General features: G+C 43.2%; 3 protein-coding genes across 7 annotated transcripts; all 3 read right to left on the reverse strand.

Annotated features, from left to right (window-relative positions):
• Positions 1–7839: 7839 nt before the first annotated feature.
• Positions 7840–16447, reverse strand: LOC144690675 (SUMO-conjugating enzyme UBC9-B-like). 4 transcript variants are annotated; one of them, XM_078558410.1, is made up of 7 exons: positions 16098–16447; positions 14388–14464; positions 13623–13706; positions 13465–13537; positions 12233–12342; positions 9503–9582; positions 7840–8575 (listed from the first exon to the last, which is right to left on the reverse strand). In XM_078558410.1, exons 2-7 carry the CDS (start codon positions 14451–14453, stop codon positions 8512–8514), a joined length of 477 nt encoding a protein of 158 aa, XP_078414536.1. In that variant the 5' UTR covers positions 14454–14464; positions 16098–16447; the 3' UTR covers positions 7840–8511. The 4 variants fall into 4 exon arrangements, with proteins under 4 accessions (XP_078414536.1, XP_078414534.1, XP_078414535.1 ...); XM_078558408.1 differs by lacking the exon at positions 16098–16447 and adding an exon at positions 15670–15877; XM_078558409.1 differs by lacking the exon at positions 16098–16447 and adding an exon at positions 15494–15638.
• A 6993-nt stretch (positions 16448–23440) lies between these two features.
• LOC144690681 (BTB/POZ domain-containing protein KCTD5-like) lies at positions 23441–100947 on the reverse strand. 2 transcript variants are annotated; one of them, XM_078558424.1, is made up of 7 exons: positions 100673–100947; positions 57149–57257; positions 54567–54658; positions 50998–51093; positions 48086–48202; positions 31609–31734; positions 23441–26862 (listed from the first exon to the last, which is right to left on the reverse strand). In XM_078558424.1, the coding sequence occupies exons 1-7, from the start codon at positions 100892–100894 to the stop codon at positions 26833–26835; spliced, it is 792 nt and encodes a 263-aa protein (XP_078414550.1). In that variant the 5' UTR covers positions 100895–100947; the 3' UTR covers positions 23441–26832. The 2 variants fall into 2 exon arrangements, with proteins under 2 accessions (XP_078414550.1, XP_078414551.1); XM_078558425.1 differs by lacking the exon at positions 48086–48202 and having other exon boundaries at positions 100673–100944.
• A 9797-nt stretch (positions 100948–110744) lies between these two features.
• LOC144690685 (3-phosphoinositide-dependent protein kinase 1-like) lies at positions 110745–214493 on the reverse strand. The gene is made up of 14 exons (XM_078558427.1): positions 214340–214493; positions 139366–139662; positions 132144–132186; positions 131063–131200; positions 130734–130878; positions 127666–127763; positions 127177–127252; positions 125812–125880; positions 123065–123161; positions 120411–120584; positions 119439–119656; positions 117527–117584; positions 115559–115711; positions 110745–111277 (listed from the first exon to the last, which is right to left on the reverse strand). The coding sequence occupies exons 1-14, from the start codon at positions 214361–214363 to the stop codon at positions 111164–111166; spliced, it is 1704 nt and encodes a 567-aa protein (XP_078414553.1). The 5' UTR covers positions 214364–214493; the 3' UTR covers positions 110745–111163.
• Positions 214494–243927: the final 29434 nt, after the last annotated feature.

The following is a 243927-nucleotide window of genomic DNA, read 5'->3' on the forward strand; positions in this document are numbered from 1 at the left end:
TCAACATACCATGTCCTCTCAGGACCAGTTGGTCAAATATAATTCACATAGGAATTTTCCAGAAAGTGGCCACTTTACATTATTAGCCATCTTTTGCTCAGAATCTTATATATTTTTTAAAAAAGGTCTTCCTTAAAAAGTTCAAATTGCCTGTAGGTAATTGGTACCATTAGTCCGCTGTCGTAACACCAGTGACACCAGACATGTCCTTTTACATTTCATGCTTTTTTATAAACCACACGTCAGTCACAAAACAGCCTCATGAAATGCTCATTTCAGGAACTTTCTTCTGGCCCTAGCCTGATTTCCTCTCTTGTTGCACATCTCTACATTTCTGAAAGAAAAAAGACAATAAGAATATTAAATTTTAGGCACAAGAACAGATGCTCTGCTTGTTGCCTTCAATCATCTGGCTCTCTGCAAACGGTTTATGGTAATATCATGTCACCAGATTCCACCAGTTGCCATCTGATTCCACCATTATATCGCTATGCATTTCCCACTTTTGCCTTCACTGGAGCTGGTTTCACCACCATGACCATTGTCCATACTGAGGCACCCTGATTCCCTGAATTTGGTCTCACAGTGTAAGCGGCTCCTGGATTTGGTCTCACAGTGTAAACGGTTCCTGGATTTGGTCTCACAGTGTAAGCGGTTCCTGGATTTGGTCTCACAGTGTAAGCGGTTCCTGGATTTGGTCTCACAGTGTACGCGGCTCCTGGATTTGGTCTCACAGTGTAAACGGTTCCTGGATTTGGTCTCACAGTGTAAGCGGCTCCTGGATTTGCTCTCACAGTGTAAGTGGTCCCTGGATTTGATCTCACAGTGTAAGGGGTGAAGGGTCATGAGAACTCGAAACGTCAACTGTGCTCTTCTCCACCGATGCTGCCAGACCTGCTGAGTTTTTCCAGGTATTTTTGTTTTTGTTTTTGATTTCCAGCATCCGCAGTTCTTTGCTTTTATCTAAGCGTTTCCTGGATTTGGTCTCACAACGTAAGCGGTTCCTGGATTTGGTCTCTTGGTTTGGGTAATCTGTGCTATTAGTCATTCAGTGTAAGTGTTCTCAGGATCAAATCTCTCATAAGATCATAAGAAAAAGAGGAATAGGCCATTTGGCTCTTTGAGTTGGCTCTGCCACTCGATAAGATCATAGCTGACCTTCTACCTCAACTCCACCTTCCCACACTATCCCCATAGTCCTCGATTCAATGAATTATTCAAAAATGTATCCAACCGTCTTGAATATACTCAACAACTGAACACCCAGAACTCTCTGGGATAGAGAATTCCAAAGATTCACAAGCCTTTGAATGAAGAAATTTCTGCTCATTTCAATCCTAAATGGCTGAACCCTTATGCTGAGACTGTGGCCTTTAGTTCTAGGTTCCCCATTCAGGAGAAATATCCTTCCAGAATCTATCCTTTTAAGTCCCTTAAGAATTTTATATTTCAATTAGATCACCTCTCATTCTTCTAAACTCTAAGGAATATCGGTCTAATCTACCTGATAGGACAATCCCCTTATCTCAGGAACCTGGCTAGTGAATCTTCGTTGCATCCCTCCAGGACAAGCATATCCTTCCTTAGGTAAGGAGACCAAAACTCCACACAGTACTCCAGGTGTGATCTCACCAAGGCCCTGAACAATTGCAGCAAGACTTCTTTACTCGTACGCTCCAATAATTTGTAATAAAGGCTAGCATACCATTTGCTTTCCTAATTGCTTGCTGTATTTGTATGTTAACTTATTGTGACTTGTGTACAAGGACACCCAGGTCCATCTGGTACCAACATTTCCCAGTCTCACAACACTTAAAAAATATTCTGCTTTTCTATTCATCCTAGCAACATGGATAACACGTTTCTACACATAATATTCCATCTCACATGATCTTGCCCACTCACTTAACCTGTATATATCCCTTTGCAGCCTCTTTGGGTTCTCCTCACAGTTTATACTTCCATCTAACTTTGTATTGTTAGCAAACTAGGATGCATTACATTCAGTCCCCTTATCTAAGTCAATGATATAGATTGTAAATAGCTGATCCTTGTAAACCCCTACCCGTTATAAACCTGTCAACACACAAATGATCCCTTTATTCCTGTTTTCTGTCCATTGACCAATCATAATTTCATACTAATATATTACTGCCTAATCCAATGGGCCCTAATTTTGCATAATAACCTCTTGTATATCACCTTAATTCTTTAAAATCTGAATATGCTACATCCCATGGTTCCCATTTATCTGCATCCCCATTCCCCCGACTAGTTACAATCTCAAAAGATTCAAATATGTGACAAACATAATTTCCCTTTCATAAATCTGTGTTAAATATGTTCAATCATATCATGATTTTCCAAGTACCATGTTACCATGTCCCCAATACTAGGTTCTAATACTTTCCCTACTACCGATGTCGATTCCCTGCTTTGTCCTTCCTTCCTTTCTTGAATAGCAGGGGTATGTTTGCTAAATGCTCAATTCCAATCTATGAGGACCATTCTAGAATCTAAAGAATTCTGGGAGATCAAAATGAATGCATTCATATCTTTGTAGCTACCTATAATCATAGAATGAGTACAGTATAGGAGGCCATTTGGCCCATCAAGCTCATGCTGGATCTCTGCAAGTGCAATTTAGTTACTTCCACTTCCATGTCCTATCCCTGTAGCCCTGCACTTTTTTCCTTTAGGTGTTTATCCAATTACATTTTGAAAGCCACAGTTGAATTTGCTTCCACCACCCTTTCGGGCAATGCATTCCAGATAACCACTTGCTGTATAAAAACATTTTTCCTATGTTGCTTTTGATTATTTTGCCAATCACTTTAAATCAGTGTCCTCTGGTTCTTCACCCTTCTACCAATAGGAAAATTTTTCTCCATCTAATCTGTGTAGAGCCCTCATGATCTTGAGCACCTCCATCAAATCTCCTTTCAACCTTCTCTTCTCTCAGCTCAATCCCAGCTTCTCCAATCTACCCACATAACTGACGTCCCTCATCCTTGTAACCAATCTTCCAAATCCTTTTTTGCATCTTCTCTAAAGCCTTCATATCCTTCCTAAAGTGTGGTGTCCAGAATTGGAGACAATACTCTAGCTGAGGGTGAACAAGTGTTTTATAAAGGTTAATCATAATTTCCTTTCTTTTGTACGCTATGCCTCTATTATAAAGCCCAGGATTCTGTATGCCTTATTAGCCACTTCTGCAATCTGCCCAGACACCTTCAATGATTTGGATACATATACCCCTGGGTCTCTGTGTTTCTGACAACCGCAACCCCCCCACCACTATATAATTGTATTCTTTAGTTAGTATTGCCTCTTCTGAAACCCTAGCATGCAGGACATCAGGTCCAGGGAATCTGTCGACTTTTAGTCCCATTAATTTCTTCAGTACAATTTCTTTACTACTACTAATTTAATTTTCTTATTCTTGTTAGACCCTTGGTTACTTGCTATTTCAGGAATGTTTCTGTGTCTTCTACTGTGAAGACAAATACAAAATATTTGTTCGATATCTCTGTCATATCTTAATTCCCCAGTATAATTTCTCCTGTCTCTGTCTCTAAGAGGCCCCTATATTCATTTTCACTAATCTCTTACTTTATACATACCCATAGAAGCTTTTACAATCTTCTTACCTTCCTTGCCAGTTTACTCTTTATCCTATTTTCTGTTCATCAGTTTCTCCGCTGAGTCATAAAATCCTCCAAAATCCCAGGCTTACTACTCTTTCTAGCAGCATTATAAACCTCTAATTAATATTGCACTTCAAAGCACTGAAGAAGAACTAACAGCAGTGCCTTCACATGATCCTCCAAATCTGGTGGCAAGGAAGGTGGTCCAACAGAAGCACCCTCTCCCAAGCCAACGTGCCCAGCATTAAGGTGCTAATCGCTCAAAACCAACTTCGCTGGACGGGACATGTTGTTTCTATCCTTGACAACAGACTCTCAAAGCAACTGCTCTACTTGAAACTCGGTCGTGGCAGAAGAAGCTCAGAAGGGCAATGGTAAGACTTTAGGGATATCCTCAAACCATTCCTGGAGGTCAAACACCCCCACTGATTCATAGGAGTCCTTAGCTTGTGGCCAACCAAAATGGAGAAGGTTCATTCGGGAAGATACCATACACAGCAAGAGGCATTGCCAGAAGCACGCAGAGGCAAGGTCGAGGTGTCGGAGGTAGTGCACAAACATTCCAACAACTCATGTGGCGGAGTCTGCAGATTGCCCATGGGATTTATCAACTATCTCAGAGCCCATCAAACCGGAGTGGGGAGCAAGTCAACCTTGATCCTGAGGGGCTGCTAAAGAAGTCTATACTAAACTGCGGTGGTTCAGTTGGTAGCACTCTTGTCTCTGAGTCATAAGGTTTCAGGCTCAAGTCCCACTCTAGGACTTGAGCGCTAAAATCAAGGTTAACACTCCAGTGCAGTACTTAGTATGTTGCCTTTTGGATGAAATAGTAAACTGAGAGCCCCATCTACCTCTTGTGGCACATAGAAAAGACCTCATGGCACTATTTTAAAGGTGTCCTGGCCAATATTTATCCTCAGAATAGAGTATCTGGTTGTGCGAGCTTGCTGTGCACAGAATTGACAGTTGCATTTTCTACATTACACTTCAGAAATGCTTCATTGGCTGTAAAGTGCTTTAGGGCATCCAGTGGTCGTGAAAAGCACTACATAAACGCAAGTCATTTCCTTTTAGCCACAGTTGGCCCACTTATCCCATAGGTTATTTATGCCTTAAGGGAGTGTATAATTGTTGCAAATTATGAATTAATTCTTGAAATGTTTTCCATTACCTAGTCACCGTATCTTTTAAATCTTGTTTCTCAATCTAGCTTAACTCCTCTCATACCTATATAGCTTACTTTGTTTAGATTTAAGCACCTAGTTTCAGACTCAAATCACTCGCAATATAAAACTCAATCATATTATGATCATACTTCCCCAGAATCTGATATTCTACAATGTTATTAACCCTTCCTCATTGCTCAATACTAGATCGACAACAGTCCGTTGCCTAGTTATTTCCCCGACATACCGATCTTGAATACATTCACTGAACTCGTCCTCCATACTATTATTGCAAATTTGGTTTGATCAGTTTATTTGGAGATTAAAGGTCCCCCCATTACATGCACCTCTAATTTCCCGGTTTATACTCTGCCTGACATTACAATTACTGTTAGCGATTTGCAAACTACTCCAAGTATTTATTGCCTCTTGTTATTTCTTAGCTCCATGCAACTGGCCCTACAATCTTAACTTTCCAAGCCAAGATCCTTTCTCTCTATCATTATCCCATCATTTATCAGGGCTTACCCAAACCTCACCTTTTCTCTTCTAAAAGTCAAGTATTCTATATTTAGCTCCCAACCTTGATCATTTTTCAACCACGTATCTATACTGGCTATTAGATCAAACCAATTTATTTTTATCTGTGCTATTAATTCAATTATCTATTTTGTCATGAATGCTTGATACATTATAATACTTTTAGCTTTAATTTGTGTATTTTTTCCTAATGTCACTTTAGTCTCTTACACCCTATTATCTGTTAAGTTGTCTGTCCCTTCCTGATCCACCCTGCCGACCTTTAGCTAAATCACCACTCTGCTCTGCAGCCTTGGTAGTCTTTTGCTGGTACTGAATTTATCCTTTTCTGAATCCTTCTAATCATAGTTTCAGTTTAACATCCCACCTATTGCCCTAGTTAAAATGATGGAAAGGGTCATCAACAGTGCTATCAAGCAGCACTTGCTTAGCAATAACCTGCTCACTGACGCCCAATTTGGGTTCCGCCAGGGTCACACAGTTCCTGACCTCATTACAGACTTGGTTCAAACATGGACAAAAGAGCTGAACTCCCGAGGTGAAGCAAGAGTGACTGCCCTTGACATCAAGGCCGTAGTTGACAGAACATGGCATCAAGGAGCCCTAGCAAAACTGGGGTCAATAGGAATCGGGGAAAAACTCTCCGCTGGTTGGAGTCATACCTAGCACAAAGGAAGATGATTGTGGTTGTTGGGAGGTCAGTCATCTCAGCTCCAGGACATCACTGCAGGAGTTCCTCAGGGTAGTGTCCTAGGCCCAACATCTTCAGCTGCTTCATCAATGACCTTCCTTCCATCATAAGGTCAGAAGTGGCGATGTTCGCTGATGATTGCACAATGTTCAGCAACATTCGCAACTCCTCAGATACTGAAACAGTCCATGTCCAAATGCAGCAAGACCTGGACAATATCCAGGATTGGGCTGACAAGTGGCAAGTAACATTCACGCCACACAAGTGCCGGGCGAGCATCTCCAACATGAGAGAATCTAACCGTCACCTCTTGATGTTGAATGGCATTACCATCATTGAATCCCCCACTATCAACACCCAGGGGGGATTACCGTTGACCAGAAACTGAACTGGACTAGCCATATAAATACTGTGGCTACAAGGGCAGGTCAGAGGCTAGGAATAGTGCGATGAGTAACTCACCTCCTGACTCTCCAAAGCCTGTCCACCGTCTACAAGGCAGAAGTCAGGAGTGTGATGGAATACTCCCAACTTGCCTGGATGAGTGCAGCTCCCACAACACTCAAGAAGCTTGACATCATCCAGGACAAAGCAGCCTGCTTGATTGGCACCACATCCACAAACATTCACTCCCTCCACCACTGACACACAGTAGCAGCTATGTGTACCATCTTCAAGATGCACTGCAGGAATTCAACAAGGCTCCTTAGACAGCACCTTCCAAACCCATGATCACTACCATCTAGAAGGACAAGAGCAGCAGATAGATGGAACACGACCACCTGGAAGTTCCCCTCCAAGTCACTCATCATCCTGACTTGGAAATATATCGCTGTTCCTTCACTGTCGCTGAGTCAAAATCCTGGATCTCCCTTCCTGACAGCACTGTGGGTGGACCTACACCACATGGACTGCAGCAGTTCAAGAAGGCAGCTCAGCACCACCTTCTCAAGGGCAGCTAGGGGTGGGCAATAAATGCTGGCCTAGTCAGCGATGCCCATATCCCATGAATGGATAAAAAAAAAAATTCCAGGGTCCTGGGCCCAGGCCAGTTTAAGTGGAACCCATCCCAAAGGAACAGCTCCCTCTTTCCCCAGTACTGATGCCAGTGCCCCCCGATTTGAAACTCCCACACCACTCTCAGCCACTGAGTTAGCTATTTAAATTGTTTATCCCTACACCAATTTTCACATGACTCAGATAGTAATCTAAAGATTCATGTGTGTGAGGTTGTGTTTTAATTGACACAAGCTCCTCAAACTCTTCTCGCCAAACTTCATTCCTAGTTTTACACGTTGTCGGTTTCAACATGGACCACACCAACTGAACCCTCTACTCCTTCTCCAAGTTCTTTCCAACCTCAAGGAGATGTCTTTAACCTTGGCACTAGGAGGCAATACAACCTTCAGGACTTCAGTTCACAGCTGCAGAGAACAGTACTTAGCCCCAGTGCCTATACTATTCCCTCCCACTATCACATTCCTTTTTACAGTCCCCACTTGAATTACCTCCTATACTACGGGCCATGGTCAGTTTGCTCAGCCACTCTACAGACCTTTCCCGCATCCACATAGGCAGCAAGAACCTCATGCCCGATGCATAAGAGTAAAGATCGAGGCATTGCATCTGCCTGACTTGGTATAATTAGTCCCTGGATTTGATATCAGAGGAAGCAAAGACTCCAGGAGCAAAGGTGGTCAGGCTTGGACTGGTGAGTACCACCAGGCTACGTGGGGCAGACAAAACAGGCAAACCTGTACTGCCCAGGGGAGATGCAGCAACAGAGGCACAAGAATATTTTGTACGAATCCTTTATTATCTTTCTAAAGACACACATGAACACAAGACTGTGTAAACAGAGGAAATGTTGCACAGACTGTGCCGAGTGGGAGTCCAGCCCGCCTCCTGGTGGAGCACAAAATAACCCCAGGATGCTCAAATGTGCCTTCTACACCTGCATAAACAGCACAACAAACAATATTCCTCTCATTAAACACTGACAATAATAAATGGAGATGGTATTATCTGGACTTGTGAATTAGGAAAGTATAAAAGTTTTAGCTTTTTACAGCACTCGGAATATCAGCTTCTTTATTAAAATAAAAGCAAGTTTATTTCATCTTCATATTTTATCATAAACCATCAAAAATACAAATCGTCAGTCAGGACCCTGAAAGAGGTTTGGATTAAGCCAAGTCAGCAAGTACCTGGCTTGTTAATTGACCAATGCTCATTTTCCACATAGGGGGCAACAATATGAAGCAAAAACAAAAATCTGGGACTGGAGGAAAGGGAAAACAAAGTGTCAGTCATCAGATAGTTCCTGGTGGAAAGAATGCACCGGGACTTTATAAAACAAAGGCCCAATTTAAAACCTGGTCACTTTAGTAAAAAAACCACAAGGTCTTGCCAAGCAATTTCCCTGTCATTTTCTATCATCCATTCCACAACCCACTCTGGCTCATGTCTATGTTGGTGTAAATCGCCGGGCCTGTGCACGAATCCTCTTGTCATACTCCACACGGTTTTGGCTGCAAAAGGAATATGAACAGCATTATCCAAGCAGAACGTTCATGACTGGCAATTAACCATGCAAAGCTATACAGTCTACTGAATGGGACAAAATAAGGCAATATTAAGTGAGGCTTAACCAGAGGCAATTGTTAACAAAGGCAGATATGGGGCTGATTTTTGTTAATAAACCTTAAACTAGCCCAGCACAACTTACCCCTCACTGGCGAGTCAGTGCTGCTGACCTGCTTTCCCACAACTCTCAGGCCCTTCTCTAACAAGTGTTTCAAATGTTTTTCTGAAATAAACTTTACTGGGCCCTCAATGAGCAAACCAGATCATAACACAATTTAGCACATAATTATTTGACAATAAAATGGATCAAGTCCCAGCGTATTAACAGTTGGATACATGCCGATTATCCCCAGTCGAATAGTATCGAAATCTGCTATAACTACAAAAAGAACAGTGAGGTACTGAACTTCAACTTAAACATCAGACCCTAACTGTCCCACCCGTAGCCTTCCCCAGGGCTTCATACTCAGACATATAATAGCACCCTCCCCCACCAACCTGATCACTCACTCTCACTTTGAACCCAACAGCACATTCAGAGGAGAAATCCAGTTTGAACAATACTGCATTTATGCAACAGCCCCTCTACATTCACACTGGAGTAAATGGGAAAGAGTGGACTGAATATTCACTGCAGCTCGCTCAGTCGAGCGAACAAACTATTCCACTGCAGCAGCTGAGCTTTTTTAAAAATGTGGGTTTCCAAGCTGCATTCAGTGGCTGATTTTTCAACAGAATCGACAAACAAAATATGAAACTCTATTGGTGTAGCTGAGCTGGCAGAATTTCTGACAAATGCCATCGCTCAGATTTTAAGTCTGTCCCCTAAAAGAAAGGCAGCAGTTCAAAATGCGCAAGGAGCTGATGCTTACCAGTAGATTGTGTAGGCTTCTGCTTGAGCAGGATCCTGAACATTTGGTTCATTTAAAAGTTCTTGAATACCTAATAGTATCTAGAGGAATAAAAGCAAATAAAGAAGCAAAATGGGAACACTGCATGTAACCTTCGCCATCCAGACACTTTGTGCTACCCCAAAATGACAACTCTCCTGGAGAGGGTGGAAAAAGAACAAAGAGAAAAGAAAGAAGGTTTTTTTTTTACCTGAAGGTTGGAGTTCTGGAGGCTAACGGAACTGCTAACTGTTGTTAGTTAACGTATTAATAATCCCATCACCTGAGCTGCTTACTTCCAATATCAAAGCTTTGAAGCCTTGGGGTTTGAAGTACTTCAGGGGCCCTCAGGTACTCTTTCCCCATAAAACAATGATCACATCTCTGATCGGAAAGGTGCTTCTCATATGAGCAATTACCTGAGATGAGTCAGCTACATTTGCAAAGCTGCTGCAGTTGGTACACAAACAGTAACAAGCTGATTGACAAGTTCATTGTTTTTGCAATTATTTAAAAGAGGAACGTTGGCCAGGACACTGGGAGAGCTACTTGCTCTTTTGAGAAGCGCCTCTTAACGTAGAGTAAAGCCACACAGGTCAAGAAAGTGCCAGGTCAGTGTTAGCTGATCAGAGCAGGGCAGAAATCCAAGTGCAGAAGTGTGGGTAGGGAAAGGGGCAACATGAAAAGCCCAAAGCCCCTGATCACCACCTAGTGGCACCTGCTGGCAAATGCACACTTGGTGAGGGCAGCATTATCATATATACTCATCCAAAAGTCTACCCCATGACTTTTGACCTCAAAGAAAAATTGAATTTTTCAGATACCTAGTCTAAAGGTCAACCCCAGCTTTTCCAGGAATCAAACCATGTTGTGATTATTAATTACTTACCGGTAATTACTACAGCTCATTAATTTAAAGGCACGCACTGGAAACTTTAGATTTCCCCTCCACCAATTCTAGCAGCAAACTCCCAGCCAATCAACAAGACTAATGTGTACCACACGATGTATCTTGAAAGAATAACAAGTACCCAGCTCAATTTAAACTGGAGGAAAAAAAGTGGCAGAATGGGTTAGTGAGCATGGGTAAAATGGTCATTTTATCACCTGTGGTGACATTTGACTGTTGCTCAGGGAAGTGAAGATGATATTTCAGAATTCAGTGCTGGATGGTGCACAAAATTCATGAAAAGGCATGATTTAGTACTGTCAGAAAACAAAACTTTCACAGTGTCTGCCACCTGAACTTGACGATAAAATCATCAAATTCCACCGTTTTGTCATCTGACCTTAAGAATGCATATTGATTGGCCTGCACTGGAAATATGGATGAAACACTGATGAACTTCGACATGTCAGCAAATAGGCTGTTACACAAGATTGGTAAAAAGGCTGTCCTTATAAAAACGACTGTTCACAAAAAGACATGGTTCACTGTGGTTTCAACTTGTATGGCAGATGGTACTAAATTAAATCTGAAGATGATATTCAAGTGCAAAGCTCTCCCCAAAGAGTAATTTCAGAAAGGCGTTGTTGGCCACGTTCATAAGAAAGGCAAGATGGATGGAGCGGATGCAAGGAATGGATCAGAGAAGTGTAGAATTTGAGACCAGGTGGATATGTGTATAAATAAATCTCTCAGGGACAGTTTCCAAAAGATGTGGAACAACTGGATGTTGGAAGGCAAAAAAAAACTTACTAAAGGTGGAAACATGCGAGCACCCTCACTAGCAACACTGTGCCAATGGGTCATAGACTCATGGAATGAGCTTGATCTCACACTGTCAAAAAATAATTTCCAGAATGTAGAATACCCAATGTGCTCGACAGTAACCAGGGGCGATTACTTGTGATCGGATGATGGCAAAGTTACCAGCACGACTAACGATGATGATGATGATGAAGAAGATGAGGAAGGTTCATATGACAATGCTCTCCAGCCAGGATATTGGGACAAATTGTTTGGTGATTCAGATAGTGACCAGGGTGATTTTGAAGGATTTCAAAGTGAAGTGTTGTAGTGAATTTGTTATGGCATATATTAATATTGTGTTGCATGAAATGTATAGAAAATTTATAATGTTATAAAATAAATAAATTTATCAGGGAATTAATACAAATTCCTTAGCATTGTTGGTTTTTACTTCATTCCAATGCAATAGTCTTTTTTGGGTCCAAATCAAACACACACGTCAATCCTTCAAAAACATTACATGTGTAAAAGTTGACCCCCTGACTTTTGGCCTAAAAAATTGGTCTCAAAAATTTTACACAAGTATATATGGTAGGTCCTGGTGCAATCCTCTTCAAAAAGCAGGTATCCCACTGACACGGAGAACATCCACTTGGGAGGATATCAATGGGGCCCCAATGAGAGTTGGTCTCAGGGAAGGAAGGGGGAGCATGCAGAGGAAAATACACAGCTGAATTCTGATATCAGTCACTTCATAGACAGAGGGGTCTGCACTGGGATTAACTGACTGGGGACTGAGAAATAATCTGCTCTGTTACTGTAGGGTATTGTTAACAAGCAAGTCCCATCTCCTTTCTCCAAGATTAGGTAGATTAATCCCTCCAATACCCTGGCTATCCCTCAATCCCACCAGTAGGAAAGGATCAAATTTCTAAATCACCCAGTGACAATTAGTGGAAGTGCTGTCTGCAGAGTTTCAGTTAAACGCCATGCTGTATCCTACTTCATATCACGCTGACCTGTTTGATGGTGATTGCTGGCCTCCAGTCCTTCTCCTCTTCTAGAATTGACAGACACACAGTTCCCGATGGATACACATTTGGGTGGAATATTGGTGGCTCAAATTTGCCTTAAACAAAGACCAAAAGTTTGAAAGGCACTGGAGCAATGGAGGTAATTAAACAAATTAAAAACTGATCTGTCGTCCCACATATAAGCACAGGAAGTGTCAATCACGCTTGCTTAGATGACATGCAATGCAGCTGTCATCCCTAAGCTCAGAGAACCCACCAAGATGCAGTGTACTTAATTCATGAACAAGAGATCTGCAAACATCAGCACTGAACCACATTGTACAACATTCTACACTATTTCATTCAGAGTTGTAAATTACAAATTGAAACCATCCAAAACTGGCTTGGTGTGACGCTTCATTTAAATTGGTTGGAGTCATACCCAGCACAAAGAAAGATGGTTGTGGTTGTTGGAGGCCAATCATCTCAGCTGCAAGACGCTGCTGCAGGAGTTCCTCAGTGCCGTGTCCTAGCACAGCCATCTTCAGCTGCTTCATCAATGACCTTCCTTTCAGCATAAGGTCAGAAATGGAGGTATGGAGGTGTTCGCTGATGCTCACACAATGTTCAACACCATCCGCAACTCCTCAGATGAGAGTGTCTGTGCCTGCTGGACAGCTAGCAGCAATGTACACCATCTACAAGATGCACTGCAGCAATGCGCCAAGCCTCCTTCCAAACCCACCTAGAAGGGCAAGGGCAGATGATGCATGGGAACACTACCAACTGCAAGTTCCCATCCAAGTCACACAAAATCCTGACTTGGAACTAGATCACTGTGCCTTCACTGTTGCTGGGTCAAAATCCTGGAATACTCTTCCTACTAGCACTGGGGATGTATCTACACCACACTGACTCCACTGGCTCAAGAATAAAACTCAGCACCACTTTAAGGACAATAGGGATGAGCAATAAATGCTGGCCTTGCCAGTGACACACACATCCCATGAACAAATAAAAAAAACCAAATTGCTATATTCTCACCACTACATCAAAGCAAAATACAGTGAATTAACAATTCAGATGAAAGTTCTCCAAACAACACTGACAGTAGCATACCCTGACTGTTCTGCAGAGTGCCCTGGAAACAGTGGTCCTGCACTACACAAGGCGATCAGAAGATAACATTTCATATTTTTGCTTTTACATTAGGATGCTTGTTTATTGCAGATACTTACACTTTGGTGGTGAAGATGGGTAGTCGTCCTTAAAAAGCACTCGGAGTTTAAACAAGCCTCCTTCCCAAGTTGTCTGTTGATGTGAAAGGCAACGTGGTTTTACATCAAAGTTTATTGGATTAATTCTGTTCAATGTGGCTTCAGCCAGTTTTACTCACCCCTTTTTTGCCTGGAATAGCACATTCCCAATTCATCAGGTTCATCGTGCCATCTGGATTCTTCACAGGCACAGCCACAAAACCCTGCAGAACAGTCACAAGAGCTTACAACATTCAAAGCACAGCAATGGTATGATAACAGCCCCTCAAATGCAATTCAGTCCTGTATACTAGAGACACTGGCACCTCAACTACCATCCAGCCCCACATAAGGGCACCAACTTATCAAATACCATCCACACCCTCAGATCAAAGACACCGACCTCTCAAAATACCTGCACACTAAAGACATGACACCTCAAATCATTTCACCAGTCTCTCTTTTAACTACAAGAAGCAGTTTGACTGTGAACTGCTCTGGGGCATTCTTAGGATGATTATTTTTGTTCTTGGGATGCAAGTGTCGCTGGAAAGAGCAGCGTTTTGTTGTCCATTCCCAATTCCTTGAGGTGGTGGTGGTAGAGAGCCACCTTCTTGAATCACCACAGTTTATGTAGCATAGGTTATTCCAGATTTTTTACTTAATTAAATTTAAATGCCCCCAGTTACAATAGTGGGATTTGAACTTATGTTTCTGGAGGATTAGTCTGGGCCTCTGGATTACAAGTCCAGTATTACCATTACGCTATTGCCCTCTGTATGAACCCAAGTTCCTTCTTCTTTCTCACCCAAAATATTTGTGGTTGCAAAAATAAACCTACATCAAGTGTTATAGGGGCAGACATTGTGTGCTGTCAGAATGTACCCCCCTGTAAACATACGTACAAATGGATGGTCTTTCCTCCATGCTTTTCTTTCCTGTGAGAGGCGATTCAGGGCGATCCCCGACATCTTGAGAGTCCCTAGGAATGGGAAGAAGAGCAGGCACTAAGCAGTGGACTCACTGAGTATTTATATGAGAGATGAAATCAAGCATTGAACCGTTTATAAAGTATGTTTAAAGCTATGTAAAAGATCAGCAAGAAACTGAGAGTCAGGCAACTGGTCATAAGGTTTGGAGGGAAAGGACCATTGCACCAACACAAATATTGTAGTACCTCACCCTTTCACATTTCCCAGCCCCACACCCCCTCACATTGCAATCCCTCTCTGCACTACTGTGCTACATGTGAGGTTTTCAGAGCTCTGTACAAGGCTTGGTTGTGATGGCTCCCCCAGTTGAACAACCTGCAATTGCTCACAGTTGGCACCCACAGTACTGCACTCAAGCATAAGGGAGCCAACACAGCAGACCAGTGACATGAGTTATAGAAACAGCCCCAAGTGGTAACTAATTTCCAACAGAAAAACTTACTTTAGTGCCGCACAACAAAATTCCTGACAAAACCCTATAATGCTGTGTCTAAAAAGGCACAGGTCCTGTCTGGTTAGACCAGAGTCTCTGAGCTTCTGGGTTCCAAAGAAGAGTCGTATTGGACTTGAAATATTAACTCTGTTTCTCTCTCCACAGATGCTGCCAGACCTACTGAGTTTTTCCAGTACTTTCTGTTTTTATCACTGAGCTCTGTAATAGCTCCAACCACAATTGAGCACCTACCTTCCAGGTAAATATTGAATTGCGGCTAAAAGCCACAAGAGGATCTGTGGCATTGCCTCTTTGCCAGTATTTACTTGGGGCCTGTGCTCCTGGACTGGAATCAGTAAGAGGATACGGTAGCATGATGGTTACGTTACTGGACTAGTAATCCAGAGGCCTGTACTAAGGATTTGGATACATAAAATCAAATCCTGTCACAGCAACTGAAAATTTAAATTCAGTTAATTAAGTAAATCTGAAATAAAAAGCTGGTATCAGCAATGATCATCAAACTACTGGATTGTTGCAAAACCCCTATAAATGCCCTTTAGGGAAGGAAATCTGCCATCTTCACCTGGTCTGGCCGACATGCGACTCCAGACCCACAACAATGTGGTTGACTCTTAACTGCCCTCTGAAATGGCCACACTGTTGTCTCCAAGAAGACAGTTCACCATCAACTTCTCAAAGACAATGAGGGATGGACGGTAAACACTGGCCTTTGCCAGTGACGAATGAATAAAAGGTCACCTGGAAGCCAAAAGTCTGGTCCCATATGATCACAGCCCGGCTGAGTGCAGAGCCTGAAGAATGAGAATTGCCTCGGGGTCACCACCCCTGATCAATAAAGAGCTCAGCCAGACTGTGACGCCCCCACTACCGAACATCCTTCAGTCAGTCGAAGCTCAATAATGAAACCCAATCCGGATTGGGGGGGGGAAGCTGTCAGGGGCTTTGGGCCCACTCACCACTGGGTGGAAGCCGCAGGCTCGGCGAACAAACCGTCGGAGATGAGAAAGAATCACCGCGTGACACAACTCAGATTGCGGGCGAGGCGGGGCCCCGGGCTGGAGTTTACCCGCACCTCGCGGGCCCCGGGCTGGAGTTTACCCGCACCTCGCGGGCCCCGGGCTGGAGTTTACCCGCACCTCGCTGGCCCCGGGCTGGAGTTTACCTACCCTCGCGGGCCCCGGGCCCTCGGCTCCGCCTTTTCCGCGGTTCCGGTTTTTGCGGCTCGAGCCGCTCTTCAAACGGACCGGAAGGACCCCGGTGGGCAGGTGGCCGGTGCCGCGCCTGATCGGAACGGCAGGGATTTCAGTCGCTGCTCGGAGTCACCAGAAGCTGAGTAATCCACTCTCGGCCTAACCTGGATGGATCTGCAGCCGCACGGGAAAGATAAACCCTGTCCCCTCGCGAAACAATAACCGCGCTAGTCGCCTAAACTAAAACAGCATTTCCCGTTCAGAACTTCTAATTCGCTCCGACCCCGCCCCTCCCGGGGCACCTCACTCCGCCCCCGCCGGGCCTCAGACCCCGCCCCCCCCAGGCCTCCGACTCCGCCCCCCCCGGGCCTCCGACTCCGCCCCATAACTTTTGACCCCCCCCCAGGGTTTCTGACTCCGCCCCCTAAACCCTGACCCCCAGGCTCTCCGATTCCGACCAACAAGGTCTCTGAAACAAAAACAGAATTACCTGGAAAAACTCAGCAGGTCTGGCAGCAGCGGCAGAGAAGAGTTGACGTTTTGAGCCCTCATGACCCTTCAACAGAACTGAGTATAGTTAGGAGAGGGGTGAAATATAAGCTGGTTTAAGAGGGGGGGGGTGTGGTTGTAGGGACAAGCAAGCAGTGATAGGTCTCTGACTCCATCCTATAACCCCTGCCTGAAGTGAGGGTGGATTGGCGTCTTACTGGCTGATCATTCGTTTCACTTGCTCCTCTGCGGTCTTCCTTGCACACTGGCACCCAGGCTTTTTAGTTTCAGCTGTTGCCTACCGTGTCTCAGAAACCGCTTTGGCCCGGAGATCGATTCAGCCCCTTCCACACCTTCTTTGGCCAGTGGACTGTGGGCATTATCTTTCCCTCACCTGCTTTAAATCTTTGTGTCAGCAAGGAGAGAGCTCACAGCTCAGCAAGAGGTGGGGTTCAAGATAAAATAAACAACGCTGAAAGTGGGAGGTGCAGTCCGACATGGTAGCAATTGGGAAGCTGGATTTTTTTGTGTGGGTGAAACAGTTTGAGACATTTCTGCGACAAGGGCCTGTATGTTAGACTCTGCAACATAGAGAGGCCATTCAGTTCGAAGGGTCTGTGCCCGTATTTACACTCCACGTGAGTTAACTCCCACTCAACATTTCTCACCCTGCTCCAACGCGTAGTCTCCCTTAAACACATCTAAGCCTGCTTCAACCAATCCACGTATCTGCGAGTTCCACATTCTCATCGAGTACTACTGAAAAAAAAACTCGAAGCTTTATGTCTTGCGCTCATCTGGACAATTTGCAAGAAAATACCAATGTCAGGGGAAACAACATATTTAGACTATGAGTAAGATTTAAGTTTATCAGTTGGGCTTGTAGTGTGGCGCATTTGCATGTACTGGAAGCTACATGTATTAATACACAGGGCCCTGTTCTTTGCAGACAGAAAGAACACATACACACATTGCACCTTTTTCACTAAACAAAATAAGTGACAGCCATTCACTGGTTCATTCTCCAGGGCAATGTCTTGACCAATCAGAATCAAGCTGACTGGTTTCAATTTCAAACAATGCTTAGCAGTTAACTGTGAATCAACTGGTGCATTCTCCATGAAAACACCTCTACCAGAGTATACTTGCCAACCAATCAGCATTCTCTTCTAATACAGTATAAATATGTTGTTTCCCCTGACACTGGTATTTTCTTGTGAATTGCCCTGATGAGTACAAGACAAAAAGCTTTGACAAAAAAATCTTTTTTCAGCAATACTCAAGGTCTGTACTACCAAACAACTATTCTCATTACTCTCTGTATAAAGAAAGTCCTCCCAAATTTGTTATTTGATCTATTAATGGCTATCTTTATTCCCCCTTGTTCTTAACTCTCAAATGGAAAGTGTTTCTCTACATCTATATTGTATTATCAGAATTATCAATTTTGAAAACCTCTATCAGGCCTCTTTCTTCCCCAGAGTTAACAGCCCCAGCATGAGCATATGACATAAGGGAAGATGTAAACTTCAGCTGATCCCAATTCTGCTGTGTATCCTCCCCCACGCTGTGTCCTGTTCACCCATCATCCCAATGCTCCCTGATCTACACTGCTGGTGCCTACCACGCATCAACATTTAAATAATTTTTTGTGTTTAAATTCCTATATGGTCTCACCGCATCCCCCCGCCCCCCACCCCAGCTACTGATTCTATCTTCCTCCAGTGTTCCAACACCAAAATTCTCTGCTCTTCTGATTCTGAACATCTGTTATTGAAATATATAGGAACGATACTGCCGTTTCTTCACTGTCGCTAGGTCAAAATCCTGGAACTCGCTCCCTAACAGAACCGTAGGCATACCGACACCACAGGGATTGCAGTAGTTCGAGAAGGCAGCTCACCACCACCTTTCTCAAGAGCAATTATTGCCGGCTTAGCCAGTGATGCCCACATCCCATAAATGAATTTAAAAAAAGATTCTGAGGGGTCTTGGACAAGATAGATGATGAAAGGATGTTTCCTTCCGTGGAGGAATCTAGAACTAGGTGGCACAGTTTCATAATAAGGGGTCTCCTATTTAAGACAGAGATGATGTGGAATTTCTTCTCTCAAAAAGTCTTTGGCATTCTCTTCCACAGAGAGCAGTGGAGGCTGGATCATTGAATATGTCCAAGGTTGAGTTAGACAGATTTTTGATTGAGAAGGGAGCTAAGGGTTATGGGCAACAGGTAGGAAAGTGGAGTTAAGGCCACAATTAGATTAGCCAAGGTCTTATTGAATGGTGGAGGCCTGATGGGTGAATTGCCAACTCCTGCTCTTATTTCTTATGAGTTGTGTGTCCCCTCCCCTTGACCCATCATTGGCAACTATGCCTTCAACTGCCTGAACTTCAATCTCTGGAATTCCTCTCTAAATCCCCATCCTCTCTCTTCCTCAAAACCAACCTCTTTGACCTAGCTTTTGGTTATCCCTCCTAATATCTTCTTTAGGTTGTTGTTCATTCTTGTCTCTCCATAAAATATTTTGAGATTTTTTAATGCAATCTCAAATCCCTGCAGTGCATGCTCACCTTTCCGCTGAATAGCTGTCACATTTCCTACATTACAATAGTACTGTGATAAATTAAAAAAAAAGTTTTTCTTTGTGTTCTTGTAAATTAGCACCTGTGGAGAGTGGGATTTGGTTAGCTGGAGATTGTAAAATTCAAGGCAAAGAATGTTCCAATTGTTGCTACATTCAATTATGCCTAGGTATATGTTAATAGGTCATACATATCAGTTCAAGGGTCAGTGAACAGAAGGTATTGAAGAGTCAATAAGGAGCAGTCAGAGAAGGTGGTTTGTTTCATATCGCTGAAGTGCTGTTGTTTGTTCTGAGGAGCTGGCAGCCATTTGCTAGCTCCGTGCAGGTGGGACTCAGAAGCCTGTGAGTTGAGGTGGTGGTGGAAGATTGCTCTCTGTGCTGCTGGGCAGTTGTGACTCAGGGCAGGCCTGGGGCACTTATCAGCTCATTGGAGCTGAAAGGTAGCTGCTAGAGGTTTGGCAGTGGGGTTCTTCTCAGAGCAGCTGGAATTATGCTGGTGATTAGATGCTGGAGAGAAACTTTGTGAATCCAGTGGAAGACAGTCTCAGGGGGGTCTCAACTTTTTACAATTTACATAAATGACTTGGATGGAGAGACAGATAGTATGGTTGCTAAATTTGCTGGTGACACAAAGATAGGTAGGAGAGTAAGTTGTGAATAGCAGAGCAGGCTTGAGGCGCTGGCCTGCTCCTGCTCCGTGTTCATATGTTCACATTGAGCAAGTGGGAGGCCAGCACTTGTTGAGGCTGTCTGAGTTGGAGAGGCTTTTGAGAGAAATCAGAGGCCAGATCTTCGCAAGAGAGGGAGGCAGACAGGGTTTCAAATAATTTTTGTGACTCACTGACATCTGGGTGGGTTGCTAAGAAATTTGTGGGATCGCTCTTGACTGTGTCTGCCATTTAATCTAAGTTTGTGCTTTGTTCGACCACAGTTTGCTTGTTAATTCATGTTTACCTCGTTAATTCTGGATGTTATAGAGTATAAGATAGTATTTACCGTTTGTAGTAACATTTCTTTTGCTTGTTTAAAACTGCAGAATCTTGCAGATTTATTCCCTTAGTAAGTAACTGGGATTTCAAATTTTATTTACTTTAAACAAAGTTACTGGTCCCAAACAGATCGTAACAATTTGGGGGTCTGGTCTGGGATCGTAACAGTACCTACACTTCAAAAGTATTTCACTGGCTGTAAAGCCCTTTGGGACATTCTTGAGATATTGCAAAGTGCTATAAAAATGCAAGACCTTCTTGTTTGCTCATAACCATAGCTCAACAGCCATTCAAAGGAAGGGACCATCACCAAAGTTTGTCCAAATTGATGGGACGTATAGGTGAGAATCTGATTCAAATTGTGACTTGTAGGGTTACGTCGTGAACTCTGGGCTGAGGGATACTGATGATTCTTTACACCTGTGGACCAGGTGAGGACAGTCTGTTAAAGATGAAGTTTTAATACTTAAATCAGGATTATGGTGATCCTCAGGTTTGAACAATGACAAGATTCACTATCTCATTACACATTACAAAGTGTAAGGTACCAGAGGGCTGGGGGCAGCAATAGATCCTACATTGCCTGGCAGGAACAGAAAACACTTAAGGGTTTTGGGAATGCATTCATAGTACCCAGGCACTTTATCCTGAAGATGTGAGCCAAGGGTGTGGCTGTTCTTCCACATCTGTTCACCCACAAGATTGAGGAATTCTGTCCCTAAGCAGAGGTAGATTTCCTGGTCTGAATGAGGAAGTGTTAAGCACTTGAGAAATTCCAAGTCAAAAAAGGTGATAAATGGCCACACAGAAAACTCAAGACCCCTAGCCTGGAAGGACTGAACCTGCAAAGTGAAGTGACCTTGGGCATATGCATGGAGAAGGACTGGGGTAGGGTCAATATACATCTATAAATAGGGCTTGAGAATGATCCTGGGAACTGCAGACCACTGAACCTATTACTTGAAAGAAAAAGTAAAGAACCACTTATAGAAATATAGGATTATGAGAGAGCATGCATGGACTTAGGATAAACAAATTAAGATAGGAGGGGAAATAACAGATCAGATGGATGACTCTAGGTAGACATATTATGTTGGATTTTAGCAAAACTTTTGACAAAGTGTCAGATAGGAGATGGTCCATGGTGTGAAAGGATGAGGTGTTTGAGATTCTGGCTGAATCAGAGGAAGGTTGTACAAGGAGCCACCATAACACATGGGCTGAACAACAGATTCTGATCTGTTAGTGTGCAATGATTTTGAAACTGGGGCTGGGGACCCAATAAGAGGGAAAGGAGGAAATAAAAACTCAGGGATTTGGAAAAAGATTAGCAAGTTAGGCTGACAAATGCTGATTCAGGTGGAAAGTTCAAGAAAAATAGCTCATCTCAATTAAACGACACCTGCAGTCAGAGCAGGAGGCTGCAGTTTTACACCTTCCAGAATCTGGATAATTTCTGACTCCTGCTGGTGGCAGCACTTTTGAATTCAGTCCAACCTACTGTGTCTGAATACTGCACAAGTCTGTACTGAACTAAGATGGGCACTTCTACAATCCTCATTTCCTTCTTCAGTCTTCCCCACGCAGTCACATCAGGCCAAGAGTATGAAGAACTGAAACCTGGACACCAAACGTTTGAGCAAGAAGTTGAAGTGCAAGTTAAAGACAACAGAATTTTCAGAGAAAGTCAGTATTTGTCCATTTAATGAACTGGATTGCAAATCAATTATAGGAAGAGCTATGGGACAGATATTCATCCTCAGTATTCCACAGCTATTAACTTTCAATTATTGGTAAGACTTTGATGGTTTCAGAGAAGACATTTCATTAATTTCTACATCACCCACCAGTGCAAGAGTTAGTTATTGGACTCATTTCACATTCCAGTTAATCCCTTATAATCTGCTCCACATGAACTCATTCTGGTCCTTTGAAAGAGGAAAACAGTCCCCACTCACTGCTATCCCGAATTCAATTGCTCATCCCAATTTCTAATTAAAACCTCTCCTTTCTGGTGGGGATGTTTTCTCCTTGAGCAGGGGGCCATGGAAGAAAGCTGCCTTCCAATTGCTGATCTTTGCATTGAGTGTCAACAGGCAGTCAACCATGGAAACAGGCATTGCATAAGCCCAGTCACATCCTCACCCATTCCACACACACACTCAATTTCCAGCAGGTCTCAGAGGGATCAGCAGGACTCAATGAACCAGGCTGACTTTTCCTCTCTCTAGTGCTGTGGTGTTCAGTCTGAGAACAGCTGGGTTGGAACAGGCTAGGAATTGAAGCAGAAATTTTCCCAGTCAATTGCAGAGTTCCATAACCAGCTGTTAATTTTCTCTCAAATCGTTGGGTTATACAAGGTTGTTACAAACCAGAAAATTTGAGATACGACTGAAGTCAGGTTCTGGCCACTATGTGGAGATTTTGGTCTTATCCTAGACAGGTAAGCTGCTTTTGAAGGAGTCTGATCTTCCCAAATTGCTGATAGGGATGAGGGTCTGAGGGATACAAAAGCTTGGACTGAAGAGGATAACAGTTTCAATGTGCATTTTTTCCCAGGATGTCTAGAATTATTGAAAAATTCTGAACCCAGGCAGAAATCTGGGACTGTCTCTGGGACCCAAATCACACCCTCCAACCTCCCTTCCTTTCCTGCAGGCACGGTTTCTTGCTCTCTCTGGGTTGATGCCCTCCAGTGGATAGTCTTCAGCTAAGAGACTAGAAAAAGAGCGTTGGGAGCCCCATCAAACGTAGAGAGCATTGCAGCCACAGTCCTTCCTTGACTTACACATACACACTTAACGAGAGACACAGGCTGATTCTTCTCCACCTGCTTCAAAGCTGGGGCCAACCACAGGATTGCACCCACCAACCAGTCAATTCAGCAGGCTGGCGATCAAACTCAGATGTTCTTTTCACTTTTTGGTTTTTACAGGCATTGCAGACTTGATGTTCTTGGTAACTCTCCCATCACCAGAACATTATGGGTTTGGGCTCTCATTTCAGGTAGCAAGGGAATTGCCATGCTTCAGGTGGCGCATAAACTAAGACCCTGTCCTGTCACATTCCATGGTACTGTCAGTGTTCTCAGTTTCCTGGCTTGCTATCTTGTTGCTGGATATGGGAAGCAGGAATAGAAAGGCAGCTGCACTTGTTCAAATGTCACTGTACTTCCAGTGATTTTTTTGAAAAGGTTTGGGGCATTTCAGCACAATCAAACAATGTAAACATGAGTATTAGATACCATCAGACTCAGAGTGAGGGATCAGCTTTTATTGTGTTCAACCAAACCCAACAGTTTACAAAATAACTTTCAGCTTCTGCAGATTTCTAACAACAAAAGTTGAAGAATAAGTTTTGGAAGAATGAACAGGATTACACAGTTCAGCTGATGCCACTCCCCAAAGCCCTCCATCTTCTCTCAGGGATCAAAACCAGCATCTTTTGATAACAGTTTATGTGGATTAAATTTCCAAAATCAACCAACTATATTTTTGCAATTGTCATAAGGAACACACTCCCCTTGAACATAGGCACAGCCCTTAATAGATTCTCTCATTGCCTCCATTCCTGGACTATTTACAGAGATCAGAAATTGTGCTGTACACAGCCTTGGCTTGAAATGGAACCACCAAGGCAGCATTTTTCTCTTCTCCTAATGAGCTGTTGGTTTTAACTGTGTGCTGGTGCACAGTTTGCAAAGGTGTCAGTCAGTATCTAATACCTCATCCCAGTGGCTAGCCTTTGTCGACAAGTTAAGTGTTGGCAGGCTGTTTGACGAAGAGGTACCGTTGACCCGGTGATCAGAAGCAGGGACTCTGGCTAATATTTCCCCTTCCTAGTCCAGATGCTGGGACAAATTATAGCCCCTACTGCCTTCCTGGATCAGACTCTCAAAGTCAACAAACTTCAGGTGAAAAACCTGGGACCAGCTGGTCTGTATGGGTCAGCTGTAGACAGAGCCACAAAGAGAGTCTATAAGCTGCAGATTCAAAATGATTTTCCTTCACCTCTCCCACCAAAAACAATGAATTTAACCATTTATACACTAACTACAGTTACAGAAAGACATTAAAGTTACAACGCAGAAACAGGCCATTCAGTCCAAATACATCGGTGTTTACCCTCCACATGAGCAAAGGGTTTTAATCTCATTTACCCACCATATTTCCTATATCCCTCCTCCCCTTTTCCTATATCTATCTATCCCAGTTATTTTGAAATATTGACAGTTTCTGCCTCAGCCAATAATCGTGGAAGTGAATTCCACAGCCTCAACTCTGAAGTTTTTCTTGCTTTCTGTTCTAAATTTCTTAGATGTAATCCTGTATCTATGATTCCTTATTACTGACTGAAATCAGTTTTCATCAATCCTGTCCCATCCCACATTAATTTTCAATACGTTTACAACCCACCGCACCCCCCACCAACCAATGTTCACTATTCTAACAAAAAGCTGTGTAAATTTAAGGGGAAACTCTGCATGCAATTGAATAAAAACAAGGGGAGACCAGCAGAGAGGAGCTGCATAAACATAACGGGGAGACCAGCAGAGAGGAACTGTGTAAACACAAAGGGGAGACCGCAAGGAGAGACTGCTTAATCGCAAGGGGAAAAGTGCACGGGACTGCATAAACACAGGAGAAATGGTGCGTGGGACTGCATAAACACAAGGGGAGACAATGCACACAAAGCCGCAAACACCAGGGAAAACTGTGCTGGATTGCGCAAACATATGGAAAAAAGTATGTGGGACTTCACGAACATGAGTAGAAATGATGTGTAGGACTGCGTAAACACAAGGGGAGACAGTGCAGAGGACTGCCTAAACACAAAGGAAAACAGTGCGTGGGATTGCATAAACACAAGGGGAAATAGTACAAGGGACTGTGTAAACTCAATGGAAACAGCACGTGGGACTATGTAAACATCAGTGGAAATGGTGTGTGGGACTGTGTAAACGCAACGGAAATGGTATATGAAAGTGTAGTGCTGTTGGCTCAGCCCAGTATGTGCAAAGCAGGGGAGCTTGGCTATTATTTTGCTTCTCCCCTCTTGCTGGTGTAGGCTTCTCGTGGGCGTATTGCTCCATAGATACCAGTCACTCTCACCCAGGTGGTGAATTTTCTTTTGTAAGTTCACAGATGGATTGTTAAGGAGGCTATTTCACTATGGAAAGGGGCTACAGCTGAACTAGATCCAGTGCTCATTCTGTGTGTGCAGAAACAGGAATTCTAACAGATTCCCCATCCTTTGTTCTGGAATATGGAGGTTAATTGTAAGGTTCACAGTGTCACCCTAAATGAGTGCACATTTGGGATCAAGGCTCTGCCAGACGGCGTGGGCATTAACTGCCCACACAGATAGTTTCCTTGTCTGATTAAAAAAGAAAATGAAAGAGAAAATTAGACCTTCATTGAGAGAGCGGGAGAGGAGTATAAGCCCTTAACCTCTGCCACAGATTTGGGAAAAGGAGTTCCCTATTGAGCACAAACAGCTTGATTTAATAGTTTTTCTGCTTAATTGTTTTTTTGAGGTGATTTTTGTTTAAACGGCCAAAGAACATGGACAATGTTCTTGAAGAAAGTTAAATTAAAATATACTAAAAATGAGACAGGCCTCAGTAGTTTATGACAATGAGAACTGAGCACAAACACTGTTGAAATATTATTCTAAAAGCAGCTGAAATTTCAACAAGTCCAAGTGTTGGCTTCGGCTCGGCTTTTTTATATGAAGGTTTAAAACATACTAGAAAGATTTAACAGCTCAACCTATAGGTCTTTAATAATACACAGGAACCCAAAAAATATATATATAAGGAAATCCAAAAGCATACAAACCACTTCTTCGGTGTTTAAAACAGCAATTATTAAAATAAAAAGCAATACACCATGCTACGAGTTTAAAAATATCCGATCAGGATTTGACAGTCTCTTTTAGTCATTTATTTCACCAATGATCTTTAATATAAACCGCTTTCAATAGACAGCAATGACTAATTTCCTTAATAAAACACCAAATTTCAGCTGGAACTGCTTGGACCCAACTTGAACATCCACAGAACCACCAGCAAAATGAAGCAGCTGATTTGCAAGTACAGTGAGTGACAAAGACCCAGCCATTAAATGTGCTTCCTCCTGCTGCCTATCTAACCATTTCTAAAGAAATTAGTTCAATCAGAGAATGACTGAATGGAAGTGTCTCTTGAATATGGCACAGCCTTTACTCCATAATCAATAAACTGTTACCTTAGTTATACACTCAGTTCAGGAAAAAGGCTCTTTTGCAAATAGTATTCATTGGTCTAATCCATGGAGTAGGAAGTGGCACCAGAGTAGACTTCTGGCCAGACGTATCCCATTACTGAGGTGTTACTGCTGCTCCTAGCTAGTACAGACATGCTTTGATATACAGCTGTCTTTATAATGCATTAACGTTTCTAAACTCTTGAAATGTTTACCGTCAGTAAGAAAACTCAGTCACAGTACAGTGGAGGCAGAGAAAGAGGGAGATCCAAGTTTAAAGGTTTTGCAAGAAATGTTCATATCAAAGGCCAGGTTTTGAACAACACCATGGCTGCTCCATCTTGCATTTTCCCAGAAAATAAAATAACTTAAAATTGCTTCATAGGACAGTACAGTACTGACTTCACATCCGTGATCCTCGCTCTTGCAGAATCTGTAAGAGAAAGTAAAAATATAAGTTACAGTAACTCCAGTATCAAGATTCATTTATCACCTTGGTAACATAGCCCATAACATACCACAGTCAGTTTGATTGTTTAGGTATCTAGTCTGCTTGTTCGGCCAGTAGATTAACAAAGTAACTGAACAGACTGAGCAAACAGCACTTTTGAACAACTTCCTGCCTTGGGAGACACATGAGGGCAGGTAAGTCACAGTACTCCTGTTCTCTAGCACTTTTCCTTGGGGAGAAGAAAACAATCAGCCAGGATTTCTGCTCCTGAGCGTGATCGAGATCCCTGATAGGTGTGTAGGCATGATTTGACAGGACGATTGGGTTAAAATCTGAAGCCTGCTGTGCTCAAATACTCAGCTGACACTCACTGTTTAGATTCACAAATGATCAAGGGGAATTGCTTCTGAGGAACTGTGACTCAAGAGTCAGCAGCACCACCAGAGGAGGGAGAAACAAATGTGGAAAGATCAGAGCAAGTATTTACAGGCACTAGGAACAAAGGACACGGTTCACTCCATATCCTGGATTTCTCACTTCTCTCCATCATTAAAAATATTTAAATGTTCTAATCTGTAGCAGTGCAAAACTAAGTGTTCAAGTGCCAGGTGTCCATGTCAATTGTTACATGGGGATGCAGATGATACGCTGGCTCAGGGGAAATCTAGTCAACCTGGATACTACTCTCAATAACACATCTAAGTTATCAGAGTTCTGCCAGGTTACTCATTCAACTGATGTGCAATTCTCAGCTTTACAAACCAGAACAATGCAATGGGGGTGAGGGTATTTGCACTCTGACTCATTTTATGATTTTATTTAATGAAAAAAAAGTGGCTGCTAAATTATGTTGCTGTTGGCACTGAAGTGAAGCTTTTATTTATTGTTCGTAAACCTTGGGTAGTGTACGAAACACAGAAATGTGGTGCGAAGAGACCAAAGGTCTGAAAGAGACAGGCAAATTCATCCCACCCCTCCTGAAGATGTTAACTCTTCGCTCTGGTGCAGATTTTCAAGTATCCCAGTCAAGAAGTTAATATTCCAACTTATATGTAAAAAGAAAAGTATCAGGCTATTCAACTGTGAGAGCATCACAGCTGAGCCCAGTCCTGCATTGACAGATTGTTCACATACAGCTGTGCATTCATTTCCAGTAGGTTATTAATACAAGCTGATCAAAACTAGGAACCATGCGACATTGTGGCAAATTGCAGCACTACTGCAGTCCAGTCTGGTCTAGTCAGCACCAGGGCTGAAGCCCAAGCCTGGGTTTCATGACACAATGGACTCCACCTTCTACACATATAACGGATAAAAATGATGTATTCATTCTGGGGAATGGAAGTCCCATATTATGCCCTGTGCCAACAGTGGCATCGAGCTCAGCTTCACCACACCCTGCAATGTGCTCATCCCTCAGTCAGATGAGACTCCCCCACAGCTTCACATTTGTATACAGAATAAATGTATGAGTGGAGTCAGGCAAGCTTTCAACAGTTAAGAAACTAACAACCCAAAATCTGTCTTTTTTTTTACAGAAACATCCGAGTCAATCTGTGGGACTGCATTTTGTATCTATGGGCTAATCATGAAGTGCAAGCATCAGTAAAAGGTTAAAGGGTAAAGATGTTTAAAGTACCAATTATGGACCAGCAGGGCAAGGAAAGAATATACACCTCTCTTGGAATGTTCATCTTCATAGCTGTAATGTTATTTAAACTAAAGTCTGAGTTAATGTGAAACAAGGTATCCAGATTGAGGGCAGCGCTAGCTGGAATGGGAGATTTTTCCCCAGACAGGTTGCCAAAGGTTCCCCTTCTTGCGGTCAGAAGACAATGCATGGGCGACCTACCTAAGGACTCAGTTAACAGCTGCCGCAGGATGGAGGACTGACTTCCTGGATGAGACTACAGCCTGCATGTATTAGTTCAGAGCCTGGGCTGAATGGCGAGAGGTCTTGGTGATACAAATTGAGGATGGATTGGAGGCAGTATTCTCAATTAGCTCATACCAGAAATAAAATGGCAACAGCTCTCCCCTCCCTCCCCCACATTCCACCCTGAAACACAGAACCAGAGGCAGTACCACAAATTCAAACCACCGTGTAATCAAAATGTTGAACAGATTTGAGTCACATTCTTGAAGGAGCTGGTGCTCAGGGTCTGTGGTACCTGGGCAGGAGAATGTTATTGATTGCCAACATTTTAGTACATGGTGCACCCAGTATAGGGGGCACGTAGACATAACTGGCAGCAGGGCAAGGGGACAAGAAAGTGGATTTTTGGTGTACATATCTTACAGGTGCCCTCTATATTGAAATCCGTCTCCCCATGGCTGACTGTACCAAGCATCTCTGCCAGCAGCACAGCAGAGCGTGCAACACGAGGGTAACACATTGCATAATACCATACTACCAGGCATATGAGCATCCAGGCTGGTCCAGTGCAGGATCACAGGTGGCAGCTCTACAAGGGTGAGGGCAAACTGGGGGAAAATGAGAGGGATTGTGGGTTTCTACAGGTAGCCAGTGCTCACCAGTACATTTTATTTCAAATTAATCTGAGTCATTCATATCGCAATCCGTTTCTTCATCTTCACTCTGGATTCAACATGCAGCATGCAAAAATATAAACAGGAAGGAAAAAGAATGTTGTAGGCAATTTAAACTTTCAACTATAAGTATCGTATCAGCAATAACAAAATTATTTTCAACAGAAATAGGTGGAGAAAGGTCATTTGCAAAAAGCTATACAGTCTGCTCCATGTTCATGAATTTGAAATCCAATAACGCATTTTTAGTCGTCTTCCTCCCCTGAAGATGTGGATCTATGGTGCTAGCGTGGTAGAACACCCAGGGGGTGTGGGGGCAGCCTTTCAATCTCTTATCCAACTGAGCAGGGAGCTTTCCATGCAAGCACAGGAGATGCAACACCTGCCCTTTTACCTCCTATGTTCTCACTGTTCAAAGCCCCAAACACTCCTTCCAGGTGAAACGGCAATTTACTTGTGCTTTTTTCAATTTAGCATACTGTATTGGTTGCTCACAATGTGATCTCCTCTACATAGTGAAGACCAAACATAGACTGGATGCCCGATTTGCAAAACCCCTCCATTCAGTCTGCAAGCTTGATTCTGAGCTTCCAGTCACCTGTCATTTTATTTTAATTCTCTGCCTTGCTCCCACTCTCAGCTTCCTATTCTTGGCTTGCTACATTTGTCTTATCGAAGCTCAACACAAGTTTGTGAACAGCACCTCATCTTTTGACTTGGCGCTTTACAGCTTTCTGAACTCAACGTTGTGTTCAACAATTTTTGATCATAACCTCTGTCCCCATTTTGTTTTGTATTTCTTTGCTGGTTTGTTTTTTTCCCTTTTTAAAAAAAAAATCCTTTACTTTGTGCTTGGATGGCAGCTATCCTGCCATTCACAACTCCTATAGACATCTTTTGTTTCTTTACTTGTCCCATTACCACTGCCTTCGGTCTTGCACTACAAAACCTTTTGTCATTTAACTTCTCCTACCCTTCTTCACCTTATCACAAACCTTCTCCCTTTTGTTCTTCTTCCCACCCTCCCCACTTTTTACTTGTCAAAACCTATTATATTTCTAGCTTTTCCGAGTTCTGAAAGGTCACAGACCTGAAACGTTAATAGCTTTTCTCTCCCCAGATGTTGCCAGACTTGCTATTCCCAGTATTTTTGGTTTCTATTTCAGATTTCCAGCATCTGCAGTATTTTGCTCTTGTATTACTGCTCGCTTAGTATTTGGCTGTGATTTTGAAGAAAGAGTAGGAAGCAAAGTGAGCTGGTGAATGAGATTAGATAGCCAGTATTTGAATCAATGTGTGCAAACATCCAGTGTAATGTTCAGATAAGCCACATTTTTGTTCCGTTGCTCACAAGGAGACCTAGAGTTAGGACCTGCATCTTTTGAATGGCTGTTATGGTATAGTCCAGTAAGTGTTTTGTTATTTTTATGACCTGTTGAGTCCAATGGCAAATGCCAGCTTTAAATTCTATTGTATTTAATGAGCACAGCTTAAGGTCAGGCAACCAGGGCAGGGGTATTCCTTTCATCAGTAGCTGCTTTTGGCAAAAGAAACAGCAGCACATTTAAAATCCCAGGTATATAAAATGCCCTCACATTCACTGTTGAATACAATACTGGAATATGCAGAGCCACACACTGTTACTGTGTGATAAATACCAGTAGAATATTCAGCAATGTAGTAACCAAAGTATGGTCTTTGTCAGATATATCCCACCTGAGACAAACGAGCTTTGAGTATTACAATTGACACTGGAACTGGCAAAATAATGTGCAGCGATGCTCAGTCAGCTGTATGTGGTGAGCTTGAAACATATTTAATGACTTAGTTTCTTCATAATGAAGGTTGGTGCACATCACTCCCCATACCCAATGTTTGAATGGCACTATCCCAGATGCAGCCTGAGCTGTAATGCCCTCTCCATATGCTATAACCCAATCTTACAGAAACACCAGTCAACCCTGGGACCCAAGTGTGAGTAAGAATGTGGTATGCAATGAGGGACTGCTGACTATTTGACACTTCCCCAAACTCATTTCAATTAGGACTCTATCCTCAGAGCAAAAAAGACTTTTATCACAACACCCTGGGCTGGATTCAAGCCAGAGGTGAAAACCACAGAAACAGGTACCTCAATCCCATGAGCCAGATTTAATTTCTTGGTACCATTTCACTCACCTTGGCTTTTTCGCTGGGTTCAGTATTTGTGCCATATGGAGCATTATGCAACTCCCTGGAGACAACACAGAGAAATTCAGCCTGGTCTTCATTTCCATAGTTATAGGAAGAGCCAATACTGACCAGCTGGGGAGGGGGAAATGAGACAATTTATTACATCAGTGTACACAGAGACATGTCAACATATCAATAAATGATTCCCAAGGTACTCATGCAATCAGGAAAATTGGGTAACAAACATTGGTGGAATGTCACCTGCCCCACCACCCCCAAGCATCAATAATTGTCTTCAACTTTCATTACTTTAGGTAATACATCGACAATCAGATGTGTTTACAAGAGTGGCACGCAGCACAAACAACATAAAGGCAGAGGAAAGAGGTGTAGTGGTTTACGGTTATGCTTCTCAAGCTGCCAGTGCTGAAAGTTTCAACAGGCACAAGGATTACAGTCACCAAATCACTGTTAAAATTCACACAATGACAGGTATCAGTGAAACACTGATACTGGCTGAAACAAACCAGGGTGGGTGGAATCAATTTTGTTGGAATAAAATCTTGAAGCTCTGGACAGTTCATTTATATTTCGAAGCTGACCTTTGTCCATGGTATACCCTTAAAACTGGTCAGCCTGACACTACATAGAAGCAACAATCCAAGTAGATCTTGGTTAAAAAAGCTTGCACCCTTTAAAGGTGTTGATAATCCTGAGAAAATTCCCATCTCCTTTGCTTATGTCTTCATTTCTCTTTTCCCTTCAGTCTCTCTCACTTCCCTTCTTACTCCCTCTATCCTACCCTGCAGTGTCTTGATCCCTCCCTCGCCTTTCATTTGGTCTTTTTATTATCCCCTTTAGTCCAGTCTCCCTGTCAACCCCTCAAATCGCAGTGCCTAGGGGAGGGTGGAGGTTGTACATTGAGAGGCACTGAAATTCAGACCCTCCTTTGTTGAATGGCTTCAAGTCATTGATGGTTGTCACGGGACAACAAAGGCAGGAAAGTGAGCGCTAAATAATTATATATACCTGCACATAAAACAAGCTTTGACCTGAAACATATTAAATGCATTCACTACTTTTTAAATGCCAAGATATGTGGCATGGTCAGGGGATGGATATGATTATACACAAGGGAGGCAGTGGTTTGTGGGTTTGGTTACTACCACATCAAAGCGCTTTAACTGTGTCAGAGGACAAAAAGAAACAAGCCAGGCTCCGATGTGACTGTCTTTGTGATTAAATCAGAACCGCAGCTTCAGTGATCCAGTGAACATCCTCTGCAGCTGTAAAGATGCAGGGAGCCTGGAACCAAACACAGCAACGACTGATGGTTAGTGTAGCTGCCAGGAGATAGAGAGGTGAGCGAAGGCCCTACACTGCACACCAACATCCTGTTTAGACAATGTCAAGTTTCAGTGCTAGTTTTACCAAACAATAAAATCTCATTTCAAGTTTCATTTACACATCTGATCTATGATTACACAGTATCTGCATCCAAGAGTGCTTGAGATTTGGGGAAATACAAAGTAGATAATTTAGCTGGAAATCATTTTTCATTAAATTCAGACAGGACTCAGCTAATGAATATTTTAATCCAACCTTCCCTTCTGCTCTACAAAAATTACATTATGGTTACATGGCTCCTCTGAAACTTTGCCCAACGTTCCACTACCTCACCAGGAATGTAGAGCCAAGTCCAGTACTACATTCACCTAATTTCTATACACATGCATTTTCCAGTAGAACTGGTAACCAGTGATCAAGACTGGGTACTCCAGCCAACCTCCCCTCCTATACTGGCCAGTAATCAGTTGTGAACACCCTGGTCCATCTCTTCTCCAAAACACAGCAGCTGACCAGTGAGCAAGAGGAACAGCATCTCATCTTTAGACTAGGCATTTTATAGTCTTCCAGGCTCAACTTCGAGTTCAACAATTTCAGATCATTACCTCTGCCCCCCCCCCACCATTTTCTCCTTTTTGTGCTTCTTTAGTACTTTATTTTTGTAAGGCAGCTATTGGTGATGATTCTGCTTTTCTTCAATATTACTGAAAAGACAGACATGTTGCTGAAACTTTGTCTTGCACTCATCAGGACAAACAAAAGAATGTGAAGTTTCAAATGATCACAACAATTTATACCACAGTAGAAAGGGATTTTGACTGATTGGCAAGTCGATTCTGATTGGCCAAGGCGTTGACATGCAAAAAGCAACAGGGCACCATAGGGTCCCCAAGCTCCCAAGTAATTCAAAAAGGGTCAAGGCTTCATCGTATTCTTTTTGTTTGCTCAGGAGCATAATTCGCTGAATTATTTAAAGCAAGAGCTGGGCCTGTGTCTGGCTGGGGCAGAGAACACATTATACCAAAGGCGGTACTTGCATAGCATTCAGAGCCTGTGTGATCTAGACTAGCTTAGCAGGGTCAGAGGAATTTTCCAGATTTCCTCGCCCCCGAATTGCCTGGGTTTCTGTACAGTTTTTGCCTCTCTCAGAAAATCACATAGCTCTTGGTGGGTCAGACTTGTCTGCATTGTGATGCATGAGGCATCACAACTGTCTCAGGCTCACTGGACAGACCAGTCAGTCTTTTCCTGCACATTATTTTACTTTCTTTCTCCGCTCAAGATTATTAATGCAGCAAACTTGTCTCTCAGTCACATCCCACAAAGCCGATCATACTGACCCACCCAGAAAAACGCTGACACTATCTGCCTATGCCAGAGTCTCTCAACAGAAAGTCTGTCCTTCAAAAAACAAGCAACTAAATTAATCCAACAGTAAAAGCTTTAAACCAGTTGTTTAATTATTATATACCTTGTAAAACAAAAGGGAAAACAAAGTACCAGTACATGAAATGTTTTTGTAACATGGTCCCTAGGGAGGATACTTCTGGGACCAGGCTGAAAGGCCACTGTAAACAGGTTCACCCCATGAATAATAAGCAGCTCCCACTTGATTTTACACCAACACTTGGCTCTGGTCCCACCTAGACAGCTTCAAAAATATAAAACAAGCAAGCATACAGCAAGAAGACACTCAAAATGACAATACTCACAATATGGAACTCATTCCAGAGTCCCTTTTTCTATTAAAGAATGTGTTTTTATTTAAACCTTACTGTTATGGAGATTATTGGCACTGTTGATTAGGTGGTCAGCAAGAAACGCAACCTTGTCAACGTTACTTGCTTCTCAAGAACTAAGGGCATTTAGGCTCAGTGTAAAATATTGAGAACACTAACCTGAAACAGTCTGATAATAGAAGCTCATGGTTTCCACCCTTGTACAGAGTGACCAGGCTAGAGTAGGAAAGGATAGTCATGGCCTGGTCAGGGCACATTTTAATATCTAGAATCAATGGATTTTGAATGCAGCAGGCTCATCCTAGTTTACAGTCCTCCAGCACCCATGGCAAGGGCCATTTCTCATGTGAACCCAAGTCAGTGTTGGCTGGCTATTCCTTCACGTGAGGCATCATAGCTAAGTCCAACACTGCCCTGCTCCATGTATACACACACACATGGTCAGTGGACTACAATCAGGAGGATCATCCTTAGCTAGTTGTGTGTCACCTGCTAAGGATACTGAGGACAACGGCAGCACCTGTCACCCCGACTGAGATCAGTTAACAGCACAGTTGGGGGCTGAACCTGGTCTGTATGTACACACCACCTTTACCAAGGGAGCCACCAAGGCATAAAATTCCAACAGCACAGGGGTAGAAATGAGCTTATCATCGGTTTGTTATGGGTTAGTATTTCAAAGACATAGGTAGGATAAGAAAGAGGGAAATAGGAGCAGCTAGGGGCTAAATTAAAAAGTAAAACCACAAAGGTAACCTCCGGATTACTATTGGAGCTACAAACAATTTGGCATAGAATAAAGGAGGACAGAGAGTTGAATACATGGCTCAAAGATTGGCGAAATGGGTTTTGACTCATATGGTACCATGGGAAATAGGGAGCTGTTCCGTTGGGAGTGACTTCACTTGAACCATGCCGGGTCTAGCATTCTGGTGCATCGCATAATTAGGGCTGTAGATAAGGCTTTAAACTAAATAGTCAAGGGGTGGGGTGGTTTTCAAATGAGGGGAAATTTAGAAAGTTAAAGAGAAAAGACAAGGAAATAGTGCAGGGTACTGATATGGGTAATGATATCCAGAGTGTAACACGAAGGAACAGAGCGTGCACGCATGAGTGCGCCAACAAAAAGGGTGAAATATGGAAAAATAGTAAAAAGACAAAATTAAAGGCTCTTTATTCGAATGCACATGGCATTTGTAACAAGATGGATGAATTGATAGCTCAAATAGAAATAAATATATATGATCTGATAGCCATTACAGAGCCGTGGTTACAAAGTGACTAAGGCTGGGAGCTGAACATTTAGGGGTACTTAGCAATTTGGAAAATTGGCAGAGTAACTCTGTTAATAAAGGTTGAGATCAGTACAGTATTGAGAAATGATCTTGGCTTAGAACATCAAGTTGCGGGAATTTGGGTGGAGGTGAGAAATAGAAAGGAAAGAAATTACAGGTGGTAGTAGTCTATAGGTCCCTAACAGTAATCAAGAAATAATGTACTGCAATAATTGCAAGTGATTTTAAACTTCATATAGATTGGGCAAACCAAATAGGCAAAGGTAACCTCAAGGGCAGGTTCACAGAATGCAATCAGAGTAGTTTCTTAGTGCATGAATCACAAAAGGCTGGTTTGCAGGTACAGCAAGTAATTAGGAAAGCTAATAGAATGTTATCATTTATTGCGAGGGGAATTAAATACAAAATTAGAGAGATTATACTTCCAGTTATACAGAGCACTAGTGAGGCCACATCTGTGTAGTTTTGGTCACCTTATTTAAGGAAGGATGTAAATGCATTGGAAGTAGTTCAGAGGAGGTTTACTAAACTAATATCTGGAATGGGTGGGTTGCCTTATGAGGAAAGGTTGGATAGGCTAGGCTTGTATCCGCTGGAGTTTAGAAGAGTAAGAGGCGACTTGGTTGAAACTTATAAGATCCTGAGGGTTCTTGACAGGGCGGATGTGGGAAAGATGTTTCTTCTTGTGGAAGAATCTAGAACTAGGGGTCACTGTTCAAAAATAAGGGGTTGCCCGTTTAAAATAGAAATGAGGCGAAATTTCTTCTCTCAGAGGTTGAGTATCTTTGGAACATTCTTCCTGAAAAGGCGGCGGAAGCAGAGTCCTTGAATATTTTTAAGCCAGAAGTGGATAGATTCTTGGTGAGCAAGGGGGTGAAAGGTTATCGGGGGTAGGCAGGATGCAGATTTGAGGTTACCATCAAATCAGCTACGATCTTATTGAATGGCCTACTCCTGCTCCTTGTTCCTATGTTCATAACCAAACAGGTTATATCTATTATTACTGAGACAGGATTAATGATCACATTGTAAAGGATCATCTCGGATCATAAAATTAAGAATTCAGACTGAGGATGAGAAACTGGGTCTGAAATTAGCATTTTAAATGTAAATAAAGGCAATTACAAAGGTAGGAAGACAAGAGTTGGCTAAAATAGACTGGGAAAATAGATTAAAAGGTAAAGCAGTATAGAGGCAATATCAGACATTTAAGGAGATACTTCAGAACTATCAAAAGATATTGAGAAAGACTCCATGAGAAGGATGGACCATCTGTGCATAACTCTTTACAATTTACCATATATCAATGGTTTGGATGAAGGGACAATGTGTTATAGCAAATTTGCTGATGGTACATAGAAAGGTTGGAAAGCAAATTCTGAAGAGGACACAAAGTGTCTGCAAAGGGATACAGATAAAGTGAGTGAGCGAAAATTTGGTGGAGGGAGTACTATGTAGGAAAATGAGAGGTTATCCACTTTGGTAGGGAGAACAGCAAAGCAGATTATTATTCAAATGGAGGGAAACTACAGAATGCTGCAACACAGGGATCTGGGTACCCTGGTACATGAATCACAAAAAGTTAGCATGCAGGAATAGCAAGTAATTAGAAAGACAAATGGAATGCTGGCCTTTATTGCAAGGGAGATTGGGTATAAAAGTAGCAAAGTCTTGCTACAACTGTACATGGCATTGGTGAGACCACACCTAGAGTACTGTATACAGTTTTGGTCTCCTTTTTTAAGGAGGGATATACTTGCATTGGAGGCAGTTCAGAGAAGGTTCACTAGGCTGATTCCTGGGGGTCTTGAGGAAAGGTTGAGCCTATACACATTGCAGTTATGAATGAGTGGTGATCTTGGTGAAATATGTAAGATTCTGAAGGAGCTTGACAGAGTAGGTGAATCTCAAACTAGGGGGAATAGTATCAGAATAAGGTGTCCTCTATTTAAAACGGAGGTGAAGAGGTATTTCTTTTCTCAGAGGTTTGTAATTCTTTGGAATTCCCTACCCCAGGGAGCTGTGGAAGTTGAGTCATGAATATATTCAATGCTGCGATAGACAGATTTTTGATCTGTAAGGGAGTCAAGGATTATGAGGAACAGGTAGGACAGTGGAATTCAGGCCAAACTTATTGAATGGCAGAGCTGGCTTGGAAGGCCAGATGGCCTACTACTGCCCCTAGTTCTAATGTTCTAATCTTGGAGATGGATGGGACACAGCTGGGGCAAGTGGGGTACACACCATCCAGACTGCAATGCAGTCCACAAGACTCAGCTAGCTGTGCTGCCCAAACAGTTTCAGCACAGGTCTTTGGATTATAAAGAAAAAAATGATATGTGTATCTTATTTTCAGCCAGCACATGCCTAGGCATGCCTGGCCTGCCCACTGAGTATATCCAGCTGTTGCAACTCTCTGCCAAAGATCAGTAACTGAAGAGTGAAAACAACAAAAACAAAGCACCTTTCGTTCTTGAATGGCAAACCTGTCCATATCACTTAGGTCACATCACACTGCTCCACTCAAATCCTACCCATGCTTATCCGCCTGCCTGGAAATATTTTAAGCAGCTTTGCATTAAAAAGTTCATCTGGAATCCTATAACCTTAAACTTGGGTCACAAAGAGAGGCTGTGGGAAGTATCAGTTTGCATGCTCGGTTACTGGAAGAGTTTACAGAAAAAGGTATGTTTAAAGCACTGTAGATGTTAGTACTGTCTTGTGATTACCAGTTTTCCTCCCATTGCACATCATTTGCCATATTTTACACTGGACCAAATGACAACCCATCCCTTTCCTAATGATTGAGAATAAAAACAGATAAACTGTAAACAGCTAAGGCCCTGCAAGATGCGTGCTGATGGCTAAGCAGGTTCCAACATAACAAAAATGCAGAGATAAATGCCTAGTTACTTTCCCCTGAAGTGATTTCAAGACAAGCCCATGAACTAACCTTCTTACTAAGGCCAACATTAACCAAAAATCAACTATGCTGCAACTCATTAAGGTCTAAGGTGAAGTCTAACTCTAAAAACAGTCTGGGGTTCTTGACACAGAGACACAACAGGGACTCAATCACATTACTGAGATAGAAGACAGAAGAGTACACATACTGGAAGTACACAGCAGGTTGTAAGTATTTGAAGAGAGAAGGTCACATAGAAACAGAAACAGGCCATTCAGCTCAACTAGTCCATACTGGCCTTTATGCTCCGCTAGAGCCTTCTCCTACCTTTACTCATCTTTCAGCACAAACTTCTATTCTTTCTCCCTCATAGTCTTATCCAGCCTTCCCTTTGAGTAGTTTGGTGTTTCAAATAGGAAACTGAGCCGATGAAAGCTCTCCACCCAGAATGTAAAACTGTCTTCTCTTCAGATGTGGATTCAGCATTTGGTTTCTTGAATTCCTTAACTGCTGACACTTTCCTGGAGTGGATCCAATTCAAATCAAAATATGCTTGGCTACAGAAATTGTACTCTTTCTTATGCAGGCTGAATATACAATCTTCAGTTTGCCTCTTGGACTATTTAAACTCGGGTTAACGTTGGGCAAACAGCTGGGAAAGTATGCGAGTGTGCTAATACACTGTGGCATGGATTAGTCATAAAGTTATACAGCACATTAACAGGCCCATCGTGTCCTTGCCGGCCATCAAGCACCTATCTACTCTAATCCCATTTTCCAGCACTTGGCCCTTAGCCCTGTATGCTATGGCGTTTCAAGTGCTCATCTAAATAATTCTTAAATGTTGTGAGGGTTCCTGCCTTTACCACTCCCTCAGGCAGTGTGTTCCAGATTCCAACCACCCTTTGGGTGAAAAAGGTTTTCCTCAAATCACCTGGTTATTGACACCTCCGCTAAGGGGAAAAGTTTCTTCCTATCTATGCCCCTCATAATTTTGTATACCTCTATCAGGTCTCCTCTCAACCTTCTCTGCTCTAAGGAAAACAACCCTAGCCTATCCAGTCTCTCTTCATAGCTGAAACGCTCCAGCCCAGGCAACATCCTGGTGAATCTCCTCTGCAGCCTCTCCAGTGCAATCACATCCTTCCGATAGTGTGGCAACCAGAACTGCACACAGTACTCCAGATGTGGCCTAACCAGCGTTTTATACAGCTCCAACATGACCTCCATGCTCTTATATTCTATGCCTCGGCTAATAAAGGCAAGTATCCCATATGCCTTCTTAACCAACTTATCTACCTGTGCTGCTGCCTTCAGGGATCTGTGGACATGTACACCAAGGCCCCTCTGTACTTCCTAGGGTCCTATCATTCACTGTGTATTCCCTTGCCGTGTTAGTCCTCCCAAAATGCATCACCTCACGCTTCTCAGGAGTAAATTCCATTTGCCACTGCTCTGCCCATCTTACCAGCCCATCTATATTATCCTGTAATCTAAGGCTTTCCTCCTCATTATTTACGACATGACCAATTTTCATGTCATCTTGGAACTTACTGATCATCCTATATTCACATCTAAATCATTAATGTACACTACAAACAGCAAGGGTCCCAGCACTGATCTCTGTGGTACACCACTCATCACAGGCTTCCAAGTGCAAAAACAACCTTCGACCATCACCCTCTGCCTCCTGCCACTAAGCCAATTTTGGACAGAATTTGCCAAATTGCCCTGGATCCCATGGGCTCTTACCTTCTTGACCATTCTCCCACGTGGGACCTTGTCAAAAGCCTTACTGAAGTCCATGTAGACTACATCAACGGCACTACCCTCATCTACACAACTTGTCGCCTCCTCGAAAAATTCAGTCAAATTTGTTAGACATGATCTCCCCCTGACAAAGCCATGCTGACTATCCCTGATTAATCCCTGCCTCTCCAAGTGGAGATTAATCCTGTCCCTCAGAATTTTTTCCAATAGTTTCCCTGTCACTCATGTTCAACTCACTAGCCTGTAATTACCTGGTTTATCCCTACTACCCTTCTTGAATAATGGTACCACATTCGCTGTCCTCCAGTCCTCTGGCACCTCTCCTGTGGCCAGAGAGGATTTGAAAATTAGTGTCAGAGCCCTTGCAATCTCCTCCCTTGCCTCACATAGCAGCCTGGGGTACATTTCATCTGGGCCTGGGGATTTATCCACTTTTGAGCCCGCTAAAGCCGCTAATACCTCCTCTTTCAATGTTAATTTGTTCAAGTATATCACAGTCCCCTCTCCCTGATTTCCAAACCTACATCGTCCTTCGTGAACACAGATGAAAAGTAATCATTTAAAACCTCACCCATATCCTCCAGCTTCACACACAGATTGCCACTTTGATCCTTAATGGGCCCTACTCTTTCGCTGGTTATCCTCTTGCCCTTATATTAATAAAATGCCTTGGGATTTTCCTTTATCTTGCCCGCCAGTGTTTATTCATGCCCCCCTCTTCACTCTCCTAATTAGTTTTTTTAAGTAGCCCCCTACACTTTCTATATTCCTCTAGGGCTTCCGCTGTTTTCAGCCCTCTGTATCTGCCATAAGCTTCTTTTCTCCTTATCCAATCCTCTATATCCCTTGACATCCAGGGTTCCCTGGACTTGTTGGTCCTCCCCTTCACCTTTAAGGGAACATGTTGGCTCTGAACTCTCACTATTTCCTTTTTGATTGACTCCCACTGGTCTGATGTAGACGTTCCTACAAGTAGCTGCTCCCAGTCCACTTTGGCCAGATCCTGTCTTATCATATTGAAATCGGCCTTCCCCCAATTCAGGAACTTTATTTCCAGTCCATCTTTGTCTTTTTCCATAACTACCTTAAATCTTACAGTTTTGGTCACTATCCCCGAAATGCTCCCTCACTGACACTTCTACCACTTGCCCGGCTTCATTCCCTAAGATTAGGTCCAATATTGCCCCTTCTCTTGTAGGACTTTCTACATGCTGGCTCAAAAAGCTCTCCTGGATGCACTTTAAGAATTCCGCCCCCTCTAAGCCTTTCATACTAAGATTATCCCAGTTAATATTGGGGAAGTTGAAATCCCCTACTATTATTACCCTATTATTTTTACACTTCTCTGAGATTTGCCTACATATCTGCTCCTCTATCTCCCGCTGACTGTTGAGGCCAATCAAAGTGATTGCCCCCATTTTGTTTTTAAGTTCTACCCTTATGGCCTCAATTGAGGAACCTTCTAAGATACCATCCCTCCTTACTGCAATAATTGACTCCTTGATCAATAGCGCAATGCCACCTCCTCTTTTACATTCCGCCCCCATGCTGGAAGATTCTATACCCTGGAATATTCAGCTGTCAGTCCTGCCCTTCCCTCAACCATGTTTCTGTGATAGCAACAATATCATATTTCCATGTGCTAATCAACACCCTCAATTCATCTGCCTTACTTATAAGGCTCCTTGTGTTAAAATAGATGCAATCCAGCCTTGTATTAATCCCTTGTGCTTTAACAGGTCTACATTTGCTCTGCCTTCCACATTGACTTAGTTTCTCTTTTATATTTGGCTGTGCATCACCCCCTACTATAGCTCCACTCTGTATCCCATCCCCCTGCCAAAATATTTTAAACTGCCCCCAGCTAGGAAACCACCCCGCAAGGATGTTGGTCCCGTTCTGGTTCAGGTGCAACCTGCCCGACTTGTACAGGCCCCATCTTCGCCAGAAACAGACCCAGTGATCCAGGAAACTAAAGCCCTCTCTCCTGCACCAGCTCTTCAGCCATGCATTCATCATCTCTATCCTCCTATTCCTATACTCACTAGCACGTGACACAGGGAGTAATCCAGAGATTACAACCTTTGAGGTCCTGCTTTTTAATCTGCTACCTAGCTCCCTAAATTCTTGCTGCAGGACCTCATCCCTCTTTCTACCTATGTCGGTGTTACCAATGTGAACCACAACCTCTGACTGTTCACCCTTCTCTTTCAAAATTCCTGCAGCCGTTCTGTGACATCCTTGACCCTGACACCAGGGAGGCAACACACCATCCACACCATGGAGTCACATCTACGGCTGCAGAAGCGCCTGTCTGCACCCCTCACTTTTGAGTCTCCTACCACTATTGCTCTTGCACTCTTACTCCTCCCATCTTGTGCAACTGAGCCACCCACAGTGCCGTGAACTTGGCTCTGGCTGCACTCTCCAGAGGAATCTTCACCCTGTGTTCCAACACAGAAAAATGTTTTTTTGAGTGAGATGCACTCTGGGGCTTTCCTGACTACCTGCCTGCCTCCCTCCTCCTGACTGGTGGCCACCCATTCCCTCTCTGACTGAATTAGTGGACTTAAGTTTGTTGCTATTCAAAATGTTTAAGACAACCTGCATTTATATAGATTTTCAACATAGGAAAACAACCCAAGGAATTTTTATACCCGATATCTGATCTCAGAAGCACTGTCGAAGGTGGCACTACAAACATGGAGATGCTTCTTCAGGGCACCAAGGACAAGTCAGACTAAAGACCAAGACAGGCAAATTTCAAAACTACAGCGTTTACATAGAGTTATATAGGATTTACGGAACAGAAATAGGTAATTTAACTCAACTAGTCCATGCTGACGTGTATGCTCCACTTGACCTTTCTCACATCTTTCATCGAAACCTATCAGTGTAACCCTCTAGTGGTCTAACCAATGGTTAACATGGATTTAGCATAACTTCCCTACTTTTCAATTCCATACCTCTGGAAATAAAACCAGGTGCTTGGTCTGCTTTTCTTTTAAAATGGCCTTAATAACCTGTAGTGCAACTATCAGTGATTGGCATATTTGTACTCCGAGATCTGTTTGTTCCTCTACCCCACCTAGACTTACACCTTCCAAGTAATAAGTGACCTCCCCATGCTTTCTACCAAAATGTACTACCTCACTTTAATGGTGTTGAGCTTCATTTACCAATCATTTACACATGTACAAGTTTATTAATATGCTCCTGCAATTGGTTGTAGTCTTCCTTAGTATTGACTATCCTCCCCAGTTTGGTGTCAGGGATAATCTTGAGAACAGATTGCTGGAATAAACATGAACAAGCCTGGAGAAGAATCAACTACAACTTGGGAAGACTGCATGAAAAGTGTGTTATCAAAACCAACACAATAAACTTAAGAAAAAGCAACTACTGATGGGTGAGGGTTGGACAAGAAAGGCTGGGATAAAGCTGAAGTCTTGATGATTAGCCATGGCTGAGAATATGGTGGGACTTGTGATTCACAGAAACAGACATGACCAACATAAGACAAAGCATCTAACTGATCATTTTAAAGAAAAAAATTATATGATTGTCCATTGCATGTCCAACAGTTTCCCTCCACTGCTGTGTTCTTATTGAAGAATTTGAACTGTTTAGCAATATGAAAGCCAGACCGACTGGACAACATCAAGTTTAATAATAACTTAAACTGCCCACATTTGGTTCTGTAATTTTCATGAAGATAATAACATGGCTGTCAGCTGACTGTCAACCCCTTCAACAACTACAAACGCCACACTCCACCACAGCACAAATGCTGCAAATAACAATTTCTCTACATCTCTATAAATGTGGATACTGTAAATCTGAAATAAAAAAAAATTCTGGAAATATCCAGGTATGGTAGCACCTGCGGAAAGAGGGAAAGAGTCATCATTTCAGGTCGATAAGCTTTTACCAGTTCTGAGGCACTACAGAAATGATAGTGTTTTTTGTTTAACCACTGTCTCTCTCCAGGTACAAGTGTTCCTAGACGTTCAGAACCATGATCAATTGGTTTAGATTCAGGTCAGAATGAAGTATGAAAGGAAGCTTTTCAACAACTGCATCATCACCAATTCTACTACTTTTAATGCAAATATAGTTTCACAGGTGCTAGTCATCTTGCATCCTGGTCCAATCCCCGCTCAGTACCAGTAATCCCAGGTCCCTGACCCAATCCCCGCTCTGTACTAGTAATCCCAGATCCCTGACCCAATCCCCACTCTGTATCAGTAATCCCAGGTTCCTGTCCCAATTTCCACTCCATACTAGAAATCCCAGGTCCCTGACATAATCCCCGCTCTGTACCAGTAATCCCAGGTCCCTGACCTAATTTCTACTCTGTACTAGTAATCCCAGGTCCCTGACCCAATCCCCACTCTGTACTAGTAATCCCAGGTTCCTGTCCCAATCATTCTGTACCAGCCACGTCTGGATTCTGACTCAATCACCACTTTAATTGAACTTAAATAGCAAGTTTTTTTTAATATTCTCAGATGGGATGTGGGTTTCGCTGGCAAGGCCAGCATTTGTTGCTCATCCCTAATTGCCCTTGAACTGAGCAGCAGTTAAGAGTCAACCACATTGCTATGGATCTGGAGTCACACATTTACTAAGGACTGCATATTTCCTTCCCTAAAGGACATTAATGCATCAGATGGATTTTTACAACAATTGATGATAGTTTCATGGTCACCATAACATGCTATAGCATTCAATTCCATATTTTTATGAATTGAATTTAAATTTCACCACTGCCAAAGTGAGATTTGAACCCTGGAGCTTTCGCCTGGGTCTCTGGATTTCTAGTTCAGTGACATTACTACTACACCACCATCTCCCCTGAAGACTACTGGAGCATGGTTTGTCATTATAATTGAGCCTGGTCCACATTGAAACCTGATTTCCAAATAGAAATGTTGGGAATTTTAAGGAGCGATTAGAATAACAGAGCTCTTGTTAAATTATTTTTGCCCTGGTAGGTTGTCCAGCCAAAGCTGGGTATCCAGTAAACTTTTAATTATGAGTCACCACTTGCAACTCTATTAAATCACTTAAAGGCACATCATGATCTCCTTGGATTTGGAAACCTCATCGCACCCCTGGTTTCTCATTAGTCTAGACTTTGAGACACTGCTAAGTTATACTTTACAAGCCATCTGTTATAGACCCTACAGCACTGAATTATAAAACTCCAATCTTCTTGGGGTAAAAACTTATCTAACTCTAAATTTAGGACTTTATTTCTCCTGTGCAGTGGCCTCAGTTGTCCAGACATATTTGCTGAGTCTTTGTGTATTTTGATGATTGCTGGCCTTTCAAGCATCCAACATTTTAAAAGCTTGATTCTGCTTGATTTTAAGTTCAATGCAGTGATATATTTAGCGAGTAAATGTTCTTCAATGGTGTGAATAAATTGGGAAACATTATTTCTGGCTTGGTGTATGCATATCAAATACATAAACAGTTTCTGACATTGGCACTGCAGCAACTTATCTTTCCTTCCCTTTCTACTTTCTTTTGATCTTGCAAACTTCATCCTATTAACCCCTACATAAGCGCAGACATGTTATCTTCCAAGAACTGATATAATTTTCAGAGGAAGATGACTAGCAATGAGAGAATCTTTCAAAAAGAGAACTATCTTTCCCCTTGACCCTTATGAATTAAATGAGCAAAGTATCAACTTATTATTTAGTCCCGCACTCGGCGAATCTGAGCCACATTTCACACAGCAACACTTGATAACAGGTATATGGACAACAGGAGGCGCCAACTTAAACAGAAGTAACACTATCTTGACCATCTCTCCCTCTGTACTGTGGCATTAGTTGCATCCAGAATGCTCCTTTTGTGCCCTGTACTTGGTTGTGTGTGTGATGACCCAGCTGTGAAGAAAATGTTGAGTTTTAAGCCTTAGCCCCAGCTAACTGCTATCCTATAAAAGTTCTTGAATTCAGGTTTTAAGGAAATGAAGAGAAACCTGAGATGATCATATGCAGGACAATAGAATAGCAAGAGTGCCTAAAGTCAATGGAAGTCAAGTTAGTTACAGATCTTTATGTCTAATTTTCTATCTCTTCTCTTGGAGATACTGACAACGTCCCGATACCTAGATCAAGTAGGCTCACACAAGGTGAATGGACAAGGGACCAGCAAGATTGTTTAACCCCGGAGCATAGCTGGTGTGACTGATTCAGTCCTCACTCAACCACACTTCCAAAAGGGTGTACTTGTACTGATCAGGAGCAAGATCTTGTCCTGATTTTCCCCTCTACAGGGTGCTGAGGCTAAATATTGCCCAGCTGAGATAAAATAAAAGAGCAGAGACGAGGAATTGAACCCAGTAATTCTAGTCTCTATTGTCCCTGGGGGGTCAAGGTCTAGTACAATCCTATAGAGAAGGTTGCAGTTTAGATCTATCAGCTGACAGCAGGTCCTAAAAAACAGCAACGCTCCGGACATTTTTCTGCTGTTGGGTCCAAAATTCCACTTTGAAATTAGACCTAAATTAGTAGCAGTTACAATTTTTGGAAGTTCTCAGCAGTCCTGCTGTTTGTATTGAATATGCAGAGGATACCTTGGAACAAGCCTGTGCACACAGAGGTTCTCTACCCCATCAGATCCACTCTGCACTCCAAGTATCAGTGCTTCATTAAACCAAAAGAGCAAAATATTGGAGAAGCTGGAACTCAAACATAAATATAAAATGCTGGAAACGGTCAGCTGGTTGGAAAACATCAGTGAAGAGAGAAAAAGGCCATCCACTGGAAACATTAACCTGACACCACTCTCGTCAGAGATGCAGCCCAATCTGAGAGTTTTGGTGTTTTCTGCTTATGTGCCAGAGCTTCAGTGTCGCTGCTTGAGGGCAACTCAACAAGCTTTCCAAAATAGTTTTAAAACAGTCATTTTTTTAAACCTCATAGATGTAACCCAATGGGAAAGCAATCATTGTGTAAGAGACAGCTGAGAGTTGACTTCACAGTAAAATGTTGAACCAAGCCTGCTGCAGTTTTCAAAATACTGTGTAAAACCAGGATTATTTGAATAAAAATATTGGTCACATGAAACATTTTTGAATCTGATTTCATAGCTTGCATTTTAGGTCTACATTTAAAAAAAAATCTGTTAAAAAATACATTAGAGAAGCAAAAACATGTTTTAAGCAGTGCAAACAGCTGGTGTACAAAATTGTGAAAAATGTGTTGTGTGTACACTAAATTACATTATATACATTCACACATACACATATATAGTTACACAATATCAGCACACCACAGAATTGAGGCACAGATGAAAATGATCTTTCAAAGAATAGGAAGATGTAACATAAAGCAAGCAATGGTAACAAGCAGGGAAATTGGCCGTGCGTTGTTAGAGTGAGAGTGGAGGGTATTACTGGGACAGACCTCGCTGCTGCTGTTGTGGAAACTGGTCTCCTCCCCCTTCACTTCCCGCGACACAATCAGCAGAAACTCTGACTGATGATCCCGCCCATAGCCATACGGGGAACCTATACTGACCAGCTGTAACAACCAGAGCAGAAAGTTTGTAACACTAGGTATGCTAAAGGAGTCCTTTCATTTCAAGTTTCCAAAAAGTGTAAGTTGAACACATTTAAAAATCATTGTTATAACATTTCAAATATACTTTCACTAACGATAGTTTTCAACACTGATAGAGTGGCAGTTATTCAAAATATGCATCAGACATATTGATCAGCAAACAATTCCTGCTTACCGTTAAGGTCCTAGAATCTTGTGTGCCACAGAATGGTGAAAGGTGCCCTGTGATTACCCACTCAGTGACACCAGTCAGTATATGGGATGGAGGTGGCTAATTGAGACCAGGCTTTTTTTTTGTCTGAGGGATTGAGAAGAACCGCCCATAGGTCTGCTCCTACACAAAGTACTAGTGCATGGTTATACAGAAGTATTCAAGAGATCTGCCAATGATGCCATCTATATTTACTTAGAGAGATTGCAAGCTCAGGTTGGAGAAGAGGAGAAGAATGACCTGGGTCCAAATATTCCAGTTTCAATTCCTGGTTTGCATGAAATTAGCACATCAGTCAGGGCTGTAGCTGTGGCGTTACAATTAGCCTTGGCATCTTTGGATTAGGGGGGAGGGAGAAAAAAAAAATCAGCAAGACTCCCATTAGTTACCCACTGACACTGTTAGAAAGGGTACGGGGATGGGGGTCTGACTATAATGCCCTAGAGAGCTGAATAGCCTGTGAACACCATTGTCTCGGCTCATATGTGAAGAATAGTCACCTAGAGCAGGTACCCAAGTGAACCCAGCAGCTGTGAAAACCAGCCTAATAGGTATTCCCTTCAGAAAAGGGGGGAAATCCACAAAAAAGTAATCGAGTCCCTAACTCAATTTTGTTCAAAAGATTAGATTTAATTTGGCAGAAGGAAAAAAATAATGGCACAGTTCAAGCATGGCCACTTTCTGGAATATGCAGTATGACAATTTTGTAATTTACACAACTCTCACAAAAGGGATTAAGATGTAAAGCTATTTTAATTAAAAATCCTTACAAAATCCAATGCTAAAATTACTGTTTTCTAACCAAGCCATTTAAGATCTCTTCTCTGGCACTAAAATATTGATTTCAATCTTTAATAGCCATTTAGCCCAATCAATATTTTTTTGAAGGAGAAACAGCAGTTTTCAAGCCAATTCTACAGTTTCCAAAACACCACATGTTGGGTATACAACCCAGTCAAAAAGGTTGAATTGTGCAAGGGATGCTGGGAAGCAGGAAACAGCAGTTGCCAGGGGAAAATTACTGGACTTGGGACATCAAGAGGGTCAAACAGTTGACTTTGGTGCATGTAAGCAGGTCGGAGAAATGTGATGTAAACAGAGCCAAACACTTAACTGACAGGGAATGTACAGTCCTCTCAGTAAAAAGTGGCAGATCTCTTACTCGTCAGTCCAATGACTTCCTACAAAACAGTCCCTTCAAAGTAATGTGTGACCATTGCATATCAAACGCTGACGTGTTTAAGAATGGAACCAGGCACCGTGCAAATGCAGGCCTTACATTTTTGTAAATACAAAAGAAATGCTAAATGTACTGCCTCCAGGACCTCTGACAGATGCAGACTGTAGAGCTATATTAAGTATATTAATCGATCTCCTGTGGTGTCACACATGCAAGTCAAAACCAAAGTGTAGTCTTCAGGTGGGTTAGAGGGCAGGAGAACACTGAGCCAGGGCTCATCCAGTGCTCCTGCTGTTGAGCAAGATCCAGCAACTGCTTCTGAAAGGCTTCATTTGTATTTATCAAGTGAGCTCAAACTCAAGCCAAGCTAGGATGCTAACCAAGATAATAAATAGAATAGCCTGCGGAGATGCATTGTCCCTGTTTATTTATAGTTAAACATTCTGACCCTATTTTTATCATAAATACCCTAAATCCATATTTATAATGGAAATTATCCTTGTAAACTGGTCATGTAATCACACCTTCCTGCCAGTGGTAGCATTGCAGTTCAATTATATAGGCCTAGAAATTTATAATGGAAAATTTTGACAAAGTGTACTAACTTATGGTTACATGCACTAATCTATAAATGTGTATGTATAAATCTAATATATAACCTTACCCCCAGAAAAGATATGTTGAAGTAATGCAGCAACATAAATGTGATCCTTAATAATGAATGGCAGTGTTCCAGGGGTCAGTGTGGACATTTGTCATCAGTACAATCTAATGCATCTAAAATAGCAGACCTAATGATTTTAGTCAAGGAATAATGAAAAAATGGAGTTACAATATCACCAATGCCACAATTATAAATACAGTGCCTAGTTATGCTTCTAATTACTGCAATGGGATTGTTGCATGTGGAAACTTTTTTTTTGGAAAAGAATGTTCCCTTGGAGTGGAAACCCATTCATAACCCCAGGTCCACAGAGAAAAAGTTTAGAAGGAGTTATACAGCCTGTAGCAACAGTGCATTCTTTGAGAATTTGGACTTTGTTTACATCACTAAATGTTCATACACTTTTTGGTCAGCCACATTCATAGATTTTTTTTTTTTACACACAGCTCAAGCTCCAAAAATATCTGTTAATTGAGCAGCCATAAAGATTGAACCAGGAATTTGGTCAGGAATATCATGTGTCTATGAATCTGTATTTGGTTTAGCCAACTATCGAGGTTGCCTTCAAATGGATAAGATGTTCATTTCTAATGGCATGGTGTGGTGCACCAAAGTGAAAGAGGAGTTCTTACATTATTCATTATATACATCTAATCTAATGCTGGACAGATCTTCATGTCTGACTGTTTTAACATTTTTACCTGTTCAAACTTCCAGCCATCAGACATTGTAGACACCATCTGGGTGAGCTCCTCTTCCTGGCACTGCAATACTCTATAGACATGTTTCATTGGAATCTAAGGGTTAAAAGGCAAGAGGAATCAAATCAATTCCTAGTTCAAAGACCCATCAAAGAAAATAATGGATCACAGTTGTTGAACATTGAGAATTTTTCCAATGATGGAAATTGTACTGGCAAAATCATAGTAAATCTTGGGATAGAACCTTAAAGTGCAGCTGAAGTGAAGAAAAGATTCTTTAATACAAATTACACTTCAAGGTTTGTAAATTATTAATTGGGATAATAATTTGAATATGTATATATTTTCACTGAAAGCATGCATCCCATGCATGTGTATAAATGAAAGTAAAATTACCCCATCAGTTGTACCGTGTATTTCAATGCAAGCTGGTCCTATTCTATGCTCTCAAATAATTCATCATATTTTACCTAACAGAAAATATCAAACCTTAAAGGACATCAGATTTTCTCGTAGGCCCATCTCCTAAAAGAAACTCCTTGCTTTGGTACCTTCCCAGATGGTCAATATTCATGGGACACTAAACAATAAGTTTTAGTGCGTTAGTCACAGTTCAACCTGACCCTGCCCCCACTTACTCACATCGATACATTTCTACCAGGAGTTATGGATAGATAAAAGGAGCAGGAAATCCTGGCTGATTTTCCTCTGCCTCCAATAAAGGGATATAAGCCAATTCTAGTAATCCTTACATAGCTGCAACTGAGATCAGCAAACTCAGCACTGATTGAGATTGAACTCAGGGATTTGATCTCACTGTATAAACTAAACCATGCAGGCAGCTGCACAACACCTCTTTTAAAGGGTGTTTTTTTTAAGCAGGCAACGCAGAGTTGAAGCTACAGCTATTACTGACATGCGGGCCTGGCTTGGCAGCTCCTCTCAGTTGCTTTTCCTTTTGATAACAAAAGCAGCATACTGTTATCAATACTCATACCATCTGTGCACATGGAACTGCACTAGTTTCTTTCAGATCTCCGACAACAGCTTGTATTTTTGAAAACGTTTACTGCAGCACTTTTCAAATATACTTAACTGTTGCTGCAATCTTTGCATTTGCTTGGCAGTAGCTATCTCTGGTAAGTGCTACAAATATTCTGGCAACCGACAAGGATTTGCACCTCATTTAACTTCTATCTACAAAACATGTACTTTTATCTGTGGATGTAATCTGGAATACAATTTTTTTTGAAAAAAGCATTGGGTGTCAGATGTCTATGTAATTCTCTATCACCACACTTTCAGTTTCCTGCTCCCCTTCACCTTCCCATGCTCCTAGTGCTCCCACATATGTTATGATTCTACTGAATTGGGCACCTTCTGGCACCTTGTCTAACTGGCCATTCTTCAGCCTCAAGGTGAAGTAATGAGTGCCAGCAGGCAACTTGATCCCAGGGCAAGCACACCACAACAGAGTCTGAGCCTACCCTGTATCCACTGCCAGCATCAATACAAGTGCACTTTTCCGGCACTGGATAGTAATCAAGAACAAAAATCCAAGGCTGACTTTTCTCTTCTAAATCAATGGGTTCAGAGATTTATTGTCATTCCAACTCTGATCAGCTAACTCACAATGGACCACGGATAACTGTAGGTCTTTCTATGTGGTCAATTTATACTTCACTTTTATACACAAACATGGGCAGCTACTTGCTGATTTCTGTACAAGAGATCCATACAAGCCATTGATTTTTTAAAATTCATTTGTTGGAAGTCAGCATTGTTGGCAAGGCTAGGATTTATTGCCCATCCCTAATTGCCCTTGAAAATGGTGGTGAGCTACCTTCTTGAACTGCTGCAGTCCATCTGGTGTAGGTACATTCACAGTAGTGTTAGGGTGGGAGTTCCAGGATTTTGACCAGCAACACCAAAGGAGCAGCGACATAGTTCCAAGTTAGGATGGTGTGTGACTTAGAGTCACCTTCCCTTGTTCTTCTAGGTGGTAGAGGACACAGGTTTGGAAGGTACTGTTGAAGGAGCCTCAATGAGTTGTTGCAGTGCACCTTGTAGATGATACAATATTACACCATTGTGCGCTGGTGGTGGAGGGACTGAATATTTAAGGTAGTGGAATGGGTGCCATTCAAGCAGACTGCTTTGTTCTGGTTGGTGTTGAGCATCTTGACTATTGTTAGAGATGCACTCATCCGAGTATTCCACCACGTTCCTGATTTGTGCCTTTTAGATCGTGGGCAGGCTTTGAGGAAGTCAGATGAAGAATTGCTTGCTGCAGAATTTGCAGCTTCTGACCTGCTCTTGTAGCCACAGCATTTATATGGTTAGTCCAGTTAAGTTTATGGTCAATTGTGCCCCCCCAGGATGTTGATGGTGGTGGATTTTGCAATGGTATTGCAGTTGAACATCAAGGGGAGCTGGCTGGATTATTTGTTGGAGATGTTCATTGCCTGGGACGTCTGTGGCGAGAATGTTACTCGCCACTTATCAGTCCAGTGATCTTGGTATAAACAGATAAGGGCGTGTAATGATGCTGAGAACATGTAATAATGATGAGGGACAAGGAGCTGTGAAGGAGTCACAGGTCAATGGGCCAGTCTCCATGGACACAAATCACTAAAAACTAATGCACAGTTACAATCAAAAATGCTATTAGAATGATTGCCTTTATATCAAAGGGGAGAATGTGATGTTTCAGTTGTATAGACCTTTATCAGGCTCTCATTTGGAGCACTGTTGTCACTTTTAGACACTGCACCTGAGGAAGTATACACTGGCCTTGGCGGGGATACTGCACAGGTTCACCAGAATGATAGCAGGGCATGAAGGGTTAAATCATAAGGGTGTGTTGCTTAAAACAGGCTTGTACTCCCTTGAGTTTAGAAGCTGGAGGAGTTATTTAATAGAGATGTTTAAAATAATTGAAGGATTCTATAGGAAACAGAGAAATTATTTCTTCTGGCGGAGATTGTAGAAGTTTGGGGCATAACCTTATGATTAGAGCTAGGCCATTTAGATGTGAAATCAGGAACACTTTTATACACAAAGGGTAGTGGAAATTGGCAGTTTGGTGTGACAAATTAACTTCTCAAGACTGAGATGGATAGATATTTGGTAGCTAAGAATATCAAGGGATATGGAGGCCAATTAGCTCAGTTAGCTAGATGGCTAGCATGTGGTTCAGAATAACACCAGCATGGGTTTGATTCCTGTTCCGGCCTGAGGTAGACTTGGGGCCTATTCCTTCACACTGCCCAAGACTGGGCAACAATGGCATAAAGCGGGACAGGCTCAAAGGATTGAATGGCCTACTCTTTTCTCATGGTCCTCATGCAAGTGCTGCTTTCCAAAGCAGCTGCAAGAGGTTGCATGATCAATAATAAGAGGGAAAGCCATAGAGTGAGCTCCGAAGATCCGTTCAGAAAGTGAGCGAGTTTCCTTATTACTGGAAATAGTGCAGTTCTCTCTCCAACACTCAAAGTTCCCCGCTCCCAGCTTCCATCCATTAATCCAAGGTCATTTCACATATTTGCGCTGGGTCTCTTTCCACTCACCTGTGATGTTTTGGTGTCTCTCTCTCTTATCCTGTCTTTCACTAACTTTATTAGTGATGTGATGTTGTAAAACTCGGCTTCCTCCAGCACACCTGAAAGGGACAAAATTTCCATCAACTATTTTCAATCTATAATACTGCAGAGAGGTTAAAGAGAGTTCTTTTCAAGTACAACTCAATTTGCAACTTTTTATTTGTTCCTGGAATGAGCACTGCTGGCAAGCCCAGCATTTGTTGACCATCCCTAACTGCCTTTGAGAAGGTAGTGGTGAGCCACCTTCTTGACATAGGCGCAACCACAGTTCTGTTAGAAAGGGAGTTCCAGGTCATAATGGTGTGGCTGGAAGGAAACTTGCCGCTGATGGTATTCCCATATGTCTGCTGCCCTTGTCCTTCTAGGTGGTAGCGATCACAGATTTGGAAGGGGCTGTCAACTGTGTCTTGGCAAGTTTCTGCAGTACATCTTGTAGTTGGTGCACACTGCTGCCACTGTGCGCCAATGGTGGAGGGAGTGGATATCTAAGATGGCGGATGGGGTGCCAATCAAGTGGGCTTTGTCCTGGATGATGCCCAGCTTGAGTGTTGTTGGAATTGCACTCATCCAGCAAGTGGACAGTATTCCAGTACACTCCTGACTTGTGCCTTGCAGATGGTGATAAGGCTTTGGGGACTCAGGGGGCAAGTTCCTTGCTGCAGAATTTGAACCCTGCTCTTGTAGTCACTGTATTTATATGGCTGTTTCAGTCAAGTTTCTGTTCACTGGTGCCCCCCAGGATGTTGATGATAGGAGATTCAGCAATGGCAACGTCATTGAATGTCAAGGGCAGATGGTCAGATTCTCTCTTGGAGATAGTCATTGCCAGGCACTTGTCTGGCAGGAATGTTACTTGCTGCTTATCAGCTCAAGCCTGAATGTTGTCCAAGTTTTGCTGCATGCGGGCATGGACTGCTTGTCTGAGGAGTCCCAAATGGTACTGAACAATATGTAATCATCAGTGAACATTCCCTCTTCTGACCTTATGATGGAAGAAAGGCCATTGATGAAGCAGCTGAAGATGGTTGGGTCTAGGACGCTAATGCACAAGTTCCTCAGGGTACTGTTTTGGAGTTGAAATGATTGGTCTCCAACAACCACAACCATCTTCCTTTATGCTAAGTAGGCTTCCAACCAGTGGGGAGTTTTCTCCATGATTCCCACTGACTTCAATTTTGCTAGGGCTCACTAATACCACACTAGCTCAAATGTTGCCTTGATGTCAATGTCTGTCACTCTCTTTTGTCCATATTTGGACCAAGGCTGTCATAAGGTCTTGAGCCAAGTGGTCCTACAAAACCCAAACTGAGAATCGGTGAGCAGTTATTGATGCTTGATAACATCGTCAATGGCACCTTCCATCATTTCATGGCTGAAAGTAGACCAATGGGGCAACAACTGGCCAGATTAGATTTGTCCTGATTTGTGTGGACAGGACACACCTGGCAATTTTTCACATTGTCAGGGCGATGCCAGTGTTGAAGCTGCACTGGAATAGCTTGACTAGCAGTGCAGCTAGCTCTACAGCACAAGTCGTGAGCGTTACAGCCAACTGTTGTTAGAGCCCATAGCTTTTGCTGTATCCAGAGTCTTCAGCCATTTCTTGATATCATGTGGAGTGAATCCGATTGCTGAAGACTGTCATCTGTGGTAGTGGGGACCTCAGGAGAAAGCCGAGGTGAATCATTAACTTGGCACTTCTGGTTGAAGATGGTTGTAAATGCTTCAAAAGCCTTGTCTTTTGCACTGGCATGCTGGTCTCTGTCATCATTCAGGATGAGATGTTTGTGGAGCATCTTCCTCTTGTTTAGCTGTTTAATTAGCATGCTCTTTCCGCTTTAGCATGCGTGCAGTCCTGTGTTGCAGCTTCACCAGGTCGGTATCTAATTTTTAAGTATGCCTCTTGGGTGTAAAGTCATAATTTTAATTATTGCCTTTTACTGGGGGGGCACTTCTAGTACTTTTCATCTTATTCAACAAAACATCTCTCAGGATGAAAGCCATGGTGGGGGCATACAGCCATGAATTTTCAAGGGCCTCAACAAAGTATAGAAGCTAAAACAGGAAATGCTGGAAAAGCTCAGCAGGTCTAACAGCATCTGTGGAGAGAAAGACAAAGTTGAGTCCATGCGGACTCAAAATGTTAACTCTGTCTCTCTCCACAGGTGCTGTTAGAACTGCTGAGTTTTTCCAGCATTTTCTGTTTTTGTTTCAGGTTTTCAGCATCCGCAGTATTTTGCTTTTATCAAAGTATAGAAGCTACTCTGTAGCTTAGACAAGTCCTCCAATTTAAACTAGTGGAAAATAAATCCAGAACAGATATGGAAAGAACCTCTTCAGCTAAAGTGTCACAGTTACCTAGAATGTGACAGGAAGAGCAGCAGAAAAACAGAACTCAGTAGCACTCAAAACAAGTTGGACAAGAGATAGCAAGAATTTGAATAGAAGAGGCTTTGGTAAGCTACATGACATTTCCCCCATTCTTTTGCTTATAATCAAAGAATGTAATAAAAATAAACAAAAATTGAAGAGTAACAAACAGGTCTTGCCTTCCTCTGCTAAATCTTTATTAATAACCAGCTTCCCATGTCGCAGGTAATTAAGCACAGGCCCAAAATAAGTAGGATCCCGGTCTATTAGATAGGCACCAGTCTCATCCTGAAATGTCAAACACAATAGTCTGGTTAGAAAAGATCACATGTGCAAGTATTTACTAAAGTATTTCTGTTAATCAAATTATTGGCCCAGATCTTCTGAGGAGCAGCAATCATCATCGGATTGCCACTGTGTCCGGAAATTTCCCCAACCCAACACTGCTCTGCATTTCTTCCAGAGTCTTCCGAACCTAGCTGTCCCAGAACTATGGAGTGCAGCAACCCTCGAAGAACTCCACTGGATCATAGTAGAGTTGGGTGAAGACAGGGCACACCGTTGGGAGTTCCACACGGTCCCAACACATCTTAGTCGTATGTCCAGTCTTCAATGAACTGGAGACTGGAAGATTTGGCCCATTGTTTTAATGTTTTCATCATCTTCCCTTCTGGCCTTTCTTTTTAAAATGTAGTAGTTTACTAATATGGTCTCTGTAACCCACCATGAATGGCATTAGGGTGTTATTAGATTCAAATTTATGGGGCAGGATTTTATGGGATTCAGGGCCACGCTATCTGGCTCAAATGGGGGCCAGAAGCCCATATTATGCAGGAGAACAGCCACTCATCTGTGACTTCTCCGAATTGGCCAATTAATGGTTATCCAAATAACGACAATGGATGTGTTCTTGAAGCAAAGGGCTAAGAGGCGGCCCTCCAGCTCAGAAGCAGCAGCAGGATACCTGTCAAGGTAAGCGAGAGAGGGGGCACCCCTTGCAGGCCATCTTTGTGGAGTCCCTCCATATGGTAGCCTGTGGCTATAACTGAAACCCGGCAAGCATGGTGGGCCTCCAAGTCTTCCTGGAGCCTTGGACCCTGGTCTAAGGCTGCTGTACTATTTCCTGGTGCCTCCAGGTATCTGGAGGCTAACTGGAATTTTCCAGTTGGCCACTAAAAATAGGCCTTAATAGGTCTTTAATTGACTCAATTGGCTACCTGCCAATTGCGGTTGGGTAGCCCTGCTATCCACCCCAACGCCCCCCCCCCCCGCCCCCGGGAAAATGGCCCAGGGACAGGATGGAACCGGGAATTGGCACGCGCTGGCCGACGGTGTGAAATCCCATGCCCAGCCCCATTAGGGCCTAAAATTCACCCTGTGGAGCCTGAAATTTGCAGGTCTGTTTGCACTTAATTCCCCCATCCCAATAATCTAACCACCACTTACAGCAACTTTCATTTCTAATTATCTGCTGAGCTGTTAGTAGCACTTGTGCCTTTGAGTCAAAGGATGCTGGCTCAAGCTCCACTCTAGACTGACATTTCAGTGCAGTATTAAGGGAACGTGGCACTGCCAGAGGTGCTGTGTTTTGGATGAGGTACTAAATTGTGGCTCCATCTGCCCTCAGGTGCACCCTAAAAAAATCCCATGATACAATCTGAAGAAAAATAGGGTGCTCCCCTGGTGCCTTGGCCAATGTTTATCCAATGCCACCAAACAAGTTATCTGGTCATTTATTTCATCGTTGTTTGTAGGACACTTTTGTGCAAATGGGCCATTATAACAACAGTGACTACATTCAGAAGTTATTAATGAGCCACAAAGTGCTGTGGGACATCAGGCGAATATGAAAGCTCCTATAGAAAGGCAAGTAATCTATTATAGCATTCAGAAAATTCTAGGACGCTTTACAAGGCTTCTCTAAACAGGGCACAGGAAAAATGGGCAAATGAGGCAAGAGGAAAGAGATGGGGTGTTCATAAGGGTGGCGCTTAAGACTGAATATATTTATGACTGACTGTAACATTCCTGATGCTGGGAAGTGAGATGAAGATCTGTATATGCCAGCATCAAACAATGAACCCAATACTAAAACACCAGCAGCAGCATTTACACTGATCCTCTCTGGTCCTTTACCCTAGAGCTGCTTCCCCAAAGTTCCACTGGTGTTGAATTGTTCACACTGCTGGACTGCCTGACAGTAAGCTCAAAGCACATAAAAAACAAAATCCCTAAAACCTATATGCTTATTTTGCTTGGATGGAAAATTACATAGTTTTACATTAAATATTCAGATTAGGGATAAACAAAGAAGCCTGCAACCATAGGAAATGGCTGCATCAAGAGAATTGTTCAGGAAAAGCCAATGGCAAACAAGTACAAAACAGAGAACATTCTGCTGATACCAGAAATAAGGGATTGAACAAATGACGACATGCTAATGGGAATCAATCTCCAGGCCATCCTGCACTTCCACAAGTCTAGGTACGAAAAACAGAACTTAAAAAGACTTGCATTTATATAGCGCTTTTCATGAGCACCAGCCATCTCAAAGTGCTTTACACCCAATTAAGTACTGTTGAAGTTCTGTCACTGTTGTAATGTAGGAACTTAATTTAAAAGAAAAATTCAGAAGTAATCATATATGCTGTACTGCAACTGAAAAAATCTAACTCATTCCAATCTAGCTTTTATTTCTGGAATACAACTGAGGAGATGGAGGCCATGAGTGGGATAATGACACCTACAATTCAAAACAAAACTGCTCCTCCAGACACTGAACACATAGAATAAAACATATATCGGTCAACATTGTGGGATGTAGTAGGAATGAGCCCGTTCTGCCATTTAATGATGGCTGATCTTCTACCAAGTTGACTTTCTTGCCCAATCCCCATATAACTTGATTTCCTTAGATTCCAAGAATCTATCGATCTCTGCCTTGAACATACTGAATTGGACGACTGAGCCCTTGGAGGAAAAAATTCCCAACATTCAGAAACCTCTGAGGGAAGAAATTTCTTATCTCAGTCCTAAATGGCTGACTTATTTTAAGATTATGCCCTTAGTTCTAGGCTGTCCAGCTAGGTGAAACAGCCTTGTTTTAATGACATCACCTCTCATTCTTCTAAATGAGTATAGATCCATTCTAATCAAACTCTCCTTATTGTCAACCCCAATCCCAGGAATCAATCCAGGTGAGCCTTCATTGCACCCACCCCTTCCTTATCCTTCCTTAAGTACTGAGACCAAAACTGCACAAAGTGCTCCAGGTGTACTTTCAAAGCTCTGTTTAATTGCATTAATACTTTCTTATGCTTGTACTCCAATCCGCTTGCAATAAAAGCCAACATACCATGTGTTTTCCTACTTACTTACTGTTCATGATGTTAACTTTAGGTGTTTTGTGTACAAGGACACCCAAATCCCTCTGATGGCAGACATTTAATAGTTTCTCACCTTTTAAAAGGTATTTTTCTTTTTCCTACCAAAGATAATAATGTCACACTACTTCATATTATACTCCATCTACCACCTTCTTGCCCATTCAATTAACCTGTCTACATCTTTTTACAGATTCTGTCCCCTTCTCACAGCTTAGTTTCTCACCCAGCTTTGTACTGTCAGCAAACTCAAGATATAGTACACTCCGGCCTCTTATCCAAATCATTAATCTAGGCTGTAATTAGCTGAGGCTTAAGCACAGATCCTTGCGGCACTCCACTAGTATCTTGCACGAGGAAATACAAATACCAAAGAGCAAGTTGCTTTTATATTTAATAGCCCCAGAATAAACTTGCGAGAGTCACCAAAGGCCACCATCAGGAAGACCAGGGTTTTTAATTTTAAAATGGTCTTGCAGTTTTAGTGAAACCAGCAAGTTCACTTTAGAGATCCTTTGTGCAGGCAAGCAGTGTGCACTGGGAGACAGTGGTACTCTCAAAACATGCAAACAACAAAATAGGAGTATCGGAAAGCTGCACTGGCCATTCAAACACATTTAACAGATATTTAAAAAGATGCTGCAATAAATTAAATCCTGTTTGTGATTCATGCCAAATCAGTGCAACACAAATGCATCATTTTAAAGTATGAAGTCCAACTAATAGCTGTACAATTACAATGCTTTTGTGAAACTATATTGGGACAGAATGGCCAAAATTTCTCATTTAAAAGTTGCAACCTGATCAATGGATAGAGTTGAATATAAACAGCCTGTTTCTCTATCCCTTTCCCAAGGGTCAGCAAGTTTGAGCAGTAGTAAATGAACCATAACAGCTCCCGATCCTTCGTATTTATAAATCCCAGGCCAAAAAAGTTTACAGCCCAGGAGGTGGCCACTTAAGTTTCAGATTATGGTGCCTGTGCAATTTTTCTGAAAGTTATCCACTTAGTCTTGCACTCCCTGCCCTTTCCCCACAACCTTTTAATTTTCCTTTTTCAAATTTGCATTGCTGTCCTTTTAAAACCTATTATGGAATTCATGATTCCTGAAGGTACTCTATTCCCTAACAACTCTCTGCATAAAAGAATTTCTCATAACCTCTGGTCACTTGAGTGAAGTATCAGAAGCGACCAGCAACCACAGAACCAAACTCCAAGTAAGGAATAGATAATTTCAGGAGACAAGGGCAGAAATTTAGCAACAGGAATTATGTTTAAATGGGACAATTGTGCATCTGAGTTTCAGCAACATTCTTCTTTTCCTCTTGAGGCAGTGTTTTATGTGTGGACAGCAACGTAAGAATCGCTGCCCCTGGGATAATTATTTGAGAATGTTACTTGCTTTTTAATATTGAAGCGCAACTGCTCTGAAAAAATCCAAAGTTCAAACGCTCGAATCTGGGGAAGAGATCTATACATACAATTTGCTCCATTTACCACAATATTGAAACATGCAGTGGTAAAGTGACTATGATGTTTGAAATACCATTAAGCTGGCAAACCTCACATTGAATGCAGTGGAAGAACCACATTGATCAAAATGGCTGAAACTCCAAATACCCTTTTCATCTTTATCTTCCTTCCCTCCGTCCTGCTATCATGTCAAAGAAATAAGGTCACTTCTTTCATGAGCAGGGAAAGCTGCCTGAGGGGATTTCAAGATATTTATAAAGCAGATAAAACAGAAGACCAGCCGAGCAATCTGCTGTCACCAGCTCTAATGCCAATTAGAAGAGCATGGGGCTGAATCAAAAGTAGAAAATGTATTCACAGAAGGTCTGTAGCATCTGTAGAGAGGGAAAGGGTCAATGTTTCAAACTTCAGATGAACAAGTATTTTAATACCAGGATTAAGGGGGAGAAAAAGGGAAGGAAAGAAACAAAAGTAACCATATACCATGAAATGACTTTGGCACTTGACCATGGAAACAACTGGGTTCAGCCTAACCCTTCCAAAACCAAATTCGTAATTATCTTGAGTGTTCCAGGGAACACTTCCTTGAGCACGGTATCCAGTTCTGGTCACCATGATATAAGGGAGACAAGCATTGGAAATGGTCCAGAACAAAAGCCACAAGGCTGGCCCCATGCCTAAGGACTCTGAGAAACCATTCAAACGTATCACTGCATTGCCAGCATCATTTAACACAACTTCAGACTGTTGGGCGGCCTGCAAACATGGGAGACATTCAACTGCTTTAGGTAGTGCAGAGAGGGTTTACAGGGTTGAATATACTTATACATGAATCACAGAATGTTAACATGCAGATGCAACAAGCAATTAGGAAGGCAAATGGTATGTTATACTCCAATCTCTGCAATAAAGTTTGAGTGTAAGGATATCTTGCTTCAAATAGGCAAGGCTCTGGTGAGGCCACATCTGAAGTATGTGTACACAATTTTGTCTCCTTACCCAAGGAAAGATATACCTGTCTTAGAGGCAGTGTAACAAAGGTTCATTAGATAGATTCCTGCTGCGTGTTGACATGGTTAAACAATAATACCATCTATCATGAGCTTTTTTTTGGCAATTTTTCCACTCTTGACAATGTTGCTTTTACCCAACTGTGGCTCCACAAGTACTGGTAGAAATGCAGTGTCTCACTGGAAACATTCAAACACAGGAGCCACATCAATGCATGCTGGCAAACTATTTGATCATAGTGGAGAGAGGAGGGCATTATTACACTCACTCACATTCAACACCTGCCCCTTCAGGAAGGAATCACTAAGTGATGATTTGTTTCCACCTAGTTCCTAGCCCAAGGGAGTTGAGGTCAATTACAATGATAATGTTTCTGCCTTGGCTTACAGCTTGCACCTTGTGACCCGTTAGGCTATATGCCACTTACTAGGAGTCAACATGTAAGTAGAGTTTCTGAAGCAAACAATTCCAGGAATTGAGGCTAAAAGCTATAAACTCCACGAGTGGTAAAAACACCCAAGTCATTCTCACCTTCCTCCCCTCCCAAAAAAACACAAACTCCCAAGATATTACAGAAATTCAATAACAGAAACACTCAAGTCTGTCAACGCCTGGAGAACAGGTAAGTTAAATTTTAGGTGCCAACTCATTTGAACTCTACTTCCCTGGCTCAGCTATTAGTTATTACTGTTAAGCAGGTGAAGTTTAAGCAGATTACTGCCTATTCTAGATACAAGTGAGTAGGAACTCAGTCCCCATGTGAGAAAGTACTGTACATGCACTGTGCCTTTTTGTCTTGCACATTTCAGGTGCATTAGAGACAGGTTGAATCCAGCTGGGGTAAGATGATTGTTAGTTCTCGCCTAGGGACCAGAACCTTTCCAAATTATTTTTAACCCCAGGGCCTCTCCAGTCTCTGGAGCAGAGGTGCTTTTTGTTCGTTCTGCTCCAGGTTGTTGCAATTTGTTTGAGGGGGAAGACTCAGAAGATTTTCACTCTTCTCTCATCAACAGTGATCAGAAGCTGTGTTAAGATTTTCTTATACCAGGGAATGGTAACAACTGAATAAACACCAACATGGCAGTCTTGCTTTTCAAACCAATTATCATTATTTTGCTGATATAAAATACTTAAGTCAGAATGCTGAGCAGTGAGCACTATGTTGTAAAATAAAAACAGAATTGGTCCATTGGAGTATTGCTGCGACTGTACATAAGAAAATGCAACAGGTGTAGATATTAAACCATCATAAATTCCACATCCTGTAGTTGTGGTCAGCCACACTGAAATCAAGCTCAGCTAATTTACATCATGCTTTCCATACAGATGTATCAATTGCTCAATGAAAAAATTTAAGGCCAAAAATAAACTTTATTATTTGAATGTTAACACATTTTATAGAACAGGAAATGGATTGGATGAAATGTCCAAGACACTAAATTGCTTTGTTATTGGAGCTCCACATTTTCAGGTTTTATTTTTTGAAAAAGAAAATTGCTGCAGTTTTTTTCAGGGTTTAGTTTGGATCTATTGAAAACAGGTTAAAATTGGGGATAGGAAAGAGAAAATGAGTCAGGGTTGGAAATGGAGGGTTTTCTTTTGCAAATAGTCCATTATCAGTTCCATCTCTTCACAGTGGAGGGATACAAACCCTTTAAAGGATGCTTCAAAGAACTAACCTTTTTCTGTTCACCATATACAGTAATGGAAGCAGGCGATGAGCTTAGCGCAGAGCAAGACACATCGCCTCTGTGGGAAAGCAAATTTAGAGGAAAACAGTGTTGCTGCAGCTTTTTGTCATGCCCTTGTAAAGTACTGTAGCATATTGGGTTGCATCCTTATGGAAAAAACATGGCTCAGACTCAGTTGTGTAGATTAATTATGCAACAAGAAAATGCTGACTACAACATCAATTATTAAGCACAAGTCTCAGCTGCTTCAGTTAATCAATGCACCCAGATACGACCAGTTTTAAAAAAATACCATTCCCGAGCAACTGTCCAACAGGCTCATTTTCCCAGATGGTTGCACTTCCACACTGTCGAGTAATGTGCACTTAAGCTTAATGAGAAAGTTGAGTGGTGGGGATTTTGGGGCAGGGGTGTAAGAGACACTGTGAAATATCTGAACAGTAGCGTTTACTCTGTTTGATAATTTAATACATTGCACAGGCGTTGGTTTCATGCCAGTACCTACACAACACAACAAATTGCAACAGACTTCCATCTGCAGCTGTAATGGAACCAACATGAATAATGCAGGGCAACATTAAAAAACTGTACACTGATGGAATTACCCACACTGCAAAATATGTGGTCTTTATGGATAATGCATTGTATGTCAGTGAGTGAGCAGAGATAATGAAGGAAAGCATTTTTGCTGATTCTTTACTCCACTTAAAATGTCTATCAATCTCTACTCATTTAAAATAGCACATTAGCTAATCATTAAAACATCTGCTCCTGATTGCACCAAATATGATTTTCATAAGAACTTTTTTTTTTGCAAAAATACAAGCTCCAATATGTACTTTAGCTGCTTTTATATCAGCATGCTGTTGGTGGCTTTAATTTAAAGGAGACTAACAGACCTACAATAGTACATGGGACCTGCCTGTTAGTATTTCCTGAGAATAAGAACATAAGAAATAGGAGTAGGCCATTCGGCCCCTCAAGCCTGCCCTGCCATTCAATAAGATCATAAGGCTGATCTGCTCAATTCCTCTTCCTCATATCCCTCAACTCCCTGATATTTCAAGAATCTCTCTACCTCCTCTTTAAATACTTTCAGTTATCTAGCCTCCACAACTCTCTGGGGTAGAGAATTCCAGACATTCACTACCCTAAGAGGAGAAATTCCTTTGCATCTCAGTTTTAAATCAGTGCCCCCTTATTCTGTAACTATGTCCCCTAGTTCGAGATTCCCTCACTAGTGGAAACATCTTCTCAACATCTCCCCTGTCAAAGCTCCCTCAGAATCTTGTACATTTCAATAAGATCACCCCTCATTCTTCTAAACTCTAATGAATAAAGGCCTATCTGTTTAGCCATTCTTGATAAGTCAGCCCCTTCATCCCAGGAATCAGCCTGGAGAATCTCTTTTGAATGCCTCCAATGCCAGTATATCCTTTCTTAAATAAAGGAACCAAAACTGTACACAGTACTCCAGGTGTGGCCTCACCAACACCCTGTACAGCTGTAACAAGACTTCCCTGTTTTTAAACTCCAACGCCCTAGCATTACAGGCCAAAATTCCATTTGCCTTCTTAATATCAGCTAGTGGTATGGATAATGACCTCCAGACATAGACATAAACATTGGATCGTAAAGTAGTGCTTGCAGAGTGTTGGATTACTCCATGAGTGCCTAACCGTACACATTACATAGGTGCTGCCTTATTTTCTTTGATCTTTTGCTTTGCTCATTATATTGTCTATGAGTTTATTTTTATATAAAGACTTGATAATTTTGCATTGACAATATCTTATACCAAAAGTTATTTGTTCATTGATAGCTGGTGTTAACCAACATGAAAAGGCACTGACATAAAGTCCACCCATGCAGTAAAAATGCCCCAAAGTGCTTCACAAGGGAGACTGGGAGATTTGGGGAATGGCTTAGGAAGATAGGTTTTGAGCAGGTGGTCCAAATGTCAAAAAATGGAATGATTTGAGAAGAGAATTCAAGAGTACATGGAATCAGAAGCTGGTTTGGCCAGTAATAGTGTGGGTATGCTGTAGGTTCTTAGTAGAGCAGAGGGGAGACGCTGGGATGTAGGGCCAGAGGAAATTGTAGATGTATAGTGGAGAGGAGCATTGGAGGGATCTATAAAGTAGGCTGAGAATTTCAAAGCCATTGTATTCGAGGACAGGGAACATGTGGAGGTTGCGAGATGAAGGACAATACACGGGCAGGACTCAGTAATGGATCGGGGGGTGAGCAGTAGAGTTTTGGATGTTTCAGAAAGAAGCTCCAAAAGTTCATGAGGGAAACATCGGAGAAATCAAGCCTGGAGGTGACAAAAGTGTGGAACAGTGTTTTGACAGTGTGATGTGAACATTACTATAAGGGTTCTGAGCTCAACTCTGTCAAGCACACTGGATTGTGAGCTCAAGAGATCTTATTTAGTGAGGAATCAACACTGATTAAAAATGACAAAATATGCTTTCTGAATGAGGTGTTAAACTGAGGCCTCATCTGCATCCCCAGGTGGATGTAAAAGTTCCCATGGTACTATTTGAAGAGCATGCAAGTTCTCCCAGTGAACTGACAAACATACAACTGTCAACCACAAAACGTATTTATTTCATTACCGTTTATGGAAGCTTACTTTGTGAAAAATGGCAGTTGCATTTACCTGTTAAAACAGTGACTACACCTCAAAACTAACGTTATTGGCTGTGATAGTGATAGAAAAACTCAGCAAATCGGGCAGCATTCGTTCCACAGAAGTCATATTGGAGTCAAAACGCAACTGTCTTTCTCTCTCCACAAACGCTGCCAGACCCGCTGAGGTTTCCCAGCACTTCTGTTTTTATTTCAGATTTCCAGCACCTGCATATTTTGCTTTTATTTATTGGCTGTGAATCGCTTTGGGATGTCCTTATGCTGTGATGGTGCTACATAATTTCTTATCTGTATACATAAAAAACACATGCAAATAAAAAGAATCAGACATTGCTATGCACAAATACCGAAAGACTATAACAAAAACAAAGGAAACCAGTTTTTGCAAATAGGCCATTCCGTAACCTGCATTAGGTCCTAACTGCAGCATCTTCAGATATCTAACCATTAACAAATGGGTGTTTCAAACTGATTACATACTGAAGCAGTTGTACTGCATTTACAGATGTATCCAGTGATATAGGGAGAGTGCAGTTGAGAGTACTGGCACCACCACAGACATGCCAAATAAAGAGGTCATAATAATCTCACATGAGCTGTGATGGTCAGGGCATGTTGTCAGAATGCCCAATTTAAGACGGCCCATACAGGTGCCCATTCACACATGGGCCAAAGGAAATGTTTCAAAGTCAAAGTTTCTATTAAAAATCAACACGTGGGAAGCAGGTGCCCAGTCGTGATCAAAATGGCGATTCATCATCAAAAATGGTGTCAAGACCAATCAAAAGAGAGAAAAAGGAGAGAGGCAGAGAGGGCAGCTGTTTGGACCAATCTGCCACCACCTCTACCAGCCAACAACCAATGTCCTCACTGTGGGAGAGCCTGCAAGGCTAAGGTGGAGTTGATAAGCCATCTGTGAACCCATAGCTAACACTGACATCCCACTTCCACCCAGTCATCCACAAGGAAGAATCATCCTTGACATGAGGGATGGCCGATAAGACAGGCACATTGTTGTCACATTCCTCAGATGATTGGTTGTGATTTTAGATAGCATCAGTGTCATGACCTTAACAGTACTGCTTAACTAAATAGTGATTTGTAGGTCTTCAAGTACACAATGTGCAAAACTTGCTGCCTAATGAAAACCTAATCAGTTTAGGCAGGTGACTGGGCTGGTACATACTCTAGGCTCTACACAATGGGGCACCTGGCTGCTCCCAGGCAGGTTAACAGCATTATTTATTCAATGCAAATTCACTCAAAACACCCAGACCATTTCCTTTCTATGGAGCAGGGCTAGAAAATAGTTTACTTTATCAGCCCAGGTTACTCTATTTTCTGATACCTGCTGCAATGGTAATGAAATCTTGATTTGAAAGATTACCAGCTACAGAATCTTTGCTAATATTTTTTTAGTAAGCAAGACACAAAATTCTGTTCAATAAAAGGTATAGTCATATTAGACAAAATTCAAGTGAGCTGTCTGGTAGCTTAGTAAAATCCTGCGTTCACATAGCACCTTTGTCAGAAAGCATCACAATTTACTTCAAAGTGAGGATATGCACTACAATCCTAGCCCTGCCGTAGAAGAATGACAATGTTGATGAACATGTAAGAAGGGAAGAGAATGGGAAAAAAATGGGCAATGCAGGTAAGTCCAACCCAAGCTGTTGGGGTGAAAACCTCCTCTGTGAAATGAGTTTGGGCCCAACACACAAAACTGGCATTAAGTATTAATCTCATACAGACATTACAGGGTGGCTAGTGTGGGATATGGAAAATGTCACCCTGGTGGAGTAATGACATGCTTTTGAGAGTTTGATGCAAAATAGCAAGAACTTTACTCTGCATTTAACTGTGCTGGACTGCTTAATATCAACTGCTGGCTTCCAAAATGGAAAGAGTTTTGCATTCTTTTCTGGTAGCTCAGCATAAAATTCCTCCAAGTGTTAATAACCTAAAGGATGGCTTAATACACAATCTATTTCAGATTTACCTGCAAAACTGAAAAAAGCTACATCAGCCCGAGCATAGGTATATTAGTTGAACAATTTTACCTGCCCACAATGTCCAGGCAGTTGTGGGTTTATTTCTAATTAGAGTGTTGCCATATGATAATACTCCAAAAACTTTGACAGAAAGCAGCAGCAGAGACACCTGCATTCAATCCCCAAACACAGTGACACCTGCAAGTCACAAACTGGCTGGCAATTTGGCATTCTGTAGAGGAAAGATCAGAGGGTAGAGAAAGATTCTTTTTTTAAACAATACATGGAATATTCAAAGTTCAGACCTATTCTCCCACCTTCCTCCTCTCCCCCAATTGAATTCTCACTTTTTCTAACTCTACACGCAAAAGTGCCCAAACTTCAAGCCCAAAAGCTTTGCAGCACAGGAGGTAGCCAGCTCCTGCCTTATATTACAAAGCAGCTGTTATTTCCCACTAAACTAGCAAAATATTTCTGTATTACTTGCCTCTTGTGATAGAATGCAGAGATTTACAGCATAACTGGTACTGCATTGGACAGCTGAGACGACAAGACAGGACAGATACTGCTTGAAATTATAGTCTACCACATTTTACTACATAACATCCTAGCATCTCCATCAGTTACTTATGCATTATTTTACAGGAATAGGAACATAGAACTTAGCAGCAGGAGTAGGCCTGGCCCTTTGAGCTTACTCCACCATTCTATAAGGTCATGGCTGATTTGACTGTGGTCTCAACTCAACTTTCCTGTAGGGATAGCCCTCGACTCCCTTGTCTGTCAACAATCCAGGATCTCATACGTTTCAAGAAGATCACCATTCATTCTTCTAAACTCCAATGGTAAATTAAATGGATAAAGGCCTAACCTGTTCAACCTTTCCCAAAGTATGTAAAATTTCCTACTTGAGGAGTCATTATGGCTACTTGCTCATAAATTTCCAATAGTTCTGATGTTATGGTTGACTAGTCCAAAATGCCAGATGCATTTGGATGAATTGCAGACCAACAAACTCTGATCTGGGTGGGTTTAATGCATTTGAATTCGTTAATTTTTTTCAACAGTTTATAATTCACTTCAAACAGCCATTTTGAAATAAAAACAGAAAATGCTGAGAATACTCAGGTCATGCAGCATCCGCAGAGAGAAAAACAAGAGTTATCAGGTTTGTGACTTTTCATCAGAACTGATCACCGTTTATAGTATGTTAATTATATTGTTTATATTGTTAAAGTACACAGGTGAAGGGCATTGTTTAACTAAGTACTTTGATCACATATAAATAGGGGATAGCTGGGACACAGGGTTGGAGGGAGAAGCATGAGACTGAACAAAGTCAATAAACTCTGAAGAAAAACTGTGTCTTGGTTTTGACTTCACCAACTGGCTTGAATTCTATTAACAATCACAACAATTATTTTGAATGTAGTTTGTCACTGAAGAAATGCACCATACTATTTACTGAAATAGTCTTGGACAAAATTAACTGTGGGCTATCATGCAAATTAAAAAACTGGGGATTAGCACATATAAATATTGCTAAACTAAACCAAGCTGGATAATGGGTAAAGTCTAATAATTGTCCTATCTTGGTTGAGTTGGTCATGACCAAGCTTAATACCATTCAATTCCATTAAATATATGATTTATAGTACAATAGCCTAACTGTGGCTCAAGTGAAGGTTCTAAACTGATCAAAGCCTTGCTCTTGCTGTTTACAATGCCATGTAAGCCTTTTAATAGACTACTTACGAAATAATGAGTATCTGGAAAATCTTACAAGGAAGCAATGAGCATCAATTCTATGCAAATTACAGAAGGGCAAGTTTTATCTTTTGCTTTTAGTTAAGAGATATCAGGGGAGGAGGGAAAGGTGAGCCTAGAGATGGCAAGACTAGGTCTGGTTAATAAATAAATTCTAGATGACACAATGTGTAACGTCAGTATTTAGCACTGCGCATAGCGCTATTCATTGAATGAGTCACCTGGAGATAAATATCAATGTTTGCATCAAATTGACTAGGTGACTAAGATACTAAGTTTTTGATCCTGACATCAGAGTTTAACTTCAGACTATTTTTCGCAAAAAGGCTTGTGAAATAAAATTAAAAGTTTACAAACAAGTGAATAGGATTAAAACAATGACAGGTAAAGTAGTAACACAAACCAGGCAGAAGCAAATGAGACTGAACTGCCTATGGGACACAAACCTTTCCTCCACAGGATCGCACATGTGTAAGCAGCATCAGAATCAGCTACTTCAGTGGTGGGAGCATGGAAAGATAAATGTATAAGGTTAAACTGAATAAATCTAGATCAGATCACCTGATCTATTCGGTTTATATCATGGATTGGACCCGACAGGTCGGTCCTGGTTAGATAAAAAGAGTAAAACGGAAATTTGTAACTGGTTTAAAGTGTTCATATATATCCCTGCCTTAAAAGCCCCCTCAGATGTCCATTATTTCATACTAATTCTGTTCTCACCCATCACTCACACTCAGTGGGGGTTACTAGATAATGATCTTACAGAAACCCTGACCAATTTCCCCTCTCCAATGTAGATCACAAGGATCAAATACAGAATTCCCATGAAGTGTATCAGTTAAGATTGGCTAACTCAAACCAGTGATAAAGCTTGGGACCTTTAGATTTGTGGGGTTTAGAACCACAAGGTTCACTTTTTCTTACACCCATACTTCTTTTTGCAGGAGTACCTGTATGGTCAATGATAGGGGTGAGGGGAGATGGATCAGGGAAATGGCTGAATCTCTATGAAACAGAATTAATGCACATTGCTGAAACGTCACAGGGTTAATCATCCTTACTGATGTAAGCTCTCAGGCTGGTTTTATAACTCCTTCCTAAAGACGTTTCCTCCCGATTGCAGCTGCACTGAGTTTAAACAAAAATATTTGAAATAAAACACTTAGCATTTTAAATAGGAAATGTTTTCCTTAATCATCTGAAGATGAGGAGCTGCACTAATCAGCAAGCACTGTACTCATCTTAAAATTAGCCCAACGGCTGCCAATGTTTACAGTGGATGCAGCATCTTTCACCACATTGTGTTCCCTTCATACTTCACTAAGACGAGTTCACTCAAGTTCTGCATTTTTAACCATTCCAAAAAAATTGTGCACCATTTTTCTATCTATATTATGCTATTTAATAAGACTAGTGTTATGCTTCTTGGCTAGGACACTATGTTGAAGTCAAGAATCAGTGCATTACATGCAATTCTCATTCACTCTTTCAGGACCTATTTCCCAATTGGTGCAAAAGGCTCCACTTTAAGGTCAAGATGATACCACCACCAAACTCTGTTTAGGTCAAGGGCAAATTCTAGCTGTTCCTCCTAGAAACAACTATCGATTTTAATAACAGGCCTTCACCCAGCCACTTCAGGCAGGAATTACTGTTGGTAAGACAAAAACATGTGCACTAACTATACAGGTGCAGCTTCTTTAAAGTAGTTACATTTTGGCTGATTGCACATGCATAATATGAACAGGGTGGACCACTAACAACTGGGATATCAAAAAATCTGAACTAATTAAAAATTTAGGTGTATATAGAGTACAAAATTTAGGTACTATTGCTGAACATCTACTTAATACATAACCAATAAAATTTTCAAGGATAGATTTTGGAAAAATGACAAATTAGCATCAAATGAGGCTACATCTTAAATTGCCATATACCCCAGTTCTGCACAATATCTTCACTTCTGTAGTAACTTTGGCGGGACTTCAATAAAGCAACATGGTGGGCATAGGACATTATTGCATAACTCCCAACAGCAGATAGATAAATCCAGTCCATCTAAACCCAGGCTGCATCTGGAAGAACTTCAGCAATATAATAGGTACTGTATAGCTGGCACCGACAGTGCGGAATGCAATTTAAAGTGATGATGTGTTTGCAACGCATTGAAGCTCATTAGCTCCAGAGTTTGATCTCCAGTGTAGAGAGGTGAATTATTAGGATGGAACAAAGAAAGCTGGGGTTTGTACACTTAAATTGTTACAGGCATATCAAATAGAAAACCGCATTGGAACAGTCGATCCAGCCAATAGTGTAACAATAAAATTTTGAATAGGACAAGGAGGCACAGGTTCAAACTAATGAAAGCAAATTTAGGGCTGTTATCAAATTCCTCAATGAGACTGAGATATGGAATGGACTTCCAGGTTCTCTGATTCTGAATGCAGTGGAAACAAAAAGCTATTTACAATCTATATCAATGACTTAGATAAGGGGGCCAAGTGAATGTACCCAAATTTGCTATGACACAATGTTAGGTGGGAAAGTAAGCTGTGAGGAGGATGTAAAGGGATATAGATAAGATAAGTGAGTGTGCAAGAATGTGGCAGATGGGGTATAACGTGAGTAAATGTGAAATTATCCACTTTAGTCGGAAGAATAAAAAAAAAACAGGATATTTCTTAAAAGGTGAGACTAGTAACTATTGGTGTTCAGAGGCATTTGGAAGTCCTACACGAATCACAAAGTTAGCATAGAAGCACAGAAAGCAATTAGAAAAGCAAACAAGGTTTTATCCTTTATTGTAAAAGGGTTACAATATAACAGAAACTAAGTCTTGCTGCAATTATAAAAGACTTTGGTAAGACCACAACCAGAGTACTGTGCGTAGTTTTGGTCTCTTTACCTAAATAAGATACTCCCCTTCGAGGTAATGCGACAAAGGTTCACTAGATTGATTCCTTGTATGACAGGATTCTTCTATCAGAGATTGAGTAGAATGCGCCTAAATTCTCTGGAGTTTAGAAGAATGAGAAGTGATTTGAATTATATGAATAAAATTCTGAAGAGGGATTCACAAGATAGATGCTGTGCGGCTGCTTCCCTTGGCTGGAAAGTCCAGAGCTAGGGGGTCATAGCCTCAGGATGAGGGGGCAAATAATTTAGTACTGAGATGTGGAGAAATTTCTTTACTCAGAAGATTGAGAATTCTTGAAATTCTCTGAGTGCTGTCTGTGGCTGCTCAGTCATTGAGTACTTTCAAGAATAAAATTGACAGGCACGAAGGGAAATGAGGGCTATGGGATTAAGGCAGGAAAATGGAGATAAAGTCAAAGATCAGGCATCATCAGTATTGCCTACTCCTGCTTCCATTTCCTATGTCCTGAATAAACCAGGAGATGTTGGGGGAGTAGCACTACTGTTGAACCAAAACTCCTCTTCTAGGCATCCACACACAAGACTCACTAGTTTGCCAGGATCAACGCCACATCTGTGTAGGCTCAGTCATTTGAGTATGTTTAGGACAGGGATCGACAGATTTCTAGATATTACAGACATCAAGGGATATGGGGAAAGTGCAGGAAAATGGCGTTGAGGTAAAAGATCAGCCATGATCTTATTGAATGGCGGGGTAGGCTCGAGGGGGCGAATAGCCTAGTCCTGCTCCTATTTCCTAGGTTCCAATGATTTTTCTCTTCCCCATGGCACTGAACAGGACATTACTACATCACCCCTCCAATATTGAGGTCAGCGAATGAATCGGGAACCTTCTAGGTTCGTGTTGCTCAGCAGCAGCATATTGACCTGTGGAGCCCTCAGGAAACCTGGTGAACATTTCTGTTGAATTCTAGAGGATGACATTGGTCCAATAAAACAAAAAGGAGCAACGCCTACACAGACTAACATTCATACGTTAAGCAGGGATTGTACCTCAGATACCAACAGGCAGTTTTCTTATAAAAACAGTACATCAGTGCTACCACAAAATCTAGCACAGGTTTGCAGTCAGTTCATAATATGTCACAAGTACATCACTGCCCAAAACAACCTTTAAGATTAATACAGTCCCCAGAGGCACAATTTCACATTCCAAAGACCCCATTCATTTGATTAAATGAATGGACTAAGTTTAGTCCCTGACATGTTTTATATAAGTATAGAAAAAACTTGATTCTTGAAATTCTATGATTTTTTTTGTACGCTATGCAGGTAGTGCATGTGTTCTTGCAAGAGGTTTTCCTTTCCCCAATCTACTTCTGAGATTTGATTAAATATTAGTCTCCAAAGCAGGGCTCTTGAAAACACCATGACCTGGACATGGAACAGCTTAACACACTCTACTGACACGGACATCTGCAATGAATTGTTTTTATACTAGCTTTGTTAAATAAGCAAACAAGCTCTTACTTAAAGGTGATTCTGGAGAACTTTACAGCGAGGGAGGATGCTGCTGAGCATAAGCCTGGGCAGGAGGCAGTATCGGGAAAGGGGATTAAAAAATAATGATTGAAGAGCGCATTTTTTCCAAAAGATGTTTTTGAAAGGAAGGGAAAAGCTACCAAGGCAAACCAAGGAACAGGAACATTATGAACAATGCCGTCAGCCACCCTCTTGCTTTAAAACAGGGGCCACTATTTAATGAGGAATAGGTTGAAATATTTGATTGAATAGAGATGTTCAAAATTCTGGGGTTTTTTGACAAGGTTGAGAAATAAATAATAGCCTCAAATCCCCTTCAAATAGTTCCATTAAACCTTTTATATCTAGTGAAGGCAGCAGATGGGATCTCAGTTTAACTTCTCATCTGAAAGACTGCACCTCCGATGTTGCAGCACTCTCTCAGTGCTGCACTTAAGTGACAGCTGTGATTACACACTTTAGTCTCTGGAGTGAGGGTTGAGCCTATGGTTTGGGCGGAGAGAGAGCTATTCACTTAACTGTTCGCAGCAAAGCATTCCATGCTCTAACAACTCAAAAAATATCAATTTCCCCACATTGATCTTTTAACGAGAATCTTGATTCCCTTTTACTGTCACCTGTCTCAACCAGGACCACCAATAAAAACCAATGGTTTGGTTAATTATCTCATAACTGTTTGTGGGGCTTTGCTGCATTAAAATTGGTAGCTGGGTTTTGTAAATTAAAACAGTGACTACACTTCAATAAGGACTGTGTTGGCTGTGAACATCTTCTCAACGGAACATCTAGTTTGACATAAGTCTTGACAATTTTGCTGACATTCCTCCCCACCCCAAATTTGTGACAAAGTTTGAATGATTCAGATTTCATGTGGACTTCAGATTTGGAATGGTCTTCCTGCTCAGTAAACATGGTGCTTCAGGCGACCCATCCACACAGGCAGCATGGCAATCAGGTTTACTCATTAAGGCAAAACAATTATGTCATTGTTCAATCACAGCAGCAACAGTAAAATCCCTGAGCCATGCTTCCTCTGCGATTTGTGCAGTACCTGCAGTAAATATAGAACAGCTCTTTACAAAGCTAGTTGTTCTCCTCTCCAACCACTAATTTGACTCAAGTCTTCAGGAATCTCAGGAACTCCAACAATCTGTGGCATTTATTTTCCACTACATGATTATTCACACTACATGAGGCTCAGTGAAGCCATGGCAATTAAGGTTAATCTGAGCCATTAAATGAAAACAAGAGAAAATAATTTGAGACAGGATAAACTAATACATTTTAAGTGCAAAAATCATAGCCTAGTTAAAAAGTTGGATACTGTTTGGCACGGTAAGTTATCTCCAGGATACAATGACATGAAGAGGACGTTAAGCAACATCAGGAGTATACAGATGGGTTGGTAAACAAGGCAGATGACCAGCAATGCAGAGAAATATGAGGTGATACATTTTGAAGGAATAAAGAGGTAGCAAAATACTAGACAGTAAATCATTAAAAATAAATGCCAGAGCATCACCCCTTGTGGAGCTGGGAAAGTACTGTGCAATGTTAAACCAGCACCGCCACAGAAAATGAGTTAAAATTAAAGATTTCACAGGACATCTTTTACGAAAATGCATATTAATGACAGTAAGAAAACGGTATAGTAGTATTGCTGTTATGTTACTGGGCTAGTAATCCAGGGGTCTGGATTAGTGATCAGAAACATGAGTTCACATCCTGCCACGGCAGCTGGGGAATTTAAATTTAATCAGTTAATGAAATAAATCTTCACTAACGGCGACTACGAAGCTACTGGATAGCTGTAAAACCCATCTGGTTCACTTCGGTGATGGGAATCTGCTGTCCTTACCTGGTCTGGTTTATGTGCAACTCCAGACCCTCAGCAGTGTGGTTCGTTCTCAACTGTCCTCTGAAGTGGCCTAAGCAAGCCACTCAGCTGTATCAAAACTGTTATGATAAACTATCATAAGAAAACCAGACCAACCATCCAGCACCAGCCTAGACACTGAACATGACGAAAGTACGCCCAGCCAAGTGGCCCTGCAAAGTCCCCCCTCACTAATATCTGAGGACTTGTGCCAAAATTGGAAGAGCTGTCTGACAATTAGGCAAACAGCCTGACAGAATCATAGCTTTCAGCCAACATCCCAAACTCCTCCATCACGATCCCAGAGTACAACCTGTTGATAGTTGGGGATAATGATGGTAATGCCATAGAACGTCAAGGGGCGATGGTTAGATTCTCTCTTGTTGAAGATGGTCATTGCCTGGTACTTGTGTGGTGCGAATGTTACTTGCCACTTGTCAACCCAAGCCCATGTCCAGGTCTTGTTGCATTTGGACATGGGCTGCTTCAGTATCTGAAGTCACGAATGGTGCTGAACATTGTGCAATCATCAATGAACATCCCCACTGCTGACCTTATGGTGGAAGGAATGTCATTGAAGCAGCTGAAGATGGTTGGGCCGAGGACAGTATCCTGAGGAACTCCTGTAGTGATGTCCTGGAGCTGAGGTGACTGACCTCCAACAACCACAACTATCTTCTTTTGTGCTAGGTATGACTCCAACCAGTGGAGAGTTTTCCCCGATTCCCACTGACTTCAGTTTTTCTAGGGCGCCTTGATGCCCCACAGTCAAATGCGGCCTTGATGTCAAGGGCAGTCACTCTCATCTCACCTGGCTTGGAAATAGAATACAAAATCAAGGAGGCTATGGTGAACCTTTATAAAACATGGATTCAGCCTCAACTAGAGGTTGATAGAATCATATCTCTTTAAACTGGATTTTACTTTTTAAAATATAGAAGGATTGCATTATTTTTAAAGGGTCATAAGTTCACTTTGGAACTGACAAGCAGGCCTCTTCCAAGCAATCACCTGAGCTACACGGTATTTGAGAAGGAGTTTTTTGTTCCTTTTGAACTGCAAAGCACTTTAATTAATGAAAAGCTGGAAGACAAAAAGGCAATCAGATAGCAGAGGCAAACCTTAAGTTTGAACCTGTGGTTTTGCTTTGTCTTTTTGGGGAAAGGTAGAGAACAGAAGGCTACCCTGACGAGCTCTCTCTCCCTCTCTGCTTTGTGAAACGGTGTGTGGTTCTCGACCTGTAGCCAGATAATCCTCATCTGAGTGTAGTTTGTCTACATGATTTTGGATGTGTTAGCTGAGGCAGGAAGAATTGGTCCAACTACACTCTCCTCCACTCTGAAGCATCGTTGGTGAACTTCCTGACATTTACCGGACCCAAGGGAACTTCAGACAGGCAGCATCGAACCTCCGTGAACTTCAATTCTTTTCTAAGTAAGTTTTTTTCCATCTGCCCGACTCTGCACAGACTACCTGTGTGTCTTTTCTTGTCTGTGTGCGCACGCGCTGGGGAAGTTTAAAAGGTTGGTTGTTACACTTCCAGATTACAATCACGTGTCAACCAGTCCTTGAAACTTGTTTGAAAGGAGTTTTGTTTTATAATAAACTAATCATCGAGTTTTTTTGAAAGAAGCCTGGTCAGAGTCTCTTTTCTTCTGGGTACTAGAAGTCTAAGTAAACATTTGGCCATTTTGGTGAGAAACTTAAACATTTGAATTAATGGTACAGCCTGCAGAGTAACAAGGCTTGATAATTTGCGCACTCATCCCATCCCGGTCTTAACAAGGTATTGTGTTCAATTGTGGGCATCACACTTTAGAAAAAATGTGAAGGCATTAGAGAGCGTGTAGAAAAGGTTTACAAGAATGCTTACAGCGATGAAGGGCCGATGAGGGTGGATTGGAGAAACCTGGGCTTAACTCCTTAGAGGAGGTTGAGAAGTGACCTGGACAGAATAGATATGGAGAAATTGATGCCATTGGCGGAAAAGTCATGGAGACACAGAGGTCTACAACACAGAAAAAGGCCCTTCGGCCCATTGAGTCTGCGCCGGTCGAACAAGTACCTAACTATTCTAATCCCATTTCCAGCACTAGGCCCATAGCCTTGTATGCCGTGGCATCACAAATGCACATCCAATACTTCTTAAGTGTTATGAGGGTTTCTGCCTCTACCACCCTTTCAGGCAGTGAGTTCCAGATTCCCACCACCTTCTGGGTGAAAAAATTCTTCCTCACATCCATTCTAAGCCTCCTTCCAAGGTTATTGATCTCTCCACCAAGGGGAAAGGTTTCTTCCTGTCTATCCTATCTAAGCCCCCCCATAATTTTATACATCTCAATCATGGCCCCCCTCAATCTCCTCCGCTCCAGAGAAAATAACCCCAGTCTATCCAATCTCTCCTCATAACTAAAACTCTCCAGCCCAGGCAACATCCTGGTAAATCTCCTCTGCACTCTCTCTGGTGCAATCACATCCATCTTATAATGCGGATTCCAGAACTGCATGCAATACTCTAGCTGTGGCCTAACCAGCGTTTTATACAGTTCCAGCATAACCTCCCTGCTCTTATATTCTATGCCTCGGCTGATAAAGGCAAGTATCCCATATGCCTTAACTACCTTATCTACCTGTCCTGCTACCTTAAGGGACCGGTGGACATGCACACCAAGGTCCATCTGAACCTCGGTACTTCCCAGGGTCCTACCATTCATCGTGTATTCCTGTGCCTTTTTGGAAGACCCAAGTGCATCATCTCACACTTATCCGGATTAAATTCCATTTGCCACTGATCAGCCCGTCTATATCCTCCTGTAATCTAAGGCTATCCTCCTCACTATTTACTACCCCACCAATCTTCATGTCATCCGCGAACTTACTGATCAACCCTCCTACATTCAAGTCTAAATCGTTTATATATACCACAAACAGCAAAGGACCCAACACCAATCACTGTGGAACCCCACTGGACACAGGCATCAAGTCACAAAAACACCCCTCAACCATCACCCTCTGCTTCCTGCCACTCAGCCAATTCTGGATCCAAATTGCCTTGGATCCCATGGGCTCTTACCTTCGTTATCAGTCTCCCATGCGGGACCTTATCAAAAGCCTTGCTGAAGTCCAAGTAGACTACGTCAAATGCATCGCCCTCATCTACATGCCTGGTCACCTCTTTGAAAAATTCAATCAAATTGGTCAGACATGACCTCTCCTTAAAACCATGCTGACTGTCCTTGATTGATCCCTGCCTCTCCAAGTGTAGATTAATTCTGTCCCTCAGAATAGCTTCAAATAGTTTCCCCACCACTGAGGTTAGACTGACTGGCCTGTAGTTCCCTGGTTTATCCCTTCCTCCCTTCTTGAATAACGGTACCACATTGGTTGTCCTGCAGCCCTCTGGCACCTCTCCTGTGGCCTGAGAGGTATTGAAAATTATTGCCAGTGCCCCTGCTAACTCTTCCCTTGCCTCACTCAACAGCCTGGGATACATTTCATTCAGGCCTGGAGATTTACCTACTTTTAAACCTACCAGACCTCCTCCCTTTCTACGCTAATTTCTTTAATTATATATCAGTCCTTCGGCCTGATTTCCATACCCACGTTGTCCCCTCTCACTTGTGAACACCGACACAAAGAATTCATTTAGAACCCTACCTACGTCTTCCAGCTTCACACACAAATTACCACGATGGTCCTTAATGGGCCCTACTCTTTCCCTCGTTATCCTTTTACTCTTAATGTACTTGTAAAATTTTCCTTTATTTTACCTGCCAATGTTTTTTCATGCCCCTTTTTTGCTCTCCTAATTTCCTTTTTAAGTTCCCCCCTATACATTCTATACTCCTCTAGGGCTTCCGCTGTTTTGAGCCCTCAGTATCTGCCATAAGCCTCCCTTTTTTTCTTAATCCAATCCTATATATCCCTCAACATCCAGAGTTCCCTGGATTTGTTGGTCCCATCCTTTGTCTTTACTGGAATATGTTGGCCCTGTACTTTCCCTATTTCCTTCTTGAACGAGTCCCACTGTTCTGATGCAGGTTTACCTAAAAGTAGCTGCTCCCAGTCCACTCCGGCCAAATCATATCTGATTTTATTAAAATCTGCCTTCCCCCAATTTAGAATTCTGATTTGTGGCCCACCCTTGTCCTTTTCCATAACAACTTTGAATCTAACAGAGTTATGATCACTATCTGCAAAATGCTACCCTACTGATGCCTCTACCACTTACCCGGCTTGATTCCCTAAAATTAAGTCCACGACCGCCCCCTCTCTTGTAGGACCTTCTACGTACTGGCTTAAAAAGCTCTCCTGGATGCATTTTAAGAATTCCGCTCCCTCTAAACCTATCACACAACGACTAACCCAGTTAATGTTGGGAAAGTTAAAATCCCCACTATTACTACCCTATTATTTTTACACTTCTCTGAACTTTGCCTACATATTTGCTCGTCTATTTCTCTCTGACTGTTTGGGGGCCTGTAGTACACTCCCAACAATGTGATTGATCCTTTTTTGTTTTTAAGTTCTACCCATATGGCTTCATTTGAGGAGCCTTCTAAGATGTCATCCCTCCTTACTGCTGTAATTGATTCCTTGATCAATATTGCGATACCCTCTCCTCTTTTACCTCCTTCCCTGTCTCGCCGGAAGACTCTATATCCTGGAATATTGAGCTGCCAATCCTGCCCCTCTCTCAACCATGTCTCTGTGACAGCAATGACATCATACTTCCATGTGTTAATTTGTGCCCTCAACTCATCTGCCTTATTCGTCAGACTCCTTGCATTAAAATAAATACCATCCAACCTTGCCAAACTCCCTTGTGCCTTAACTGGCCTATAATTTCTAAGCCTTCCAGACTCACTTGTTCTCTCTTCTAATTTTGGCTATGCATCTCCCCCTGCTGACCCTCCTCTCAGGGTCCCAACCCCTGCCAAGTTAGTTTAAACCCTCCCCAACAGCACTAGCAAACCTCCCCACAAGGATGTTGGTCCCATTCTGGTTCAGGTGCAACCCATCTGCCTTGTTCAGGTCCCACCGCCCCCAGAAACGGTCCCAATGTCCCAGAAATCTAAAGCCCTCCCTCCTGTACCATCTCTCCATCCACGCATTCATCTGGACTAACCTCCTATTTCTACACTCACTAGCGCATAGCACCGGAAGTATTCCAGGGATTACAACCTTTGAGGTCCTGTTTTTTTAACCTATTTCCTAGCTCCCTAAATTCTGCTTGCAGGACCTCATCCCTCTTTCTACCTTTGTCATTGGTACCAATATGTACCACGATCTCTGTCTGTTTGCCCTCCTCCTTCAGAATGCCCTGGAGCCATTCAGTGACATCCTTGACCCTGGCACCACGGAGGCAACATACCATCCTGGAGTCACGTCCACGGCCACAGAAATGCCTGTCTGTTCCCTTTACTATCAAGTCTCCTACCACTGTTGCTCTTCCCCTCCTTTTCTTTCCCCCCCGTGCAGCTGAGCCACTCACAGTGCTATGAGCGTGGCTGCACTCCCCAGAGGAACCATCACTCTCATCGTTTTCCAACACAGAAAAATGGTTCTCGAGCGAGATGCACCTGGGGGTTTCGTGACTACCTGCCTGCCACCTTTCTTCTGACTGATGGTCACCCATTCCCGCTCTGCCTGCACTTTCGTAAGCTGTGGGGTGACCATGTCTAAAAACTTGTTATCTGCAAAACTTTCAGCCTCTCGGATGCGCCTCAGTGCCTCCAGCAGCAACTCAAGCTCCGAAGCCTGGAGCTCAAGTAGCTGCAGCTGGTGGTAATTCCTGCATACGTGGTCTCATCTGTGCTGTAACCATTCTATGACAGACCCACTGGAGGTGGCAGCATAGTTTTATTCAAGAGGGCACGGCTCTGGGAAACCTCAACATTGACCTGATGCCACAAGAGTAGTCAAACACAGACAAGGAAACCTCCTGTTGATGACCATCTGCTGCCTTCCTCAGCCAGTGAATCGTACTGCTCCATATTGAACACCATTTGGAGAGACACCCAGGGTAGCAAGGGTACAGAATCTACTCCGGGTGGGGGAATTCAATGCTCATCAACAAGGGAGGATAGGTGGCACCATTACTGACCAAGCTGTCTGAGCCTCGAATGACATTTCTGCTGGACAGGGCCTGCGAAAGGCGGTGATGGAACCATCAAGAGGGAAAATCCCACTTGATCTTGTCCTCACCAATCTGTCCATGCCAGTATTGGTAGGAGTTACCCCACGGTACAGTTCTTGTGGAGACAAAGTCCCACCTTCACTAGAAGCATACCTCCATTATGCTGTGTGATATTACCATGTTAAATGGAATAGATTCAGAACAGATCTAGCAACTCAAAACTTGACATCCATGAAGCACTGCTGGTCATCATCAGCAGCAGAACTGCATTCTACCACAATCAGTAAACACAAGACCTGGCATATCCCTCACTCGAACCATTACCATCAAGCCAGAGGATCAACCCTGGACCATTAAGTATGGAACAGTATGACAGGAGCATCACCAGACAGACCTTAAAAAATAAGAGATTCCAACCTGGTGACTCTACACACAGGACTATAAGTGTGTTAAACAAAAGTAGCATGCTACAGAGCTAAGTGATCCCACAATCAGCAGATCCAACCAAAGCTCTGCAGTGCTACATCCAGTCGTGAACAGGGACAGACAATTAAATAGCTAACGGTGGGGTGGGGGCAGGCAAATGAGTAGGTTCCATGGACATCCCCATCCTCAAATGATGTCAGGATCCAGAAAAAGGCAAGGAATGTATTTTCAAACATCTCCAGCCAGAACTGCTAATTGGATGATCCGTCTCAGCTTCCTCATGAGGTCCCTATCATCAATCTTCAGCCAGTATGATTCACTCCACATGATATCAAGAAACGCTGAGTGCACTGAATACAGCATAGGCCATAGGTTAATACCCTGGCTGTAGTGCTGAAGACTGCGCTCCAGAAGAAGTCTCGCCTCTAACCAAGTTATTCTAGCACATCTACAACACTGGCACCTACCCCACAAAGCCGAAAATTGCCCAGGTATGTCCTTTCTACAAAAAGCAGGACAAAATCAATCTGGCCAATTGCTGCACATCAGCCTACTCTGAGTCAGCAATGAAGTGATGGAAGGTGTCATTGATAGTGTAATTAAGCAGCACTTACTCAGCAATAACCTGCACACTGATGCACTGCTCGGGTTCTGCCAGGACCATGCAGGCTCTGCCAGGACTACATGGCTCCTGACCTCATTCCTGCCTTGGTCCAAAAGTGGACAAAAGAGCTGAGTTCCAGATGTGATGCAAGCGTGAGTGCTCTTGACATCAAGGCAGCATTTGGCATAGGGTGACACATGGAGCCCAGTAAAACTGAAGTCAATGGGAATCAGGGAGAAAACTCTCCACTGGCTGGAATCATACCTAGCATGAAGAAGATGGCTATTGGAGGCAAGTCATCTTATCCCCACCTGCAGGAGTTCCTCAGGACAGTGTACTGGGGTCAACCATCTTCAGTTGCTTCATCAACAACCTTCCCTCCATCATAAGGTTAGAAGTGGGGAGGTTCGCTGCTGATTGCAGTTTTCAGTTCTATTCAACTTCTCAGGTAATGAAATGGTCTGTGTCTGCATGCAGCAAACCTAAATACCATGTAAGCTTGGGCTTTTGTCACACAAATGCCATAAAATGACCATCCTTACAAGAGAAATTCTCTCCACCTCCCCATGACATTCAATTCTATTATCATTGAATTCCCCACCATTAACATCCTAGGACTTAGCATTGACCAGAAACTTAGCTGGACCAGTCACATAAATACTGTAGCCATAAGAGCAAGTCATAGGCTGGGTATTCTGCAGAGCAACCCACCTCCTGACTTTCCACCATCTACAAGCACAAGTCAGGAGTGTGATAGAATACACTCCCATTTGCCTGGATGAGTGCAGATCCAACAATACACAAGTTCAACACCACCAGGAACAATACAAATACAGCCCACGGGATCAGCACGTATCCACCACCTTAAACACTCACTCCCTCCACTAGAGCACCATGGCTCCAGCATGCACCATCTACAAGGTCCACCCCTCCATCATTTTCACATGGTCCATCACTGACACTTCCCTTCCTTGAACTCAGTCTCAATTTATGGTGATAGACTGTCCACCAATATTCATTACAAGCCTACCAACTCCCACAGCTACCTCGACTACAGCTCCTCACACCCCGCTTCCTGTAAGGACTCTATCCCATTCTCTCAGTTCCTTCACCTCCGTCGCATCTGTTCTGATGATGCCACTTTCCAAAACAGTTCCTCTGACATGTATTCCTTCTTCCTTAACCAAGGTTTTCCACCCACGGTGGTTGACAGGGCCCTCAACCGTGGCCGGCCCATCTCCCGCGCATCCGCCCTCATACCTTCCTCTCCCTCCCAGAACCATGATAGGGTCCCCCTTGTCCTCACATCACCTCACCAGCCTCCGCGTTCAAAGGATCATCCTTCGTCATTTCTGCCAACTACAGCATGATGCCACCACCAAACACATCTTCCCTTCATCTCCCAGCGGCTTTCTGCAGGGATCGTTCCCTCCGGGACACCCTGGTCCACTCCTCCATCACCCCCTACATCTCAACCCCCTCCCACAGCACCTTCCCATGCAACCGCAGAAGGTGCGACACCTGCCCTTTACTTCCCCCCTCCTCACCGTCCAAGGGCCCAAACACTCCTTCCAAGTGAAGCAGCGCTTCACTTGCACTTCCCTCAATTTAGTCGACTGCATTCGCTGCTCCCAATGCGGTCTCCTCTACATTGGAGAGACCAAACGCAGACTGGGTGACTTCGGTCTGTCCGCAAGCATGACCCAGACCTCCCTGTCGCTTGCCATTTCAACACACCATCCTGCTCTCATGCCCACATGTCCGTCCTTGGCCTGCTGCAATTTTCCAGTGAAGCTCAACGCAAACTGGAGGAACAGCACCTCATCTTCTGACTAGGCACTCTACAGCTTTCCGGACTTAATATTGAGTTCAACAATTTCAGATCATGAACTCTCTTCTCCATCCCCACCCCCTTTTTTCCAATAATTTATATAATTTTTTTTACAAATATATTTTTCTTTTCCCTATTTTAAAATTTATTTTGATCTATTGTTTCATCTCCACCTTTTAGCCCATTTTGATCCCTTCCCCCCACCCAACCCCCGCTAGGGCCATCTCCCACTTGCCCGTCCTGCTTTCTACCCTTAATGTCCCCATTAGCACATCCTTTAGATAATATCAACAAAAAACTACTGCGGATGCTGGAAATCCAAAACAAAAACAGAATTACCTGGAAAAACTCAGCAGGTCTGGCAGCATCGGTGGAGAAGAAAAGAGTCGACGTTTCGAATCCACATGACCCTTCAACAGAATTGAGTGTAGATAGGAGAGGGGTGAAATATAAGCTGGTTTAAGGTGGGGGGGCGGGGGGAGAGAAGTTGAGGGTGGGGTGGTTGTAGGGACAAGCAAGCAGTGATAGGAGCAGATAATCAAAAGATGTCACAGACAAAAGGATCAAAGAGGTGTTGAAGGTGGTGATATTATCTAAGAAAAGTGCTAATTAAGAATGGATGGCAGGACACTCAAGATACAGCTCTAGTGGGGGTGGGGTGGAAAGACTGACAAGGTATTAGTTGTAGATTTAAAAATAATGGAAATAGGTGGGAAAAGAAAAATCTATATAAATTATTGAAAAAAACAAAAGGGAGGGGGAAGAAACGGGGTGGGGATGGGGAGAGGGAGTTTAAGATTTAAAGTTGAATTCAATATTCCACCATGCTCTCTTGCCCACATGTCTGTCCTTGGCTTGCTGCATTGTTCCAGTGAAGCCCAACGCAAACTGGAGGAACAGCACCTCATCTTCCGACTAGGCACTTTACAGCCTTCCGGGTTGAATATTGAATTCAACAACTTTAGATCTTAAACTCCCCCTCCCCCCATCCCCACCCCGTTTCTTCCCCCTCCCTTTTGTTTTTTTCAATAATTTATATAGATTTTTCTTTTCCCACTTATTTCCATTATTTTTAAATCTACAACTAATACCTTGTCAGTCTTTCCACCCCACCCCCACTAGAGCTGTACCTTGAGTGTCCTGCCATCCATTCTTAATTAGCACTTTTCTTAGATAATATCACCACCTTCAACACCTCTTTGATCCTTTTGTCTGTGACATCTTTTGATTATCTGCTCCTATCACTGCTTGCTTGTCCCTACAACCACCCCACCCTCAACTTCTCTCCCCCCGCCCCCCCACCTTAAACCAGCTTATATTTCACCCCTCTCCTAACTACACTCAGTTCTGTTGAAGGGTCATGTGGACTCGAAACGTCGACTCCTTTCTTTAGATAATATCACCACCGTCAACACCCCTTTGTCCTTTTGTCTATGACATCTTTGGCAGTCTCTTCTTGGCCTCCACCTATCACTGGCCCCCTATCGAGCTCTACCTGTTCCACCCACCCCCCTCTACCAGCTTATATTTCATCTCATTTCTATATGTCTTAGTTCTGATGAAGGGTCATACGGACTCGAAACATCAACTGTATCCCTCTCCGCAGATGCTGTCAGACCTGCTGAGTTTTTCCAGATATTTTTGTTTTTGTACAAGATGCACTTTGCCAACTTAGCAAGGCTTCAACAGCATCGCCCAAACCCACAACCTCTACTACCTAGAAGAACAAAGACAGCAGGCACATGGGAACACCACCACTTGCAAGTTCCCCTTCAAGCCATACCGAATCCTGACTTGGAAATATATCACTGTTCCTTCAATGCAAGGTCAAAGTCCTGCAACTCCCTACCTAACAGTACTGTAGGGACACTTTCACCACACAGACTGCAATGAATCAATTCAGTGGCTCACTGTCATCTTCTCAAAACCAATTAGGCGTGTGCAATAATTGCTGGCATTGCCAGACACACCAACATTCCATGGATGAATAGAAAAATGAATAGTTGTGTCCAAACTAATTTGCGGCTTCGACTGCTAAATTAGTTGTAAATTTCTCTTCCCACTCAGATTATAGTTATCTACAAAGATCTGGCTGCTATGATACAAAACACTGACCAAGAACTCTTTCAGAATAAGTGGGCCAGAGTGCTGGTGCATTGTGTACAGATGCTGTAACCTGCCAGTGATAGATCTGCCTCTTTTAATGGATGAAGGCCTGTTTGGATACATCTATTTGGATAAATGCAGGAAGATTGAACTGAACCACAAACCCTCAAATTGAGGGCTTTAAGTTTTGCGTCTAGCCACATCTCAGATGAAACACTTTATTTTCAGGATTTGAGGTGTAATTTAATTAAACCTAAATAAGATTTCTACCTTGCTGATCACAACAATTAGCTTTATTAAAGCCAGTATTTACATATGTCAGTCTGTTCCAGTGCTTCAAGTGACATTCTTCAAAGGAATCTAGACAGAAGGCAGCTATTTGATTGCAGAAGGTATCAGAAGTAAACCTAATTTTGGTCTCACCCAGAATGCACATACTTGCATGCGACAGAAATCACTGATTAAAGTGGGAACACTAAAACACCAACAGTTGACACTGTTGGGTGAGGAAAGGCAAGAGCTCACAGTGGAGAAAGCCAAACTGACAGAGGGAGGCCATAGGGACAGGGAGCTAAAAACTCCAAAAATATCTGTGACAAGCAAAGCAGCAAAATCAAAATCAGCTGAGCTAAAGATTACAAAAGAGGAATTATGCTATGAACGCCAAAAATTTTTAAAAGGAGAGTCACGTGATAGCAGATCTTGGTTGCCCTTATCCACCAACATTGTGAACAATTTTATATATAAAATTCAAAACCTCTCTGCAGCTCGACTGCAGTTGTTGTCCAAAGTGTTTCAGCAAGGTTCCACAACTAAAAATTCCCATCAAACCTATACCCAAGCAAGTAGCAACTTTCAACACTAAGATGAAAACAAAATACTGCAGATGCTGGAAATCTGAAATAAAAACAAAATGTTGGAAAAACTCAGCAGGTCTGGCAGCATCTGTGGAGACAGAAACAGAGTTAAGGTTTCGAGCCTGCATGGCTCTTCTTCAGAGCTAAACAGAAGTCGAAATGTGATGGATTTTATATTGTTTAAGAGGGGGTGGTCAGGGATAGGTGGGAGCTCAGGAGAAACTGACAAAGGTGTCATGGATACAAGACAAAGGGAGTGTTAATGGTAGTGTTCAGACTTAAAGAAGGTGCTGATAGTGGCAAAATGGTAAGATAGCAGAATGTGTTGATAGCAGAACAAAGGTCAATGCTCTGTGAAAGCAAAACATAAGAACAAGTGACAGGTGGCCCGGGGTGGGGGGAAGACGATAAGAAAGGATAAAAAATAAATTAAAATGGAATTTAAAAAAATAGGGAAAAAATAAATAAAAGTTTAAAAATTGTATTTAAAAATGGGTAAAGGAGGATGAAAGTGAGTTCAACAGCTTCAGACCACGAACAATGTTGAGTCCGGAAGGCTGTAAAGTGCCTAATCGGAGGGTGAGGTGCTGTTCCTCCAGTCTGTGTTGGGCTTCACTGGAACATTGCAGCATGTCAAGGATGGGCATGTGGGCACGAGGGTATGATGGTCTGTTGAAATGGCAAGCAACAGGAAAGTCTGGGTCATGCTTGCAAACTGAGTGAAGGTCTTTCACAAAGCAGTCACCCAGTCTGCATTTAGTCTTCCCAGTGTAAAGGAGACCGCATTGGGAGCAGCGAACACAGCAGGCGAAATTGAAGGAGGTGCTAGCGAAGGAGGGAGAAAGTAATGGGGCAGGTTGAGGGGGGTGTGGTGAGGGGAAGATGTGTTTGGTAGTGGCATCATGCTGGAGTTGGCAGAAATGGCGCAGGATGATCCTTTGAATGCGGAGGCTGGTGAGGTGAAAAATGAGGACAAAATGGGCCCTATCATGGCTCAGGGAGGGAGAGGGATGAGGGCAGAAGTGCAGGAGATGGGTTGGACACAATTGAGGGCCCTGTCAACCACAGTGGGGGCGGGGGACCCTCGGTTAAAGAAAAGGAAGACATGTCAGAAGTGCCATTTTGGAAGGTAGCATAATCAGAACAGATGCGACAGAAGTGGAAAAGCTGGGAGAATAGGATGGAGTCCTAGGGTGGTATGAGAAGCTGTAATTGAGGTAGGGATTTGTGGGTTTGTAATGAATATTGGTAGACAATATCACCAGAAATTGAGACAGAGAGGTCAAGGAAGGGAAGGGAAGTGTCAGAGATGGATCACGTGAAGGTGAGAGAGGGGTGGAAATTGGAAGCAAAAATCGATAAATTTTTCCGGGTCCAGACGAGGGCATGAAGTGGTACTGATTGTGTCATCGATTGCACCGAAAAAAGGAGAGTTGTGGGAAGGGGCCTGAGTAGGACTGGAACTAGGAAATGTTCCACATACCTCACTAAAAGACAGGCATAACTGGGGCCCATGCAGGTGCCCATAGCCACAACCTTTTAATCGAAGTGAAACAACGTAAAGGAGAAACTGTACAATGAGAGAACAAGTTCAGCCAGATGGAGGAGCGGTGGTGGATGGGGATTGTTTGGGCCTCTTTTCAGAGTTATACCTGTCTTATTGTGGGGAACATGGAACATTCCTTGTTCCAGTCCTACTCAGCTCTCCCATAACTCTTTTTTTTTCGGTACTGCATCGATGACTGTATCAGTGCTGCTTCATGCTCTCATCTGGAGCATGAAGCGGTACTGTCATAAAGGTAAGACAGCAGAATGCATTGCCACAACTCTTTTTCAGTACATCGATGTCTGTATTGGTACTGCATCATGCCTTCGTCTGGACCTGGAAAAATTTATCAATTTTTGCTTCCAATTTACACCCCTTTCTCACCTTCTCAAGGTCCATCTCCGACACCTTCCTTACCTGACTTCTGTCTTCATTTCTGGTGATAGATTGTCGACCAATATTCATTACAAGCCCACTGACTCCATGATAGGGCCCATCTTGTCCCCACATTTCACCCCACAAGCCTCTGCACTTAAAAGGATCATCCTGCGCCATTTCCACCAACTCCAGCATGATGCCACCACCAAACACATCATCCCCTCACCTCCCCGTCAGCATTCTGTAGGGACCGTGTCCGTCCTTGACACCTTGGTCCACTCCTCCAACGCCCCTAACCTCATCCCTTTCCCATGTAATCACAGAAGATGCAACACCTGCCCCTCTACCTCCTCCCTCCTCACAGTCCAAGGCCCCAAACGCTCCTATCGGGTGAAGCAGCGCCTCACTTGCACCCTTGCAATTTGGTCTACTGTATTCGCTGCACCCAATGCGGTGTCCTCTACACTGGGGAGACTAAACGCAGACTGGTGATCACTTTACGGACACCTTCGCTTAGTCCGCAAGCATGACCTAGGCCTTCCTGTTGCTTGCCATTTCAACAGACCATCCTGCTCTCATGCCCAAATGTCCGTCCTTGGCCAGCTGCAAAGTTCCAGTGAAGCCCAACGCAAACTGGGGGACCATCACCTCATCTTCCGATTAGGCACTTTTACAGCTTTCCGAACTTAACATTCAGTTCTACAATCTCAGACCATTGACTCTCACCTCCATCTTTACCCCTTTTTAACACAATTTTTATTTATTCATTTTTTTCCATTTATTTATCCTTTTCCCCAACACCCCTACCCCCACAGGGCTGTCACTTGTTTCTGTCGTGATTTCACAAAGTACAGACCCTTGCTCTGCTATTAACACATTCTATCTTACCTTTATGCTACTATCAGCCCCTCCTTTAGTCTTTAACACTACCATTACCACTCTCTTTGTCTTCTGTACATTACAACTTTGTCAATCTCTCCTGAACTCCCACCTACCTCTGACCTTCTATTTTGCTCCATCCCCTCTTAAACAGTACAAAATCCATTACATTTCTACTTCTCTTTAGCTCAGAAGAGTCATACAGACTCAAAATGTTAGCTCTGTTTCTCCCTCCACAGATGCTGCCAGACCTGAGTTTTTCCAGCATTTTCTTTTTTTTCAGTAGCTTCAAACAGCCTTGGTCAACCTTCGTTGCCCTGAGCCATCAGGAATATTGCACTCGCAAAAATCAAAATTGTTAGAAAGAGGCTAAAGATGTGTTTTGGTGCTCAGTAACCCGGGATGTCCCAGAGAGTTTAGTTAAGTGAGCAGAATACATGTTTAGATTCAGAGTCAAGCTAAGTACCGCTTCACAATCTTCAAGCATCAGCAGGCCTCCTTGTACCAAAAACTGCACTTCAACCAGTGTTATTTAATTTTTAATACCCTTTGATCTTGAATTACTTCCACCACTATTTCAACCTTGTTAATATATATTCAGCCTTTCGCTCCTGAATCCATCTGCAAGCGTCCTTTCATTCTCACCTTCCATCCACCAGCCTTCGTATTTGCCAAATAACTTCCAAAATTTATAACAAAAACCAAACAATCCCATGACACTTAGTTTACCCCGCGAGACTACCCATGCAAGCAGAGATAATGCAACGCCTTTCCATTAATTTTCTCCCATTCCACTGCCCGGTGCTGTAAACGCTGCTTACATGTAAGATATAGAAATATTTCCCTTGCAATCTGGAGGGAAATAGTCTGCTGATGCTTGAAGATTGTGAAGGGGTTCTTCACAGGACGATCTTACCTATGTTGGCGCGCCTGTTCTGTAAACTCCTCCAATCTATCCATGTGAAGCCATGTTGCTGCCCCATTCCCATTCTGGCTACTCCATTTTCAGCCATGCAGAGGTTAACAGAAGCTCAACAAGCTCCCTCTGGTCTGAGCACTGACTTTAGCAATTTAGGCCCTTAACCACAGACTCTATTTCCTTTACAGTGGAACCACAGAACCATAGAAAAGTTATGGCACAGAAAGAGTCTATTCTGCCCATTGTTCTTCGCCAGCCAAAAAAATAGACTGAAGATATGATAGGTCCGTCTGAGACTAGCTAAGACTTGTGGAGGAAACGCCATCAGAGAACACAGCTGGCTGGGGGTCAGTTCCATTGATATAAGTCTGCTTTCACTCCCCTGGCACACAGTGGACCTTATCCTATTTAGCAGCATTTGACGTTTTAATTGCAGAATCGATCTACAAGCTTTCATGTCTTTGAGCTTCTGTCTCTTCCTGCCTGCCAGTGCTGTAGCTATTTACACAATCTTTGTTTTCCTAATGGCTTTAATGATTCTTTCCATTGCCTGAAGCAAGGTACCAGGGCATTCTACCGACGTTGCTTATTTCTTCACTTCTCTCCTGTGCTCTTAAGTTTTGATTTTATTAAAATGCTTCTACATCTTTCATTTCTTCAGTTCTAATTAAGGGCTGCAGCCTAAACATAATTTGCCTGTTCTCTTCAGATGCTGACTGACCAGCTGCGTTTTCTCTAAAAAGAAATCTATGACCTAACTACACTGCTGGGTGCCTTTTCACAGCTGTTAAGTACGAATATTTCACACACTCACGGCTGTGTATTACTTGCAAAAACCCATTAATGTGTAGCTGCAACCACCATTACAGAGCTCAGTGACAATATTTCAAAAGGTTGGCAAATGCTTATCTGACTGAGTTCTAACCCAATGCACTACAATGAAAATATAGTAATGGAAACTTTTGTAGCTGCCATTGGAAATACCCTTGCTCAGCAGTCTCACAACACTGTAATGCAGTCCCAGTCATCTGATATTCACTACACAACTGTCTGCACTTGGAAAGGTCCTGTTAACGTAAAGAACTCTAAAAAGGTGCTTAATTAAACCTGGTGGGTTAACCCCGGCCACGCAGGCAGCATTTTGTGATAACTGGTGGTAATGTTCCACATATACTGTGTATAAATAAACATAACATATATATGTTGGTATGTCACTTACAAGGTGGTATTGTACATTTTAAAATCACAATAGCTTCGTGGTTACCACAGTTTTATTGTTTCCCTCACAAGAAAAGCATCACATGTCTTTAGGACTCTGATGGACACTTTTGTTCCTGTGTTCAGCTCTCTATGTTGTTTCCGACAATGGGAATGGCAAAGATTCATGCCACTGTCTCACAATATGCTATATAAACAAGTTCACTTAGTATTGATACTAAAACTATCCCTGCTCCTGGCGCACCCGTGTTAACACATTCTTCTTGGGAGATTTTTCCCAACTGGTTGTTGACAGGTAAGAAACAAAACAAAAACAGAAATACCTGGAAAAACTCAGCAGGTCTGGCAGCATCGGCGGAGAAGAACAAAGTTGACGTTTTGAGTCCTCATGACCCTTCAACAGAACTAGTAGAAATACGAAACGGGTGAAATATAAGCTGGTTTAAGGGTGGTGGGGGGGGGGGGGGGTTGTTGGGACAAGCAAGCAGTGATAGGAGCAGATAACCAAAAGATGTCACAGACAAAAGAACAAAGAGGTGTTGAAGGTGGTGATATTATCTAAAAGAATGTGCTAATTAAGATTGGAGAGCAGGACGAGCAAGGTAGCTCTAGTGGAGGTGGGGTGAAATAAACCATGTGTGGAATACATTTAAAAATAATGGAAGTAGGTGGGAAAAGAAAAATCTATATAAATTATTGGAAAAAACAAAAGGGAGGGGGAAGAAACGGAAAGGGGGTGGGGACGGAGGAGGGAGTTCAAGATCTAAAGTTATTGAACTCAATATTCAGTCCGGAAGGCTGTAAAGTGCCTAGTCGGAAGATGAGGTGCTGTTCCTCCAGTTTGCGTTGAGCTTCACTGGAACAATGCAGCAAGCCAAGGACAGACATGTGGGCAAGAGAGCAGGGTGGAGTGTTAAAATGGCAAGTGACAGGGAGGTCTGGGTCATGCTTGTGGACAGACCGAAGGTGTTCTGCAAAGCGGTCGCCCAATCTGCGTTTGGTCTCTCCAATGTAGAGGAAACCGCATTGGGAGCAACGAATGCAGTAGACTAAGTTGGGGGAAATGCAAGTGAAATGCTGCTTCACTTGAAAGGAGTGTTTAGGCCCTTGGACGGTGAGGAGAGAGGAAGTGAAGGGGCAGGTGTTGCATATTTTGCGTTTGCATGGGGAGGTGCCATAGGTGGGGGTTGAGGAGTAGGGGGTGATGGAGGAGTGGACCAGGGTGTCACGGACGGAACGATCTCTACGGAATGCCGCCAGGGGCTGCTTTACCTGTACTCTGTTTCAACAGCCTTTAAAGGGGATACCTTTCAAACTGTCAGCTTAGACTGATGCTGTGTGCTGATATACCAAACATGCCGAGAAGAAAAAACCTCCAACCCCTGTCAGCTTACAAAATGACTGTACTTTACTTGATAGAGAGCAAGGCACTGTTGTCGTACAAATGGATCTTAGTAGCTTCTATCACCCCATCCTATCATTTGCACCGCTGTGTTCAGCCTCTTCAGAGGCTGTCCCTTCTCTGTCTCCAAGTTTCCATGCGCTTTCAGGGGGCATTCTCAGAGGTCATTCTTCACATATCATAAAAGCAGTACTTTATATTTTAGAAAAACTAGAGGTAATTTGAAAACTGCCTTCTCAAAACTCAGGCCAATCTCAACAAATTAGATCAGAGCTTGGTTCAGATTACCTCAGGGCTCCAAAAACACAGTCACCCTGTCTCCATTCTTCTGCTTACTGGACCCCTCAATTTGGCTGCATCCTTTCTATCTCTCCCCTATTATTCGAGATCAGGCTCTCCTTGTGCTTAGTGGTATAGAATTTCATAGATAGGAGCTATTGAAATAAAAGAACAAGTTATTTTTGAAGTTCAAAGCAATTAGCAATATTTCAATGTAAAACCTCCTACAAATCAAGATGGAGCATTAGTTAGAAGCTTCCAAATCGAAGTGCTTAAAATTAGTACCAGCTCTATAACAACCTTTCAAGTGCTTTGCCACAAGCTTTATAGGCATTGTTTCCCTCTCCTCTCCACCAAAACGCTGGCAGCAACGAATTATATTCTGGGAGAGGCAAACAGCTTGACGACAGAACTAGAAACCTTTGACAGAGCACCAACTAGGTGCAGTTCAGTTACAACACACATTCCAGTGTTCAAGTCAGAGTACAATTCAACAGTTGGAGTAGCTTTTCATAGTAGATGGAGGGCCACATATCGGTTTACTCTATGTGGTAAGAGACCCAAAAACTGGGTAACAGTTAAATAATGATTGCAGACATCTGTATTTTTTCCCACATGGATTTCCAATAGTGCCTTAGTGAGGAGTTTAATGCAGTAACAGATGTCTAGGGCTGCATGCTCCCAAGTTAATTTCAGGCCAGCAGGTGCACAGTTGCTTGCTTATCATACTCACTATTGGATAAAGCTTCCTTACCCCAAATAGAGAGAAAATGTTGGAAATACCCAACAGGTCACACCATGTGGATAGTGAACTAGAATTAATGCTTCAAGCTGAAGACCTTTTGTCGGAACTGGCAAAAGTCAGAAACGTAACAGTTTTGAGGTCTGCAATAGGGTGGAAGGCAGGAGTGATTTAAATGCTCAAAGGAATGATGGTGCAAGGAAAAAGTAGGTGGTAATGGGAAGTAAAGAAACAAAAGATGGATCTAGAGGTGTTGTAAATGGCAAGAGCAGAATTATGATCAGAGCCTGTAGTCTGAAAAAATACAAATAATGTTTATGATCTGAAATTATTGAACTCAACGTTGAGTCCAGAAAGTGACCTGAAACATTAACTCTGTTTCTCTCTCCACAGGTGATGTCTGCCCTGAGTACTTCTAGCATCCACAGTACTTTTTCTCACCCTACCTGCTCCAAATGTTCTTCACAACAGAATCCACACTGTTCTGTTTTAATTGACTTAAATACATTGCAACATAGGTCTTTCTCCTAACTACATCAGAGAGAATCCCAGCCTCCCAGAAAGCCTAAGGAAACTTTGCTTATTGAATAAGTGCCTGAAACCGTGATAGAAACCGACTACATTTTCAAAGCAGAGGCAAAGGCGATTGAGGAAGGAATCAGCAGACTCCACGGCTCACAGAGAGGCAGGATTTCCTGCTTGTCGCATGTATTAAAAGAATCAGATACCCGCTTATGGTTCTACTACACGACACATACGGGGTTCTCCCCCATGGGCTCTCAGGACCAAGGATTATTTTGCATCTTGTAAAAAAAGCTAAGTGGAACTGTAAGGCAAGAGTGATTTCAGACAGTGAAACATTTCCACTCGTTCTCAGAGACAAAAATGTGACAGCAATTTTAATTTATATACAAACTGGATTCTTCTTCTCATCCATAAGGTTGCGCAAGAAATATTTAAGGCTTGTGATCCCACAAGGACCAACTGCAATTTCAGAGAAGAATTCTTAGAGATTGTTCACTATTGATACAGTTGGTCTCCTACATTCCTAAAACACCAGCTCATCTGAAATGAAATCCTGGTTAAGAGAGACTAATTTTATCTCCCCTCTCTCCATTTATTGTCACCTTCCTATCCATTGTAATTATACCTATCCCTCAACTTCCAGTAACTGACATACACTGAGCATTGCTACACCACCCACTGAATAATGGCCAGTTTATACACGCTTTCCATTGAATGGTCTCCTGCGTTGATGCAGCCTGGCTACTAACCAGAGCCTTTGATCTTGATATTGTGGCCTCAAGCATTTCAACAAATAAAACAATTCCCGAAGCTTCACACTAAGCTTAGAAACAACAACATGATTCAAAGAGTTCTAACAAAATCTAAAGATGTCAAAGAAAGGGAATACTTATTGCAAATAGTTTATTTTTAGGAATGAAACAACTGTCTGTTTCAAAAGATACAACAGACATTTTGTAAAGGGTATTTTACTCCTCGAGAGATTACCATATTTTTGTATTAAGTATATGCAGAGTGGCTGGACAGCAACTCCTAATAGAACAAACTTCGTCTCAGGTGATCCTGCAAAGTTTCACCATTTCTGGTCACTACACCTCAATGCTCTGGAGCTCCTGCCCAAAACCATTCCACCATGTCGCTCCACCTTTCTGATAGAGTTTTTGGCCCAACCTTCTCCCTTCAGGTTTCCAATTTCTTTGTCATAATCGAGCAAAGTGCTACCAGATACGCTTCTAGATATGGTAGCATTTAAAACACAAGTTCCAGGGCAATAGATAATACCTGTGATGAGATCTCAGTCAGACCTCTTATGGAGTTATTACTATGTTATCTCTGTGCCGTGTGCCAGCACACTGTTTGATGAAAGCACCCTTTTCCTGCAGGAATCTCACTACCCAGAAAAGGCAGCTCAGGGGAGTGTCAACATATATGCAATGCATCAACCATGCTGAAAGGCTTGGAAACAGCCGACCAAAGGATAGCTACAAACACCAGTTGTTAAAGCTATAGTGCTTAATGGGCGAGAAGAGTGATATCATTTTATAAGAAAATCAGACCCCAAAACAAAATATGGCTTGGCTGGTTATTGACAGTACAGTACCACTGAGTTCCTTGACTTGTACCTGGAAAGTGAGCAACAATTAACTATTGCCATGGGACATCAGAACCAAGTGCAATCCTTTTGCTCAGCCCGTACCTTTCCCGACAGATACTTTCATAGAAAGACCTGCAAAATACTCTCTGCTGTGGCAAAGAAAACTGCAGCATCTCACCTGAAATCAGTAAGCAAGCACAGGACTGGGGTTAGGTCTGGGATCTTCCCAGCTGTGTAGTTTTCTATTCTCTTGGGAACTCTCTGTGCAACAAACTGAAACCGCTGACACAAATATCTCTTACAGATATCAAAATAGGCCTTTCAGTCTGCTACCTTAGACAGCACAGGGAACTTAATGGATTGTGGCGTTTCTCCAGCACCCTGCTTGCTCAAATCAGAAAACAAAAAAATCGCAAAACAAATTACTTTAAGTGGGCACTATGTCTCCATACTGCAGCACTAGGCAAAATAATTCACCATGCTTGTTGAAATAAGCGATATATATCCATCACAAGCTAATAAACAGCAGAAAATACACACCCTATCAGCATCTGATGGATAATGTTTAGGATAAACTTTAGTTAAATTGTGGTGCATTTCTACTCTCACCTCTTAACTTTTGCATGTTCTTGATGCCTGTCACCGCTGAAAACTCTTTACAATTGCTGCACAATTGTGATTCTCAAAACGATGTTCTCGGTGGTTGACTCAATATCAACCATACAGACAACTGTTACTGCTCCTCCTCAGACAATCATACTGGATTAAGCATTCCTGTATTCTTGAGGTGGGAAATTGTAGCGCCTTTAATGATAAGGCTAAGGGTCTTGAATGAATCGCTTGCTCATACACTGCAATGGATTAACTTGACGTGCACTAAGCAGCACAAAATAAATTGAAATACACTGGTAAAGGTGGTCCACATAGACACAAACAAAATTGCTCATTTTGCTGGTGATTTTTGGTGTCAGCCTTTCTCAGACTTTTCAAACACCTCTCTCTGGATCAGAGAACATGCATGTTGAGGAATGTTAATTTTTCCACATTCAACCTGAAAGTGAGATAGTGTCTCGGTCTATTCCCCCCCCCACCCCAAACCGGAGCGTCGTCCTCACACACCACCCCCTCCCCCACTCTCCTCACCCTCAACCCCCCACTCTCCTCACCCCCCGCACCCCCCCACGCTCCTCCCCCCCGCACCCCCCCACGCTCCTCACCCCCCGACGCTCCTCCCCCCTGCGCTCCTCACCCCCCGCACCCCCCACGCTCCTCACCCCCCCCACACCCCCACGCTCCTCACACCCCCCCAAACCCCCACGCTCCTCAACCCCCCCACCCCCCACACTCTCCTCAACCCCCCCACCCCCCACACTCTCCTCAACCCCCCCACACCCCCACTCTCCTCAACCCCCCCCACCCCCCACTCCCCTCAACCCCCCCTCTCCACTCTCAACACTCCCCCCCCACTCTCCTCAACACTCACCCCCCTCCCACTCTCCTCAACACTCACCCCCCTCCCACTCTCCTCAACACTCACCCCCTCCCACTCTCCTCAACACTCACCCCCCTCCCACTCTCCTCAACACTCACCCCCCTCCCACTCTCCTCAACACTCACCCCCTCCCACTCTCCTCAACACTCACCCCCTCCCACTCTCCTCAACACTCACCCCCCTCCCACTCTCCTCAACACTCACCCCCCTCCCACTCTCCTCAACACTCACCCCCCTCCCACTCTCCTCAACACACACCCCCCCCACTCTCCTCAACACTCACCCCCCCCACTCTCCTCAACACTCACCCCCCCCACTCTCCTCAACACTCACCCCCCCCACTCTCCTCATCACTCACCCCCCCCACCACCCCTCTCCTCACTCACCCCTCTCCTCACTCACCCCCCCCACCACCCCGCAACCCACCCTGCTTCCTCCCTAACCCGGTCCCCCCCCCCCCCTCTCCCCTCCCCCCTCCCTAACCCGGTCCCGGTACCTTGTCGGAATCCAGGTCGGGGTCGGCTTGGCACAGGCGGTACAAGAATGACTTAGGGTCACGGCACAGGGTCTGGCGGGTGCTGAGGAACCGAGTGCCGCCCACATTCAGTCGGACCCACTTAGCGGCGCCAGTCGCACGCTCCAGGCCAGAGCATTTCCGGCACAGGGAACTGTTAAAGTTTTCCGAGAGCTCCGACAGCGATCCGCTCACCGCCGCCATCCTCACCAACCGCCACCCGCCCTACCTCCCTCACTCAACCCAAACCACGCCCCCCAACCTCCCGGCAAACACCGCGCCGCCCGTCAGCCACACCTCCCGGCAAACACCGCGCCGCCCGTCAGCCACACCTCCCGGCAAACACCGCGCCGCCCGTCAGCCACACCTCCCGGCAAACACCGCGCCGCCCGTCAGCCGCACCTCCCGGCAAACACCGCGCCGCCCGTCAGACGCACCTCCCGGCAAACACCGCGCCGCCCTAAACTAAAATGCTACCTGAACCCCGCCCTTCATTGAAAATGCTGAGCATTCTGGTATTATTCGAGAAAAATCAAATGACTTATTTGTGACACTAGTATGATTTAATTTATGGATTGAATTGTTTTAGTAGTTAATTAATACATCTATTAAAAAAGTTTATTTGATAGCTTCGACTTTTTGCAAAGTCTTGGGCTGGGACTTGTAATTTTTGGCTTGAGCTTTAACTCTGTTTAAACTGGATTGAGATTGCACAGTCAAAATGTTGCATTACCATTTGGTCAGTTTCAACTATTGGAACATTTTTCTTTGGCTGCTAAGTTTTTGCTCCCACGCTTTTTAAAAAAAATTGATGAGGCGGGGTTGAAGCTTCATTCAGGAAAAACTCAACTCTTGGAAAGACAGAGCCATAGTTGTCCAGTCACAACCCTATGTAAATATTAGAAACGGGACGACGAGTCTGTTTCCATGTGTTATATTGTTCCCATTAAATTTTGAAGGTTCCACAACTTGTTGCAAATGTAAGAAACGCGTCGTAGAAACTTGAGCAACTTCCCGGCAGAAAGCGCCATCTAATGGCAGCAGGGTGTAATTTTGAGGAAGGATCGAACTGAAATGCTACCGGGAGCTGTACAAGCAGCAAACTTCCCAGTTGGAAACATTACAGGCAAGTAGCCTCGCTCTGTATTTGCAGAATATTGTGGTTTTATATTGCGCGCAAATCCGTGCATGGCCGTTGCATTTGTGGAATGAAAGTCACGCAAGAGAAAATATTTTTTGGAGTCTAGACTTTTAACGAAAAGAACCGAGACAGCTCAACTGCGCAGTCAGTATCCTGTAAAGACCCAGCAATGTTTTATACTCAGTCTCAAAACACCTGTTACCCGACTCTGCACCCCCATCTAGCCAAACGCATCCCACTCTCTTCGCACCCCATCCTCCAATGCCCACCAGGTTAATCCCACTCTCTTTCCACCCTCCCACTCTAACTCTTCAATATTCCACCCAATCTCTCTCTTCCCTTCTCTCCCTGCACCCTTTAATGCCCCATCCTGTCTAATCCCACTCTCCTGCTTACCTCACCATACTTCTGCCCTATGCTGCAGATGTTTCCCTTCCACATTCAAGGATCAGGATGGGTCTTACTTGCTCGTGTAGCTATCCTCTGCTTCCTTGTCTTTACCCAGTTAATCCACATCTACATTTTAAGTATGCTGCCGATTTTGTAAACAAACCTTTTCATGCAGCACTGTTAAAAGGTCTTTGGAAAGTCTACATACACCATGTTTTTGGGACATCGCTTCGTGTTCATGCCAATGTGTTTTCTGGGCAATGAGTCCCAATTCCTTGATTAAAGAGCACGCAGCTGTTTGAAGATCTAATTATACTGAAAATATTTTGAAACCGTGATTCCTGAAAACGTACCTCATATTCGTAATTGATGCAATCAATACCAAAATATTGGAAAAGGTAGTATGATAGTTTGAAAACGAACAGAAGGGAAAAGAGTAGAGTAACAGTAAGAACTTATACTTTAGGCATTGAAGTAAAGAGAAAACTAAAAGATGTAAGTAATTAAATTGAGAGAAATAGGAAACACAAGTAAAATATTAGAGAAAGACAGGTTAGAGTGTGGCGCCCAAATAAGTATCTTCACATAAATGCACGGAGTATACGGAACAAATTCAATTTGGAGGGTATGACATGGCTGCAAGGCGATCAGCACTGAGAACTGAATATACTATGTTACAAAGTCTACAGGAAATATATGGAAATAGTGGAGGGGAGGAGTAACAATGATGACGGATGAAAGTAGTGGAGGCTTCATGGTAGACTTAATAGAAGGGGATCTAAAAATGTGTTGGGAGTTATGTGAGACTCCTGGTAGTATTTGTGAAGTGGTACCTTATATAAATGCAGAGATAAGACAAGCATGAAGCAAAGAGAGTAGTTTTAATGGGAGAATTTTAACTTTCATATAGATTGGGATAAGGAGACCAGCACAACAGAAATGTAGTGAATTGCCTTTATGGGTCCAGGATAGTTTTCAGAAACAATATTTTTGAGAACCAACAAAGGGTCAGGCCATATTATATTTAGTAATGAGTAATGGGCCAGATTTAGTTAACAGTTTAACTGAAAAAAGACATTTTTGGTCAAAGCTTTTCATCTTGCACTCATCAGGACAATTCTTGAGAATACCAAATGTAAAGGGATCAACAATTTATACTGTATGAGAAGAGAGAAACCAGGTAGCTTGACTGTGATTGGTCAAGGCATTGCCGAGGAATGAATCAATGAATGGTTGTCACTTATTTTGTTTAGATGAAACAGTCCATGTCCAAATGCAGCAAGACCTGGACAAAAGCCAGGCTTGGGCTGACAAGTGGCAAGTAACATTCGCACCACACAAGTCTCAGGCAATGACATCTCCAACAAGAGAAAAACCAACCATCGCCCCTTGATGTTCAGTGACATTAACATCACTGAATCCCCCACTATCAACATCCGGGGCGGGGGCGGAGGGGGGGGGTGGTTACCATTGACCAGAGACTGAACTGGACTAGTCATATAAATACTGTGATACTGTGGCTACAAGGGCAGGTCAGAGGCTAGGAATCCTGCAATGAGTAACTCACCTGCTGACTCCCCAAAGCCTGTCCACCACCTACAAGGCACAAGTCAGGAGTGTGATGGAATACTCCACACTTGCCTGGATGAGTGCAGCTCCCACAACACTCAAGAAGCTAGACACTGTCCAGGATGAAGCAGCCCACTTGATTGGCACCACATCCACAAACATTCACTCCCCTCATCACCAACGCAGTGGCAGCAGTGTACCATCTACAAGATGCACTGCAGGAATTCACCAAGGCTGCTTAGACAGCACCTTCAAAACCCACGACCACTACCATCTAGAAGTACAAGGGCAGCAGATAAATGGGATCACCGCCACCTGGAGGTTTCCCTCCAAGTCACTAACCATCTGACTTGGAAATATATTGCCATTCCTTCACCGTTGCTGGGTCAAATTCCTGGAACTCTCTCCCTCCCTGCACTGTGGGTGTACTTACACCACATGGACTGCAGCGGTTCAAGAACGCAGCTCACCACTACCTTCTCAAAGGCAATTAGGGATGGGCAATAAATGCTGGCCCAGCCAGTGAAGCCCACATCCCATGAATGAATAAAAAAAAACAGGTGCAATGTGTGTACATGTTGTGTCTGCAAAGAACAGGGCCCTGTGTATTAATATGTGTAGCTTCCAGTACACACAAATGCACTATACTGCGAGCCTGACAATCTAATCTAACCAATCTAAGATTGGTTGTCAATGTAATTCTTATGTAGTGCAATACAGAACCAGTTTATGTTCCTAAAGGGGAAGTCATATTTGCCAAAAAAGGGAGTCATGGATAATTAGAAGTAAGACACACCATAAAAAAGGAAAAGCAAACAAAAATTCAAGAGATTGTATCTTTCCCATTCATCCGGATCTGTGCAAATGCAGCAAAGGGTGACAAAACAGATAGTAAGAGTTACAAAAAGTATGAAAAGAAACTTGCAAGGGATATCAAAATCAACACAAAACTTTTACAATTACACTAGGAAAAAAGCAATGTGGATCTCTTGAAAACTGAATGTTGTTGTCAGTGAAAATAACAGGCATGCTGAATAAGTGTTTTGCATCAATATTTACAGAAGGGGAAGTGGTCAGCATGTTGGACACCCCAAGGAAGCTATTAATGAAGCTGATCTCAGCTGCAATGATAGCGACACGATGATTGGGCTCCCATTCCTGATAACTATCTCATGACCGTGCACCCCCCCCCCCCCCCCCCCCAAGTCTCACCACTGAAATGCATTGAGCAGCCTTAAGTTGTTATATTTGTGAGATAGATTCAAATTAAACTTGGTACAGAAATTTCAGTTTTATCCATTCTAGTTGAAGTACCCTTTTAATGAGATACATGTTAATTACTTCTAGAGATTTGGCACTGAAAAGTAATTACAAGTGCAGTTTCACATTCCTTATTGTTTTATTGATTCTAACTAGTGGCAGACATTGTTAGATGCCCTGCCACAGCAAAGTTTGGCCCATTATTTCCAGTCGAACCTCATGACAGCTGCTGCATCACTTCCAGAATGGGAGAGTGACAACCGTGTGCCACCATCCCTGTAATAACTGCTGTGTCACCTCCAGTACCATAAGACAATTGTCGCACTACTTTTAGTGTGATATAGGAGTGTGACATCTTTGCAATTGTCCCCCCCCATAGGGTTACATTTGATTAACCTAGTGTAGTTTATTGCCTAGAATTTGTATCATGCTCTCTGAAGTGTTGTTTCACACGGAGGTATGATTTCCTGGGCATCAGCAACATTCTTGCACTTCACCCAAGTGGCCATTCTGCCCCCATGAATCTTGGCAGGTGGCTTGGCAAAAGTGGATTGCACAGAACTTGAGCCGGCTCTTGCCTGACATAAACACATGTTTAAGCAGGAGTTGAGAGACATCTATCAGAAACAGGAAACCAAGGTCATTTTTTGCCTTCTCTTATGCAGACTTATTATTTCTGTTGAAATTAGCTAACAGCACGCATCAGTGCTGTGTATGACCAGTACACACACCAGATAAGCCAGCAGTTGAGCTTTATTCTATGTTAAGATCCTATTCAGCTCCGAACAGGTTTTTGTATTAAGTGACAAACTGATGCAAAAGCACAAAAACTCAGGACCATTTGTCTACGTTTTGTAACACCGCCACCAGATAGAGAATTATACAGCACTTCATGAAACAGCAAGGTGGTTCACACACATCCAGTTGCTCTGATGTGCAGTGAGACTTGTGCAGGATCCCAGAATCAGCAATGAGATATATGTGAAACATTTTTGGTGATGCTGTTTGAGGGACAAATCAGCAAGAGAACTAATTCTCTGCTCTTCAAAGAGTGTTATGTTATCTTTTAGATGCCTGCGAGGCAGTACTTCATCTGTACTGGATTGCAGTAGCAGCCTAAAGCAGAAGCTCAAACTACTCAAACCACAACTTTCTATCCCAGAGGCAAAAGTGTAACAACTGTGATACACAAATTACTGTTCAAATAACGAGACAAGAGAAAGATTTGATGTTTTGTACCTACAACCCCTACATGCTTTAATTACAGAACTATTGAGCATTACGTGAAAAGTTCAAATCATTCCGCTCCATCTAAAGCACAAATATTCAGAAAGTATTATACGTTCATTAAATTATGAGGAATATGGTTCAAATCATTGACCAAATAGAAAATTTATATAATAAAAGCCTGGAAACAAAGTCAAAATATTATAGTTTACAATAGTTATTCATATTCAAAGGCTGAACATCACATACATACACAACATGGCCCCTGAACATGAATTAACTCCAGATGCAACTCATATATTAGAATTTAAATAACAGACTGAACTACAGGCTAGCTTTAACCAGTAAGTAATCTGACAAGAATAAAACAAAAACAAAATAAAGTGTGTGTGGTTTAATATATTGCATTACTTGCTTCAGGCTGGTTTTACTTTGCTCACTGCCGTCGTGCATCAGTGCCGCTGGTCTCTAAACCAGTCAGGGTCTTGACACCATGTGACCACTCGATATGATTATCAACCTGGACAAAATGTGCAAGTGGCAAGGATTTTTTGGGAGTGAGAGAATTCCTTCCCCTTAATTGCTCACAAAATACAGGTTCTGAGATCAACAGTGTGGGATATCAGAGTACATGAGCTTAATGCTTTTTATCTGAAAGTCCTCTCTTCACAATTTAGATGCTAACCCGTTTGAGATAGATAGGGTTATTGCCTTTCACAAAATAATGAAGTGAGGTTTCAATGGCACCAAACACATGTCTCCTGTTCTCTAATTTTGGGACCATACAGAATTACAGCTGCAGAAATTAGCAATGCCACAACTATATGTGTCAAGGTTGAGAGTTTGTTGGGGTGGGAAGGAATGGGAGTGGTGAATTTTATTAAACAATCCGCACTTGCTAGCTGATAGAGCACTAGATGTAGGCATGTCTAAGTGCATCAGATTTGTACAAACACGGTGAAGCATTACACATGAAATCACATTTTTAAAAAAAGCACATCGTACACAAAAAACACACATGCTCACTGAGCAGATTTGGAAAGGACTCCAAGATTAAAGCAGCAAGCCATGGATGCTGTCACCAGTTCTACAATCATAAGCAAACATGAACTGGTGTTTTGAACAGAAAATCCATAAAGTACAACTCAATATGATGCCAAATGGTATAATCAATTTCTCAACTTACACTCCCATAAAAGTAGCCATAAGGGGAGGAAACACTTGCATTCTGATTGACATTGGTTGATCACAAACTGTATTCACCAGGAAACAACATAAAGAACTAAACCTATGGCATTTTAATGCTGCTGTTTTTGGGAGAGTGATGAGATACTGGACTCCTGTTGCCCCTCTCCTTGTTTACTTTCTTACCCAGTGTCATTACAGGGCTGATAAATACATAGACAAATCAAGACCCACATGAAAGATACCTGGGTCTGCACCATTGCAAAAAGGAGTCCTTTTTATGAGTGCAGTCAGTGAGGCATCCAATGCATGTGCTATCAGCTGGTCTTTGACAAGATGAAGCACCTACCCATCTTCACCAAACTGCAAAATCTGCATTACTATCCTACTTGCTTTTTATGAGAAGAGTCATACAAACTCAAAACATTAACTCTGTCTTTCTCTCCACAGATGCTGTCAGACCTGCAATTTTTGTTTTTGCTTTTTATGAGTTCTACCCTTTTGAATTCTTGTCACCCTCTACACGTACAATAACGTTCAAGGAATGAGAAGACTCATAACTTTTACACACTCACAGTAAGCACTGTTGTCATCCATTAAAAGCAAGTTGTCAATCATTGATCATTCAAAACAAATGCTGTGAAAGCATTTAGTGAGCGCACAAATACAGTATCTCTGGTGGACCAGTGGCTGCTCCTGCTCTCTCAGGGGGTTCGGAGGGCAGGTAACTCCTCCTAAAGCTTTTGTGGTTGAAAAGGGATCTACCCAAGAACATCATCTACAAAAAAAACTTGGTTACTTCCTGATCAGTTAATTAGTTTAAGATCTAATGAAGTGGGGCTCTTCAACCTGGACAAAATTAGCTGGGAGAAGATATTGATGGCTTAGAGAAAGTAAAACTGGTACAATAGTAGCCGCCCTGTGACAGCATGAGCTGTCATTTCCTGAGGCTCCACCTAGTCAGGTTTCAGAGGTTAGAGGCAGCGGTTTCACCTACTTTACTGGGATGAAAAGAGGAAAGTGACAAGATGACAGATTATGGTAACAGGTGGTTTCCATTCCAGCAGTTGTGACTCATAGCTGGACCCCAACCCTTCATTGTAACAAGGGTTATGCTGCTGCTAGATTATCACTGGAAGACTGACTGAAGGCCGCTCTTTCAAGTTACATTAGCCAGCCAACTCCTGGATGGGTCAAGAACCACAAGTCAAATGCTGCAGTGCTCAACCTGCTGAATGAAAGTGGCCAATGGGCACAGCCATGGGTACAGGAGGTCTGAGCTCACAGCTTACTCTGCAAGCCAGCAATTTCCCATCAGACATCCACACAGATCAAGGGCTGCTCAGACTATAACAAATCAAGGAGGGAAAATGAAAATAAAACACACACACAAAGAATATGTGAAGAGTTTCACTGCATGTATTCCCAAGAAAAAAAATCACATTTTATGTAAGTCACTTTACAGTTGAGTTAGTGACAGGCTCTGTGGTGTAGTGGACAGCACATCACTGTTATATTAAATATACATCACCATCCAGTTTGGCGAAACCCTCTAGTCTTTAAGCATTGCACTGCCCCGTAGATGAACATGAACCCGCCGTTACAGATTAGCAATGTTAGTTTCTCCCCTTCCCGAGGATATGGATTGTGACTGAGTTTGGTTCGATGGGCGGTGACTACTCTCTCAGCCCTCGCTTAGATGGCTATCTCTACAGGTGACCTGATGCTGAGCAATTCACTGTTGGGTGGGGCAGAGCAGGGCTACACCCAAGTCCAAACCCATCCTCCCCAAATATCCAAACACTTTGCCCACAGGGGTACATTGGATAATAAACAGGAGTAAGAAGCCAGCTGAGTTGTCCCTTGCTAACCTGAGGATGCAAAGGCCATCTTGCCCTTACTGCTAATGATTGAGCCAGAAACCCCTGGGTCTGTGGGGCTTGGCTACATACAGGTGAAGATTTGGGAGAGCCCTGGCCAGCTTTGATTTTTGTTGCTTTAAATAGATTTCTCCTCCCCTCCCCTGAATTTTGTTTGCATACATACAGCATCACAGAAATGTCTCACTGCGGTTACACAAGTACCAGGCGTAATTCTAACCCACCCCCTGCAAACACACACACATACACACACACACACATATATATTTATATATATTTATAGATATATATATATATATATATACAGAAAATTTACAGAAGTTACACAACAGCAGACTGGGTACTTTCAAATCCAGTCACGTGTACGAGTGTGCAGCATTGAGCACAGCCAAGTACCTCAATCCCTGCTGCCTTCACACCCTGTCCCATTGGCCAGAGACCAATGGCTAAAGGCAGATCCTGGGCACGTGTTGTACTACGCTGTCATTGGAGTCACAGCAGAAAACAAAATGCTGCAACTTGCAAAGTGAACATTTGTTGCACAAACCTTTTCCAGATGCTCACAAGCCTGACTCCATGACTGAAATCTAGCACGGAGCAAGTATAAATTTTAGCGAGTATTGCACCATCACTGAAACGGTTTTGGATACTTCAATTATTTAAGGGAAGGGAGAAGCAGCAAAAGAACTTGTTGGTTTAAGCGTGTATTAATTCAGTGCTTTGCACAGTGATGAACCCAACTCGTTCAGATTAACATTTTCAGCCAAGCAAAATGCACTGACTGCCCAAGACCAAAAATTCATTTCAATCCTTTTGGTTATGGGCAACAACTTAACAGCAGCCTGCTTTGAAGCTGAATCAGAACGGGCAAACAATTATATAAAACAAGACATGTACAGAATTCTATCGCAGCACATGGGCTGGTTCGATAAGAACAGGTCAATTAATTACAAAACTTCATCTTCTGTTTTGAGTGTGTAGCTTGATCAACCATAACCAACTTGGAGAGACAGGGCCGGCCTTATAGTTAGATCAATAACAGCTTCACTCTGGGAAAGTAAGTCACTGCATAAATAAGGGATTGATTTCCTTCTGCATTTAAGTGTGTTTATATGCACATCGACTCCTCAGTACCACTATATACCCTTGGCATTCGTACAAATGAGAAAGTAATGCTGCAGGAGTCAGAGGCCAGAAGAAAGCAAGGACAGAAGTGAAAATTTACACAGCTCTTGAATAATTTAAAAAAAGTAAAACAAAAAATAAAAAGGTAATATCACAAAGATCAGGCCCTGTGTAAATGGAGGGCTGCCTGAACTGGAATGGGGGTTGCGGGGTACACGCACGGATTGGGTTTTGCAATCTGCCTGTGAAGCAGTTTATAAACACGTGATTTTTTTTTCTAAAAGCATCAATTATTCAGCAACCTGGAACGACAGCAGACGTTACACATAAAGAGGCAAGGGCTTCCTATCTGCAATATGATAGGCCTGCAGCACAAAGAGCAGGCAAAGCAACCCGCAATCCCACTTACATGGAAAGGAAGGAAGGAAAAATAGGTTGGAGCAAGCCTGCCCCCACCACAACCCACACACACACACACAAATAGAACGATTTATCTGGATGCCATAGGCTGTTTCTTTTTAACCTGGGGAGGAAAGGGACAAAGGGGAAGGGGAGAAAGAGCAAGAAGGGGAAGGGGAGGGGGAGAAATAGCAAGAGAAATGGGTGGGGAGGCTTTATTTGCTGTGCTACAGTTCTTGGCTGTGAAGCACCAGCAGCTTGACAGAAAGCTTCTCCATATATGTGAACTGCAATTTGCTAGATGCCAGCATTCTGTTGGTTCTGGTATCGCCGTCGCCACACTTCCTGGATCTTTTTGCACCATTTGTGTGCATTCCCACTGGGATCCATTAAGTAATATGTCCGGTTAGGCTGCAGGACAAAACATCAATATAAGTGACACTGTGTAATTGCCTCATATCAGCTCACTGACACTATATAGGCACACTTTGCTTGCACACATTTCCAAAGGAGAGAGATAATTCAGAATATCCTCATCAATGTTTCTTGTTCAAAAGTAGCCCTATTTGCCGTGTGTGAGGTACTAAGAGCAGGAATCAAATGCTTTATATAAAAGCACTTCCAAAGCACCAACATCACAACAGAGCAAAGAATGGAGGCTGATCTATGTCCATTCCTGCACAATTCCACACGGGACCCTGTTGTATTCCTCCCTGTTGTATTCCTGAGTTAACTGGAGGGTCCAAGCTGCAAACAAAACCAGTTTTAAAACTGCTTTTATGTCTCCACTGCTGCCGCTTTCTGACTGCTGAGTTTTACGCAATCGACACGATTACTGGAAGCATTCCAGGGGCCCTAGCCAAACTAGCAAGTTGACTTTGGTCTTCTACTGACTGCATACACCAGTAGCGCTGGGATGGCATTGCACCAGCACAGAGCAATGTAACAGCAGCTGAAGACTTTAAGACTCATGTGCGCATAAGACGTAGAAGCAGAAGTAGGCCATTCAGCCCACTGAGTCTGCTCCACCATTCAATGAGGTCATGGCTGACCTGATAATCCTCAACTCCACTTTCCTGCCTTTCCCCCCCATAACCCTTGATTCCCTTGCTCATTAAAAATCTGTCTTTCTCAGCCTTGAATATAATTAACGACCCAGCCGCTATAGCCCTCTGTGGTAAAGAATTCCACAGATTGACTACTCTGAGAAAAGAAATTCCCCCTCAGCGTTAAATGGGCGCCCCCTTACTCTGAGATCATGCCCTCTGGTCCCAGATTCTTCCACAACGGGAAACAACCTCTCAGCATCTACCCTATCAAGCCCCCGAAGAATCTTACATGTTTCTATGAGGTCGCCTCTCATTCTTCTAAACTCCAATGAGTACAGGCCCAACCTACTCAACCACTCCTCATAAGAAAATCCCTCCACACCTGGGATCAACCTAGTGAACCTTCTCTGGACTGCCTCCAATGCCAGTATATCTTTCCCTAGATAAGGGGACCAAAACTGTTCACAGTATTCTAGGTGTGGTCTAACTAGTGCCTTGTATAGTTTTAGCAAGACTTCCCTATTTTTATACTCCATTTCTTTTGAAATAAAGGCCAACATTCTATTTGCCTTCCCCATTTTCTGTTGAACTTGTATGTTAGCTTTTTGGGATTCAAGCACGAGGACTCCCAACTCCCTCTGTGCTGCAGCTTTCTGCAGTCTTTCTCCATTTAATGTTCAGCTCCTCTATTCTTCCTGTCAAAGTGCATAACCTCACATTTTCCCATATTATATTCCATCTGCCAAGTTTTTGCCCATTCACTTAACCTGTCTATATCCTTCTGTAGACTCCTTGTGTCATCCTCACCACTTCCCACCTATTTTTGTGTCATCTGCAAACTTGGTGATCGTACATTCACTTCCTTCATCTAAGTCTTTAATATGTATTGTAAATAATTGAGGCCCCAGCACTGATCCCTGTGGCACTCCACTATTTACAGATTGCCATCCTAAAAATGCCCTCCTTATCCCAACTCTGTCTTCTATTAGTTAGCCAATCCTCTATCCATGCCAATGTATTACCCCCAACACCATGGGCTCTTATTAAGTAGCCTCATGTGCGGTACCTTATCAAACACCTTTCGGAAATCCAAATATATTACGTCAACTGGTTCCTCTTTATCCTGCTTTTTACCTCAAAGAATTCTAATAAATTTGTTAGGCATGAAGTCATGCTGACTCTGCTTGATTAGATTATGTATTTCTAAATGCTCTGCTATTACAACCTTTATAATAGACTCCAACATTTCCCCAATGACGGATGTTAAGCTAAACGGCCTATAGTTACCTGTTTTTTGTTTCCCTCCCTTTTTGAATAAGGGTGTTACATTGGCCGTTCTCCAATCTTCTGGGACTTTTCCAGAATCCAAGGACTCTTGGAAGATTACTACCAGTGCATCCACTATCTCTGTAGTTACTTCCTTTAACATCCTAGGATGCAACCCATCAAGTCCAGGGGACTTATCGGCCTTTAGCCCCATTAGTTTCCCTAGTACTTTTTCTCTAGTGATAATTATTGTGTTTATTTCCTCCCCACCTTTGCCCCTTGATTATTTAGTATTTTTGGAATGCTATTAGTATCTTCTACCGTGAAGACTGACGCAAAGTATTTATTCAACTCCTCTTTCCTGGTTCCCCATTATTATTTCCCCAGCCTTATTATCTAAGGGGCCTATGTTCACTTTGGCCTCTCTCTTCCTTTTTATATATTTAAAGAAGTTCTTGCTGTCCGTTTTTATATTACTTGCTAATTTACCCTCGAAGTTTATTTTCTTCCTCTATTTTTTTTGGTCACCTTCTGTTGGTTTGTAAAATTTTCCCAATCCTCTAGCTTACCACTAATCTTTGCCACATTGTATGGTTTTTCTTTCAATTTGATACACTTAACTTCCTTGGTTAACCACGTTTGCTTTATCCCTTCCTAGAACCCTTCTTCGTCACTGGGATATATCTTTGTTGTGAGTCATGAACTATTTTCTTAAACGTCTGCCATTGTTCATCAACCATCTTTTCTGCTAAACTCCTTTCCCAGTCCACTCCAGCCAACTCTGTCCTCATCCCTTTGTAATTACCCTTATTTAAGTTTAGCACAGTTGTTTCCGACCCAAGTTTCTCACTCTCAAACTGAATGCTAAATTCTACCATATTATGGTCACTGTTTCTAGGGGATCCTTTACTCAGATCATTTATTAAACCTGCCTCATTACACATTACCAGATCCAAAATAGCTTGATCCCTGGTTGGATTCGCAACATATTGTTCCAAGAAACTGTCCTGAATACACTATGAATTCTTGCTCGTGTCTACCTCTGCCAATTTGATTTTCCCAATCTACATGAAGATTAAAGTCACCCATGATTAATGTACTGCCTTTTTTACATGCCCTCATTATCTCCTGATTTATTCTCTGTCCTACAGTATAGCTACTGTCAGGGGGCCTATAGGCTACTGCTACTAGTGTCTTCTTCCCCTTGTTATTTCTTACCTCCACCCATATGGATTCTACATCTTCTGATCCAAGATCCTTTCTTGCTATCGTACTTATTCCATCTCGTAGTAACAAAACTACCCCACCACCCTTTCCTTTCTGCCTGTCCTTTCGAAAAGTCACATACCCCTGAATATTTAGTTCCCAACTTTGATCTTCGTGTAACCACGCCTCCGTAATGGTTATAAGATCATATCCACTAACCTCTATTTGTGCCGTTAATTCATTTATTTTGTTCCGAATACAACGTGCTTTAAGTAAAGAGCCATTCATTTTGCCTTTTTACCATTTTTTCCCCTTTTGACCCTATTTGATGCTTTTTTTAATGTTTGTACACTCTGTCCCTTCCTGTCACACTCTGGGTATCATTACCTAATTAGCTGCCCTGCAAGGCTGCCATATCCTTCTGCTTTTTAAGCCTACATATCCCCTTTCCAGAACCCTGCCCACCACCCTCCCCCCCAAGTCTATATACACACATCATCTTAGATAGTAAAATGCACCTTACATCAAAACCACACATTAGACCATTGGATATTCATTGAGCCCAGGAGCTGCATGCTGCAACTTATGATGTCTCCCCGGGCCGTTTTTGGTACCATATTATGAAGATGAATTGGCTGCCTAAGCCAAGGACTCCCAAAATTGTGGGTCACAACCCCACAAACAACTGGGGTCATGAGCTCCCCCCCCCACCTCTAAGGCAGCAGTGCTGATTGTCAAGTGGCAATTCTGGCAGGACAGCCCTGAGATTGGTTCCATGACCCCATAATACGTGCGCACATGCTCTTTTTTTCTTCTTGCCACGATTTGGAGGGTGTGGCCTCAAGGAATGAGTGAGATCTGAGCACTGATTCCAGAGGCCGCAAAACGATTGTGGGGAACAAAACGATCGCTTCCTACGCTCACAATTCTACCCACCCTCCGCACTCGCAATTAATCCCCCCAACCCCTCATCTCATGCAGCCCGGTCAAAATTTGTCAATATAACAATTGGCCCTCACTATTTTTCTGGGCAAAACCACTGCATTAAACTGACATTGAGCAAAGATGCCACAATCTAATATTGGAGAATTGGCAGTTTATCTACAATTACAATATTTTATTGTTGGATCCAGACTCATTCACAAAACAAACTACCTATTAACAGACTTACAGTATGAACAAAAAAGGTTTTGAAGTTCTTGGCTTCTGGACGCAGCTCCTGTGACCAGGGAATCTCCCCTTTCAGAACCTTGTTGACGGGATCCACGTAATAGAGATGGGGGCCCTCGGTGAGGAGCAACTGTCGGCGTCGTGCAAACAGACCCTGCACAACCAAAAATCATCAATAAAAGCAACAGGCTCAATTTATAACACAAAGCTAGCCCGGAACTGGGGAACGGCACAGCTACATCAGGATCATTGTAACAAATAATAGACACAAAGCCCCGATACATCCCCGGTTCACAAATCATTTGGGCAGTCCCACCCCACTAGGGTCAACTGCTGATGCTCCACCACTCTCTCCATAAATGCTGCACCTATCTGGGGAGGGAGGGGGGCACATGCTATCTCCACCTAGCCTATCAAAGCACCATGCCTACCAGACAGGGGTGCCTGGGCTCTCTGCACCCAGCCTACCAGAGGAGAGCGCGATCTCTGAACCCAGCCTATCAGACAGGGGCGCGCGTACTCTCTGCACCCAGCCTATCAGACAGGGGCGCACATGTTCTCTGCACCTCACCAATCGAGGGTGGGGCGCACTCTGCACCTAGCCTATCAGGGAGGAGCGCATGCTCTGTGCATCTATCCTATCAGAGAGGAACGCGCATTCTCGGCACCTAGCCTATGTGGGGTGGGGGGCAGAGGGGCCGCATGCTCTCTCTGCCTAGCCTATCAGACAGGGGCACCTGCATTCTTTGCACCTAGCGTATCAGAGAGGAGGGTGCACTCTCTGCACCTAGCCTACCGGGGGGGGGGGGGGGGGGAGATGCTCTCCATGCCTAACCTATCGGGGGCTGGCATGCTCTCTGCTCCCAGGCTATAGGGGGAAGGCATGCATGCTTTCTGCACCTTGCTTATCAGACAGGGGTGCGCGCTCCCTGGACCTAGCCTATCAGAGAGAAACGCTCCTACACTATCAGATCTCCTTAATATCTTATAAACTTCAATTAAACCACCTCTTAATCTTCTAAGCTGCAGAGAATACAATCCCATTTTGTGTGACCTTTCCTCGTAATTTAATGCTTGGAGTTTAGCTATCATTGTTGGACTGGAAGCATACTGATGCCCAAAATTCTCCTAAACATACTCTAGGAACTCTACCCTTTACACTATTACTATCCCAGTCTATATTAGGATGGTCCTCCATTATAACTACTCTATAATTCTTGCACTGCTCTGTAATTTCCTTGCAAATTTGTTCCACTACTGCTTTCGTACTAGTTGGTGGCCTACGAAATACATCAAGCAATATAATGGTACCTCTATTATTTCTTAGCTCTAGCCAAGTGGATTCTGTCCTTGACCCTTCTGGGGCACTGCAACGTTCATCTGAACCAATACATTACCAGATAAGACTGCAGCAGTTCAAGGAGGTAACTTACCAGCACCTTCTCAAAGGCAAATAGGGATGAGCAACAAATGCTTGCCTTCCTACGACATTCAAATCCCATGAAAGAATATTCAAAAAAATACTGCTACCCCCCTGCTTTTCTTTTCTTCTTGATCATTCCTGAACACCTTGAATCTAGAGATATTTAGCACCCAGTCCTGCCCTTCTTTGAGTCAGGTAGCCATTATCGCAACATCACATTTCCATGTGCCTACCTGCACCTTCAGCTCATCAACCTATTTACCAGACTTCACACATTCACAGTAACCCTTTTTTAGACTTTATTACACTCCCCCTTAATCTAACACCTAGATAGGGAACAGCTGCCCTGGGGACCAGGAAACCAGGGACTGGAGCCACTCAGTAGCTGACCAGATCACAGCTTTGTGTCCCAAACACTAAGCGTGAAACAATAAGTGCCAGAGTCTCTTACACTTTTCCAGAACCACTTCATCCAATTCAGGGTCGTGGGGAGTCGGAGCTTATCCCGACAGAGTCTCTTACACATCGATGGAAAATCAAACATACCTTCCTCTTATCAACTGGACCCATCTTCAGGATTAAATTGTTTTCTACAAACTGGTGCCTGAAAGACAAACGGCCAGTATTAATTACGCTGTGCAAACTAATGGGAGATATGCAGAACAGATAAGCAACCAGCAATGTCCTACCAGTGATATTACAAACTTGTGTCGGGGAGGTGAGAGAGAAAATGGAGCAGGGACACCCAGCACACACCAGCCAATGCCCAACAACCCCTGTAAATATTTTAAAAATCTCAGGGAGCCCCCTTTAAATACAGACACTTCCTTGGGCCTGCAATCCAAGACAAGTGCCAAATACCCAGTTGAACACAGTAATATCATTTCAGAATGTGTTTTTTCGAATACAGTGACAGTAATAACATTGGAATAAGCAAAGAAACAGCTGAATTCACCAATGTGAATGTTTGTACATCAGAAATATCCCATAAGTAGCCATAATATCAACGAGTGGTGAATCAGACATTTTGTGGTAGAAGGAGTTTTTTGTAATATTCTTTCATGGGTGGGGCATCACTGGTAAGGTGTACATTTGTTGCCCATCCCTAAGTGCTCTTAGAAGGTGGTGGTAAGCCGTTTTCTTGAACTGCTGCAGTTTATGTGGTGTAGGTATACCCACAGTGCTGTTAGGGAGTTCCAGGTTTTTGGCCCAGCAACAGTGAAGGAACGGCAATATAGTTCCAAGTCAGGATGGTGTGTGGCTTGGAGCAGAACTTGGAGGTGGTGGCGTTCCCATGTATCTGCAGCCCATGTCCTTCTAGATGGTATATGCTGCGGGTTTGGAAAGTGCTGTTGAAGGCGACTTGGCAAGTTGCTACATCTTGTAAATGGTACACAATGCTGCCATGGTGTGCCAATGGAGGAGGGAGTGAATGTTTAAGGTGATGGATGGGGTGCCATTTGAACAGGCTGCTTTGTCTTGGATGGTATCCAGCTTGAGTGTTGTTGGAGCTGCACTCATCCAAACAAGTAGAGAGTATTCTATTGCACTCCTGACTTGTGCCTTGTAGATGATAGACAGGCTTTGGGGAGTCAGGAAGTGAGTTGTTCGCCACAGAATTCCCAGACTCTGACCTGCTCTTGTAGGCACAGTATGGTTGGTCCAGTTGTGTTTCTGGTCAATGGTAACTCTCAGAGCAGAATAGTGGGAGATTTAGTGATGGTAATGCTGTTGAGTCTCAAGGGGAGATTGGAGATGGTCATTGCCTAGCACTTGTCTGGCACAATGTCACTTGCCACTTATCAGCCCAAGCCTGAATGTTGTCCAGGTCATGCTGCATATGGACACAGACTGCTTCAGTTCTGATGAGTCACGAATGGTACTGACCACCACTCAGTGAACATCCCCACAACTGTTCTTATGATGGAAGGAAGCTAACTGATGAAGCAGCTGACGATGGTTGGGCCTAGGACACTACTGCAGTAATTCCTCAGGGTAATGTCCTGGGGCTGAAATGATTGGCCTCCAGCAGCTAGTTGTGGAGCACAAGTATTGAGCCGGGATGTTGTCAGGGCCCATAGCTTTTGCTGTATCCATGGCCTTCAACCATTTCTTGATATCACGTGAATGACTCAAATTGACTGAAGACTGGCATCTGCGATAATGGCGATCCCAGGAGGCCACCAAAGTGGATCATTCACTAGCCATTTCTTGCTGAAAATGGTTGCAAGTACTTCAGCCTTGTCTTTTGCACTAACATGCTGGGCTCTTCCATCACTGAAGATGGGATACTTGTGGAGTCGTCTTCTCTGGGTGCTGACAAGGACAGCAGGAGAACTCCATGTTTCTCCAGCAGTGTATGAGCTGGAGCTACAGGGAACAGCTGTTGTGAGTGTTGTGTATTTGGGAGATGGCCAAGCATGAAGGGAGATGGTGAACACACATTGATGCAGCTTACCAGGGATTTCTGTTGGCTTGTTTCTCAAGCAGCAGCCGTTTATCCTCGTCTGTAAACTGAAGATCCAGTTCAAACGAATTGTCGTTGAGGTCATGGATGTACTGGTCAATGTTACTGCCTGACCTCTGGGGTGGGCTGGGCTCCAGCGTAGACAGTGACTGTGAAGAGCTGGAGGGACCCACCTGCATGCAACCAAACTGACTGAGGAGGTCATCATACTGCAGTCAGTCACCAAGGTAGAAAGAGAAAAGAAAGGTGTCAGCTTAATAACTTGCATTTCTGGAATGCTCTCACATCAAACAACTGTTTAACAGAGAGGAAAAAGGCAGATTAGTAAAATGGGAGGGAATATTTGGGAGGGAGAATGTGAAAAATAGAATGATCAAAGAGAAGGGAAACAAACAGATAAATATTTGAAGAGAGAAAGTGAAAAGGCAGAAGAATGGAATTAGAACAGAGAGCTCTAGTAGGGGAGCCAGTTCTGGCACAGATTTGAGGCGCTAAATGAGGGCCTGCTGTGTTGTGAATTCTGCCAGACTGCAATTTCCTCCTCCATATAACCATGTAACATCACAAAAGACTTGTAGGAGGCGTTGGAAGGTAGGGAAGTAGAAAGGCAAACTGTTTTGGGAAAGTATTAGAAAGGGCGGAGATATAATAATTGAAAGATCGGCCTCATTTATTGGAGAGGGGCTATGCTTGGAGTTATGGCTGGAAGAGACTTCAGTCCAATTCTAATATCCATACCCATGCACACACACTAGGAGACCAGGTCTATCACAGTCTAGTGTGATGTTACCCACATCACCGACGTGGATTCCAGCAGTGGCTGAAAATTTGGTCCATGTGAACAGCAGGATTAATTTAAAATCAAACATCAGAAGCAGAGCAAAAACAAGAAGGTGATTATTAAATTATAAAATGATATAAAAAATGGTAAAGGCAATTTGGAGCAAAGGTGCAAGTACTCACATTGCCATAGCAATCCTCGTCATCCTCAGACATTGCCGGGAGATATGCGGTGAGTTTTGGAGGGATCTGAAGGTGCAGATTCTCCCAGGCAACAGGTTCAAAGAACGGATGGGCTTTGAGGAGTCCGTAACCTCCCAGCTCTTCACAGCCAAGGCGTTTGGTGTGTTCAAACACCTAGAATGTAGGGGTAGGGAAAACATTCTTGATATCAGAGGCAAGAATACCCAAATAGTTACAAACTCTGGTGCCCATTCCATTATCCTCTTCACTCACTAATTTAGTTGGTGCTGTAATAAAGTTCTTTTAATTCTCTCAATAGTGTGAATTCACTAACCACGTCCTACAAACAGCAATCAGATGATTTACCAGTTAATATGTTTAGGTGGCAGAGACGTGTTGGCAAAAACACTAGAAGTACTCCCTGTTTCTTTGAATAGGGTCACAGAATCTTTTACATCCACCTGACCAGGTAGTTGTGGCCTTAACATGTCATCTGAAAGACAGCATCCACAAAAGTCCCCAAGTATTGCACTGAAATGTTGGCCTGGATTAGAATGTTCACTGGACTAGGGTTTGAACCCATGACTTTGTCTGCCTCAGGCAAATGCATTACCAGCTGGGAAAAGCCATGAAGCAATAGCCTAATCCAAAAGCCTACCCAAGTAACAAGTCTACAATCACAGCAAGTGAGCTTCAGACCAGCAGAGCCTGCACTTGTACAGTGGGCACATTGCTGAACATTTCATTTTTCCACATTATTCTAGAGTTCAAGCAAAATAAACATATCATAGATAAATAATTAGGTTTATGGTCATCCACAAGTTTTATGAAAGGGAAATTGTGTTTGACTAATTTATTGGAGTTCTTTGAGAAAGCAACAAGTAATGTGCTGAAGGGGAACCTGTTGATGTAGTATACTTGGATTTCAAAAGGCATTTGATAAGGTGCCACATTAAAGGTTACTACATGAAATAAGGGCTCATGGTGTAAGGGGTAACATATTAACGTAGAGGATTGGTTAGCTAACAGGAAGCAGAAAGTAGGGATAAATGGATAACTTTTGGGCTGTCAAATTGTAACTAGCGGAGTGCCACAAGGTTCAGTGCTAGAGCCTCAACTATTCACAATCCATATTAATGACTTGGATGAAGGTTCAGAAGGTATAACTGCTAAATTTGCTGATGATTCAAAGATAGATATGAGAGTAAGTTGTGAAGAGGACATGAGGAGACTGCAAAGGGATATTGGTAGGCTAAGTGAGTAGGCAAAAAAATTTGGCAGATGGAGTACAATGTGGGAAAACGTGAACTTGTCCACTTTGGCAGGAAGAATAGAAAAGCAGCATATTATTTAAATAGAGAGAGATTGCAGAACTCGGTGGTACAGAGGGGTCTGGTGTCCTGGTACATGAGTCTATGCAGATACAGTGATTAGGAAGGCAAATGGAGAGTTGTTGTTTATTGCAAGAGGAAATGAATATAATAGTAGGGAAGTTCTGCTACAGTTGTACAGGGTGTTGGTGAGACCACATCTGAAGTACCGTGCACAGTTTTGGTCTCCTTATTTAAGAAAGGATATAATTCCATTAGAAGCAATTCGGAGAAGGTTCACTTGACTGATTCCTGGGATGAGGAATTATCTTATGAGGAAAGGTTGGACAGACTGGGCCTGTATCCATTGGAGTTTAGAAGAATGAGAGGTGATCTTACTGAAACATAAGATCCTGAGGGGGCTTGACAGGGTGGATGCTGTGAGGATGTTTCCCCTAACGGGAAGGACTGGAACTAGGGGACACAGTTTAAAAATAATGGGTCTCCCATTTAAGACTGAGATGAGGAGAAATATTTTCTCTCAGAGGCTCATTATTCTGTGGAATTTTGTTTCCCAGAGAGCAGTGGAGAATGAATATTTTTAGAGCTGTGTTGGATAAAATCTTGATTGACAAGGGAGTCAAAGGATACAGGAGATAGACAGGAAAGTAGAGTTGAGGCCACATTCAGATCAGCCATGATTTTATCAAATGGCGGAACAGGCTCGAATGGCCTACTACTGCTCCTAAAATGTTTGTTTGCACCTGCAGAATAAAGCTAGTTGATGCTGACAAGCTTTTACAATACAATCAGCAGCAGAAGTGAATCAGGAGCAAGGGAACTGCATACACAGATTTAAAATTTCAGAGCTGGACCCCCCCCAAAGTCAAAAAGCAGTGAGGGTGGACTTCTCTCCCATGACCACTATAAAAACAGAAAGCATCCCAGTTTGATAATGATTATTTTACAAACAGTGTCAAATTAAAAGTATTATTTGGGAATTCCAATCTCCCTATGAATCAAACCGTTGGATCTGTACATTCAATGCATGAGTTTTCTTTTTATACAGATTCTCAAAACATCAACCAGTTACTAAGCATTGCACAGTAAATGATAGTTATTAACAACAGTCCCTCTCACAGGGAGATAAATCCCATGTGGTCTTCAGGTTAAAGGCATCGTTTGTATTATGGAATACTGATGTAACATCATATCTTGCAACCTTATTTTTATTAAAGCTGATTTGAGATTAGTTATTCAATGAGAAACTGAGAATACAGTTGTTTGGAGGTCAGGATTTTGTCTGCAGCACAGGCTGGAGAACATAGACATTAAATCACTTACCAATAGTTGCTGCACCAAATCTTTCGCTTTTGGGAAAAACTTTTCTGGGAATTCATATTCTAATTTAATAATTTTTTGGAATATGAGATATTCATTGCTGTAGAGGGGAAAAATCATGCAAAGATTAACAAACAGTATTAAGTAGACTTCAAGACAATTCAAAAGTTCACTGGGCTTATCAAATCTTGGATAAGACCTTCTTGAGTGACATGTTCACTGCAGGATCAGGGGTGGGGGGAGGAGGAGTGGTGGTGTCCAGGTCTTGGCAGCATTCTCCATGACCTAATGAAGTAGCAAGTGAGCGTACTGACCCGTGCACAAAGACTTGCAGGTTAGGCAGTTAAATTTGCAGTCCAGTCAAGTTCATTGACTTCTGCTGGTTCTGCGATAGGGGAATACAAATGGCTTCAGTGCCTGGATGAGGTGTACACAAACAGCCAGGGGTCTCACTAAGCTGTGACTCTTGTTGAAAACTGCGCAGGTGAGGCCAGGATCAGATTCATTTGCAACATTCCACATGACTAAGCACCTGCTAACACCTCCACATGTAGGCTGGCTACTTGGGGAGGTGCTGAAGGTGCCTTCCTCATTCCTGCAAGGAGAGGGACCAGTGTTTTTAATAAAATGCAAAGGCTGGCACCCTTGATGACTCAGCTGGTTAAGTGCAACAAATCTCTCAGACCACGGTGGTCCTGGATTGAACCATAGTCTGTGTAGAGTGAGCTGATCAGCTAAATTAGAGAAAGGACACAGCTTGATTTGTGGACCAGGACTGCTGCTCCTGAGCAACATCTAACAACCCCTGCTGGCAAAGGCACATACTGGGCATGGTTGGCATGCTTTAATGGCCAAATAGCCTGTTCAAACATAATGAATAATTGCTTTCTACTGTACCATGGTACTTAAACAAAGAACCAATGCCTTCATGAGATTGGGGAGGGGGTGGTTGTGGGTGGGTGGGGAGGAGAAATCTTTAAAAAAAAAATCAAACCAGGTGATGAAATTGTCCCATTAATCATTTAAGTCCTTCATTGTTTCATAGATGGTGATGGGCTTTCCACTGGGTTAATGCAGCAAGTCACATTTCCACTATCTGAACTGATGGGCATGTGACTAAAGACACTTCTTCACCAATAAGTGATAAAGGTCAAGGACTTTCCTGCCACTGCATAAATCAAATTGTTTAGTAAGCATCGCAGATTGAAAAGTTACAATACTTGCTACTTAGAAACATTTATTTAAAGAAAGCAAAGTCTAAGTTCCATTGCCAATGAACAGAATTTGGTCCCTTGCTATCAATTCATGTCTGTCTTAATCAATGAAGAATGTAGTGACAAGGCAGCTCACAGGTATCCCAACATGCTTCAGCACAGTACCATGCAAATTCTAGTCTATGCGCACTGGCTTGCAATCCCAAGATGCTTTGTGCTGTGCCATCAATGGACAGTTCCAGGAGACATCAAGTGCAGTAGGGGAAGAGGGCAAAAGAAAATTAGGGGCCAGTTATTGATGGCACCCCATGCAAAGCAGACCAGTTGTAAACCAAACCCTATTAATCAGGAATGGCACATCATACAATGAAGATAAGGAATGAGCAGGAACTAGTAGCAAAAAAAAAAGGCATGAGAAAGTCCTTCAAAAAGTATATTACAGCACCTGGAAGTCTCTCTCTATAGTTTTATTCAGAGTGCCTTCAGCTAAATTAATGGGAATTATTTGAAAATAAATCAAACTTAGTAGTGGTATTGACAAGTTTAAACTGTTCTTTAGGGTAGTGTCCTAGGCTCAACTATGTTCAGCTGCTTCATCGATGACCTTCCTTCCATCATAAGGTCAGAAGTGGGGATGTTTGCTGATGGCTGCAGAATGTTCAGCACCATTCACAACTCCTCAGATACTGAAGCAGCCCATGTCCAAATGCAGCAAGACCTGGACAATATCCAGGCTTGGGCTGACAAGTGGGAAGTAACATTCATGCCACATAAGTGCCAAGCAATGACCATTTCAACAAGAGAGAAACTAACCATCGCGCCTTGACATTCAATGGCATTACAATCACTGAGTCCTCCACTATCAACTTCCTGGGGGGGGGTTACCATTGACCAGAAACTGAACTGGACTAGACATATAAATACTGTGGCTACAAGAGCAGGTCAGATGCTAGGAATCCTGCAGCGTGTAACTCACCACCTGGATCCCCAAAGCCTGACACCATCCAGGACAAAGCAGCCCGTATGATTGGCACCCCATTCACAAACATTCACCCCCTCCACTACCGACGCACAGTGGCAGCAGTGTGTACCATCTACAAGATGCACTGCAGGAACTCACCAGAGCTCCTTAGACAGTACCTTCCAAACCCATGACCACTACCAGCTAGAAGGACAAGGGCAGCAGATAGATGGGAACACCACCGGCTGGAAGTTCCCCTCCAAACCACTCACCATCCTGACTTGGAAATGTATCGCCATCCCTTCACTGTCACTGGGTCAAAGTCCTGGAACTCCTTCCCTAACACCCTGTGGGTGTACCTACATCACATGGACTGCAGGGTTCAAGAGGCAACTCACCACCACCACCTTCTCAAGGGCAATTAGGGATAGGCAATAAATGCTGGCCTAGCCAGCAACGCCCACGTCCCATGAACGAATTAAAAAAAAGACAATGGACCAAACTGCCAGAAATGAAATCTTGTAGGGCCTCATCCCGTATCACAACGTACCATTCTCATCGGCTCAAGTACTTACCCAGCCCTAAATGGTGGCAGTCCAGCTACCAGCTGGTATATAATGCAGCCAAGAGCCCAGAGGTCAGAACTGTATGGGGTTAGAAAAATAAACGTCAGTCATTGTATTTGCACACACGTACTTCAACAAAGGTGAAACAGTTGGAGAATCCTGCTCTGTGAATAAACTGAAAGTGATGTCAGACCAAGCTTGAGCTAGATTAGCAGGATCATGCCTGCCATTCCATTCAGTTCCCATTTCAGCATCGCAAGTGCAATCCACTGCTATCTCAGAAAACAAGTAGAGTGGGGAGAAAGCCCAGTCTCCCAGGAAGTGTGCCCGAGTGATAATGATACATATTTACAGGAACCCATTGGGTGGGATAGGAGTAAACCAAATGATTTTTTTTTAAAACCACAGTCCAACAATAGAAAAAAAATGTTTAACCTCTCCTGTTGTTGATTTGGGCTCAGTTGTGATATTCTCTAAAGCTGAGACACATGGTCGTTGGTCACACAAGAATACAGTAAGTCCTCACTTAATGTCGACTCACGTAACATTTTTTCACTTTAACGTTGTTCATAAAGTAGTGTCAGTATATCCGTTTAATGTTGCCAGTTTCACTTTAACATTATTTGCCAGAGACTTCCTCTTCTGTGGCCTGTCTGCTCACATGACTTTCCCCACAGTTTTTCCACCCTCATTCTCAGTCTCTCTTCCTCCTGCTTGCCTACTCCCAGCCTCTGTTCTCACCCAAGTCCTCGAGGTCTGTTCTTCAGCAGTTCCCGACTCCTGCTTCTGGGTCTGCTCCTGGCTTCCAAGTCCTGGGCTCCACCTAGTGGCAGAAGTTGGTCAGTGCTGGCAGCTGCTAACTGCACCAACCAACTTTTGCCATTAGATGGAGCCTGGTCAATCTAAATGTACTAAGGTGGAGTACAGTATTGTAATTTTTAAAATAATTTAATTTGTATATTGCATTTCTTTTATATTTAGTGATGCATTTTATTTTGCAAGTTATTTCAGCTAGGAATGCACAGTGCTGTACATGTATGGTACATTATTTCAACTCGTACATTTATTTTTTCCCCAGCGAGAAAGGAACATTATCTGGCTTTAACATTGATTCCTCTGGGAACCCATGGTTCACTTGAAGTTGTTTCATTTCAAGCTGCGATTTTCAGGAACACAACTACAACTGTAAGTGAGGACTTACTGTAATATGCCATTTGGGTGCAATACCAGATGGTGATCAGCAGCTGTAGAGAAACTGTACCCTATGAAGGCGTCAGCACCATTCTGGGTGGGGATGGGGGAAATTATTGCAAAATACCAAGCTTAAAGAGAAGTACCAGTGTCAACAGATGTGCATTGAGAGTTTCCACTTGCCTTTTACAAGCTGATTTCTCAGTCAGAAGCTCTGGTGAAACATACTGTGCTGTTCCAACAAAAGAATTTGCTCGTGCTGCAATACCAAAGCAAGACAAAGCTGTGAAACATTTTTACAGAACAACGGTACACTCATTCACCACACTCTGTATTCTTACCCAAGTGTTTTAAATTCAAGTTGACAGTAAGTGAAATTACACAGGCTTAAACAAAAGAGCACAAATATTACAAAGGCACTTTCCATAGTCAAAATACCATTCAAAGTTTGTATTTATACAGCATCTTGTGAACTCTCTCAGAAGCAGATTAACTTCATAAGTGCTGTGACTTACAGACATAAACACTGCACCCAGACTGTGCTGTGACTCAGTTTGGAGTGCCTGTCGCTAACACCGTATGTTTATTCCCCAGGACTTGTTTGGTTATTCATTTTTGCATATCAATTTTCCACTCAAAAGGTTGACGGACAGGAAAGGGTTAGTTCTGCACCTTGTGTACTATCTGAAGATAATACTTTTGCTGTTCCGAAGTCGGTAATCCGTATGTGCATGTCCTCGCTCAGCAAAATATTCTCTGGTTTAAGGTCCCTGAAATCATTTTTAAAAAAGGGTTAAATCACAAAGAACCTTCCAATTGGACATTTAATGTTTACGACTGGGCAAAGGTACAAAAAACTAACCTCATCCTGACCAAACCTACTCATTTTCTCAAAATATGTTTCTCATCCTGCTCTCCCCAATCAGAAGTCCCCTGAAGTGACCTATACTGCTCCCCTCAGAAGACTTTCTATTGGTCCACTATTATCTTTGGGTGAATTAGTCTTGCCTGACTTCCCTTTCTACCCCTAAATTTTAATTGTTACATTCAGGTTTTCACCAGAAAACAAGGAGCAAGTCAAAGGGCTGATTCGGAGCACCATCACCAACCTCTCCAGCCCAACCCAGAGACAGACCAAGGGTCCCCTCTCCCCCAGAGAGGAAGCAAGCCCTCGCTACCCCCAGAGGCAGTCCTGCTCTCCTCAAAACTACTTTGGCCTTGCTACATCTCTCTCCCTTCAAATAAAAACAAATTCCTATTCCTCAACTGTGTTGAGCACTCACCAGCCATTCCAGTTCCTCTCCTGACATCTGCCTCTCTTTGGCCTAAGAATACATATATTCTTCCATGTAAGGGCACTATACAATTGAGTCATAATACATCAGAATATAGCAGTGAATGTTTCATATATTGCTGCCCCCACAGTGTCATGCCCATGACTGCAGTTTGTTTCCACTCAGGAGCCGGAATGTCATGGCCTATTTGCAGTCTGTGACACGAATGAGTAGATATCTCACTGACAGAAAAGCAGTAGCACAGTATTGCCTTTTATAGGGCTCAATACATTTTGAGAATTGGTCACAACAACTGGAGATGGGATGGTAGGATTTTTCAGTATTAGAGACCCAGTTTTCAACATGCAGACGTGGAGATGAGGCAAGGGCTTTAGCAACACAAGAGCATTCTTTGAACAATTATCTGGTGTGGCCCACACTTGACCTTTAAATGGCGAGCTGCAATGTAGCGGGCAACTGCTGACTCTAAGTGGAAGGCTGTTTCTTTAGTGTTCAATGTGGGACCAGCACTGGTTACAATGTCTTTCCACCAGGTTCAGCAAGTGGTGGAAGTGCGATTGTATTGAAGAGCAAGAAATATAAACAGAAAATGCTATAAATACTCAGATCAGGCAGCATCTGTGGATAGAGAGAATTAAAGTTTCAGGTCAATGACTTTTAATCAGACCTAAAAATGCTACAGATGTAACAGGTTTTAAGCAAACGCAGATGTAGGGAAAAGAGTGGGGCGGGGCAGGGCGGGGGGTGAGACCAAAGGCAACATCTGTGATAGAGTTGAAGGGAGGAGAGATTAATGACAAAAAGGATGATGACGATGATGCAAGGCAAAAACAGGTTGTAATGGGACAAGAAATAAAAGATGGCTCTATAGACGGTGTAAATAACAACAGCAACATCATTACCAGCACCTTCTGTCCATCTTGTGGAGTAAGCGGAGGAATGCAGCAGTTTGTTATCATGACCAAGCTTCCAGTCAATTGTCACTTTCCTTCTCCGCCCACTACCAGAGAGATTTCCATCATAGCCTCCTACACTGTTCCAACGACGCTCAGAGTTCAAGGAACAGAACTTCATCTGTCGATTAGGTACTTTTACAGCCTTCCAGACTCAACATTGAGTTCAACAATTTCCAATCTTAACCACAGACCCTATCTTTTCAGAGGCCAGGTGCTGGTAAGGATTCTGCTGCTGCTATTTACAGTTCCTCTAGACCCATTTTTGTTTCTTTTTTTTTGTCCCATTACCGTTCCATTTTGCTTTGCAAACCTTCCTTCATTAATCTCTCCTGCCTTTCACCGTATAAGACCTTCCCTTTTGTTCTCCCCACCCTCACCCTGCCCGTGTACTTTCTTAAAATCGGTTACATCACTAACTTTGTCCAGTCTGACATAGGTCATTTCTCTCTCCACAGATGCTGTCTGACCTGATTATTTTCAGGATTTTGTTTTTGTTTCAAGTTTCCAGCATCCACAATATTTTGCCTGTTGCATTGAAGAGGAGTTTCATTTACAGCACATTCCCTCCCCACTCTGACCTCAATGCCCATATAGTTCATATCTTTTCAATTCCACTACCACATTCTTGTGAAATCCAAGGCAAAGTCCTCACTATTATCTCCACCTTCCCATCATCCATCAGATTTATTTTTTCATGTCTAATCCACTTTATCCATTTACTGCTTTTTCTTCACTTTGCGTTGATAAAATCCTTTACTACCTACCTTGTTACCTGCCACTCCATGGCTTTTCTAATCTTCCTCCCTTCCCCTCCAGATTTCTCATATTCAACTCAATTTTCTATTGTATTATGAATCTTAGATTTGTCAGATGACTCAGAGCCTCAGTTAAATTCTGCTATTCACCCAAGGAGCTCCAGGTTTTTCTGAAGACCTTTACTCTGTGTGAACATCCAGTCTGTACCCTAATAACCTCTGACTATATTGTCTTTTAACCAATTTTCATCACAATTTATCCTTACCTAATTCAAATTCTTTTCCAGTCAAGTACCTTAACCTCTGACTGTTGTGTGCATTCAGTTCAAGTTTTTGATCCTAAGTTCAGATCATGAAAGCAAGGCTTGCAACTGAACTGACGCATTAATATGAGTTATATGGTTGAACCCAGTTTTCATCACCTGAAATCACCGGTAAGGAGGCACAAATTGGGTGTTAGATGCTTTCCCATGTTTTAGGGGTTGGCAGCATATATCATTTCCCTCAACACAGGTGCATTCTCCAGCAGGAGTTGCTGGAAAGTGATTAAGTGCTTACATTTCTCTTCTTGGTCCAAGGTTACCTGTACCGGTTCTATTGCTGCTTACGCAGCACAGACTGGCGAGTTAAACAGACCTTTGTGGTCTGCATGGCTCAACTGAAAGCCAGTGACCCACTGGGAAAGCAACTTATTTTTGCATTGATAACTAATACAAAATAGTGAAACTCCTTACCTGTGTATGATCCCAATCTCATGTAAGTATTCTAGCGCTGAAACAATTTCAGCAGAATAAAATCGTGTGCAATTCTCATCAAACGAGCCCTGCTTACGAATGTACTTAAGAAGCTCTCCATTTTTAGCATAACTAAGGCCAAAATCTGCATTGAAGTTAAGGACCTAATTGTGCTTTACTATAATATTAACAGACTACCAAGATGAAAAAAACTGAATTTGTAATTTTTAAATAATAATTTAAACTCATGCAAGACAAGCAACAAGTTCATGGCTTCCCAGCATTTTCTTTCAAGCAATGACTGGGACATTCCAAAAAAAAAAGGATACAGAGCTTCTCATCATCCTGAAAAGTGAAGTAGAGTTTTACAAAAAAGGGGTGATCCAGGCGTGACATGATATCCCTCTCTCGGGTAACGTATGGTACCTTGTTCTCCTTAATGATATGACGCTTCTCCAGGATTTTAACTGCAAGGCAACAAGGAAAGTGCTTCACTGAGGCTGCGTGCGTGTTAATTAGAAACAGATTACTCTAGTTGACTACTGATACTGCTGGTTCTTACCAGTACACAGCTCCAAAGGCAACAACAACCCTGTGCCACCAATTTTGCCTTTATATATTCCCAGAAAATGAGTGCTAGTTGGCTATAGAACATGGGGAGCTCAAAGCTGAAATGAATCCGATCTCCACCCAACATTCCAAAGCACAATTCCCCGCTGAGGTCACAAGACAGGGATAAGAGAACCTAGATGAATTTCAACTCCATAGACTACGAAAGCCCCAGGCCAACAATAACTGGCTGGCTGCTGGCCAAGCTAACATCTGCTAACTCCAGGTGGTCTGTTTGGCTTAGTGGGGATGACTTTCCGTTCAATTTGGCAGAACAGCAAGAAACTACAAACATTCACACATTTTCCTTGCAGGGCAATCCTTAAGCTGTTGTACCATCCAACTAAACAAAATGAAATAAATAAGTTTGAGGTTAATGCTCCCACTATCTGTCTCACTACTATGTTGACTCAGGGCCATTCACCAACTTGCTGGCAGGCTCCTGGAAACACTGCTCTTAACCTGTTGTCAAGGGTTGGGAACATGGCATCCTTTCCCACTTCACATTTAATTTGCTCCTGAATTCAGGGCAATGCAGCACAGGGGAAGGAAAGAGTCAGGCCTTTACTATGGCCAAAGTCCAGAACATAATGTAGCCAAACCCAAGTTGCATCATCCTGTGCCCCAATGCATATATGATCCCACGACATTGCCATGGGGGTTTAGGAAACCTGTACAGGACTTTGGGATCTTACAGCCAATGTAAGCCAGAAAGCAGTTTTCTCAAGATGACCGCAGCCGCGTGTATGAGTCCATGATGGGGTCGACAGCCTGAAACCACCACACAAACTTTTTACTTACCAGCATATTCTTTACCAGTTGCTTGCTCGCGGGCCAATACAACCTGCATAGAAACAAATAAAGCAGTCAACCACATACTACAAAATCCTTTCCGAAAACGCAACCTCAAGTGCTCATTTACATGCTTCATCGTCAAAGGCAAGGCTCCGTCTCTCAACATTAAAGGCTTCACTTTGCTCCTCTTTTTAAACTCTCCTAGTGCAAGGCACCACTACTGCACATCTGACACTGCAGCACTCCCGTAGTATTTTACCGCAGTATCAGCCTGGATTATGATGTGCTCAAAGCCACCAGAGTAGAGCTTGAACCCTCAACTTTCCAACTCAGGCGAGATGCTAACACTGAACCATGGCTGACATCTTGGTAAACATGTACTAGAAAATAACCACAAAATGAATGGACTACTGCAAAATTCCATCTGGTTCACTAATATCCTTCATGGAGGGGAACCTGGCACCCCTAAAGTCATCCGACCTATATGTGGCCCCAGTCCCAAAATATAACTACTCTTCATGCCCTCAACTAAGGTTAAGCAATAAGATGTGGCTTGCCAGTGTTGCTCACATCTTAAGAACAAAAATAAAATTGGAACATTCTGTAAATAGGGACATGAAAGAGCACTGGATTTAGCAGATGCAGCAGTGATTAGGGAACCTGATTAGGCAGGCTGCAACATCTCAGGCCAAAACCTGCAACTTCTGCTTATCTTGTGCTGTGTAAGTGACACAGGTTTGTCAAAACATGTCCTGGAGATGGACAGATAAAAATACCAGAAATAATCAGCATGTCAGGCAGCATCTATGAAGAGAAACAGTTAACATTTCAAGTCAATGATCCTTCATCAATACCCTGCCTGACATGCTGAGTATTTCCAGCATTTCCTGCTTTTATTTCAGCTTTCCAGCCTCGGCAATATTTTGGTTTGTGTTTGTGCCCTGATACATGTGATATGATTGGCAGGCCTGACATGGTCAAAAGTATTTTTCAGTGGTCAGCTTTGAGTTACGGTGAGTGGCATTCCTTCTTGAGATGTTAGACTGAGGACTCAGATGCCCTCTGGGATATTTTTTATTCTTTCATTGGATGTGGGTGTTGCTGGCTAGGCCAGCATTTATTGTCCATCTCTAATTGCCCTTGAGAAGGTGGTGGTGAGCTGCCTTCTTGAACCACTGCAGTCCATGTGATGTAGGTACATCCACAGTGCTGTTAGGAAAGGAGTTCCAGGGTTTTGACACAGTTACAGCAATGGAACAGCGATATATTTCCAAATTAGGATGATGTGTGGCTTGGTAAGGAGCTTGCAGATGATGGTGTTCCCATGCACCTGCTGCCTTTGTCCTTCTAGGTGGTAGACGTTGTGGGTTTGGAAGGTGCCGTTGAAGGAGCCTTGGTGAATTCCTGCAGTGCATCTTGTAGATGGTACACACTGCTACTACTGTGTGTTGGTGGTGGAGAGGGTGGATGTTGAAGGCGGTGGATGGGATGCCAATCAAGCGGGCTTCTTTGTTCTGGATCATGTCGAGCTCGAGTGTTGCTGGATGTGCATTCATTCAAGCAAGTGGGGAGTATTTCATCACACTCCTGACTTTTGCCTTGTAGATGGTGAACTGGCTTTGGGGATTAGGAGGTGAGTTACTCTCTGCAGAATTCCTAGCCTCTGACCTGCTCTTGTAGCCACAGTATTTACATGGCTACTTCGTTCAGTTTCTGGTCAATAGTAACCCCCAGGATGTTGATAGTAGGAGATTCAGCGATAGTAGTGTCACTGAATGTCAGGGAGCTGGCTGGATTCTCTCATGTTGGAGATGCTCATTATCTGGCACTTGTGTGGCATGAATGTTACTTAGATAGCAAAGATCCCACTATTTTGAAGAAGAGTAGGGGAGTTCCCTCCAGTCTCCTGGCAAATATGCAACGCTCAAGTGACATCACAAAAACAGATTATCCGGTTATTTCATTGTTGTTTATGAGATCTTGCTGTGCTCAAATTGGCTGCTGGGTTTCTTGTATTACAACAGACTACACTTCAAAAAGTGATTCATTGGCTGGGAAACTCTGAGACTTCCGGTGGTTGTGAAAGGTGATATATGCAAATGTTTATTTTTTGATTTTTTTCATCAACCTGTGTCAAGTAGAAAAATCACAATGGGACTGGTAGGTTACTTTCCTCAGCTTCCTTCAGGTTTTACCTCCATTAACAAGGAATACCACGAGGTTCATTTCTCACATGAAAGCTTTTCATCAAGAACATATTAACATTTAACATATTGCAGAAAATTGTTAAAACCTTGCAACCATTACGCTTTGGAAGCGAGTCTGAGTTAACCGAAATATTAGACTGGAGGGCAAAACTTGTCTTTTGTAAATTGTTTTGAGCCTGAGGCTAAGGTCTATTTTTGATATTCACCGTTAGATCTGATGGTGTGACGGGATCCCATATTATTTACGGTACACACACCAATGATAGAAAGTGTTTGTGGCCTGCAGTCCAGAAAGCTTTGCATATGCAAAGGGCCATTTAGGTTCGTTAGGAATGAGGGCTTGCTGTGTACAAGGACTCTTGCATTGGTCAAGGTAAAATATATCTGAAGCAAACTCAAATCACTATCATTGAGTATACATTTCCTCTCTCCATGGGCACAGCCCACTGTCTGACTGCACAAACCCCAGGTATGCGGATTACTGCTGGAGTTTACTGGCAAGAACTGCACAGTTTACCAGAATGTGGGGGAGCTGGCATTGGTTCGAAGGTTATCAGAGACACCTGCAAAGAATTCTACCCATCTACCAGCCATATCAATGGTTAGTCAACCAACAGCACCTCAGTGTTGTGGTGAGGGCTCTCTCAGGTACTGGAACAGAGGTAATGGGGATTGACTGCTATCTTTTCCCAGCAGACACCTCAACTTTGAACAGTCATGGACCACCCCAAAAGCAGCAAACACACAAAACTTCCAAGGAAAAAAAGCTCTGAAATTTCTGTCCAAAATTCCCAGATGATAATATGTAACACATAAATCTGATCAGTTGCATTCCATAGAAACAACCTGCAATTAGAACAGCAAAAAGATATTTAATTTATGCACATGGTTTTAAAAATCTTAAAAACTTCCTCAGCCAGAGGACCTGCCCACTTTTTAGCAAGACAATAAATCAAAATCGCATTAACTAATTTTAACGTGCATAAAAACAACTGCGTGGGGGAAAACTTGCTTGAGGTTTACAAAGGTTCTCATCCAGTCCTGCTATCACAGCAAAGACTCTGAGAGACCATTCTCAGCAAACAAAGCACACAGGGGTATGGGAACCTGAGGGCACATTCAGAGTAGAGAAAGGGGAGATGGAGAATTAGTGAGTGACTCTGAAAGACAGAAGCAGCACAGGTTAAAAAGTGCACAGCACAGTGTTAAAAGGCTTGAAGGGCCAAATAACCTACTCTTGCTCCTATTTTCTATATGTAAATACAAGGAGTATAGTAAATAAAGCTGTTGAGCTGGGGGCATAGATAGACAGATGGCAGCATCATGTCATCGCTATAATGGAACCTTGGCCTAAGGGGGGGGGGGGGGAGAGACAAAAATGGCAGCTCAACATCTCTGGATATAGAGTTTTCAGACAGATTAGGGAGGGGGTTAAAAAAAGGTTGGGGTGTAGCATTATTGGTTAAAGAATCAATTACAGCTGTGAGGAGGGATGACATATTAAATGAAGCATCAAATGAGGCCATATGGGTTGAGCTCAGAAATAAAAAGGGGCAACCACACTGTACTATAGACCCCCCAAATAGTGGGAGGGAGTTAGAAAAGCAAATTTGTAGACAGATTTCTGAGCACAAAAACAATAGGGCAGTAATCGTTGGGGACTTCATCTACCCTAATATCAACTGGGATACGAATAGTGAGGGGCACAGAGGGCGCAAAATTCTTGAACTGCATTCAAGAGAACTTTTTCAGCCAGCGCATAATAAGCCCAACGAGATGGGGCACAATTCTAAATTTAGTCTTAGGAAATGAAGCAGGACAAGTGGATGAAGTAACAGCAGGGGAGCATTTTGGAGATAGTGGCCATAATATAGTTAGATTTAGCATCATTATGGAAAAGGACAAAGACAGAACAGAGGTAAAGTTCTAAATGGGGAAGACAAATTTTACAAAGCTGAGAGGTGAGCAGGCGAGAGTGGACTGGATACAGCTATTAGAAGGAAAAACTGTGTCAAATCAGTGGGAAGCATTCAAAGGTGAGATTCTACAGGCACAGTGCAGACATGACCCCACAAAAAAAAGGGTGGTACTGCCAAATCTAGAGCCCCCTGGTTATCCAGAAGCATACAGGCTAAGATAAAGCAGAAAAAGAAAGCTTATGGCAGTCACAAAAGACTTAATACTGTCGAAAGCCTAGAGGGGTATAAAAAGTACAGGGGTGAAGTAAAAATGGAAATCAGGAAAGCAGAGAGAGAATATGAAAAAATATTGGCAGGTAAAATCAAAGAAAACCCTAAGATGTTTTACCAGTACATTAAGAGCAAGAGAATAACTAAGGAAAAGGTAGGGCCTATTAGGGATGTACTTGGTAACTTGTGGGTTGATGCAGAATATGTGGGCAGGGTTCTCAATGAGTACTTTGTCTCTGTCTTCACTAAGGAGAGCGATGATGCAGACATTCCAGTTAAAGAGGAGAAGTGTGAAATATTAGATACAATAAGCTTAATGAGAGAGGAAGTACTGGAGGGATTGACATCCTTGAAGGTGGATAAATCACAAGGTCCAGATGGATTGTAGCCCAGACTGTTGAAGGAAGCCAGGGAGGAAATAGCAGATGCTCTGAGGATCATTTTCCAATCCTCACTAGATACAGGTGAGGTCCCAGAGGATTGGAGATCTGTGAACACTGTACCATGATTTAAAAGGGGTGCGAGGATTAAGCCAGAAAAATCATAGGCCAGTCAGTCTGACTTTGGTGGTGGACAAATTATTGGAAACAATTCTGAGAGACAGGATAAACTTTCAAAAAGAAAGGTATCGATTGATCAGGAATAGTCAGCATGGTTTTGTTATGGGAAGATTGTGTCTTACTAACTTAAATTTTTTGAGGAAGTAACAAGGATTGATGAAGGTAGTGCAGTGGATGTCAGCAAGGCATTTAACAAGTTCCCACATGGCAGACTGGTCAGGAAATTGAGATCTCATGGGATACAGGGGAAAGTGGCAGGTTGGATCCAAAATTGGCTCAGTGACAGGAAACAAAGGGTAATAATTGATGGATGTTTTTGCGAATGGAAAACAGTTTCCAGTGGTGTTCCACAGGGCTCAGTGTTGGGGCCCTTGCTGTTTGTTGTATATATTGATTTAGACTTAAATGTGGGAGGCATGATTGGGAAATTTTAATATGACATAAAAATTGGCCATATAGTTGATAGTGAAGAGGATAGCTGTCGACAGAATGATATCAATGCTTTGGTTGAGTGGGTGGAGAAGTGGCAAATGGAATTCAATCCAGAAAGTGTAGAGTAATGCATTTCGGGAGGGCAACAAAGTAAGGGAATACTCAATAAACAGGTGGATATTGAGAGGGGTTGAGGAAGTGAGACACCTTGGAGTGCACGTCCCAGGTCCCTGAAGGTGGCAGGACAGGTGGTAAAGAAAGCATATGGAATGCTTTCCTTTATTGGGTGAGGTATTGAATACAAGAGCATGGATGTAATGGTGGAACTGTATAAAACGCTGGTTAGGCCACAGCTGGAATTTTGTGTACAGTTCTGGTCACCACATTACAGGAAGGACATAATTGCTCTGGAGAGAGTGCAGAGAAGATTTACAAGAATGTTGCCAGGGCTTGAAAATTGCAGCTATGAAGAGAGATTGGATAGGCTAGGGGTTGTTTTCCTTAGAACAGAGTAGGCTAAGGAGTGACCCAATTGAGGTGTACAAAATTATGAGGGATCTTGATAGGATAGACAGGAAAGCCCTGTTTCCCCTAGCTGAGGGGTCAATTACCAGGGGGGATAGATTTAAGGTGATAGGTAGAAGGATTAGAGGGAACATGAGGAAAAACGTTCACCCAGAGAGTGATGGGCGTCTGGAATTCACTACCTAAATTGGTGGTTGAGGCTGAAATGCTCAACTCATTTAAAAGGTACCTGGGTCTGCACCTGAAGTGCTGTAACCTGCAAGGCTACAGACCAGGTGCTGAAAGTGGGATTAAAATGAGCGGCTAGTTTCTTTTTTCTCTTTTTGGATGGTGCAGACACGATGGGCTGAATGGCCTCTTTCTGTGCCATAACTTTTCCATGATTCACAGTGCTGCCAGAGATTCTGATGCATTCAAACAGAGATCCTGGCTACTCCCTATGCTCAACATTCCAAAATACCGATTCATGGGTTACAAGGTTCTGTGGACTCCTGTAAATCAGTCCCTCCTTAAAATTAATTCCAAGTAATTAACACAAGACTTGGGAATAATGAGGGCTATATAAAACAAGTACCAGAAACTTGTCTGTGTAAAGCTCATGCCTACAGTACATTCCCCAATGTACTTCAGAGCTAATGGATTATTTTTGAAATGTTATCATTTATGAAGGCAAACACAGTAAGGTTCCAGCAACAGCAATAGGATGACTGATTAATCTGTTTTGGTGCTGTTAGTTGAGGGAGCAGCATTGATCAGGTGCTGACTAAACCTCCTACTCTTTAAATAATCATGTGGGATCTTCAACATCCATCCAAACAAGGAGACAGTTTATCATGCAATGCAAAAATAAATGGCATCCGTGTCAGTGAAGCTCGCCCTCAATAATGCATCGATGTCAGTCTAGACTTGGTTCTCAAGTCCTGGACCGGGTCTTTAATCGGGGACCTCTTGACTTAGAGCTTGGTGTTGTGTGCTTTAAAGTGAACTAAGATAAACAGTTAAACAACACATTCCTTTACAATCCGCCTGCCATTCATTGGCCCGTACATCTGAATTACTAGTAACAGACCATATAGGTTTATTTCCATCTGTTTGAAGGTCTTTCTCCCATATATAAGAGAGAGAAATACAAATGGAAGACAGGACAAGCCAGCATATGGATGGCATATGGATACGGATGGGGAAAAGAGAATAAAGATGGGGTGGGCAGCAGAGAGAATGACAATGAATACAGTCAGCCTTGACATATAACCAAATATGTAGATATATGCAACTTAAATATGGCAATATACAAACAGACATTTAAAATACATACTGTTGAGAATGATCCCTCCCCAAGAATCTTGCCAAACTTGAAGTCTTCGGGCCGTTTCTTCCGTGGTTGCTGAGTGTGCCCCGCCACTTGTTGCCGCTGGGTCTGTGCTGTCGGTTGTTGCCGTTGACCCACATGCTGTGGTAAAGAGCTCACCACTGGTCCAGTATCACCTGCACTACTGTCCATGGTGATACCAGAGATAACAGGCCGCGTGCTGGAGTCGGACTGATTCCTCACCATGGATGGAGATGGGCATGAGCAGAGGACCACACTGGACTGAATGGGAACAGCATCATACTGCAAAATAAGGCAAAAAGAAAAAAAAAATCATATATCAGTTCAATCAACAGAAATCAAATCGTAGGGCCAAGACTTGCATTGTGCGACTTTATATGTAATCCATACAGGCAATTCATGAGTCAAGCTACTACATAACCATCCACTAAACCCCATCCTCTACCACAGGTTATTTTAGAACAATAGAACAAAGTCCTGACAAATCCCCCAACACTCCAGTATTCACTGATAACTGCCCCACCCCTTGACTCCCTGACTAGAAACAATGCTCACGTACCCAGGAGAGGAAAACAGAGTCAAACACACTGGAAAAAGGGAGATTCATCTGCTGCCATCTGCAGGCAACGAGAATGGTAACAAAAATAAAGTAAGTTGTCTTCCTGCAAGGTTCTCGTCTTCTGTTGGCAGGGCAGGGGCACAGTCTCATACATTTTTTCCACTTGGCTAATCCTTGTGTGAAGTTCAGTAATGCGCATATCAATTTATTAAACCAAATTTTATTTTTGTCCAATAACATTCCCAACCAGGATTTGGGGGATGGAGGGAAGAACACTTAGTACACCAGAGTCGAAGCAGGAAGTCTCGACTCTGCCAGTACTAGTCTTGAACCAGAAACTGATAAACCTTGGGCCACCAATTCCAGAATTCCCACTTAAGTACTTCCTCTACCACACTACACAATTGAAATCTGACCAGTTTAGAAGTGTAAACAAAATTCAAGTGACTTGAGAGATCTTCTCTCCTCTCCCCAAGCCATTAATCCCTTTTAATAGAGTATGATTCCACAAGCCTTAACCCCCTGTGGTACCTTACCCTTGTATCCAAAGCTGACAAAAGCCAGGCCAGCAGGTATTAGCAGGACTTTAGAGCCAAGCCTGATCCTCTCTTCACCTGGTATTCAAATCTACACTTCATGTAGATGATCACTGGATATAATGATAACCAGCAAAAACTAAGACTACTTCTCCCCTTCCTTGAGTGAATTTATAGCACCCATACCACTGCTCCAGGCAGACTAGATTGAACCCAGGATCTTAGGCAGGGCTTCTACTGCAAGCTTAGCATGGCTGCCCAGGACTTATCCTGTCTCTGGAGAAGGATGGTGAGAGACCTGTGCAGGTGCTGGTCTCACTCTATGTTGGTTTGACACTGCCTCAAGGGTAACTCCAGTACTAAACTGGGTTTACAAAGTGTTTGGGGGATCCTTCTGAACTCATGCACATCTTGTATTTGCCCATGGTTATGTTAAATATTTAGAATGAGTCAGTGCTGTCACCCATAACTGTCTAAATATTGTAATCTTAACCCAGTAATCACGTAGGCACATATCTCCCCTGGACAGGTGAACAGTAGTCTCAGCAAGTCTAATACTGGTATCTGGAGCTTTTCTGATTTGCACAAAACTGACTTCATCTTTGAGCCACCAGGAGGAGCTCCTGATTTTTTAAAAATAAGATGACAGTTTAACCAGTATTAATCTGTAGTGAATATCTTACCCATAAGCAGCCTTGCAATCACCTAATGGCTCAATTTAGGATCAGTCATGCACCGAACTATGGCAAGTGGGTTTAAAGGATGCCAAGCCTAGGAATCAGCCTTGCAGTGTTCTGGCCATCAGTGAAAAGATTGACTCAAATGTGCAAAACAAAGGCACACAGCAGCACAAGGACACTAAATATTCATATTCCTTAATACCACTGTTCTGCAATATCTCAAATAATACCAGATCAAAAAAAAAAGCTTTTAAAAGTGCCCTGAATTTTAAACTTTACACTTATTTCAAAGCATTTCACCAATTTGCCCAGTTGTTTTTTTTGAAAAAGTCCTGTGGATTTTCTACTAAATAAAAATAACATCTGGTACTTTCCCAGTAAGTGTCTTCAGTTACCATTTTAGTCTTAGACAATCTACATAAGCCACAGAAACTTGATAGGTTTCTCCCCAAGACATACTGAAGTTGACAAATGCAGCAAAATCAAGATGACTATTCAAGACCCGTGACATTGATAATTATCACCACTTTTTGCAATAATGTGTTAATCAGTCAGAAGCAGAATATGCTTGAACAAAACAAACGTTAATACTCAGGATTACAAAATGTGAGTTCGTGGAACACTCCCAAGAGATCATTCTTCGGAACACAGGAACATGAGTAGGTCATACAATACCTAGAACCTGCCCCATCACCAGATCATGGATCATTTGTACTGCAATGTCATTTATCTGCCTTTGTTCTCTGTGTGGAAAGTGCTTCCTGATTTTGCTACCGAATGCTATAACCAATTTTAAGATTATGCCTCCTTGTCCTTGACAACCCCATTATAGGAAATACCTATGGCTTGAATGTTCCAGTCTCCAGATGGTCGTACAGTGGACATTGCCTGGAAGATACGCTATGTGATCCCTCAGAAGTCCCAATGTACAGACTGTGCGTAAATTGCATGGGAAGTTTCAACTTCTGATGGGCAATTCTTGTGTCTGGAACCCTCCAAAAAAGTATCCAATTTTGAGTTAGAGTTGGAGACTCTGGGGGTGGTGGGGGAGGGTCCGACTTGCTTACCTGGATAGTTAGTTACCCAGAGAATGTTAGATTGAAAAAAAAAACGTCTAACTTCTGGGGTCTGATCAAGACTACCACCTCCCCACCCCTGATACCTCACCACCCTATCCACACTGTCACCCAACCCACTTATCTCAGGTCACACATTCACTAAGACAGTGAAAAGCTATTTAAATGTCCCAAAGTTTTCAGTACATTAATGAATGAAGACTTACCAAAATTCTGCAGCTGGTGCCGTAAAAAGGGGACATGGCTTCACTTCCCCGAATGATCCTGCCTTATGAGGAAGGACTCCAAGAATAGGTACGCTCCGCATTTCTGAAGAGGCCCTGTTCGGAAGTGCGGGCCAGAAATGCAGAGCTCCACCTTTGTGTAAAATAAATAGGAATGGAGTGGCAACCAACTTCTCAGAAGATCTGGCCCATCCACCCTGTCAAACACTTAGCATTTTTAAAACCTCAATCAGATCACCTTTGTCTTTTACACTCAAGGGATTATAATTCAAGTTTATGCAACCTATCATAATTTAACTTCCAAGCCATGAAACTGCATGGTGCTCCATCCATAGACAATATGCTTTTGCTAAGGTGCTATGGCCAGAACTGAACACTGTACTCCAGATGGGGTCTGATCAAGGCTCTGTTCCTTCACTTCCAGTGTCTTTGTGCACTTCCCAGTACTCACCTAGAGTGGCACCAGGAGAGATCTGAGAATCTCATCTGCCATCTCCAGATTTTTCTTGTATTTATATAGTGCTTCATCGCACAATGAATAGCTTTTTGAGAGTCTGAAACATAGGCAAATGCAGTTACTGAGTGCCAGTAATGTTTTACAAATAGCAATGAGGTGGATAAGCAGTTACTCTTTCTGTTGATATCAGGAGAACTCCCTGACATCTCCAATTCTGACTTCCTACACTTTTGGCTTACTACTTTTCTTCACCACCCCCATCTTCATTATATTTGTCTTGGGTTCCCAAATCTCTTGCTGCTAATGCTCTCCTGGTAACATATCCATAGTCTCAAATCTATATGCTGAAGCTTGCATGTAATTGGTGTTTGACTGCCCTGCCTGAGCAATTCAGACCTATTAGGTCACTTTGAATTGTATCATCATTCCCCCTCATGGCAAAAGCTGCTTACCTATCATATCATAGGTGAGTGATCTGAAGCTCTGGAACACAAAAGCCTGACCTCTGGGAGTCAGTATATCTGTAGGTGGGCTCTTTAATGGCTTTAGTTTCTGTCCCTTTTTACATCCAGCATAAATGTTTGAATTTTAAGTTTCTATCCACTTGCTACCACCCCACACATCCTTCACACCAGCAATAACAATTGCATTTATATTTTATAGCACCTCATCATATCTCTCAGCGCTTCACAAATTAGCCATGTAAAGCAAGAATTGGTCATTTATGTATCATTGCTGTTTGTAGGGCTTTGCTGTGTGTAAATTGGTTGCAGCGTTTCCCACAACATTGACGATATTTTTTTTAAAAACCCTCGATTAGCTGTGAAGTGCTTTCGAACGTCCTGGGGTTATGAAAGGCACTATATAAATGCAAGTTATATCTTATACAAAACTCTGCTATAGTCATACAGGGTTCTTCCACTTTACTAGACACACTATTTTGAGTGGCAGAAGCTAAATGAGTAAAATGAATTTTAGAATCACTTCAAACAGTCAGACTTGCTGCCTGCTTTGGATGTGCGTGAACAGAAACCATTTCTTCTCTGCATGTTAGTCTCACTTTTATTCCATGTAAAATGATAACTCACTGACAGAAACCAGATCTTGTTGAATGACTCAACGAAACCTCCACCCAATGATATTTTTATTATTTCTTTATATTTTAAAAATATGGGGTTTCTCGCTTTTCATGCATTATAAAATCACATCTCATTAAAATACACTTTAATGCTACAAAGCCACAAATTTGCAAATAACCACTACAGTTGAAACTTCAAAATTAATCAGTCAAGCTCTCCTCTAATATTGTACTAATTACAATCTCCTAGAACTACCTCACTGAAATCAACAGAATAGAGGAAAGAAATTGCAGGGCTTGAAGGAAATCTCCTTGAAGATAGGTAACCAGTGATCAATCTGCTATAACTTGTGTGAACCTGCTACACTCCCACTAAAATAATTCTCAACACAACTTATTATACAGTCAATAGTACATATCCCTGAAACGAGGAAACTGAATTGGAAGGATGTGACTAAGGAATTATTCACATTTTTTATGCAAATAATCTCTTTCGCCAATCTCCTTCCCCTTTCAGTTCCATGGTCACCGGGCACCCAGTGCTAAGTGGTGACACCACAGTTAATGCTGCTTCATATCTTGTCTATGAGCTGTTGAATTTCAGCAGGCTATCAAATTGTGAAGATGGTCAGAGCCAAGGCCAATCCTGCCCTTATCAAATATCTACATGTGCTCTCTTGTTTAGCAATTATCCGTCAGGAGCAGGAACCTTAACAGATTCCTGCCCTGCTCCCTAACCAAGGCCAACTGTGGCACTTCGATTGTGGGCCTTTCTGACGGAAGATAACTCAGTGCAGGCCAAGGATCAAAACAGCCTCTCTGACAACAAGCATTATGTAAACTCTCCAAATTGCTGCAATGCACTAATTAACCAAGATAGGAAATTACAGGTCTGACTGTTGCAGTTGTGCAGTACCTAATAAGACTTAAATGAAGTACCAATATTCAGAAAGTATACAGGGCAACATTAACTGTGGTGACCATATTTAGTAAATAGTCACTGTAAGCAAAGTGAACCATATAATTATGAAGCCGTGCTTTTAAAAAAAAATGACTGAATTTACTGGCGGGAAACCACATAATGAATCTTTAAAGAGAATAAAACCACATTCCAATGACTTGAAATCACAGTCAAAGGTGGTTGAACATTTGCATCACTGCACCTTCTACATTCCAAGCCACTGAAGAGACACAACATGTCTGCAAAGTCCCAACAGGAACAATTGCGCTGAAGGAATGAATGGGGGCTATCTCCTACCCCATTTGCAAAGCATCCAGGCGATCACCTGGGTGGAGACAAACCATTAGACGTAATTACTTGGACAATCATGTAAGCCGTGCCACTGAAATCCATTAGTCATGACCATATTTTGGTCACTGGGCAGTTGGAGGGGGTCATGTGAAAAACCAGCTGACCCTGTGTGCGTTTCAGCATCTGTTTTCTCGGCAGACCATGGCACAAGCAAATGAGGTGCTGAAGAAACAAGACCCTGAGTGGGTTCCCTCTCTTTCTCTCTCCATCCAACTTACAATCTGTGGACCCTGTCTGTTGATTTTGACTATCCATGAGCCGCAGGCAGAGTCTTCTTTAAAAGAACACAAGCCAGCAGCTGCTGTCTCCAGAAGAACAGATACATCATCCACCTAAATCTTTAGAGCACCTTGATGCCGAACCCAGAAAGACCACTGAGTTCAGCCGGAAGCCAGCCAAGTCACCAATCTTCCAGAGCCGTATACCCTTTAACTTTACTGGACTTAAGATTGCTTAATTTAGCCTCCTACTTGGTAATATGTGTGTGTGAAAATTGGAGTGTGATTATTTTCCTTTGACCAGGTCAAGTATAATAAAGACTATTCTCTTTTCTATAACCTCAAGAAAACCTGTCTATTTGTCTCATTTATAGTCTCAGCATGTAAACAGTTAAAACACTCACTGAATTGGCAATCATATAATTTTAAAGAAACCTGCTGTGGTCAAATGAGGAGTGGGGAAAGACAGGAGCTGCCATCTACCTCTCCTTACCTGGTTGTAACAAACTCTATAAAAAGCTACCCTCTGTGGTTGATGGCCCAGATGTACTCCATCCAGCAATGAAGCATCATGGGATAAAAGTAGAATACATTAATTCAAATATGGAAGGCCATATTCCCTCCACAGTGCTTCAAATCAGTCGTGTTGTCCCAGTCTCAGTCTCCTGTTTTCACTCATTGTTTTTATTTTAGTACCTTAGCTATTCTCACCCTGCCTTCAAGAAAAGCAACACCAAAAGAAAGGTAAAGAATAAAAGCAGGATCAACAAGAGAGAGCAGTGAAGAGAAAGGAGGTCAGTGAGGCTACAAAGGACCCTGTATGTTAATCAATTACAACCAAGCAGTCTATTCAACCTCATCAACAAATTTTAAACTAGGCGAGAATTCATTTAATTTCCAGCTTCATATATATTTTTCCTTGCGCTGTCATTCCCTAGAGTTAGAAACTCTCAAAACGTCCAAGACAGGTGAGAGAAATCAACCAGTCCATCTTCATTTACCATCCAAAAACAGACACTAACTAGTGTAGCACCTATTTTCTTAAATCTCAGTATTTTTACCTCCACTCGTCTGCCTTGAAATTCATCTGATCATTGAGTCACAAATATTCACAGCACAGAACGAGACCAAATGATCCATTTTGACTGTGCTGGCCTTTGTTGGAGGAAATCAATACTAATCCCACTGCTTCACTCTCCCCAGTAGCCTTGTATTAATCTCAAACTAATCTCACTGCCCTGTTCTCTCCACCTCAAATATTTATCCAATTTTTCCTTAGAAGATGCAATTGTCTCTGCCTCAACCACTCCCATGACAAAGCATTCCATGCTTCAATAACCCACTGTGCATAATAAATTTCTCCTGATCGCTCTCATTTTTGTACTGTGCAGTAAGAACGAGGTTGGCCACTTCAACCCATTTGTTGGTAATCATGAGTCTATAGCATAAAACACCACCCAAATTCTCCATCAGAGATACCCATGGGAAATTGAATTGTGATGATTCAAGCAGAGGCTGCACTTTAGTTTGGAATGTTAAACTACATTGTTTGGTTAATACTGAAAGAATTGTATCATGAATTGAACCTATGCTACAGTTTAATTTGAAACTGGAAAACTGGGGTGTGGGGATGAGGCTGAGGCAGTGATATTCAAACGTGTCAGCTCTCAGCAGGAATAAATGTTTAAAAACAGCAAAATGTAAGATAATTACAGTGGTTGAAAACTAGTTTAATGGTACATTTAGTAATAATACTATTAATGCAATACTTCTCTCAAGATTGTATCCAGACAAGAAACACACTGTCAGCAACTTTCTACAAAAAAAACTCTTCAAAACAGATGGCACTTTATTTGTGTGCAGTGTTCAGTCCTGAATCCATACAACCTACCAAGAATTCAATAACAATATAGCTTCTGTTTTTCTATATCTAGGAAAATTAACCATCCAATTCTCTCACCAACCTTCTGGTAAGACAATAGTGTCATCACAGCATCTGCTTTCCAAGAATCCTGAACAGACATTACCATTTGCAAGATGTTTTGTTAAAATTCAGCCAAGCTTCTTTGTTGTTAGATTTGTTCATTCGCGTGTCATCTTCTTCCCAGAAGGTTGTCTACCATGGATCTCCACCTCTGCCCTTAACATCACACATGGATGTAATGGACTGGATGTAACTGACCTATCATTCATTTTCTCCTCTGCTCCCCTCTCCTACGTTTTCCATCAATCTTTCCTTCCAATAATTGTCTCCGTCTGCTCTAAATGATGTGACTAAAATATTGTATCTTTCTTTGATGTTAAGGACTCATTTCCTCTTTTCTCCAGCCATTTCCAGCACTTCATTAGTCTGTCTATGTAGTACATGCAGAACATCTTCCTATGTGTCCAAATCTCTAATGCATTCATCTCATCACTAGTCTCTTTGTTTGTTGTCCATGTCTCAGAGGCATATAACAGATGACAAAATGTACCACCTCAGAATTCTTTGCCTAATATTCAGGTTCAGTTTCTTTGATGTCAACACATCCTTCAATCTGACAAAGCTGGTCACGACCATCTCAATTCCCCTGTGGATCTCAAAATCACATCTCCTATTGTCTGTGAAAATCTGCCCAATGGTTGTGAACCTTTTCACTTGTTCCAGGACTTGTACTTCAATTTTCGCTTCCAGGATAAGGTCTCTGCCTATCACCATTGTCCTGGTGGTCTTCATATTCACTCTTAATTCACGTTCTACATTCCTTGCTTTCATTTGGTTTACAATTTCCTGTAGTGCCTTTTCTGACTCCGCAATCAGTGCAGTGTCATCGGTGTATCTCAAATTGTTGATTTTCAACCCAATATTGCAACCTGGTAGATCTTCTATGTCTCTGAAGATAGCTTCAGTGTTGAATCATTTTGGGGATGCAACACATCCTGACGTATTCCTCTTTTGATTGGGAAGCTGTCTGACAAGCTGGTAGCAAGTCTCATCACTGCTAATTGATTCCAATACAGGTTCTGAATTATCCTTTTACCAATTGTCAATTTCTATTTTGTTTAAGCGCTCCATTATTTTCTGATGGTAGATTCTATCAAATGCCTTCTCAATCTATAAAACATTCATACACAGGTTTTTGCACTTCCAGGTATAAGCCTCACGAGCCATGTGATGAAAATGACTGTCCTGTGCTCTGAACGCACTAGGGCTTTTGATTTCTCTGGAAGCTTAATGAACACCGACTACATAAGGCCCTCAGGTAAGAATCATATTTTGTAAATTTTGTTGCAGGGGTCTTTCAGTATCCCAATGTCAACATCATTCAGGCATTCTGTTGGTATCTCATGGATTCCAGGTGCTTTCCTCGCTTTCATCTTTTTGATCACTGCACAATTTCTGCCTCTATTATTTCTGGTCCATCTCTTTCCTCTAATAGTACTAATTCACTTCTGCCTTCATCGTCTGATGTACTTCACCCATCATTTCTCTACACCATTTGCAAAGGGAAGTACACCTTCCTTGCTCAGTGCTTTAACTTTCTCATGCAATGCTCTTTATGTTGTGTCTATCCTCCAGTTCCTCCAATTCCTTGCGTGGTCTTCATACCACTTTCCTTGGCCAATCTACATGCTTTTATCTCATTTTCTGTTTTGTCATATTCTTTATTGTTCCTATTCTGTCTCCTTTCCTGCATCATATATTAGATTAAAAGATGGGGAAAAAAGATGTCATATTTAAATAAGAAAAATCTAAACACCCAATATCGCACAACCGTTTTAGCTGGGTAATGCACAGCTTTAAGCCCAGATACCAACAATAACTCACACTTATATAGCAAAAATAGAGTGGTGAGAGTTTCCAAAACGCTTCAAAGCTGATCAGACTAGGAATTAGAAGAGTGCAGTAGGCTTTTGAAGATGGGGGAGATTTAGTGATGTGCGGAGACTTAGGAAAAGAGTACCAAGTGCATGGCTGACCAGCTGTCACCCCATCATGTTTTAAAATGAATTATCCACACTGCCAATTCCACCCCCACTTCCCAACTTAAGGACAAAAGTGGAGGGGGATGAAGAACCATAAAGAACACATTTGCATCCTACAATACACCATCATATCAACTATCTGATATATAACAGGAAGGGTCTACACACACCTTGGAAATGTATGACTTAGGTTTAGGAGTGGAAAGGTGATCCAGGTACTTTACTAGGAGAACTTGGAGGCCATGATGAGTCAGAACAGAATAAGGATCAATATAATACAAACAAACTGACTGCCCCAATTAAACTGAATTATTCATGTACCATTCTCATCTGCTCAGTCACATTTAACAATTCATTTCCTCTAGGATTAAGATTTTCTTCAATGAGTGAATTTGTTTGTACTTATTAACCCACGAGGATCCATCATAGTGCCATCTGAAGGAAACAAAAGTACTAAAATATCCTTATACTTCCTACCCTCAAATTGTTCTACTCAATAAGATGGCCCAGTTGCTTAATTTAGATTACAAAACAGATTCCTCCCAGATGCGTTTACTTAACCTTCATGTTCACAATCGTATTTCTGGCTGCAAGTCTTCCTACCACAGGCCATTCTTACAGGCTAACAATGTGGGAAAACCCCTACTCCTAGCCTGTACCAGTGGTCCTGACAGTTCACCTCACCCACTGCCAAAATAAAACACAAAACCTGCAAGCCTGAAGCAGTGCAGCAACGTTTGCTAAATATTAAGGCCAGTTTTGGGGCAGATATGGCCCAGTTCCCAGCAAGAATAGGTTCAGATTCCAAAACAGCCCAATTCTCGCAATCACGCAGAATCACAGACATAATTTGGGACAAGTCATACTGTGGAATTGCAAAGGGGCCCACTAGAAAAAAGGGTGACTAGATTAGGTGACATTCCTGAAGATAGTGTAAAGGTCATAGAATCAAAAAATGGTTACAGCACAGGAGCCGCCATCTGGTCCATCTTATCCATGCCAGCTGTCTGCAAGAACAACTCAGTCTCACTCCCCTGCCCTCTCCCCATAACTCTGCACATTTTCTCTCTTCAGGTGCATATCCAATACCCTTTTGAAAGTCACGATTGAATCTGCCTCTACCACTCTCAGGGCAATGCATTCCAAGTCCTAAACAGGTGCTGTGTAAAGAAGGTTTTCCTCATCTCGCTGTTAGTTCTTTTGCTAATCACCTTAAATTGGTGATCTCTGGTTCTCAACCCTTCCACCAATGGAACAGTTTCTCTCTTATCTACTCTGTCTAGACCCCTCATGATTTTGAACACCTCTATCAAATCTCCTCTCAACCTTCTCTTCTCCAAGGAGAACCACTCCAGCTGCTCAAATCCACTGAAGTCCCTCATCTTTGGAACCATTCTTTTCTGGACCTTCCCAGAATTGTACACAATATTCCAGTTGAGGCCAAACCATTTTTTTTTCAATAAAGGTTCATCACAATTTCCTTGCTTTTTTACTCAAAGCCTCTATTTATTAAAGCCCAGGATCCCGTGTGCCTTTTTAACCATTTTCTCAACCTGCCCTGCCACCTTCAACAATTCGTGCACTATACCTTCATGGCCCTTTACTCCTATATCCCTCTTACCAATTGTAACTTTTTTTATTGCTTTTCCTCAATTTTCCTACCAAAATGCATCACTTCACACTTCTCTGCATTACATTTCACCTGCCACGTCTCCATCCATTCCACCAGCCTATGTCCCCATGAAGTCCAGAATAATCCTCCACACCCTTTACAATACTTACACGTTTTGTTTAATCTGCAGTTTTTGAAATTGTAGTATAACTGAAGTTTTGTTCATTAATATATATCAAGAAAAGCAGTGGTCCTAGCGCCAATCCCTGGGGAACTCCACCAACTTTGTATCCATGCTCCTCAACTGCATTACGCTTTTCAACCTTGTTTGTTAATTGGCACAAAAATCTATTTTGGGGAGTGGGGGAAGAGGAGAAACCTCAGCATGAACATTGGGCTGGAAACAGATTTCTCTTTCAGGCCAGGAAAAATAACAGATTTTATATTTGTTAAGGTACATGTCAAAACTAAAACTATAGAATCAAAGGTAGCAAAAAAATGACATGCTTATTGGAGGTCTGATACTGCACAATTACCTACGAGATGCTTGTGATGCACAAAAATGAATATGTACAACTGGTCTTTCTAAAGTAACACTGTACTGCCAGACCACTCATCAGGTTGTTCTTAGCAATTATACTCATTTTGCAATTTAAAAATAAAAAAAAGATAGTGTCACAAAGCTTAAGAGAAATTGTTGGCCCTATAGAGCAAGTACATTCCACTCCTCAAGTTGCTTAGAGGGTAGAAGGCTCAAGGTGAGTCACTCCAAATTTCATGCATCATGACTTGGTTGGACCAGGGGGTGGATTTAGATGACACGGATTCAAACTCTCGTTTCCAATTCCTCTCAAGGAACTTATCTTCACTTTTGGTTTCTTCCCCTTGGAGATAACGTACTTGACATATTTCAGCTACTCTGCCAGATGAAAACTAGATAAACACAATTCTGAAGAGGAGTGCCCTCAACAGGTTTCTAGGGCCCTTGCACATTTAGCAATTTTGGGCTTAGGGGAGTGGTAACCATGGTGCTAGTTCTGTTTACATTGCTAATAGCAGATTGTTTTCACAGCCTTGTGATTGCACAATAAGGTAGCTAGATCTAGCAATGTAAAACAGAGAGCTAATGCGCAAATGCTGTTCGTTTACAATCTGAAGCCCAAAAAGTGTTAATTGAAGAATCACCAACTATTGAAGTACAGCTGGAGATGGGCATAAGGTTCTGCCTCAGTTAGCTCCATAGCCAGGTATAATTTAGCCATGACACTTCAGATCCACAATCACTGTATGGTTTGAAAACGTGAAAACCGTTGGTTTCAATAGTGTAGACACTGGAACTGGTCCCACATTACGGTGGTGCATGGGTCTCCATATCATACTGTGCAACCAGGTTGTCACAGGTAGACCAGCATACAGGTCACATTCCTAAAACAGGACTGCAGAATCATTCTGGAAGTATAGAAGTGGAAGGTGTCTGCATATAGTTCTCAGTGTCCGAGATGGGAAACAAGTTGGCTGAAGATTCTGCTACAATGCATTCAATAACTGTACAAAAGCGACTTGTGAAAATTCCAGAAAGGCAAAAGAAAAAAAAGCATAGCCAGTTCTTAGAATATACTGGGCAGATGCAGCTAAAAAGCAGTTCATCTAGCTTCAAGAGTGTACAGAAGAGTTTGAAATACCAACCAATATGTAAGAAATATGTTCCACAAACAACCTCCAATTATGCAAACTGCAATGTTCCACTCTGCCCACTTCACTAGGAAGAGTTGTCCTTCAGCCTGATCACACTTCTCACTGTCTGTTCAACATTCATTTAAGCTGCTCAATCAAGTCCTTCAAGTAGTTTCACTGTTTACAAAATATTCAAGGTGTTTCTATTGGATGGAATTGATTTCCTAATGTTGAAAATCACAATGTCAGACAACTAGTGTAATAAAGCAGTGGATATAAAAAGTCACAGAATTTTTACATTACACATTGTTTAAAAAACGGACTGCTGCCCTTGTGTACCACTGGATGTAATGGAATCACTATAGACCACTAGAATTATGAGGGCAGAGGTACTGAGTTAAGTTGGTGGGTTTGATGGGCTTAAGAGAGAATCTCAGGCAGTCCAAAAGTACAATGCTCCAAAAGTACAATGCTCCAAAAGTACAATGCTCCAAAAGTACAATGCTACAACTGGTCTCAATGTCACCGGGCAAAGGGAAAGGATATTGAAAGGTCGGTGCTCCTCTCGAGCGCTTCATTTCAAATTTCCTGTTTAAATTTCAGATCAGCTGTATTTGCTGCTTGTCTCGAATCTCTCTCATGCCAGGTTTCCCCTACTTTGTATGGGCCTCGTCATGGCTATCTGCCTCTCCATCTTCCAGTCTTTAGTCTAATGAAAGGTTACACGTTAACCATTGAAGCTGCTTTTTCCCTTCACTGACCTGTGTATTCTGTTTTTGTTACCCCGAATTTTTGTAGTGTGCGCAATCAACACCCAAGACAAAGACTGGAGCTCGGCTACGAGGTTTTCCCTAGTTAAACAGCTTGCTAAAACCGTGTCAGCTTACACATGGAGCGTGGCTGCTTGGGCAAGGTTCTGCAAAGATCTATAGCTCAACATGAGTGAGCAGCTTCAGGATAGTAGGAAAGAAAGCTGAAAAAACAAACAGGCTTAGTGGTTTATTTTAATTCTAGAAGCTCTTATGCAATTACAACTGAGTTCAATCAGTCATATTGCAACAAGGATCATTTGATATAGCAGTGGAGTCAGAACATAAAGATATTCTGTACACAAAGGACTGCAGGAGCATAGAATTATTTGCCACTGGTAGTGGTTACAGCAGGGACCATTGCATATTTTAAGAGAAACAGGACCTAAATTTGAACCAGAGGAAGACAAAGGACTAATGGAGTGGACAGAGAGATTAATTTCCAATGCTCTACTGAAGTGGTCAGACATGGTTAGTTGAATGACTTTCTGTACTGCAAACCTCTATGGTTTAATGTAAACTTTTATATTTTTTTAATCCTAAGACTGAAAAGGGACCTAGTGATGCATACACATGAACATACGAAACAGGAGCAGAAGTAGGACCTTCAGCCCTCCGAGCCTGTACCACAATTCAATAAGATCATGGCTGATCTTTTTGTGCTTCAAATTCCACATTCCTATCTACCCCCGATAACCTTTGATTCCCTTGCCTAACAAGAATCTTATCTACCTGTGCTTTAAAAATATTCAATGACCCCGCCTCACTGCCTTCTGAGGCAGAGTTCCAAAGTGGCACGACCCTCCGAGAAAAAAACCTTCTCATCTCTGTCCTAAAAGGGCCACCCCTAATTTTAAAACAGTGCCCTCTAGTTCTGGACCTGCCAAGAGGAGGAAGTATCCTTTCCACATCCACCTCGTCAATATTGTTCAGGATCTTATATACTTCAAACAAGTCACCCCTCATTCTTCTAAACACCAGTAGAAACAAGCCCAGTCTGTCCAACATTTCCTCATTCCACTTATTCCAGGTATCAATGTAGTAAACCTCCTCTGAACTGCCTCCAGCACATTTGCATCCTTCCTTGAATAAGGAAACCAAAACTGCATACAATATTTGAGGTGTGGTCTCACCAATGTCCTGTATAACCGAAGCATAACATCCTTACTTTTATGTTCATCCCTCTCATAATAAAGGATAGCATTCCATTAGCCCTTTTAATTACTTGCTGTACCTGCATACTAACCTTTTGTGACTCATGCACCTAGATCCCTCTGCACCTCTGAATTCTGCAGCTGTTGTCTGTTAAAGTAATACTCTGCTTTTATTCCTCCTGCTAAAGTGAACAACTTCACATTTTCTCACATTATACTCCATCTGTGAGATTTTTGCCCACTCACTGAACCTATCTATATCCGTCTGCAACCACCTTTTGTCCTCTTCACAACATACTTTTCTACATATCTTTCTGTCTTCTGCAAATTTAGCTACCATGCCTTTACTCCCTTTATCTAAGTCAATGATATAACTGCGGGTCTCCACTTGTCACATTTTACCAATCATAAGAGGCCTAATTATGCATACTCTATTTTCTGCCAGCCAGCCAATCTTCTAAACATGCTAATATGCTACCCCCTACACCATGAGCTTTCATTTTCCACAATAACCTTTGATGTGGCACCTTATCAAATGCTTTTTGGAAATGCAACAGTTTACAATATGGCTATGTTTATATTGGCGTTTTCCAGAAAATCAGACCACTGACAAAATTTCTTGGATGCTGGCCTTAGTGAGGCTGGCTGGCAGGTTCAAATCGAGGTCACCAAACCCACAGACTTCCTACACTTCCAAAACTGGCTGTGTAAACACTCCACTGACACTAAAAAGCAGCTAATGACCTGTCACCCTGGGTTTAAATCCAACACAGGCTGACTGGGTAAAGGCCACCTCAGAGCTGACTGCAGGTTCGTCAATTAGTACTGAACCGTAGGTCTTAGACATGCCACAGGGTGACAGGAAGGATATATTGACCTTAGAAGGGTTATAGTACAGAGTTACAAAAATTATACTAGGACCTAAAGGATTAAATGAAAATGACAGGTTCAATAAAGTTAGCTTGTTTTCCTTTGAGTTTAGGGAGCTGAAGGTGACCTTATTCGAGGAAATCAAGAACAAAGGGGAACAAAGTGGAAATGTGGGACCTCCACTCCACCAAAAGGCTGTGGGTGCTGGCAGTGAAGACCGAGATCAATAGCTAAAGTTATCAAAAGATATAGGGCAGTTGGGTCATTAGAGGCCTCAGAGGGTGGTTGTCACTGCCCTTTTGCGAGTCACCCCAGGCCCAGTAAGGATTCCACGCTCAGGGTTACAAACACGTCCAATGGCAGAACCAGCGAATTTTCAATGGTGACGCCCAAAGGACTAGAACCTCGAGGGATAACAGCTGCTTACAGGCAGAGGATCTTTCGGGAAGAGGACTTTGTTTCCTTTAAGCACATGAGGAAGACAACTAGTCATATTGCTCATTGAAATCGAAAATGGGAGGCAACTAAATGAGTAACTAAAGAAGAAAGCGGAAGACTGTAAGGCGTGGGGAAATGAACAGAGGACCTGCCCTTAGGTAGATCACTATTACTATCAAAGGATATGGAGTAAAAGCAGGTAGATGGAGTTAAGATACAGATCAGCTATTATCTGACTGAATGACAGAAGAGGCTCAAGGGCCTTAATAGGCCTTGAATGGTCTATTCTGGTTCCGATGTTCCCACGACTGTGGGGAAAAGGAAAATATTCCATGGTGCAGATATAGCTGCTTTTTTTGAGGTTGGGCTACATTAGTCAGTGCAGAAAAGAAAAAAGCTCTCTTTAACTTGGGAGTGCTCAACACTGAAATGAAGTATTCTACTCCCAGCACAAATATATCTCAGCTTAAGAACAGAATAGGCTAAAAACGTATTTGGTCAGGTCCAACATGATTTTTCCACATGCTCAACCATTTTATGTATTCTCCAAAGTACAGTTCACAATGTCCAGGAACACGCAGTGTTTATAAGCCACTCGGCCCCTCAAGCCTGCTCCGCCATTCAGTGAGAACATGGCTGATCTGATTTAAACCTCATATTACTGCCTACCCCTGATAACCTTTCACCCTTGCTTATCAAGAATCTATCTACCTCTGCCCTAAAGGTATTCAAGGAGTCTCCTCAACCACCTTTTGAGGAAGAGAATTCCGAAGTCTCAACCCTCCAAGAGAAAAAAACTTTTCCTCATCTCTGTCCTAAATGGGCAAAAGGTGGTTGAGGCAGAGTCCTTGAATATCTTTAAAGCAGATAGATTCTTGATAAGCAAGGGCATAAAAGGTTATCGGAGGTAAGCAGGAATATGAGGCTAACATCAGGTCAGCTATGATCTTACTGAATGGCAGAGTAGGCAAGAGGGGCCGAGTGGCCTACTCCTGCTCCTAATTCCTATGTTCACACATATAAACAGATTTGTAAACAAGAGTGAGAGCTGGCCCTATGTTTCAGTGAAGTAACTGTGAGTAGCTAAATCATGCACACCAAGAATGTTGCAGGTTTCATCCCTGCTTACTGGTGAATGAGGGGAATGGGCCAGAGAGTCCCAGAGTTAGGAGGAGAAATATAATGCTGACAGTTATCCAGTGATATCTTGCTAAAGTGAGCATGTGCACTAGCTGAGGGTAGTAAAAGGTCCTGTGTGTTATTTTCCACCCATAGTTGAATGACCAATTAACTGTTATCTATAATGGGAGGTGTAGATCGCCTGTGGAAATGTAGTCCAGTAGAAGGTTAAGACCTTTGAGAAAGGAGAGAAGATTGAGCAGGGAAAGAAAAACAAACTGCATTTACAGAATACTTCTAATGTAATAAAAAGTCCTAAGTGGCATAACAAAACAGAATATGACAAGTCATACAATTGTCCATATGAGGGGAGATGACCAAAAGCTTGGTCAGAGGTGGGTTTTATGGACCGTCTTAAAAGATCAAAGCGAGGTGGAGGTTGAGGGAGGGACCTAGGTCGATGCCAGGTGGTCTGTCCAGTTTTATTCTTTTTGACTTTTCTGTAGTGGCTTCATACAACTGAATGGCCTGCTAGGCCATTTCAGAGGGCATTTGAGAGCCAACAAACACATTGTGTGGGTCTGGAGTCACATGTAGGCCAGAGTGGGTAAGGATGGTATATTTCCTTCCCTAAAGGGCATTAGTAATGCCAGTTGGAATTTTATGATAATCTAATAGTTTCCTGTTCACCATTAGAGGGACCAGGTTTTAATGCTGTGGTGAAATTTGGACCATGCCACCAGGGTATTAGGCTTCACCTCTGGATAACTAATCCAGTAATATTATCATTACACCACCATCCCTGTCTCAAGCAGTTGAGGATCATCTATAGTTCTGACATGCACACAGATCTTAGTATCATCTGTTGTAGACAGTACTTCCTCAGCTTTCCTTATCCGCCATTTTTGTAACTTCTTCAAATAAAAATACAATTCAGTTTGTAACACATGACCTTTTTATGAAGGAATGTTGGGTGTTCATGATATGTCCTTGGACTAGTAATCCAGAGGCCCAGGCTAATGCTCCATGGCAGCTGGCGGAATTTAAAATTCAATGTCGGTGCAGACTTGATGGGCCGAAGGGCCTCTTCTGCACTGTGATTCTGTGAATTCCAGAGCTTAGGGCTGAGGCAACTGCGGCCACCAATGGTGGATCTATTAAAATCAGGCCCCCCTCAAGAGACCAGAATTAGAGGAGTACAGATATCTCTCAGAGGGTTGTGGAGCTGGAGAGTTTACAGGGATAGGGAGGGGCGAATCCATGAACAGTTGCAAACAAGGATAAGAAGTTTTTTTCGTGTATTGCTTAAGAGGGAACCAATGTAGGCCAGTGAGCAATGGGATGATGGGTGTGCAGGACTTGGTGAGAGTTAGGACATAGGCGACAGAGCTTTGTATGGCCTCAAGTTTACGAAGGGTAGAACATGGGGACCGGCTACTAAATTTTAAGACCTAATGCACACATCTGTTTGACTGGAAGCTCAATGCTCTTCTGTAACAGTGCCACTCAATTGCAAATTGGAAACAATCAAGCTTTTACAGCTGAGGGCACTCAGTGAGGAACTATGGAACATAGTATTTATTGCACCAACAAGGAAGTCACCAGTTCTCAACCTTCCGGATGAGTCACAATTTGGGTTCCAGTTCCTCCTCGGAGTATTTTGTTTATGCAACACAAGAGAAACAAAAACACATTTGGAAGGAGAGACTTTTCACAAGTGTACAGAGTAATTTAAAACTCCCTGGTAGATCGCCTCACCAGAAGCAAACATTTGCCGATTCGAAAATTTCTAGCAACAAAAATTAATTTTGGCAAAACACACAATATATTTAAAGTTCATTCACTCACCCTTTGATCACTTCCCCAACCATACAACCACTACACAAAATGTATTAGAAAAAGTTTCAACCCTTGATCTTAACCCTGATCTGATCTGACTGAGCTATAACTGCTTTGATAACTCCGAGCTCCTGCTCACTAACCACCGACTCCGATTGAAAAAGTAACCATGCGTTGACAGGTTCAGGTTCAACGGTAATATACCCGACAGCCTCTAGCAGCCTGACTGACTGCTGAAGAATTAGCCAGTTGGGCGAGGTGCTGCAGGGCAAAGACTATCTGTAACTGTGGACAACAGACGGAGTGAACTGTATGCTTTCCAACATCGGCAGTACTTTACTTTATGCTGCTTAATTTGGTAATGTTTTTGATTCATTTGGTAGATTTTTATTTCGATTTTTGGTAGAAAAAACCCTGCAACCATTCAACTACTAAACTGTCTCATATCAAGTTTCGTCTAACAATGAGACCCCCCACCAAATGTTGTGAATCGGCGTTCCTATAAACGGCCCTACAATGCTAGCATTGTAAAGCTGCCTGTGAAGGTACATGAGACCACTGCCTCCCGCTAACGCAAGATGGCCGCCAATATCCTTTTGCGCCTGCGTCAATGTAGCACGCACATACACTATCTGTCTGTAACTGCTTGGAGTGAAAGAGAAAGTGTCCGTCATCACATTCGTTGCGCCCCTTTTGTTCATTCTCATTCCAACAGTCCGATTCCAACACCGTCAACTACCTGGGAAGTGCTGGGTTCATCTCCTTTACTGAACTCACCGCAGCTCCCCGCATTCCACAATGTTTCTAATTGATGTTCTAATGCAGTTCTCGGTGGAGAAAGTGGAGTATTGATGCATGCTTGGATTTTATAAAGACAGCACTCAGTCAATTGGTCAATACTTCTTCACCGTTACATAAGCATATTTTGGGCATTTACACAAACTTTTCTATTTTTTTCACATAACCCTGCCCATCAATAACTTGTATTAATTCAGCGAACAAAAACAATACCCAGAAGATCTGCAACTGCTTTGGTGTCGTCCTATTACGGACTTTATTAGAATAGCTGTTTTCAATAAGGAACTAATCAAATAGAAGAATATTGATAAACGAGGATGAAAACCGATAGACTAAAAGCACATTACAGCATCGTACAATAATCCAATATTAAAAAAATACAAAAATAAAGAAAAAAAAACAAGGCCAATAAGATATACCAAGATGCCGAAAACACGGCTGTGAAGATTTGAGCAGCGCCATCTTTGTTCCTGGTCGCTGCCGACACTGTCTCTTGCAATAACGTAACATAGTAAAATAGTACCGCTGCGCATACACCGCGTTGGCAGCAAATTCAGCCCTAGAACACAACACAAACTGCAAAATAAACCCTTCATGCAAGGAAGCAACCAATCAAGTATTCCTCAGGAACTTGGCATGATAAACGTCCTGGGTACATATTTTTTTGTTCATTCATGGGATGTGGGCATCACTGGCTGGGCCAGCATTTATTGCCCATTCCTAATTGCCCTTGAGAAAGTGCTGGTGAGCTGCCTTTATGAACTGGTGCAGTCCATGTAATGTAGGTATACCCATAGTGCTGTTATAGGGAAGGAGCTCCAGGATTTTGACCCAGCAAGAGTGATGGAACAGCGATACATTTCCAAGTCAGGATGGTGAGTTGATTGGAGGGGAAATTCCAGGTGGTGGTGTTCCCCTGTGTCTGCTGCCCTTGTCCTTCCAGAGGGTAGTGGTTGTGGGTTTGGAAGGTACTAAGGAGCCTTGGTAAATTCCTCCAGCGCATCTTACAGATGGTGCACACTGCTGCCACTGTGCGTTGGTGGTGGAAAGAGTGAATGTTTGTAGATGGGGTGCCAATCAAGCCGGCTGCTTTGTCCTGGATGATGTCGAACTTCTTGAATGCTGTTGGAGCTGCACTCATTCAGGCAAGTGGAGAGTATTCCATCATACTCCTGACTTGTACCTTGTAGATGGCGTACAGGATGTGGGAAGTCAGGGGGTGAGTTACTCGCCGCAGTATTCCTAGCCTCTGACATGCTCTTGTAGCCACAGTATTTATCTGGCTAGTCCAGTTCAATTTCTGGTCAATGGTAACCCCCAGGATGTTGATAGTGAGGGTTTCAGTGATGGTAATGCCATTGAATGTCAAGGGGTGATGGTTAGATTCTCTCTTGTTGGAGATGGTCATTGCCTAGCACTTGTGTGGCGTGAATGTTATTTGCCACTTGTCAGCCCAAGCCTGGATATTGTCCAGGTCTTGCTGCATTTGTACATAGACTACTTCAATATGAGTAGTCATGATTAGTGCTGAGCATTGTGCATCAGCGAACATCTCCACTTCTGACTTTATGATGGAAGAAAGGTCATTGATGAAGCAGCTGAAGATGGTTAGGTCTAGGACACTACCATGAGGAACTCCTGCAGTGATGATTGTCCTCCAACAAACACAACCATCTTTCTTTGTGCCTGGTTTGACTCCAACCAGGAGAGAGCTTCCCCCCTGATTCTCATTGACACCTATTTTGCTAGAGCTTCTTGATGCCACAGCCCTAGCTATGTCAAGGGCTGTCAATCTGACCTCAGCTTTTTTGTCCATGTTTGAACCAAGGCTGTAATGAGGTCAGGGGCTGAGTGATGCGGGCGGAACTTAAACTGAGCATCAGTGAGCAGGTTATTGCCAAGCAAGCCCCACTTGATAAGCACTTTTGATGGCCCCTTCCACCACTTTACTCATGATCGAGAGTAGGCTGATGGGGCGGTAATTGGCCAGGTTTGATTTGTCCTGCTTTTTGTATACAGAACATGTCTGGGCAATTTTCCAGATTGTCGGGTAGATGCCAGTGTTCTAGCTGTATTGAAACAGCTTGGCTGGGGGCGCAGCAGGTTCTGGAGCACAAGTTTTCAGTACAATTGCTGGAACGTTGTCTGAGCCCATAGCGTTTGTATTCAGTGCCTTTAGCCTTTTCTTGCTATCGCATGGAGTAAATCAAATTGGCTGAAGACTGGCATCTGTGATGCTAGGGACCTCCAGAGGCTGAGATGGGTCCTCCACTCTGGCTGAAGATTGCTGCAAATGCATCAGCCTTATCTTTTGCACCGATGTGCTGGGTTTCCTCCTATCATTAGCACCTCCTATCATTGAGGATGGGGATATTTGTGGAGCTTCCTCCTCCAGTGAGTTGTTTAATTGTCCACCACCATTCACGACTGGATGTGACAGGACTTCAGATCTGATCCATTCATTGGTTTTGGAATTGCTCTGGCTATTGCTTGCTACTTAAGCTGTTTGGCATGCAAGTAGTCCTGTGTTGTAGTTTCACCAGGCTAACACTTCATTGAACCAAGGTTGAACCCCTGGCTTGGTGTTAATGGTAAGAGCCGAGGGAGGGTAGCAAATTGAATTAAACACTCATTGGAAAAGAGGAAATAAAATAATAAGAAGGGAATTTCTTAGAGGTGTGAAGTTAGTAGTGGGGTCCCACAGGATTCTGGTCTAGAACTGCCTTTGTTCAATGTGTACATTGATGAGTTGGAGACAAGACTAAAGGGAGTGCTGTCTAAATTTGCAGATACTGAAATAGGGAGCGTAGTACATTAAGTCCTCACTTAAAGTTGTAGTTGCATTCCTGAACATTGTAACCTTAAGTGAAACAACTAAGTGAATCATGGGTTCCTATTGGAATCAATTTTAAAGCTGGAGTTAGGCTCCTTCAGACATTTCTCGCCCAGATAAAAACAATGTACAAGTTGAAATACTGTACACATGCTGAAATAACTTGAAAAATAGAGTAAATCATTACATATAAAAGAAAAATTGTTTAAATTCAAATTAGATAACACTCACCAGTCCCTTGGGTTCAGAGATGACTTGCTTCCACTCTGGTTCGATGGGTTCTGAGGTAGCTGATAAGTCCAATGCACAATCTCCAGACACTGCCAAATGTGGGACAGGTGCTGTTCGGAGTGTCAGTTAGATGAGTTGCTTGGAGATTTTTGAACTCTCTTCGCTGCCTTGGCTTAGCTCTGCATGTTCTCAATGAAGTCCGTGTTTGCTGTATTCCCAAATGAACCATCTCCCATTTTGGTCGGCCACGAGTTGGAGGAGATTTTGACCTCTTCTGGGATGCTTTGAGGACATCAGTAAAGCATTGCAGTGGAGGTGCCTTTGAGTGATTTAGCACCTCAATGCTGGGCATGCTGGTTTGGGGGAAGACCTTGCTGTTGCACTGCCTTTCTTGCCACTAGATTTGGGGGATCTTTCAAAGACACTGCTGGTGGCACTTTGAGGTGCTTGATGCCATGACCTTAGTCTTGTGTTTGAGCCGCACACCATCCTAGCTTAGAAATGTATTGCCGTTCCTTCACTTATTGCTGAGTCAAAATCCTGGAACTCTGTACTAAACAGCACTGTGGGTGTACCTGCACCACATGGACTGCAGCAGTTCAAGACGTTGGCTCACCACCACCTTCTCAAGGCTAATTAGGGATGGGCATAAAAATGCTGGCCTAGCCAGTGGCACTCCCATTTCCCATGAAAGAATATAAAATAAAAGATTCCAGTCCTCTTCTTCCAAGGAGCTCAATGACTGAAGTTGGAGTGATTTTGGTTTTGAATTGAAGATGGCGTGCAATAGCCAGGTCCTTGTGGAGCTAATAGGATGAAGGGCCAGGATTGTTAACAACCTTGAAAAATTTACCTAAGGACTGTTGGACAGTTTTCTTTTGCTTCTCCTGTTAGATCTCTCTGTAGCAGTTAATGCTATCATTAAACACTTTGGCAGCGCATTGTTTGGGTCATCCTCCATGAAGATTTCCAATGCCTTTTCCGTGAGTTGGAAAGTTCTCGACAGTCATTTCATTGACAAAATCCGAGGGGGTGATTTCACTGCGGTCTTCCTCTTCAGCTCGTTGACACTCTAGCTACATTAAGTCTTCATTGGACAATTTCTCTCCATGAGATACAGGCAATTCCACTAGGTCAACCTTATCCACTTCATCAAAGCCAGCCTCTCTTGCCAAGGTGAGGATTTCACGCTGAATCTCAGGGACAGCGCCATGTGATTCTCTACTGTCACTGACATATTTGCGCCACAATTTTCACCACACACCTTAAGGTACAACAACGTGACTTCATCCCATGAATCAGCGATATTGTTGATGCCCTTGCAGATGTTGTAGCCATGCCAAAACTCCCTGGTGCATTCTCTCCACTTGTTGCCTTGATGAGTTGGGAGAAGGTACGGCGTAGGCAGTAGGCCCTGAATGTTGCTACTGCACCCTGATCCATGGGTTTAATTAATGAAGCTGTGATGAGTTGCAGGAAAATCACCTTCGCATTTTCAAATAATTCATTAAGGCTGATAGATAATTATCCATGTCACCCTAAGAGAAGCAATATCTTCAAGGTGATATTTTCTCTGCCGCAATATGCCCTCCAGGCAGGGATGGCATAGAAAGGTGGCTGTTGTTATCCAGGCTTTCTTATTTGAATGCCAAACGTCGTGTAGATATTCCTGGGAATAACCCCTCAATGCCTTAGGTGTCTCAGGCTGGTACACCATTAAACTTAAAATCTCCTGCAGCGTTTCCACTAAGCAGAACAGTCAAAGCAATGTTTCGCAGCTTTAAGTACTGGCGCAATATACTCCTCTTTGGAAGTGTACACTCTCTGTGTCATACGCTTCCAATAAAGCCCCGTCTCATCAACATTAAAAAATAGTTTTGGTGAGTATCCACCTTCTTCAATGACTGTCTTTAAATAGGCAAGGAACTCATTAGCCACTTCTGTATCTGCAATAGCTGCATCATCGGTCACTTTAATATTGTGCAGGTAGGAACGCCTCTTGATATGCTCAAACCATCCATGACTAGCGCTGAAAAACTTTCTGACTGAGAACTCTCATCTTGTTCATTCAATAAGTCTTATTGCAAACTTTTGCTTGGATGACCATCAAAATAAGAGGCACCTGGCACTGGTTTTGGTCTTTGATCTACACTGCCAAGAGGCTTTCCATATTCTCTATTGTGCTCCATCTAGTTCAACTTACCTTGCCAACACAAAGGTGTAACACTTTGTGCACCTTGTTTAATTTTGTCAGCATTACCTAGGATTGTTCTCACCGTCGTAGGGGATGGCCCAAGTACTCTACCAATGTCGACAGCTCGTTCTCCAGCCTCAAGATGTTTTAAAACATCGAATTTCACTGCCAGGCTGATAGTTTTCTTGCTTTCTTAGCAGCAACAGACTCACTATCACCAATTATTGGGCTTTTCTTAATCTGGTTTAAAAGTGATTCCAAGGGATTGCAGCACTATGTCACAAGCATGAAACAAGGAACTTCAAAATGGCTCCTCTGCCTCAACTTCAGCAAAATGAGTCTCTCACTGGCTTTAAAATGGCTCCTCTGCATCACCTTCTGCAGACTTTAACAAGGGCCAGACTTGGGGCTCCCAAATTAATCAGAAGATTGCAGAGTCAGCCTCCTGAATGGCAAGTAGTGTAAAGGGTACTGTACCCAAACAAGACCGAAGACAAAGAAAGCAATTTTACCTGTGTACAGTAACAAATGCCTCTCTCTCAGACTTCAAAATGGCCTCTGCCTCGCTCAATGTAAAGCTCCACAACAGACACACCTAGGGTTCCAAAATTAAAATCAGCTTGCAGAATTAAGAATGCTCACAAGTGAGCAGCACAGGCTTCAACTTCTTTGCAAAAAAGCCTGTTGGTTTGGATATTCTTCCTTCAGAACTTTGTTTCAGTGCTTTGTTTAAAAAAATCACGGTTCCCTCGAGTACAGACAAACACCTCTGATCGTATTTGCTTCAGAATGGCACCAATCAGGTCATGGGACCCAACTTCAGATTGACGTGAAACAATGTGCCAACATGCAATACACGATGACAACTCACGACACTCCGTGTGATGCCAACACATGTTGATGTGCGATGACGATGCAAAAATGACAATGGCAACAGAAATTGGAAAAAACAGACCTTAAAGACTAACTTTAAAACATAACATTAAGTGGAGCAACTGAAAATTGAGGACTTACTGTAATAATTGAGGACCAAAGGAAGCTGCACTGGAAAAAAAGATTGGACAAAAAAATGCTGATAGAATTCCAAGTCAGTGAATATGAGCTAACACACATTGGTTAATAAAAAATAAGCTGCCTTTCGGATGACATGTCCACACTCTCAGGCGGGTGTAAGAGACCCATAGCACTATCTGAAGAGCATCTGAGGAAGTTCTTCTGATTCCACAGCTAAGATTTATCCTTCAGCTGATACTAAAAACAGACTAGCTGGTTATTTATTTCATTATTGTTTGTGGGGCCTAGTTGTGCACAAATTTGTCACCTTTCTATACATTACAATGGTAACTACACAGCAAAAGTATTTCATTAGGCATGCAGTACTGAGACGGTCTGAGAGTGTAAAATGCTCGAAAGGACAAGTTCTGTCCAATATTTTGAATGGAGGAAGGTTAGGCGATGTAGAAATGCAGAGGATTTGGAGATTCAGATTAACAAGACATTAAAATAACCACCTCAAGTGAATATGGCCATAACTTTGCTAATGAGATACTGGGTTTTATGGCAAAAGTCACGATGCAATGGTGAAATCTATATAAAACTTTACTAAGTCCACAGAGTACTGAATGAGGTTTTGGGCTCTATACTATAGGAAGGATCTTGAGGTTGTAAAGAGAAGTCAGTGCAGATTCACGAGGATGTCTAGTAACGAAAAGTTGATATTAAGGATGATTGCTGAATAAAGAAATACTTCTAAGCTTTTTGTCTTACACTCAATTAGGACACTCGCAAGAATACCAATATACGAGGAAAAACAACAATTTATACTGTATGTGAAGAGAGTGTTGACTGGTTGGCGAGTGGCATTGTCATGGAGAATGCACCATTAATGGTGACTGACAGTTAACTGCCAAGCATTGTTTGAAATTTAAACCAAACAGCTTGACCCTGATTGGTCAAGGCATTTCCCTGAGGAATGAGTCAGCGAATGGCTATCACTGATTTTGTTTAGCTGAAACAGGCATGATGTGTGTACATGTTCTTTCCGTATGTAAAGAACAGGACCCCGTACATTAATAGATGTAGCTTCCAGTACACGCAAATGCGTCACATTGCGAGCCTGGCTGAATCTTAAATCGGTTGTCAGCGTAATGCTTAGCACATTGTGGATTATTTAGCAAATGTTATCCAATCGCGGAATCACATTTAATGTTGGACACTGTTTGGAGTTTTGCAAGCATGAGCTGGTTGTCTGTATCCTGCCCGTTGTGGAACAGCGGCTGTGACATGATACGATTCGCCAGACTTCGGGACATACGATCTACATACCTAGCATCACAATGGCACTGAAATTCATATACTACATCACACGTGATAGGCAGAACATCTTTTTGGCTCGATGGCAGCATCTTGTTAGTGGTGAATACCACTTGTGTTGCTACCACATAGTAGCAGCGTGAAACAGCTAGCTTCACCTGTTGCTCAAATTTGAGATACCTTGCCCTTCCATGGTAATCTGAGGTAGACAGGGCATTTTTCAGAAAGTGTCAGCCTTAGGCCCATTCATGAGTTTGTGCTGATCTAGCACACACATATTGCGGGATTCCGAACAACCTGCCCAACTCACATGCAACACAAATGTCTTTGTGTTATGAGATCTTAAGACAAACTTGACATATACATCAGTAAACCTGACAAAGGGATGGGAATAGTCATCCTTAACAAGCGTGATTATGTAAACAAAATGTATGCCATTCTTAATGACAAGTCCAAATTCGTATCCATTAGACCTGCCGCTCAACATGACTGGACAGCCTTGCTTGAAAGTAAGCTTAAAAAAACACTTGCTGGACTTGTGTAAGAGCAATGAGCTACTGCGTGATATATATGACCGGGTTCGTCCTCACGGTTTGCTATATCAGCGTATCTACGGGCTACCCAAGACACACAAAAGTGATGTCCTTCTACACCCCATCTCATCTATAACCGGTTCTGCACAACATGAATTGGCCAAATGGTTGGGCAAATTGTTACAACCAGTTTTGACCAAGTTTTCCACATACATGGTGAAGAACTCCTTCGCATTTGTGAAGGCCATACAGGACTTGCATATCAATAGCAATGCAGTATCCATGTACTCATTTGGCATTGCTAGCCTATTCACCAATGTTCCACTTAAGGAAGCCATAGATATTTGCACTGTAGCGCTATATCATGGTGATCTAGGCCCTCCACCATTGCATGAATCAGTATTCATTGAACTTATGAACTTGAAGACTCGTGCAGTTGAATTCAGTTTTAATGACACCATGTATGCCCAAATAGCTGGTGTTGCCATGGGATCCCCTCTAGGACCAGCTCTCGCAAACATCTCTGTTGGGTTCCATGAGAAACATGTCTTCAGTGGAATGACACCTAACCTCCTACCCCTCGCCTATTTCCAATATGTGGATGATTCGTTTACTATATTTAAGTCCACAGCTGCATATAACAATTTCCTTACATCCCTTAATGGGCTCCATCCTGCACTCAAATTCACCTATGAAATGGGGCAGTCAAATGAACTCTGCTCCTTTGACGTACTAGTTGAGAATTCTTCATGGGGATTCTCTACCACGGTCTACCACAAGCCTACCTTCACTGGTCATTATACGCATTGGGATTCTTAGTTCCAGATGCTATAAGATTGGTCTTATCTGCAATCTTGTAAATAGGACCAGAGTCATTTGCTCACCATGCAAGCTTGATGCTGAAATAGGGCACATCAAAGGCATCCTGCAGGATAATGGCTACCCTGATCAGATCATTTCGTGCTGTATATCCCGCAAACTCATGAACGGGCCTAAGGCCATCACTTTTGGACCTGAAAATTGCTCAGTTTACCTCAGATTACCCTCAAAGGGCAAGATATATCTAAAATTTGAGCAACAGGTAGCAATACGAGTGGTATTCGCCACTAAGGCTGCTGCCATCAAGCCAAAAAGATGTTCTGACCATCACAAATGAGTAATGTGGTATATGAATTTCAGTGCCAGCGTGAGCTAGGTATGTAGGCCGTATGTCCCAAAGACTGGCAGATCATATCATGTCCCAACTGCTGTTCGGAACGGAAAGGGTACAGACCATACCCAACCAGCCCATGCTTGCAAAACCCAAAACACAGTGGCCAACACTAGATGTGATTCCGCAATTGAGAATTATTTAGCAAATGTTGTCCAATGTGCTACAAATTACGCTGACAACCAATTTAAATTGGTCAGTCAGGCTCGCAATGTGGTGCATTTGCATGTACTGGAAGCTACATATATTAATACATGGGGTCCTGTTCTTTGCATACAGAAAGAACATGTACCCACATCATGCCTGTTTCAGCTAAACAAAATAAGTGATAGCCATTCGCTGACTCATTCCTCAGGGCAATGTCTCGACCAATTAGGATCAAGCTACCTGGTTTAGACTTCAAACAATGTTTGGCAGTTAACTGTAAGTCACCATCAATGGTGCATTCTCCATGGCAACGTCACTTGCCAACCAATTAGCACTCTCTTCACATACAGTATAAATTGTTGTTTTCCCCCTTACATTGATATTCTTGCGAGTGTCCTGATGAGTGCAAAACAAAAAGCTTAGACATGTCTCTTTTTTCAGCAATACTCAAGTTTTGTACTAACAAATGACTATCTACATTAAGGATTATTTGTTAGAGGTGCTTAAAATCATGAAGGGTTAGGACAAAAGTAGATTGTGATTGAGGGATCTGGAATGACAGGATGTAGATTAACTGTAAGATTTAGGACAGAAGGCAGAATTACATTAAAGAGAGGATTGAAGGGTTGTGGAATGCACTATTAGAGTTAGTGATTGAAGCAGAGACCAAGTCAACATTTAATAGGTTAGACAGGAGACAGATAGATAATGGGCAAACACTCTAGTTGGCAGGATGTAACTAGTGATGCTCTGCAAGGATCTAAGGATCTTTGTTGGGGGCCTCAATTATTTGCCGTATTTATTAATGACTAAGATGACGCGATAGGAAGCCACATATCCAACATGAGGAAGCCACGTTTATAACAAAAATACATTCCTTTCATGCATAAAAACCCAGCAAGGAGTGTTCCAATCGTGGCTAATGAAAGAAATCAAGGATTCTATTAGATCAAAGGAAGAGTATAAACTTGGCAAAAATAATGGTAGGCAAGAGAATTGGGAACATTGCAGAATTTTGCAAAGGAGGACCAAGAAAAAGATTAAGGAAGGGCAAACAGAATTAGAGTTAGCTAGCAAGAAACAAAAAACTAATTGTAAAATCTTCTATAACGTATGTAACAAGAAAAGATGAGTCCATTTCAAGCAGTCAGTAGAATTTATAATGCAGAATAAGGAAATGGCAGAGAAACTAAACAAATACCTTGTGTCTGTCTTCACAGAGGAAAATACTAAAAGAATTCCAGAAATAATGGGGAATCGAGGGACTAATGTAAACGAGGAACTGCAAGATATTATTAGTTCAAAAAAAGTACTAAAGTAATGGGACTCAAAGTAGATAAATCCCTTGGACCTGATGATCTACATCCCAGAGTGTTGAAAGAGGTGACTATGGAGGTAGTAGATGCATTGGTCATCTTTTAAAATTCTAGACTCTGAATGGTTCCTGCAGATTGGAAGGTGGCAAATGTAACCCCATTATTTAAGAAAGGGTGGAGAGAGAAAATGGAGTAATACAGACCTGTTAAACTGATATCAGTAGTAGGAAAATGCTAGAATCTATAAGACCATAAGACATAAAAGCAGAAATAGGCCATTCGGCCCGTCGAGTCTGCTCCATCATTCAATGAGATCATGGCTGATCTGATAATCCTCAACTCTACTTTCCTGCCTTTCCCCCATAACCCTTGATTCCCTTACAGATTAAAAATCTGTCTATCTCTACCTTGAATATACTTAACGACCCAGCCTCTACAGCCCTCAGCAGTAAAGAATTCCACAGATTGACTACTCTCAGAGAAGAGATTCCTCCTCATCTGTCTTGAATGGGTGACCCCTTACTCTGAGATTATGCCCTCTGGTCCTAGACTCTCCCACAACGGGAAACAATCTCTCAGCATCTACCTTGTCAAGTCCCCTAAGAATTTTACATGTTTCAATAAGATTGCCTCTCATTCTCCTAAATTCCAATGAGTACAGGTCCAACCTACTCAACCTCTGCTAAGAAAATCCCTCCATACCCGGGATCAACCTAGTGAACCTTCTCTGGACTGCCTCCAATGCCAGTATATCTTTCCTTAGATAAGGGGGCCAAAATTGTTCACAGTATTCTAGGTGTCGTCTAACTAATGCCTTGCATAGTTTTAGCAAGACTTCCCTATTTTTATACTCCATTCCCTTTGAAATAAAGGCCAACATTCCATTTGCCTTCCCTATTACCTGTTGAACTTGTATGTTAGCTTTTTGGGATTCATGCACCAGGACTTCCAAACCTCTCTGTGCTGCAGCCTTCTGCAGTTTTTCTCTATTTAAATAATATTCATTTCCTCTATTCTTCCTGCCAAAGTGCATAACCTCACATTTTCCCCACATTATACTCCATCTGCCAAGTTTTTGCCCACTCATTTAACCTGTCTATACCCCTCTATAGACTCGTGTCATCCTCACCACTTGCCTTCCCACCTATTTTTGTGTCATCCGCAAACTTAGCGATAGTACATTCACTTCCCTCATCTAAGTCATTAATATATATTGTAAATAATTGAGGCCCCAGCACTGATCCCTGTAGCACTCCACTAGTTACAGGTTGCCATCCTGAAAATGCCCTCCTTATCCCAACTCTCTGTCTTCTATAATCTATAATAAAGGATATGATAACAGGACACTAATAAAATGTTAGGATTGGGAAGTCAACATGAATTTATAAAAGGAAAATCATGTTTAACAAACCTGTTGGAGTTTTTTTTGGGGATGTAACTAGCAGAATAGGTAAAGGGGAACCGTTGGATGTGGTATAGATTTTCAGAAAGCTTTTGACAAGGCTCCACAGAGGGTGGTGAACAAAATTCAGTACATAGAGTTTGGTGGAGGTGGGAATATACTGGCATGGATTGAGAACTGGCTAACGGACAGAAAACACAGTGTAGGAATAAATGAGTCATTTTCTAGTTGGCAGACTAGTTGGGTGCCACAAGGATCAGTGCTTGGGCCCCCAGTTAGTCACAATCTATATTAATGATTTGAATAAGGGGATTAAAGGTAATATTTCCAAATTTGCAGATTACACAAAACTAAGCGCAGGTGTGAGTTGTGAGGAGGATACAAGGATGATTCAAAAGGATTTGGAGAGGTTAAATGAGTGGGTAAAAATTTGGCAGTTGGAATACAATGTGGAGAAAGGTGAGGTTATCCACTTTGGTAGGAAGAACAGAAAGGCAGAGTATTTCTTAAATGGAGAGGGGCTGGGAAGTATTGAACTTCAAAGGATGTCCTTGTTCATGAGTCACTGAAAGCTAACATGCAAGTACAGCAAGCAATTAAGAAGGCAAATAGTATGCTGGCCTTTATTACAAGAGGATTTGAGTATAGGAGTAAAGATGTCTTACTGCAATTATATAGAACCTTGGTGAGATTTCACATGGAATGTTGTGTGCAGTTTTGCACTCCTTACCTAAGGAAAGTTATACTTGAGACAGTGCAACAAAGGTTCACTAAATTAATTCTTAGGATGGAAAGATTGTCCTATGAGGAACGAGGTCCTTTATTCTCTGGAGTTTAAAAGAACGAGAGGTGATCCCATTCAAATATACAAAACTCTTACAGAGCTCGAGAGGGTGGATGCAGGAAGGATGTTTCCCCCGGCTGGGGTGTCTAAAGCCAGGGGACAGAGTTTCAGAATAAGGGTCAGGTCATTTACGACTCAGATGAGGAGGAATTTCTTCACTCGGAGGGTGGCGAATCTTTGGAATCCTCTGTCCCAGAGGACTGTGGAAGCTCAGTCATTGAGTATGTTCAAGACTAAGATCAATAGATTTCTACATATTAAAATCATAAAGGGATATGGGGATAGTGCAGGAAAATGGTGTTGAAGTAGAAGATTAGCCATGACCTCATTGAATGGTGGAATGGGCTCGAAGAGCTGAATGGCCTACTCCTATTTCTTATGTTCTTATCCAAATTTGCTGATGATACAAAGATAGGTGGCATTGTAAGTAATGTAGATGGAATCATAAAATTACAAAAAGATAGTGATAGATTAAGTGAAACAAATAGGCAAAGCTGTGACAAATGGATTTCAACGTAGGCACATATGAGGTAATCCTAAAAAGGATAGAAGAAGATACTTCCAAATGAAGATCTAGGATCAATGTAAGTTCAGGTACACAGATCATTAAAATGTCATGAACAAGTCCAGAAAATAACCAAAAAGGCCAATGGAATGCCAGACTTTATGTCTAGAGAAATAGCATACAAAGGGATAGAAGCATGCTTCATCTATAGAAAAACCTGGTTAGATGACACCTGGAATATTGAGAGCAGTTCTGGGCACTACACCCTAGGAAGGATATACTGACCTTAGAGGGAATGAATTATAGATTTAATAGAATAATACATAAGGGCTACATTACCAAGAGAAATTACACAAACCTAAGGTTGTATTCACTAAAATCTAGAAGATTAAGGCTTGATTTGATCAAGCTTTTCAAGATATTAAGGGGATCAGGGAGGGTAAATAGAGTAAAACTACTACTGGTTGGGGAGTCTCGGACTAGGGAGCATAGACTCAAAATTAGAGCCAATCCTTTCAGGAAGTCAGGAAACACTTCAACACAAAGGGTGGTAAATGTTTAGAACTCTCTTCCACTGCTAGATCAATTGTTAATCTTATATCAGAAGTTGATAGATTTTTGTTAACCAAAGGTACGAAGAGATTTGGGATATAGGCAGTGTTAGGTCACAGATCAGCCATGATATTGAATGATGAAACAAACTCAAGGGGCTGAATAGCCTAGTCCTGTTCCTATGTTCCCTATTTGGTAAAGGAAAGGCAGATAGAGAAACATGGGAACAGGGCAGGCACATAGGATTAGGACTATTGCTTGCATGCAAGATAAACACCAATACAAACTGGTTGCACCAAACATCTCATTTTAGTATTGTAATTTCCCTGCAATTCTGGTGATGAGTGCATTTTTGCAACCAGACCAACTTCATCTTGGTTGCTGGCCATCAGAGTGCACATTATGTAAGGCCAAGCACTGTTGCAACTACACTTTCTTGTGTGCGTAAAACTACTTACAGCAGAGACAAAACCAGCAAATAAAGCACCTTGACTTACAATGGCAAGCATCAAAGATCTAGAAAGAAAGAAGATACTTAAGGAATGAAGCGTAAAGGCATAAGAGCTCTTCCCCAGCTGTCCAGACTAAATTTTATACTTGGGCAGCCAAGTCAGTTGGATGTAAATAGGAAAGTGGTGACAGATACATTAGATGAAGTGGTAAAGCAATAAGAGGTGTCAGCACACAGATGTACTTTACGGTAGTGCTAGAGAAGACACAATGAAATTATGTGAGATTACTAAGATGAGGTGCATTTTCTTTGCCCTTTCTCAATCTTTAGATCAGTAAGCATCTTCCCATAAAGGAGAACCAATCATGGACACGAGGAAGATTCATGTCCTTAAATATAAAGTCTAACCAATTAAAAATACCACGGTCAAACTTTACTTAATTTCACAGTACATGCATGAAAGGCAGGATGCAAACTCTCCAAGTCGGAAGTATTAAATGAAGAAAATAGAAATTGATGCACTACTCAAACAAGTACATGTAATTATACCATCAATAATGCATTGTTGGTGCAGTAGAAAAACATTTACTAAAATAGTAATTTTCACAGCAAAGATACAAAATAAAGCTGAGTACTGTATAGCAACAAATCACTTTCAGCAATTAGCCAATCACCATTTATGCAGTTGACCATTCATCCATCTTCAAGAGCCAACCTTGAAAGGTAATTGTGGATTAGTTCAAAGTTTACTTTATGTACACATGACCTTCACTCGTTTTGTCATGGAAAGTATGTTTATTTGCTGAAGGCAAATGCGTAAGAAATCCACATCATATTCTGATGTTAAGTAGCTGTGACTCAAAATAGATACTTATGTTCAACACAGCAGATCAGACACCGAAGCAAAAATGTGTTACTTTCTGCTGGGAGGCATATATGTTAGGTCTAACATATTTTAAGAAGCATAGTTATTTTCATTTTTTTTCTAAATTAGGAAATATCCATGAGATTAATCAGCATCCAAGAACGCAGTTTCAGGTGGAACAAAACGCCAGAGATGCTTAAAGGGTCTTTAAAATTGATACTTATGGACTCTCACATACATAAGAAATAGGAGCATGTGCCATACAGTACTCAAGCCTGCACCATCATTAAGAAAAATCATGGCTTAACTTCGACCTCAATTCCATTTCCCCACCCTGTCCACACATCGCGTAGTGTCCAAATGTCTATCCACCTGTCTTGAATATATTCAGCGACTGAGCAGCCACAGTCCTCAAGGGTGGAGAATTTCAAAGATTCACAACCCTCTGAGCAGTGTTTTCTTTAATTTTTGTTATAGTATCAACTGTGGCTCAGTAGGTAGCACATGAATTTGAATCACAAGTTGCCAGGTTCAAGTCTCACTCTAGGGCTTGAGCACAAAACTCAAGTCTGCCTCTTGTGCAGTAATGAGGGATTGCTACATTGGAGAAGCCATCCCAAGGCCCCATCTGCCTCCTCAGGTGGATGTAAAAGAACCATTAGCACTATTTCAAAGAAGAGCGGGGGCATTATCCTTGGTGTTCTGGCCAATATTTATCCCTCAATCAACACCACACAAAAACAAAACAGAATATCTGGGCGTTATCACATTGCTGCTTGTGGGAGTTTGCCAAGTGCAAATTAGCTGCCGCGCTTCCTATATTACAACAGTTACTACCCTTCAAAAAGTACTTAATTGTCTGTAAAGCACCTTGGGAAGTCTAGTGATACTGAAAAGCACTACTGAATGCAAGCCTTTATCTGTCTTCATGCTAGAAGACACCAAAAGCATCCCAGTTACAGTAAAAATCAGGAGGATCTTAAAACAATTACTTGAGAAAACGTGCTAGGCAAACAAATCAGATTAAAGGGTTACAAGGGACAAGTAGGAAATGGAATTAAGGCCAAGATCAAATTGGCTATGATCTTGCTGAATGGTGGAGTAGGCTTGATGGGTTGTATGACCTACTCCTGCTCCTATTTCTTAAGTTTTCACTCCGGTCAATATACACAGCCAAATAGAGTACAATTCCTCTGATTCTGCGTCAACACATCACCACCTCCAATACCTTTCCTGCCACCTACTGCAACAGTGACACTTTATCCCATTTCTCACACCACCAACCTTACTGCCATCTGAATGACATTATTAATTAGTCCTCAATTTACACTGCATGCCCACACTTAGTAGTATAGGGCTTCACATTGAACCTTCACAGCCAGTGGACAGAGGAGACTGTCAACCCATCAGCATGGCCTGGAATTGAATCCTCTTTAGTTTGTGATCATTCAGAACCCACCTTGGTAATATCAAAGGATTGATAATGCATACAAAAACTGAATGGATAACCATACTGAGTGGGTTGAGCAGTTAGAACACTGACACTTCACCTTTGGAACCAGTGTTCAATGAGATGAAAGTATGTCAAGTAATGCAAGTCCCATGTTATAGGGAGTTTACACAGACTAGTTACTAGTTTACACAACCCCACTGAAACTCTGGCTAAAATTTAGCAACTGGCAGTTTCAGAGGCTACAATAATGGGGGATGTGGAAACAGTAGAGCCCCAATCTTAGCTTGTGGCAACATTCTTGCAGGTGGAGATTAAGGCAACAGTAAACCACCCCAAATCCAAGAAATTTTAACCTTCAAACCTCAATTTCCCACCCAAAATTGTACTTATGCCTGCTGGCCAGTTGCCATGTTGGACAGGAGACTCCAGCTGGGGACTGAAGGAAGGTTGAGAGGTATCATGAGGCTCTTGCAAGCAGGGAATAGGGAGGAAAGAGAGAGATTCCTTGACTGGGGAGGCCTAAATTTTCCACATGAGGAGCAGAGCAGTACTCCTGTTTGCAAGAAATAGTAAACAAAAAACACTTTTAACTCTTTAGGCCTTTCAACCTACACTGATCTTCACATTTAAAGAAGCACCCACCCATATCCAACAGGTCAACCTCTTGCTGGCTAAAAGGAGGTTAAAATCAGAATCCATGTGCTTTGTGACAGCAGAACTGTGGCCAGTTGTCAGGATAGTTGTTTATGGATGGAGCTAGCAGACACAATTTGGAAGTACATCAGTGCCACATAATATTAGGAGGCCTGCAAGGAAAGTAAATGATAGATATAACAAAACCATTTGTAGGCATTATAAAATTACTTCCAGGCTTTAAAAAGATATCAAACTTGACACCCAAAGGTCACAAAACATCGCAAGAGGCGTGATACCTGCTAGACAAGACTGTAAAGACTGTATATTTTAAACAGAGATGGAAATAGGCAGAACCTCTAAAGCAGATTGACATGTGAATTTACTGACTACTTAGAAACTGATCTTAGGGGCTCAACTTGTGGCTTTCCCAAGACCTGAAGATGCCAAAAAAAAATTAAACACTGGCCTGCCCTTTCCTAATTGAAATATCAAAACAGTCATTTCCACTATTACGATGTGCCATCTAGTAAAGAAAATACTGAATAAATTATGCAATTGAAGTGTGATGTTAACAATCTTGTACTACCTACAGAGTTGTAAATTAAGAACTTATAATTAGGTTGTCACTTTAAGTGCAACTGCACAGGAAGTAGGGTTAAAGAAACTTGTGGCTTTCTTTACTGATGAGCATTCATAAACATGTTCATGCCATAGAATAGGTGGAGAAAACTATTTTAATTCCAAAATAAAAATCTCCTTTTCAGTTTAGAAATTCAACTCAAAAATCAGAAACAGTTTCAGTCCCATTTAAAATAAGTTACGTTCATCAACAGTTATACTTACAAATTCTGAATCATTTATGTGCACATCACATGCTACAGAATTGATTTAAAAAAATAGAATGCTGGCTTCCCAATTGGTGAGTTGGTAAAGGCAGCATGCAACAACCAGTGTGTAAAAAAGGGGCATTTCCCCATCCTTGGACTGTGCAAGATTAGTTCTCATGCTACATGACAGTTGGATTGCCATAAAGTGCCTTAATGTCATCAGAGAGGGGAAGGGAAAATTAGCAGGGGTGTCTCCCCTCGCTACTCTGTTGCGTCCCATTGAAGAGTATATGTGGATGCCCAGTGCAGCTCAGGAAAACTTTGTAATATGTCCGGTCAGATAGGTTGGCAGTATCTGCTTAGGATCACATGATGGATGACCACTGGGCAAAGCACTCAAAATTGTATCCAGCATAAACTCAAGCTGGACAGGCAGCTCAGGGAGGGGACATGATAAATAAAATCACCTTCGCTTGGCCTGTGCATAAAACAGATTTTATTTTATTCAGGAGATGGGATGTGGGCGTCACTGGTTAGGCCAGAATTTATTGCCCATCCCTAATTGCCCTTGAGAAGTTAGTGGTGAGCTGCCTTTATGAACCGCTGCGGTCCATGTGGTGCAGGTACACGCACAGTGCTGTTGAGGGAGGGAGTTCCAGGCTTTTGACCCACTGACAGTGAAGGGATGGCGATATGTTTCCAAGTCGGGATGGTGAGTGGCTTGTAGAACTTCCAGGTGGTGATATTCCCATGTATCTGCAGCCCTAATCCTTCTAGATGAGAGCAGTGGTCAGTTTGGAAGGTGCTGTCTAAGGAGCCTTAGCGAGTTCCTGCAGTGCATTTTGTAGATAGTACACACTGATGTTACTGTGCATCAGTGGTGGAGAGAATAGGGTGCCAATCAAGTTGGATACTTTGTCCTGGATGGTGTCAATCCTCTTGAGTGTTGTTGGAGCTACACTCATCCATCGCACTCCTGACTTGTGCCACATACATGGTGGGCAGATAGGAGGTGAGTTACTCACCGCAGGATTCCTAGCCTCTAGCCTGCTCTTGTAGTCACAAGTATTCATATGGCTAGTCCCATTCAGTTTCTAGTCAATGGCAAACCCCAGGATGTTGATAGTGGGGGATGCAACGATGGTAATGCCATTGAGGCGTCAAGGGACAATGGTTAGATTCTCTCTTGTTGGGGATGGTCATTGCCTGGCACTCATGTGTCATGAATGTTACTTGCCACTTGTCAGCCCAAGCCTAGTTATTGTCCAGGTCTTGCTGCATTTAGCCTGCTCCAGTATTTGAGGAGTCACGAATGGTACTAACCAATGTGTAATCATCAAACATCCCCACTTTTGACCTTATGATGGAAGGAAAGTCATTAGTGAAGCAACTGAAGATGATTCAGCCGAGGACATTACTCAGAGGCACTCCTGCAGTGATGTCCTGGAATTGAGATGACTGACCTCCAGCAACGACAAACATTTTCCTTTGTGTCAGGTATGACTCCAAACATCAGAGAGTTTTCCCCCTGGTTCCCATTGACTCCTCTTTTGCTAAAGCTCCCTGATGCCACACTCAGTCAAATGCTACCTTGACGTCAAGGGCAGTCACTCTCAACTCATCTCTGGTGTTCAGCTCTTTTGTCTATGTTTGAACCAAGGGCTGTAATGAGATCAGGGGCTGAGTGACCCCAGCAGATCCCAAACTGAACAACAGTGAGCAGGTTATTGCTAAGCAAGCGCCGCTTAACAGCACTGTTAATGACCCCGTCCATCACTTTCTTGATGATCGAGTGTAGACTGATGGGGCGGTAATTGGCCGGGTTGGATTTGTCCTGCTTGTTGTGTACAGGACGTGCCTAGGCAATTTTCCACATTGCCATGTAGATGCCAGTGTTGTAGCTGTACAGGGACTGCTTGGCTAGGAATGCGGCAAGTTCTGGAGCAAAGGTCATCAGTATTATTGCCGGAATATTGTCAGGGCCCATAGCCTTCGCAGTATGCAGTACCTTCAGCCATTTCTTGATATCACGCAGAGTGAATTGAATTGTCTGAAGACTGGCATCTGATGCTGGGGACCTCTGGAGGAGGCAGAGATGGATCATCCACTCAGCACTCCTGGCGGAAGATTGTTGTAAATGCTTCAACCTTATCTTTTGTACTGATGTGCTGGGCTCCGCCTTCATTGAGGATGGGGATATTTGTGAAGTCTCCTCCTCCAGTGTGTTGTTTAATTGTCCATCAATGTTCACCACTGGATATGGCAGGACTGCAAAGTTTGGAGCAGCTGGAGGAATTTAAATTCAATTAATAAATCTGGAATATAAATTAAGCTAGCCATCAGTAATGGTGACCATGACAACTATCATTGATTGTAAAAACCCATCCATCTGGTTCACTAGTGTCCTTTAGGGAAGGAAATCTGCCATCCCTACCTGGTCTGACTTACATGTGACTCCATACCCACAGCAATAGATTGACTCTCAACTGTCCTTTGAAATGGCCTAGCACAGTCAGTTCAAGGGCAATTAGGGATGGCAACAAATGTTGGCCTTTCTAGCGATGAACACATCCCATGAAAGAATATTTCAAAAATCTGATCCGTTGGTTGTGAAATCACTTAGCTCTGTCTTTCACTTGCTGCTTATGCTATTTGGCACGCAAGCAGCCCTGTGTTGCAGTTTCACCAGGTTGACATCTCATTTTTAACTATGTCTGGTGCTACTCCTGGCATGCCCTCCTGCACTCTTCATTGAACCAGATTGCAAACATAAGGTAGGCAAACACTTCAGAAGAAACTCAAGCTAACGAACACTGCACTCAAAAGAAAAAGGATCAGTTACACAGTAACTACAGTAAACAGGAGCAGCGGAGGGTACAGCACACTTGCATTACCAAGCAGATTAGGCAGAGTGTGGTTTCCTGTAGTAGTAGCTGATACCTCTCAGAGCTTTAAGAATGAAGAAGTGGGTTCATTCACATATTTAATCTTTGGAGCAGCTATAGTAACCACAGGATCTCCAGTACAGTTCACATGTAAAAACAGTGGCTAAACATTATTTCCTTTTAGAACTTAAAAAACTCATTTAAAAAAAAGTTCTGCAAGAACATTTAGAATGCAAACATCCTGCACTTGCATTATTGGATACACTGCAATCCTACGTGATATTCAGATTGAGAGCTAAAGACAAATGAACTGTGCTCAAGATAAAATAAAAACAGAATTACCTGGAAAAACTCAGCAAGTCTGGCAGCATCGGTGGAGAAGAAATCAGTCAACGTTTCGAGCCCTCATGGCCCTTCAGCAGAACTGAAGCATAGTTTCAACAAGGGAGAAATATAAATTGGTTTAAGGTGGGTGGGGGGGAAGAGACACATTGAGGGTGTGGTGTGAGCAGATAATCAAAAGATGTCAGAGACAAAAGGGTCAAAGAGGTGTTGAAGGTGGTGGTCTTTGTCTGAGAAAAGTGCTAATTAAGAATGCAAGACAGGATATTCAAAGTACAGCTCTAGTGGGGGTGGGGTGGAAAGACTAAAGGTTTTAGTTTTAGATTTAAAAATAATGGAAATAGGTGGGGAAAGAAGAATCTATAGAAATTATTGAAAAAAAAGGCGGGTGGGGGGGGGGAAAGAAACGGGGTGGGGATGGGGGGAGGGGGAGTTTAAGATCTAAAGTTGTTGAATTCAATATTCAGCCCAGAAGGCTGTAAAGTGCCTAGTCGGAAGATGAGGTGCTGTTCCTCCAGTTTGCGTTGGGCTTCACTGGAACAATGCAGCAAGCCAAGGACAGACATGTGGGCAAGAGAACAGGGTGGAGTGTTAAAATGGCAAGCGACAGGGAGGTTTGGGTCTTTCTTGCGGACAGACCGCAGGTGTTCCGCAAAACGGTCGCCCAGTTTGCGTTTGGTCTCTCCAATGTAGAGGAGACCGCATTGGGAGCAACGAATGCAGTAGACTAAGTTAGGGGAAATGCAAGTGAAATGCTGCTTCACTTGAAAGGAGTGTTTGGGCCCTTGGACGGTGAGGAGAGAGGAAGTGAAGGGGCAGGTGTTGCATCTTCTGCGTGGGCATGGGGAGGTGCCATAAGTGGGGGTTGAGGAGTAGGGGGTGATGGAGGAGTGGACCAGGGTGTCCCGGAGGGAACGATCCCTACGGAATGCCGTCAAGGGGGGTGAAGGGAAGATGTGTTTGGTGGTGGCATCATGCTGGAGTTGGCGGAAATGGCGGAGGATGATCCTTTGAATGCGGAGGCTGGTGGGGTGATAAGTGAGGACAAGGGGGACCCTATCATGTTTCTGGGAAGGAGGAGAAGGCGTGAGGGAGGATGCGCGGGATATGGGCCGGACACGGTTGAGGGCCCTGTCAACGACCGTGGATGGAAAACCTCGGTTAAGGAAGAAGGAGGACATGTCAGAGGAGCTGTTTTTGAAGGTAGCGTCATCAGAACAGATGCGACGGAGGCGAAGGAACTGAGAGAATGGGATGGAGTCTTTACAGGAAGCGGGGTGTGAGGAGCTGTAGTCGAGGTAGCTGTGGGAGTCGGTAGGCTTGTAATGGATATTGGTGGACAGTCTATCATCAGAAATTGAGACAGAGAGGTCAAGGAAGGGAAGAGAAGTGTCAGAGATGGACCATGTGAAGATGATGGAGGGGTGGAGATTGGAAGCAAAATTAATAAATTTTTCCAGGTCCCGACGAGAGCATGAAGCAGCACCGAAGTAATCATCGATGTACCGGAGAAAGAGTTGTGGGAGGGGGCCGGAGTAGGACTGGAACAAGGAATGTTCCACATACCCCATAAAGAGACAGGCATAGCTGGGGCCCATGCGGGTACCCATAGCCACACCTTTTATTTGGAGGAAGTGAGAGGAGTTGAAGGAGAAATTGTTCAGTGTGAGAACAAGTTCAGCCAGACGGAGGAGAGTAGTGGTGGATGGGGATTGTTGGGGCCTCTGTTCAAGGAAGAAGCGAAGGGCCCTCAGACCATCCTGGTGGGGGATGGAGGTGTAGAGGGATTGGACATCCATGGTGAAGAGGAAGCGGTTGGGGCCAGGGAACTGGAAATTGTTGATGTGACGTAAGGTGTCAGAGGAATCACGGATGTAGGTGGGAAGGGACTGGACAAGGGGAGAGAGAAGGGAGTCAAGATAACGAGAAATGAGTTCCGTGGGGCAGGAACAGGCTGACACGATCGGTCTGCCAGGACAGTTCTGTTTGTGGATTTTGGGTAGGAGGTAGAAGCGGGCCGTCCGAGGTTGGGCGACTATCAAGTTGGAAGCTGTGGGAGGAAGATCTCCAGAGGAGATGAGGTCAGTGACAGTCCTGGAAACAATGGCTTGATGTTCTGTGGTGGGGTCATGGTCCAGGGAGAGGTAGGAGGAAACGTCTGCGAGTTGACGCTCAGCCTCCGCGAGGTAGAGGTCAATGCGCCAGACAACAACAGTACCACCCTTGTCAGCGGGTTTGATGACAATGTTGGGGTTGGACCTGAGAGAACGGAGTGCAGTGAGTTCAGAGAGAGACAGATTAGAATGGGTGAGAGGAGCAGAGAAATTGAGACGGCTAATGTCACGCCGACAGTTCTCAATGAAAAGATCAAGAGAAGGTAAGAATCCAGAGGGAGGGGTCCAAGTGGAGGGAGAATATTGGAGGTGGGTAAAAGGATCCGTTGAACGGGGAGAGGACTCCTGCCCAAAGAAGTGAGCACGGAGACGAAGACGGCGGAAGAAGAGTTCAGCATCATGCCGAGCCCGAAATTCATTGAGATGAGGGCGTAAGGGTATGAAACTAAGTCCTTTGCTGAGCACTGAACGTTCAGCATCGGAGAGGGGAAGGTCAGGGGGTATAGTGAATACGCGGCTGGGGCTGGGATTGGAAGATGGGGTGAGGACGGAGGGACAAGCAGGGGTGGAGGGTCCCCGATGGGTGTTGGAGTCGATGAGTTGTTGGAGCTTGCGTTCCTTAGCACTTGAGAGAAAGAGAAAAAGTTTCTTGTTGAGGCGACGGATGAGGCGAAGAATAAAATGAAACTGGGGGCACGCGCAGCTTTGAAAAAGGGTGCGGCGGTGCTGCTGGAGGGAGAGGTCAAGTGTGTTCATATGGCGGCGCATGGCACTGAGTGTGGATCTCAGAATGCGACGGGAACAGCAGTCCGAGAAACGTTTTATGTCCCGGAGATACCTGTAATCCTGGGTGGGTTCGAAACAAGAGGGATGGAATTTCAGTTGAAATCCACGTGGGGTGAGTCGGAGACGGAGACAGTCACTGAGAAAGGAGATATGGCTGTGAAAGCGGGTTTTAGTAAACACCTTGTCAAACACCAGGAGAGAAATGGAAAGCAATGAAGGTGAGCAGGGCAGAAGAGACAGTCGGAAATCCTGTCGGAGGACAGAACCATACTTCTTCCAAGAGGGCATTTTTTTGAAGAGAGGTGGCAGTCAATCAAACACAAAGATAAAAACAAAAAGCTAAAAGCTACTGCGGATGCTGGAAATCCAAAACAAAATAAAAACAGAATTACCTGGAAAAACTCAGCAAGTCTGGCAGCATCGGTGGAGAAGAAATCAGTCAACGTTTCGAGCCCTCATGGCCCTTCAGCAGAACTGAAGCATAGTTTCAACAAGGGAGAAATATAAATTGGTTTAAGGTGGGTGGGGGGGAAGAGACACATTGAGGGTGTGGTGTGAGCAGATAATCAAAAGATGTCAGAGACAAAAGGGTCAAAGAGGTGTTGAAGGTGGTGGTCTTTGTCTGAGAAAAGTGCTAATTAAGAATGCAAGACAGGATATTCAAAGTACAGCTCTAGTGGGGGTGGGGTGGAAAGACTAAAGGTTTTAGTTTTAGATTTAAAAATAATGGAAATAGGTGGGGAAAGAAGAATCTATAGAAATTATTGAAAAAAAAGGCGGGTGGGGGGGGGGAAAGAAACGGGGTGGGGATGGGGGGAGGGGGAGTTTAAGATCTAAAGTTGTTGAATTCAATATTCAGCCCAGAAGGCTGTAAAGTGCCTAGTCGGAAGATGAGGTGCTGTTCCTCCAGTTTGCGTTGGGCTTCACTGGAACAATGCAGCAAGCCAAGGACAGACATGTGGGCAAGAGAACAGGGTGGAGTGTTAAAATGGCAAGCGACAGGGAGGTTTGGGTCTTTCTTGCGGACAGACCGCAGGTGTTCCGCAAAACGGTCGCCCAGTTTGCGTTTGGTCTCTCCAATGTAGAGGAGACCGCATTGGGAGCAACGAATGCAGTAGACTAAGTTAGGGGAAATGCAAGTGAAATGCTGCTTCACTTGAAAGGAGTGTTTGGGCCCTTGGACGGTGAGGAGAGAGGAAGTGAAGGGGCAGGTGTTGCATCTTCTGCGTGGGCATGGGGAGGTGCCATAAGTGGGGGTTGAGGAGTAGGGGGTGATGGAGGAGTGGACCAGGGTGTCCCGGAGGGAACGATCCCTACGGAATGCCGTCAAGGGGGGTGAAGGGAAGATGTGTTTGGTGGTGGCATCATGCTGGAGTTGGCGGAAATGGCGGAGGATGATCCTTTGAATGCGGAGGCTGGTGGGGTGATAAGTGAGGACAAGGGGGACCCTATCATGTTTCTGGGAAGGAGGAGAAGGCGTGAGGGAGGATGCGCGGGATATGGGCCGGACACGGTTGAGGGCCCTGTCAACGACCGTGGATGGAAAACCTCGGTTAAGGAAGAAGGAGGACATGTCAGAGGAGCTGTTTTTGAAGGTAGCGTCATCAGAACAGATGCGACGGAGGCGAAGGAACTGAGAGAATGGGATGGAGTCTTTACAGGAAGCGGGGTGTGAGGAGCTGTAGTCGAGGTAGCTGTGGGAGTCGGTAGGCTTGTAATGGATATTGGTGGACAGTCTATCATCAGAAATTGAGACAGAGAGGTCAAGGAAGGGAAGAGAAGTGTCAGAGATGGACCATGTGAAGATGATGGAGGGGTGGAGATTGGAAGCAAAATTAATAAATTTTTCCAGGTCCCGACGAGAGCATGAAGCAGCACCGAAGTAATCATCGATGTACCGGAGAAAGAGTTGTGGGAGGGGGCCGGAGTAGGACTGGAACAAGGAATGTTCCACATACCCCATAAAGAGACAGGCATAGCTGGGGCCCATGCGGGTACCCATAGCCACACCTTTTATTTGGAGGAAGTGAGAGGAGTTGAAGGAGAAATTGTTCAGTGTGAGAACAAGTTCAGCCAGACGGAGGAGAGTAGTGGTGGATGGGGATTGTTGGGGCCTCTGTTCAAGGAAGAAGCGAAGGGCCCTCAGACCATCCTGGTGGGGGATGGAGGTGTAGAGGGATTGGACATCCATGGTGAAGAGGAAGCGGTTGGGGCCAGGGAACTGGAAATTGTTGATGTGACGTAAGGTGTCAGAGGAATCACGGATGTAGGTGGGAAGGGACTGGACAAGGGGAGAGAGAAGGGAGTCAAGATAACGAGAAATGAGTTCCGTGGGGCAGGAACAGGCTGACACGATCGGTCTGCCAGGACAGTTCTGTTTGTGGATTTTGGGTAGGAGGTAGAAGCGGGCCGTCCGAGGTTGGGCGACTATCAAGTTGGAAGCTGTGGGAGGAAGATCTCCAGAGGAGATGAGGTCAGTGACAGTCCTGGAAACAATGGCTTGATGTTCTGTGGTGGGGTCATGGTCCAGGGAGAGGTAGGAGGAAACGTCTGCGAGTTGACGCTCAGCCTCCGCGAGGTAGAGGTCAATGCGCCAGACAACAACAGTACCACCCTTGTCAGCGGGTTTGATGACAATGTTGGGGTTGGACCTGAGAGAACGGAGTGCAGTGAGTTCAGAGAGAGACAGATTAGAATGGGTGAGAGGAGCAGAGAAATTGAGACGGCTAATGTCACGCCGACAGTTCTCAATGAAAAGATACCCTGAACAAATAGCTTCCTGTCTACTGAGTTTCCTCCTCTGTCTTTATTCACACTTTCCTCTGCTTCTACCGTTGCTTACAGTTATTAAATGACTTTCAGCATCCCGTTTTTTAAATTCTGATAGGTGAATGCTTTCTTATAGTTGTAACCTTTGCCTATCTCCAAATAAATCCCAATACAGTCAGAAGCTATAAACTGTCCTCTTTGATCTCTCTAAATTACACATATATTGTCCAACCCACTTCTTGTCCTGATATCCTCAGTGTTGTAATTCAGACTTTAAACTAGTGCTGTCCAACACACTTGCCACTAGCGGCGAATTGGCCCTAAGCATGTGGCAAACTGATACTGTTCACAGGTGAAATATTTAAATCTGGTGGACATTAGGACCTGGTAGCAGCCCATTTGACTGAGGATATGGCTCCAGACTCTGACACAACCTGTGGCAATGTCAAAAACAAGTAGAAACTCACACAGGGAAAAAAATATTTCACATTAAAAATACTGTAGCCTAGCTCCATTAAGGTGTGTGGCAAAGAGGCCCCCACTGAAGGAAGTGAAAACGTGTTGAAATACTTCAGTTGCTACACAACTTTATGCTGTGTAGCGATCAGTTGCTGTAACTAAAAATATTCTTTGACAGAGCTGCTGTCAACATTGTGGTGCACAATTGCTCACCTTTAATCCTGTCCCTCAATCCCAGTTCATTTCTGGGAGATTGTTGCAAGATTCATCCCATCCTTTGCATATGTTTTGTATCATGTGACAAATATGGTGACCTGATCAGCACAAGTTTGCCAAACAATGAAATCCTATTCAGGAGTTACATTTGCTATTTTCCCATCTAATGGAACCTTCCCCAAATTTAGGGAATTTTGGAAAATTAAACCAACGCAACAATTATCTCACTAGCCACTTCTTTTAAGACCCTAGGATAAAGTCCATCAGGAACTGGGGACTTGTCAGCCCACAGCTCCAACAAATTGCTCAGTACCACTTCCCTGGTGATTGTAATTTTCTTGAGTTCCTCCCTCCCTTCCATTTCCTGATTTACAGCTCTTTCTGGGATGTTGCTCTACAATGAAGACCAATGCAAAACATCTGTTTAATTCATCTGCCATCTCCTTATTTTCCATTATTAATTCCCTGGACTCACTTTCCATAGGACAAACACTCACTTTGTTAATTCTGTTTTTTAATATCTTTGGAAACTCTTACTATCTGTCTTTATATTTCTAGCTAGCATTCTCTCATTCTCTAATTTTGACCCTCCTTATTCATCTTTTAGTCATTCCTTGCTTTTTAAAAAAATTTTGTCTTAATATTTTATGTTCTCCTTCAAGGGAAGGTTGACAGCAGATTTGATAGAGGTGTTCAAAACCACGAGGGGTCTGGACAGAATAGATATGGAGAAACTGTTCCCATTGGTGGAAGGATCGAGAACATAGAGGGCACCGATTTAAGGCAAAAGAAGCAATGGCAACATGAAGAAAAACTTTTCTACGCAGTGAGTGGTCAAGATCTGGAAAGTATTGCCTGAGAGCATGGTGGAGGTAGGGTCAACTGAAGGGGAATTGGATCATTATCTGAAAAGGAAAGGTGTGCAGCGCTACAAGGAAAAGGCACTCGGAAAAAGCGGCACTCAGTGAATTGCTCCTTCTGAGGCCAGCACAGACGCAACAGGCTAAATGGTCACCACCTCTGCTATAAGGCCATAGCACTCAATTTTACGCCTTTCTTACAAACTACATAATTTGAAAGCCCAAGTTTGGCATCACCTAATTACATCATCCCGAATAATATAACACTGGCATCTACTCAGTAATGGGGGAAATTGCCCAGCTATGTCCTGTGCACAAAAAGCAGGACAAATCCAACCCGGCCAATTACCACCCCACCAGTCTACTCTACAACATCCGCAAAGTGGTGGAGAGGGTCTTCAACAGTTCTATCTAGTGGCACTTGCTTAGCAATAACCTGCTCATTGATGCTTAGTTTGGGTTCCACCAGGGCTACTCAGCTTCTGACCTCATTACAGCCTTGGTTCAAACATGGACAAAAGAGCTGAACTCCAGAGGTGAGGTGAGAGTGACTGCCCTTGACATCATGGCAGCATTTAACCGAGTGTGCTATCAGGGACTCCTAGCAAAACTAGAGTCAATGGGAATTAAGGGGGAAACTCTCCACTGGCTGGAGTCATACGTAACACAAAGGAAGATGGTTGTGGTTGTTGGAGGTCAGTCATCTCAGTTCCAGGACATCACTGCAAGAATTCCTCAGGTTGTGTCCTAGGCCCAACCATCTTCAGATGCTTCATCAATGACCTTCCTTTCATCATAAGGTGAGAAGCGGAGATGTTCAGCACCTTCGCGACTCCTCAGATACTGAAGCAGTACATGTCCAAATGCAGGAAGACCTGGACAATATCCAGGCTTGGGCTAACAAGTGGCAAGTAACATTCATGCCATACAAATGCTAGACAATGACCATCTCCAACAAGCGAATCTAACCATTGCCCCATGACATTCAATGGCATTGCTATTGCTGAATGCCCCACTATCAACATCCTAGGGGTTACCATTGACCAGAAACGGAATTGGACTAGCCATATAAATACTGTGGCTACAAGAGCAGATCAGAGGCTAGGAATCCTGCGAAGAGTGACTCACCTCCTGACTCCCCAAAGCCTATCCATCATCTACAAGGTACAAGTCAGGTGTATGATGGAATACTCTCCACTTGCCTGGATGAGTGCAGCTCCAACAACACTTAAGGAGCTTGACAACATCCAGGACAAAGTAGCCTGCTTGATTGGCACTCCTTCCACAAACATTAGCGCCCTTCAACACCGACACAGTGGCAGCAGTGTGTTTCAGCTACAAGATGCACTGCAGAAACTCAACAAGCCTCCTTAAACAGTACCTTCCAAACCCACGACCACTACCATCTAGAAGAACAAGCGCAGCATGCACATAGGAACACCACCATCTGAAAGTTCCCCTCCAAGCCACACACCGCCCTGACTTGGAAATATATCACCATTCCTTTACTGTCGCTGGGTCAAAATCCTGGAACTCCCTTCCTAACAGCACTGTGGGTATACTTACATCTCATGGACTGCAGTGGCTCAAGAAAGCAGCTCACCACCACCTTCTCAAGTGCAATTACCGACGGTCAATAAATTCTGGTCTAACCAACGACACCCACATCCCATGAATGAATAAAAAAAAATGCATCTCCCACAGGACATGAGGGAAGAGTCTGTGGGTCCTTGCAGGCATCACAATATGCAACAGTAGCAAAGGCAACTATATGGGAAACTCTGGGTTCCACACTCTACTGAGGCATTTTCTTTGATAATGATAAGGAAATGAGGAACTAAATGCTTCAGACACCAATGCTACCAGTAGAAAACAAGGAAGTTGGGAACATGCAACATACCTGGAGAAAGGTTTGTTTATTGGTGGCAGGGAAGGGAGTCCTTCCAGAAGTTTAAGATTTTAAGAGCCACAGACAAACTGAATTCTAATAAATTGTTTTGAAATAACCAGAAACACTAACCAGGGGGTCACAAAATTCAAGAGAGGAAAGGTGAACATTGAGTTAAGTGCTTCATAAACACTGAATGTATGGAACAGGCTGTCTACAGAAACAGTGCATTTGAAAAAAGTGTTGGAAAATTAAAGGGGGAGTGGGCCAGACTTTTAGTCAAAACAGTAAATAAGAGTAAATAGGTTATAGGCCAGCAACTTCCAGAGTCCATACATGCACATGAAATTCAGAAGTTGCTGCTCAACTTGTTCTGATCCTCCGCAACTTTTGCTACACTGGTACCTCGATATTAGAATTGGCACAGAAATCCATGTAAGGACACAAAGTTACAATACTTATCCACTAGCTACCCATCAAACATGCCAGAAAAAGGCGTGCATCCAGGTTTAAGTCAATTCTTAAGACTATGATAAGTTCTGATTACTAACAAACAACTTCTCTGGTCCTGGGAATCCAATTTTACAAGTGTGGAGTCACATTTCTTCAGAATTTAATTATTGGAAGATTTTTAAAATTCTTTGCTTGTTATTTCTCTCTCTCAATTCCATCTTTCCCTCACTGTTTCACTTTCTGGAAAGGATTTTTACAATGAATTAAATATTCTATCTTTTCTCTGGTTTAGGCTCTCTCTCAGTGAGGGCCCTTCAATCTGATTAGCTAAAGAGAAAGGCTGCACTTGTCTTTGCTCAAACACCACCGATCTCTTGTAGATGCACCACACCATGCTGGATCAGATGCTCGATGATAGCGAGTTATGTTCAAAAGTCTGAGGGAAAAAAAGTCTGTGGGTAGCTCCAAGTGTAGTGAACTGCAAGCACCACTCTCTCAAAGCTGACCTTAAAATCTGGGCCTTAGTTTAATTTTGGGAACAACCAATATATCCCACCTTCAATATTGTTGTGCACTATGGGCCCGGAAACACTGCTTGCGTTTTTCAATAAAAATGTCAACATGAAAAGCCACAAGAGCCTCGAGATTGGTAGTGGTGTCAGTCATGACATATTGTTCTAGCCAAGGGCTCCCAACGCTTCACTCATCTTGGTGCAAGCTGCAAACACCTAGAAATTAGGAGTGGAAAAATCCCCTCCAGATGGGACCAGATGAACTAATACCTCTGATATCATGTGACCATAACAACTCCCAATTACTTAGCTCATGGACTGAGACATGGAATGAGTGAATACTAAGGAGGGAGAAAGGGGAGGGATGGGACAGAAGCATAAGCAAGGTCAGTCTTTAATGGAGGTGGTAAAGAAATTGGAATGGAGAGCTGGGACATGAATGAGTTTATCAACACCCCATAACTAACAATTGGCTCATAGTAGTTGTCAACTAGGCACTTTGTAGAAGTGACAACAGTCCTGGGGGGTTGATGGAAGAGATGAGGTAGAAGAGAGTATTATCTGCAACAAATTTGTAGATGATGTCATTTATGGGGAAAGGAGGATGAAATGTGATGTCATTTATGGGGAAAGGAGGATGAAATGTGGTCAGAGAGGTGACATGCGGATGTAGGAGAAGCCATTGGAGAGAATGCAATGACTCGAGATTGGTAGTGGTGTCAATCATGACTCAGCTAGTAGCATTCCTACCTCCAAGTCAGAAGGTTGAGGGTTCAAGACCCCTTCCAGGACTTGAGCAAATAAAACGGGCCTGACATTCCAATGCAATACTGAGGGAGGCCACACGATTGGTTTAACGTCTCATCTGAAAGATGGCACCTCGAAGGCTTCATCTGCCATCTCAAGTGAATGTAAAAGATTCCATGACACTATTCTAGAGTTGTGAGTTATCCCAGTGCCCCAGTCAGTATTTATTCCCCAACCACATCACAAGAAAGCGCAAAATTATCTGGTCATAGCATATTGCTGTTTGTGGGAGCTTGCTGTGCACAAATTGACCACTACATTTCCTACATTAGAACAGAGGCTACACTTCAAAGTACTTCATTGGTTGTGAAGCACTTAGAGACATTGAGGTTGCAAAAGGCACAAAATAAATGTAAGTTATTCATTTCTTTTTAGTGGCAGAATCACAGGAGAAAAATGCCAGAGATGGACTATGAAAGGCAAGACAATTGTTGATGTTGGAGGCAGAGGGGATAAAGAGAGAAAGCAAACCAGTCACATTCATATAGCATGTTAAAGTCTTTGACCAGTGCAATTTCTGCACTTTGTACAACGTGTGCGTATGAGTGTTTAAGGACATGAATGGATGTCATCAATGTACAGTACTTCCAAAGCGACCATTTGTGTATGTTTGGATGTCAATTGAACACCAAGCTGTGATTTGTCCATTTCTTCTAATATCCCCCCTGCGCCCATCCTGTAAACTATTCGTTTTGAACCACATATAAAGAGTAGTTACATGGTTACCAAGAGATTTCTGCAGCTTATGAAATCAAGCCCAGAGACAATCACTTTCAGCAGAGGAAGTGGCAGAAAAAAAACCCATTTGTTCCAAAAAACAAACAGGTGCAAGTTAATGCCAAATTACAACTCTATAGCACAGAGAGCGAAGGAATTTAGTATGCACAACTTTAGGAAATGTTAAAAAAACAAACACTTAACCCAACTCAAGTCTCTGCATCGCAGAGAGAAATTTCCAATGGCTTCCTTGAGGATTTTTTAGTCAAATATAGTCAGGGACCTCTAGTCCGTACCAAGGCAGCTTTACAGGAGCCCACAAGGTTGAGGCAGCAGAATAAGACAAAGCTCCCACTCTTGATAGCCACATGCATGCTCGAGTACACAACAGGTGGAAAAGGGTCAGGCTCACCCTTCATGTGCAACAGTTTAGTGCGGCCATGGATCCATACCCCAAGTTACTGCCTTAGGTGGGAGAGAAATTGGGAAAGGAGAAAAAAAACGTCACCGGCATGCCCAGGGAAATTTTGTAGACTGAAGTAGCAAGTTCAGAAATCAGGATGAGGAGAAAGTAAAAATATCTCAAGCAAAGCAAACAGTATTTTATAAAATAGCATGAGGAAACCGCTCTTTACAATTTCACAACAGGATATCCTGCTTTCTCAACTCACAAATGAACTAATCTTTTATGGCATGACAATAACATCTTCTGTAGTGAACTGCTCAGTTAAATGTGACCAGACATAAATACCTTCCATTTCTTTCCTGCCCCAGCATATTCATGCCTTGGACAAGTGGTAAAGGTTATTTTATTAAAACAGGTTTCCTTTTTTTAAAAAACTGAGCCTTCTGAAATTGAGTTTCATTAATTAAAGAAAGCCCAACTGTGGGTCTTGCAGCTTAAATATTTAAATGGAACTGGGTACACGCTATAAAGGCACTTGCATGACTAGATTCATGATCCCATTTAGTTGGTTGGCTATGCCTGCATGCCAGACGCCAACAAAAGCAGCTGTCAGGATCTCTAATTAGAAGGTGAATATCTACAGCCTTAGCTGTCCCAGTCAGCAAACGTCCCCTTTTAAATACGCAGACTTTTCATGGCAATTTACAACTATTGATGCAACTGCCTTCAACACAATTACTATGTTGCCCTGCAGTATAACGCAGACCAAAATTCTCTGGATCTGAAGGCAATGCAAGCCTCTACCCTAAGTACGCACTACAAGTTAAAGTCAGGAGTGCACTACTGACGGGTTTCTGCTCAAGTGCCATGATTTGAGACGATGAGAGCATGAGATGGTAAGTGCCTGACCTTTGCTTTCCACCTACAGATACTCAGTTAACATAGGACAAGCTTTGTTTAAGAGGCACAGGAATTGCAGATAGAGATCTGTGACCAACCATCATGTGGCGTAACATATGCTGTGTTACACCACAGGGCCAAACTATTAATTTCAAAATGGCAAGAAGTTCCAACAGAAGAGGGCTGGAGGATTTTTCTGTAACTTTTTGGAAAAAGTTTTAAAATAGTAGGCATTCAACCCGACACCTATCTTCAATCACAAGGCAACAATTCAGCAAGCACCAATGAAAGGAGTTCTTGCCCAAAATTAAACATTAAAAGATTTAAGGACATTAAGATAAAGCTAGTGAAGTATCAGAGCCAAGTTAATTTACAGCTTGCAGAATACCCACTTAGCCTGGCTCTTTGCTAAAGTTCTCCCTGTTGCCATTGATTTAACTCAGCCTCAAATGTTTATTAAATTTACCCTTAAATATACAGTAGTCTATGCACCAACTACTCCCTGTAGCAAAGCTATACTGCAATAACCCTTTTAGCAAATGAAATTTCTTCCAACATTCTCCTCATTGAATTTTAAGTTGACTTTTCGACACCAACATCCTATAAGAGGAAACAGTTTTCTCCTATTCATACTAAAATATATCTCAATGTTAGGTATAGACCCACAAATTTAAAACATATATATCACACACTGACAAGATCTTCCAACTCACCATGTGAACTGTCATGGAAGTTTTATATGAACTGGGGTGTTATGTACATGTGGTATTACCACAATATTGACTTGTTTGTAATGCACCTTTTACTGCATTAAAGACCTGATATAAATGCAAGTTGTGGTTGTCTTTGGGAGCAGCTTTGGCACTAACTACTGGTAAGCGAGAGACCTGGGTCTGGGAGTAATGGAGAGAGGCCATGGGCACTGGGGAGGGAAGTATTAGGGATGGAGTAGAACAGGGAGTGGGGGTGGGGGCTTCAGAAGCAGGGAAGGGGATGACCAGATACCAGTAATCTGATTTAGTTGGTTGAGGGAAAAATATTTGCTAAGATACCATGGAGAATTCAGCTGTTCTTTGAAATAGTGGTGAGGGATGAAGTAGGACTAGGGGTATATTAATAGACACAAAACACAATTCAACTAGTAAATGTAATTATGCTACTGCAAAACAAGTGTTTTTAATTTTAGAAATTTCAGTTAGAGATAAATATTAGATTTTTTTCTAAAAGAATTGGATTATTTGATTGGCTCATCAACAAACTGCAACATTTACTTTATAGATGTTTACACACAGCTTTCCCCTTAGAAGATAAAGTTTGTAAGTAGGAAGTTGCACAGTAAAGCTGTAATCACCGATTCACCAAAAAAAATGCCAATTATAGTTTTGCAAGTTTATAATTTGATCATTCATCAGTTTTGCTTTGATTAGAATGTAAAATCAGGATGGTGCATTGCATTGAACATCATCTTTTAAATCAGCACAACTGTCAATTAGTACCAAATTCGGATCAATTTTATGGTCCATGTCTGCACACACACTGGGAACTTAAAGGAGACTGCTAAGCTCATTACACATGGATTGTCTCATTCAATAGATAGTGTCTGCTGGCTGTAAGGACCCTACTTGGAACAAGTTGGTTTGGAATCAATGCAGTTTCTCAAAAGCATGTATTTGCATCGCAAGTTGTAACTGTCAATCACATTTAAGAGGACACAGGATGACTAGTTAGGGATATAGAGGAAAGTTTCATTGGTACAGGAACTTTGAGCTTAGACACATTGCTAGAGCAGAGAAGCAACTCTAATCCACATTCAAACATGTTGCAGTTGATTTAGCTTGCTTGAAAATGAGTGTTCTATTTCCTAGCAATACGCTCCCTCAATGCAAACAAAAGTTCAAATAAGACAAGTTTCTTAAAATAATTAAATATTTATTCTTCAATTCAACTCAAAATAGGATCTGAAAATATATCAAATAACTTGTAAAACTAGAGGACATTGTTCAAATTTCCATACTACTAATTGACAGATTAACAGTCAAAATCCTTGCTCAGAAAAAGCTGCAGCAGTTGTGTTGTGAAGATAGTTTGCACCTAATTACAACATTTGGCTATTGTACTACACAGTACACAATCGTGCCCTAGCTTTCTACCAAGACTCTCAAATACTGCACTTCAGTGGTGAAGAGCGATTGACAAAGCAAGTTTCCTTCTTGTAAGCGACAGGGTCAATGATACAAAGCAAATCAGAGTTATCCCCTCCAACAACTCTTTTTTCGGTATATTGATGCCGCTTCATGCTCTCGTCTGGACCTGGAAAAATTTATCAATTTTCCCTCTGGTTCACACCCCTCTCTCACGTACACATGATCCATCTCCAACACTTCTCTTCCTTGACTTCTCTGTCTCCATTTCTGGTGATAGACTGTCCACCAATATTCATCAGAAGCCCACTGACTCCCACAGCTACCTCGACTACAGCTCCTCGCTTCCTGTAAGGGCTACATCCCATTCTCCTGGTTCCTCCGCCTGTTGCATCAGTTCCGATGATGCTACCTTCCAAAACAGCACTTCTGACATGTCTTCCTTCTTCCTGAGCTGAGGTTTCTTCCCCACTGTGGTTGACAGGGCCTTCAACCACATTCGACCCATCTCCCACACCTCTGCCCTCACCATTTCCCCTCCCCTCCAGAACCATGATAGGGTCCCCTTTGTCCTCACTTTTTACCCCACCCGCCTCCACATTCAAAGGATCATCCTCCGCCAATTCCGCTAACTCGAGCATGATGCCACCACCAAACACATCTTCCCCTCACCTCCCCTGTCAGCATTATGTAGGGACCATTTCCTCCGTGACACCCTGGTCCATTCCTCCATGACCCCAACATCTCATCTCCTTCCCGTGCAATCGCAGAAGGTGTAACACCTGCCCCTTTACCTTCTCCCTCCTCACCGTCCAAGGCCCCAAACACACCTTTCAGGTGAAGCAGTGATTTACTTGCACCTCATTCAATTTAGTCTACTATATTCACTGTTCCCAATGCTGTTTCCTTCCATTGGGGAGACTAAATGCAGACTGAGTAACTGCTTTTGTGGAACACCTTCGCTCAATCTACAAGCATGACCCCAACCTCGCGTCACTTGCCATTTCAATTCACCGTCTTGCTCTCATGCCCACATTTTTGTCCTTGGCCTGCTATTATTCCAGTGAAGCCCAACACAAACTGGAGGAACAGCACCTCATCTTCCGATGAGGCACTTTGCAGTCTTCTGGACATAACATTGAGTTCAACAACTTCAGGCCATGAACTCTGTCCTCCATTTTGATCTTTAAAAATTTTTTTTTCCCAATCCCCTCCCCACACAAGGCCATCTATGACTTGTTCTTATGTTTTGCTTTCACAGAGCGCCGACCCTTGTTCTGCTATTAACACTGCTATTAACATTCTATCTGACCTTTATGCCACTATTAGCACCTTTAGTTTTTAACACTACCATTAACACTCCCTTTGTCTTGTGCGCATAACATCTTTGTCAAATCTGTCTTGAGCTCCCACCTATCCCTGAACTTCCACTTTGCTCCACCTGCTCCACCACTCCCCCCACTCTCTCTTCAACAGTATAAAATCCATCACATTTCTACCTTACTTCAGCTCTGAAAAGTCATACAGGACTCTAAACATTAATTCTGTTTCTCTTTCCACAGATGTCACCAGATCTGCTGAGTTTTTCAAGCATTTTCTGTTTATTTCAAGGGTGCAAAACCACTAAGAAAACTGGTGCTGACTTCGCTCAATCCTGACTACACCAAGTCAGGCTGGCAGCTGCAGGGTATCCCAAATTGGGGAAAAGAAAAAGTAAACCAAGATCTCATTCTAGTACTAGCTTGGCTCAAAGGCTCTTACTGAAGTCAGAAGGTTGTGGGTACAAGCACCACCCCAGAACTTGAGCCCAAAATTTAGCTGACACTCCAATGTACCACTGATAGAGTGCTGTGCTGTCAGGGTGCCAACAAGATGATAAACCAGTCTGCCTATTCAAATGTATGTAAAAGATTTGAAGGCACTGCTGGAGCAGGATCATGGAGTTCTCCCAGCATCCTGACCAACACTCATTCATCAAACATCATCATTATTTGCACTAAATCATGCATGCACTTTTGTGGGACCTTGCTGTCTGCAAATTCACTGCAAGGTTTAGCTAGAGATCAATAATTGATTGCCTATGGTGTTTTCTGAAATATCCTGATAATGTGAAACCATCACATAAATCCAAGCTCTTTTCTCCTGATCACTATCCAGTGTCCTCTCTTTGAAAATGCTTGTTGTGTGAAATCACTGTTTTAAAAAGACAAACTAGGAATACACTCAAAAAGCTGACCAATTAATCCAGACACCAGCACTTTCCAGAGTCAAAAGCAAACAGGACCAGCTACACTGGCTAATTTTTCTCACCCAGCCTACAGAAGCCTTCCCATTACTGCCTCAGCTGATGTCAGCTAGCTTGAACTCTATACAGACTGGCAATCAACCTCACACTTGCTCACATTAAATTGCATCCACCACCTAGCTGCCAATTTTGCTAACCTGTAAATCTTACCGAAGTCTTTTTCAGTTCTTATTTTCCCCAACACAAAACCCTTCTTTAGTTTTTGCTAAAAATCTTTCAAAAGCCATTCACTGCCAATGAATTATTTTTGAAGTGTAGTCACTATCAGGTAGGTATATACTGCAAACAATTTATGTACAGCAAGTTCTCACAGCAAGATGACATACCAGTTAATCTATTTTGGGAGTGGTGAACACCTATTTAGACAAAGAAAACTACCTGCTCTTTGAATAGCGCCATGGCATCTTTTGCACCAGCTGAACAGGTCATCAGCTAACATTTAATATCTCACCATAATTTGATCCTCTAAAATCAAAATCTCCCATCACCCTAGAGTGATTCTACTCTTACTTCAATTTTTAACATGCTTATAAAAGTCTTCACTATTCCCTTCTCCCCATATCCCCCAACCCCAAACTCCCTCCTAAATTTCTACATTCTTTAGTATCCTTAGCCCTAGTTTATCATATGCCTTTTCTGGGATCAGATGACTGCAAATCACAAGATCAAAGCTTCATTAGTTCATCAACATCATGAGCTCAAGATTCAAAAGCCTAGAGGGGTAAGAGTCAGTAAAGTTCCTATAACTGTGTCACGTGATCAAACTCAGGTCATAGGATTTTATTTCAGACTTGCATATTTGCATTGCCTGTGCATTTATAAAGGTATTGGAGCATTCAGTAACATACCAAGTAGATGACTCTTGGAACTGTGAATACGAAACAAGAAAACAGGATCTCCCTGCCTGCACTATGCCAGTACACTACAGGAAAAGTAGTAAGTCCTTTTTAGACCTCATTCATGGCAACTCCAAAAGTGCCTTTTTCCACCTCTGTAACATCACTCAACTTTGCCTCTATCCCACCTCATCTGCTGCAGAAACCCTCAAATTCCTTCATTACCTCTGGACTTGACTATTCTAACATGCTTTTAGCTGGATTTCCACATTCTACCTTCCATAAATCTGTGATCATCCTAAGCTCTACTGTCCGTGTCTTAATTCTTAGCAAATCCTGTTTCCCTATCACCCTGTGCTTGGCTCCAAGTCAAGCCACATCTTGATTTTAAAATTCTCATCTTTTTTTCAAATCCCTCATGGCCTTTTCCTTCCCTATCTCTGTAACATCCTCCAACCCCTTGAGATATCCTCGTTCCTCTAATTCTGGCCTCTTGTACGTTCCCAATCACAATTGCTCCACCACTGATGGCCGTGCCTAGGCCCCAGGTTCTGTAATTTCATCTCTATGTCTCTCGAACTTGCTTTTCTCCTTCAAGACACTTTTCAAAGAGAAATCTCTCTTCTTTGTCCAAGCTTTTAGTCATCTGACCTAATATCTCCTTATGTGGCTGGTGTCATATTTTGTTTTATAATGCTCCTGTGAAGCACCTTGGGATATTTCACTACATTAAAAACACTATATAAACACAAGTTGTTGTTGTATGACACTCCTCATGTCCAATTGCTTGACCAATACTCTGTACTAAAACTTCAATGTCATTTTGATCCATGTGGACTCAGTAGAATTACAACGAATCACTTGTGACCCGTGTGAATCTTAACTTTCAGAAACAAAGGAGGGGGATGTGGCAAAGAGGTGATACCAAACACAAGAAGGTGAGACTGCACATATACAAGGAGGTGTGAAGGTACACAGGCTGAAACTGGGAGAAAGGGGCTTAACTTTTATGCCCCTGATCAAACTCCTATGTGATTCAATTGTCGATCAACACTGCCAGGGCTCAAATATAACGGTTACTGCAAAAATATTCAAATGATAAAAATTGTTTCATGACTAGCTGTTTAGACAATTTTATTTGGGAGCATGGTGGATTGAAGTGATTCTATAAACTTTAACCAGTTGCCTGGGGAGAAAACTAATGGCCATTAGTCATTGTTGATTTTTTCGGGGGAGTTGGGGGGAGGGTGGTGGGGGGGGAATGTAACAGCTGGAGAGAATTGTTCCATGCATCTTTAGTCATTGTTGATTTTTTCGGGGGAGTTGGGGGGAGGGTGGTGGGGGGGGAATGTAACAGCTGGAGAGAATTGTTCCATGCATCTTAGCAGCTGCTTAGGGAGTGTTATTAACAAAAAAAATATTGAAAACAAAAAGCATCTCGACTGAATCAACCATATATGGGCAGTAGCTTGGCACAGATTCCCACTGTACTTAGTCCAGTGAGCACATTATGGTTTAAACGATCTGATTTCAGAGTCAACAGAAATTGGAACTATGATAAACTTTAATTGAACTAGGAGGCAGCAGACTGGTTAAAAAGAAACCTTATGAGGCTTATGACTTCAACTGACCAGGGTCCTGAAGTACACCAGAGTTATGCCAAGTGCCACTATAAAATGGAGATGGTGGTTATAAACATGTATTCCATGAAAACTCTGCTTAGTCGTTTGGAGTACAGAACTTGAGTCTTGCTGAAAAAAGAGACTTCTTTTGTCAAAGCCTTTCGTCAGGATAATCTGCAAGAATACCAAATGTAAAAGGAACAACAATTTATACTGTGTGAGATGGGAGTAGCATTCTCTTCTCATACAGTATAAATTGTTGTTCCCTTTACATTTGGTATTCTTGCGAATTGTCTTGATGAGTGCAAAATGGAAAGCTTTGACAAAAAAGTCTCTTTTTTTCAGCAAAACTGTTTGGTGGGTCAAGTGTGCAGACAGCTGTGATAACGTACACTTAGTAATACTGAAATACAGAACACTGCCTTTTCCAACTACCTTGTCTTTAAATAGAGTTTACTGTGGTTTAGAAATTACCAGAATTGTGTTTAAGCATTGTTAATTTTAAAGATGGTTATGTGAAGATCTCTGTTCTCCTTTATAATAGCCTGAGGAAAAAAAAAATTCCTGGATGGTGATCAATGTTTTGCAGTAATCTCTAACCAAAGTCTTTTATAGCTGTGTGATCTGTGCCAGAGAGTTCAAAAGGCACAGCGTTCCCATAGCTGGCTGCAACCTGGAAGCAAACCTGCCGGATTCACTGGAAAGGCCGACAGGAAGAGCAGGTAGAAAATTACATTAAAAAAACACCCTCAACAACACAGTATCTCTCCTCTTGGCAATCGCTCTATCTGCAGTTTCTGTCCAGCTCACTCTGAGCCTCACCCACTCAAAACTAAAAGCAGAAGAGAAATTGGCCATATCCAGGGCACAGTGTGATCCTGAATCACACCAAGGAAAAAATAACTTGCCCATTGTCACCATGATAAGCTTGCATCACACAACAGCAAACTCTGCTGCTTCCCTAATCATGGATACTAGTGGGTATTTGTAAGGCATCCATCTAGTTTCCACTAACAACTTGCATTTATAAAGCGCCTTTAATATAGCATAACATTCCGAGGTACTTCACAGAACCATTAAACAAAAATTTTGCATACGATAGCAGGACAAATGGCCAAAAGCTTGGTCAAAGTGATAGGTTTTAAGGAATATCTTACAATAGGCAAGGAATTTTAGTACAGGAACTCTAAGAGTTTAAGGCCTAGACAGCTGAAGACACATATGAATGGTGGAGTGATTCATATCGGGGACATGCAAGAGGCCAATATTGGAAGAGCACAGAGAACTGGGAGGGTTGTAGGAGCTTACAGAGATAAGGAGATAACAAAGATGAGGGGCAGCAAGATCATGGAGAAGGAGTTAAAAATAAGGATGAGAATTTTAAAATTCAAAACACTGCCGGACTGGGAATCAAAGTAGCAAAGGGGTGAGGAGTGAACGGATGTTGGTGCAAGTCAGGATACGGGCAGCAGAGTTTGGATGAGCAACCACCAATTCCTACATAGTTGCTCGTGTCAATCCTCTCTTACTTTCCCCTTAACAAATCACCCTACTGCATGCTCAGCTCTCTCCATCGTATTGTCAGCCTTTGTTCTCCTCACACTGGCTTCCCTTAGAATCCCCTTATCCATGACCCTACCAATCTGCACAACAGCTCCACCACATGCAACTTGCACTTCCATCCCTGAATTAACAATGTTGCCCTATTTCAGCAGCTTTCTTGTCCTTATTGCCTCATTTACTAACTCCGCTACAGATTCCTTGCACATGCAAAGGCTGACGAAAAATGAGAGGGTTCCCTTATAAAGGAATCATAGTACAGCAATAGATAATGATTATGGCACTCCATTAAGTTTATCCCTCTTTAATCAACTGTTGCCTTCTGAAAAGTTTAGTTGTGGAGGGCAAGGCCTGTCCACATTCTGGCACAGCTCACCCTACTCGTGAAATTTTCACAAAAAACTATAATCACACTCACACAAACATATCCTCTGATCGCTCACCTAAGTTCCATTAACTTGCAGCCATAGCTGAGTGAAAATTGACTATTCAATTGGGAGAATAGGAGTGGAAGAGAGATGGTCTCATTCGAGCCCAGTACAGTCCTCACCAAATGTCCACAGACATGTCTTCCCAGCAAGAGCTGTTCAACAGTCAGAAGTTGCAAGTTTGGTTTATTTTGCTCCTCACCCTCCAATCTCGACACTGGGATATTGAGGAAACCAGTGACAACATTCAAACCAACACCCCCCTGCTGAGATCACCTAACTCAACACAGACCACAGGCTGAATTGAGTATGGAACCTCCATGCCTGTAAGATTAAACTTGTTGAAACACTTGGAAGAGCATAATTTTTCTTGACTACAAAATATAAATCAACTTAATTTACCTGTCAATACCGGTCTGACAAGGCCAATCCCCCTGGATTAAAATGAAAGCATGTTTTATCAAAGAGAACCAACCAGAACAATCATTTTCACTTCCAATGTTTTATAACAGCACTGTAAAGTAACAGAGAGAAAAATGGGAGATTGAAAGCAATTATGTATTCCAATGACTTTCAAACTGGGAACCATGGGTCTTTAGGTTCCTATGCCCAAATAGTAACTATTAGAACTATGTGGGAGCACTGATGAGTGATGGCAGAATGAGGAGGCAGTGAGGTAGAGTGCGAGCCTCTGCTCAAACACCACCCAACGCTGTGTCAAGCCAGAAGAGGAGTCTGAAGGTCTGGGAAAGATACACAACCAAGCTGGCAACTTGACGACTGATTCAGTCATATTTGTTCTTACAATGCATACATATGGCTAAAGTTGGGGAATGGCCCTTGGTCATGGAACAGGAGACCCCCGCAACGCAACATCGTTCTCTCTCAATTTTCTGTCCTCGCCCAGTGGTGGGTAAGATTTTAGAAACAATAATCAGATAAACATGCACTTGCGGAGAGGGGTTTGAGTTAATTAAGAGCCAGCACAGATTTGTAAAATACAGAACGTGCCTGACTAATATAATTGAATTTGTTAATGAAGTAACAGCAAGGTTGACAAAGGAAAAGCAATGGATGTTGTCCATACAGATTTTAAGAACGCCTTCACCAGAGTTCCAAATAAAAGGCTGTTAACAAAACTGAGGCTTATTGGAAGAGGAGGGTCAGTGTCAGCTTGGTTAAAAAAAACTGACTTAAGGACAGAAAATATCAAGTCATGGTAAGTGGTTATTTTTCAGACTGGAAGATAGTGCTAGGGCCACTGCTTTTTAAAAAAATATATGTTAATGACTTGGATATCAATCAGGAGTAAAATTTCAAAATCTGACAATGATACAAATCTTGGAGGTATGGCAGACAATGAGGATGATACAAATCAAGAGCAACAGGACATAGATCGGCCAGCAGAATGGGCAGATGGAATTTAATACAGAGAAGTGAGAGGCAATGCATTTTGGAAGATGGGAGAGACATATAGACTTAATGGCACAGTTCTAAAGATTGTACAGGGACAGAGGAACCTGGGGGTTTATATGCATAGATCTTTGAAGGTGAGAACAGTTAGCAAAGCATATGAGATCTTGGGCTTCATAAATAGAGGTATTGAGTTAAAAAGCAGGAAGATTTAGCTGAACCTGTGTAAAGCCCCGGTTAGGCCACAACTATAGTATTGCGTCCAGTCCATAAGTATGCAAGGGCTCTCAAGAGGGTGCAGAGAAGATTTACCAGAAGGTTCCAGGGAGGAGAGATTTTAGCTACAAAATTATGTTGGAGAAGTAGAGATTGTTCTCCTTGGAACAAAGGAGGTTGAGGAGAGATTTGATAGATGTTGCAAGATTATGACAGGTTTCGATAACACAGACAAAGAAAGCCTGTTCCCATTAGCTGATGGTACAAGGACTACAGGACATAGGCTTATGGTTTTGGGTGAGAAATGCAGAGGTGCTATGAGGAAGAACCTTTTCTTCACTCAGCCAGTGGTAATGATCTGGAACTGTTTTAACTGCATTACAGCATTTCAGAGAAGGTTCATTCGACTGATTCCTGGGATAAAGCGGGTATGAGGAAAGGTTGAGCAGGTTGGATCTGTACTCATTGGAGTTTAGAAGAATGAGAGATGATCTTATTGAACTATAGAAGATCCTGAGGGGGCGTGGCGAGGTGGATGTTAAAAGGATTTTTCCCCTTGTGGGCAGGTCTAGAACTAAGGGACAGTGACAGACAGTGAGAGTGATACCAATCAAGTGCAAAAATTAAGAGTCTCCTATTTAAGCTGGAGATGAGGAGAAATTGTTTCTCTTAGTTGTTAGTCTGTGGAATGCTCTTCCCCAGAGGCAGGGTCACTGAATATACTGAAGACTAAGTTAGATAGATTTTTGATTGGCAAGTGTGACAAGGTGGACATCAGGAAAGTGGAGTTGAGGTCTTATATTCGATAACTTATATTCGAAAACTCGAGCAGGTTTGACGGGCTGAATGATTTAACTCCTGCTCCTAATTCTTCTGTTCTTGTGCCAATGATGGTGGTGGAAGCAGAGACAATGAACAATTTTAAAAGATCATTGTGCCACTGGGGGCCAATCATTTCTTGATGTTACAAAATGCTTGGGTCCAGGCAGTAAATGTTAGGTTATTCATCCATGTAGGCCATCACAACCAACCATGATCTTAATTTCCCTTCACATGTACTTCCCAACTGTAGTTACTTAATACTAATCAGAAGCGGGTACTCCTGGCTATTTCTGCCAACCATCACCCCACCCCTTCATTTAACTTACTGGGACAGATTGTGGTGTTAGAGGAGTATATGAACTGTGGTGCTACAGGAGTATAGTGTTTTGTGTCTATATGCGTATTTGTACTATTTTAATGATACAGGCTATTGCCAAGTTCTCCATTTGACTCTTAGTTGATTGAATTAATAATGTTGATTGCTTGTAGTGCAGTGGTGTTGGAAAAACTTGTGCTAATTTGATTACCTGTAAGTTGATTCTAACAAATGCAGCAGCTTCTAAAGCCCAGCTTGTGACAAAACATGTCCTTTTGGGAGGAAAGTTTCTGCCAGTGACACAGCTTGCTCTCCTTCCTGTTTATCTTTTTCTTTTAGCCTGTAATTTGTAACATTGAAGTCAGGCTTGATTTAATTTAGGGATAGAAGCTTAGGGACCTGCTGTTTATTTATCAATGTCCCCAAGTTACAGGTCAGTAACTTGCTGAAATGTTATAAGCGTTCATTTGTGGGAATCTGATCGCTGGAGTGTATGAGCAGCCTTTTAAGTAACACTTCTTCTAAGGGAAAGTTTGTCTATCACTCACTGTTTGGTAGCTATGTGGCTACGTTCTATGTTCCTGCAGCTGTCACAGATAGTGACACTGAATGATTTTCTTCTTTATTTAGAAACAAATTTTAGATCTGACAAACCTAACAAGTGTGATCATTGTTTGGCTGATCTGAATAAACATTTATTTACATAACTGGAACGAAACAGTCCATCATTTAGTAGTACAGAACTTGAGTATTGCTGTATAAATCGTTGTTCCCCAGTTACAGTTTGGTAATTTCTTGCAAGCTATTCTGGTGAGTGCAAGACAAAAACATTAGAAAGCATGTCTCTTTTATCAGAATTAAAGATGACCTGAGAAACACCAGGTCATTCAGCTCCTACAAAAACAAAAGGTCAATGTGTTTTAGATTGGTGCTATTGATCAGAATTTCAGTCCGTCCTTTGCTTTCAGATGTTGGCCGAACTGTACTTCTAGGGTTGTGTTTTTATTTTAGATTTTCAACATTTGATTTTTTAAATCTCATTGGGGAACCATTCATTCAGACTTTACTCGGTCTGTGCCATTAGGTGGCAGCTGTAGCACTACAGGGCAGAGGAGGAGAAAATCCATAAAGATTCCGCACCTGACCGCTCACTAGTTAGTAATTATCTTGAAAATTCGTGCCTATGGAAAGGCAGTGATGACAACTCAGACACCCATCACTGTGGATAAACTGTTTCCCATCACCAAAGCTCACTCATGAATAATGTCACTTGCTCTGAGTGAGGTGCTCGATGCAGACACCCACCCACAGAATCTTACCCCAGCAAGAAACAAATGCCTTTGAGAGAGGGGAGAAAACTGGCAACTGGAATAAGAATCTCTTAAAAGGATCCTAAACAAATCGCTGGAGCTAGACTTGCACAAATCCTTCAAATGGCAAACAGTTCCACGATTATTCTCATGTCCGTGATAACAAGTGTACTTTGCTGGAATTACATACTGACAATCAAAAACCTGTTACCTCTAGCAAATCTTATAAAGCTACCACTGCTCTCAGTGATACCTCCCTAGATATCTTCATGCAATCTTCCAGTGCCCATAGCCTGTACTCAAATCAAGTATTCCTTGACCTAAAGTGAGAGGTAGTGTAGTGGTTATGGCACTGGGCAGCAACCCAGAGGTTATAAGTTCAAATGCTACCATGGCAGTTGTGAAACTGTATATATTAAATCTGCAATTTGAGAGCTGGCAGCCGTAAAATGACCTTGAAAGTTGCCAAACTGTGGTAAATCATGGAATCATAGATTAATAATGATTAGGAGGTAGCCATTCAGTCCATCCTTCTTGTACCAGCTCTCTGAAAGAGCTACCAATTATTCTCACTTCCCTATACAAATCCAACTAATTCACTAAAATCCCTCATGAAAGGAACCTACCACTTATACCTGGTCTGGCCTACATGAGGTATCCACAGTGTATGCTTGGCTCTCAATGACAGTTGTTCGGGAGAACTGGGAGGGATATTACATAAGGCACCACCACCATCACCTATATTCCTTCCCAGTCCCCAATATAAAACTGGTCATGAACCACATTACTAAGTTTGTTCCAGAAGCAGTAAATTATTAGATTTTGAAATTATGAATTTAAACATTTCAATAGAGCACTCAATATTCTAGTATCAAATGTGAGCCATAAACATTTCAGTTCTTCTTGTGAACTCAATCTTGCTGGTACATTGGCAGGGGAGGATAAACAAAGTGAAACAGTGATATTCTTGAGCAAAGTTTAGAAACTAGAGCTTTTTATATAAAAAAACAGAATTAGCATACTTTGTACCCCAAGGAGAAGTTAGTTTTTCTCTTTCCCCAGTTGGTTCCCGATGTTCCAGCATGTCAACAGTGTGCTCAGGCCCAAATTCAAGCAAGTACAGTATACTAATGACAATTCCCTGCCACTCTCAATCTATAGAACATGGATTGTTTTGACAATTTTAAACAGCCCTTTCACTACTGTTTTGTGTAGTTCTCTTTCCTGTCATCACTAAGGGATAATTACAGTAGTACCACAACACAGCCACTTAACACCTGGAAGTAAAAAGCAGCAAGCCATGTGATCAGCTCCAGCCCACTTTCTTCTCCTACACAAAAAAATCAGTCACACTATTTAGAAACTTTTGTTAAAAAAAGGAACTTTGCTGGGATGGAGAAATTACAACAATCTAAAATATTCAGGTCTACTGTCTGCACATTATTAAATTTAACCCCAATCTCAACTGGGATTTGCAAAAATAAAATCCTAACAAAGGATTTTCCAGTGAAATTTGAGAGATTAACCTTTGGACTTTCACTGAAGCAAAGGACTGGTTTTGATCAATGATCTGCACATAGTTCCATTTCTACCAATAGCCAGGACATTGATAAAATTTATATATAGCGGCACCTGTCAAAACTTCCAATGTGCTAATTCATCACATATAACCGAATGGAACGGTATTGCTTTTACTGAAGTCATTGTCTGTTTAAAGTTAAACTCCAAGCACTAACATGCCACCATTTAGCTCATCAGGAGCTAAAAGGAGACTTCTAGGCTAAAAACTAAAAGATGTCAGATCTCTAGCCCAGAACTGAGGTTCTTCTCTAGACACTTTTTCTTCCCTCTGCAATATTCTCTTCTTTCAATATTCTGTTTCATGCATTGGTGTGAAACAATCAGCGCTGGCATTGTTGTCTTGTACCTCAACAAGTGACCACTCTTTATTCTCAAGGCCAATGATTTCCAGCAGTTTATAGGAGCATGAAGGCAACACAGCCCAACCAAATTCACCCCTCACTTGATCAGACACTATCCCATAGAAATCACTGATTGGTAATCTGATGTAGGATCCCAAATTGATTTTGTCCCAGTCCAGAAGTATTTAGCAATTGCAGTACACCAACCAGCACTTTAGCAAATTCAGTACAGGCCACAGATTGAATTGGGGGCCTTTGCTGATCTGTACGATTCTGTGCCACATCATGCCTTGGACTACCTTATGAGCTTGACTATTGTTTATCACTTGTTTAAGAAAAAGTTCACTAGTTTATCTACAGGAAACAGCCTCAAAACTACAACCCTTTCTGCAAGTGTACAAACAGATCAGTTTCACATCCTGCAATACAAAATACACCTTTAGGATTAGTGTTGGCTGCTCACTATAACCAAACTTTGAATTTGATTTCCAGGTTTCAGAAGAGAAGTTAAGTGGAATTTAATTGATTAGTTCCTTGTGAAAACAAAAATATGGCAAACAAGACTTTGAGCCAATAAAAAAAGGTCTGTGCTTTACCAACTTGTAAAGAACATTTCAGCTTCACTACTGGAAAATGAAGCCACTGCCAAAATCCAAGTCAGTTTGTGATTCAACCATTCTTGGACATCTATTTTCTAAGACAATGGTAACAAATTGCAGGATATGAGGCTATTGAGTGCAAAATCACAGTTTTTGCTCAAACTAAGAAAACCATGAAGACTCAGAGAAATAGCAGCCAAGCCCATGAGGCATCTCCTCAGTCAGTTATTCAGTGATAAGTCATCAGTTAACAGTGCAAGACATGACCATCTCCATCAATCCGCCCTGCACTTTAAAACCAGAATTTACAATCCACATCCTGGACACTGATCAAAGACCTGCAATACACTTTGAACAGCGTATTCAAAATTTGGACAAGGACAAAACAAAATCTGCACAAAACTAAATTTCACTGCTGTCTGCTATGACAGAGCATTGCAATCAAATTAGCCCCAGGAAGCAAATCTCAGCGGTTTAGCATAATCAAGTAAATAGTACTTTTTATATGGAGGAACAAATTCAATTAATTTTTACTCCACTCAAGTTCTTCAGTAAGAATTCAATCCAGTACCAACCAGCAACATTCAATAAATCATTTCTGAGAGGTCACGGTGACCCTGCCTCCATGTTGCAGTGGGATATTCTGTAAGAAAGCCTTTAATCCACAGTACAAATAAACAGTGTTGCCTGCAAGAGCTGCCCCAGACAGACATCCAATGCAGAGAAACAAAAACCCTCTCATGCATGCACGCCTGTGCGCAAACAACAAGCACATAATCCTCCAAGCCTGCACGCAAATAATCATTGTCCCACCCCCCCTTAAACCAGCTTATATTTCACCTCTCTTCCATTTTTCCTTCGTTCAGTTGAAGAGTCATACGGACTCGAAACGTTAACTGTATTCCTCTCCGCAGACGCTGTCAGACCTGCCGAGTTTTTCCGGGTATTTTTATTTTGGATTTCCAGCATCTGCAGTTTTTTTGCTTTTATCTTACGCAAATAATCATGTCTGCCATCCCCTGGGATGTGGGCGGGGTGAGAGCATGCACAATCCCATTACGCATGCCGAATCCCTCCCACATGATGGCTGCATTCAAATACCTGCCAAAAGGTGTGCGTATTAACAGCACCCACTGATGTACGCATTCAAACTGTCCCCACACGCACGTGGAGGTGGATCCTCCATCCACCTCGCTCCTCCCAGCCCCACACACACACATACTCTTCCCTCCCCCCACCCAGCCCCCCACTCCTCCACCCCCCCACCCAGCCCCACACACACTCTCCTCCCTACCGCCCACCCAGCCCCATACACACACTGCTCCCTCCCCCCCCACCCGGCCTCTCACACACACACTCTTCCCTCCCCCCAACCCACACACACTCCTCCCTCCACCCACCCAGCCCCACACACACTCCTCCCATCCACTCAACTCCACAAGCACATGGGCACGTTCGCCACCACACAAACACACACACACGCTCGCCCCCACACGTACGTGCGCTCCACACACATGCGAACCGCGCACAACCCCCACTCACATACACGCGCGCGCACACCCCCACTCACATATACTCGCCCCGCCTGCCACCAAAATACATGGGCACGAACTCCCCACACACACACAGGCGCGTACCCCCCCCCCACACACAGACATGGGCACGCACTCCCTACACACACACACGGGCGCACATTTCACACCCCAACACATGGGCGTGCACCAACCCAACCCCCACCCCACACACACACACAGATGCTCCCCAAACGGGCGCGTGCGCCTCCCCCCGGAAAAAAGCTCCCCCCACTCCCGCGCACACGCTCCCCCCTCCCGCGCACATGCTCCCGCACACACGCTCCCACCCCTCCCGCACACACGCTCCCCCACCTCCCGCACACACGCTCCCCCTCCGGCACACACGCTCCCCCCCCCCGCACACACGCTCCCCCCCTCCCGCACACACGCTCCCCCCCCCGCGCACACGCTCCCCCCTCCCGCGCACACGCTCTCCCCCTCCCGCGCACACGCTCTCCCCCTCCCGCGCACACGCTCTCCCCCTCCCGCGCACACGCTCTCCCCCTCCCGCGCACACGCTCTCCCCCTCCCGCGCACACGCTCTCCCCCTCCCGCGCACACGCTCTCCCCCTCCCGCGCACACGCTCTCCCCCTCCCGCGCACACGCTCTCCCCCTCCCGCGCACACGCTCTCCCCCTCCCGCGCACACGCTCTCCCCCTCCCGCGCACACGCTCTCCCCCTCCCGCGCACACGCTCTCCCCCTCCCGCGCACACGCTCTCCCCCTCCCGCGCACACGCTCTCCCCCTCCCGCGCACACGCTCCCCTCCTCCCGCACACACGCTCCCCTCCTCCGGCACACACGCTCCCCCCTCCGGCACACACGCTCCCCCCCTCCCGCACACACGGTCGCCCCCCTCCCCAAACGGGGGCACGCTTCCCCTCTACCCCACCGCACACACACGGGTGCGCACTCCCCACACGCGCACACACACGCGCACACACACGCGCACACACACGGGCGCACACTCCCCACACGCGCACACACACGGGCGCGCACTCCCCACACGCACGCACACGGGCGCGCACTCCCCACACGCACGCACACAGGCGCGCACTCCCCACACGCACGCACACGGGCGCGCACTCCCCACACGCACGCACACGGGCGCGCACTCCCCACACGCACGCACACGGGCGCGCACTCCCCACACGCACGCACACGGGCGCGCACTCCCCACACGCACGCACACGGGCGCGCACTCCCCACACGCACGCACACGGGCGCGCACTCCCCACACGCACGCACACGGGCGCGCACTCCCCACACGCACGCACACGGGCGCGCACTCCCCACACGCACGCACACGGGCGCGCACTCCCCACACGCACGCACACGGGCGCGCACTCCCCACACGCACGCACACGGGCGCGCACTCCCCACACGCACGCACACGGGCGCGCACTCCCCACACGCACGCACACGGGCACGCACTCCCCACACGCACGCACACGGGCGCGCACTCCCCACACGCACGCACACGGGCGCGCACTCCCCACACGCACGCACACGGGCGCGCACTCCTCACACGCACGCACACGGGCGCGCACTCCCCACACGCACGCACACGGGCGCGCACTCCCCACACGCACACACACACACGGGCGCGCACTCCCCACACACACACGGGTGCGCACTCCTCACACACACACTCTCCCCCCCCCCACACACACACACGGGCGCGCACTCTCCCCCCCCACACACACACACACACACGGGCGCGCACTCCCCCCCCCCCCCCACACACACGGGCGCGCACTCTCCCCCCCCACACACACACACACGGGCGCGCACTCTCCCCCCCCCCACACACACACGGGCGCGCACTCCCCCCCCCCCACACACACACACACGGGCGCGCACACTCCCCACACACACACACACACGGGCGCGCACTCCCCACACACACACACACACGGGCGCGCACTCCCCCCCCACACACACACGGGCGCGCACTCCCCACACACACGGGCGCGCACACCCCCCCACACACACACGGGCACGCATCCGCCCAACACACACATGGGCGCGCACTCCACCCCCCCCACACACACACGCGGGCGCGCGCTCCATCCCCCCCACACACACACGGGCGCGCGCTCCATCCCCCCCCACACACACACGGGCGCGCGCTCCCCCCCCCCCCCACACACACACGGGCGCGCGCTCCAACCCCCTCACACACACGGGCGCGCACTCCACCCCCCAACACACACACGGGTGCGCACTCCCCCCACCACACACACACGGCCCCCACTATCCTCACCCCTCCTCCCTCGCACAAGGAACACATGCACGGACCCCCATCTCTATCCCCCCCAGCACCACACACCAACACACGGCCTCCCCCTCCCCCTCCCCCTCCCCCACAGCAGCCACCCCTCGCCGCGCCGCACCCCCCAACCCGTGCGCAGCCCTCTGCGCATTCCACAACACAACGTGTGAACCCCCAACATACACGTGCCCCCCGGACCTGCACCCTCCCGCGCAAATCCCCAACATACATACACGCGCACACGCCGCACCCCCCGCGCGCACACGCCGCAACCCCCCCTGGCGCGCACACGCCGCACCCGCCCCCCCACACCCCCCGCGCGCACACGCCGCACGCCCCCGCGCGCGCATACGCCGCACCACCACCCCCCCCAACGCCGCCACCGCCCCGCGCACGCCGCCACCCCACCAAAGGCTCCATAAACATCCCGCCCCCGTTTACAAACACGCATAGACACAGAAGTAATCGGAGGGAGAAACTGATTATGGACCAACTTGGCACGATCAGACTGAGGCACTTCATGCCCCTCGCAGCCTGGCGCAGGACCGGTGCCCAACCCGCACCACAGCCACTCCGCCCCCTATTCTAACCGAGCCCCGGCCGCAAGGGTAGCGAGGGGCGGAGGGGTGTCGCACCTGGCCGCACATCTTGATCTCTGGAGACGGGCCTGCCGCCTGGCACAGATTTTCTCTGAAGAGAGGGAGAGACAGTGTAAGGCCCAGGATTTGCCCCCACCGGGCCACCATGATGTATGGTTCAGCACGCCGTTACCTACCATCTGGCTGGTGGTTCTCGCCATGGACACGGTCCCCGGCCTGTTTCCTGGTCTTAACGCCGAGCCCGGCCCTGATCACTACCCCCGGTAAGCAGCAGCTCCCTCCGCCATTTTCCCTCTCCTGACTCCTTACGTCATAGCACAACAATGCGCCTCGGCCCAATCGGAAGTCCCGCCTTCCCTTTGCCTTCTGATTGGACACTGTGCCGGTGCCAGGCTGACCACCGCCACATTGTGCTGCGCTTCTATTGGCTAAACCGGTGACGATCAAAGAACAAACCGCCCCCCCCCTTGCCGGTTATTCGAGCAGCGCATGTGCGTGGTAGTACATCTGGGTATGTTTTAAAGGTTGGTTCAAACGGCTAACTTTGCCTTGATTGAGTTAAAGAAAGACTTGCATTTATATAGTGCCTTTCGCGAACACTGGACATCTCAAAGCCCTTTGTAGCCAATGATGTACTTTTTGAAAATGTAGTGACTGTCATGACGTAGGAAACGGAGCAGCCAATTTGCACATCGCAAACTCCCATACAATATGTAATGCAGCAAAATGGTAATAACCAGATAACCTCTTTTAGTGATATTGACTTGAGGGATAAGTATTGGCCCAGGAGAATGGGATGACTTCCTTTCTTCAAAATAACATCATGAGTTATTTTCCAAACACTTGAAAGCGCCAACATCAGTTCATCATCACATCCAAAAGACAGCACCTCTGACAGTGCAGCACTCCCTCAGTCCTTCATTGGTGTGTCAACCTCAACATTTGTGCTCAAGTCCTGGAGTGGGAATTCAGCTCACAACCTTGTGACTCAGAAGTGAGAGTGCTTCCAACTGAGCCACTAGTCTTTTACTGTTGCTTTAATAGAACAGTTACATTACATCCAGCTCCTGTTTATGTTAGGTACTTGTGCCATCTGAAATGTTTATTATCTACAGAACATCTAAAAATTATTTAATCAGAAGTGTAGTTTTCTTTTGGAAAATAACATGAAAATGGAATTTCCAGCATCCGCAGTATTTTGCTTTTATGAAAATGGAATAATTGGGTTGAAAGTTCCAGTGTAAAAATGGATTGCACCACATTGCTTTAACATGGTCCAGAATTTCCAATCTTGGTCAGAATCCCTATTTCTGACCCAAATCACACAAAAAAGTTACCTACTTGTCTTTCCTGGATTTTTTGGGCCCGTCTTCCAATGGAGAGTCATCAAAAGCTCACACAATGCTGCAATCCTCAAAGGGAGAAGCACGAAGAATCTTTGTAGAAGCCACGCCCCCTTTTTACAGCACCAACTGCCATATTCCAGTAAGTAGAGAGTTTAAAGGTCCCAAAGCCACTATGAGAAGCTATGGAGGAGGTAAGTGGGTGAGGGGAGTAAGGTGGTAGATGAGTTGGTGAGGGGGTAGGATGGGTCAGGGGTATTTTTGGGAGTTACTTGAGTGGTCAGGGGTTAGTTGGGAGTCATGGGGGGTGGGGGGGGAGCTTATTATAGTTACTCAGGAGTTAGAACTGGTTTTAATCCTTCTAACTTTTCCTGGGTAACTACTGATAAATGAGTCAGAACCTTCCAAAGTCTCAGACTTTAACTCAGAGTTTCGGAGAGTCCAGACCACTGTAATTGCCCATCAGAAGCCCAAACTTCCCAAGCAATTCCCATGTAGTCAGTTGCCCTGGCTGGAGGAATTGGGGAGTGGGTCTGTGACAATCTGGGTGATGCATGGGAGGGGTAAGGGGGAGGTGAGGGAACAGCATGGAGGGGGCGGACAGCATGGGAGGAATGGCGGGGGGGTGGCGATAAATGAGAGAGATGAAAGGAGTGGGATGCTTGTGGCAAGACAGGAATAGTGTGGGAAGGATGGAATGGATAGATTGGCATGGAATGGAGATTTAAAGAAGTACTGTTGCAAGAATTACATGGCAAATATTTTGTGAGTTTCTGCTAGTTTAATTGAAATAAAAGTGGTATATTCATGATGGGGAATAACTTTTTTTTATGGTGGAGGAGGTTTGCAAAGCTATTAAATTGTTAATGAGGGTGGGCAAGTTTTTGACATTGATACATCAAAAACCCCTAAGAATTGTTATCGCTGGCATCATTGAACAACTCCAAATGGATAGATTGTGTTGGGGTTGTAGGGATTGCTAATTTTCTTTTGAGCCATATTGTTTCAGGTTCATGTTGCATTCACACTGACATCCCAACAAGCAATTCTGTTTCTCTTCAAGATATTTTATGGTTGCTCCTTGCTTAATAGTTGGCATCATGCTGACCTATACAGGCCAGAAAGTTCCCCAGTTTCCATTCCTGGTCCATACTGAGCTAATTGACAGTAAGAAGTAATTCTCCTTCCTGAGCTCGAGAAGGGAGCAGCAAGCCAGTTTTCCATTGCTGTTGGCTGAAATGGCCTCCTGCTGGAAGGTTAATTTTTGTGTGGACTTTAGATGGGACCAGGATTGGCCGTAGCTGTGAATAGCATCCTGGCACTATTTAGCTTCACACAAAAAGATTGACCATGGGTGAGGCACTGGAAACAGCCAACCACCATAGAATGGTACTATAACCATTATTAACAGCTTCAGGGGTGAAGGGGAAAAGAGGGAAAAAAGGGATAGGGTGGGAAACTAAAATCAAAAATGACTATGCATTACAAAATGTTTCCAATCTTATTTCACTCACCCAGAACAATCCCACAGCATACATTTGTTTATTAAATGAACACAGGGTTTTAGACTCTACTGCACTATTCGAGAGTCCATTCTACCGTGTCTGGAGGAACCTCCTGATATTAGTCTTAAGCTAACCTTTCACTGCCTTGAACTTGGGTTCCATTTCCCTGCTCTCCTAATTTCATTTAAACTAATTTTGACATTATTAAGGTTGATGGTCTTTCCCACTGAAGCCATCCTGCTTTTGGAATTGTTTTCAGTGATATACAGGTCCTACAGGAGCTGCAACAACAATCGTAAGAATAAGAAAAAACACAAAAACAGGAAAACAAATACCAAGATTCTCTACAAGAAGGCAAATGATTTAAAGGGGTCTAATTCAGGAGTGCTAGTCTCTTATTTCTGAGATCGCGAGGACCCTGTTTTTGTGCTGCTCGTAGTCTCTGTCAGATAAATTCATATTGACAAGTGTCTAATAAGAGCTCACATTCCAACTGCCCATTACACAATAGACCCAGTTATCCAACCTCGATAGCCTGCCTTTATAACGATAAGGTAGGAAATACGTTTCAGCGTGATACTCAATCACACATACCAGGAAAGTTGTAGGTTTGGTCTGTGCTCTGTTCTGAGTTAGGTGATCTCAGTTAAAGCAGTACCAGGGCACTCACTATAAGGAGCCTCAGTGTCTCTGGGATTTGAGAGGAAAAATCTGCTCACATCCCTGCTCGTGACTGTTGTTCAGTGATTCCCCACCCCAACACCCTTTCTGGAAAATAAGCATCTGTGGACTGGGGGAGGAGACAGCCAGGGTTTGTAATCAAATATCCTTTGGCATCTACTGTCTAGACTGACCAATGAAGACTGGCTATTTAGGCACTCTGCATTTGTGAATTTGTATCCCAGTAAGAGTTATACCTTTGGGAGAGGAGGAGAAAGTCAGATTGCTGCAATATTGGTCTTCTACCATGAGGTGTCACTGATGTACTGAGTAAATAACTGCACTGCTGTCACTCACGTGGTAATTATATAGCCTACTAAAAACATTCGGGATACATCACCATTACTGCCCCATATCTCCCTGAATGCAACATTGGATTTGGGCATGTGCAGATACTCAAAAACTTGTATTCATTTCTTAACTTATGGCCTCAGGTCTCCTTGTCAGGAGAGGAAGAGTCTGTGCAGCTGGTAGTGAGAGAGCCAACTGATAGTCTGCACAAACAGACTGACCAAATTTGTCTGCCATTTCTGTCTGTTGCCAGAGGCAGGATAATAAAGCACCTGAGGAGGCAGTAGGTGTTGTACCCGTTCTCCTTCACTTGTATACTGTTATTAACAATTATACAGCAGCCCTGTCACCAACAGCATCTGACAGTGTACAGCGGGACACCTTCATGTCTCTGAAGGGGTCCTGATCCCAATGTCAACACCTTGTCAGCTGCCTCAGACCTCAATGGCCCCTGTACTCCCATTCTCCACTCTCTACCTCAGTTCTGACCTCCAGCTTCTCCTCTATCTCCACTCATGTCAACGACAAGACAAACCCCATATTCCCTTGATGCCCTCCCATTCAGCTCCTGGCCACCCAACAGCCCCATCTTGACTCAGTGACAAACATCATCAGCTCCTTTCCTCCTCATGCACTGTTAAGCCCCTTTCAAAGTGGTCTAAACACTTTACTGTTAAAGAACATGGGCTGGATTTAAGGCAGCCTGTTGCGGTGGGAATCATGGCAGCCTGCCCACTCGGTCACAGGAGAGCTGCCTATCAGTCTCCTGGTCGTGGCAAAACCTCCCCTAATTAAGTCGGCAGAGGTGGTTGCTCAGGGATTAAATGGGAGTCACACAACTTTCCCATGACTACCGCAGGCCATCCAACAAACCCTGTCGGCTTTGCCAGTGGTCTCCCGGGGGGGCCCCATTATCAGACACTCTGTACTTGATGGAGGGAGCTGGCAATGGGGAGGCCCAACAGTAGTTTAATAGTGTTGGGTCACCCCCATGGAAGCGACAGGGTTTCCCGCCGGTTCTCCGAGTAGTGGACAAGACATCTGCTGTGCTGACTAAATCCAGCCCCATGTTTTTTCTATCTTCTTTATCTGAAATCATAGAATCATACAGAACAGAAGGAGGCCATTCTGTATCTGTTCTTTGGTAGAGCCAGCCAATTAATCTTGCTCTCCTGCTCTTCCCTACAGCTCTGTTACTTGTTTAAGTATTTATTCAATTCCTTTTTGAAAGTTACAATTAAATCCGCTTCCACCACCCTTTCAATCAGTGCATTCCAGATCACAACAGATCGATGTGTAAAAACATTTTCCTCTTATCAGATCTGGTTCTTCTGCCAATCACCATAAATCTGTATCCTCTGGTTACTATCATTGTGTTACTGAAAAAAATTCTCCTCATTTACTCTATCAAACTTTCATGATTTTGAACACCACTATTAAATCTCCTCTTAAGCTTCTCTGCTCCAAGGAGAACAACTTCAGCTTTTCCAGTCTCTACTTAACTGAAGTGCCTCACTCCTGGTGCCTTTTTAGTAAATCTTTTCTGCACCCTCTATAAAGCCTCCAAACTTTCTCTAAAGTATGGAGACCAGAATTAAACACAATACTCCAGCTATGGTCAAACCAGTATTTATGAAGACTTAGAATATAAAAGTAAGGAAGTTGTGCTATGTCTCTATCAATAAAGCCAATTATCTCAAATGCCTTTTTTAACAGGCTCCCCAGTTTGGCCTAGCACCTTCAAAGATTTATGTAAATACAGCCCAAGATCTCCCTGTTCCCGCACACTCTTTAAAATTGTGCCATTTAGTTTATATTGCCTCTCCTCATTCTTCCTGCCAAAAATTTATCACTTTGCTTTTGTTTGCATTAAATTTCGCCTGCTCATCTCGTCAGTCTGCCTATGTCCTGGTGAAGTCTGTTACTAATCTCCTCATTGTTTATTACATTTCTGAGTTTGGTAACATCTGCAAAGTCTGAAATTATACCAAGAATACCCAAGTCCAAGTCATTAATTTATATCAAAAAGAACTAACCCCTGGGGAACCACTCTATACATCTTTCGCTCCAGTGTGAAAAACAACCATTCAGCCCTACTCTGTCCCTTAGCTAAATTTCTATCCATGTAGCCACTGTCTCTTTAATTACATGGGCTCTATCTTGCTAACAAGCCTATTATGTGTCATTTTGTGAAATGCCTTCTGAAAGTCCATATACACAACATCACCTCCACTATCCTCAAAAACACTCACTGTTATTTCAAGAAATTAAGTTGGTTAAACATAGTTTGCCTTTAATAAATCCATTGCTGACTTTCATGTATTGGCCCATAATTTTTCAAGTATTAATTAATTGTGTCCTGAATTATTGTTTCTAAGTTTCCCCACCACCAACGCTAACCTCTCTAAGGTTCTACCATCACCCAACTCCACCCTCTCCTTTTCCTTTAAATCATAAGAACAGAAGAACCTAAGAAATAGGAGCAGGAGTAGGCCATTCAGCCCTTCAAGCCTGCACCACCATTCGATAAGATCATGGCTAATCTGATTGTGGCCTTAACTCCACTTTCCTGCCTGCCCCCATAACCCTTGACTTCCCTGTCAATCAAAAATATCTCTCACTCTGCCTTGAATATATTCAAGGACCCAGCTTCCACTGCTGACTGTGAAAGAGAATTCCAAATACTAACGACCCTCTGAGAGAAGAAATTCCTCCTCATCTCTGCCTTAAATTTTGAAACTGTATCCCCAAGTCCTAGATTCTGCCACGAGCAGAAACATCCTCTCAGCATCTACCTGTCAAACACTCACAGAATATGTTATGTTTCAGTAACATCACCTCATTATTATAAACTCCAAGCAGTAAAGGCCCAACCTGCAAAACCTTTCCTCATAAGACAACTCCTCCATCCCAGGAATCAGCCTAGTGAATGTTCCCTGAATTGCTTGCAATGCAAGTATGTCCCTCCTTAAGTAAGGGGACCAAAATTGTACACAGTACTCAAGGTGCGGTCTCACCAATGCCCTGTACAGTTGTAGCAAGACTTCCCTACTTTAATACTCCATGCCCTTGCAATAAATGCCAGCATTCTGTTTGCCTTCCTATTTACTTACTGTACCTACATGCTGACGACTTCTATCGAGCTCAAACCATCCTGACTAAACACCAAATCTGAGTGACTGAGGTGTGTAATCCCAATTTACTCTCTTGAAGCTACTGCCACAGTCATCCTACTTACTTCTCCTCTGTGGACCATCTCACAGGTCTCACCACAGTCAGTAGACATTCTGCACTAGCTTTTCTTGTGCCCACAAAGTTCCATCCTTTATTCCTTCGAACTCCTCATCTATACATTGCTCCGCAGCGGGATCCTCTTCCATGTGAGCAAATGATGCTAGGCTTTACTTCCCCATCAATTATCCTTCAATTCAAAAGTGTCACTGTGCTGCATTTGTGTTCCCTGATATTAAGCCACAGATAGGATGGAACTTTGCCACTATACTGGCAAGAGCAAAGTCATTCTGTTCAGCCCCCAGCCCTTAGCCCTGGTTCTCTGGATGCTTTCCTACCTCATGCCTTCTCAAGATAAAATCAGCTGTATGCAACCTTAAAGTCCTGCTCAACCTAAGCTGAGCTTCAAAGCCACCATTTTAGTTCATCGCTAAGACCACCTACTTCCCTCTCCAAGCTATTGCCCATTTCATTCATTTTTTGTCACTTCCAGGTTCAACTTTTCCAATGCCTTTGCTACCAAGCTCTCAAACTCCAACTCATTCAGAACTCTACCAGCCTCATTCCATCCTACCAAAGTTCCTCTCCTCCTACTGCCACATTCTCCTCAATGTCTGTTGGCTCCCTGTTGCCCCACTCTATTAACATTGAAATTCTTGTCCTCCCTTCAAATCCCTCCATGAATTTGCCTTTCTTGATCTTTGCACCCTTTTCCAGCATACATCCATGGTACACTCCACTTTCCCAGCCTTTGTCCATTGTTTAATCCCTCCCTCTTGTTATTTTATACATCAGTGGCAGATCCGCCAGTTATCTTTCCCTTATTCTCCAGGACTGTCTCTCCAGTGGCTCCCTCTTGCTACATCTCAACTCATCTTAAAGAGCTTTATTAAAACACACCTCTTTGACTAGGTGTGTCTTTGGACCTTGCTGCAGATGATAATAGTGCTGAAGCACTGAGCTGGATGTCAATAGTGTACGTTCCAGTAGTCCAAACAATAACCATATATCCATAGATATATTACCCAGATTATCCTGTATCTGCCATGTACTTCCACTGAACTGAATAAAATACATTAGGTGGAGTAAAGAATAAGGAGGCGATCTGTTGAAAAGTTAACTCTGGTTCTCACACCATAGATGCTGTCTGACCTGCTGAGTGTTTCCAGCATTTTCTGTTCCTTTTTCTGAATCAAGTGCATTGAGTACTTATTTCCTTGTACCATGGAAACAATAAAAAGGAAGAGGATTTCTTTGAGTTTTCCAGCTGCAGCCTTTTTAACAGGCCTGTTCTTTGTTAGTTAAACAGGGCAGTTAATGGGCCACAATCATTTTACAACATGCCATAAAGGATTGGACTGAGAAAACAAAAACACACATGTAGCCATAAAGACATTGAGATCAGATCTCAGAGATATGGTGTAAACAGAGGAGCAGTTGATGCAGCATTTAACTAGGTGAAGGGCCAAGGCCTATACTGCCACATCAGCAGAACTGGTAAGATAGGCAGTGATGTGAATCAAGAAGAAACAACACCAAGCTTGGGTTTGGAAAGTAGATGGTTGTGGGAGGAAAACAAAACTAAGGAGTTCTACTATTGTGAGGCTCTATAGAATAAATTTGAAATTAATTTTGGGATCAACTTGACTTTTACTTTCCTGGTTGGGTATTCTTACTTCACAGTGATGCAGTGATTTCAATTTATGCTGTGGCATAAATTTTATACCTGGAATGAGTGGGTTGTCTTATGAGGAAAGGCTGGACAGACTGGGCTTGTTTCCACTGGAGTTTAGAAGAGTGAGGGGTGATTTGATTGAAGCATACAAGATGCTGAACAGCCTTGACAAGGTGGACGTGGAAAGGATGTTTCCTCTTGTGGATGAGTCCAGAACTAGGGGGGCACTGTTTTAAAATTAGGGGTCGCCCTTTTAGGACAGAGATGAGGAGAAATTTTTTCTCAGCGGGTTGTACGACTTTGGAATTCTCTGCCTCAGAAGATATTTTTAAGGCGGAGGTAGATAGATTCTTGTTAGACAAGGGAATCAAAGATTATCGGGGTTAGATGGGAAGATGGAAATCAAAACACAAGAAGATCAGCCATGATCTTATTGAATACAAAGCAGGCTCGAGGGGCTGAATGGTCTACTCCTGTTCCTATTTCTTATGTTCTTTTGTTCTTATTCCTCTCAAACCTCAACTGCATTGCTTTGAGTGACAGAAAGGTGTCAGTGGAAGTCATCCTTAGACAGCTCCTGAACCTCCCATGACTAACTAAAGAAACGTCGAAATATCAAGCCCAGAAAAAGCTGTTGACATTTATACCTTAAATATACCTTAAAATACCAAAATATACATTATAAAATATCTAAAAGAACATTACAAAACATTTCAAAATGGCCATCATAGAAAGTGCAATGATATTCAAATTTTCTACATAGATCATGTTGCATTCTGAGGTGCTTCAATATTATTATGATACATTTAATATTTACTGTATACATTCAATGTGAGTCATACAGCCCAAGGGGTTCTGTGCAATTTCCTGCCCCTCAGTGCACTATGGCTGAAAGGCCTTAGACAGTGGAAATTTCTCCATTGCGCCTCTGTGGTGGCTGCCCCAAGCTTTAGTGTATCCCTCAGCACATAGTCCTAGACCTTGGAATGTGCCAGACTGCAACACTCAGTAAGGGACAACTCTCTGCACTGGAAGACCAACAAGTTTCGGGCAGACCAAAGAGCGTCTTTCACCAAGTAGATCACCTTAGTGCACTAACTCTCCCATTATCCAGCTTCAGCCTAGACATCCCTGATATCAGTGCCTCCGGAACATAGTCCATCAGATTCCTCCCAGCACCTATCTGTTTTGACAGAAAAAGAAAGACTTACATTTCTATGGTGATTTTCATGTTCCAAAGCACTTTACAGTCAATTAATTACTTTTGAAATTTAGTCACTGTCATAATTATGAAATGTATGCACTGCAACATCCCAGAAATGACGGGATCTTAGTTTTCTTAGTCAGACATGGGAGGTGTCTTTTTTTTTAATGATGAGGGATAAATATATGCCAGGACACGGGGGAAACTGCCCTGCTCTTGTTCACATCTTTTGGGATCTTTTGCATCCACCTGAGATATCAGACAGGACCTCAGTTTAGCATCTTATCTGAAAGACAGCACCTCTGACAATGCAGTCTGTAGATGGAAATGCAAGCTGCATATGGTGGAAGGGTTGTGTGGGATTGTTGGACCATACATTGGGAGATTTTAAGATAGGCTAGCATTGGAAGATCAAAGGTTTGTCATGTGATGATATGATCCCAGCTGATGTTACTATTGGACAAGGCGGATCCCAGGGTGGGACCTGGCTTTTTTTTGTTTAGAAACATGGAGAGTGACTACCGAACAGAGTCACAGGAGTCAGCTGATGAACTTCTAACAAAAGAATAAAACATTTATCAAACAAGAAAAGATGAACTATATTACAATACTCCTTCACCCACAACTATACCTTTACAGATATATATAGATTTTGTAAGGATAATACAAGTTACAAAAGCTATCTTTTACTCTAATGTTCACAGTAAGTACACAGTCCATGTAACCCAATAGGCGACCTGTGGTCAGACACACCACACTCTGAAACCAAGTGACAGATGCCACCCCAAACAAATGCTTTTGGATTTCTCATCAACTACCCCCAGACGCTTGTCACACTGTGAGCCAACAGGTCTCACTGAACTCCATTGTTCACATAAGGGTTTCCAAACTCCATTCTTGAAGAACCTGCCTTGGAATCTTCTCCCAAGCAATGCTTTATCTCAGATGCCTTCCACAAGGTTCCACCTCCAGGGTTTCAAACTCTCCTCCGGGGTTCCTCTCCCCTGGATGGGCACATACATTGAAGCTTTCTTCCATGAGCTTTCTTTCAGATACTCAGCTGTACCAACAGAACACCACTGCTTCACATGACCAGAGTTACAGACCTTCGGCTGTCTCCTTGGATCTTCAGGCTTCTCGCAAGCCTATTTTGCTTTAAGTCTGTGTCCTGCAGCTTTTTCCCTTTAAGTTTGGAGCCTTCCTCTGCTCCTCACTCTTAACTTCACTTAATAGGACCTTTTCCAGATTCCTGTTCTTCCTTTGACTAGAAGGTCATCTTGGGGCCTTTCTCCTGTTCCACTCCCTGACAAATGAGAGAGTATTTGGAGCAAAAACAGCTGTGTAGGGTAGGTGGGAACTGTGTTGCCATACCACACCGACTGGTCTACATGGTTGAGAATGTAACTGGGTTTACTGTGGTGTGATATAAGCTTATCACATTTTAACCTGGTCTCTTTGTGCACTATGTCTGAATAAGGTTATTATTGTTTGGCAGAGTTCTCCTTTATTTTTTAAGTACTTTCATTGATGCTTCTCTCCTGTGCTCAGGGCGTTGATATTGCATAAGATCATAAGAGATAAGAACAGGAGTAGGCCATTTGGCCCATTGACCCTGCTCCGCCATTCGATAAGATCATGGCTCATCTGATTGTGGCCTTAACTCCACTTTCCTGCCTGCCTCCCAAAACCTGTGACTGCTTTGTCAATCAAAAATCTGCCTAACTCAGCCTTGAATATATTCAATGACCCAGCCTCCACTGCTCTCTGTGGACAAGAATTCTAAACACTAACCACCCTCTGAGAGAAGAAATTCCTCCTCGTTTCTGTCTTAAAATGGGCAACCCCTTATTTTCAGACTGTGCTACCTAGTTCTAGATTCTCCCACGAGAGAAATCATCCTCCCAGCATCTAGCCAGTCAAGCCCCCTTAGAATCGCAATAAGATCATCTCTTGTTTTTCTAAACTCCAATGAGTATAGGGCCAACCTGCTCAACCTTTCTTCATAAGACAACCTATTCTGAACTGAAATGAACTTTCTCTGAACTGCTTCCTAAGCAAGGAGACCAAAACTGTACACAGTACTCAAGGTGCAGTCTCACCAAAGCCCTCTACAATTGTAGCAAGACTTCAGTACTTTTATACACCATCCCCTTGCAATAAAGGCCAACATTCCATTTGCCTTCCTAATTACTTGCTGTAACTGCATGCTTGCATTTTGTGATTCAGGTACGAGGACACCCAGATCTCTCTTACTGCAGCATTCTGCAGTCTCTCCATTTAAATAATATTCTGCTTTTCTATTTTTTCCTGCCAAAGTGGACAACCTCACATTTTCCCACATTATATTCCATCTACCAATATTTTGCCCACTCACTTAATCTATACCCCTTTGCAGACACTTTGTATCCTCCTCACAACTATCTTTCCTACCTATCTTTGTATCAAAAGCAAATTTGGTTACAATACAGTCTGTCCCTTCATCCAAGTCATTAATATAGATTGTAAATAATTGAGGCCCCAGCACTGATCCCTGTGGCACTCCACTAATTGCAGTTCGCCTACCTGGAAATGACCTATTTATCCTGAAACTTTGTTTCTTGTTAGTTAGCCAATCCTCGGTCATTACTAATATATCCCCCCCCCAACATCGTGGGCTCTTATCTTATGCAGTAACCTTTTATGTGGCACCTACATCTACTGGTTGCCTTTTATCCAGCTTGCTTATTACATCCTCAAAGAACTCTGGTAAATTTGTCAAACACACAAAGAGATCAGGTTAAAATGTGATAGGCTTATATCACACAACAGTAAATCAAAACAAAATATTTTGCCATGACACCTTTGATAATGGTTTCTAGCATTTTCCTAATTATAGATGTTGGATGAACGGGCCTATAGTTTCCTGCTTTCTGTCTCCCTTCTTTCTGTAATAGTGGTGTTACATTTGTGGTTTACCAACCTGGTAGGACCTTTACAGAATCTAGGAAATTTTGGAAGATTACAACCGATGCATCCGCTATCTCTGCAGCTGCTTCCTTTAATACCCTAGGATCCAGTCCATCAGGTTGAAGGGACTTGTCAGCCTTTAGCCCATTAGTTTTCCTAGTACTTTTTCTCCAGTGATCATGATTGTTTTAGGTTCCTCCCATCCTTTTCCCTCTTGACTTCCTACTATTCTTGGGATCCTTTTAGTGACTTTTACTGTGAAGACAAATGCAAAATACTTGTTTTAGTGCCTTCTGCTTTGAAGACAGATATAAAATACTTAATTTCTCCCTCTTTAATATTTTCAGCCATCCTTTGTTGGTGTCTAAAATTTCTCCAATCTTCTGGGTTCTACTAAACTTTGCAGCATTTTACATATTTTTTCAATTTGATACCATCCTTAACTTCATTAGTTAGAGTCACATGGTACATCCTTCTCGTAGCATCTTTATTTTCAATGGACTTATCATTGTTGAGAGTTATGAAATATCTCCTTCAATGTCTGCTACTGCTTCTCTACCATCTTAACTTTTAATCTACTTTCCCATTCCAATTTAGCCAACTCTATCTTCATACACTTATTTGCTTTTGTTTAAGTTTACCACACTAGTTTCAGACACATATTTCTCAGCCTCAACTGAATATGAAATTCCATCATGTTATGATCACTCTTACCTAGAGGATCCTTTACTATGAGATCAGTAATTAATCATGTCTCATTACACATTACCAGGTCTAAAATAGCCTGCTCCGTGGTTAATTTCAGAACATATTGTCCTAAGAAACTATCTCAAATACACTCTACAAACTCATCCTCCAGGCAACTTTTGACAATTTGATTCGTCCAATCCATATGAAGATTAAAATTTCCCACGATTATTGCAGTACCTTTCTTCCAAGCCCCCACTATTTATTGATGTATACTCTGTTCTAGAGTGTAGCTACTGTCAGAGGGCCTATAATCCACTCCCTCCAGTGACTTTCCTTTGTTATTTTTTATCTCCACCCAAACTGATTCTACATTTTGATCCCCTGAAACAAGATCATTTCTCACTACTGTACTGATCTCATCCTTTATTAATAGAGCCACCCCGCCTCCTTTATCTTTTTCCTGTCCTTCCAAAATGTCAATTACCCTTGAATATTCAGGTCCCAGTGGTGGTCTCTTTGCAACCAAGTCTCTATAAAGTCTATAATATCATACTCAGTTATGTTTATTTGTGCAGTCAATTCATTCATCTTGTTATGAATGCTGTGTGCATTCAGATAAAGAGTCTTTAATTTTGTCTTTTTACTATGTTCCCTATTCTGACTTTATTTGCTGGTGCAGTCTTATATTTGCACACTCTATTCCTTCCTGTCACACTGTGGTTACCATTACCTGCATCACTACCCTGCACTACAGGCTCATACTTGCTCTTTAAACCTCCAAATCTCTTCTCACGTGAACCCTTCCTCCCAACTATTTAGTTTACAGTTTTGCTGGGGTACAGCCCCTATGGGCACCCATGGATCCCCATAAGTTGCCATTCTGCATGGGTTATGGGCATTGAAGGGCTGATGGTACCTCAGATGTACAGGCATTACAGCCAGTTCCCACTCTGTCCTTGCCCAACAGGCACATGCATGTCTATGTTCTGGCATCTGACCTGGATTAGGAGCAGGACTCCAGACTGATTTTTTTTCCCCTTTCTTCTTAAACTAAAAGCACTGATGCTAGTTGCTATGACCCTGATGTTAACTTAGAGCAGACAAGGGTTTGATCTCGAAATTGATGCTGTTTTCAGATGATGTTTCCCCGGGGTAGAAGGTGGATGAGAAATAGGAAGGGGCCAAGAATAAACTCTTGGAGGACATCAGAGGTCACAGTCCAATAGTGGAAAGAGAAATAGTTGCAGGTGATTTTCTGAGTATGATTAAATTTAAAAGAATGGAACCAATGAGTGCAATCAGCTGGAGGATAGTGGAGAGGAGTTGGAGGAGGATGGTACATTCAACAGTGTCAAAGGCTATAGACAGGTTGAGAAGGATGAGAAAGGGAAGTTATGGTGGGTTAGATAATTGGGACATCCATTCTTTCTGCTGTCAGGGGATGATTCCTATCATCTCACACTTGCAGAATAGCGTAGTTGACGTGATCATTTCCGGTGCACTCATGAGCGCAGATCAGGCTCAGATGTTGTTTCCTTGGCCTATTAACATTTCCTGCCATGTGAGGAACAACTAACTGTCCAACAACAGAAAATGCTGGAAAAACTCAGCAGGTCTGGCAGTGCCTGTGGAGAGAGAAACAGAGTTAACATTTTGAGCCCATATGGAATCATAGGGAGTCGAAATGTTAGCTCTGTTTCTCTCTCCACAGATGCTGCCAGACTTGCTGAGTTTTTCCAGAATTTCCAAAGAATTTTGCTTTAATCCAACCTTGGGAACATGCTGTATATCAATTTCCCACATTTAAAATGAAGGACCTTAGATTCCATACTTCTCTTAACGTAGTGGTGGCAAACATACAGCCTTTGAAATTGTTTGCTTCAGACCCGCAGATTTTACTTCAGAGGTGGGCCAATTATCAGGAAATTTTCCCCATTTTCCCTCAAACCCTGACATTCGAAGTGCTCCAAATTTCTGAAGCTGCTCCATCCAGGGCCTCAGCCATGCGCTGCTTCTCTCCCTGCACGTGCTTACTGATCATCCAATCACAATGTTTAAATTATGAAAGATGGAATGGATAGACAGAAACAGACTGTTTCCAGTAGTTGAGGTGTTAAGACAAGGAACTATAAATACAAGATGAAAAGAAGGAGACTTAAAAATGTCTTTATGCAGAGCATTTGAAAACTGTGAGATCCACTTTCAGCATTAAAAATTGGGGCACAAGTTTTTTAGTGATGAGTCATCCCCATGTTTTTATCCAAGACAGGCTCAGTCATTTCCTCCAAATATTGATGCAAAGTTTCAAGCTAAGAGGTGTCAGATAGCAGAATAGCAGTAGCAGTGAATAAAATCTAAATGTGAAGAACCAATATAGTTTATCTTCAACTATTTATATTTAATGTGTAGAATTCTAATCTTATGTATCTCTTATCGTAAATGTCTCCAGGAATTTGAGCACATAACGTAGACTGACACTGCTGCAGTACTGAGGGAGTACTGCATTTCCAGTGGTGCCATCTATCAGATAAGACATTAAACTGAGGTCTTATCTGCCAGTTCATGTGGATGTAAAAAAATCCCAAGCCACTTTTTGAAGCAGAACAGAGAGTTCTCCCAGTGTCTTGATCAAAGCTTATCCCTCAAAAAAAAATCAAAGTTTAAGGAGGGGGTAAGGGCAAATGGAATTTTGGCATTTATTGCTAAAGGAATAGAGTATAAAAATAGGGAAGTGTTGTTGCAACTGTACAAGGCATTTGTGAGACCGCACCTGGAGTACTGTGCACAGTTTTGGTCCCCTTACTTGAGGAAGGATGTAGTTGCATCGGAGGCAGTTCAGAGGAGGTTCACTAGATTGATTCCAGAGATGTGGGGCTTGTTTTATGAGGAGAGATTGAGCAGTTTAGGCCTATACAGGCTAGAGTTTAGTAGGATGAGAGGAGATCTAATTGAGGTATATAAGATGCTAAAGGGGATAGACAAAGTAGATGTGGAGCAGATGTTTCCCCTTGTAGGGCATTCTAGAATGAGAGGCCATAGTTTTAGGCTAAGGGGTTATAGATTTAAATCAGAGATGAGGAGGAATTGCTTTTCTCAAAGGGTCGTGAATCTGTGGAATTCACTACCTCAGAGTGCAGTGGATGCCGGGACGCTGAATAAATTTAAGGAGGAGATAGACAGATTTATAATTGGTAACGGGTTGAAAGGTTATGGGGAGAGGGCAGGAAATTGGAGTTGAGGCTGAACTGAGATCAGCCATGATCGTATTGAATGGCGGGGCAGGCTCGAGGGGCTGAATTGCCTACTCCTGCTCCTAGTTCCTATGTTCTCAAAGAACATCACTAAAGCAGATTATCTGGTCACTTACCTCGTTGCTGTTTGTGGGACCTTGCTGTCTGCAAATTGGCTCCCGTATTTCCCACTGTACAACAGTGAATACGTTGAAAGGCATGCTTCATTGCCTGGGAAGCGCATCAAAGTTCTGAGGAAGTTATTTGTTGCTCTTCAGAACTGTGGTTCCCAATCCGTGTGTCATGACCTCAACTGAGGTCACAGAAACAGTTTCTGGGGTCACGCCACGCTCTGGCACCAAGCCCCATGTGGCATTTGGCCCTGCCCTTGCCCTGCTCATATCTCGTTCTCTGTCCAGATCATGGGCTGCTTCATTGAGTTTTCTGTCTCCAGCGAATATGGAGAGCTTGGCTGAAATCCCAGTGGCCAGTAACCATCATACATTGTGACCTATGCCTGTTCAGAAGCACCCCACCTTCCTCAGAAAATTCAGCCCCGACCATGAACCCGGTGGCTATGCCTATGTTGCTGAGCTGCGTGCTGTCTGAGCCCAACCCTATCACCCTCATGCTGCAGAATGACCTGATCTCCAACATCAGCCCTTCAAAACCCTCAACCTATGCTTCCTCTGCTTCCTGGCCAAAGTCCATGAGCTGAAGTAATGGACTGGTGAGTACATAAAATAATAACATTTTTGCAAAGTACTTAAAAACCACAGATTTTCATATTTATATGATGCATTATATGTTGATCTATAATACGTAAACTTTAATAGTTATACATAGAATGTTACTATGCTATTTAATTGCTGCTTTGCATTTGTTGACATCTGGGTTCGCATTAATTTCCAAGTTTTCAAATGGAGTTGTATTGGAAATAGATGGGAAGCACTGCTGTAAAATATAAAGCTTGAATGCCTCTAATCTTTCCTTGTAGCTCATCTCAGTTGTAGCTGGGATTAGTTTCTATACTCCTGCTTGCCTTCTCTCCAATATGTGTGTTTTGTGCCCAGAATTAACATTGTGCTTCAAGTATGGCCTGATCAGCATGCAGTAAAACACGACTGGTGAAAGCCTAGTAGAATGGCGTCAGCCCTGTTGGCATAAATTATACTTAGTCTGGGAAGTGTAAGACCACACAGGAGAAAATAGAAGGGTGCTTCAGTAGTCTGAACTCCCAGGGAGGATGAGCTCACTGTAGAATCATTGAATTTCCCCATATATTATCATATATTAAACAAAATTCTGCTTCATGGTGGAAGTGTTGCAGTATATCCTCTGAAAGCCATTAAAAACCATGCTGTGAGGCCAGTGATTTTCAGCTCATCCTGATAGGCTTTTTTGATTGAGTATTACACAGAAATAGTAAGGCAGCAAGATTTTGACAGCGCAATATTTAAAAACAATAAAAGTAAAACCTATCTAATACAGCATTTTGATTGAAACAGTCTGTTGTATGCCTTTACAAGTGATGTTGCACATGGGTGAAACAAAATTCCAATTCCCTTCACTGAGTTGAGATTTTCAGTCAGAACTAAAGAAACCAATAATGCGTGCTGTGATTTGTACCTTGGGATTATTTTCATGTTTAGCCACTCTTTTGAAATCAGCCCTCACATTATAAGAGATACTAATGTGCCCCTAATTGGTCATCCATCTCATAGAATGGTTACAGCACAGAAGGAGCCCATTTGGCTTGTCATGTCTCTGTCAGCTGTCTGCAAGAGCAACTCAGCATGTCCTGCTTCCCTGCCCTTTTCCTGTAGTCCTGCACATATTTTCTCTTGAGGTGCTTAGCCAATTCCCTTTTGAAAGCCACAATTCAGTCTGTCTCTACCATACTCTTAGGCAGCGCATTCCAGATCCTAACCACTCACTGCATAATAAAGTTTTTCCTCATGTCACTGTTGGTTGTTTTGCCATTCACCTTATATTGTCCTCTGGTTCTCAACCCATCTGCCAATGGGAATAGTTTATTTCTACCTACTCTGTCTAGACCTCTCATGATTTTGAACACTTCTATTAAATGTACTCCCAACCTTCTCTAAGGAGAACAACCCTAGTCTCCAATCTATCCATGTAACTGAAGCCCCTCATCCTTGGAACTATCCTCCTAAAAGTTTTCTGCATCCTCTCTAAAGCCTTCACTTGTTTTCTAAAGTGTGGTGCTCAGAATTGTACAAAATACTCCAGTTGAAGCTGAACCAGTGATATTTAAAGCTTCATCATAACTTCATTGCTTTGGTAGTCTATGCTTCTCGTTAAAAACCCAAGATCCCATATGCCCTTTTGACCACTTTCTTTAGCTGCCCTGCCACCTTCAACAATTTGTACACAAATACCGCCACCCCCACCCCAGGTCTCTCTGTGCCTGCACCCAATTTAGAATAGCACCCTTTTTTATTGCCTCTCCTGAATTTTTCTACCAAAATGTATCACTTCACATTTTCTCACTTCTTTGCATTAAATTTCATCAGCTACCTGTCCACTCATTCCACCAGCCTGTGTGTGTGTGTGTTCTGTTGAAGTTTATTGTTATCCTCTTTAGAGTTCACAATACTTTCAAGTTTGACATCATCTGCAAATTTTGAAATTGTGCCCTGTCCAGCCAAGTCTAGGTCATGAACTAATATATCAAGAAAAGTAGTGGTCTTAGTACTGGTCATCAACACCAACGCCCCCCCCCCCGCCCCAAGAACTCCTCTGTATGTCTTTCTCCAGTCTGAAAAACAACAGTTTCTATTTATGAGATAGTTGGCATTTTCCCTGTTTAACACACTATCCTCTCGATCATCATTGTATGCTTGCAAAGAAATTCAGTACAGATATGGATTCCTTAGTTGAAAAAGTTTTACGAAAAACATTCCAGAGTCTGAATGTTTCATCTCCAGCTCCAGTTACTATGACTTCTCCATCTGGTGACATTGCCAAGTATAACATTTTGTATGCATGTCCAGTCAGTTTGGCTACCTTTGTTAATGATGAATACTTCAACACTAGGATTTGATTTTGTGAATATTTATGAGTACTCACTAATACCAAGCAAGATTGTACACCTGGAAACCAGTATCAATGCACTGCAAAGGCTGAGACGAACAGTATACCAGAAATGGACGCACTGGTCAACAGTTCTGCCACCTGATGCAAGGAGACCATGCTGATGGGAGGGTGGGGGTGACCAGGCAATAGCTTTCGTTTTTGCAAGATGCCCTCTATACTGTTATACTGGCCCTGAACTGGAGTTGTTCCACACCAGAAGTTTGTTATCATTTCCTCCAGAGGCCTGGCACTCTGTCAATTTCGTGCCATGCTGCCCCTGTCTTTTTTATTCCATGGGCTTCACTTTGCTGGCAAGCCTATTATGTGGCACTGTATCAAATGCCTACCGGAAGTCATACGAGTTGGGGGCTCTGACTTCTGGAATGATGCTTCTGGTCTTGGACCACTTATTGTGGGCATTCTTGTCCTGCAGAAAGACAGAAGAATTGATTGTCGTCCCAATGGTTGCATTAGTAGTTCAGGAGCATGCATGGAATAGTTTCTTTCTGCCACGAGATTCGGCAAGCTCCTCATAGATGCATAGGTACTGAGCTCAACAGCGCAAGATCATGCATGGTCAGCCATCCCACTCCCCCGTGGAAATCACTCCGACTTCCACTCCCACCACTGACATAGACTTCAGAATGGAAGATACTGGCCAGTGAGTCTTTGGACTGGACATAAATGAGGCAAAGACTATTGTTATGGCACTAAATGGCAATGGAAAAGTCAAGATTGGAAGCACCAAGAAGCAGTGGATCATTTCAAGCACCTTGGCTCGATGGTAAACACCAAAGTTACATCCAAGAATTAGATTAACTATGGCAAGAGGCATGACTCTTGTTCAAGACTAGTGACTTAAGTAGTGTCTGAAAATCTAAAAGCATCAGCATGAAGCTGAAAAAGTGTCTAGCACAGACACTAGTGTGGATTGTTGCATTCTATGGATGCGAGATTGGGACCCTGAAGAAAGAAGAAGAGAGAAGGATAACAGCTTTTGAAAGGTGAGTATGGCGGAGGATGCTTGGAATCAGCTGGATGGACAGAAAGCCAAATGAGTGGGTTAGATCAGAGTAAAAGTTTAGGAATCAAAAGGGTTGCTAAGTACAGTTGGAGAGAGAAAAATAGCCAAGTACGGACATTGGAAACAATGACCTGACAGTCTTGCCCTGGCAACAATTGAAGGAGAAATTGAGGCCAAAATCAGAAGAGGAAGAAGTAAAATAGGATGGGTGGATAACATTAAGAGGTGGACTGAGGGAGACTAGAAGAAAGTCAAAGATGGAGCAAGACGATGCCAATGGCCCAACTAAGGCTATGGTGAAAATAAACGGATGAACGATCATAATATATTTTATAGCGCGTTTGAGAATGTATTAGTTATATCCAAAACTAGGCTCTCAAATTTGAACAAAACAATATATAAGAATGAGGGGCAAGTTGGCTATGGTAAATTGGGAAAATAGATAAAAGATATGCTAGTTAAGCAATGGCAAACATATAAAGAAGCAATTCATAATTCTTAATGAATGTACATTCTCTGAAGGAATGGGAACCCGTCGAAAAGTTGCCAAACTGTGGCTAACAAGAGGAGTTAAAGATAACATTATACGCCTCTTTTAATCTAATATTTCCAAAAAGATACTAAGCCTGGTGAGTGGGAGGATTTTAGAATCTAGCAAAGGATGACTGAAAAATTGATAAAGCGAGAGAAAATAGAAAGAGAGTGAACTAGCAGCAGACATATGGAAGCTTTTACAATCTTTTTAGGTATATCACAGAATTGTTACAGAATGCAGGGAGGCCATTCGGCCCCTTGTGTCTGCACCAGCTCTCCAAATGAGCAATGCACCTGGGATTAAAAGCCAACAAATTCCCTAGACCTGGGGATTTAAAAGAGGTGGCTGCAAAGATAATAGAACATTGGTTTTGATCTTCCAGAATTTCCTAGATTTTAGAATGGTCCCGATGGAAGGTAGCAAACATACCATGCTATTCAAGAAAGGAGAAAATGAAAAAAGCAGGGAAGTATAGGCCAGTTAGCCTAACATCAGTAGCAGGGAAAATATTAGAATCTATTATCAGAAATGGGGCATAATATTTTGTCCCGCGGGCGGGCGCGCGCCCGACCTGAACAGGAGTAAAATAGTGCGCAATGTTGTCAGGTGAGTGTTCTGACGCCATCGCGCACGCACGTGATATTTCGCTCGACAGGTGCGCGCGGGTGCTGGACCAGCACCCGCCACTAATTAAGCAGCCATTTAAGGCCCTTAACAGTCCAGTTGACTGTGATTTTTCCTTGCCCGTGCGATTTTCTGCTCGTCGTACGGGCAAAAGGGCAGGCGGCCAACCGACATTTTCACAAACCTCATCAAAGGGTGGGATAAAAAGGGTCAGCATCATTGCCAGTGTGAGTAGTCAGGAGTTTTTGAGATAGTTTGCAACTCGTTGCTTATTGGTACTTGTCAGCCTCATCTCTGTTCAGGGCCTCATAGCATTTCCAGGCTTAATTTCAGGACTCATTGCTGTCTGCCAGGCCCCCAAAGGATTCAGACAAGCGGACCCTTCCAGGTATCAGATAGCCTCCCCTTAGGATCTTGCCACAGCTGCACAGGCCACAGATGATGAGTCCAGTAGTGATTCTGAAGAGGAGAACAGTGAGGAGAACACTGAGGGTGTGGAGCCAGACCTCGGTAACCTGCAGGGAGGCAGGGACACCAAGGACACCTTGACCCAATGTTCCTCCAGCTAGGTTACCTAAGATCAGCTTCAAACGCCTGCCAGGGCTGCTGCCTCCATCCTGGATGTCTGAAAGGACCCTTGAACACAAAGAACACTCAGTGTCTGTGCAATAAGTTCAGAGCCACCCACGTCCAGCATTACATACTGGTGTTCCCCGCACCAATGAAATAAAAAGGTGAAGCATACTCATGCCATGAAGACAAAAACGCAATTTCTGTCATTCTGACAATTCAATAATGTTAACAGAAACGTTTCTGGTAAGCAACATCGGACTAGTATACATAAATTTAACAAAAATTAACATAAAGTCACCTGTAACCTGCCCCTCTTGTGCTCATGATGCCTTTAACTTAAGTTTGCGAGTGCTACATCTAGGTGCTCCCCCATCACTGGCACCGGCATTGGAGACAGCCTGCTGGTCTGATATCTTGTTGGCTTTGATGGCCTTGGCGGTCGTCCTCTGGCCATTGGAGCCTGTGCTGGCCCTGCCTGGGAGGGAGCAGCCAGTGACATGGCTGGCATCTCCCCAGTCGCTGCAGCCTCATCAGATGCCACAGTCACTGGCGGAAGGGCAGAGGAGCTGCCGTCATCCAGTGCACCTTGAGAGGAGCCCGCAGAGACGACAGGCAGCTCATTCGCCAATGTGAGGTCACTCTGGACCTCCCTGCTCACCATTGATGGACGGGCACCTAGCTGGGATACTGGGTGCCTCATCCATCTCCCACACTGACACTGACCACCTGAGGTCATTGCCGGTGTGAGGGCTGGCAGGTCTGAGCGCAATGCCAGGAACCCCTTATTCTGTACCTGGAGCTGCCTCTCCATGAGAGTCACCACTCTCTCTATGGAGGAGGCAGTGCGCTCGACTATGATGGTCAGCGCAGTGCTCACGTTCTGCATGGACTCCTCCATCACGGAGACCATGACATGCAGATCCTCATGGATCTCTGGCAGATCCTCCCGCACACCTCACTGGATGTCCAGCATCTGCTGCCTAATGGATGACTCTAGAGGCTTATCATCAGCCTTCAACTAAGCATCGTCCTGGTCCCCAGCAGTCCTCCGACTGCCGTTGCCCTGGGCACTCCCTGCCTCCACCTGTACCTCAAGTGATCGTGAAGTGCCCTCACCAATGTGCACTGAGATACTAGCCGCCGATCTAATGTCCACCGAGGTGCTGGTATCTGTGTTGGTGCTGGTATCTGCGTTGGTGCCTGCTTCAGAGAGGGGTGTGACACAGGTGCAAATGATGCCCGGTGGCCTTTGGTGTCAGGGGGGCCCTTCAGGGTCCGGAGAGCCAACACCTGCTGGCGAACCTAAAAGGGAGAAGAAGGACATGTCATTAGTTAAAGTCATCACACTGTCACTGTGCATGCCAGGCCCCCTGGTGAGACAATGGAGATCTGCAACATGGTGCCTTCGTCTTCCAAAGATCAATGAAGAGACTGCACTAGAATGGTTGCACAAGCTGAAATTCTCACCTCTGTGCACTGCACTTGTACCTTCGTCTGGCACCCCTGCCTCTCCACGCCCAGTCGCATGTGGGGCCTGCCGGCCCTCAAGCTTCAGGGCATCTTGCTCATACCTCGAAAGGATTAGGAGGCTAGCAGGGCCTCCGCCAGACCACGACCTTTCTATATTGTTGTGGGCCGTCTTCTCCTGAAACAACAGAGGAGCATTGATTAGTCCACTCTGTACCTGCAGAGCCATTGCAGCCTGGCCAAACTCAGCTGAGGAGCACCTGGCAGGACACTTTCAAGTCGTGGCCCTCAAGCTGCAAGGCTCTCAGTCTAAGCAGCCAGGGCTCACCCCTTTGGCCAGCTCCGGCATCATTGACAGTTGGCACTCAGATTCTAGCACCTGTGAGGTCCAGGGGGTGACAGCCAGACCTTAACACATCTGCACACTGGCCCATGCCAACATGGTACTCACCCTTCCTGAGTGCAACAGGTCATTGAAGCGCTTCCGGCACTGCATCCAGGAGCGCCACACCACGTCACGGCTGCTGACCAGCGCTGCCACCTGCTCCCATGTCCTCTTGGTGAGGTGCGGTGGCCTCCTCCTCCCATATCTGGGGACAAGGGTGTCCCTCCTGGCAGCCACTTCCTCCAAGAGGATGGCAAGGCACTCATCAGAGAAGCAGGGTGCCGAGTGCCCACCCAACCTGCCCTCTCATCTGCTGTGTCCAGCCGCAGTCGACTCCATTGCGAATGTACAGGAGAGGTCCTCCATGGCAGCCTTCTAGGGGCTTCCTGGGTTGTTTTTAAACCGGCCGCCGGGTCGCCATTGGACCTGGTGGCTGACAGGCCTCTGCCCCCTCTTGGCCCTCCCCCGGCCAGTGCGGAGCCGCTTTTCATGCTGGGTGAGATTTAATTGGCCCACCAGCGTGAAATCGTGGCTGGGACCTGATTGCGGGCAGAGGCCCATTTCGCGGCTGCTCCCGGGCCTGCCCATTGCGCCAGCCCAATGAAGGTAAAATCCTGCCAATGGGGTAACAGGGCACTTAGAAAATCATAATGTGATTGGGCAGAGTCAACACAAATTTGTGAAAGGGAAATAGAGTTTGACAAATCTGTTAGAGTTTATAACTAGAATGGGGAAACCAGAGAATTTGGATTTTCAGAAAGCATTTGATGAGGTGTCACACAGAGCTAATTACTCAAATGATATCTCATGGGACGGGGGTAATATGCATTAATTAAGGATTTGTTGATGGATGGAAAACAGACAGTAGGAATAAATGGACCAAGTACAGGCGGGAAGGCTGTAAGTAGTTAGGCACCATAGGATCAGTGCTTGAGTTTCAGATATTTACAACCTATATCAATGACATAGATGAGGGAACTAAATGTAGTGTACCCATGTTTACTGGTGATACAAAGTTAAGTGGAAAGTAAGTTGTTAGGAGGACATAAATAGACAAGTTGTGAGTGGGTAAGATTGTGCCAGATAGAATAATGGGCAGAATGTTTTGCTCTTGCTGCTGGCAAGCTTGGAGGCAGGAAGAGCATGTACTTAGTTGGGACGGTGGTGTACCAGAACTCTGCCATCTTCTTGCCTCCATTCGGATTAAGTTCCCTTTCTTGGGGAGGCCCGTGGTTGACGTTCTCAGCCTGCTGACAATTGGGGCCCTTAAATGGCCAATTAAAGACCAGTTAAGGCCTCATCCCGCTGCCACTGATATTAAGCCAGCTGCAGGCAGGCCTGTGCAACAGTTAAACCTGTGCGGGCTGCTTGTCACCTCGGCAGGGCGGTTGCGTGCGTCCCTCGATCAAGGGCATTCAGTGCTTGATCGAGAGACTGAACATGAGGAAGTGGGGGTGGGGGGAGTGGCGGCAGCTGAGAGCCATCCCCCTGCTCTTGCTGCCAACTTCCCTGCATCCCTCTCCCTGCAGCACCCACGCCATGAAACCCTCCTCCACATTACTTACCTGTGGCTTGGATCGCTCTGTGAACCTGGGACTCTGGTGCCTGTCCTTCTGGTAGCAGCCATGGCCTTGCCTGTGGCACTGCTGAGCACAAGACCTGCTGGCCTCTGGTTTGCCGGCAGCAGTTGGTCGGCAAAACTTCCGCGCCCAGGTCCTGATTACAGGGAAAGGCCCACTGCTGGCCTTGCCACTGCCTGAGTGGCTTGTGGTTTGGCGGGCCTTCCGGAAAAGAGGCAGCGCAGGTCTCTTGCTGGCTGTCTGGCTGGCAGATGAGACCCCTGAAGCCTCAACAAGATTCCGCCCGTAATGTGGAGAAATATGAAGTTATCCACTGTGGTAGAAAAAAATAGAAAAGAAGATATTTTTAAATGGTGAGAGACTTCGAAATGCTGGTATTCAGAACCTGGGTTTCCTTGTACATGTATCACAGAAGGTTAACGTGCAGGTATAGGAAATAATTAGGTGAGCAAGTGGTAGGGTAGCCTTTCTTACAAGGGAATTGGAGTAAAGAAGTTTTACTGCAATTATAAATCGCCTTGGTGAGAGCACACCTGGAGTCCTGTGTATAGTTTTGGTCTCCTTACATAAGGAAGGATATACTTGCCAGATAAGGAGTGCAATGAAGTTTTAGTGGACTGATACCTGGCAAGAGTGTATTGTCCTATAAGAGGATGAAGAGACCAGATATTCCCTGTAGTTCAGAAGAATGAGAGGTGACCTTATTGAAAGATATTAAATTCTTTAGGGGCTTGACAGTGCAGATGCTGGGGGGATGTTCCCCTGGTTGGAGAGTCTAGAATTAGGGGTCACAGTCTGAGAATAGGGGGTCAGCAATTGAGGACTGAGATGAGAAGAAATTTCTTCACTCAAAGGGTTGTGAATCTTTGGGATTCTCACCCTGGAAGGGAAAACCCTGTGAATGCTCAGTCGGATCATTAACACAGATCTCAATAGATTTTAATGTACCAGGGGAATCAAGGGATATAGAGAAAGTGTAGGAAGGTGTTTAGGTTGAAGTTCATCCATGATCTTATGGATTGGCCAAGCACATTTGAAGGGTTGAATGCTCATTTATGTTGTCACTAGTGGGACCTGCCTTTGGTACCTGGGGTTCTTACTTGGCTCCATGTAACCCTCCAGGTCACTGCCTTACTGGACAGAGTGATTATGGATAGACAAAAAAACAAGCTTGCCTTGTGCTTGAGTACAAACTATGTGCAATTTTCTCATAATTAAGTTATATGGTTGAAAGTGTCTGAATTTCTGATGTAGAATCAGAGAATGTTATAGCTCAGAAAGAGGCCATCAAGCTGATCGCCCCAGTGCCAATTCTCTGAAAGAACTATCTACCGAGTCCCATTTCCCTCTCTTTTCTCTAATCAGCCAAGCTTTCCTGTGCTGGCTCTCTGTAAATATTATCCACTTAGTCTCATTCTCATGCCCCTTCCCTTTATCCCACTAGACGAGTGAAATTGAAAGATTATCCGTAACATTCTTTCAAAATGAGTATTGCTGTTTAAGCATTTCATTAGTGTGTTCAATGCCCATTCAATATCCTTGCTGTCACTCAACACTCTCTCATCCATTCGTCGTGATTCTGCAATCCTCCAGGAATTCCAGAACATCGAGAAAAATGAATGTCATTGTTCTTCAAAATCTGGAGGTTGCAGAAGTCCTTTTGGATCCTGAATGCTTAACTTCGGCATTGAGACTTCAAACCTGATGAAACCTGAATAGAGCTCACAAAAAGTCACAAGCAGACACCTCATGAAAGACCTCATGTACAGCATCCCTGGCCTTGATCTTCTGTGAAGCTCACAAGCAATCCTAATCCGTATCTGCACAAAACAAGGCTGGTGCAGATTGATGTACAATTGAAAATATAAAAATTCTTCAGTGTGCAACTGTGGTCACCTAGACAGGACCATGGAACGTATAACAATAAATGCCCAATTCATAAATACGAAGGAGAAATCACAGTGACGCACTGTGCTACTCCTGATGCAATTATCTGACTTAACCACTGGAATATAAAATTATAGATACTGTTCTACATCTACATTAGCCAGAAGAGAGAGAGAGATTTTGTCTGTAGCTGAGAAGGAATTAGTCATTGTAGTACCAGGAAACAAGCGAGGATATTCTACGCTGAAATCGAATGACTAGTTAGTTTTATGTGGCTGTGTGCAAATTGGATGATTACAGAGAAAGATAAACATCAGGGTGAGCAAAATGTTAAAATGCAGTTTCAGAAAGCAGATAGCAACCCGTTATCTCCAGTTGCTTGAGAACATTCATTGTTCATCAATCTAGTGGTTTTTTGTTCTCAAAGTTTCTCACAACTTTCTGCTGTGCAGCCACTATACCCAATGGGGGCATGGTTCCAAATGGAGGGGGAGGGTGCACGAGATGGGGAGTGGGCGGGGTGCACTTTGTGTGTGTGTGTGTGAGAGAGGGAGGGGTGAATGTGTGTGTGTGAAAGAGGGGTGAATGTGTGTGTGTGTTTGAGACAGAGGAGGGTGTTTGTGTGAGAGAGAGGGGGTGAGTGTGTGTGTGAGAGAGGGGGTGAGTGTGTGTGTGTGTGTGTATGTGTGTGTGAGAGAGAGGGTGAGTGTGTGTGTGTGAGAGAGAGGGGGGATGAGTGTGTGTGAGAGAGAGATGGGATGAGTGTGTGTGAAAGAGAGGGTGAGTGTGTGTGTGAGAGAGGGGTGAGAGCGTGTGTGTGAGAGAGAGGGGTAAGTGAGTGTGTGAGAGAGAGAGGGTAGAGTGTGTGTGTGAGAGAGATGGTGAGTGTGTGTGAAAGAGTGGGGTGAGTATGTGTGTGAGAGAGATAGACAGGGGCGTGTGTGTGTGTGAGAGATAGAGAAGGGTGTGTGTGTGTGAGAGAGATAGAGAAGGGTGTGTGTGTGTGTGAGAGAGATAGAGAGGGGCGTGTGTGTGTGTGAGAGAGTTAGAGAGGGGCATGTGTGCGTGTGAGAGAGATAGAGAGGGATGTGTGTGAGAGAAAGAGAGAGTGGGGTGTGTGTGTGAGAGAGAGAGAGTGGGGTGTTTGTGTGTGTGTGAGAGGGAGAGAGGAGTGTGTGTAAGAGAGATAGAGAGGGGTGTGTGTGTGAGAGAATCGGAGGGGTGTGTGTGTGAGAGAGATAGAGAGGGGCATGTGCGTAAGAGAAAGAGGGGTGTGTGTGTGTGTGAGAGATAGGGGTGTGTGTGAGAGAGAGAAAGAGAGGGTGTGTCTGTGAGAGAGATAGAGAGGGGTGTGTGTGTGAGAGAGAGATAGAGAGGGGTGTGTGTGAGAGGGAGAGGGGTGGGTGGGTGAGTGTAAGAGAGAGAGAGAGAGAGAGAGAGAGAGGCAGGTGGGTGGGTGAGAGAGAGAGTGAGGGGTGGGTGGGCGGGTGTGAAAGAGAGAGAGGGGTGGGTGGTGGATGTAAGACAGAGAGAGAGGGGCGGGTGTAAGAAAGAGAGAGAGGGGGGCGGGTGAAAGAAAGAGAGAGGGAGAGGGGTGGGTGGGCGGGTGTGAGAGAGAGAGAGAGAGGGGTGGGTGGGCGGGTGTAAGAAAGAGAGAGAGAGGGGTGGGTGGGCGGGTGTAAGAAAGAGAGAGAGAGGGGTGGGCGGGCGGGTGTAAGAGAGAGTGAGAGAGTGGTGGGCGGGCGGGTGTGAGAG

Source organism: Cetorhinus maximus, chromosome 15 (assembly GCF_964194155.1).
Source record: "Cetorhinus maximus chromosome 15, sCetMax3.hap1.1, whole genome shotgun sequence".
NCBI lineage: Eukaryota > Metazoa > Chordata > Chondrichthyes > Lamniformes > Cetorhinidae > Cetorhinus > Cetorhinus maximus.

Excerpts from the sequence above, each read along its gene's own strand:
- LOC144690681 (XM_078558424.1), bottom strand. The coding sequence starts at position 100,894 with ATGGCGGCGGTGAGCGGATCGCTGTCGGAGCTCTCGGAAAACTTTAAC. Across the intron at positions 51,094-54,566 it reads GAGACACCAAAACATCACAG|ATTCCAATGAAACATGTCTA; the intron begins GTGAGTGGAAAG and ends TTTAACCCTTAG. Across the intron at positions 48,203-50,997 it reads ATGGCTGGAAGTTTGAACAG|CTGGTCAGTATAGGTTCCCC; the intron begins GTAAAAATGTTA and ends TGGTTGTTACAG.
- LOC144690685 (XM_078558427.1), bottom strand. The coding sequence starts at position 214,363 with ATGGCGAGAACCACCAGCCAGATG. Across the intron at positions 132,187-139,365 it reads GGGAGGGATCATTCTCAACA|GTTGTATTGGCCCGCGAGCA; the intron begins GTATGTATTTTA and ends GTTTCTATGCAG. Across the intron at positions 125,881-127,176 it reads GAGAAATCAGCTTGTAAAAG|TTCTGACCTCTGGGCTCTTG; the intron begins GCAAGTGGAAAC and ends AACCCCATACAG.
- LOC144690675 (XM_078558408.1), bottom strand. The coding sequence starts at position 15,694 with ATGGGACCAGACTTTTGGCTTCCAG. Across the intron at positions 14,465-15,669 it reads ACCAGACTTTTGGCTTCCAG|GGACTCTCAAGATGTCGGGG; the intron begins GTGACCTTTTAT and ends TCCCATTCCTAG. Across the intron at positions 9,583-12,232 it reads CAGCAATCACCATCAAACAG|ATACTATTAGGTATTCAAGA; the intron begins GTCAGCGTGATA and ends TTATTCCTCTAG.